Raw genomic sequence first — 224,144 nt, forward strand, 5'->3', positions numbered from 1 at the left:
GGGCGTTCGGTGCCTAGAAACACCTCAGTGAGCTGTCACAGGTGGCGGCTCTGCTGCTCTCCCTCGTGTATGAACCCGTGGGCATGTGTATCCAGGTGCAACCTGGATGGCATTATAGGCGAGGTCACTGCCCCTTCATGAGAAGTGTTGGTTGGGGTTGTGTTGGTGGTGGTGGTGTGTGGACAGGATTCGGCCTCAAATGATGTAAAATAATCGCCACTGGGGAGACAAAGGCGGTCGGGCGTGGTGCGGGCCACCCCACCCCTTCTTGTGTGTACGTATCTGTACATGTGCGTGTGTAGGGAGCGGTGGTGTAGTGGTTAGCGCGCCACGCTACGAATCCAGCGACCCGAGTTCGATTCCCATTGACGGCCAACAACCAGTGACGAATATCTTACATCGTCATGGGCCTCCCGTAGGTCGACTCGGCCTCAAAATGGGTACCTGGTGCGATGTGTAAACATTGCCACAAAGGCGGTCGGACCTGGTGCGAGCCACCCCACCCATTCGTGTATTGTCCGGGCCTTCAGAGGCGCTCGCCAACAGCACTTTCCCTAACAGTCTGTTCCAGGCTATACGGGGACAGGGGGTCCTTTATCTTTGTGAACAGCACCGTCCTCAACAGCGTCCGTGGCGGCTATCAAGGGGATATCTGTGTCTGTGTGTGCCCGTGTGTGTGCCCATGTGTGTGCACGGTAGGGACTGCCTCATTCTGGGCTGCCTCAACAGCGGCACGAGCTTCATCTCCGGCTTCGCCATCTTCTCGGTGCTGGGCTTCATGGCGCAGGAGCAAGGCCTCCCCATCGCAGACGTAGCTGAGTCAGGTGCCGACACGGCCACACGGCACGCACGGCCAAAGTGGCACACGGCCAGATTCACTTGTAATCGCGTAATTACAAATGTGTCGTTAACCCCTCCACCACCCGACACAGTCAATTACAGGGACTCCTCTGCTTACGAAGATTTAACTTACGAACTTTCAGAGATACGAACAAACGTGTCCCTATGTCCATTTGCCTGTTTGAGCTGAGAGTCGTAAGTTCAACCGCTACGCAATAGATGGCAGTGGTGGTATCTACATATGCAGAACGTGAAGAACCAGTGGCATCTACATCTGTAGAACATGAAGAACCAGTGGCATCTACATCTGCGGAACGTGAAAAACCAGTGGCATCTACATCTGCAAAACGCGAAGAACCAGTGGCATCTACATTTGTAGAACATGAAGAACCAGTGGCATCTACATCTGCAGAATGTGAAAAACCAGTGGCATCTGCATCTATGGGAGATTATACAACTTTTAAAGCCATTCCCTGTATTTAATGCACCAGCCTTACAACATGTTTGGAATCGACAGGAGTAAAGTTTAACTTACGAATAAATTGACTTGCGAACAGACCTCTGGAACCCAACTCGTTCAGGAGGAGAGGAGTCCCTGTATAGTAAGGTCTGTCACAGAAACACAAAACGTGCCCATTAGTGTTTTACTTCAACACACGAGCTGCGTGTTGGGAGCGTAAACCCGCAGCGTTAACAATCTGAGTACCATGACGTTTCCGCTGGTGGTTTACGACGACCGCCTTCATGGGGCGACTTGTCAGAATCGTGTGGAGGCCCTCCTGTAGCTGTTGCTGGGCTGCAGTTCCATGCTGACGGCTTGTAAACGACCACGATGACGATGACGACGACGACAATGACGACAACAACGACGGTGGGTCTGGTGGTGCTGACGTCGATGGCGCTTGCGCTCTCTCTCTCGTGTGCACAGGCCCCGGGTTGGCGTTCATCGCCTACCCAAAGGCTGTCTCCATGATGCCTTTCCCCACCTTCTGGGCCGTGCTCTTTTTCGTGATGCTCATCCTCCTCGGCCTCGATAGCCAGGTCAGAGTCCCGGTCACGGGGTTTACTGTGCGGCTACAACGGTCACAATTGGGTTACTTCGTTCGGTGCTTTACATAGCATGTTTAATAATGTGCCATTTGTCTTCTGCACGCGTTCACGTGGGGGGCTGGGCTAACGCGTAGCCGTGCGTGCCCGTGTAGTTTGTCGAGGTTGAGGGCCAGGTGACGTCACTGGTCGACCTCAATCCGGCGTTCCTCCGCCGGGGCCATCGCCGGGAAATATTCATCGCCCTCATCTGCTTCGCCAGCTTCCTGCTCGGCCTGCCAATGGTCACAGAGGTGAAGGCACCAGGGGTTTTGTAATATCGTTTTGTTGTTGGGTGAGATGGCGTACATATGAATGTGTTGTTAAACCCGCCACCACCCGACACAGCCAATTCGTAAGGTTTGTCACGTACACAAAACATGCCAATTTGTTACTAGTACAGCACTAACCGGTGTGTTGGAGAGCCAAGCCACAACATTTACAATCTGAGTACTTTGGCGTTCACTTGACACCACACGCCCGCTTGCTGCGCACGACCACGGCGTCTCAATGAAGGCGGCACGCCGGGCGCGCTTCTACTCTGACACGCGTCCTTGCTGCCCTCGTCCTAGGGGGGCATGTACGTGTTCCAGCTCTTCGATTACTATGCGGCGAGCGGCGTGTGTCTGCTCTGGGTGGCCTTCTTCGAATGTGCAGCTGTGGCCTGGGTCTACGGTGCGGCTGCCCTCACGCATCACCACGCACTACACGCACCGCATGCACTACACACACCATCACGACCCACACACACCGCATGCACCACCACGCACCACACACACAAGACGCACCCACACACACAACACGCACCGCATACACCACCACACACAACACACACCACACACACCACACACACACCACACACACAACACACACACCACACACACCACACACACACCACACACACAACACACACAACACACACCACACACACAAGACGCGAGTGCGTTGGCACACGCGCCACGCCTGCGTGGCACTGAACACACCAAGACGGAGCGTGCGGGGTTAAGGATACCCACCCAGACACGACGGTACCTCTAAACACATCACCAAAGTAGTTACAACTATTTTTTTAATGTTACCAGGTAAGGCCCATTGAGCTATGTAGCTCTTTTTCAGACACGACGTGGCCACATATGACAGCTCAATAAAGTGGCTTATCACGTGGACATTTTTAGCAGCCAAATACTCTGAACGTGTGTTTCTACATGTGGAGGGAAAACCGGAGGACCCGGAGAAATATCCACGCGACCACAGGAAGAGAGACAGCGGCAATTCCCAAAATAGTTGACAACAGGCGGCAGAGACTGGATCGAACATACGACCTCCTGTAAATCAGGAGAGGTAGTTAACATCTCCTAGCCACGGGGAGAGAGAGACGCAGACTGCACATATACAGCAGCAGGCATCGTCAGGGTTGGGATCGAACCCACGACCTCCTGTATACCAGGCGAGGTAGTTAACATTTCCTAGCCACGGGGAGAGAGAGACGCAGACTGCACATATACAGCAGCAGGCATCGTCAGAGTCGGGATCGAACCCACGACCTCCTGTATACCAGGCGAGGTAGTTAACATCTCCTAGCCACGGAGAGAGAGAGACGCAAACTGCACATATACAGCAGCAGGCATCGTCAGAGTCGGTATCGAACCCACGACCTCCTGTATACCAGGCGCGGTAGTTAACATCTCCTCGCCAACCGTGGCGATATAGCAATGGGCAAATGTGCTTGAAATCAACAGCGCAAGAACGATAGTTTCCCAGAACTCGTTGGGAGACGCTTCTTCGCATCAATGGAGCAATGCAGTGCCTCTCCATCGTCGTGATAATGGCAGCCCCCCCCCGTCCCCCAACCCCAAACACACAACAAAGGAGGGTTACTCAGGCTGCACGCAACGCGTGGAGAAAAAAACCCAAACCACTCGTCCAACCTTGAGTCAACGCGGCGCTCATAAGGCATTCGATCCAAGTTGTGCATTGGTGTGTGTCTTGCGTGAGTAAGCAATCTGCTTCACAATGTGTATCGGTGCGGTTTGTGTTGGCAAGACAAGTGTTTCACAATGTGTAATGTCTTAGGTAAGGCAAGTGTTTCACATTGTGTAATGTCTTAGGTAAGGCAAGTGTTTCACATTGTGTAATGTCTTAGGTAAGGCAAATGTTTCACATTGTGTAATGTCTTAGGTAAGGCAAGTGTTTCACATTGTGTAATGTCTTAGGTAAGGCATTCGTTTCACGTAGTCTATCAGTGTGGTTTATGTAAGGCACGTCGTGTTTAACATTGCGTATGAGTGTAACGTCACTGCCAAATTTGTAATATTATCTGCAGACTACACAATATGGGATTACACGCAGCAGCAGCAGCAGCATCGCCCCTCCGGCCAGGGCCGGATCACGCGTCTTGTCGGCCCTCGGCACTTCTGTTTCGTCGGCCTTCAGCGATAACTTACCAACAGTTGGGACTGCTGCTGCCCCTTATTACGACTACCGCCGCTGTCACTCCGCTTGTCTCACGCGGTACTTCGTCCAGCCGCCGGGCAGATGTCGTTACTGCTGATGCGTTCATTGTTCAGCCTGTGCCCTCATTCGATGGAAGCGCGCTGTGTGCCGCAGATAGGCTGATTTAATTTCAAACACTGTGCCCATCCTTACTCTATAGAAATACATTTATTCAAGAAGATATCTTGGTTAAAAAAAATTTTAAATCATGCAAACAAAAAAACACGGTCAAATTTAGTTTTCGTTGACCCTTTAGTTTTCGTTTGCCCTCGGCACTGTGCCTATTGGATAATAGGGCCCTGCGCCCGGTGACACCACTGCAGACCGTGCCTGTGCCACACGGCAGCGCCTTTGCGGCGACAGCACCCGCGCTCGCTATGAGAACAGCGCAAATGTGAAGCGTGACATTCATCCCGAATTGCGCGCGCGCGCGTCCATGCGTCGTGGGCTCAAGTCGCCTCGGGTGCGCGCGTGCGTCTGCGCGTTGCGCGCAGGTGCCGACCGCTTCTACGACGTGGTGGAGGACATGATCGGGTACCGGCCGAACCCGTGGATGCGGATCAGCTGGTCCGTCATCACGCCCATCCTGTGCGTGGTGAGGTTCCCGCACGCTCACTCACTCGCTCGCGGGGCCCCAGCGCCTCGTGTAGCACGTCGACGAGCGCCTCCCGGGAACTCCGCAGGCGAATCGCAAACGTTCGTGAAAGTCGGCAGCCAACAATTGGCGACGCCATCTCCTGGCTTGCCCAGGGTATGGCAATTCAGCGAGGAGGTTCATATCCACCGGTGTTGTATCTCTTTGTGATTGAGTGTGACCTCCCCCCCCCTCCTCCTTACACGAGTGGGGTTTCTCCGGGTCCGCTGGTTTCCTCCCATGCGTGTCCTCGCTCACGACTGAAGTTGGCAACAGAGTCGGGAAAACACACGATAGAGGACGACAGAGCTTGGGAAATTGTGGGCACAAGTCTGGCTACTTTCCCACTTGAACGCGGTTTCCCGCGTGCCCGTGCGAAACTGGGCACGTAAACAAAAATCTGCCTCGTTTTTAAAGTTACGATTCGAATGAGCGACGTCGCTACGTAAACATGCGGTGTTACCTCATTACTAATTACCTCAAATAAATGTAACAGGTCCCTGCGGGGTGGGCTGGTAGGAACGAACAAATGAATGGCTATAATAAAATGAAATGGCGGGGGTACGATACGAAGGGAGAGTTTGAGGCCTATTTCTAGGCTTTAGGCCTAGCTGTAGGCTTTAGGCCGCTGTGAGTTAATTTTTTATTTAAATGTTTTAATTAAAAACTATCTCAGGGAATTATAAGGGAATGTTACACTTGTTTAGCCAGGAAAGCCTCACTGAGTCTAAAGGTTTTTGTAGGGTCCTGCCAAGTGTTTGCAGTAGGGGGCGATGTTGCTACACCTAATCGGACATCCGATGGACGGACGATATAATCTATTGTAGGCTGGTTCACTTCGTTCCTACCAGTATAATAGGCTATTAAATACATGCAAATGATCATAATCATATAAAAAAATGAGCAAAGAAAATAAATTAAGTATTAATCAATAGTTTACAAATGGACGTACCATAAATTATGATGCTATGCATCATCACTTTCTCTCATCACTTAATTTCTAATCACTTTAACTCTCATGGCTTTATCTTATCACATCATCTCTCATCACTTTATCTTTCATCACTTTACCTCATCACATTATCGTCTTGGTTCTTTCGGTAAAGTCACGTAGAAGGGAAATAATAAAATAATATAAATAAAACATAATAAAATAAAATTGTATTTTTCAAATGTTTTATTATTTATTATTTCCCTTCTACGTGACTTTACCGAAAGAACCAAGAAGATGAATCCCTGCAGTCACGAAAGCTTTACATCGAAACTCATCACATTACTTTATATTTCATCACTCCAGATGCGATTTGCGGATCGCCAAAATCGCAGATGTCGAGTTCGCGAACAACGAGGGAACGCTGTAAATCAGGGGTCGGGAACCTTTTTGACCGGGAGAGCCATAAAAGCCAAATATTTCTAAATATATTGCATTGAGAGCCATATAGTATTTTTTACGTATAATACTTTAAATATGTCTTACTTTTAATGCGACTTCTGGTGCTGCATGGTTTTGATGATGGCCTTGTAGTCTGGTTCGTACGTGGTGAGGTTGAGCTTCATGCAGGCGTTGAGGCCCCGTGAAATTTATCTTCAAAACTAATTTCTGTTTACTTTAAAATGACACAGTATTATTAAGCAATATCACAAGTATTTTAAAATCAGTTCCAAACTGATTTTTGTATTTTTTTCAACAACAAAATTGTCTGGGAGCCATATGCCGTCACCAGAAGAGCCATAGGTTCCCGACCGCTGCTGTAAATCATCGTCGGGTTGCATTATTTTGCCAGTGACAGCCGCTACGAGAATGGGTGGGAAGTGTGGGGAGCGGGCTGCAGTCCTCCATCGTGAGTGTCGGGGCTAGAGAGGCAGCGGATGCCGATTGCGCGAGAAGGCGCGGAACCGCGTGGGGGTCGCTTCGCCACGTGTTCACCCGACAACGTCCACCACACCACACCGCACCGCCACGCGTCGAGTTTGTTGTTGGCTCGCGGATGCCCGCGTGCCTGGCAGCTTGCGGAGGCGGCGGCCGCCGCCGTGGAATTTCGTTGGCTGTAAAAATAAAAATGCGACTATCGAGTTTCACGATCCCCACGCCGGTGAGCTGCCCAGAGCCGAGGGGCGACTTGGCCGGTCCAGACGCAACGGCCGCGCGGATCTCTGTGCGCCGGCGCGGGGGGTCTCACGGCGGTGCGTGCGTCTGTGTGTTTGTGTGTGCGTGTGTGTGCGTGTATGCGTGTGTGTGTGCGCGTCTGTGTGTGCGTGTGTGTGCGTGCCTGTGTGCGTGTGTGTGGGTGTGCGCGTCTGTGTGTGTGTGTGCCTGTGTGCGTGTGTGCGTGTGCGCGTCTGTGTGTGTGCGTCTGTGTGTGTGTGCGCGTGCGTGTGTGCGTGTGCGCGTGTGTGCCTGTGTGCGTCTGTGTGCGTGTACGTGCGTGTGTGGGTAAGCGGTAGTGTAGCGGCTAGCGCGCTGAACCCGGTGTCCCCGGTTCAATTCCTACTCACGACTAACACCGGTGACGATTATCCGAACCGGTCCTGGGCATCCGCTAGGTCGACTCAGACTCAAATGAGTACCTGGTACGGTGTGCAAACATCGCCACTGGGGAGACAAAGCCGGCCGGGCGTGGTGTCGGCCACCCAACCCCTCGTGTGCCGAGGAGGTGTTACTCGCTAAAGGCTACACACGGGGTAATCTTCGTCCTTGTGCGCACGTGTGTAGGCTTGCTTCGTGTTCTCGCTGGTGAAGTACACGCCGCTCACCTACAACAAGACGTACCTGTACCCCGACTGGGCTCAGGGCTTGGGTTGGGCCATGGCCCTCTCGTCGATGCTCTGCATCCCGGGGTTCTTCATTGTGCAGGTCCTGCTCTCCGAGGGCCCGCTCGTAAAGGTCAGAGGGGTGACCGCACGCTCCGACCCGTCGTGCCGACGGTGGTGCACGCGCGCAAACGATAACATGCTGTTGATTCTCTCTTCAGCACACCGGTGGACTAAAGAAGTGAATTATTTTGTCCTTTGAAAAACGTGACACATTTTTACTGTTTGGCCGTGTTGGGTGGTGGAGGGTTACGACACATTTATAAATAACGCGATCTGACCCAAAAACCTATATTATGAATAATATTGGTCGTGAAAGCCTACGTGTTAAATGAAACGATAAACGCTCTGCGCCAAGATTTCCATCTTCACTGGAATGGTCCAATTGCGTCGCTTTGATGATTCATCCCCCCCCCCCTTGTTGGTAATGGAGGCATTAGCCGCGTGTTTACCCACACACCATCAGCTGTGCCATGTGTACTCACACACCATCAGTTGTGCCATGTGTACCCACACACCATCAGCTGTGCCATGTGTACCCACACACCATGAGCTGTGCCATGTGTACTCACACACCATCAGTTGTGCCATGTGTATCCACACACCATCAGCTGTGCCATGTGTACCCACACACCATCAGCTGTGCCATGTGTACTCACACACCATCAGTTGTGCCATGTGTATCCACACACCATCAGCTGTGCCATGTGTACCCACACACCATCATCTGTGCCATGTGTACCCACACACCATCAGCTGTGCCATGTGTACCCACACACCATCAGCTGTGCCATGTGTATCCACACACCATCAGCTGTGCCATGTGTACTCACACACCATCAGTTGTGCCATGTGTGTCCACACACCATCAGCTGTGCCATGTGTACCCACACACCATCAGTTGTGCCATGTGTACTCACACACCATCAGCTGTGCCATGTGTGTCCACACACCATCAGCTGTGCCATGTGTACCCACACACCATCATCTGTGCCATGTGTACCCACACACCATCAGCTGTGCCATGTGTGTCCACACACCATCAGCTGTGCCATGTGTGTCCACACACCATCAGCTGTGCCATGTGTACCCACACACCATCAGCTGTGCCATGTGTACTCACACACCATCAGCTGTGCCATGTGTGTCCACACACCATCAGCTGTGCCATGTGTACCCACACACCATCAGCTGTGCCATGTGTACCCACACACCATCAGCTGTGTCATGTGTACCCACACACCATCATCTGTGCCATGTGTACCCACACACCATCAGCTGTGCCATCTGTACCCACACACCATCAGCTGTGCCATGTGTACCCACACACCATCAGCTGTGCCATGTGTACCCACACACCATCAGCTGTGTCATGTGTACCCACACACCATCATCTGTGCCATGTGTACCCACACACCATCAGCTGTGCCATGTGTACCCACACACCATCATCTGTGCCATGTGTACCCACACACCATCATCTGTGCCATGTGTACCCACACACCATCAGCTGTGCCATGTGTACCCACACACCATCAGCTGTGCCATGTGTATCCACACACCATCAGCTGTGTCATGTGTACCCACACACCATCATCTGTGTCATGTGTACCCACACACCATCATCTGTGCCATGTGTACCCACACACCATCAGCTGTGTCATGTGTACCCACACACCATCATCTGTGCCATGTGTACCCACACACCATCAGCTGTGCCATGTGTATCCACACGTGATGACCCGTTCAATGTTTACCTGCACATCCTGACCTGTGCTATGTGTATCCAGACACCATGACCCGTGCCGTGTGCACCAGTGACATGCGGTGAGGTTAATGGCTGTGGAGGCACTGGCTCGTGTCAGAGCCAGATTCACACACTGAGGGGGGCGTGGCCTCACTGAGAGGGGCGTGTTAGACACGTCCCCCTCGATGAGGCAGATGTGATAGCTGCCTCCCCTGGTGCTTTTTCATTGCAGTTTCATGACGAAACTAGCGAGCCTAAATATATTTATACGCACACGTGAAATAAGTTACCTGGAGTATGGAAGGCGAGGACATGAAATGAAGGGGTCTAAAAACATTACATTGGTGACTTACTGAGATAGTAACAGGCACGCGCTTATTGCCCGCGCTCCGTCCAGTTACTGAGGGGTTGCGCAATCAGAGGGGAGGCTGAGCTCGTCGCTGCCTCACCTCTCGTCTCTTCCTGTATTTGCAGGGGAGCTCCGTAAATTTGGCGATTTTGACTATAAAAATGATTAGAATCGTACAGAAATAACATTTAGAACACAAATGAGTGGAAAAAATCTTAATATTTGTTTTATTCTTTTTTTTTACTTTTCGTAACAGCTGTTTTTATTGGAGTATGACAGGTGAGGCTCTGCCTCCCCTGCCTCCCCTGACCGCACGTCCCTGGTGTGTACCCGCATATCATGGGCCTGTAAACTCGCACCGTATGCATGACGGCGGTGCATATGCCGTTCTCTCTCTCTCTCTCTCCGTCATCACGCTGAGCTCGGTGCTACGAATGCGCTGTTCACAGCGGATTAAGCTGCTGATGGTGGCGCGCGTGGAGAAGCGAGGGGGCGATCCCGGAGCGGAGGAGGAGGCGCTCTGTGGGAGCCTGGGACCGCTGAGCAGCCCAGACTCCATGCTTCAGGACAAGGCGGGCATCATGCTCACCGCCCTCTGACCCGCGCCTCTCCCAGGGCGCCGGAACACACGCGGTCGTGTGAGAGACCCTGGGTCGTGATGTGAAGCAGAGGAGGAGGCAATCTCGAGTTGTATCCACTCCACACCAACACAAATTCCCAGATGAATATACAGTCATTCCACATCAATTCTCATATCCCATTTGACCACTAAACCCTCCACTCACTTAATCTCCACTCCCATCACTCACTCTCCTCCACCATCACTCACTCTCCTCTACCATCACTCACTCTCCTCCACCATCACTCACTCTCCACTACCATCACTCACTCTCATCTACCATCACTCACTCTCCACTCCCATCACTCACTCTCCACTACCATCACTCACTCTCCTCCACCATCACTCACTCTCCACTACCATCACTCACTCTCCTCTACCATCACTCACTCTCCACTCCCATCACTCACTCTCCACTACCATCACTCACTCTCCTCCACCATCACTCACTCTCCTCCACCATCACTCACTCTCCACTCCCATCACTCACTCTCCACTACCATCACTCACTCTCCACTACCATCACTCACTCTCCTCCACCATCACTCACTCTCCACTACCATCACTCACTCTCCTCTACCATCACTCACTCTCCACTCCCATCACTCACTCTCCACTACCATCACTCACTCTCCTCCACCATCACTCACTCTCCTCCACCATCACTCACTCTCCACTCCCATCACTCACTCTCCTCTACCATCACTCACTCTCCACTCCCATCACTCACTCTCCACTACCATCACTCACTCTCCTCCACCATCACTCACTCTCCTCCACCATCACTCACTCTCCACTCCCATCACTCACTCTCCTCCACCATCATTCACTCTCCTCTACCATCACTCACTCTCCACTACCATCACTCACTCTCCTCCACCATCACTCACTCTCCTCTACCATCACTCACTCTCCACTACCATTACTCACTCTCCTCCACCATCACTCACTCTCCTCTACCATCACTCACTCTCCACTCCCATCACTCACTCTCCTCTACCATTACTCACTCTCCTCTACCATCACTCACTCTCCACTCCCATCACTCACTCTCCTCTACCATTACTCACTCTCCACTACCATCACTCACTCTCCTCTACCATCACTCACTCTCCACTACCATCACTCACTCTCCACTACCATCACTCACTCTCCTCTACCATCACTCACTCTCCACTACCATCACTCACTCTCCACTACCATCACTCACTCTCCACTCCCATCACTCACTCTCCTCTACCATCACTCACTCTCCTCTACCATCACTCACTCTCCACTACCATCACTCACTCTCCACTACCATCACTCACTCTCCACTCCCATCACTCACTCTCCACTACCATCACTCACTCTCCACTACCATCACTCACTCTCCACTCCATCACTCACTCTCATCTACCATCACTCACTCACTCTCCACTCCCATCACTCACTCATCACACTCTCCCACCCCATCACTCACTCTCCTCTACCATCACTCACTCTCCACTCCCATCACTCACTCTCCACTACCATCACTCACTCTCCTCCACCATCACTCCCTCTCCACTACCATCACTCACTCTCCTCTACCATCACTCACTCTCCACTACCATCACTCACTCTCCTCCACCATCACTCACTCTCCACTACCATCACTCACTCTCCTCTCCATCACTCACTCTCCACTACCATCACTGTACTCTCCACTCCCATCACTTACTCTCCTGTACCATCACTCACTCTCTCCACCATCACTCACTCTCCATCACCACTCTCCCCTACCATCACTCACTCTCCACTACCATCACTCACTCTCCACTACCATCACTCACTCTCCTCCACCATCACTCACTCTCCACTACCACACTCACTCTCCTCTACCTACTCACTCTCCTCTACCATCACTCACTCTCCCTCCCATCACTCCACTTCCACTACCCCTCACTCACTCTCCACTACCATCACTCACTCTCCACTACATCACTCACTCTCCTCCACCATCATTCACCCCTCTACCATCACTCACTCTCCCCCTCCACCATCACTCACTCTCCACTACCATCACTCACTCTCCTCTACCATTACTCACTCTCCTCTACCATCACTCACTCTCCACTACCATCACTCACTCTCCACTACCATCACTCACTCTCCACTACCATCCACTCACTCTCCACTACCATCACTCACTCTCCCACTACCACACTCACTCTCCTCTACCATTACTCACTCCTCCTACCATCACTCACTCTCCACTACCATCACTCCTCTCCTCCACCATCACTCACTCTCCACTACCATCACTCACTCTCCACTACCATCACTCCACTCTCCACTACCATCACTCACTCTCCACTACCATCACTCCCTCTCCTCCACCATCACTCACTCTCCACTACCATCACTCACTCTCCTCTACTACCATTACTCACTCTCCTCTACCATCACTCACTCTCCACTCCATCACTCACTCTCCACTACCATCACTCCTCTCCACTACCATCACTCACTCTCCACTACCTCACACTCTCCTCCACCATCATTCACTCTCCTCTACCATCACTCACTCTCCTCACCATCACTCACTCTCACTACCATCACTCACTCTCCTCTACCATCACTCACTCTCCACTACCATCACTCACTCTCCACTACCATCACTCACTCTCCACTACCATCACTCACTCTCCACTACCATCACTCACTCTCCTCCACCATCATTCACTCCCTCTACACCACACTCACTCTCCACTACCATCACTCCTCTCCACTACCATCACTCACTCTCCATACCATCACTCACTCTCCATCTCCCATCACTCACTCTCCTCTACCATCACTCACTCTCCACTACCATCACTCACTCTCCACTACCATCACTCACTCTCCACTACCATCACTCACTCTCCACTCCCATCACTCACTCTCCACCACCATCACTCACTCTCCACCACCATCACTCACTTCCACTCCCATCACTCACTCGCATCTACCATCACTCACTCTCCACTACCATCACTCACTCTCCACTACCATCACTCACTCTCAATCTACCATCACTCACTCTCCACTACCATCACTCACTCTCCACTACCATCACTCACTCTCCCTACCATCACTCACTCTCCTCCACCATCACTCACTCTCCACTACCATCACTCACCTCTCCACTCACCATCACTCACTCTCTCACCATCACTCACTCTCCCCTACCATCACTCACTCTCCACTACCATCACTCACTCTCCTCCTACCATCACTCACTCTCCTCACTACCATCACCACTCTCCACTACCATCCACTCACTCTCACTCCACCATCACTCACTCTCCTCCACCATCCACTCACTCTCCACTCACCATCACTCAGCTCTCCCGACCATCACTCACCTCCTCCACCATCCTCCCTCCCCTACCAGTCACTCATCATCCACTACCATCACTCACTCTCCCCTACCATCACTCCCTCTCACTCCACCATCCACTCCTCACTCTCCACTACCATCACTCACTCTCCACTCCCATCACTCACTCTCCCCTACCATCACTCACTCTCACTACTACCATCACTCACTCTCCACTACCATCACTCACTCTCCTCCACCATCACTTCCCCCTCTCACTCTCCACCCATCACTCACTCCTCCCATCCCCCATCCACGTCACTCTCCACTACCATCACTCACTCTCCACTCCCATCACGTCACTCCTCTCCACTCCTCACTATCCTCTACCCATCACTTCACTCTCCACTACCATCACTCACTCTCCACTACCATCACTCACTCTACACTCCCATCACTCACTCTCCACATACCATCACTCACTCTCCACTACCATCACTCACCTCCACTCCATCACTCCACTCCTCCACTCCCATCACTCACTCCTCCCTCTACCACATCACTATCACCTCCTCCACCACTCACTCTCACTCCCATCACTCACTCTCTCCCATCACTCACTCTCCACTACCCATCACTCACTCATCCTCCTACCAGCACTCACTCTCTCCACTACCATCATCACTCATCCTCCACCATCACTCACTCTCCACTACCATCACTCACTCTCCTCCTACCATCCACTCCTCTCCAATAACATCACTACTATCCGGACTCCTCATCACTCACTCTCCACTACACATCACGTCACCTCTCATCTCCACTACCATCACTTACTCTCCACTACCATCACTCACTCTCCTCCACCATCACTTACTCTCCTGTACCATCACTTACTCTCCTCCACCATCACTCACTCTCCTCCACCATCACTCACTCTCCCATCACTAAACACCCAACTCGCTTCACTCGCCTTCTGCCCATATCCCTCTCTCACAAATGACACTTTTCCGGTATTTGCAGCCCAGTTGGTAACCTCATGAGGGGTATCATTCACATCTCGATCACCATATTTGACCAAAACGTCGTCATCAAAATTGAGCGACTTTGCCCTTCCAATTGGCCGTTCCGGTTCTCCACAGATTGCCTCAAGGCCGTTGTCCAGTTGAGGTCGCATGGCAGCCCGGCCCCTCACGTAGCCCTCGCAGATACGAACCAGCTGGAGGTTTGTGCAGTGATTGGAATCTTCGCAGCCCCCCCCCCCAGTATGACCCACGTTGACCTTTCCAACCCTCGGCGAGGCAGCGAGCCTGTGAAGGAGGAGGAGGGTTGACTGCGGGTTTGCTCCGGAAGAAATGCATTCGCATCTTTCCCGGCGTCACCTTCGTCGGAGAGACGATCGCACGCGCATCTTAATGAAATGCCCTGCAATGCAATGGTTTACGAAGTGACATTTCTTACTTATATATGTTTAGCGTTACAACCAATGCTTCATTTTATATATAAAAAAAACGGCAAAATAGATAAAATAATCTTACTAAAATAGACAGTTGCAGATGCAACAACAATAACAGGAATGTAACGACAGCAGTAATAATAACAAAAGCTGCAGGAACTTATGATAAACAGTTATAATTCCTGCTGCACCTGAATATCGTGTATTTGTTGGACCACTTGGGACATGTGGAATGAAATTGCTGCACAGTACACTTAGAAAACTGCACAATTAAGGCAGTGACCCACTTTCTATACCAACCTACTTATACAAAACCACAATCCCCGCGTGACCTATCAACTATCAGGTAGCATTAGAGCAGTGGCGAGGTCTAACCCCCTGTAGCCCAGCGGCATACAGCGTTTGTGTGTGTGCAGTGTGCACCTAGCGTGGCATATGTGCTGTGGTGGTGGTGATGTCACCATTACTTAGTGGCAAGATTGGCGGCTGTTGTTTTTGTCAAACAATGTTATTCCAGCCAAACATGTTATAGAATCGTTGTCTGCCCCTCCGGGCTACGCGAAAGCTTCCCCCTGCGATTCCGTCCACGGGAAGCGTGAGATCGTCAGGTCCTCACTGCCCCACTCTTAGCCGTGCCCGCTCTCTGTTGTTCGTCGGCAATGGCCGGGCTTTGGAAATCCGCAGCTGAAACTGGAAACCCACGGGAATCTGCCGGCTCCCAAGCTGAGCCCAACTGCGTTCACCCCGAGACAGGACACCGCAAATCCCCAATGAGGCGCCTGGCCCGCGGCTTTTACTGCTCCAGCGTCTGGGGTTGGGTGATGACATTCGGCCGAGAGAAAAGGGCTTGAAAAGGAAGTGGGCCATCTCCGTCAAATATCTGACAAATCTTCGCCTTCAATCGAGATTTAGAACGATACCCTAACCCTTAACCTTTGCCCCCCAGGTGCACTGCCACGTCACCACACATGCAGGGCGACTTGCTCTGTGGACGTTACGCGGGTTATTCGCCACTGCTGCTGCTGCAGTGGTGCACAGGCGGCAACTAGCAACACCACAACTCTACACGTTGGTCAATAACACCGTGGCCTATAAGTGCAAAAAAATATACAATCGGGGACGTCCCAGGCAATGGTTCCTATTCATAGAGGCAACGATATATGCGCGCGAATGGCGATTTGCTGATTGTGTGCTGTGAAGAAGGGCCGCTGCTCGAAACGTCGCCTATCATTTCCTTTCAAGGGCGCTGTGTTAATGACAGACCGACAAAGGATGCCCCGTTCTCTCTGATTGGTCCCTTGAGGGACGCTCGACGTCTTCGCCCTGCGGGCACCGCACACGAGACCATTTCCATTCGCACAATGTCTATAAGCGCCACCAGAGGTGCTGGTAAAACCTGGGCCCACGATGCTGCCAGCCTCCACGGCGTGCGTAGGTTTGTCCCAGAAGACTGACGGGGCGGGCCCGTCGATTGGATCCGGTGCCATCCCACCACAACTCTCGCTCTCTGCTCCTCTCTCTCCATTCTCTCCTCTCTCTTGTGTACCTGGTGTCCAAACCCCAGGAGGGGCTCCATCACTGGGCTAGCGGTCTCGGTGAGGTCATGGGATCAGCGGTCGAAAAGCAATGTTCTATAAACGTACCTTCGGGAAAAGTGTTGGTTCGTTAAGTTGGCCTATATTTTGTTATTGTTGATAATTAACCGGTATTCTTTGTGGCATTTTAACCGTTTAGTTTTTACACAAACACAGTTTGGTTTTTGATTGAGGATGACTGCTGGGAGCTCGCGGTGAATTTTTCCATGGTTTCCAAGGGCTATGGGCCTAGTGTGTGGGGTGACTTGGACCCACTTGTAAAGATTTTGGGACTCGCAGAACTCGGATGGAACCAGCGTGGCCAGGATCTGGCATTAAATGTCCTGTGGAAATGAGGCAGGAGCTTGCAGGCCGCTGAGTTTCCAGACCTAGGAGCTTCCAGGCTCTTGATTCTCCAGACCCATGAGCTTCAAGGCCCCTGAGTCTCCTGACCCACGAACTTCAAGGCCCCTGAGTCTGCTGACCCATGCCCACCGTGAGCTGGCGCTGCAACCCTCCCAGCCCAAGTCTCACATTCCACTGTGTGTAGCCGCTACTGTAGGTGAGGTCTGTAGATGACTGCGTGCATTTCTTTAGCAGTGTTATATTTGTCTAGGTGTTTCAAATTAAAAGAAAAGTATTTTCTGTGGCAGGTATGTCATTACATAATATGCAAAATGCATACATATTACCTTCATGTTTATATCGTTAGCTTCAAATACAAACAGAAAATCAACCAACAAAACCTTTAGTGACAAGGTACGGGTGCACTCCAGACCGGTCATTGAGCGACAACGCATGGGTAGCAGTGGAGCAAAACCACAGCCCAGATCCACACCGTGAAGGTCCCGCTGAATATCACACACACACGGCTCTGCATCAAAGGCATTCACATACTACTTTGTAACCCATCGATTCGACGTGACATCTACAGTTCCTGTCGAATGCGAATGTTGTTACTCACCAAGGTGGCTACGAATCAATACCGTCCACCATCACCATCGTGAACTCGACTCCCCTAGTCACGGCTGCAGCGTTCGCTGCTCCTTCAGCGTCTTGAAAACTTCCAAACTGTGAAGCCTTCTGTCCAACTCAAGTTTCAGAGAAGCCTCGCGTGGCGTGTCCCTGTCGGTGGGTTTTTTTTGTTGCACGACCCCCACGTGCTTTAAGTGGGATGCGTGCTAAGTCATCTCGCAGGGTGTCCCATGTGTCCTGGTGTCGTGCTTGTTGGCGAGTGTGTGGGGCGCGTCGTTTATGGTGGTGTCGTTCGCGAAATGTGTGTGGCCTGGCTTTGTCACGGGGCGTGTGTGACCTGTGGATGGGGTGCACTTTAGTGGTTTTAATGGGGGTATGATGGGGATTGGGTGTGTGTGAGCTCACGTGTACCGTAGTTATGGCTACCTGAGATGTAATCCACACCAATTGCACTTTGTCGTGGCGTGCTCCTTGATGGACTTTGCACATCGCTGCAGTTGAGTTGCAGCTTTATGTCGGCGTGGGTGTTGAGCAGCGTGGATACGAGCAATGCAAATGAGCCAAAAGAAGAAAAAAAACAGATTAGACATTCTGGGGACACAAAAAAAAACTATTCAATCGATGACAATGCAATTATAAAAGAAACAAATATTTTACTATGATATTTTCTTAATTTAAATAAAATGTCAATTCTAAATTCACGTTGATTTCAAAACCGTTTGTGCGTGGACTTTCTTCTGCGCGAGGCAACCGGGTTTGCTGTGAGCCAACTCAGGGCCCCGGAAGGTGGAGAAGGTCGATCCCCATTAGACTCCCTCCCTCCCTCCATCCCTAATTTTTTTGTTTGTTTGCATTTGTGCCCCTTTTTAAAATCGAAGATATCACACGGTTTTCCCGTGTAACACGAATCCCATTGTGTGCGACTGTGTTCATAGACATCAACAAGAAAATTCCAACTTCTAAACCCCATTACCAGATCCCCTGCATTCGTCACATTACACAAACCACCCTCGGTAGTCCAACGTGTCAACAAATATGTGATACCCCCGTCGAATGAGCGTACCGAAATTCCAGCCAAATTCTGGTAGAAACCAGCGCCTTCAAGATGCGACAGTGGCTGGATAGGCCACTTCCTTAGATTTCGCATTTGCTGGCCATATAGATAGCCAGTTTGGCATTTTCATATTCTTAGGTGTTTTCGGTAAAGTCACGTAGGTAAAAAATTAAAATTAATAAAAGTAAAATAAAAATCACGACGTTTCGGAGGCAACACAAGCCTCCGTCTTCAGGTGGAACCGTCACAGCCCGACAGCTGTATCAAGTAAATGAGAGATTACAGGAGATACCACTCCGTATATATAATGGTTGAGGGGGGGGGGGAATGGCCCATTTTTATTATTATGGTAAGGTGCGGTTTGAGACTATGAATAGACTGCATAACAAAAGACTGAGCCTTTATTATGGAGAGGTTCGGTTTGTGACTACGCCTAGCCTACATAACAAAAGTGTGAAAAAAGAAAGCTAAACCTGGTAGAAAGCTAAACCTGGTAAAACAAAACTGGCTGTCCATCAGTAACCTGCAATAGTTTTCTGTCAAATAAGATGGTCCAAATAAGTGTAGTTAAATCTTTTTGCATGGTTAATCACATCTTTCCAATGATTACTCAGTTTGTAACCATCATCACGGTTGAAATTATGTCTGTGTTTGTATATTTGTATGGCTTCGTGTACAAACCTTTGATGGTAGCCAGGAGGTTTGCAGAGCACCTTGGTCTCAGAAAAGACAATTTCATGAGAGCCCACAGAGTTGTAGCAATGATTGGCAATGGCCGAAGAATCAGTTCTGCCGTGTTTCAGATCTGACTTGTGCTCACGGACACGATCAGTAACATGACGTTTCGTTTCTCCAATGTAGCAATCACCACAACTGCAACTCAATTTGTAGACTCCAGGATACTGTAAGTCAGGAACGACATCCTTCACAAATGGAATCAGATCACGGATTTTATGCATTGTACTGAATCGGACTTGGATCTTATGTTTGTTTAGAATTTTGGAGATCTTTTTGGTCACGCCTGCTATGTATGGTAACGTGATAGTTTTGGTAGGCGTTTCATGTGGCTGTTTCTCTATGGTGGGAGAAACAGCTTGGCGGATGGTGCGGTCAGAGTATCCGTTCATCCTGAGGGCCCGATGTACATGTCTTAATTCACCGGCCAGGTGGTGTTGGTCAGAAATGCCATGGGCTCTGTGGTATAGCGTTTTGATGAGAGAATTCTTTTGAGATGGGTGGTGGTGGGAATCCGGTTTCATGTAGGAATCTGTGTGGGTGGCTTTCCTGTAGACAGAATGTCCCAAGGATCCGTCAGGTCTCCTCTCAAACAGAATATCCAAGAATGGTAGTTTACCATCTTTCTTCACTTCCATGGTGAATCTAATGGATGGGTATCTAGAATTGATGTGGTCCAAGGAGTGGTTCAATGCTGGGAGGCCATGTGGCTAGATGACAAAAGTGTCATCCACATACCTCTTCCACAGGGAAGGACGCAGGGTGGATGTCTGGATGGTGTCTGATTCAAACTTTTCCATGAACATGTTGGCTATAACTGGTGACAAGGGGGAGCCCATAGGGGTACCCTCATTCTGTTTGTAGAAGGTGCCATTACAGGTAAAATAGGTGTTGGTGAGGCAATGCCTAACCAGCGCAGGTACATCAGAATTCAATCCATGTTGGACCAAGTCCTCAATTATTGTTAGGGTGTCCGGTACTGGGACTTTGGTAAACAAAGATACTACATCAAAACTGACGAGGATGTCATCAGGAGATAGTACCATGTCCTTAACCATAGAGACTAATTGGGTTGAGTTGAGTACTGCCGAAGAGGTCTTGCCTGTGAAGGGGAGCAGAGTATCTGATAGAAAACGGGCTAGTTTGTACGTAGGAGAGTTTATCGTCGACACAATGGGTCGTAGCGGGGTGCCTTCTTTATGGATCTTGGGAAGACCATAGAGTCTGGGAGGTCTAGCCGCCTATGGTTTTAGAGAGGGACGTTTGCTTGGTTCGATTAGGGAAGTCGAACTCCTGATGATACTGTTGGTTTTTGTCATTAGGCTTTTAGTAGGATCGTTTTTAATTTTGGAGTAACTCCCATCATTAAGAAGGTCCAGGATATTGTTGTTGTATGAATCTTTATCCATGATGACCGTGGCATTGCCCTTGTCTGCCGAGAGGTTGACTATATCATCTCTCTTTTTTTAGGTCCGCGAGTTCAGAGCGTTCGTTTTTGCTGATGTTACTAGTGGGTTTCTTAGCATTCTTAAGAATAGTAGCTATTTCAGCTCTTGCTATATCCGCATGGATGTGTCCTATGCCTCTGAGGGCTACATCAATCTGAGAAATCACATCCTCTACTGGTATATGTTTAGGGGTGACGGCGAAATTTAGTCCTTTGGCCAGTACCGTTTTTAGATTGTCAGAAAATCTGATTAATCAGAGTAACATCCCAATTTCTGACAATCTAAAAACGGTACTGGCCAAAGGACTAAATTTCGCCGTCACCCCTAAACATATACCAGTAGAGGATGTGATTTCTCAGATTGATGTAGCCCTCAGAGGCATAGGACACATCCATGCGGATGTAGCAAGAGCTGAAATAGCTACTATTCTTAAGAATGCTAAGAAACCCACTAGTAACATCAGCAAAAACGAACGCTCTGAACTCGCGGACCTAAAAAAGAGAGATGATATAGTCATCCTCTCGGCAGACAAGGGCAATGCCACGGTCATCATGGATAAAGATTCATACAACAACAAAATCCTGGACCTTCTTAATGATGGGAGTTACTCCAAAATTAAAAACGATCCCACTAAAAGCCTAACGACAAAAACCAACAGTATCATCACGAGTTCGACTTCCCTAATCGAACCAAGCCAACGACCCTCTTTAAAACCATCGGCGGCTAGACCTCCCAGACTCTATGGTCTTCCCAAGATCCATAAAAAGGCACCCCGCTACGACCCATCGTGTCGACGATAAACTCTCCTACGTACAAACTATCCCGTTTTCTATCAGACACTCTGCTCCCCTTCACAGGCAAGACCTCTTCGGCAGTACTCAACTCAACCCAATTAGTCTCTATAGTTAAGGACATGGTACTATCTCCTGATGACATCCTCGTCAGTTTTGATGTAGTATCTTTGTTTACCAAAGTCCCAGTACCGGACACCCTAACAATAATTGAGGACTTGGTCCAACATGGATTGAATTCTGATGTACCTGCGCTGGTTAGGCATTGCCTCACCAACACCTATATTACCTGGAATGGCACCTTCTACAAACAGAATGAGGGTACCCCTATGGGCTCCCCCTTGTCACCAGTTATAGCCAACATGTTCATGGAAAAGTTTGAATCAGACGCCATCCAGACATCCACCCTGCGTCCTTCCCTGTGGAAGAGGTATGTGGATGACACTTTCGTCATCTGGCCACATGGCCTCCCAGCATTGAACCACTTCTTGGACCACATAAATTCTAGACACCCATCCTTTAGATTCACCATGGAAGTGGAGAAAGATGGTAAACTACCATTCTTGGATATTCTGTTTGAGAGGAGACCTGACGGATCTTTGGGACATTCTGTCTACAGGAAAGCCACCCACACAGATTCCTACTTGAAACCGGATTCCCACCACCACCCATCTCAAAAGAATTATCTCATCAAAACGCTATACCACAGAGCCCATGGCATTTCTGACCAACACCACCTGGCCAGTGAATTAAGACATGTACATCGGGCCCTCAGGATGAACGGATACTCTGACCGCACCATCCGCCAAGCTGTTTCTCCCACCATACAGAAACAGCCACATGAAACTCCGACCAAAACTATCACGTTACCATACATAGCAGGCGTGACCAAAAAGATCTCCTAAATTCTAAACAAACATAAGATCCAAGTCCGATTCAGTACAATGCATAAAATCCGTGATCTGATTCCATCTGTGAAGGATGTCGTTCCTGACTTACAATATCCTGGAGTCTACAAATTGAGTTGCAGTTGTGGTGATTGCTACATTGGAGAAACGAAACGTCATGTTTCTGATCGTGTCCGCGAGCACAAGTCAGATCTGAAACACGGCAGAACTGATTCTTCGGCCGTTGCCGATCATTGCTACAACTTTGTGGGCTCTCATGAAATTGTCTTTTCCGAGACCAAAGTGCTCTGCAAACCTCCTGGCTACCCTCAAAGGTTTGTACACGAAGCCATACAAATATACAAACACAGACATAATTTCAACCGTGATGATGGTTACAAACTGAGTAATCATTGGAAAGATGTGATTAACCATGCAAAAAAGATTTAACTACACTTATTTGGACCATCTTATTGGACATAAAACTATTACAGGTTACTGATAGATAGCCAATTTTGTTTTACCAGGTTTAGCTTTCTACCAGGTTTAGCTTTCTTTTTTCACACTTTTGTTATGTAGGCCAGGCGTAGTCACAAACCGAACCTCTCCATAATAAAGGCTCAGTCTTTTGTTATGCAGTCTATTCATAGTCTCAAACCGCACCTTACCATAATAATAAAAGTGGACCATTCCTGGCCCTTCCCCCCCCCTCAACCATTATATATACGGAGTGGTATCTCCTGTAATCTTTCATTTACTTGATACAGCTGTCGGGCTGTGACAGTTCCACCTGAAGACGGAGGCTTGTGTTGCCTCCGAAACGTCGTGATTTTTATTTAGTTTTACTTTTATTAATTTTAAAATTTTACCTACGTGACTTTACCGAAAACACCTAAGAATATGAATCCTTGCAGTCACGAAAGCTTCAAATCTAGAATCAGTTTGGCATTGTTCATCTTTGGTACCGTCGTTCCCCCTATATCCATAAACAAGAATCCTTCCCTCCTTCTCCGCCTCCTTCACTTTCCCCGTGTCACCTCGAAATCAGATCTGATGTCGGCAGCGGCGTCCTCATCCATCTCCACCCCTGTTTCCGACCACCTGAAGGAAATGTCTCTGTTGCTTTTGTATAACATCTCCAGGCGAGGTGCCACTTTCTGCGGGTAAGTTCAACAGTTGCAACCATGCGCCCGGGCGTCAGTGGCCGGACGCGCGTTGTCCAGCACTGGTGGAAGAGGCGGAGATGGTCGGTGGATGGCAGGAATGTTGTGAAACGTTTAACACATAGTAGACTTTCGCGACCAATATCATCCATAACGTTTAACACATAGTAGACTTTCGCGACCAATATCATCCATAACGTTTAACACATGGTAGGCTTTCACGACCAATATCATCTGTAATGTTTAACACGTAGGCTTTCACGACCAATATCATCCATAATAGAGGTTTTTTGGGTTAGATCGCGTAAATATATAAATGTGTCATTAAAACCCGCCGCCACCCGACACAGCCAACTAGTAAGCAGTGGCGGCTCCTGCAAAATCTCTCAGGGGGGGCAAATGTCTGGATGATTGATAAGGATAAGGTCCACCCATGCAATGGATAAATTAACAGCTTAAGCATGTAAAGGCAATTTCACTTCTTTAATATTAATGAAAAATAAAGTGACTCTTACAATACATCTTGTTTGTTTCTATACTCACTATTATTACAATCCACTCAGTTTATTTTATTAAAGATTCCACTAGGTGGCAACAAATAATTGTTGACTGAAACGTGCTTACGTATGATGACGTAAGCACGTTAGTGCGAGCCCTCCCGGAAGCCATAGAGAATGCATTGGAGCGCCCGCCGTTCGAAAAAAAAACATCTTTAAATGTAAGTCTATGGGGCCACTCGGGGCGATTCTCAGCCAGAGTGAAATCGCCCAAAAAGAGGCGGTACTCCACAGAACGTGACATGACGCTGATTGGACTATATCCTGAGGCACAGTAACGGCTAGCGAAACTCTGTGGTTGAATGACATTGGTGGCGCGTCGCCCAATCGCCCTAATGAAGAAACCGCCCCTGCTAGTAAGGGTTGTCACGTAGACAGAACGTGCCAATTCGTCACTAGTGTTGGAGAGCCAAGCCACAACATTTACAATCTGAATACGACGTTTCGCCAGTAATTACAGCCAGATTTGTGGAGAAGTCTTACTGTTTCGTTCCGTATATATAGAGGCGTAGATGTGTTGGCCACCCTTCTGCGCTCTTGTACAAAAATGGGGGGGGGGGGAGGCGGGATTACTGAAGCAACGTACATTATGCATGTGCATTATGCAAGCCCTTTGAACTTGTCCTTTCTGTCTATTGTGTTTATTAAAATAGACCTACCAACGGTAATCCCTAATGAAGTACGCTGCCGTTTGTAGGCATGCATTTAAATAATGTATGATTTAATCTTGATTTGAAGCTTTCATGACTGCAGGAATCCAAACTCTTTGGTTATTTCGGTAAAGTCACGTACAGTGAGTGAAAAAAGTATTTGATCACCTGCTGATTTTGTACGTTTGCCCACTGACAAAAAAATGATCAGTCTATCATTTTAATGGTAGGTTTATTTGCACAGTGAGAGACAGAATAACAACAGCAAAATCCAAAAAAACGCATGTCAAAAATGTTATAAATTGATTTGCATTTTAATGAGGGAAATAAGTATTTGACCCCTCTGCAAAACATGACTTAGTACGTGGTGGTAAAACCCTTGTTGGCAATCACAGAGGTCAGACGTTTCTTGTAGTTGGCCACCAGCTTTGCACACATCTCAGGAGGGATTTTGTCCCACTCCTCTTTGCAGATCTTCTCCAAGTCATTAAGGTTTCGAGGCTGACGTTTGGCAACTCGAACCTTCAACTCCCTTCACAGATATTCTATGGGATGAAGGTCTGGAGACTGGCTAGGCCACTCCTGGACCTTAATGTGCTTCTGCTTGAGCCACTCCTTTGTTGCCTTGGCCGTGTGTTTTGGGTCATTGTCATGCTGGAATACCCATCCACGACCCATTTTCAATGCCCTGGCTGAGGGAAAGAGGTTCTCACCAAAGATTTGACAATACATGGCCCCGTCCATCGTCCCTTTGATGCGGTGAAGTTGTCCTGTCCCCTCAGCAGAAAAACACCCCCAAAGCATGTTTTCACCTCCATGTTTGACGGTGGGGATGGTGTTCTTGAGGTCATAGGCAGCAATCCTCCTCCTCCAAACACGGCGAGTTGAGTTGATGCCAAAGATCTCCATTTTGGTCTCATCTGACCACAACACTTTCACCCAGTTGTCCTCTCAATCATTCAGATGTTCATTGGCAAACTTCAAACGGGCACGTATATTTGCTTTCTTGAGCAGGGATACCTTGCGGGCGCTGCAGGATTTCAGTCCTTCACGGCGTAGTGTGTTACCAACTGTTTTCTTGGTGACTATGGTCCCAGCTGCTTTGAGATCATTGACAAGATCCTCCCCTGTAGTTCTGGGCTGATTCCTCACCGTTCTCATGATCATTGCAACTCTACGAGGTGAGATCTTGCATGGAGCCCCAGGCCGAGGGAAATTGACAGTTATTTTGTGTTTCTTTCATTTGCGAATAATCGCACCAACTGTTGTCACCTTCTCACCAAGCTGCTTGGCGATGGTCTTGTAGCCCATTCCAGCCTTGTGTAGGTCTACAATCTTGTCCCTGACATCCTTGGAGAGCTCTTTGGTCTTGGCCATGGTGGAGAGTTTGTAATCTGATTGATTGATTGCTTCTATGAACAGGTGTCTTTTACACAGGTAATAAGCTGAGATTAGGAGCACTCCCTTTAAGAGTGTGCTCCTAATCTCAGCTCTTTACCTGTATAAAAGACACCTGGGAGCCAGAAATATTTCTGATTGAGAGGGGGTCAAATACTTATTTCCCTCATTAAAATGCAAATCAATTTATAAAAAAAATTACATGCGTTTTTCTGGATTTTGTTGTTGTTATTCTGTCTCTCACTTTTCAAATAACCCTACCATTAAAATTATAGACTGATCATCTCTTTGTCAGTGGGCAAACGTACAAAATCAGCAGGGGATCAAATACTTTTTTCCCTCACTGTAGGTAGAAATAAAATAAAATGAAATAAATCACGACGTTTCGATCGCAACACAAGCGAACTTCATCAGATGGGACAACCACAGCAAGACAATGCTGAAGTCGGCGGGATAGCTGCCGTGGCAAGAGGCTATATATAGGTAAGAGAGGGGGGAGGAGGCAAGGTGGGGAGAAAGAGAGAGGGGAGTGTGGGGTAGGGGGGCCGCGTGAGCACTAGGGGAAGAGGATGTGAAGTTGGGGGGGGGGAAGTGGGCGGGGCTAGAAGTAGTGATGGAAGAATCAAAAGAGGACGTGAGGCTGGGGGGGGGGGGCGTGGGCGGGGCTAGCAGTAAACCGGCAGGTACGATGGAAACAACAACAACAAGTTAAGGCATTACCTGGTTGATGACATCCTTCCAATGATTGTTTAATTTGTATCCATCTTCTCGGTTAAAGTTTTGTCTATGTTTACATATCTGGATGGCTTCATGAACAAACCTTTGATAGTAGCCCGAAGGTTTGCAGAGTACCTTGGTCTCGGAAAAAAAACAATATCATGTGAGCCCACAGCGTTATAACAATGGTCAGCTACGGCAGAGGTATTGGTTCTGCCATGTTTCAGATTTGCCTTGTGTTCGCGAACACGGTCAGAGACGTGTCGTTTTGTTTTCCCAATATAATTGCTACCTCAGGTACAACTCAGTTTGACGACTCCAGGGTATTGCATGTCAGGAATGACCTCCTTCACAGATGAGATTAGACAACGGATTTTGTATACTGTATTGAATCGGACCTGGATCTTGTGTTTGTTTAAGATTTTGGAAATATTTTGGTAACACCTGCTATGTAGGGTAAAATGATGGTTTGATTGGATTCTCAGGAGATTGTTTCTCCATGGTTGGAGAAACAGCTTTGCAAATAATGCGGTCTGAGTACCCATTCATCTTGAGGGCTTGGTGTACGTGTTCCAGTTCACTGGCTAGGTGTTGTTGGTGGGAGATGCAGTGGGCCCTATGGTGAAGTGTTTTTATGAGGGAATTCTTCTGTGCCGGATGGTGGTAGGAATCATGTTTTAGATAGGAATCTGTGTGGGTGGCTTTCCTGTGGACAGAGTGTCCCAACGAGTCGTCACGTCTCAACTCAAACAGAACATCCAGGAATGGTAGCTTACCATCCTTCTCCACTTCCATGGTAAATTTGATGGATGGGTGTATGGAATTGATGTGGTTGAGAAATTGGTTCAATCTTGATTTGAAGCTTTCATGACTGCAGGAATCCATATTCTCTGGTTCTTTCGGTGAATTTACGTAGATATAAAAATAATAACAGAAAACACAACGTTTCGGTCGCAACACAAGCGGCCATCTTCAGGTGAGAAAAAACTAAAATTGGTTCAATGCTGGCAGGCCTTGTGGCCAAATGACGAAAGTGTCATCTACGTATCTCTTCCACAAGGAAGGATGTAGGGTGGATGTCTGGATGGCATCTGTTTCAAATTTCTCCATGAAAATATTCGCTATCACTGGTGATAAGGGGGAACCCATGGGGGTACCTTCATTTTGTTTGTAGAAAGTACCATTCCAGTTGAGGTAAGTGTTGGTAAGGAAGTGCCTAACCAAAGTTGGTACATCAGTCTCGGAAAAGACAATTGTCTTTTCCGAGACCAAGGTGCTCTGCAAGCCTCCTGGCTACCATCAAAGGTTTGTACACGAGGCCATCCAAATATACAAACACAGACATAATTTCAACCGTGATGATGGGTACAAACTTAGTAATCATTGGAAAGATGTTATTAACCATGCAAAAAAGATTTAGCTACACATATTTGGAGCATTCCTGGCAGCGATTTCAGCCGCACCACCTCTACATAACAATAGGCTCAGTCAACCATTCTACACAACAAAGACTAATTTCCTGACAGCGATTTAAGCCGCATCATCTCTACATAACAAAAAGGCTCAATCCCTTTTACATGCACCTTTACATCATCCGCACCTAGTTTACACAACAAAGGCTCTTTCCTAACAGCGGCTTCAGCCGCACCGAACCTCACAAAAATAATATTCAGGGCCTACCTTGGCTCCTCCCACCCTCAACCAGTATATATACAAATACGGTTTGTCTTGGAATTTTTCTCACTTGATACAGCTATCATGCTGTGACTGTTCCACCTGAAGATGGAGCCTTGTGTTGCCTCCGAAACGTCGTGATTTTTATTTTATTTTTATTTAACTTTTATTAATTTTAATTTTTTTACCTACGTGACTTTACCGAAAAAACCTAAGAATATGAATCCTTGCAGTCACGAAAGCTTCAAATCTAGAATCACATGATATTGTTTTTTCCGAGACCAAGGTACTCTGCAAACCTTCGGGCTACTATCAGAGGTGTGTTCATGAAGCCATCTAGATATATAAACATATAGACAACACTTCAACCGAGAAGATGGATACAAATTGAACAATCATTGGAAGGATGTCATCAACCAGGTAATACCTTAACTTGTTGTTGTTGTTGTTTCCATCGTACCTGCCGGTTTACTGCTAGCCCCGCCCACGCCCCCCCAGCCTCACGTCCTCTTTCGGTTCTTCCATCACCTTCCTACTTCTAGCCCCGCCCACTTTCCCCACCCCAACCTCACGTCCTTTTCCCCGAGCGCTCACGCGGCCCCCCCTTCCCCTACCCCACACTCCCCTCTCTCTCTCTCCCCCCTTGCCTCCTCCCTCCTCTCTTACCTATATAGCCTCTTGCTATGGCAACTCTCCCGCCGACTTCAGCATTGTCTTGCTGTGGTTGTCCCGCTTGATGAAGTTCGCTTGTGTTGTGATCCAGTGGCGGCTCCTGCAAAATCTCTCAGGGGGGACAAATGTCTGGATGATTGATAAGGATAAGTTCCACCCATGCAATGGATAAATTAACAGCTTAAGCATGTAAAGTCAACTTCACTACTTTAATATTAATGAAAAATAAAGTGACTCTTACAATACATCTCCTTGTTTGTTTCTATACTCACTATTATTACAATCCACTCAGTTTCTTTTATTAAAGATTCCACTAGGTGGCGACAAATAATATTGTTGACTGAAACGTGCTTACGTATGATGACGTAAGCACGTTAGTGCGAGCCCTCTCGGAAGCCATAGAGAATGCATTGCAGCGCCTGCCGTTCGAAAAAAAAACATCTTTGAATGTAAGTCTATGGGAACACTCTGGGCGATTCTCAGCCAGAGTGAAATCACCCAAAAAGAGGCGGTACTCCACAGAACGTGACATGACGCTGACTGGACTATATACAGAGGCACAGTAACGGCTAGCGTAACTCTGGTTGAATGAGATTTTGAATGTGATTGAAAAAGTCCCTTTCACACTTTGGTGGTGTGTCGCCCAATCGCCCTAATGGAGAAACCGCCCCTGGTGTGATCGAAACGTCGTGATTTATTTTATTTCATTTCTACCTACGTGATTTTACTGAAAGAACCAAAGAATATCAATGTATTATTTGATGATTCGCTTCCACGCAGCACTAAGACGGTAGCTATCCGAACGGTTGAAGTTATTTTGATTTCTTTCAATTTCGATAGATTCTCTAATTCGTGTTGGCCAGTAGTAGCTACTTTTTGGTTCTTTCAGTAAAGTCACATAAAAAGAAATTAAATAATTGCATACGACGTTTCGATTGCAACACAAGCAATCATCATCAGGTACAAATGAAAGAGAAAACAAACCTAGTAAACTTAGAAATAAAATGCAATGCAACACACAGAGTCGGCTAATATAACAGTCAACACCCTCCCTGGTTGATTACATCCTTCCAAAGATTGATAAATTTGAGAGAGACAAACACAGACACGGAAACACATAGACAGACACATAAGCAGAGAGAGATGACACAAAGAGAGACACACACATAACGCCTCTGTGTCGAGGCCTTAAATAGAGAGAGAGGAGGGCAGAGAAAGGGGGGGGGGGGGTAGAGAAATTAGCATGTCAATGAAAGATTTGGAGCTTTTGTGACTGCAGGAATTACTCTTTGGTTCTTTCGGTAAAGTCACATGGGGCTATCGCCGATCTAATATTTTTCAGTTCTGATGCCAGATGTAGTGGGTTCCATGGACACACACACGACTTTGGAGGCAATACGTTTATTCTAATATCCCAACAGGGTAACTATATACATGTACGGGATAAAAACATAGGTGGTAACTACCACGGTTAACTAAACCACAACGGGTTAACTACATAACTGGGTTAGGTCAGTAACATCCTGCCTGACCCACGATGCTGAACGTGACGACCGAAGACCGAAGAGACGTAGCACGGCGAGTTGATTCCAGAAGACAGCCCAGATCGGCTCTTGGGACCCTCTCTTTTATGCCATTGAGCGTGGCCTGGCTCCGCCCTTGGCCACGCCCCCTTCTGGATCTTACTCGAAGGTTCTGGGCCATACATCACATGTCCCTCTCGCCACCTTTTGCCCCCCCCCCCTCATTATCCTGTCCTGGTCACGTGCCTTCTCGGGTTCACTTAGTCTGCCACGTCCTTAACTGGCCTCTCTCTGACTATCACCAGAACCATGCCCCCTAGGGCCCCCTTCCTATGCCATACATATTCTGGTGCCAGAGAGATGCTCTAACACTCACAGTACCACTCTTATATCAGTAGCTAGCGCTAAACGCCGTAGTGACTCAATATACATCGCTACACTAGTACAGCACACCAGTGTATTGGAGAGAAAATCTGCCCATCACCTGATGAAGCTAGCTGTAATTACTGGCGAAACGTTGAACTCAGATTTTAAATGTTGTGGATTTGCTCTCCAACACACCGGTGTGCTGTACTAGTAACAAATTGGCATGTTCTGTTTACGTGACAAACCTTACTAATTGGCTGTGTCGGGTGGTGGTGGGTTTAACGACACATTTATATTTACGCGATCTAAAAAACAAACAATAAAACTATAATATGTTGTGGAACGTCTCCGTTATTGTGGGCCTTGATGAGGTGCCCATGCCTTGGGTTTGCCAGGAGAATGCAGTACAACAACAACAAAAAATTGACTCCGCACCTGTTCCATCATTTACGCGGGAAAAAAAGTGTTACCGCGTCAAACGAGTGGAGGTTTTCTCCGGGTGCTCCAGTTTCCTAATTGCCAAAATGCCACTTTGATGTATAGAGGACCGCAGAGCTCGGGCAAATGTTGACGCCAGCTCCTCGCTGCGTGGCTGCTGCTGCTGCCCCCTTGCCGCTCGTCCGTGGTGCCTCCTCTCGCCTCTGAGTCGTTTTCTGTCTTGGAGAGCGAGCGAATACTGTGATGTGGCACGTTGCAAAATTGAATTCCTTACCACGAGATCGGTGCCGTAGGTAATCACTACAAGCTGGTCTGGAAAACTGTCAGCCTCTGGAATGGAGATCATAGTGTGGGTGTGTGGGTCGGAGTGATGGTTTGGACCTAATTGGAGTGCTGGGTATGGTATGTGTTGATGATGCGTGGTGGGGGATGTTGTGGAAGTGGTGTGGATTTGTGATTGGAGTGATGGGGAGCGGTAATGCAGCGGCCAACACCAGTGACGATTATTAAAACTGGTCATTGGCCTCCACTAGATCGCTTAAAAATGAGTACCTGGTGCAGTGTGTAAACATTGCCAATAGGGAGAGAAAGGATGCCAGGCGTGGTGCTGGCCACCTTTCCCCTCGTGTGCCATACCGGCCTTCATAGGTGCTCGCTAACAACACTTTCCCCAACAGCCTGTTAAGGCTATAGTTTGGATCTTTGTCTTTCGGGTGCGTGTGGTTGAAGTGGTGAAGTGGTGTTGTGTGGATGGCCTGGTGGGGTTCCGCAGGATTGGAAGGATTCCGTAGTGGTCTCCGTAAAAAACGAGGACCTCACGGACTGTAACTACTACTGGAGCATCTCCCTCCTCAGTGTGCGGGGACAAGGTCCTGGAAGAGATTATTCAACATCGCCCCATTGTGGTTTCAGGCCACGGTGGTCCTGCATTATTGGTCAGGTATAGGCCAATGATACCATTGTAGTGGTGATAACTACTCGCTGTTCGCAAGCTGTGAGAGAGCAGTTAGTAAACAAGGTTTTCCCGCTCAATCAAACGGTTAGGGTCAAATGGGGTGAGGTAGGATCCAAACGCCAGATTGGCAAGGACCAATCGGATGGGTCCACGAGGTGGCCGGGGATTGGTCAACCCGGCCACGAACAGATATAAAAGCCGGAGCGCTGAGAGCTCTTGGGGTTCTGCTACACGAAGACCCAAGTCGGCTGAAGACAGCTAGGACCCTGGACCAAGCCTTCCAGCCCTTGTCAGGGCTGGGGCTCAGTGTAACCAGTGGTCAGGGGAGATAGGTCCTGGATAGAACCCTGGCTCCCAGCCTTCCCGCCCTTGTGAGGGCGAAGGTCCTGAGCGACCAGAGGTCGGGGACCGGCCGGGCCAGCGGCGGGTCAGTGTGCCTCCCCTAGGTCCCAGCCGGAGGACGCTAGGCTAGCGGGGAGATCAGATAGCCGGCAAGTCCGGAGGCTGTAGCTCCTTAGAATAGGAGCGAAGTGTGAGTGTGAGCTGTGCAGGGTCGGAGGCTGTACCTCCTCAGGTTAACGGGTAAGGGGACCGTATACCCCTTGTGTGTTAGGGACTGTGTAATTAAGACAATAAACTGTGTGTGCCATAAAGAAGTTATTAGTCCGTCCTTTACAACACTACACCATCAATAGGCCTGGTCTCTGGGTTGCTTTTCGTGCTTTCGTCGTCCCTGACTCTCTGCTCACAATCATTAAGGACTGTGATGATGGTGGGCAGAGCCAGGTCAGAGCCATTCCGTGTTTACCTTGGGGTGCAAAAGGAATGTCCTTTAGCACCTACATTATTTAACCGTTTTTGGACCACATAGTTCGAGAATCCTTCCATGGCTGTACCGGAGGAATCTCCATCTGGTACAAATACAACGGGAGGCTGATTGATGCCCAGGTCGCAGGATGCCTCCCTATTGATCGGCCATGTTATGTAAGCTGATGATCTGGTGATTGCTACTCACTCAGAGAAGGAGTTGGTGCTGCTGCTGAACCTGGAGCGTGCTACTAAGAGGTTAGGCCTTACAATAAGCCATTCCAAAACTAAGCACCTGTCTGGATATTTTGTGTGATCAAACCCCCTCAACTCCCATTGGTGACAGGGCAGTTATGGAGAGAGTGGAGAGGTTTCCATATATGGGCAGTGTGGCTATTACCAGCTCCGGTTTGACAGCAGAGGTCTCATCTCGAATCAGTCGAGCGACATTATCTTTGCATTGGCTGCTATTTGGTCTCTCGTTCGACACGAGGCTTCGGGTCTTCTCGGCCATTGTCATGCCGTTCCTTCTCCATGCTTGCGAAACATGGACCGTCCTAATGGAACATCTTCGCCGGTTAGAAACATTAAGGCTGGCCTGCCTATGATCTATCCTGGGTTCAACCAGGCTGGATTGTGTGAGGAGCTCACAAATCCTCTAAAGATCTGGACAAAGTTCCATCAGTGAGCTACTCCGGCAGGAAAGGCTGCGTTGGCTGGGTCACGTAGCCCGCATGCCCAGCCACAGCATGCCTAAACAGCGTTTGGTCGGCCGGATAGAGGGGGCTAGATGGGCGCGGCACGGTGTAGAGAAGAGATGGAGTGATGTGGTACAAGAAGATGTGGAGCTGAATGGGCTTGCCGATGACTGGTACCAGCGGTGTCAAGATAGGCCCCCGTGGAGGAGGCTCATGAAGGACTCTGCTCAGTAGTTGGAGGCAATCGCCCTCTAACAATAACGGAGGGCAGAGCATCGATGCTCACAACAATGAGTGGAGCGTGGAGTGGCTAAAACACCCCAAGTTGGCAAAGTAGGGGGCACGGGTGGTGCATTCGGCCAGTCATTTCAGTCAGTCGACCCATGGCACTTGGGTCTGTCTAGTGACCTCCTGCCAGCGAACGGTCGACACATAATGTGGCCTGAACGTGCACATAGCCTGGCACAAGCGTCGTGGTGACGTCACCGCCACTTATTGGTGAATGGCGGTTCTTGTTGTTGTTGGGGTGAGTGTGGTGGGAGTTGTGATGTGGGGTGTGGTTGGAGTGGTGGGGTGGCGGTGGGTGGAGTGGTGGGGTGGGTGTGGTTGTGGTGGTGGGGTTGGCGTGGGTGGAGTGGTGGGGTGGGTGTGGGTGGAGTGGTGGTATGAGTGTGGGTGGAGTGGTGGAGCGGCGTGTGGGTGGAATGGTGGGGTTGGTGTAGGTGGAGTGGGTGTGGGTGGAGTGGTGGGGTGGGTGGAGTGGTGAGGTGGTTGTGGGTGGAGTGGTGGGGTGAATTTAGTTGGAGTGGTGGGGTGGATGTGGTTGGACAGGAACACAACTTACGTGACTTTTCCGAAAGAACCAAAGAGTATGGATTCCTGCAGTCACGAAAGCTTAAAATCAAGAAGGAACACGACCCTCGCCACCCTAGACGGGAACACGACCCTGACCATCCTCGACGTTCCACGGCAGCGAGGCGCACGATGCCGAGGAGAGAAACCTCACCTGGTCCCTCGCTCATTCTGTGCTCACGCTCCGCACACGTGGAATATCATCGCTTCTCAAACCGACTCGGCTCGCCCTCCTCACGTCCAGCCATAATTGACGCGTGTCCCTGTGCGCTTACGCACGGGCGCGTGAGTCAATTTCCCTCCGTTTGATGTTCACATATTTTTTATTAGCTCAGTGTTGTGCTGCCGCGATCCGGCTGAGGACGATCTGCCCGAGCCGTCTGTGCGTGTCGGGGAATCGTGCGTGTGACATTTTCAATTTCTTGTTTGACTTTCTTTTCTTAAAAAAAAATCGGTTGTTTTTTTTGTCAACTTTCCGACGAGCCCAGAGGTCGAGACCCACCCATCGTAGCCTCTTGGCGTCTCACCCCGGGGTCAACTCGAACGGGCGGCCCGTGGAAAGGCTTTGCCCCGGGGGTCGGTGCCCCCCGTTCTGATCGCGAACGCCCGCGACGGACGTTCGCTCGCTGATGACGCCAGCGCGTGGGGAGGGTATTGCGAGAGCGACTCCGCGTCTCGGGGGCACAAACAGGATGCGGGCCGTCCCATCGGCCGGGGCGGCTGCCCAAAGGAAACGCGCGACGTTTGCTTTGAGCGCGGTTGGCTACGTACGGCGCGAACGGAAGGATGGGGAGGTGAATGGCCACAGGGGATGACAGGTCCACGAGGGAAGGCGATGGCGGGGGAAGGCCTTTACCCAGCAGTAGATAGACCAAGGCTGCTGCTATTTCTGATTGTGTATTTAGTTTATTGTCCTCCCCCTCCGCACCTCCGATTAGCGCGGTTGGCCACATACGGTGTGAAATAAGTTCAACATACATACACATACATCGGTGGATGTCGGTGATGTTGCTCGCAAATCGGCGGTGTGGGCAGTGCTGCGTCATGCGACCCGAGGTCTGATGATCACTCGCGGGCACATGACCCCTGATCCTGGATGTGTCTCTTGCCACGCGTCGACTTTCACCGCAGGTCCCTTCCGAAGCGGCTACGAACCCCCAACTCTGTCGCTCCCATCCACACACGAGGCTCCGGCGGGGTCGTTCAGCTCCAGTGGAATGAATGTTTGAAGAGCGGTTGGTTAAAAATTTCAACTTTGGGTTGGTCCAGAGCAGGGCTCGGCAACCACAATAACAAGGAGAGTAACTTTTGTTCGAATTCGGTAAAGAAATAACCTCTCTCAATATTTAAAGAGCCGCCATGCACTGTGTGGTGAATACGAGACGGTGAGTCCTTAATAAATGAGCAATCTCACACGCACTGCAGTGTTTTTTTTATATTCTGAGAGTTCAATACACATACAGGGACTCCTCTACTTACGAACGTTCGACTTATGAACTTTCAGAGATACGAACAAGTTTGTTGCCTGTTTGGACCGAGAGTCGTTCAACAGCCGCGCAATAGATGCCAGTGGTGGCATCTATAGAACGTGAAGAACCAGTGGCATCTACATCTACAGAACATCAAGGACCAGTGGCATCTACATCTGCAGAACGTGAAGAACCAGTGGCATCTACATCTGCAGAACGTGAAGAACCAGTGGCATCTACAGAACATGAAGAACCAGTGGCATCTACATCTACAGGAGATTATACAACTTGTAAACTGTTTAGTGTACATGCCGTACAACATGTTTGGAATCTAAAGGAGTAAAGTTGGACTGACGAACAAATCGACTTACGAACAGACCTCTGGAACCTAATTCGTTCGTAAGTAGGGGAGTCCCTGTACATAGACACGAAGACAAAATATCCCCCGTGTAGCCTTAATCGACAGTTGGGGCAAGTGCTGTTAGCGAGAACCTATGAAGGCCGCCACGGCACACTAGGGGGTAGGTGGACAACACCACGCCCGGCTGTCTTTGTCTCCCCAGTGGCGATGTATACACACCGTACCAGGTACTCATTTGAGGCTGAGTCGACCTAGGGGAGGCCCACAACCGGTTCAAATATGTGTGTAAGGTGTTGGCCATGAGCGGGAATGCGAACTCGGGTCGCCGGGTTCGTAGCGCAGTGCACTAGCCGCTACGCCACCGCTCCCCACAGTACAGAAACACACACGCACAGGTAGACTTGTTGACACGTGTCACGCTACCAGACAGATTCGGGCGGTTGCTGGGAGGGGCCGGTGGCCAGACGCGGCGGCCACCGCGTGCGCGCGACCTGAGACGAGCCGCGCGCGTGGCGTGGCACGCGGAGCTGCGCCTGTCCCCCGTTGGCGTTCACAGCGAAGCGCTTCCACGACCCCACAGAGAGGGCTGTCGACCGCCACAGCTGGGAGCGCGCGGGGGAGTGGATGCGGGGGGGGGGGAGAGGCGGGGGGTCACCGCGCCCTCCCGTGGGAGTGCGGCTCCTGCCCGGGATGTCGGTGGAGGTGGGGGGGGGCTCACATACAGCCTCCCATCCCCCGGGGTTTTGGAGGTGGCGGGGGGGGGGAGGTGGGGGGGGGGCACCCAGTGTGCGCCCACATCGCTCGGAGCCGGGTGTGGATGCCAACGTGGGGGTTGCCGGTGAACGCCCGCGGCGTGTGGCGACGTCCGTGGCTGTGTCGAGCGCGGGGCCTCTGCGCTGCGCCCTGCGTCTCAAAACAACAAAACCGGGGGGGGTGGGGGGGGGGCCGGTGGCCCCATTGTGTTGTCGCGTCGGCGGCGGCGGTGGCGGCGCAGAGCTCTCGGGGAAACCGCGCCGCGCATTGTGGCCGCGCCGCGCGCCGCTTCCTGAGCCGTTTTCCTGCCAGAGGCGGCCCCCACCCCGGGGTCGAGCCTCCGGGCCTCTTTCCGTTTCGTCTTCTCGCGGCGGCGGCGGCGGAGTCCGAGTGGGGACGCGGCGAGGGTGCGGGGGGGTTTGGTGCGCGTGCGCGCGCGTGCAGGAGGAGCGCGCGCGAGCGAGGGCTTCTGTGCGTCAAGGTGCGTGCGTGTGTCTCTGACGATGAGAGCGGCGTGTGGCTGTGTGTGTACGTGTGTCTGTGTGTCTGTGTGAGTACGTGTGGCTGTGTGTGTACGTGTGTACGTGTGTCTGTGTGTGTACGTGTCTGTGTGTAAGTGCGTGTGTTGCGCGCGCGAAGATGAGCGAGTGTGGGGTCCGCGCGTCACCGTGTTTGTGAATATGAGCGTGGATTATGGCGACAGTGTGTGGAGGTGTATGAACATGTGTGGGGTTTATGTGTGAAGTTCTATGTGTGTCGTGTGTGTGTGTGGTGTACCGTATGTGTGGTGTGCGTGAAGGTATGTGTGTGATATGTGTGTGTGGTGTGTTTGATGTCTGTGTGGTGTGTGTTGTTTGAGTTTGATGTGTGTGTGTCGTTTGTGTGAAGCTCTGTGAGTGTGGTGTGTGTGTTAATGTGGGGAGCGGTGGCGTAGCGGTTAGCGCGCTGCGTTACGAACCTGGGAACCCGAGTTCGATTCCCGTAACAATTATCTCAACCGGTCCTGGGCCTCCCCTAGGTCGACTCAGCCTCACATATTTACCTAGTGCGGTGTGTAAATATCGCCACTCAGGAGACAAAGGCGGTCGGGCGTGGTTCTGCCTCCCACCCCGTCGTGTGCCGTGCCGGCCTTCATAGGTGCTGCTCGCTAACAGGACTTGCTCCTGGGGTCTAAGGCTATACGTGTCTGTGTGTGCGTGCTGTGTGTGGTGTGGTGTGTGTTGTGAGTGTTTGATGTGCGTCGTGTGAGTGTGATGTGAGTGTGATGTTTGTGTGTGTGGTGTGAGTGTGTTGTGATGTGTGGTGTAAGTTTGATGTTTGTCTGTGGTGTGTTTGATGTATGTCGTGTGAGGTGGTGAGTCTGGAGTGAGTGTGGTGTCAGTGTGGTGTGTGTGTTTAATGTGTATAATGTGTGTGGTGAATGTGAAGGTGTGTATGATGTGTGTGGGGTGTGTGTATGATGTGTGTGTGATGTGTGTCGTGAGGTGTGTGATGTGTGTCGAGTGTGTGGTGTGAGTTTGAAGTTTGTGTGGTGTGTGTGAAGGTGGGGAGAGGTGGGGTAGCAGTTAGCGCGCTGCGCTACAAACCCAGGGACCCAACTTCGATTCTCGTGACGATTATCGCAACCGGTCCTGGACCTCCCCTAGGTAGACTCGGACTGAAATTCGTACCTGGTGGGCAGGAGTAGCGGGGACACACGCCGACGACACGCGCAGCTCACTCAGGAGACAAAGGCGGCCGGGCGTGGTGCTGTCTCCCACCCCCTCGTGTGCCTTGCCGGCCTTCATAGGTGCTCGCTAACAGCATTTTCTCCTACAGTCTAAGGCTATACGGCGGATATTTGCTTTTGGTGTGTGTGTGGTGTGCGTGTGGTGTGTGTGTTGTGTGTTTGATTTGTGTGTGTGGTGTGAGTGTGTTGTGAGTGTTTGATGTGTGTGGTGTGCGTGTGGTGTGAGTTTGATGTGTGTGTGGTGTGAGTATGGTGTGTGTGTATGTGAAGGGGGATGTGTGTGTGTGGCGCGTGTGTGAAGGGGTCTGTTCGAGTATCCGCTGCCGTGGCGATGAAGACGCGAGCGCTGTACGAGCGGCGCACGTGAGCGCGGATCTGCGGACATGGAAGATGGTAAGGGCGTCTCTCTCTCTCCCCACCCGCTCCAACCCCTCGACCTAGCGAGGAACGCGCACTGCGCTCTCTCGAGCTGCGCGTGTCGGTCGGCGCGTGTGCCCGCGTGGCGTAGAAGGCGCACGCGCCTGTCCCCGCTACTCCTGCGCGTGTTACACACAGACCGGTTGACGCTTTTCACGGACGCGCACGGGAAGGCTGGGGGGGCATCACAAGCTGTGGCTGGAGTTGGGCATCAACAATGCCCCCCCCCCCCCCGTTGCCTGTAACCAGCGCCCTGTCGACGGCTCGCAGCGAGATGAGGAGGGGACGCGCATTGCGTGCATCGCTATTAACACGACGGCAGCGAGATGTTAACTACCTCGCCTGGTATGCAGGAGGTCGTGGGGTCGATCCCGACTCTGACGCCTGCTGCTGTATATTTGTATTTTGCGGTGTCTCTTTGCAAAACCGACATGAGAGAGAGACACATGCAAAACAGGAGGACACCGGGAATTTTTCCCCAGGTCCCCTCCACATTTAGAATCACGCGTCTAGAGCTGCGAGAAATGTCCACGTGAATGATCCACTCCGTTGAGCTGTCATTTGTGATAGCCAGGTCGCTTCTGAAAAAAGGGCCATATAACTCAGTGGTACTCATCTGGTCAAATAAAAATAAAAAAAATGTTTAATTAGCGCAACTTTCAGCGTAGCGGAATGGCCGAGGCGTCGCGCCGACTCTTTGTGCTGTTGCTGCCGGGCTCTGTGCCCCCCCCCCGTGCCCCCCTGCCCCCCTACCCAGGCGCCCCTCTGCGCGCCACAGTAGCCGGGGAGCCCAACCGCGGCGCGACCTCCATCTCCGCCGCCCCTCGAGTCGCCTCCAAGCCGCCACTGGCGCCCAAGCCGCAGCTCTCGAGACCCGCGCGAGCGAGCGAGCTTCGACTGCTCGCGAGCCCCGACGGGAACGCGTGCGTCTCGTCAGACAGCAGCAGCAACAGCAGCAACAACAACAGCAGCAGAAGCAGCAACAGCAGCCGAAGCAGCAGCAGCAGCAGCAGCAGCGGCAGTCACGGCGGCGACGACGGTCGGGGAGAGCCGGCGGGCGAGAGCGCGACCGCTCCCGTCGGACGCTTGTCCGATGATCGTCCCGACATCATCAGCACGGGCCACGTGACGCCCTGCTCGTGTCCCGCGCACGACAAGAGCGCGCCCGGCGAGCTCCGCATGCCCGAGTTCGTGCCCCACCACGGGGGCCCTGCTCAGCGGAGCCTCTCCTACTCGTGGCCCGAGGGGGCCCTGACGGCGCGCTCGTCGCTCGCGATGGAGGAGGCGGCGTCTCTGTGCCAAGCGCGCTCGCGAGTTCGCTCGCTGGGCCCCGGGATCGGCTGCGCGGGCGGGGGCACGGGGCCGAGGCGCGCGCGGCCATTGTTCTTCAGTCACTTTCACGACGGGGACGCACGTGGAGACCTTCACCTGTGGGAGCTTCACCTGTCCCACGCCAGCGCGACGCAGCGCGCGGTCAGAGCCGCCCAGGGAGCTGATGACGATCATAACGACGATGATGATGAACACGTCGATGGCGACGATGATGACGATGGCGACGATGATGACGATGACCAGGAAGGCCTTGCAAATATCAGCGACGGTTTTGTGGAGGCGCGGCAGCGCGCGGACGAGGCGAGCGGGGAGGCGGGTGTGGAGACGGCGTCTCCGGAGGACGCGAGCGTGGCGCAAGGCAGCGGGCCGCACGAGGAGACGGAGCGCGTGACCCCCGCCCCTCACTCCGCGGACGAGACTGAAGCCGCGCGGCCACTGGACGAGGGCGCCTCACGTTCTGCACGAGAAGGTGCCGATTCCGAGATTGCGACTGAGAATGCAGATTCACTCGCGGAGCGGCAGCAGCAGGAGGAGGACGAGGAGGCGGCGGCTCGTGCTCCCCCCACAGGCGGGGGCGAAGCTGCGTCCCAGCACTCCGTTGTCGAGGCCTCTCCTCTCGCCAAGTCGCAGCCGGGCACCGCGAGCGGACAGGAGGATGACCACTACTGCGAGGTGGACTCCCTCGTGTCCCTCGCGGCGGAGGAGAGCTCCGACGGGCTCTACTCGGAGATCCACGGCATCAAGGACTGGATCAGCAGCCTCTCGCTCAGCCCGGAGCGCAGGGGCCTCCTCTCGCGAGTCAAATCCCTCACGGGAAGCTCGCTGTTCCACAGGGCGATGGCCGACGATAGCGACACGCACTCCGACACGTGCTCCGAGGGCTCCTTCACGGGCACGCCGCGCAGCCTCAGCTGCGGCAGCCGCCTCGTCAAGGAGCGCTCCTGCGAGCAGATGGCGAGGAACAGGGTCGGGGGGGGCGCCCCCCCACCCTCCACCAGCTCCCCTCGGGCGAGGGGGGGCCAGGACCCCCAGCACGCACCGCCTCGCCACGGCGCCGCAATGATGTCGCCCTTGGAGCGGAGGAAGCGACCCGAGTTCTCGCCGCCGTCGCCCCTCGCGGCGAGGGGGCCCCGCGGGGGCGCGCGCGCCCCGCCGCCGTGGGGGTCCAACCCGGGCGCCTCTTCCGTCGGGGACATCCCGCCGCCCTTCGAGCTGGCGCCCATCACGAAGAAGCCGCTCGCCAAGAGCTCGCCGTCCATCCTCATGACGCTGGAGCCCCAGGACAAGCACGCGTCGAAGCGCGCCTCCAAAAAGAAGAGCTCCCTCAAGCGGCTGCTGCCCTTCAAGATCTCGGTGAGGAAGAAGCACGCGGAGCAGCCCAAGCGGCCGTCGGAGGGCGCGGGGCTCCACGCGCGCGGCGCCGAGGCGGAGGAGCGCAGGCACAAGGGGCCGCGCGCTTCCCCGGGGATCCAGCGGGTCGTGGCTCTCGGGACGCGCGGGTCCAAGGAGCACGGCAACAGCAGCGGCGGCAGCAGCAGCAGGCACAACTACAGCGGTAGCAGCGGCGGGAGCGGCAGCAGCAGCAGCAGGATGATTTGCCGGGTGGAATCGTTTGAGAGTCGCCCACGACCGCCGCACGCGCCCCATCCGCTGACCAAGCCGCGCTCCATCTCGTTCCCCAACCCGAGTCCCTGCACGGAGTACGAGAACGTGCCGGTGGGCAACAGCGACTACGAGAACATGACGCCTCCCGTGCGCAAGAGCAGCAAGCGGTTCGCGGCCAAGGCGAGTCAGCCCAGGGGCTTCTTCGGGGACGAGGCGTCCGCGCGGGGAGGCGGCGGCGGCGGGCAGAGTTGCAGAGGGGTCCCGCGCAGGGACGCGGAGGGCAGGGGGTCCGGGGAACGCGGGAGCGACACGGACGGATACGTGGACATGAGCAACTTCCCGTGTCTGGAGGCGCGGCGAGCTCCGAGCTGCTCGTCCAGGAGGTGGGTTCCGCGGCCGAGAGATGGACGCGGTGGTCGTGTCGATGAGACGACGCACGATCTGTGTAGGTTGGTGTTCTGCATTGGGAGGCTCGCGGGCCGCTGGCTGCTCCTGGAGGTGTTTGTGTGATAGAGAGAAATCACCCCATCATCACCATCATCATCGTGATGCTGTCAAACCCCAAATGGGTTCAAATGTGTGGCGGCCCTCACGCTGATGATGTCTAATCGGCGAAAGTGCCCCCCGCCCCTCCCCTCTGATAATGAACGAAGGACGCTGCTGTAGACAGAAGATGCATTCGGAAGGGTAAGAAGGCATCAAAGGGATGTATTCACATGATAATGATTAGACATCGATGATTGGAGATATGTATTAAGGGGATAAATATATTATGGAAAAAGACAGAAAATAGTTTATTCAGCTCAGCATGCCTCCGGGTGGGGGGGGGGTCACTTTGTGGGGAAGTCAGCGGCGCGTGCGTGTCCTTCTGAACAGACTCGGCCCCGCCATAGGAATGCGGATTTCCACCATCTGCTCGGGAGCTTGTAAACAGGAGATGAGCGCCTGCCTCGATGGTCATTTGAGCAGGAAACGGCGTGGGGCTTTTGTTTTCGCGACTCGCCGTGCAGGAGCGACGCGACACCGGGGGGCAGGGCGGGGACCTACGGAGCGGACGCGCCGTCCGAGGATGACGACGAGGATGAGGAGGCGGGCGGTGCCGGCGCACGGCTCCACCACCACCACCCCCACCACCACCACCCCAGCGCTCCACGCGCCGCTCAGGTCCCAAAGCTGCACGCGTGGACAGACCGCGCGGGCTCTCGCACAGGGGGCCGTCCATAAATGACGTCACGCTCCTGGGGGGGGGGGGGTCAGACATTTGTGACGATGTGTGACGAGGGGGGGGGGGGGTTGAGAAATGTGACGTCACATCAAAATGCGCAACTTTAAATAAATATAGGCAACACGTTCTACATAATTAAATCGACTTTTTAATAAATGTTTTTTTCCTACAACATCAGAGTACAGCGCCACATTAAATACGCACTACAATGACAATAGTTTAAAGCGATTTGAAGCATGTTTTATTTTCAATATGGAAATATGGTTTTTTGGGGGGGGGGCAGAGCTTTGTGACGTCATATTTGAGGGGGTGGGCTGACTTTTTGTAACGCCGTGTGACGAAGAGGGGGGGGAGTCGAAGATTGTCCAAAATCGCGTGACATCATTTATGGACGGCCCCTAGGCGCTCGCATCGCATCAACACAAAACCAACCAATACCGACACCACGGCGCCCGTGCCAGGCCAGGTGCACTTTGAGGATATCACGTGAAGTATCGAAGGCTCGCTGCTGGCAGGAGGAGGTCTCGGGACAGACCCAGCAGGTGCCATGCGTTGGGTGACTGAGATGACCGGTAGATGCACCACCAGCTGTACCCCCTACTGTGCCAACTTGCTGTATTTTAGCCGCCCGGCACTCCGTTGTGAGCGTAACAAAACCAACACACACACACGTTACACACGTCACACACACGCACGTGCTCTCGCTTCCTCAACTACGCGCTGCCACCTCCCTGCAGAGAATGCTGGGTGGTCACCGCTCCACATCGGCCGCTGCCCAACCCCCCCCCCCCCCCCCCCTTGGCTAAGCCGCCGTATTCCTAACGCCAGCCCTCGTTTCTGTGGGGCGCTGCCCCCCCCCCCAAACCCATCACCACCCCGGCAGAGAGTGGGGGGCGGTCGTGGGGAAGGTGTCGCAGTCGCGTCACGAGCGTGGGGCAGTCACGTGGTGCCTTGCCCCCCCCCCCACCCGCCTTGTGGCCAAAGCTGCGAGTTGGGCCCTCCCCCTTGGCTAACACCGTGAGATTCGATTTGAACAACAGCGTTAAAGAGCAACAGCACCTTCTGTCAAACGCTGTTTACATTCATGAATCTTTTTGAATGAAAATGCCTTCACATCGAACTCCGTTTTTGGGAGATTTATTTCACTAAATACGCGTCAATTATATTGCAAAGAAGGAAACTACGACTATGGAGCTGAAGTGGCTGCATTTAGCGAAGACGGAACGCCCCTGCAAGCGTGGAAAGCAAAGTTCGTGGGGAATAATACCCATTTTCTATACTTTCCAGGCATAAGCAATGAGAAAATAACACTTACTACCCAAGAACAAAAATCGTGTTACATAGTGATATAATGTTATCACTACGCCACTGATAATGTAGTTAATACGCCACTGGTAATGTAGTCACTACGCCACTGATAATGTAGTTAATACGCCACTGATAATGTAGTTACTACACCACTGATAATGTAGTTAATACGCCACTGATAATGTAGTCACTACGCCACTGATAATGTAGTTAATACGCCACTGATAATGTAGTTACTACACCACTGATAATGTAGTTACTACACCACTGATAATGTAGTTAATACGCCACTGATAATGTAGTTACTACACCACTGATAATGTAGTTACTACACCACTGATAATGTAGTCACTACACCACTGATAATGTAGTCACTACACCACTGATAATGTAGTTACTACGCCAATGATAATGTAGTTACTACGGCCACGACATTTCCGACATCCAATCCGGCTTTCGTGCTGCCGGTTCCCCGCTGATCGAGGCGCCTTCCACGCGGCTCAATGCCTCCTCGTTCCCCTGCAGTCTTCGCTGGGACGTTCCTCTATGATCAAGCGAACAACACTCCTTACTCGGTCATCTCCCTCGAGTTGCATCCAACGCACACTGCGGGACCCTGTGGGCTCGATGCTGCGGCAACTGGGCGGCTCGCGGAGAGCCCGGGTCGCATCCCAATTCTCCAGCTCACCTCGTTGCACGTGTTTGTACCTTCACGTAGACAGAGGGCTGGCGTGCCTCCTGCGCATTCCATCGGCCGCACCTCTGCCGCGTGCGAGTGCGAACAAAACGTTTATTTGGCCGCGCATTTACACCGGATACAACTTCTGTGAAGTGCGAACGATTTTGGTTTTCCGCATGAATCTCATGCATCGTGACGAGTCTGCGTGCCCCGCATGCTTTGAGGGAACATGCAGGAGTTACTCCTTAGCGCCACCAAATGCGGACCGTTCCAAACAGAGCCGTCAGTATTAACCGTCAAGTTAACACACGTGGCCCCTTACCGACACGAGCATCGTTTAACAACTGAAGTACCGTCACGTGGTCATTCCCATGCGGTACCTTCCACGCGTTAGGTGGCTGTCCATAAATGACGTCACGCACCTAGGGAGGGGGGGCGGTCAGACATTTGTGACGATGTGTGACGAGGGGTGGGGGGGTTTGAGAAATGTGGCGTCACATCAAAATGCGCAACTTTAAATAAATATAAACACGTTCTACTTAATTAAATATATATATATTTTAATAAATGTTTTCTCCTACAACATCAGAGTGCAGCGCCACATTATAAACGCACTACAATGCCAATAGTTTAAAGCGATTTGCAGCATGTTCTATTTTTGGGGGGGGTGGGGTGGCAGAGCTTTGTGACGTCATATTTCCCAGTCGCGCCCAGCTGCCCCCCCCCCCAACCTTACAAGGATCCCATTGGTTAGAGCGCGTACCGCCTCTCGATCAGTGACGATTAACGACGTCACCGCCTGCTCGACGCAGGGCATGCTGGATGTTCGAGCGCGCGTGTGTGGTGTGAGGGCGATTTTTCGCGGTGAAAAATGTTGGGGATACAGAACGGGGACAATTTTATGAGATTGGCAAACGCAATATCTTGGGCTTTTTGTTTTAAATTAATATTTCCCCCTAAGTGTGACGGTCACTTGTCAATTGTAATCTGTAGTTTGTGTATGTATATATAGAAACAAGTTGACGCTGGTCCGGTTAGCGACATTCAGTGTCTCATCAGAAGAGTCAGGTTTGCTTAAACTGGTGAACTTCCAGATGTTCATATGTAACAGAGGCCCCTTGCCTATAAACATCAGGCACTAAGCGAGTCTGACTGTGCTGATGCGACAAATGAAAGTCGAAACCGGTCCAGAGTTTAATTCTATTGAACCAAAGCTGCTGGAATAATAAACTGCCAGAAGGCCGTGTGGCTGATGGGACGTGCGCCACAACGTTTATTTGGAGAGACAGTTATGGGAGGTAGGCGTGTCCGTCTGCATGTTTCTTGAGGGATATAAGATTACATTCGTGATGTCCGAAGCGCAAGGCATAAAGTATTTCCTTACAGACAGAAAGGTATAAGCTTCTTTCTTAGGCCGTGGTTCCATGCGACACATCTCGGGTCACGTGTCTACGTACAGACCAGCTGGTGCTAGGGAGATGATGATCTCGGGCCACGTGTCCGCACACAGACCACCTGGTGCACAGGCGACGACGATTCTCAACTCGGGCACCTCGTGAGTTCATGCCACGCTGCGTCACCGCGCGTGGGAACTCGCATCCAGGGCTGAGTCGTAGAGTAGCTGGGGGGAAAAACGAGGTGCACAACATTGAAACGATATTGACCTGTGAGCTAGCACGAGTCCTTGTTTTTTTGCTCACTACTTGTACCGGAATGATTGTGATGTCAGACAGAGGAGGAGAAGCGGAGCCGTGCATTTGAAATTGCTCGGGAAATCATGCGCTCGGAGAAAAGGTGAGAAAACATCAATATCCCGTGTAGCCTCTAACGACTTTTGGGCCAAGTGCCGAGCAGCACCTATTAAGGTCGGCATGGCACACGATGGGGTGGGTGGCCAGCACCATCCCCGGCCGCCTTTCTCTAACCCAGTGGCGTCGTTTACACACCACACCCGATACTAATTTGAGGCTTAGTCGACCTAGGGGAGGCCCTGGACTGGTGCAGGTAATCGTGACTGGTGTTTGCCCGTGAGCGGGAATCTAAGTCGGCTCGCCGGGTTCGTAGCGCACCGCGTTAACCGCTGTGCCACCGCTCAGTGTACACAATGCACACATGCACGTGCCCTCGCGATGCGTTGCTGTGGGGGGGGCAGATGCGACGTGAATTATTTCTAGTAAGGAAGCGTGCGTTTGTGTTTTTTTGGTATTTTACAGCTTTGTTGAGTCTATCAAGTTGCTCCATTTGGTAAGAGCGCACACACCCACACACACTCACTTCCATAAGGCTCATCATCATCGTCGTCATCACAAAACACCCTCTCATCAATAACACTGCCTTACAAAGGAAACGTATATAATGGGCAATATTTTGGGCCATAGCCTCTCACAGCACAGATATGTCTACCTTCATGGCATCTCTATGTACTGTGAAGAAGGGTCATTGTCCGAAACGTCGCCTATTATATACTCCTATCAAGTCAGCCTGCTCGACAATACATCGTTTGCGTTCTAGGAAGTTTGTTGATGTTGTTGAGCCGCTCAACTTTTGCGGTGACACATTAATTTCGTTCAGCCGCCAACCACATTTTGATTGAAGGCTTTAGAAACGCACACCTCATGGCGCGGGCTCCACTGTGATGAGTCTTTCCCGAGCATTAACGGGTCCACCCCTCAAACGAAAACGCAGCGCGTGCAACAGCGCGCATGCCCAATATGTAATGATTCGCGATGTTTGGTTGTTTCTTTATTTTTAAATGAACTGATGGCGGAATGCGTGAAGCGGGATGCGTTTCAGTTTCAGTGTCATATATTAGGTATAACCCTGTGATACCATGCGGCTCTTGACTCAAGTGCAACCGCAAAAAAACAAAAACATTAACAAGAAACATCTTAAATAGACAACATGCAACAGAAAAATCCTGGAAAAAACAGCAAAGTCTTCCGTGTGCAAAAATCCCAGTGGGATGCAAGTCAAACAATAACAACCATAAGACAATGTAGATTAAAGTTATCAGGCTAACTCTGTACTACAACAAACAAACATGGCTAAACCAAAACGTTTTCGAAATCACCAAAATAAAGCTATAAAAACAATGTAACAGTGATCATAGAAACTGTGATTCAATTTAACAACATGTACGACCAAACTTTGCAGCCATAGCTGGCTGCATGAGTCACTCCATAACAGCAGGAGCATCAGTAGCAGAAACAAAAAATTTCAATACACCTTTAAAGATCAGAAAACTATAATAAAAACTCACGATCATACTTTGCAGCGGTCATCCGGAACGATACATTTGATTTCAGGCCACTCTGAATAGCAGTGGCAGCTCGGGGTGTACAACTCCTCTAGAGCAGTTTTGAGTGAAGATCTCACAGGCAGTGATCCACGTTGCAGTTTATTGGCGACAGCATTCCAGACCCTGGGGGCATCAATAGCAAAGGCCCTTCCTCCAGTATTTGTACGGCAATAGGGAATGTAAAGTTGGTAAATGAGCGAAGACCTTAGGTCACATTTGTTCTTCGAAACAGCGAGGAGATCCAGCAGGTAATCTGCTGATTTTGTTTGCAAGTACATCGTGAATAAATAAGATCTGATGCACAAGCCATCGATCTTTAAGAGAAGTTAAGTTTGACCCAATGTAGAGATCGCAGTGGTGGGTCCTATATGGGCAGTTCAATGCAAATCTTAAGGCCGAGTGATACATTGAGTCAAGCTTCTTCAGTACAGTACTTGGGGCTGATTTATACACGATGTCACAGTAATCAAGTAGAGGCAGTACGGTAGCTTTGATCAATTCCAAGCGGAACATGGGGGGGGAAGCAGTGCTTGTGTCGATACAGAAAACCATTTTTTTTATTTTGTCTTTTTACCAATTTAATCAATGTGATGTTGAAAATTTCAGTTTTGAATCAGCGTGAAGCGGGATACGTGAAGCGTGATGAGTGAGGTGACCGCCGTGCCTGGTGTGAGCCAGAGGGGCCATGCTGCTGCGTCTGTTGCTGTCGCTCGCAGGAGTTCCGCGACGCGGTGGCGCACGCGGGCCACGCGCAGGGCTGGCCCGTGCTGGAGGACCGCGCGCTCGGCCAGATCCTCTCCTACCTGCCGCAGCTCTACGCGCTCAACCGCGAGCTGCTGCGAGACTTCGTGGAGCGCGTCTCACGCTGGTGCGAGCGCACGCATTGCCCCCCCCCCCAAGACCCCCCTCCTACCCCCCTATTACCCCCCCCTATCACCCCCCACCCACTCACTGCGCTCACCGCTCGCTCAACACGGGCGGCGCGGGGTGCCCCCCCCCCCTCGCTCGATCAGGAGAGTGACACAGATCGGGTAGGGGGGTGGGGATTGGTGGGGATGGGTTTTGGGAGTGGGTGGGGATGGATGGGTGGGGGTAGTGGAGGGAGTGGGTGGGGATAAGTGGGGGGAATGGGTGGGGATGGATTGGTGGGGGGAGTGGAGTGGAGTGGGTGGGTGGGGATGAGTGGGGGGAATGGGTGGGGATAAGTGGTGGTAAGGAGGCATGGATAGGTGGGGGGGGGGTTAAAATAATTCAAATTAATTTATTTATGGAATGAGGCGATGGGCAAAGATGTTGGGGAATGAGAGAGAACTCCCGAGTTGGAGCAGTGCCGTGGGCAAGCAGCGCCCAAGAGACGCGTCCCGTGGCCTGCAGTCTGGCGACAGAACGCCGCGCGGTCTCCCTCGGCGCTTGGCACCGCTGCGATGAGAACGCGGGTCAGTGACGCCTTCGCCTGCGTGCGCTCGGCCACTCCCGTGGCTTCTCGTGCGGTGTCACAGTCGGAGAGAGAGTGCGAGCACTTTGAGGGAGGGTGCTCATCAGCTACTGCACTGCCCCTGAGCCAGTGGTGGGAAATGACACGTTAATATGGCGGGGCCGAGCCTGTTCATCGGACGACATACAAAGCGGTGCCTATTTCATCGACCTCGAAAAGTTGAGATGAGTCTTGAAGACCCACGGTCAAGATGTGAACTCGCAAGTGTCCGATTGCGAGTAGCGCTTCCCACTGAGGTCAACTGGCCGGAGGTGGCTGTGGGGGGGGGGGGTGCCGGTGGTCGAGGAGTGGAGGCCGCCCATAGCCACGAGGCGGACATTTGGTAGCGCACGAGGTCCTCGTGCACGCCGATAGTGGAGCACAATGGCAGATAACACAACAGCAACAACACGAGCTAAGACAATGATATCGCCATTCAAGATTAATATATTATTACGGGTGCCGCTTCATAGCACGTGGGAGGGGTCAGTGACCCCCCCCCCCTCTTCCCACACCCCTGGGATTCTTAGACCACTGCTGCGAAACTTGCTGGACGTCTGTGAACAAGATCTTCATAGCTCATCGGATCCCCGCAGTATACATGCTTGCTCTAATTCTGTTATACGCCATGAACCATTTTAAATGTGAAGTATAATTGTTGCTGTGCATTTAATTTCTCAATGAGTTCAATAAGTCTACTCTTTGGTTCTCAGAGCATGGCGACCTGTGCCTCGACTATGAGCCCAAACAGGCACTGCCTCGTGCAGAGGGCTGCTTCAGCGTGGCCAGACACGAGAACGGACGCCAGTCTGAGATCCTGGAAAGGCCTGGACTGGACCTCACTCGGACTGAATCTCACTCCGACTGAATCTCACCCGGACTGAATCTCTCTCGCACTGAACGCTTTAATGATTCACGCATTTGGTTCGGTGTAATTTCCATTGCGTTATTACCGTATCAGTTATAGATCTAAAACACTGTGTGTTGATTACGGGATATTACGTGCGTGCTACGTAAGCCAAACGAGGATGCTCCATCCCAACGGGGGTTTCCCCCCCCCCCCAAGTGAAATGTCTGACCTGGTGGCTCTTAACCTGAAGTGCACGCACCCCAGGGGGTGCGAGGCATGGCCAGATTATTTTTCAAAGTTAAATCATCGCAACACAAATTAAGCACGAGCACGTTAAGTACAAATACTTCGTTTCGTCAAACCTGTGTATTCATTAACATTATTTATTGTTTAACGGTGGAGATCCAAGGGGGTGCAAGGCTGCAGTGAAGGTTAAGAAGCACTGCGCTCGACAGACACAGATATAATGACAACGCACACAATGGGCGTGGAGACAATTGTGCCCCCCGCCTCTAACCCTGCCCCCCCGTATCTAGCCTCGCCTCCCCCTCATCTCTAACCGCCCCCCCCCGTCTCTGACCTAGCCCCCCCGTCTCTGACCCCGCCCCTCCCCGTATCTGACCTCGCCCCCCTGTCTCTGACCTCGCCCCTCCCCGTATCTAACCGCCCCCCCCGTCTCTAACCTCACCCCCCCGTCTCAGGGAGGAGAGTCCCCGCATAGCGGACGTGTTCGTGCGCAAGGGCCCTTACCTGAAGCTCTACTCGGCCTACGTGCGCGAGTTCGACAACAACATCGCCGTGCTGGACGAGAGCTGCCGTGCCATCCCGGCCTTCGCAGCGCTCGTGCGGGAGTTCGAGGCGAGTGCGCCCTCACCGCAAACTCACCAAACCCTCACCGCTCTCACCGCTCTCACCGCACTCACTCCCCTCACTGTCCTCACCGCCTCACCAAACCCTCACCACTCTCACCGCTCTCACCGCAAACTCACCAAACCCTCACCGCCCTCACCGTTCTCACCGCACTCACTCCCCTCACTGTCCTCACTGCCTCACCAAACCCTCACCACTCTCACCGCTCTCACCGCACTCACTCCCCTCACTGCCTCACCAAACCCTCACCACTCTCACCGCTCTCACCGCACTCACTCCCCTCACCGCCCTCACCGCTCTCACCGCACTCACTCCCCTCACTGCCCTCACTGCCTCACCAAACCCTCACCACTCTCACCGCTCTCACCGCACTCACTCCCCTCACTGCCTCACCAAACCCTCACCACTCTCACCGCTCTCACCGCACTCACTCCCCTCACCGCCCTCACCGCTCTCACCGCACTCACTCCCCTCACTGTCCTCACTGCCTCACCAAACCCTCACCACTCTCACCGCTCTCACCGCACTCACTCCCCTCACTGTCCTCACCAAACCCTCACCACTCTCACCGCTCTCACCGCACTCACTCCCCTCACCGCCCTCACCGCCCTCACCGCTCTCACCGCACTCACTCCCCTCACTGTCCTCACTGCCTCACCAAACCCTCACCACTCTCACCGCTCTCACCGCACTCACTCCCCTCACTGTCCTCACTGCCTCACCAAACCCTCACCACTCTCACCGCTCTCACCGCACTCACTCCCCTCACCGCCCTCACCAAACCCTCACCGCTCTCACCGCACTCACTCCCCTCACCGCACTCACTCCCCTCACCGCCCTCACCAAACCCTCACCGCTCTCACCACTCTCACTGCACTCACCGCACTCACTCCCCTCACCGCCCTAACTGCACTCACCGCACTCACTCTCCTCACCGCCCTCACCAAACCATTACCGCTCTCACCGCACTCACTCCCCTCACCGCCCTAACCGCACTCACCACACTCACTCTCCTCACCGCCCTCACCAAACCCTCACCGCTCTCACCGCACTCACTCCCCTCACCGCCCTCACCGCTCTCACCGCTCTCACCGCATTCACTGCCATCCGGCTGCGCCCGCTCGTTTGCTGCCATCAAACTATTAAACTAAACTACTCAAACGATATTTTAGTATTTTACCAAGTAAGGCCCGCTGAGCTACCGAGCTATTTTACAGAAGCAACCCGGCTATCAACTTAGTGGCATATCATCACGTGCACATTCATAGCAGCCAAACACTCTAAATGCGCGATGTTCATTCTAAACGTGGAGGGAAAACCGGAGGACGCGGAGACAAATCCACGCCACCACGGGGAGAGAGAGACACGCAAACTCGAAATATACAGCGGCAGGTGTCAGGGTCGGTATTGAACCCATGACCTCCTGTATACCAGGCTAGGTAGTTAACATCTCCTAGCCACCGTGATGCCTTAATTGTGACCCCCCCCCACCACCCTGGGCCCGTGCCTGCAGAGGAGAACTTGCTGCGGAAACCTTCCGCTGAAACACTTCTTGCTGAAGCCCGTGCAGAGGATCCCGCAGTACAAGTGGCTCCTGACCGGTGAGAGCCCTCTTACGAAAATACTCACCACCACTCACCACCACTCACTACCACTCACCTCCACTCACCACCACTCACCACCACTCACCACCACTCACCACCACTCACCTCCAACTCACCACCACTCACCTCCAACTCACCACCACTCACCACCACTCACCACCACTCACCTCCAACTCACCACCACTCACCACCACTCACCTCCAACTCACCACCACTCACCACTACTCACCTCCACTCACCACCACTCACCTGCAACTCACCACCACTCACCACCACTCACCACCACTCACCTGCAACTCACCACCACTCACCACCACTCACCACCACTCACCTGCAACTCAACACCACTCACCACCACTCACCTCCACTCACCACCACTCACCTGCAACTCAACACCACTCACCACCACTCACCTCCACTCACCTGCAACTCACCACCACACATCCAAGCACACCCCTGCTCCTCCTCTCCACTCTTCACCGTCACGTGCTCGCACACGGCCTCCACATCGAGGTGCCCCGGTCTTCCGTTCTCGTCTACGACCGTGTTCAACCACCACATGGCAAGTCACGACAACAACAACAACAACCCACTCACTCACCAACTCACTCACTCACCCACTCACCAACCCACTCACTCACCCACTCACTGACTCACCCACCCGCTCACACAACAACAACAACCGCTATTCGCCCCTAAGTGGTGGTGACGTCACCACAACGCTTGTGCCAGGCCATGTGCACCTTGAGGCCACGTGAAGTGTTGAACGCCCGCTGGCAGGTCACGGGGCAGACCCAGGTGCCACGGATCGACTGACTGAGACGACTGGCTGATGCACCACCTGTGCTCCCTACTGTGCCAACACACACTCACTCACCCACTCACTCACCAACTCACTCACCTACCCACCCGCTCACACACGCACTCGCCCACCCACTCACCCACCCACCCACCCACTCACACTCCCACCCACCCACCCACTCACACTCCCACCCACTCACTCACCCACCTACCCACCCACCTACCCACTCACACTCCCACCCACTCACACTCCCACCCACTCACACTCCCACCCACTCACACTCCCACCCACTCACTCACCCACCTACCCACCCACCTACCCACTCACACTCTCACCACTCACTCACCCACCACCCACTCACACTCCACCCACTCACACTCCACCACTCACTCACCACCTACCCACCACCTACAATCACACTCCCACCACTCACTCACCCACTACCCACCCACCTACCCACTCACACTCTCACCCACTCACTCACCCACCCACCCACTCACCTCCACCCCACATCACACTCCACCCACTCACACTCCCACCCACCCACCCACTCACTCACCCACCTACCCACCCACCTACCCACTCACACTCCCACCCAATTACGTTACCGGTTTACATCCGTTCCACGTCCACGACGCGCCGTGAGCCCCGGGTTAGCTCACTATACTCAGGGTGACTGTTGAACGCGCGGAGCAACAACTCACATGAACCAGCGCTGCCTCAGTTGGCCAAGAGGCGTCGATCAACAATTAGGCACGAGGAAAATGCAGCCGACTTCAGCTGAACATGAACGGATGTGATTTCGTAATACCTGCCTTGCTGGGTCTCAGTGGTAACACTTGTGCCTCACAGCAATACACTACCTGGGTTCAATTCTTGACTCGAGTGTATGTTCTCCCTCCGTTCTGCATGGGTGTCCTCAGCGTACTGCACAAACCCACCGCCCATAGACACACAAACGCACGATGTCACGGTGTTGGCCAAACATGCCATTGTAGCGGGACCCTCCTTCAAGAAATATTCTTCAGCGTGGCTTTCCTGGGTAAATATAAATGATGATCATTATTATTGCTGCCCCTGCTACTATCTCCCATGACGTGGGCCGATGGTGGCATCAACATTAACGCAATCTCCTCGCCGTAGAATCCCGTCCCCTCGCCTGCAAAGAATGAACGTGTTCACGCGTGTGTGCGTGTGTGCGTGTGAGCGTGTGTGCGTGCCTGTAGTGCCGTGGTTAGCGCGCTCCACTACGAACCCAGCCACCTGAGCTCGATTCTCCCACTCACGGCCAACAACCAGTGACGATTATTTGAACCGGTCCTGGGCTTTCCCTAGGTCGACTCAGCCTCGAATGAGTATCTGGTGCGATGTGTAAACATCAGCACTGGGGAGACAAAGGCGGCCGGGCGTGGTGTTGGCCACCCACCCCCTCGTGTGCCGTGCCAGCCTGTGTAGGTGGTCATGACAGCACTTGCCCCAACGGTCTATTAAGGCTTCACGGGGGATCTTTGTCTCTGTGTGTGTGCCAGATTACTTGAGGCATCTGTCCCCGGACTCCCCAGACTACGCGGACACGCAGGGTGAGCGAGCACAGAGCACGCATCACGCTCACCCCACTCGCCATGCTCACGTGTGCAGAGTGCTGGGTGCGGAGGCGGTGCGTGCTGAGGTTGTTTGCACGAGTGTGGTGGTGAGCCGACATCTGAACATCTCCTGATCTAACCGCTTTGAACTCAGTGTCACTCAGCTCCCCGCACGATGGTCTGCTATGCAGTGAGTCGTGGGTTCGATTCTGACCCTGACGCCTGCTGTGTGTTTGGAGTTTGCGGTGTCTCTCTCTCTCCCTGTGGTCACGCGGATTTTTTTCTCCGGGTCCTCCGGTTTTCCCCTCCACATTTTGAAACACCGCATCTAGATTATTGAGATTATTTCGCTGCTGTGGATTTCCACGTGATAATGATAAGACACGTCGTTGAGCTATCATTTGTGACAAAGTCGCTTCTGAAAATAAAACTAATGGCTCATTGGGCCTAAAAATAGTTTAGTTAAATTTGTATAATTTTTTTTAGAGATTTGTTTAACCTTGCCTATAAATTGCACTATTGTCGTGTTTTTGTATTAGTTGTTGTAACGTTCTAACCTGCCCCTACTAGGAACATTTATGTCTAAATTTTGCACTTGATTTTTATTCCTTAACTAGGTGTAACTTTCTCAACGATAACATTTAATATTTGAAATTATGTATCTTACCTATTTTTTATTGATTTATTTTTCTATATGTTTACATCACGGGAAGGGTGTCTTGTTATTGATGAACCCCAAGTTAATCGTTTTTATTAGCTCACAGGGTACTTCAAAATAAACTGAATTGCTCTGTGAAAACAGAGCTTCATAGCTCATCGAATGTCTCCCAGGATAAGTAAATAATCTGATTCCGAAGTGGGGATGTGTTTGTCGGGGGTGCTAGGGGACAGAGTCTGGCTCCCAGTGGGGGACACAACCGGAGCCCACGGTCGAAGTTTAACTTTTGACTTGGAATGTCACCTGGCAAATGTGCAACATTTACAACAGCCGCCGTGTTGACGTTTACCTGCACAATCAACCTGAGGGTGAGGGAGTGGGGGGTGGTGGTGCAGGGTGAGGGAGTGGGGGGTGGTGGTGCAGGGTGGGGGAGTGGGCGGTGGTGGTGCAGGTTGGGGGAGTGGGGGGTGGTGGTGCAGGGTGGGGGAGTGGGGGGTGGTGGTGCAGGGTGGGGGAGTGGGCGGTGGTGGTGCAGGTTGGGGGAGTGGGGGGTGGTGGTGCAGGGTGAGGGAGTGGGGGGTGGTGGTGCAGGGTGAGGGAGTGGGGGGTGGTGGTGCAGGGTGAGGGAGTGGGGGGTGGTGGTGCAGGGTGAGGGAGTGGGGGGTGGTGGTGCAGGGTGAGGGAGTGGGGGGGTGGTGGTGCAGGGTGAGGGAGTGGGGGTGGTAGTGCAGGGTGAGGGAGTGGGGGGTGGTAGTGCAGGGTGAGGGAGTGGGGGGTGGTGGTGCAGGGTGGGGGAGTGGGGGGTGGTAGTGCAGGGTGAGGGAGTGGGGGGTGGTGGTGCAGGGTGAGGGAGTGGGGGGGGGTGGTGCAGGGTGAGGGAGTGGGGGGTGGTGGTGCAGGGTGAGGGAGTGGGGGGTGGTGGTGCAGGGTGAGGGGGTGGGGGGTGGTGGTGCAGGGTGAGGGGTGGGGGGTGGTGGTGCAGGGTGGGGGAGTGGGGGGTGGTGGTGAGGAGGTGGAGGAGTGGGGGGTGGTGGTGCAGGGTGAGGGAGTGGGGGGTGGTGGTGCAGGGTGAGGGAGTGGGGGGTGGTGGTGCAGGGTGAGGGAGTGGGGGGTGGTAGTGCAGGGTGAGGGAGTGGGGGGTGGTGGTGCAGGGTGGGGGAGTGGGGGTGGTAGTGCAGGGTGAGGGAGTGGGGGGTGGTAGTGCAGGGTGAGGGAGTGGGGGGTGGTGGTGCAGGGTGGGGGAGTGGGGGGTGGTAGTGCAGGGTGAGGGAGTGGGGGGTGGTAGTGCAGGGTGAGGGAGTGGGGGTGGTGGTGCAGGGTGGGGGAGTGGGCGGTGGTGGTGCAGGTTGGGGGAGTGGGGGGTGGTGGTGCAGGGTGAGGGAGTGGGGGGTGGTGGTGCAGGGTGAGGGAGTGGGGGGTGGTGGTGCAGGGTGAGGGAGTGGGGGGTGGTGGTGCAGGGTGAGGGAGTGGGGGGTGGTGGTGCAGGGTGAGGGAGTGGGGGGTGGTGGTGCAGGGTGAGGGAGTGGGGGTGGTAGTGCAGGGTGAGGGAGTGGGGGGGTGGTAGTGCAGGGTGAGGGAGTGGGGGGTGGTGGTGCAGGGTGGGGGAGTGGGGGGTGGTAGTGCAGGGTGAGGGAGTGGGGGGTAGTGGTGCAGGGTGAGGGAGTGGGGGGTGGTGGTGCAGGGTGAGGGAGTGGGGGGTGGTGGTGCAGGGTGAGGGAGTGGGGGGTGGTGGTGCAGGGTGAGGGGGTGGGGGGTGGTGGTGCAGGGTGAGGGGTGGGGGGTGGTGGTGCAGGGTGGGGGAGTGGGGGGTGGTGGTGAGGAGGTGGAGGAGTGGGGGGTGGTGGTGCAGGGTGAGGGAGTGGGGGGTGGTGGTGCAGGGTGAGGGAGTGGGGGGTGGTGGTGCAGGGTGAGGGAGTGGGGGGTGGTAGTGCAGGGTGAGGGAGTGGGGGGTGGTGGTGCAGCGTGGGGGAGTGGGGGTGGTAGTGCAGGGTGAGGGAGTGGGGGGGTGGTAGTGCAGGGTGAGGGAGTGGGGGGTGGTGGTGCAGGGTGGGGGAGTGGGGGGTGGTAGTGCAGGGTGAGGGAGTGGGGGGTGGTAGTGCAGGGTGAGGGAGTGGGGGTGGTGGTGCAGGGTGAGGGAGTGGGGGTGGTGGTGCAGGGTGAGGGGGTGGGGGGTGGTAGTGCAGGGTGAGGGAGTGGGGGTGGTGGTGCAGGGTGAGGGAGTGGGGGTGGTGGTGCAGGGTGAGGGGGTGGGGGGGTGGTGGTGAGGGGGTGGGGGGTGGTGGGTGCAGGGTGAGGGAGTGGGGGGTGGTGGGTGCAGGGTGGGGGAGTGGAGGGTCGTGGTGCAGGGTGAGGGAGTGGAGGGTGGTAGTGCAGGGTGAGGGAGTGGGGGGTGGTAGTGCAGGGTGAGGGAGTGGGGGGTGGTGGGTGCAGGGTGGGGGAGTGGGGGGTGGTGGTGTAGGGTGTGAGGTGGTGGTGCAGGGTGAGGGAGTGTGAGATGGTTTGTGATTCCAGTGTCTGATCAACTCTGGCTTAGTGAGTCGCTAATGGACTGCCCGGGTTCTCTTTGCAGCGGCCATCGCCATCATCAGTGAAGTGGCTTCTCACACCAACGACTGCATGCGCCAAGGGGTGAGGCGGCACGCCATGAGCCACCACACGCGCGCACAAAGACAAAGATCACCCGTATAGCCTGACACATACTGTTGGGCCAAGAGCTGTTCGCGAATCGCACTTTTGAAGGCCTGAACGGTACACAAGCGGGTGTGGGCTTGGCCAGCACCACGCTCCAGGCACCCATTTTGAGGCCGAGTCGACCTAGGGGAGGTCCAGGACGATGTTAAGATGTTCCTCAACGGTCGTTGTCCGTGAGCGTGAATCGAACTCGGGTCGCCGGGTTCGTAGCGCAGCGCGCTAACCACTACACCACCGCTCCCCACACACGCCCATGTACGTTTCGTACGTGCACATGGTATCCAGAGTTTGAAATGTGACTACCTTTCTGTGTATTATGGTTATTATCCGAAAGTGTCCATTTGTGTGCGATGCTCTGGATCTCACAAACAGATCGTTGGAGGCAGGCGTGCATGACACTGGCAAACTAAATTGTTCCTGGGAAAAGAAAGATCATGAATATTGTGCAATGGTTACATAGCGTCCCGTTAATGCTGCACTTCAAATGAACGTGCCTGAACACGTGCTTTGTATCGTTTGTTGCTGTAACGATTTTGCCCCGTGCCCCATATTGGACATCTGTAAAAGAAAAGTGCTTTATTGCTCATCGGATTCTTGCTGCAGTCTAAACACAAGATTCTGATTCTGATATTTTTTAATTTCTGTCAATACAACAGGAGTTGTGTTAAGATGTTCAAAACACCAGATACCATCTGCAAGACATCACGTCCGCATTCACCTACATGCGGTGAACATGCAAACATGACAGCCTTCTTTATGGCCTAGTCTCACCGGTGTTAGACCTCAGGGGCCGTCCATAAATGACGTCACGCGATTTTTGACGATTATTGACCCCCCCCCCCCCTCGTCACACGGCGTCATAAAAAGTCAGTCCCCCCTCAAATATGACGTCACAAAGCTCTGCCCCCCCAAGGTGCGTGACGTCATTTATGGACGGCCCCTAAGACAATGCCATATATTATCAGAGCATGTTTGTTTGTATGCTCACCGCAAGTAGCGGGTGTGGTTAACGCAGTAATTGATTCCTTGCACAAGGAATCTACTTGTTGTTTGAACGTCTCAACACAACTCATGTTACGTTGCCAGAACGGCTACAAACCTATTCTTACTTTTCACACTTTTTTACTGGCCAAAAGAAGGACCTGTGGAATGTTTATTTATCAATCACATGGTTGCGTCCACAGACCCCCCCCCCCCGCTCACTCCTTCACGCCCAGGCTCTGCCTCCCTTGGTATGGTCCAAATGTGAGGTAGGTGGCACGTGGCCGTAGTAATCACGGATGTGTTGCAGAAATATTTCCCCGGGTCACCGACCCCGAGAATCATCGACCGGAAGAATCCGATGAGCTCTGAAGCTCCTCCCCCCCCGCCCCCACGGATGTCCAGAGAGACGCGGCTCAAGCGAATTGTCATGACGTTGGCCGCGAGGCCAATGAGCGTGCGTTAGAACGAGGGGGGTTGGTGATCGATGTCGATGCTGCTGCTGCTTTCGTGACTTGGTGGCAGGATAACTTCCAGAAGTTGCTGCAGATCCAGCAGAGTCTGCAGGGCAGCCCCGAGGTGGTGCAGCCAGGACGCGTGAGTAGCGCCCCGCGCGGCTCCTGAAGTCACCGAGAGGAGCTGTTGAGGTGGGGGGGTGATTGCGTGCCTGCCTGTGTGTGTGCCTGGCTGTGTGTGTGCCTGGCTGTGTGTGTGACTGGGAGATTGAATGCCTGGCTGTGTGTGTGACACTGGCTGTTTGCATCACTGGCTGTGTGTGTGACTGGCTGTGTGTGTGACTGGCTGTGTGTGTGACTGGCTGTGTGTGTGACTGGCTGTTTGTGTGACTGGGAGATTGAATGCCTGGCTGTGTGTGTGACACTGGCTGTGTGTGTGACTGGCTGTGTGTGTGCCTGGCTGTGTGTGTGCCTGGCTGTGTGTGTGACTGGGAGATTGAATGCCTGGCTGTGTGTGTGACACTGGCTGTTTGCATCACTGGCTGTGTGTGTGACTGGCTGTGTGTGTGACTGGCTGTGTGTGTGACTGGCTGTGTGTGTGACTGGCTGTGTGTGTGACTGGCTGTTTGTGTGACTGGCTGTTTGTGTGACTGGCTGTGTGTGTGACACTGACTGTTTGTGAGACTGGGAGATTGAGTGCCTGGCTGTGTGTGTGACACTGACTGTTTGCATCACTGGCTGTTTGTGTGACTGGTGTGTGTGAGACTGGCTATTTGTGCCCCTGGCCGTTTGTGTGCTTGGCTGTGTGTGTGACTGGCTGTGTGTGTGACTGGCTGTGTGTGTGCTTGGCTATGTGTGTGACTGGCTGTGTGTGTGACTGGCTGTGTGTGAGACTGGCTGTGTGTGAGACTGGCTGTGTGTGTGACTGGCTGTGTGTGCGACTGGCTGTGTGTTTGACTGGCTGTGTGTGTGACTGGCTGTGTGTGTGACTGGCTATGTGTGTGACTGGCTGTTCGTGTGACTGGCTGTGTGTGTGACTGCTGTGTGTGAGACTGGCTGTTTGTGTGACTGGCTGTGTGTGTGACTGGCTGTGTGTGAGACTGGCTGTGTGTGTGACTGGCTGTTTATGAGACTGGCTGTGTGTGAGACTGGCTGTGTGTGAGACTGGCTGTTTGTATGACTGGCTGTGTGTGAGACTGGCTGTGTGTGTCACTGGCTGTGTGTGAGACTGGCTGTGTGTGTGACTGGCTGTGTGTGAGACTGGCTGTGTGTGTGAGACTGGCTGTGTGTGTTACTGGCTGTGTGTATGACTGGCTATGTGTGTGACTGGCTGTGTGTGTGAACGGCTGTGTGTGTGACTGGCTGTGTGTGACTGGCTTTGTGTGAGACTGGCTGTTTGTATGACTGGCTGTGTGCGTGACTGGCTGTGTGTGTGACTGGCTGTGTGTGTGACTGTCTGTGACTGTCTGTGTGTGTGACTGGCTGTGTGTGTGACTGGCTGTGTGTGTGACTGGCTGTGTGTCTGACTGGCTGTGTGTGAGACTGGCTGTGTGTGTGACTGGCTGTGTGTGTGACTGGCTGTGTGTGAGACTGGCTGTTTGTGTGACTGGCTGTGTGTGAGACTGGCTGTGTGTGTCCGGCAAAACAACCTCCTACCTCCTCGCGGTGCCGGACGGGCAACACTGTCGTGGACATTGCTGTGGGGGGAGGGCCAATGCCTATTGGCCTCTCCCCTCATGGCGTCTGTGACCACCATAGTGGCTAAACGGGGGCTCTGGACGGGTGCGAGGGGCTGGTAACCCCTCCACCTTCAATTAATTACCACGAGACCACGACTTAAACATAAATATGTGCCGGAGGCCCCGGGGGGACAGGCTTCTATGACGTCTCCTGGCCAACCCCCAATTGGCGGAGCCAGGAGATTGAATCTTCACCCTCGGGGCTCCTCCAGAAACAACATAAAACCACTGCAGATGGCCACGTGGAATGTTCGAACACTCACTACGGAAGAGAGGCTGCCACTCCTCTGTCAGGAGCTGGCCCGGCACCGCCTGGATCTCTGTGGCATTCAGGAGGTCCGGTGGACCGGTTCTGGCTCCTGCCACCATGAGGGGTGGACAGTCCTCCACTCAGGACAGGAGACTGCCAAACAACAGGGTGTGGCTCTTCTTCTGAACAAAAGAATGAAGGTGGCGTGGGAGCGTGGCGGTGAGGTGTGGGAAGCTGTAAGCCCCAGGATACTTTGGGCTCGCCTTCCCATCAACTGGAGGCGAGAAGTGGTGGTCGTGGTTACTTATGCCCCCACCGAAGACGAACATCCGTGGAGGGATGCAGGCAAAGCCGATGAGTCAGATGCCTTCTATGACCTACTGTCACAGGTGCTGGCTAAAGTGGCCACTCGGGACAGAGTCATCTTGTTGGGTGACTTCAATGCCCGAGTTGGTCATGATGCTGGCACCTGGTCTGGAGTGATTGGAAGGCATGGGCCAGATCAGCTCAATAACAACGGTAGGAGGCTGCTAGATTTTTGTGCAGCCCATGGGCTTGTAATTACCAACACGCTCTTCCGGCATCGGCGCATCCACACAACATCATGGATGCATGCCTGGTCCAAGCAAGAACATCTGCTGGACTGCATAGTGACGGACCAGCGGATGCGAGCCCATGTCCTTGACACCAGGACCTACCGTGGAGCTGATCTGCCCTCTGACCATCGACTAGTCATCTGTAAGATGCGCCTGCCATTCTTCCACTCCGGTGGTGGGTGTACACCCAGGAACCCCATTCAAACCAAAAGTGGCCTGGTCTCAGTTATCTGATGAATTTCATCATCGCTTGCAGCTGGGGTTGGCATCGTCCCCCACTCCTCCTGATGTCGAGGGTAAATGGGCGAGGTTTAGGACTGTGACTCATGCAGCTGCAATGGCTGCTTTGGGTACGCGGTCCAGACCTCCCCAGAAACCCTGGCTGACAGAGGAGGTGTTCAGGTTAGTTGAGATAAGCGACAGGCCCACTCTCATCGGCTACAGCATCCCACGTCAGAGAATGAGGAGGTTTACCGCAACCTTCGCTCGGAGGTTCGGAGAGCCGTAAGGTGCTGCAAGGATGGGTGGTGGTCGCGGGTTGCTGAGGAGATAGAGTTTGCCTCAGTGGCCCGCGATCACAAATCACTATTTAACTCCATCAAAAAAGTAACCTGCAGCGCCACACCTATTACCATCATTAGGGGAAAAACGGTGATCTATCTCCGACCCCCAGGGACAGGTTTGCAGATTTGCTGAGCATTTCTGTGAGGTCCTGGGGGAGGGGAAATCCCTGAGCCAGGAAAACATCATGGCACAAAGTGGGGATAACCCTGCTGAGGCTGCGGTGCCTCAAATATTGGAAGAGTCCACCCCTGTGAGTGGCTGGATGAGGTACCATCTGTTGAGGAAGTACTGAAGGCGATCCGGAGTCTGAGACCAGGAAAGGCACCGGGCAGAGATGATCTCCCAAGCGAAATGCTGAGGGAGGGTGGCGTTTGTGCACAGACTGCCCTATAGACATCATAACAACAGTCTGGACCACTGGACGGGTTCCGCAGGATTGGAAGGATGCCCTGGTGGTCCCCCTCTTTAAGAAGGGGGACCGCACAGACTATAACGACTACAGGGGCATCTCACTCCTCAGTGTGCCGGGAAAGGTCCTGGCAAGGATTATTCAACATTGCATTGCTAGGCACGCTGAGGAGGGGCTTGCGGAGCCCCAATGTGGTTTCAGGAAAGGGCAGTCCTGCACAGATGCCATATTTTCTGTCGGTCTGCTACAACAGAGGTGTAGGGAATTCCAACAAGACCTACATCTCTGCTTTATTGACCTGGTCAAGGCCTATGATACCATCAGTAGGCCTGGGCTCTGGGTTGTTCTTCGTGCTTTCGGAGTCCCTGACCCTCTGCTATCGATCATTAAGGACCTTCATGATGGTGAGCGGGCCCGGGTAAAACTACGTGGCCGGGAGTTAGAGCCTTTCCCTGTACACCTTGGGGTGTGGCAGGGATGTCCTCTGGCTTCCACATTATTTAACATCTATTTTGACCGCGTAGTTCGTGAAGTCTTCAATAGCTGTACCAGGGGAATTTTCGTTTGGTACAGATGTAATGGGAGGCTGATCGACGCCCAGGTGCGATCAAGAGATGGCTCCCTATTGGTCAACCATGTATGTATGCCGATGATTTGGTAATAGCTGCTCATTCAGAAGAGGAGTTGGAGACGCTGCTACTGAGACTGGAGCGCGCCACTAAGAGGTGGGGCCTTACCATCAGCCCCACCAAAACTAAGCACCTGCCTGGGTATTTTGTACCATCGGACACTCCACCCCCACAACTCCCAATTGGTGATGGGGCAGTTGTGGAGAGAGTGGAGAGTTTCTCATACCTGGGCAGTGTGCTTATTACCGGCTCCAGTTTATCAGCAGAGGTCTCACTCCGAATCAGTCGAGCGGCAATATCTTTTCATCGGTTGCGTAACGCTGTGTGGAAGCTACCTGGTCTGTCGCTCCGCACGAAGCTTCAGGTCTTCTCGGCCACGGTCATTCCCTCCCTTCTCTACGCTTGCGAAACGTGGACCCCCCTAGTGGAGCATCTCGCCGGTTGGAAACATTTAGGCTGGCCTGCCTACGATCCATCCTGGGTTTAACCAGCTGGATTGTGTGAGGAGCTCACAAGTCCTTGAACGATCTGGGTAAAGTCACATCGGTGAGCTCCTCCGGCAGGCAAGGCTGCGTTGGCTGGGTCATGTAGCCCGCATGCCCAGCCACAGCATGCCTAAACAGCTTTTGTTCGGCCGGATCGAGGGGGCTAAACGGGCGCGGCATGGGCTGGAGAAGAGATGGAGTGATGTGGTACAGGAGGACGTGGAGCTGAGTGGACTTGCCGATGACTGGTACCAGCGGTGTCAAGATCGGCCTCAGTGGAGGAGGCTCGTGAAGGACGCTACTGGGCAGTTGGAGGGCGGAGGAGCGACGCTCACAACAACGAGCGGAGCGCCGGGTGGCTAAAGCACAGCAAGTTGGTACAGTAGGGGGCACAGGTGGTGCATCAGCCAGTCATCTCGGTCATCTCGGTCAGTCGACCCGTGGCACCTGGGTCTGCCCCGTGACCTCCTGCCACCGGGCGTTCGACATTTCACGTGGCCTCAAGGTGCACTTGGCCTGGCACAAGCGTCGTGGTGACGTCACCGCCACTTCGTGGCGAATGGCGGTTGTTGTTGTTGTTGTGTGTGACTGGCTGTGTGTGTGACTGGCTGTGTGTGTGACTGGCTTGTGTGAGAGTGGCTGTGTGTGAGACTGTCTGTTTGTGAGACTGGTTGTGTGTGTGACTGGCTGTGTGTGTGACTGTCTGTGTGTGTGACTGGCTGTGTGTGAGACTGGCTGTTTGTGTGACTGGCTGTGTGTGAGACTGGCTGTGTGTGTGACTGGCTGTGTGTGACTGGCTGTGTGTGTGATTGGCTGTGTGTGAGACTGGCTGTGTGTGAGACTGGCTGTTTGTGTGACTGGCTGTGTGTGTGACTGGCTGTGTGTGTAACTGGCTGTTTGTGAGACTGGTTGTGTGTGTGACTGGCTGTGTGTGTGACTGTATGTGTGTGTGACTGGCTGTGTGTGAGACTGGCTGTTTGTGTGACTGGCTGTGTGTGTGACTGGCTGTGTGTGAGACTGGCTGTTTGTGTGACTGGCTGTGTGTGAGACTGGCTGTGTGTGTGACTGGCTGTGTGTGAGACTGGCTGTGTGTGTGACTGGCTGTGTGTGAGACTAGCTGTTTGTGAGACTGGTTGTGTGTGTGACTGGCTGTGTCTGTGACTGTGTGTGTGACTGGCTGTGTGTGAGACTGGCTGTTTGTGTGACTGGCTGTGTGTGTGACTGGCTGTGTGTGACTGGCTGTGTGAGAGACTGGCTGTGTGTGTGACCGGCTGTGTGTGAGACTGGCTGTTTGTGTGACTGGCTGTGTGAGAGACTGGCTGTGTGTGTGACTGGCTGTGTGTGTGACTGGCTGTGTGTGAGACTGGCTGTGTGTGTGACTGGCTGTGTGTGAGACTGGCTGTGTGTGTCACTGGCTGTGTGTGTGACTGGCTGTGTGAGAGACTGGCTGTGTGTATGACTGGCTGTGTGTGAGACTGGCTGTTTGTGTGACTGGCTGTGTGAGAGACTGGCTGTGTGTGTGACTGGCTGTGTGTGTGACTGGCTGTGTGTGAGACTGGCTGTGTGTGTGACTGGCTGTGTGTGACTGGCTGTTTGTGTAACTGGCTGTGTGAGAGACTGGCTGTGTGTGTGACTGGCTGTGTGTGTGACTGGCTGTGTGTGAGACTGGCTGTGTGTGTGACTGGCTGTGTGTGTGACTGGCTGTGTGTGTGACTGGCTGTGTGTGTGACTGGCTGTTTGTGTGACTGGCTGTGTGTGTGACTGGCTGTTTGTGTGACTGGCTGTGTGTGTGACTGGCTGTGTGTGTGACTGGCTGTGTGTGAGACTGGCTGTTTGCGTGACTGGCTGTGTGTGTGACTGGCTGTGTGTGTGACTGGCTGTGTGTGTGACTGGCTGTGTGTGTGACTGGCTGTGTGTGTGACTGGTTGTTTGTGAGACTGGCTGTGTGTGTGACTGGCTGTGTGTGACTGGCTGTGTGTGTGACTGGCTGTTTGTGTGACTGGCTGTGTGTGTGACTGGCTGTGTGTGAGACTGGCTGTGTGTGTGACTGGCTGTGTGTGTGACTTGCTGTGTGTGTGACTGGCTGTTTGTGTGACTGGCTGTGTGTGTGACTGGCTGTGTGTGAGACTGGCTGTGTGTGTGACTGGCTGTGTGTGAGACTGGCTGTTTGTGTGACTGGCTGTGTGTGTGACTGGCTGTGTGTGAGACTGGCTGTGTGTGTGACTGGTTGTGTGTGTGACTGGCTGTGTGTGTGACTGGCTGTGTGTGTGACTGGCTGTGTGTGAGACTGGCTGTGTGTGAGACTGGCTGTGTGTGTGACTGGCTGTGTGTGAGACTGGCTGTGTGTGTGACTGGCTGTGTGTGAGACTGGCTGTTTGTGAGACTGGCTGTGTGTGTGACTGGCTGTGTGTGTGACTGGCTGTGTGTGAGACTGGCTGTGTGTGAGACTGGCTGTGTGTGAGACTGGCTGTGTGTGTGACTGGCTGTGTGTGTGACTGGCTGTGTGTGAGACTGGCTGTGTGTGTGACTGGCTGTGTGTGAGACTGGCTGTGTGTGTGACTGGCTGTGTGTGAGACTGGCTGTGTGTGAGACTGGCTGTGTGTGTGACTGGCTGTGTGTGTGACTGGCTGTGTGTGTGACTGGCTGTGTGTGAGACTGGCTGTGTGTGTGACTGGCTGTGTGTGAGACTGGCTGTGTGTGTGACTGGCTGTTTGTGTGACTGGCTGTGTGTGTGACTGGCTGTGTGTGACTGGCTGTGTGTGGGACTGGCTGTGTGTGTGACTGGCTGTGTGTGAGACTGGCTGTGTGTGTGACTGGCTGTTTGCGTGACTGGCTGTGTGTGACTGGCTGTGTGTGACTGGCTGTGTGTGTGACTGGCTGTGTGTGTGCCTGGCTGTGTGTGAGACTGGCTGTGTGTGTGACTGGCTGTGTGTGTGACTGGCTGTGTGTGAGACTGGCTGTGTGTGAGACTGGCTGTGTGTGTGACTGGCTGTGTGTGGGACTGGCTGTGTGTGTGACTGGCTGTTTGTGTGACTGGCTGTGTGTGTGACTGGCTGTGTGTGTGACTGGCTGTGTGTGAGACTGGTTGTGTGTGTGACTGGCTGTGTGTGAGACTGGCTGTGTGTGTGACTGGTTGTGTGTGTGACTGGCTGTGTGTGAGACTGGCTGTTTGTGAGACTGGCTGTTTGTGTGCCTGGCTGTTTGTGTGGTTGGATCTGCTGCCCGTGTCCCACGCCTTCTCTTTGTTTCAGGTTTTTCTCAAGGAAGGAACTCTGTTTAAGCTGTGCCGGAAAGCGCTCCAGTCTCGCATGTTTTTCTTGGTAACGCCCAGCTTCCCCTGCACACACACACACAGATACACGCACACACACATACGTGAGCTCATATACACAAACACATAGAGATACACGCACACACATATGCACGCGTGAGCTCATATACAGAAACGCAGATACACGCACACACACGTGTGATCCCATATACACAAACACACAGTGAGACATGCACAGACTCACACACTTTTGGTGCTTACACGCACACACATATGAACCGATACCCCAAAGCCTTGCCGTTGTTTTTAAAGATAGGAGCTGAGATCTGCACCCCAATATCCACTGTACATTTCATTGCAACAGCCCTGTCAGTTTTAAAACCATCCACGTCGCGTCGTTGCTCCACGTCGCGTCGTTGCTCTGTCACATCGTTACTCCGCGTTACATCATTACTTTGCGTCGTGTCGTTACTCTGTGTCACTCGTTACTTTTTGGCGTTACTCTGTGTCACTCGTTACTCTATGTCGTTACTCTGTGTCAATCGTTACTCTTGTGTCACTCGTTACTCTGTGTCACTCGTTACTCTATGTCGTTAATCTGTGTCAATCGTTACTCTTGTGTCGTGTCGTTACTCTGTGTCACTCGTTACTCTGTGTCACTCGTTACTCTGTGTCGTTACTCTGTGTCACTCGTTACTGTGTGTCGTTACTCTGTGTCTTTACTCTTTGTCACTCGTTACTCTGTATCGTTATTCTGTGACACTCGTTACTCTGTGTCACTCGTTACTCTATGTCGTTACTCTGTGTCGTTACTCTGTGTCACTCGTTACTCTGTGTCATTACTCTGTGTCACTCGTTACTCTATGACACTCGTTACTCTGTATCACTCGTTACTCTGTGTCACTCGTTACTCTGTGTCGTTACTCTGTGTCGTTACTCTGTGTCACTCGTTACTCTGTGTCGTTACTCTGTGTCAATTGTTACTCTGTGTCACTCGTTACTCTCTGTCGTTACTCTGTGTCGTTACTCTGTGTCACTCGTTACTCTGTGTCGTTACTCTGTGTCAATTGTTACTCTGTGTCACTCGTTACTCTGTGTCGTTACTCTGTGTCACTCTTTACTCTGTGTCGTTACTCTGTGTCACTCTTTACTCTGTATCGTTATTCTGTGACACTCGTTACTCTGTGTCACTCGTTACTCTATGTCGTTACTCTGTGTCGTTACTCTGTGTCACTCGTTACTCTGTGTCGTTACTCTGTGTCACTCATTACTCTGTGACACTCGTTACTCTGTATCACTCGTTACTCTGTGTCGTTACTCTGTGTCACTCGTTAATCGGTGTCACTCGTTACTCTGTATCATTACTCTGTGTCACTCGTTACTCTGTGTCGTTACTCTGTGTCACTCGTTACTCTGTATCGTTATTCTGTGACACTCATTACTCTGTCACTCGTTACTCTATGGCGTTACTCTGTGTCGTTACTCTGTGTCACTCGTTACTCTGTGTCGTTACTCTGTGTCACTCGTTACTCTATGACACTCGTTACTCTGTATCACTCGTTACTCTGTGTCGTTACTCTGTGTCACACGTTACTCTGTGTCACTCGTTACTCTGTGTCATTACTCTGTGTCACTCGTTACTCTGTGTCACACGTTACTCTGTGTCATTACTCTGTGTCACACGTTACTCTGTGTCACTCGTTACTCTGTGTCGTTACTCTGTGTCACACGTTACTCTGTGTCACACGTTACTCTGTGTCATTACCCTGTGTCACTCGTTACTCTGTGTCGTTACTCTGTCACTCGTTACTCTGTCACTCGTTACTCTATGTCGTTACTCTGTGTCAATTGTTACTCTGTGTCACTCGTTACTCTGTGTCGTTACTCTGTGTCACTCGTTACTCTGTGTCGTTACTCTGTGTCGTTACTCTGTGTCACTCATTACTCTGTGTCGTTACTCTGTGTCACTCGTTACTCTGTGACACTCGTTACTTTGTATCACTCGTTACTCTGTGTCACTCGTTACTCTGTGTCACTCGTTACTCTGTGTCATTACTCTGTGTCACTCGTTACTCTGTGTCGTTACTCTGTGTCACTCGTTACTCTGTGTCGTTACTCTGTGTCACTCGTTGCTCTGTGTCGTTACTCTGTGTCACTCGTTACTCTGTGTCGTTACTCTGTGTCACTCGTTACTCTGTGTCGTTTCTCCGTAACACTCGTTACTCTGTAACACTCGTTACTCTGTGTCGTTACTCTGTGTCACTCGTTACTCTGTATCGTTATTCTGTGACACTCGTTACTCTGTGACACTCGTTACTCTGTATCACTCGTTACTCTGTGTCGTTACTCTGTGTCACTCGTTAATCGGTGTCACTCGTTACTCTGTGTCATTACTCTGTGTCACTCGTTACTCTGTGTCGTTACTCTGTGTCACTCGTTACTCTGTGTCGTTACTCTGTGTCACTCGTTACTCTGTGTCGTTATTCTGTGACACTCATTACTCTGTCACTCGTTACTCTATGTCGTTACTCTGTGTCGTTACTCTGTGTCACTCGTTACTCTGTGTCGTTACTCTGTGTCACTCGTTACTCTATGACACTCGTTACTCTGTATCACTCGTTACTCTGTGTCGTTACTCTGTGTCACACGTTACTCTGTGTCACTCGTTACTCTGTGTCATTACTCTGTGTCACTCGTTACTCTGTGTCACACGTTACTCTGTGTCATTACTCTGTGTCACACGTTACTCTGTGTCACTCGTTACTCGGTGTCGTTACTCTGTGTCACACGTTACTCTGTGTCACACGTTACTCTGTGTCATTACCCTGTGTCACTCGTTACTCTGTGTCGTTACTCTGTGTCGTTACTCTGTCACTCGTTACTCTATGTCGTTACTCTGTGTCAATTGTTACTCTGTGTCACTCGTTACTCTGTGTCGTTACTCTGTGTCACTCGTTACTCTGTGTCGTTACTCTGTGTCGTTACTCTGTGTCACTCATTACTCTGTGTCGTTACTCTGTGTCACTCGTTACTCTGTGACACTCGTTACTTTGTATCACTCGTTACTCTGTGTCACTCGTTACTCTGTGTCACTCGTTACTCTGTGTCATTACTCTGTGTCACTCGTTACTCTGTGTCGTTACTCTGTGTCACTCGTTACTCTGTGTCGTTACTCTGTGTCACTCGTTGCTCTGTGTCGTTACTCTGTGTCACTCGTTACTCTGTGTCGTTACTCTGTGTCACTCCTTACTCTGTGTCGTTTCTCCGTAACACTCGTTACTCTGTAACACTCGTTACTCTGTGTCGTTACTCTGTGTCACTCGTTACTCTGTATCGTTATTCTGTGACACTCGTTACTCTGTGTCACTCGTTACTGTATGTCGTTACTCTGTGTCGTTACTCTGTGTCACTCGTTACTCTGTGTCGTTACTCTGTCACTCGTTTCTCTATTACACTCGTTACTCTGTATCACTCGTTACTCTGTGTCGTTACTCTGTGTCACTCGTTACTCTGTGTCACTCGTTACTCTGTGTCATTACTCTGTGTCACTCGTTACTCTGTGTCGTTACTCTGTGTCACTCGTTACTCTGTGTCGTTACTCTGTGTCAATTGTTACTCTGTGACACTCGTTACTCTGTGTCGTTACTCTGTCACTCGTTACTCTGTATCGTTACTCTGTGTCACTTGTTACTCTGTGACACTCGTTACTCTGTGTCGTTACTCTGTGTCACTCGTTACTCTGTATCGTTACTCTGTGTCACTCGTTACTCTGTGTCGTTACTCTGTGTCGTTACTCTGTGTCACTCGTTACTCTGTGTCACTCGTTACTCTGTATCACTCGTTACTCGGTGTCGTTACTCTGTGTCGTTACTCTGCGTCACTCGTTACTCTGTGTCACTCGTTACTCTGTGTCGTTACTCTGTGACACTCGTTACTCTGTGTCGTTACTCTGTGTCGTGTGTGCTGGATTGGTGCTTCATTACATTTCACACATTTTGGGTTCAGCTGCATTTATCAGTCTCAGAATTGAACGCCGGTTGCGAAGGCCACGTCGATGCGTTGACACTCCGAGTCGTGAACGTTGAATCCGTTGGTTCACGCGACCTCTCCAGCTCACCTCCATATTCACGGCGGTGTAAATAAGAACCCGCTCTTGAACTGACCCTTGAACCCTGAATGACGTCACAAAAATTCAATAACTGGATGGGGGAGGTGATTCGTCACAATTCCACTTGGTACCATCATAGACAACATCTGTAAACATATTTTCTTCATTTGCATTCCATATAAATCATAATCATCATCAGGAGCAGCAGCATGTGCTGCATTAGCTGTGTGCTCTTGTAGACCGATGTAGGTACGGCCGCTGAACTCTTTTGTTATGCTGGTGGGGGGGGGGGGGGGCACCAGTGACGTGCGGTGAGGTCAATGGCTGTGGAGGCACTGGCTCGTGTCAGAGCCAGAGTCACACACTGAGGGGGGCGTGTTAGACACGTCCCCCTCAGTGAGGCAGATGTGATAGCTGCCTCCCCTGGTGCTTTTTAATTGCAGTTTCATGACGAGACCAGCGAGCCTAAATCTCTTTATACACACACGTGAAATAAGTTACCTGGAGTATGGAAGGCGAGGACATGAAATGAAGGGGTCTACAAACATTACATTGGTGACATGCTGAGATAGTAGCAGGCACGCGCAGTTACTGAGGGGTTGCGCAATCAGAGGGGAGGCTGAGCTCGTCGCTGCCTCACCTCTCGTCTCTTCCTGTATTTGCAGCGGAGCTCTGCAAATTTGGCGATTTTGACTATAAAAATGATTGTAATCGTACAGAAATGACATTCATAACACAGATCAGTGGAAACATCTTAAGTGTTATTTGATTTGATTATAATTTTTTCTTACTTTTCGTAAAATCTACTTCCATTGGAGTATGACAGGTGAGGGAGGCTCTGCCTGCCCTGCCTCCCCTGACCGCACGTCCCTGGTGTGCACTGCTGGGCCTTGACTCTAACCGCATGCCCCCCACCCCCTTCAACTTCTACCCCCTGCTCTCGCCGCCCTCCCCTCCCCCCACCACGGCACGGTGCCGAGCAGATGAACGACGCTCTTCTGTACGCCACAGCCCAGCCGAGCGGGCGCGTGAAACTCAACAGCGAGATCTGCCTGGGCAGCCTGCAGGTGTGGCCGGCGCTCACAACTGGGGCTTTTAACACCGAGGGCCATCGTCGATCAGCCACGGTCCGGCCGTGTCCGTCCAGTGCTCCCCGAGCTGCATTGGCTTTGGGCTACCGAACGAACACGTTCTAGGGTTGCACTCATTACACGTAAAGTGCGTGTCACAAAGGAACCCAAATGCCTCGCGGATCTCGTCAAGGAGCACGAACCACCACGAGAACTCCGGTCATCCTCGCGTCAGCGGGTTTTGGCTCACCGCATCGCGCGCTCTCTTGATGCGCTTCTACGGTCGTCTGGAACGCTCTTCCTTCTGATATTAGGAAGCCACCGGAGCTATGCACTTTTTATTATTATCTAGATTGAAACTAATTTCTTAAAAAATGTTTTTTGTGTTTAGTTTGTTGTCCTTTCCCGGCACCTCCAAAAAGCGCGGTCGGCTACGTCCCATTTGTAAGACGTTAAACACGCATACAAACAAACAAACGTCTATCCACTTGTGGACGGAGGCCTCTCCACACTTGTCACTCTCCTTCACGGTCCTGCGATGCCACAATCCATGGGCTGCACGTGAGGGCTGATTTCATTGGTGAAAATCCACGGTCGTTGTTGTCAGGGACTCGTTCTCTCTCTCTCCATTTCTCTCCTCGTGTTGTAATGTCATCACCGGTCTTATCCATCGGCCGTCATCCCTTCTCGAGGATTGGATCCGGTCCTAATGCGGTAAAACTCCGTTCGGCCGGATACTAGCTAGCCGGATTTCACGTTGAGCCACACCAGGTTGGCTAAATAATAAAATAATCCGTGCAGCCTCCACGCAGTCTGCGCCTCCTCCCTTGAGCATGGGCGTTACCCTCACCGTCAATAATACACAGGAGTTGTGTTAAGGTGTTCAAACACCAAATAGACACACCCACCAAGGCATTGTCAAGTTCCGTGTCAACCACACATCACGCTTGTGATAAAACATGCAGAGCAAACGTTGCTCTGATGATGACGTACTCAATGCCTTTGAATGCCTTTGAAACCGATTGGCCTCCAGTAGAGACGGCCTCCTTCATGGCCTCGTTTCTGCACCGGTGTTAGACCAGAGAACGTCAACCGACAAAGGCGAATGGCAAAAAGGCAACGCGTTTTGAACGTGTCTGAACACCTCCTGTATTATTGGCGGGGAAAACAACTAATTAAAGCCTGCTTTTATTGTTTTATATTATTGATACCGGCACAAAAGGCAGCACTTATGTTGGTGGTGCGAGATAGGGGATGAAAGGGGAGGACGATAGCAGATAGAGCAGGGGGGTGGTGGGCAGTGGGTGACCAATGCACGCAACCAATAGAAAATATAATTATTTATTATCAATATAATTATTATTTTCAGGAGGGTCCTATCGCGGACCGTGCTTTACCCCACATTATTTATTATTACGCGGATTTCTTCCCTAACGCGGTAGTCTGCAGGAACGCAACTACTACCGCAATTACAGGAGAACAAGACTCTAATTTTTTTTTATTGTGGAACCATGACGCCAGCACACAATGGGCCCCACCGGAGCTTTAACGTCCACTGAGACACCGCCGGCTGTACCGGTCGTCGGCACGCAGCCTTGCCAGGGCCACCCAGAGGTGCCGAGAGGCCCTGGGGCAGAATGCCTATGTGGGGGGTGGGGGGGGGGGGGTCCCTATTTTAACCATCCACAGGTTCCGATGCAGGGCCCTCTTGTGTGAATCTTAGGGAAAGTTGACCGTCTTGCTCCCCCCCACCACCTCCGAGTGCAGAACAGTTTGCTGCATGGTCACGGTACAGCACGGGCGTGGAGAGAGCGCCAGCGCTCATTGTATGTGCGTGTGTGTACGTTTAACTTCTTTTGCACGGTACGTAGCCGACCGTGCTAATCGGAGGTGCGGAGAGGGCATGCGCCGGGGCGTTGCAGTGCGTGCGCACACCGGACTCGAGCGAACTCGTGCCTGCGTGCGTTCCTGCGTGCGTGCGAGCCTGCGTGTGTGCCTGCGTGTGTGCGTGTGTGCGTGTGTGAATGCAGGCGAGCAAGCCAGCAGTGGAGACGCTCGCCAACGAGCTCCACTTTACGACCCCCGAGAAGACGTTCATTCTGTCGGCAAGGTGGGCACGTGCCGCCAGGACCGGCCATCACGTCCACGACGATCGTACTCCATCCACGCTCTGCACGTATCAACGATGACAAAATATTACAGGCAGACGTTGCAGGCAGCGGCACCTTTATTTCAGGCTGGAGAGAAGACGATTAGACAAGACTGACTTTTTACTTTTGAACGTTTTTATTGCGACGAAACGCAAGCCCGGTACAATATGTGCCGATCGATATTGGAGAGTTTGGCGTGAAGACATCGTATGTACGGGGTGGGGGGGAGAAACAAGAGATACTGACGATTGCTTGTGTTGTGATCGAAACGTCGTGATCTATTATTTTTCTACCTACGTGACTTTACCGAAAGAACCAAAGCGTATAGTTTCTGCAGTCACGAAAGCTTCAAATCAAGAAAGAGACGCTGATGTTGAATTATGATTGTGTTGATTGCTGTGTGCATGTAACTTTGTATGTGGGGAGCGGTAGTGCAGCGGTTAGCGCGCTGCGCTCTGAAATTGGTCACCCGGGTTTGATTCCCGCTCACAGCTTCCACCGGCGACGATTATCTGAACCGGTCCTGGGCCTCCCTTAGGTCGACTCAGCCTTCAATGAGTACCTGTTGCGGTGTGTGAACATCGCCACTGGGGAGACAAAGGAGATCGGGCATGGTGCTGGCCACCCACCCCCTCGTGTGCCATTCTGGCCTTCGTAGATGCTCGCTAACAGCACTTGCCCCTACGGTCTGTTAAGGCTATGGGGGGACCTTTGTCTTTTTACGTTTGTGTGCGTGTGAGCAGCTCTCCGGAGGAGCGGGACGCATGGCTCGACGTCGTGTCTCTCGCCGTGGAGGACTTCAAGCGCAAGCGCTCGACGTTCCGCAGTGTGGGGCAGGTGAGAGACCTCCTGCACGTGCTGCTGCTCACCTCATCAACAAACTAAACTCAAACTACTTGTTTTTATTTTACCAGGTAAGGCCCACTGAGCTGTGTAGATTATTTCCTAGAAGCGACAAAGTGGCTTATCGAGTGGAAATTCATGGCGGACAAATACTCCGAACGCGTGATGTTGATTCTGAATGTGGAGGAAAAAAACGGAGGACCCAGAGCAAATCCACGCGACCACGGTGAGAGAGAAACACGCAAACTCCACATATACAACAGCAGGCGTCAAGTTCGCGATCGAACGCAAGACCTCCTGCATACCAGGCGAGGTAGTTAACAACTACCTCGCCTGGTATGAAGGAGGCTGTGGGTTCGATCCCGACACCTGCTCTATATTTGGAGTTTGCGTGTCTCTCTCTCTCCCCATGATCGCATGGATTTTTCTCCGGGTCCTGCGGTTTTTCCCTCTACGTTTAGAATCAACATCACTCGTTTAGAGTATTTGGCTGCTATACATTTCCACGTGATAAGCCACATCCTGGAGCTATCATTTGTGGCCAAGTAACTTCTGAAAAAGAGCCACATTGCTCAGTGGGGCCTTGATAAAAATCAAAAGAGTTTACGTATGCATGTTGAACTTCTTTCGCACCAGACACAGCCAACCATGTTACCGGTAACATTTACCACCCACGTCACCTTCCCACTCCTCATTTGTCGTTCGCAACGAACTGGCGACGATGTCGAACGCGCCTGTTGCGTTCGAGTAAGGGTGAAATATTTATTATTTGGGTCTTTCGGTAAAGACACGTAGATAGGTTCAAAAATTACAAAAAAACTACGACGTTTCGATCACAACACAAGCGATCGCCCCCTTTTTTTCTCCACCTGATAATTCGTGAATATCTATTTTTTAAAGAAAATGTTTTCATTGAGGTACGTGCACACAAATCCGCTAGAATGTGTCGGGGCTTTCAGGGGAGGAGGGGGGGGGGGGACAGAAAAACCGCGAGGGGGAAGGAGGCGAGGGGGGGGGGGAGACTTTCCAGCGCTTGCACAGATCTAGGGATGTGGGAACAAATTCCTGGGTGCTCACCCAGAGCGGTGGGGGGGGGGTCCCTGATGGGGCAGGGGGGGTTGATTATGGGGGGGGGGGGGAAGGGGGTCGGACAATCACCAACATTATAGGGGTAGATCGTGTGTGGGGAGGGGGTGACGAATGGACACACGACACATCATATTACATGCACGCGGCTTCATGCGATGGGGCTACAGACCTGTCCTCCATCCCGGGCCCATCCGCTCTCAACTGAAACGTGAATTTAAACCTCTAAACGCAAAACGAAGCTCTTCCGATTGCCGCCGACGATGAACGTCGGGCGACGGAGTCCACGGCGGCGTAACGAGAGCGACACGTGACACGGCGACACGGCGACACGGTTGTCCGTGTGCCCAGAGCGCAGGCGAGGAGGGTGGCGAGGCGCGGGAGGGGGAGCCGGGATCCCCGCTCGGGGCCCAAGCCCCGCCGTGGATCCCCGACGCCCGGGTGCCGCTCTGCATGATCTGCCTCTCCAGCTTCTCCCTGACGTGGCGGCGCTACCACTGCCGCGCGTGCGGGAAGGTGGGTCCCGCGCGCTACGCGCACATGCACACACGCACGCACGCACACACACGCGCACACGCACGCACACACGCACGCGCGCTGGTTTTCTCGGTTCCGTGTGCAGTCTGTTCTCCCGGAATGCGTGTTGTTGTTGTTGTTTCCATCACGCGAATTGGACGTAGAACGCGATGAGCGTGTGAGGGAACGCCACATCTTTTTTTATAACGCGGATGCGAATTTGATATAACGCGATCGAGCGAACGCAACTGCGTCGCGGCGCGAGTAGGAATAAGCGGTCGTACGGCTGCATCATCATCACCATCACACGAGGCATTGGGATGCTGCTGGATGCTTCTAGATGCTACCCAAAAGCCTCAATCTTTGTTCGGCCTGCATACGCATCTCACGTGTCATCACAGACCGTGCTTTACCCTACATTATACTGTATATGACTTATTAGAACGGAATTTTTCCGTAACATTGTGTTCTTCTACCGCGTTACAGGAGAACACACGGTATCTGTATCTACTGCTTAATTGGTATTTATGTCTCTGTTGGGGGCCGTGATTGAGGGGCTGGAGGGTGATGTTGCTGATGTTGTTGAGGTTGCGAGTGTACACACCCGTCGCGTATTGTGTAACGTTATGGGGATTATTTAGATGATTTGGCTGCTAGAAATATTTCCGAGGCAGAGCGAGCGGCTCCCAATTGGAAGGGAGCGAGTTGAAATCCACATCATCCCACCAGGGTCGATAAAATAAGTGACGCTTTGTGGAGAAGTCAACAGTAGCTGTCCTATTGATCGACTCGATTCCGACCTAAGAATATGGAATGTCCACTCCTGGCCCAGGGTGGTGAACAGGAGGTGGTCACCGGCTCAGTGCTCATTTGAGCAGGAAGTAGTACTAGTAGGTAGTACGGGTAGGTAGTGCTGCTAGAGGTGGGATGGTGGATCATGAGGTGGTACAGAGGATACGGAGTAACCCATTCCACATTTATACTGCGTGGATTATTGAGCGTATGTTATTGATGTATTCAGATATATTACCTTGTCTATTATACTGTATGTGTTGTTATTAGTTGACGATAATATACAAACCGTTTGTATTTGTCGCCATCAATACGGTATGTCAGGGAGAGAAAAAAATGTTCGTAGAGTACACATGACAGAGACTGTAGCCAGTCTGGGATGCTGTCGCTCGGGCACCTTACGACATCTGGTCATGAATGTTCTCCGTGGAATAAAACAACAACAACAACAACACGGGCGGAACGCTTAAGTTCTTAAATCCCGAGTACGCTATGGCGAGGCGCACGGTGCGTTAAAGCGGGACTGGGTGTCAATACATCGAGTACGTCGCAGCGAAAGTACGTACAGCGGGGTGTTGCTTATTGATGAATGGGCTTGAAGCACGGCCCGGTATCCTGAGTCACGGTCCCCTCTCTCGCCCGCGGGAGTCGTCGCGCGCGTTGGCTCCTCCAGTGCGGCGTCCGATCGACGCGAGTGGTGTTGACGCCGTATTAGCGCACGTGCCAGTCACGTGGCAGCCACGTGCCAGTCACGTGGCAGCCACGTGCCAGTCACGTGGCAGCCACGTGCCAGTCACGTGGCAGTCACGTGCCAGTCACGCGCCAGCCACGTGCCAGTCACGTGGCAGCAGTGAGCCGGGGCTGGCGGCTTTGGCGAACGACGGCGCCGTCGCGGCGACATCACATTTACCCCCGCGATGTGAGATCGAAACAGCGGGAGGATTTCTCTACAATTGTGGATGTCGACTGATGATGCGGTTGTTGCTGTAATTACCGGCGAAATATCACCGTACTCGAATTGTAATTGTTGTAGTGGGTTTACCCTCCAACACACAAGCGGTGTGCTAAGCTAGTGACTAATTGGCACGTTGTGTTTACGTAACAAACCCTTACTCATTAGCTGTCGGGTGGTGGCGGGTTTAGCGACACATTTATATTTACGCGATCTAACGCAAAAAAACCCTCTGTTGTGGACAATATTGGTCGTGCAAGCCCTGCTGCTCGGTGTTAAAGTGACGATCTCTGAAGAAGCGTAGGCACGGTCTGCCCGTGCCTGTAGACAGTCCAGCTCTCTCTCTCTCCCCATCAGACGACAGCTGCAGCTGTGAACCCATACTATGGTTTACGCCGTATTCTTGTACAGGGACACTGAGTTTTCAGGTCTATACGGCGTACAGCCGTTTCAATACGGCAAAACATGTTTTTTGTCTATTTGTTTGTGTTTTTCCCTCGTGATGGGACTTTGTAGGATGAACGTTGAGATTTATAAGGGCACGGGGTGACCAACAAGGCCTGCATTGGTCTGTCATAAGGTAGGGCACTGATAAGGGGTTGACAGGTATGCAGCTGAACGACACGTATCTTCACCGTGATGGTCGTCCACGGACCCGCAATTATAGAGTCACTCTTTAGCTCGTGTTGATCACGGCTTGTGACTGGATTGGCAAAGTTCAGTGCAGGAGGCGTTCTCTCCTCTGTGGATCTTCTCCTTCAGTTCACAATCAGAATTTCCATTTATAACCGCAGGAGAGCTATACACGTTATTTTTCACAGATGTCCAGGAGGGGCACGGGCTCAGAACGTTACAACAGCAAACAACACAACAACATGATAGGAGTTCAACGTATAGGAAAGGTAAACCAATCACTCTAAAAAAGTATACAAATAAAAATAAACTATTTTCATCTTACCAGGTGTAGTGGGCTCACACGGAGACTCAGGCGTACTGTTTGGAGGCAACACATTTATTAATACCAACACCAAACACAAAGGGGTAACTGCCCCTTCACCAGTTAACAACCTATGGTGGTGGTCCACCAGGCTACCTACACCAACTACACCGGGAGTAGCTACGAGGGACGGGACCCCAGCTTGGGGCCAGGTCCCGTGTTGGTCTTGTCTTCGGACGTAGGCGTAGAACGTCGGTTCTTGAGGATAACAACAGCAGTCTGTCCCACTGGGATACCGGCTTTTACCCCCCGTGGCGGGGCTCGCTCCGCCCCTCGTCACGACCCCCTTCTCAAATCATCGACGAGGATCTCTCCTGGACACGTGGTCCCCCCAGCCCCCCTTTTGGGGGTCCCCGGGCAGACGCCCCCGGTCACGTGTCCTCCGGGGTCAACCAGAGCGCTGTGGCCCCGTGGAACCACGTTCCCGAAGCGGCACCTCCCCAGCACCCTATTCTGTAGGAGCTGGCACTGCACCCAGCGCAGGGTGCCACTGGTTGCTGTCAGTCCGTGCTCCTCGAGCCCTGCTAGGGCTGGTAACTGCGTCCGCCTTCGGTGGTGTTTGCGATGTCAGTACATCGCTTCACACAGTGACATGCAACGATGTCTCTACACGCGTAAAGCCCAACTGAGCTATTCGCTCTATAAGAAGCGAATTGGCTATCGCAAATGATCGCTTATCGAAGGAGCTTATCACGTGTAAATGTACAGCAGCCAAATACTCTCAGTAATATAGATGCACGTTGATTCTAAATGTGGAGGGAAAAAATCCACGCGACTCTACAGGCTCACTCTTCAACGACTCTCTACACCCTCACTCTCCAACAACGGCAAATCTTCACATCTCCTTTAAACAGCCGCCACCGCTGCATCACTTCAGCCTAGCAATTCCTGGAGCTCCCCTGCCGCACGTGACCACCGCGATTCCAGATTTAATTCGTTTCTCATCCGATCGTTGCCATGGTTGGTGCCGTTTTACTTTTTTTCTTACGTTACGACCGTTTCAGGCACTTGAGCGTGAAAGGCGCGACATGAAATAGAGGTTATTTCTTATTTCCGTTGTTATTTTTGCGCGGCGATGGGAGACCTTGCCAGTGTAATTGCACCTCGTCAGCTTGGCCGTCAATCTATTGATCCTCCCCTCTTTCACAGACAAAGGTGGTTTGTGTTTTGTTTGGGCCTCTTGTGGGATGCCTGGCGTGGCGCAGCTGATCGCCACAATGAGCACCTGGAGTAGGCGATGTCTCTGGCACGTTATGGGGCTCACGGTGTTTGAGAAGTTAGACTCCTGTCGGAGAAGTTACATTCAATTTTAAAAACGTCTGAATAACAAACATCATGCGAGGCAACCACAGCAACTCAACGCATGATTATTCTCTAATAATGTGCAACGGCAAACCCACGACAGAACAGCATCTCGGCGGTGCTGCCCGCCGTCTCTGACCTCTGGGCGCCACTCAGCCACCTCCATGGGTCACACTTCTGAGTCACCGCGGGGAGCATTCGTCACCACAAACACCACAGGGACTCACTCGTAACCACAAACATCGCAGGAACTCACTCGGGCGGCAGCCGTGTGCGTGGTGTGGGCTAGTGAGCGGCGCCGCGAGTCTCCGTGACCTATGAGCCCGGCCACCCAAGTTCGATTCCCGCTCATGGCGAACACCCGCGACAATAATTTTAACCGGATCCTCCGGTTCCTCTCCTAGGTCGACTCACCTTCAAACCTGGTGTGGTGTGTAAACATCGCCACGGGGGAGACAAAGGCGGTTGGGCGTGGTGCTGGCCACCCACCCTCGTGTGCCATGCCGGCTTTCATTGGTGCTCGTTAACGGCACTTGCCCCGACAGTCTGTGAAGGCTACACGGGGGATCGTTGTCTTTGTGCGTGCTCCCTACAGATCGTGTGCCGCGCTTGCTCCGCTCACAAGTTCCCGCTGAAGCACCTCCGGGACAAGCCGGCCAAGGTGTGCGACCCGTGCTACAGCTCGCTGCACGGCGCCTGTGAGTACAGCCCCAGGGTCACGGACTACCACACACTATCGTGTGCTGCCGTGCACTACCACACACTAACGCGTGCTGCCGTGCACTACCACACACTAACGCGTGCTGCCGTGCACTACCACACACTGCCGTGCACTACCACACACTACCGCGTGCTGCCGTGCACTACCACGTGCTGCCGTGCACTACCACACACTATCGCGTGCTGCCGTGCACTACCACACACTGCCGTGCACTACCACACACTATCGCGTGCTGCCGTGCACTGCCATGGACTACCACACATTGCCGTGCACTACCACACTACCGCGTGCTGCCGTGCACTACCATACACTACCGCGTGCTGCCGTGCACTACCATGGACTACCACACATTGCCGTGCACTACCACACTACCGCGTGCTGCCGTGCGCTACCATGGATTACCGCGCATTGCCGTGCACTACCACACACTACCGCGCGCTGCCGTGCACTACCATGGATTACCGCGCATTGCCGTGCACTACCACACACTACCGCGTGCTGCCGTGCACTACCACACACTACCGCGCGCTGCCGTGCACTACCATGGATTACCGCGCATTGCCATGCACTACCACACACTACCGCGTGCTGCTATGCACTACCGCGTGCTGCCGTGCATTGTCATGTGGATCACCTAATATCTGAAACAGATTGGAAATGTTAAATTCAAACCTCATCCCTACGAGGCACGCATGTAGCATGTCAGAACCATTCAGTATTGTTGGTCCAAAATCATGGTGCCATCCTGGCAAAAGCCTTAACTGACAAGTTATATTAGCGAGTAGCACCTGTCAAGGTCGGCACGGCACACGAGGGGGTGGGTGGCCAGCACCACGCCCGACCGCCTTTGTCTCCCCAGTGGCGATGTTTACACACCGCACCAGCTACTCATTTGAGGCTTCGTCAGTTCAGATAATCGTCACTGGTGTTGGCCGTGAGCTGGAATCGAACTCGGGCAGCCGAGTCCGTAGCGCAGCGCGCTTTACCGCTACGCTGCCGCCACGACCAGCACCGCATGTCACCAAAGCCCTCTCCCCTACCATCAGACTCCGCAGCTGCTGCAGAGGAGATGAGCAGGGACATCTCCGAGGTCTGCCCTGAGAGTCTCCCACCGTCTGATCTTAGCTCTTCCCTTCCTACGGGTGGCCGGGCTCGTCTCATCGCCCCCACCCAGTGCGGCCGTTTTTGCCGGATAACGTGGGCACGCCGCTCGCACGCCCGTGCCCTCTACCGGACTCCCGCACTGCTTCTTCCGCTGTCTCGGTCACAACGTTCCCAACCTCCATCTCGGACACCCCCCGGGGCTCAATGCCAGCAGCTTGTTTTCGAGCTGCTTTGTAGTCGCGAGCCGTGTTCCTGTAACACCGCGAGCTCAGCGCACGCGCGCCAGTGAGTGAGTGAGGGGTTCAACGAGCGATTCCCACATTCACGTGCGCGTCCCCCCCCCCCCCACCCCGCCCCCCCCACCCCGCGTGGCGTTTCTTGCAGCGGAGATTGGCTCGCCGAGCGTCCCCTCTCCACGCCTCCCTGAGCGTCGCCACAAGGAGCGGCTGCAGCACGGCCCGCGAAAGGTGAGCGACCGCCCATCCGCTCCCTCTGCCAGGCATCCTCAGCCCGGTGGCACGGGGGTGTTGCGGGCGGTGCGGGCGGTGCCGTCAGCGTCATTTCAACTCCGAAGTGGTGGAAATAACGCCACTCGAAGCAACGCGACTCTAAATAACGCGACTCTAAATAACGCCACTCGTTCACGTAGCCCCGCAGCGTTTGTGTTCGAGTTTTAGCCGCCGTGTTCCGAACGGGGTATTCATCGTCTGTGCAGTGGCTACAGCTGGCGTTGCCGCACTTGAGCCTATTCCTACGTAAATAAAGTCCCTCGGTTAACAGTGCCATTGGTTAACGGTTTTTTGCAGTTAATATATCGCCTCCCATAGGACCCCCATGGTTTAGGGGCCAGTCCATAAATTACGTCACGCGATTTCGGACGATGTTTGACCCCCCCCCCCTCGACACAAGGCGTCACAAAGCTCTGCCCCCCTCCCCCAAAAACATTCTTCAAATCGCTTTAAACTATTGTCATTGTAGTGCGTATTTAATGTGCCGCTGCACTCTGATGTTGTAGGAGAAACCAATTATTAAAAAGTTATTTAATTAAGTAGAACGTGTTGTCAATATTTATTTAAAGTTGCGCATTTTGATGTGACGTCACATTTCTCAACCCCCACCCCCCTCGTCACACATCGTCACAAATGCCTGACCCCCCCCCCCCCTAGGTGCGTGACGTCATTTATGGACGGCCCCTTAGACTGACATTGCAAATGTTGATGTGACGGTAATGTGCTGACGTTATTCACGCGGGCGCCAAGTTCAGCCAATCCGAGCGCTCGGAAGTGGGGCTGAGCGCATGCTCTCGACCAATCAGCGGAGCTCATTTATGAGCGTTCTTCGACTAGCTTTCTTTACATTAGGGATTATTGCTTTCAACATGGAATTCCTATATTCGGTCAACGGTATTATTTCGGCTAACGGTAGTTGTCGTGGAACGGATTATACACGGTTAACCGCGGGACCACGACCTAACCAATCGCTGCCTCCTCGATCTCTTTCATCAAAAGCTATCGATCGGTGCCACCCGTGCGCTCGCTTATCCGCTGTCCGTGCCGTGGTGCGTGGTGCGTGGTGTGTGCTTGGCATGTGCTTGGCATGTGCTTGGCATGTGTGCGGGGGCGCAACTCCACGCAGGCCGCTGAGCCCAGCGCGATGAGCGGGCCCCTGGAGCGGATGCGCGGCGGCAAGAAGCACTGGAAGTGCCTGTGGTTCGTGGTGCGGGACCGCGTGCTCTACACCTACCGCACCAGCCAGGTGTGTGTGTGGGGGGGGGGGGGTGACGTGGGGGACAACGTGAGGCTTGCTTCGAGAGTCACCTTTATTTACCGTTTTACTATTTTACTCACCCGTAACACCACCGAGTTCATTTTATTTAACCGCAGGGTGAGAACTCAAGGGACCAGGGTGCACAATGGAATTCAGTGCAAAAGCAAACAAATGATACTAAACTACAAAGCGTGTTTTACCAGGCAAGAAGGCCCATGTATAGCTCTTTGTAACGAGCGACCTGCCCAGTGGCTTATCGTGTGGAAATGTCGAGCAGCCGAACACTGAACGCGTGATGTTGATTCTAAATGTGGAGGGGGCAAATCGGAGGACCCGGAGAAAATTCTACACGATAGAGACACAAACTCCAAATATACAGCAGCAGCAGCAGGCATCGTCAGGGTCAGCATCGAACCCACGACTTCCTGTATACCAGGCGAGGTAGTTAACATCTCATAGCGACCTGGTTCACCGAAATAACGCAAGCTGAAAAAAGACCATCCCATTAACAGAATAAATTGTAAATGCCGTACAAGCATAGGCATGGTAGCACATTGGTAACACGTGCGTCTCACAGCAAGGTCGTACCTGAGTTCGACTCCTGACTCTGTGTGGAGTTTGTATGTTCTCTCTCTCCCTGTGTTGTGTGGGCTCGCCGGCTCACTGCCTGTAGCTCATCATGAAATATCGCCACCGGTGGCCACGCTTCAAAAGTAGCGGGACCCTGCTGATAAAATAGTTTAAATACTCAGCTCGGCTTTCCTGGGTAAGTAAATAATTGACCATTAAGTAAATACACAATTTCTGCAAGCAGTTACTTAAAATAAAATCATTTAATAGGAACATTAAGGCATGTTAACGTCACACGAGGCTATATGTGTGTCCCATATGATCGCAAGTGAAGTTATCGGACCGGATGGAGAGGTCGGAGTTCAAGTTTCATGTACTAGGTATAGCCCTGTGAGCCATGCGGCTCTTGAGTCGGGTGCAACCGCAACAAACAAAATATGAACAGAGAACATCTTAAAGCGACGACGCGCAAAATAAACATCCTGGAGAAACCAGCAAATCTTCCAGAAAAAGAAGTAGAGGGGAGAGGAAGCGGGGAACTCGCTTGAAGCAACCGAATCCCCGGCTCTGGCGTGAAGCTCGCCCCGCCGTGCCGGGCGGTGCGGTGGGGCTTGTACCGCGGTGGGGCACGCGTCCCGCCGCACCGCCCGTCGCTAACGCGCGCTCTGCGTGCAGGATGCGGCGCCGTGTGAGACGCTGCCGCTGGACGAGCTCACGGTGACGGTGCCGGTGCTGCCCCCGGCGCCGCACGCGGCTCACCCGACGTTCCAGCTGCTGCAGCGCGGGCGCGCCGTGTTCACGTTCCGGGCGCCCGACACCGATACGGCGCAGAGGTGCTTCACCACTACCAACTCCACCCACCCCACACTCCACTACCCACCCCACCACCACCACCACCCACCCCACACTCCACCACCCACTCCACCACCCACTCCTCCGTCATCCACCCTACACTCCACCAACCACGCCACCATCACCCACTCCATCACCACCGACCCCATCACCCACGCCACCACCACCCAATCCCATCACCACCCACTATCACCACCCACTATCATCACCCACTATCACCACCCACCCCACCACCACCCACTATCACCACCCACTATCATCACCCACTATCACCACCCACGCCATCACCACCCAATCCCATCACCACCCACTATCACCACCCACTATCATCACCACCCACTATCATCACCACCCAATCCCATCACCACCCACTATCACCACCCACTCCACCACCACCCACTCCACCACCACCCACCACCAACGCCACCTCCATCCACTCCCATCACCACCCACCCCACCACCACCCACGCCACGCCAACCACTCCAACACCATCCACCCACACCCCACCACCCACCCCACCACCACCCACTCCATCACCACCTACCCACCCCACCACCACCCACTCGGCCGCTGCCCCACTTATGCTATGCATTGTCAGGATTGCATGCAAGATTCAATTACCTTTGTCCTGTTTCTGTAGTCCGTGTCACGCGCTCTCGCTTGTGATGCCTGCTTGGCACGTTCACGTTTGCTACACTTTCTCTCTATCTCATCTGCACTCGCTTGCGCCATTACATCGTGCGCTGCCTCTCAAAATACACACAGCCCCCGTGCATATTCCACAGGCTGTGTATGTCGTGCCGATTGGAAGGGAAACCAACAGTGATTGTCCCATCTTGATCTGAAGCTTTCGTGACTGCAGGAATCCATACTCTTTGGTTCTTTCGGTAAAGTCACGTGGGTAGAAAATAAAATAAATCACGACGTTTCGGGCGCAACACAAGCATCCGTCATCAGGTGGGAAAGCATGCGTTCGGACGCTTGTGTTGCGCCCGAAATGTCGTGATTTATTTTATTTTATATCTACGTGACTTTACCGAAAGAACCAATGAGTAGTGATTGTCCTGTGGATGGGCTCACTCCCATCCCTGCCGTAGGAACGTGGAATTTCCGCCACTGGCTTAGGACTGTTAACAGGAGATGAGCACCGCCTCAATGCTCATCTGAGCAGGGATCACTTTGTTGTTGTTGTCGTCGTGTGCTTTATACTTTCTCGTTTGTAGCCAACCGTGGCTAATGCGAGGTGAGGCGGAGGGAAGACATCAAACTAAATGCAAAAAGCAGCTCTAATGAAATTAGTTTTAAATCTAGATGATGATTTCAAAGTGCATAGCTTCAGTGGGCTTCTTAACTATCAGAAGGAAGAGCGTTCCAGACGGCCGCAGAAGCGCACCTGAAAGCACGCGATGCAGTGACCGCCTTTGTTCGATGGCCAGCCAAGGCCGCCGCTCACGGCCAACAACCAGTGACGATTATCTGAACCTGTCCTGGGCTTTCTCTAGGTCGACTCAGCCTTAAATGAGTACTTGGTGCGATGTGTAAATATCGCCACTGGGGAGACAAACGCGGCCGGGCGTGGTGCTGGCCACCCCACCCCTTCTTGTGCCGTGCCGGCCCTCAATAGGTGCTGCTCGTTCACAGCACGTGCCCCCAACACTCTGTTAAGGCTACGCGTCGTTTTTTTTTTAACACGTGACCACTCTGCGTCTCCTCTCTTCCATGACGCGGGCGCGAGGCTGCATGACGCAGTCCCCGAGTGTGGGGGGGGGGGGGCACGGGATTGTCTCGCTCGGCCCCGCGTGACCGACAGCGCCAGCTGTGTCCTCCGGGCACCGCTCTGCCCCTGGCCATGTGTGGCTGTGTGCCCGATGGCGGGCGTGCCGCCATGGTGGAGCATTATGATAATGTGTCACTACAGACGTATGATGGTGACGTGGCCACGCATGCTACGATCGCGTGTAATTATAGACATCGCGGTTGTAGCGTACGCCGCGCAGCTGGGCAAGTCGATGAATGTGCGGCTACTGCATGAATTGTGCATCTGTGTCAATGCCTGTGCAGCTGTGACGTAGATTTTCAGATACGATGAAGTGTAATTATAGACAACGATGTGCAGGGATGACAATCCACCGCCGGATAAAGGCCTCGCTAAGCCATCGCAGTGTCTCACGGTGCTGCGATTTTATAAATCCACCTCGCACCTGAACACGAGCTGATTCCATCGCTCCATCTCTGCAGCAGACGTGCTGTCAGATGCGCCCCATTCCTTTGGCTGCCACTGTAGTTAAACTACTAAAACGAAACCATTTTTTAGCAGGTAAGGCCCACTGAGCAATATCGCTCTTTTTCAGAAGCGACCTGGTCTCAAGTGATAGCCCAACGAAGTGGGTTATCACGTGTACATTTATAGCTGCCAAATACTCTAAACGCACGTTTCTAGAGGTGTGATGGAAAAACTGGAGGACCCGGAGAAAAATCCAAGCCACCACAGGGAGAGAGACACGCAAACTTCAAATTTCCAGGCTTTCGGGTCGAGATCGAACCCGCGACATCCTGCACACCAGGCGAGGGAGTTAACATTTCGCCCACCGGCTATCATCCCTCTCAGGCCACGTGTTCTGCCCGAGATCAACTTTTTTTAACAGTCGCAACTACGTCTGAACGCGCGCGTGTTCTCAAATCCGCGGGTTCCTCCCTTGTTTCTGTTCACGCTTCCTACTGCGCTTTAGATTTTTGGTCTCCATCTCCATCATCACTTGCCACGTGACCGATCCGCACGACATCGCGGGTGATTACGCACTGCCCGACCGCAAACGTTCGTCTTTGAGATGCGTTCGCACTGCAAAGTCCCGCTTCCAACATCTCCGCTCAACCTGCTGTCACCCACCTCCGTTTCATCATGTTATGGCGCCACGGTGGCTGTGAGATGTTAACTACCTCGCCTCGTATACAGGAGGTCGGAGGTTCGATCCTGACGCTGACGCCTGTTGTATATTTGGAGTTTGGGGCCGTCCATAAATGACGTCACGCACCTGGGGGGGGGGCAGGGCTTTGTGACGTCATCTTTGAGGGGGGGGTCTGACTTTTTGTGACGCCGTGTGACGAGGGGGGGGGGTTCAAAAATCGTCCAAAATCGCGTGACGTCATTTATGGACGGCTCCTTTACTAAAAAAAAATCACATACAACGAGTTTGCTGATCAATCGAGGACGTCTGTTGGAGAGACACAACTGGAAGAGAGGAACGTGCCGGGAGCGTCACTCACAGAGTCGCGGCGGCCCGCAGCTCGCGACTCTGTGCCGACAGCTCGCTGTTACAGCGGGTGGCTGTGCTACTGCAGCAGCAGGCTGGTTCCAGGAAGCCTGACCTGTGTCTGTGTGTGTGTACCTAGGGCAGTCGTTGTAACAGCGGGCCCCAGAACGTGAGCAGATCGCTCCAATCGCACGTAACGTATTTCGCACACTCGACCCACCGCCAGAAGAAGACACGCGCTTGTGCTCTCGCCTGTGTCCCCTAGGTGGGTGGAGGCCCTGCAGGAGGAGTTCCTGTAGCTAACGCCCGCACCACCGCCCGCACCTACCGCCGGCACCACCGCCCGCACCACCGCCGGCACCACCGCCCGCACCACCGCCGGCACCACCACCCCCGCACCACCGCTGGCACCACCGCCGGCACCACCGCCGGCACAACCACCGGCACCACCGCCCGCACCACTGCCGGCACCACCGCTGGCACCGCAGCCACCGCCCGGGGCTCCACTCTCGCCGCCGTCTGTACGGCTACCGGCGCGTTCCACTGCGACCAGGGGGCTCTCGCAGGCCTGCGGTCGTTTTTGACGGTTTTGATTTAACGCGCGAGCGTTTTAAAGACCTGCCCCTGCCCCTTGTGCCACGGCGGCCATCAAGAGGAGGGAGGTGTTGACGGCGCGCGATGTCACCGGCCCTGCGTTTGTCAATAAAGATCGTCGCAGAGCGCCGCGCGGGGACTCCGCTTTTGTTGAACGACGGCGACGGCGTAGAGAGTGCCGCGGTTCTCAATCGCCCCCCACCCACCCCCCATGCACCACCGCCACCCCTCTCGACCACACTTCAGCTGCAATACAGAGAGGGAACACGTGCACACACTCGTCAACACGTGTTAGTGAGGCATCTGTTTCACATTGTGTGTGAGTGTGATTTGTGTTAGTAAGGCACAACAAACTAAACACAAAAAGCAGTTTTAATGAAATGTAAAACTCAATTTTTCTTCACCTCCCTCTCGTGTTTTCTTTAGTCAACACCACGGCGAGAAGCCGCCGAACGGGCCCCGCAGTGTCCCCGCGGTGTCCCCAGCGGTGTCTCCTCACGTGAACAAACTCCCCTGCTGTGCCCCCCTCCCCTCTGTCTCTATGCACAGCGGTAGCCACAGTTGAACCTTATGGCGGGACCCCGGGGTCCCGAATAAACGGAAGTCAAAATCGTAATTTTTATTTTATTTTAATTATTTTTGGCGACTCCAGTCCCACCGCGCACATAAACGCCGCGACCCACCTGGCGCGGATCATTCTGTTGTCACGTCGTCGTCCAAGCGCAGCAGCGAGGATGAATGCGCAGAAGAAAGAAAACTTTTAAACTTTGATTAGCACATCGTGTCGAGCTCGTCGAGAGGAATAGATCGCCGTGTCGTTCGCCTTCAACAGACATAGAATAACGTCGCAACGCAGTTGATGCGAGAGCCAGGGGCTTATGGGACCCCGGGGTCCCGCCATAAGGTTCAGTTGGCAGCGGTGGCTGTGGTCGGGAAGGGGGGGGGACGTGGTGGATGCTGGGCGGGGGGTTGTGTGGCAGCGATGGTGAAATTGCAAAATATACACGGAGGTGGCCGAGTGGGTCAGAGGTCAGAGCGCTGAGTCGGCACCAGCTGGTGACCCCGGGGTGCTAATGCAGGTGACGGTCGGCGTTCTGTCATCACACCGGGTTCTCGCAGGAGCAGTGAGCCGATGGGTCTGGGCCCGATCAACAATGACTGCACACAAACAAACAAAAACACATCACTGAGGAAATGGGAATTGACAATATCAGTTTGATTGGCACGTGCCACGAGCATCATCGCATGCACGGCGCCACGTTGGATAGGATATGTTAACTACCTCGCCCGGTATACAGGAGGTCGTGGGTTCGATCTGAACCCGAACGCCTATTATATATTTGGAGTTTACGTGCTCTCTCTGAGGACCCGGATTTTTCTCCGGGTTCTCAGGGTTTTCTATCCACACTTATAAACACGCGTTTAGAGTTATTTGGCTGCTTTACATTTCCACATGATGATGACGAGCCACTTCGTTGAGCAATCACTTGTGGCCAGGTCGTTTCTGAAACAAAAGAGCTAGACAGCTCAGTGGGCTTTACCTGGTAAAATATAAAAAAACATCGTTTAAATATACTGCGCAGAGAAAATGTTGTTCTGCACCTCTCCGGCAATTGACAATATGAGCTTGACTGGCACGTGACGAGCATCCAATTGCCAATGGGAGAGTGGGTGGGAGAGAGAGAGTGCCGTTCCCCTACTGTGTGTGTGTGGACCTGGAGTCACGTGGAGGGATTTCAGATGCAGCTCTGTGACATCTACTTCCACGCGCCGTTCACCAGAACACGAACGCGTCAGCCGCCCACCTTGCCAGAGATCCGAATGAAATCCTCGACGTCACAATAGCATGACGTCACAATAGCATGACGTCACAATATGACGACTGGGATAACGTTGGGAGGGGGAGGGGGTAAAGACACAAAACAACAAAAGTTGAACGAAAGAACCGGCCTACTATGCGAGGTTGAAACCTCCTGTGGAAGGTCAAAGGTTGTGGAATAGTGAAGGCTGAACACGCGTGCGTGACGACAATTAACCGGTCGACAAGCAGTGGCGAGACGATTCTATTTAACCGCAGGGCGAGAACGCCGGAAGGCATGAGGCTTGCATGATGAGTCTTGTTGCAAGAGTGACCTGGGGTGCCAAAGGCAACGACAACAAAAAAACACATGAAAGCTAAGCGCAGCTACAAAGCAAATGTAAATCGATGCAAAAACAACCAAGTTAAACTAAACTACGGTAGATGATTGATTATTCGGGGTCGAGGGGGCACCGGATTTTCAAAAACGCCGGAAAATCACTAATCGTCGTTATTTAAAATAGTTTTTTTTGCACATGCGTACATGACGTTATTCTTTTAAGTTTCGTTACGCGTTTATGTGTTTTCAATGTTTATGCAATTAGCAGAAATAAACATACAAATATAGTAGTCCAAAAAAAAAATATCCTACTTTAAAACAGTTACTTTGTTTATTGTACCGTACTTACCACTCCAATCTCGAAGACTCTGCATGGGGTGATATATATAGCGCAGTATTTTATTAAGTTGTATGTAGTGTATAATGTACCGTATACAATATTTAACACTGAAATCAAGCCTAGAACTACTCCCTTTGTCATGCACGGGGTTGCCGAACTCGTTCTGGCCTTTGGAGCGGTTTGCCAGTTTCGTTTGATCGGCCCGGAGCCGCTGGATAATGTTGGAAGCCAGACAAGAGCGCGCCAGATAAACTTTAGCAGGTGAAGCCCACTGAGCTACATAGCTATGTTTCACAAGGCCACCTCGCCACAATTCATAGCTCAACGAAGTGGCTTATCATCGTGTCGAATTTCAAAGCAGCCAAATACTCTCAACGCGTGCCGTTGATTCTCAATGTGAAAGGGGTAAACCCCGGTGGACCCGGAGAGAAATCCACGCGACCACGGGGAGAGAGAGACACCGAAACTACAAATATACAACGGGCGTCAGGGTTGGGATCAAACCCACGGCCCGCTGTATACGAGACGAGGTATTAAACGTCAGAATAAGAATCATTATACTGGAGGAATCCGATGAGTTATAAAGCTATTTCCACAGATGTCCAGTAAGGGGCACTGTGACGTCCCATGTAGAAATTGGAGCAATAAATAAAATAGACCATCGGAGCATAACAAATAACAACCGCGTTACAGAAGCAATCGTAAATACTCTCTCGTGGTCCACTGGCACGCAGCCACATGGCTCCGCGGTGGGCGAGCGGCTCGCAATGGGAAGGCTGTAAGTTCTAACTCGCACCATCATTCCTCCGGGGTCACGAAAATAGGTACTAGTCTGTGAGCACGACGACGGTGGTCGTCCACTGTCCAATAGAATCGACGCCAACGGGAAACGAGCCAATGCCACCAGTGCTCATGTGAAGAGTAAATCACTGTCGAGTGACATCAGCAAAATAAATATTCGGTATTCCCAGAAGTCCGTGGGGGGGTGGGGGCGATATCGCTGTTTGTTTATTTGTGGCCGAAGGGGACCCTTTTTTGTGTAGTAGGCGGATTGCGGCGCCTGCTCTGGCATCACGCGGGGCGGCGCGGTGTTTGCTCGGGGATGGTTGGTCGGTTCACTCTCGCGGTCGGTTCACACTCGGCGCGCACCCAGCCCGGGTTAATCATTGCCCAGGGGGGAGGGAGGGGGGGGGCGAGGGACTCGGGTCGAGAGGTCTCTGGCGAGACTCCGCTGGCCATTTGCGGCTGAGACGGTGACAGCGAGAGGAGGACGATGGCGACCCGGGCTCTTACCTGGCTGCTGTGCGCGGCCGTTCTGCTCACCTGCGGGAACGCCTACAGGAGGCGGCCTGACAGCTCGAGGAGGGAGGGCTGCTCTGGAGGTGGCGGAGGTGGGTCCGGGCGGGTTCGGAGTGCGGGGTGGGGCTGGCCTCCAGTGCGCTCTTATTAAAGTTCCTGCGACCTTTCAGCGCGCAGGCTGTGCAGCTGCACTGGATGGGGTCCAGACGCCGGTGCTGCTGAGAGCGGGCACGTTGTATGTGGAACTTTTTTCGCACCGTACGTAGCCAACCACAGGCCCGCAGGCCCCTTGCTCTGGGGCGGCGGGATGGCGGTTACGGCCACGTGGACGGGTGGATGTCTGCTGCTGATGATGATGATGAACCCACAGCGGGACTGGCTCCATAACGCCGCGGGGCTTCGTAGATTCAGGCGACTTCTGGGCCAAGCCGCTCGTCGCGCACGCTGATGAACTCATCGTCAGCAGCGATCAAATCACGACAGGCGCCGATCGCCGTGGTTACTGAACGAGGGTCTATATTAATATAGTGGTGAGTGCTGGTGAGTGGTGGTGGTGAGAGGTGGTGGTGGTGAGTGGTGGTGGTGAGTGGTAGTGGTGATGGTGAGTGGTGGTGGTGATGAGTGCACACGTGGTTGTGTGGGTGAGGGTTAGGTGACTCACCACGAGAGCGAGCGGTTTGCAATCGGAAGGTTGTGAGGTCAAATCCCGATTGGAGGTTCACTCAGCCCATCATCTTTCCGTGGCCGATAAAAGAAACACCACTACGTGGGAAAGACAAGCGTGGTTGCCCTGTGGTTAGATTCGCCCGCACAATGGAAATGTGGAGTGTCCACCACTGGCTTGCCACGAATGAGCCACAATGCCTCGCTGATGTCGTCAAGGAGCATGAACCATCGCGCCAACTCCGTCATCATCCTCGCAGCTGCTTTGGCTGCTGCCATCAAACACAGACGGTGGCGGTCACCGCATCGCGCGGCGCTTTCAGATGCGCTTCTGCGGCCGTCTGGAACGCCTCTTCCTGCCGATCTCAGGAAGCCACTGGGAGCTGTGCACTTTTAAATCATCGTCCGGATTGACAAACTCATTTATTTACCACCGCTTCTGGTTGTGTTTAGTTTATTACGGACTGGCTCCATAGCGGTGCCACACAAGTTCAGCACTTCTTCTTGGTTCTTTCGGTAAAGTCACGTAGGAGGGAAATAATAAAATAATAAAAATAAAACATAATACAATTACATTCTCACGACGTTTCGGCCACAACGCAAGCAGCCGTCCTCATGTGAAGAACAGGGCTGTCGGAAAGACAGCGTCCGAAGTTCAGCACACACACACACAGAGACTGTACACAATTCCCGGCTGACGTGTCTCTCTCTCTCTCTGCAGATGCGGAGACGCTGCGGAACGTGGAGGAGAAGGTGACAGCTCTCTGGGTGAGAGTCACGCACTCACCCAGGCGGCAGTAACGGCCGACTCGATGCCCTGGGACTACAACATTGGTTTGATTTCCGCCACCGTGGTATATATCTCCTGGCGGCGGAGGTCAGCAGCATACTCGTGAGTGAGAATATTTCTTTGGGCTGGAGGGACTGCTGCGGTAAGCCACGAGGTTCTATGTTTTTACATCACAGATGTCCAGGATATCACTCTCTGAGTCACGACGCTCGCATTTGTTTCGTTTTCTGAAGGTCCCTGCCCCGTTTGGATGTTTAGCCAGTGCGTGCCACGATTGATAACGTGTCTTAGTGGGGCGGGGGGACACGGAGAGGAGTACTACCTGGAGCAACCCCACATAACGCGTACGAGGCGCTGACAGTTAAAGCAGCTCACGGATGTATTTTTGGGAATCTTTCTGTCGCGAACATCGCCTGGCCACCGCTGCAGCCCAAGGGTGGTATTCCTCTTGATTTGAAGCTTTCGTGGCTGCAGGAATCCATACTCTTTGGTTCTCATTTTATTTTATTTCTAACTACGTCACTTTACCGAAAGAACCAAAGAGGTGGTATTCCTGTTCCCAAGACAGGATGAACCGGGCAGACAACGGCTCAGCTTCAGGGGTCTCATAAGACTGAGACATTCAGGGCGATGTGATTCTCCTGCCATTCCCCTATGATTCCCATGTAATTCCTTTGCTATTCCCGTGTGATTCCCATGTGATTCCCGTGATTCCATTATGATTCCCCTGTGATTCCCGTACGATTCTCCTGTGATTATCTTGTGATTCCCATGTGGTTCCCGTGTCGTTTCCCCAGTGATTCTTCTGCGATTCCCGTGAGATTCCCCTGTGATTTCCTTCTGATTTCTGAATGATTCCTGTGTGATTCCCATGTGATTCCCATGTTATTCCCTTGTGATGCCCGTGTGATTCCTTTCTGATTCCCTTGTGATTCCTCTGTGATTGCCCTGTAATTCCCCTGCGATTCCCGTGCAATTCCTGTGATTCCCATGTGATTCCAATGTGATTCCAATGTGATTCCCGTGTGATTTTTGTGCGATTTTTGTGTGATTCCCATGTGATTCCCATGATATTCCCGTGTGATTTCTGTGTGATTCCGATGTGAATCCCCTCTGCTTCTCGTGTGATTCCCCTGTAATGCCCCCGTGATTCCTGAATGATTCCCGTGTGATTTCCGTGTGATTCCTGAATGATGTCCATGTGATTCCCCGTGTGACGATTCCCCCAGCGGAGTCTGTTGCACCCTGACCCGCGCGGGGAGCCGCTCCGTGCAGTCTGCGCCATGGAGCCCAACCGGGCGCAGGCTGCGGACTCGCAGATCCCCGTACGAGGAGTGGTGCTCTTCCACCAGAAGGTTCGCTCGCTTGCGCTCACGATACCCTCCCGATACCCTCACGAGCACTTCTCAGACAGAATCTACCATTGGGCGGGTTGACTCGTTCCATCATCACTCTGGCGGTTTGTAAAAAAACTTGCTCCTGCCATAGTAATATGGAATTTCCACCGCCACTGTTGTGAGCACGAGATGAGCAACAACCTCCAATGCTTATTTCAGTAGGAACTCACTCTGACCTTTGACCTGTGCGTTGACTCAGTCGACCCATGGCACCTGGATTTGTCCCGTCACCTCGTGCCAGCGGGCGTTCGACAATCTACGTGACCTTAACGTGCACATAGCCTGGCACAAGCGCCGTGGCAACATCACCGCCACTTAGTGACGTATGGCGGTTGTTGTTGTGATGTGTGAGGAGCGGTGGTGTAGTGGTTAGCGCGCTGCGCTATGAATTCTGCAACTCGAGTGTTAATCCTACTCACGGCTAACATCAGTGAAGGACATTTGAACCAGTCCTGGGCCTCTCCTAGAGTGACCTAACCTCAATTGAGTACCCGGCTGCGATGTGTAAAGGGGCCGTCAATAAATGACGTCACGCACCTGGGGGGAGGAGGGTCAGACATTTGTGACGATGTGTGACGAGGGGGGGAGAGGTTTGAGAAATGTGACGTCACATCAAAATGCGCAACTTTAAATAAATATAGACAACACGTTCTACTTAATTAAATAGACTTTTTAATGCATGTTTTCTCCTACAACATCAGAGTGCAGCGCCACATTAAATACGCACTACAATGACAATAGTTTAAAGCGATTTGAAACATGTTTCATCTTTGTGGGAGGGGCTGGAGGGCAGAGCTTTGTGACGTCATATTTGAGGGGGGTTGTGACTTTTTGTGAAGCCGTGTGACGAAGGGGGGGGGGGTCAAAAGTCGTCCAAAATCGCGTGGACGGCCCCAAACATGAGCGCTGGGGAGATGAAGGAGGGCGTGGGGGGTCCTGGCCACACCACCGCCCTCGCGTGTGATGTCTGCAAGATGTTCGTGCTCTGCGTGTCCTGTGTACGTGTACTCTGCGCGCGTGCTGTGCTGTGTGCTGCTTGCTGCCTGTGTACTGCGCGAGCTGTGTGCTGCGCAGGCTGTGTGCGTGTGCTGTGCGTGTGATGTGTGTTCTATGTGCGTGTGCAGTGTGCGTGTGATGTATGATGGTGATGTGTATGCAATGTACGTTTGATTTGTGCTGTGTGCGTGTGCTGTGTGTGTGTACCGTGTATGTGCGCCGTGTGTGTGTGCTGTGTGCGTGTGCTGTATGTGTGTACCGTGTGCTGTGTGTGTGTGTGCCGTGTGTGTGTACTGTGTGCGTGTGCTGTGTGTGTGTACCGTGTGCTGTGTGTGTGCGCCGTGTGTGTGTGCTGTGTGTGTGTGTGTGCTGTGTGCATGTGCTGTGTGTGTGTACCGCGTGCTCTGTGTGTGTGCGCCGTGTGTGTGTGCTGTGTGTGTACCGTGTGCGTGTGCTGTGTCTGTGGCAACGCGCGTGGCCCAGTCGGTGCTCGAGCCCCTGGAGATGGCGCTGCGCCTGGAGGGGTTCCCGCGCGAGCGGCGCTTGCACGGCATCCACGTCCACGCGTACGGGGAGATCGCGCCGGGCTGTGAGGCCGCGGGGCCCCACTTCAACCCCCACGAGGCCCACCACGGAAGGTGAGGGGGGGGGGGGCTCAGCACCGGCACCGACGCTCCCGACGGGGGCGACATTCACTCCGTAAAGCAACTTTCATCTTGAAGACAACGCTTTGGCGGTGGCTGCTTGCGCCGCCACCGATTGGCGAGGTGTTAACTACATCGGCCGGTTTCCCCCCCCCCCCCACCAGCCACCCCGGGGACTTTGGGAACTTCCAGCCGGACGCGCAGGGCCGCGTGCAGCAGCTCCTGCCCCGCCTGCAAGCCACGCTGTACGGGCCCGACTCCATCGTGGGCCGCTCCATCGTGGTCAGAGCAACACCCGGCCGGCCGGAGGGGTCTCGTAGATGTGGGGGTCGTGGTGGGGGGAGAGGGTTGGGGGGGGTGGTGGGAGCCTCCTGGTGAAGGGGAGGGGATTGGTGGGGGGAGGGGTGAGGGTAGATGTGGTGGGCACACCGTTTGTCAGACGCTTTGCCTCCCCCCCCACCATCGCTTCTCCACCATACATCGCCCCCCCAACACTCCCCCACTATCGCCCCGTCCAACCCACCTTCGCACCTCCCCCCCTCCCCCCCACCATCGCCCCACACGCTCTCCCCACCCAGCGCACTTCCCCATCGCTTCTCCCTCCGATCTCGCCACGAGGAGTTCCCAGCCAGGATCCGTCTCAGAGCCCCGGAGCTGAGACCGCAGCAATGAGGCGGCGCTAGCAATTCCAAAATACCCCAAACAATTTGCACGCTGCTCGCGATGATTGGTAAAGCTGGAACCGTGTGGCGACGCAGGTGCACGAGGGCGAGGACGACCTGGGCCGCGGGGAGGACGAGGGCAGCCGTCTCCACGGCAACTCGGGGAAGCGCATCGCCTGCTGCGTCATCGGCATGGCGAGCGGCGCCACGTGGGAGCAGCACAGCCGCCCCTAGCGCTCACCGCGCTCACCACTCATCCACTCACCGCTCGTCCACTCACCACGCACATCTAGCGCTCACTGCGCTCACCGCGCTCACCGCTCGGCCACTCAGCACTCATCTACTCACCACGCACATCTAGCGCTCACTGCGCTCACTGCGCTCACCGCTCGGCCACTCACCACTCGTCCACTCACCACGCACATCTAGCGCTCACCACGCTCACCGCGCTCACCACTCGTCCACTCACCACTCATCTACTCACCACGCACATCTAGCGATCGCTGCGCTCACCTCTCACTACTCATGCCGAGCGCCTCACCCCTCACCACGTATCTACTCACTACTCTCACCAACAACAATCATTCAAACGGAGCTCTTTCACTCACAGCACACACACAGCACACGGAACAGTACACGTAGAAAACACAGCACACACAAGACACACACAGCATACACACACAGCACACACACAAGACATACACAGCATACACACATAGCACACCCACACACAGTAAACACAAATGACACACGCAGCAGGCACACAGTACACACAGCACACACACGTCCGTCGATGGATGATTAAATCTTGATTGATGTTGAGTGCAATGGGAAGATGTTGAATGGAAACGGTCCTTTTAGTAAAATCGTCAACACAACTTCCTTTGCCTGCAGTGCTTTTCTGAACCACATTCATACCAGGTGTGAGTCGATCCCAGGTGAGAGTGAGTCTGTCCCAGGTGAGTGTGAGTCTATCCCAGGTGAGAGTGAGTCTATCCCAGGTGAGAGTGAGTCTGTCCCAGGTGAGTGTGAGTCTGTCCCAGGTGAGAGTGAGTCTATCCAATGTGAGAGTGAGTCTGTCCCAAGTGAGTTTGAGTCTGTCCCAGGTGAGGGTGAGTCTATCCAATGTGAGAGTGAGTCTGTCCCAGGTGAGTGTGAGTCTGTCCCAGGTGAGAGTGAGTCTGTCCCAGGTGAGAGTGAGTCTGTCTCAGGTGAGAGTGAGTCTGTCCCAGGTGAGGGTGAGTCTGTCCCAGGTGAGGGTGAGTCTATCCCAGGTGAGAGTGAGTCTGCCCCAGGTGAGAGTGAGTCTATCCCAGGTGAGAGTGAGTCTGTCCCAGGTGAGAGTGAGTCTGTCCCAGGAGAGAGTGAGTCTGTCCCAGGTGAGAGTGAGTATATCCCAGGTGAGAGTGAGTCTGTCCCAGGTGAGAGTGAGTGTCCCAGGTGAGAATGAGTCTGTCCCAGGTGAGAGTGAGTCTGTCCCAGGTGAGAGTGAGTCTGTCCTAAGTGAGAGTGAGTCTGTCCCAGGTGAGAGTGAGTCTGTCCCAGGAGAGGGTGAGTTTATCCCAGGTGAGTGTGAGTCTATCCCAGGTGAGGTTGAGTCTATTGCTGGTTAGTGGGCTCAATTTAGGGCTTTTATTTTTCAATGAATATTTTCCGAGTCGCTGGTAGCCTCAGCCACGGCACGAGGTATACTGGATGTGGTGTGCACAAAACGACGGTGGCACCCCCACAAGCCTCGTGTCCTCGGTCACACGCATCAGGCCGTGCCGGTCGAGGTGCACGGCTCGATGAGACACGTCGTGGCTCTGTGGGCTCAGGTGACGAGCGTCGTTTGCTCGTGACCTCATCACCCTTGAGCGAGAACGTGGCCCAGTGGGATTTAGACATCTGACTAAGGGCGTAGTGACTTATCATTGGACTAGTGACTACATTATCAGTGGCGTAGTGACTACATTATCAGTGGCGTACTGACTACGTTATCAGTGGCGTAGTGACTACATTATCAGTGGCGTACTGACTACGTTATCAGTGGCGTAGTGACTACATTATCAGTGGCGTAGTGACTACATTATCAGTGGCGTACTGACTACGTTATCAGTAGCGTAGTAACTACATTATCAATGACGTAGTGACTACATTATCAGTGGCGTCGTGACTACATTATCACTGACGTAGTAACTACATTATCAGTGGTGTAGTGACTACATTATCAGTGGTGTAGTGACTACATTATCAGTGGTGTAGTGACTACATTATCAGTGGCGTAGTAACTACATTATCAGTGGTGTAGTGACTACAGTATCAGTGGCGTAGTAACTACATTATCAGTGGCGTAGTAACTACATTATCAGTGGCGTACTGACTACATTATCAGTGGCGTAGTGACTACATTATCAGTGGCGTAGTAACTACAGTATCAGTGGCGTACTGACTACATTATCAGTGGCATAGTGACTACATTATTAGTGGTGTAGTGACTACATTATCAGTGGTGTAGTGACTACATCATCAGTGGTGTAGTGACTACATTACCAGTAGTGTAGTGACTACATTACCAGTGGTGTAGTGACTACATTATCAGTGGCGTACTGACTACATTATCAGTGGCGTAGTTACTACATTATCAGTGCCGTAGTAACGACATTATCAGTGGCGTAGTTACTCCATTATCAGTGGTGTAGTAACTACATTATCAGTGGCGTAATAACTACATTATCAGTGGCGTAGTGACTACATTATCAGTGGTGTAGTGACTACATTATCAGCTCAGGGGGTACTCAATAAGTCAGGTGGGGCCCCAATATTGTTGAAAACAAATCTCATGGTGGTTGTCAAAAGGGGCCTCAACAAGTAGTTTTGGCCACGGGGGAAGGGGGGGGTTGCTGGCATCTCACCTGGGATAGAGATCGCTTGTGGGTGGTGGCGGTGGGGAAATTAGCGAGAAGGAATCAACCGAGTGGTACCGCATCAACAAAAAACCAACCCCATGTTTTATGAAACAACATGAACATTTATTCCTCTGCGTAGTAGACAAAGGGCACATTTACATTTAAACGTCGTCACGCACAGCAGCTCCAAACACGCGGAGCGAGCGAAGCTTAACGAGGCGCCCCACCGCCTGGTCGACCCGAGAGGCCCCCGACTCGCGTCGAAGGGTTCAGCGCGGCAGGGATCCCCACGATCGATTTCAACTCTCAACCGCGTGGCCTCGTGAAGCCATTGAAACAGGGCAGCGACCGCGGCAGCGCGTTTGCTGATTGCGCTCTTGGCTACGAGACCGCAGATTTCTCACGGGGACCTCGCGCAAGTCGGGGTGGGGGGGCGAGGGGGTTGGGGGATCGCACGCGGGGTTGATGGTAGTTTGTTCTGAGAGTAGCGACACGGCACCTGACTGCACCAGGTGAGCAAAGAAAGACAGGGAGGGACTGGGTCAGCTGCCCAGCTCTCTGGGCGGGTGGGGTGGTGGTGGTGGTGGCTCTAGCGTGCCGTGGCTGCCCCTCCTGCTGCTTGCGGAGGGCCGCAGGGCAGCGCGGGGGTCGTCGCGGGGGTCGTGGAGACGCGGCAGAGCGCGAGGTCCCCAGGCTCGCCATGGCGCCTCCGCGGCGATCACTCCACCTCCTTCATGAACTCGATGAACTCTGAAAGCAGTGGTAGCAGCAGCGGCGGTAGCAACAGCAGCAGCAGCGCGGTGAGAGGAGGATTCCTCCACAATTCTGTGACTGTCACCTGATGATGCTGGTTGTTGTAATTACCGGCGAAATATCATGGTCCTCGAATTGTAAATGCTGTAGTGGGTTTACTCTCCAACACACAACCGCCGTGTGCTGAACTGACAAACCTTACAAATTGGCTGCGTCGGGTGGGGGTGGGTTTAACGAGATATTTGTATTTATGCGATCTAATGTAAAAAAAAAACCTCTATTATGGATAATATTGGTCGCAAAAGCCCTACTGCTGCTATACTCCTGTTCGGTGTTAAACTGGGAAGTGAATGCGTGTGTCGCGGCTTGCTTGAGGAGTTTGTTTTTTCGTCAATGCCCAGGGAAGGGTTCAACACAGGGAGGCGTGTGCCGAGGTGGGCAGGGATTGGACTGGGGTTGGAGCCGTGGATATGAGCCGTGTATGGAGCCGGGTTGGAGCTGGGATTGGAGCCGGGAATGGAGCCGGGTTGGAGCTGGGATTGGAGCCAGGTTGGAGCCGGGAATGGAGTCAGAAATGGAGCCGGGATTAGAGCTGGGAATGGAGCCAGGATAGGAGCCGGGATAGGAGCCAGGTTGGAGCCGGGAATGGAGTCAGAAATGGAGCCGGGATTGGAGCCGGGATTAAGGCCGCGATATGATTTGGGTTGGAGCCAGGTATGGAGCCAGGAATGGAGCTGGGTTGGAGCCGGGTATGGAGCCAGGAATGGCGCCAGGTATGGAGCCGGGAATGGATTTGGGATTGGAGCCGGGTTGGAGCCGGGTTGGAGACAGGAATGGAGCCGGGATTGGAGCTGGAATTGTAGCCAGGATAGGAGGCAGGTTTCAGCTGGGAATGCAGCCAGGAATGGAGCTGGGTTGGAGCCGGGATTGGAGCTGAGATTGGAGCCAGGTTGTAGCCGGGAATAGAACCAAGAATGTAGCCAGGAATGGAGCCAAGAATGGAGCCGGGTTGGAGCTGGGATTGGAGCCGGAATCGAGTTGGGAATGGAGCTGGTTTGGAGCTAGCTTGGAGCCGGGAATGGACCCGGGATTGGAGCCGGGAATGGAGTTGGGAATGGAGCCGAGATTGGAACCGGGTTGGAACCATGTTGGAGCCGGGATAAGAGCTGGGATTAGAGCTAGGAATGGAGCTGGGAATGGAGCTGGGAATGCAGCCAAAAATGGAGCTGAGAATGGAGCCGGGAATGGAGCCGGGATTGGAGCCGGAATGGATCTGGGATTGGAGCCGGGATAGGAGCTGGGTTGGAGACAGGGATGGAGCCGGGATTAGAGCCGGAATGGAGCCGAGATTAGAGCTATGAATGGAGCTGGGTTGGAGACAGGAATGGAGCCGGGATTAGAGCCGGAATGGAGCCGGGATTGGAGCCGGGATAGGAGCTGGGTTGGAGACAGGAATGGAGCCGGGAATGGAGCTGGAATTGTAGCCGAGATTGGAGTCGGGATTGGAGCCGGGAATGGAGCCAGGATTGGAGCCCGGATTGGAGCCGGTTTGGAGCTGGGTTGGAGCCGGGAATGATGCTGGGAATGGAGAGCTGCGATTGGAGCTAGCTTGAAGCCGGGAATGGACCTGGGATTGGAGCCTGGAATGGAGTTGAGAATAGAGCCGGGAATGGAGCCAGGATTAGAACCAGGTTGGAGCCGGCACTGCTGGAGAATGCCAGTCAGTCTCAGCCCGCCCATTACCGTGGTCACCACCCCTGTTTACCCACGAGAGACGCACTGAGTCTTACGACTCTTAGTTTTGTTTTTTCAGGAGATTCATTCCAACTGTTTGCAGCAGAAGGGGTGGGGTGGAGGGCGTGGAGGTGCGATTTCCGTGATTCTCAAGTGAATTGTGAGGTTGGTCAACTTGGACCATGACGCCGGCACACGATGGCCTCCTCTTCAAAATTTACTTCATTGGATCTTGATGAAGTCCACCACCGTGAAGCACACGGAGCGTAGTGTATACTTTAGGCTGAACGGGCGCCGTAATGTTAACTGGCGGGGGGGGGGGGGGCAGCATTCATGCCTCCAAAGCCCTGAGCCTCTGAAAATGAGAGATGGTTGCTCTGCCCACAGGGCCATGGCACTGCCCCTCTTTAGGAGGCGTTCTCGAGCATAGCGAGTTCATAGTCTCAGCCTTGGCCACCAATGGCTTACATAGAAACCCACAACAGCAACAACCGCCATTCGCCAATAAGTGGTGGTGATGTCACCATGGCACTTTGGGCCATCCTAGGTGCACTTTGAGGCCACGTGAAGCGTCCAAGTTGCGCTGGCAGGAGGTCATGGAACAGACCCAGATGCTATGGGTTGGCTGACCGAGATGATTGGCCGATGCACCAACTGTGCTCCCCCGGTAGCGCTTCGCTCGTTGTTGTGGGCGTCGCTCCTCTGCCCTCCTTCGTTGTTGCTGCCTCCAAACTCCCCTGCAGCGTCTTTCACTAATCCTCATCCACAGAAGCCGATCTTGACACCGCTGGCACCGGTCATCGCCAAGTCAACTCAGCTCCAAACCGCCTGGAGTACATCGGTTCCCATATCTACCCAAGCTACAGACTTCCCAAACGAAACTCGCAATTCGTTTCGTCGGCATCGTGCTGTCATGGCCGTTTCTTGGCGAGGGGTCGAGACAGCTATAAAGGATCCCCACGTGAGATTGAGCCACTGACTGACGAACGCACCGGGGGGGCGGGGGGGTGAGAGGGAATCAGGTGTGGGTTTCACTCTTTAAGAGGCACGGTTTTGTACGCAAAGTGGAGGGTGTCGGTGCACGGTGCGAGGTGGTCTCCTCCTGCAGGCAGCTACCGTCATAGTCGATTCGCCCGTCCTTGTTTTTGTCTCCATCGTTCATGAGCGCCTGCACATCATCCTCGCCCACCTTCTCCCCCGTCTGCTCCAGCATCCCCTTGAGCTCCTCCAGGTCGATGTACCCATCTGAGTTCCTGCGGGGTCGCGAGCCAGGGTCACGGCTCACGGTTCACGCCTTTATACGCGAGCGTGAGACCCAGTCTCGGAGCAAGAATTCCTTCCATGTGGAATGATTTCTATCGTTATCACTGTCATCATCATCATGGTCACGGTCCTAATCATCATCATCATCACAAAGGCCATCATCCCGAGCACCAGCGCACTTATCCACATGATTACCATAACCAACCATCACAACCACCACCATAAATACCACGACCGCCAAAACCACGATCACCATGACTACTGCTATCACCACAAACACGACCACCACCACCACCATAACCACGATCACCACCACAACCACGATCGCCATCACAATCACGATCACCATCATCACAACGACGATCGCCACCACAATCACCACCACCACAACCACAATCACCACCACCACAACCACGATCACCCCCACCACAACAATCATGATCACCACCGCCATAACCGCAATCACCGCCGCCGCCGCCGCGTGCGTGCCGCTGTTGTGCCCGTCACCTGTCGAACATGCGGAAGAGGTCGCTGAGCTCTTCCTCGGACTTGCCCTTCCCCTCCTCCTTCATGCACCTCACCATCATCTCCAGGAACTCCTCAAAGCCGATGGTGCCCGTGCCTGGGAGCATGCGGGGCACAGGCCCGATCTCAGTGTGCCGGGGTGTGCGCGTGCGTGTGTGTGTACACGCGTGTGTCTGTGTTTGTGTGTACGAGTGTGTGTCTGTGTTTGCGAATGTGTGTGTCTATGTTTGTGTGTACTTGTGTGTGTGTACATGTGTGTCTGTATTTGTTTGTGTGTACGTGTGTGTGTTTGTGTGAACGTGTGTGTGTGTGTGTGTTTGGTCCAGAAAAGCAACCCCCTACCTACTCGTTGGTACCGGATGGTAACGCTATGGTGAGCAGTACCATGGAGGGAGGGCCAATTCCGATTGGTAATTCCCCACATGGGGTTCGTCGCCACCACAGCGGCCAAAGGGGGCTCTGGGCAGGTGCGAGGGGTTGGTAAACCCCCCACCTTCAATTAATTACCACTAAACCACGAAAATAATATCCAACTAAACTTGTGCCAGAGGCCCCGGGGGGACATGCGTCTATGACGTCTCCTGGCCAAACCCTACTTGCCGGAGCCTGGAGATTGAATCGTTCCCCTCGGGGTTCCTCCAGAAACAGCAAAAAACCACTGCGGGTGGCCACGTGGAACGTTCGAATGCTCACTGCGGAGGAGAGGCTGCCACTCCTCTGGCGGGAGCTGGACCGGGACCGCCTGGATCTCTGCGGTATTTAGGAGGTCCGGTGGACCGGCTCTGGCTCCTGCCATCATGAGGGGAGGACAGTACTCTACTCGCGGTAGGAGACTGCCAAACAACAGGGTGTGGCTCTTCTTATGAACAAAATAATGAAGGGGGTGGGAGTGTGGCGGTGAGGTATGGAAAGCTGTAAACCCCAGGCTACTTTGGGCTCACCTTCCCATTAACCAGAGGCAAGGAGTGGTGGTCGTGGTTACTTATGCCCCCACCGAAGATGAACATCAGTGGAGGGATGCAGGCAAGGCTGATGATTCAGATGCCTTCCTTGACCTCCTGTCACAGGTGTTCGCTAAAGTGACCCCTTAGGATAGAGTCATCTAGTTTGGTGACTTTAATGCCCGAGTTGATCATGATGATTGCACCTGGTCTGGAGTGATTGGAAGACAAGACATGGGCCAGATCAGCTCAATAATAATGGGAGCAGGCTGCTAGACTTTTGTGCAGCCCATGGGCTTGTAATTACCAACACGCTGTCCTGGCAACGGTTCATCTACACAACATCATGGATGCATGCCAGGTCCAAGCAAGAACATCTGCTGGACTACGTAGTGACGGAACAGCGGATGCGGGCCCATATCCTTGACACCAGGACCTACCGTGGAGCTGATCTGCCCACTGACCATCGACTTGTCATCTCTAAGATGCGCCTGCCATTATTCCACTTCGGTGGTGGGTGTACACCCAGGATCCCATTCAAACCCTTAGTGGCATGGTCTCAGCTCGCTGATGAAAGTTGCAAGCAAGAATTTCATCATCGATTGCGACTGGGGTTGGCATCGTCCCCCACTCCCCCTGATGTGGAGGGGAAATGGGCTAGATTAAGGACTGTGGCTCATGCAGCTGCAATGGCTGCTTTGGGTACACGGTCCAGACCTCCGCAGAGACCCTGGCTGACAGAGGAGGTGTTCAAGGTGGCTGAGAAAAAGCGACAGGCCCACTATCATCGGCTACAGCATCCCACGTTGGAGAATGAGGAAGCTTACTGCAGCCTTCGCTCGGAAATTTGGAGAACCGTGAGGCGCTGCAATGGATGAGTGGTGGTCGCGGGTTGCTGAGGAGATAGATTTTGCCTCAGTGGCCCGCGATCACAAATCGCTCTTTAACTCCATCAAAAAAGTAACCTGCAGAACCACACCTACTACCATCATTCGGGGAAATAACGGTGATCCAATCTCCGACCCCCAGGAATAGGTTTGCAGATTTGTCGAGCATTTCTGTGAGGTCCTGGGGGAGGGGAAATCCCTCACCCCGGAAAACAACGTGGGACAAAGTGGGGATGAAGGGGGAATGCACAGACTGTATCAACTACAGGGGCATCTTCACTCCACAGTGTGCTGGGAAAGGTCCTGAGAAAGATTATTCAACATCGCTTTGCTAGGCACGCTGAGGAGAGGCTTGCAAAGCCCCAATGCGGTTTCAGGAAAGGGCGGTGCTGCACAGATGCCATATTTTCTGTCCGTCTGCTAGGGAATTGCAACAAGACCTACATCTCTGCTTTATTCACCCGGTCAAGGCCGAGTTTACCATCAGTAGGTCTGGGTGTCTGGGTTGTTCTTCGTCCTTTCAAAGTCCCTGACCCTCTGCTCATGATCATTAAGGACCTACATCATGGTGAGCGGGCCAGGGTAAAACTACGTGACCGGGAGTCAGAGACATTCCCTGTACACCTTGGGGTGCGACAGGGATGTCCTCTGGCTCCCACATGATTTAACATCTATTTTGACCACGTAGTTCGTGAAGCCTTCAATAGCTGTACCGGAGGAATTTCCATCTGGTACAGATACAATGCGAGGCTGATCGATGCCCGAGTACAGTCAAGGGATGGCTCCCTATTGCTCAACCACGTTATGTATGCCGGTGATCTGGTAATTGCTGCTCACTCAGATGAAGAGTTGGAGGCGCTGCTGCTGAACCTGGAGCTTGGCACCAAGAGGTGGGGCCTTACCATCAGCCCCACCAAAATTAAGCACCTGCCTGGGTTTTTTGTACCATCGGACACTCCACCTCCACAACTCCCAATTGGTGGAAGGGCAGTTGTGGAGAGAGTGGAGAGTTCCCCATACCTTGGCAGTGTGCTCATGACCGGCTCCGATTTAACAGCAGAGGTCTCACTCCGAATTAGTCGAGCGGCATTATTTTTACATCAGTTGCGTAATGCTGTGTGTAAGCTACCTGGTCTATCACTCCGCACGAATTTTCAGGTCTTCTCGGCCACGGTCATTCCCTCCCTTCTCTACGCTTGCGAAACGTGGACCCCCCTAATGGAACATCTTCACCGGTTAGAAACATTTAGGCTGGCCTGCCTACGATCCATCCTGGGTTTAACCAGGCTGGATTGTGTGAGGAGCTCACAAATCCTTGAAAGATCTGGACAAAGTTCCATCGGTGAGCTCCTCCGACAGGCAAGGCTGCGTTGGCTGGGTCATGTAGCCCGCATGCCCAGCCACCGCATGCCTAAACAGCTTTTGTTCGGCGGGATCGAGGGGACAAAACGGGCGCGGCACGGGCTAGAGAAGAGATGGAGTGATGTAGTACAGGAGGACGTGGAGCTGAGTGGACTTGCCAATGACTGGTACCAGCGGTGTCAAGATCGGCCTCTGTGGAGGAGGCTCGTGAAGGACTCTACTGGGCAGTTGGAGGCAGTCGCCCTCCAACAACAACGGAGGGCGGAGGAGCGACGCTCACAACAACGAGCGGAGCGGCGGGTGACTAAAGCACAGCAAGTTGGTACAGTAGGGGGCACAGGTGGTGCATCAGCCAGTCATCTCAGTCAGTCGATCCGTGGCACCTGGGTCTGCCCCGTGACCTCCTGCCAGCGGGCGTTCGACACTTCACGTGGCCTCAAGGGGCACATAGCCTGGCACAAGCATCGTGGTGATGTCACTGCCACTTTGTGGCAAATAGCGGTTGTTGTGGGGAGTGGTGATATAGTGGTTAGCACGCTGCGTGATAAACCAGGCGACCCGGGTTCGATTCCCGCTCACGGCCAACACAAGTGACAATTATCTGAACCCTGTTCTGGGCCTCTGCTAGATCACCACTAGGAAGACAAAGGCGGCCGGGCGTGGTGCTGGCCATCCACCCTCTTCGTGTGGTCTTCATAGTTGCTCACTAACAGCATGTGCCCCTAATAGCCTGTCAACGACTATACGGGGGATCTTTGTCTTTGTGTCCTCATATCTAGCTACGAGTTGCCCCCCCCCCCCCGTGCCAACCACCATTAGATTTATGTTTTATGAAAATGCTTCCATTTAAGTTCCACGTTGTACTGTATTTCAATTCAGTTCGAGCGGTAACGTAATATTACAAAGAGGTAACTGCTACGGAGCTGTGGTGGCTGCATTTTTTGAAGACGGAGCGCCTCCTACAGCGTTAAATGTTCGAGACCGTGAGCGTAACGATGTGGTGAGGGCGAGACAAACCAAATATTGGTTGCCCCACGTGACCCATTTCAGTACCCCCTGAGCTGATTCTGTAGTTACTACACCACTGATAATGTAGTCACGACTCCACTGATAATGTAGTTACTACGCCACTGATAATGTAGTTACTACGCCACTGATAATGTAGTCACTACACCACTTATAATGTAGTTACTACACCACTGATAATGTAGTCACTACACCACTGATATTGTAGTTACTACACCACTGATAATGTAGTTACTACACCACTGATAAGGTAGTTACTACACCACTGATAATGTCGTCACTACGCCACTGATAATGTAGTCACTACGCCACTGATAATGTAGTCACTATGCCACTGATAATGTAGTCACTACACCACTGATAATGTAGTTACTATACCACTGATAATGTAGTTACTACACCACTGATAATGTAGTCACTACATCACTGATAATGTAGTTACTACACCACTGATAACGTAGTCACTACACCACTGATAATGTAGTTACTACACCATTGATTATGTAGTTACTACATCACTGATAATGTAGTTACTACACCACTGATAATGTAGTCACTACATCACTGATAATGTAGTTACTACACCACTGATAATGTAGTCACGACACCACTGATAATGTAGTTACTACACCACTGATTATGTAGTTACGACACCACTGATAATGTAGTCACTACATCACTGATAATGTAGTCACGACACCACTGATAAAGTAGTCACTACACCACTGATGATGTAGTCACTACATCACTGATAATGTAGTCACGACACCACTGATAATGTAGTTACTACACCACTGATAATGTAGTCACTACACCACTGATAATGTAGTCACTACACCACTGATAATGTAGTTACTACGTCAATGATAATGTAGTTACTACACCACTGATAATGTAGTCACGACACCACTGATAATGTAGTCACTACATCACTGATAATGTAGTTACTACACCACTGATAATGTCGTCACGATGTCGTCACAATGTCGTCACTAGCCACTGATAATGTCGTCACAATGTCGTCACTCGCCACAGCTCTCACCGTTTTCGTCGAACTCGTCGATCATGGCGGCGAGCTCTTCTGGCGAGGGGCTCTGTCCCAGCATGCGCATCACGCTCTCGAGCTCGCGGCAGCTCAGGCGGCCGTCCTCGCTCTCCTGCACCACCATCTCGAAGGCGGCCTTGAACTCTGCCTCGCGCCACACGACGACGACCACCCCATCATCATCATCATCACGATCATCAGCAGCAGCATCACCGACGATAAAGACCCCCCCCCCACCCCCCGCATAGCCTGCAATAGCTGCTGTACGCGACTAGCGCCTCTGAAAGCCGGCACGGCACACGACGTGATGCCGTGCTTACACGCCACACCAGGTACTCATTTGAGGCTGAGTCTACCTAGGGGAGGCCCAGGACCGGTTGCATATAATCGTCACTGGTGTCGGCCGTGATCTGGAGTCGAACTCTGTTGGTCGGATTTGTAGCGGAGCGCTTCACTGAGGCTCCCGAACAGCATCACCGAAACCATCACCACCATCCATCATCATCACCATCATCACCATCATCATCATCATAATCACCATCATCATAATCACCATCATGATCAGCCTCATCATCAGCATCATCATTACCATCATCATCCGCACCACCATCCATCATCATCACCATCATCACCATCATCATAATTACCATCATCATCCACCATCATCATCACCATCATCATAATCACCATCATCATCCACCATCATTATCAGCATCATCATCCACATCAGCAGCAGCATCGTATCCACTTGCTCCCATCCACGTCTGTGTTGCAGGAGTCGCCGCTGAATCAGCTACAAGTTCGTTTACAGATCGGGAATGCGGACAAGGCGATGCGTCCTTAGTGAAGCACCTTCCGGCTTGCTGCACGGGGAGAGCTTCACGTTCACCCTTCATCTCTTGTTGTTGTTGTTGAATTAAATGCATTCAGGCACGAGGAGTTGAGGTTTTGTCTAAGCGAAGCTTCGGGTGCATTTGTTCAACCAGGCGAGCACTCAAGAGACCAAGGTATCGGAGTCTCATTTTGCACGAGTGGACCTGTTGTGTCATTATTCTGCCAGGAAGGGGGCAATGATTGTGTAGTATCCCAATTGAGCCGTTTGCGGTCACATCTTCAAGTTTGCCACATTTGGACCCTGACGCGGGCACGCATTGGCCTCCTCTTGCGAAATAACATCACGGGCTCTTCAACATTCAGCGTGAAGCAGCAGACGACGCGCACCACCAGCAGCAGCAGTAGTGGTCGTGGTGGTATTCGTAGTATTAGTATTACTATCACTGCTTCGGTTATTCCACACCAAAGTAATACTCGGGGCTGCGGGCTGGAGTCGAATCGTGAACCGAGCCACCGCGGGGGCCGAGCGACCCTCAGCGTCGCTCGGCAATCCGCGGGCGACGGAGAGTCAACCCCGCGCCAGGGGACGGCTCCCGGCTCGGCCCCATCCGTGCATCACACACCGGGGGAAGAGGAGGAGGGGGGGGCACTTTGACGCGCGCGCGCGCCCCGCAGAGATCGGCGCAGGCGCGCGCCGCCACCCGCGGCTCTAAACCCCGCGGCTGCCTCGCGCCCCACTCAGCGTCGCCTCCTGGCGCAACAGCGGGACCCGAGTGGCGTTCATTCCGGCACGCGGTGGGGCCCGGGCGAGGAAGGACGAGCGAGCGGGAGTCCAACCAGGCCGCCTTTGTTTCCCTAGCGCACAGCCTTGAAAGCCGCGCGTGCCAGGCAGCGTGCACTCGGACAGAGCGCGGATGAAACGGCGCGTGGTGCCTTCCTCTCTCGTCTTCCCATCCCTCTCATCCCTCTCATCATCCCAATCTGCACCACCCTCTCCTCATCCCTCTCATCATCCCTCTCATCATCCCTCTGATCATCCCTCTCATCATCCCTCTCATCATCCCTCTCATCATCCTACTCAATCCCAGCCGGCGGAGAGCGCCACTCTGCGCTCCCCCCCCACCTCACATCGACCTCGGGCCCGGGCTTCCATCGGCTCGTGATGCCCGCCCAGGTAAGGCTCGGGTGAGGCTCGGGTGAAGTTACAGTGACAACTCAGGCGAAGTTAAAGTTAGGGTCAGGCGAGGCTTTAGGTGAATTTCCAGGCAAGGTTCAGGTGTGGCTCGGGTAAAGTTAAAGTGAGGCTCAAGGTGGGTTTCAGGTGAGGTTCAGGTGAGTCGCGGGTGAAGTTAAAGTGAGGCTCGAGGTGGGTTTCAGGTGAGGTTCAGGTGAGTCGCGGGTGCGAGCGAGCGAGCGCGCGCCCCGGGGCTCCGTGGCGGCACCGCTCCCTACCGTTGCGCTGCTCCTCGGTCAGCTGTTCCTCCTGCTAAGAAACAGACAAAGAGGAGAGAGGGTAAGGGCGCTGCGCCACCACGACGAGTCCAGGTGAGAGAGGCGAGGGGGCGCAGAGCCGGCGCCACGGCACCTACCAACTCCATGCCTGCGGGCGACCAGGGCAGCAGTGGAGATACGCGGCTCGGCGCCGCTTATAAGAGGGGGCCCTCGCGGCCCGCTGGAGCGAGCGCCACGCGCATAGTTTGACCATATTAGAGAGAGGCGCCCAACGCCCCCAACGCCCCCCCCCCCCCTCATCATCACCCCCTCCATCCCCATTGCCCGATGCCCGGGCACAAGGACCCATAAACAATGCCGAGAGGATGCTATGAATAACTACGAGAGTTCCGCGCACAATCATGGCGACAGCGCGCCACGAGGGCCCACGGGGAGGGGGGGCGGGGTGGTGGGGGGGGGGGCTCTACTCCGTGCGACGGACGGGCGAAATGTCGCGGCTGACTTTTGAGAGAGGTCGACGCGAGTGCGCACGCGCGCCGGCGCGGGGTGACCTCAGTCTAACCTTTAGCGAGGGCCGAGTGGCGAATGGATGACACTGCGAGCGTCGCGGAGAAGGAATTGATCGATCGGCGGTGTTTCGTTTGTTCCGTGTCCCAGGTGGGTGATTGCGCCAACGGGGAGGGTGGGAGTTTGCTGGTGGATCGGCGAATGCTCGAAGCGGGCAGTGGCCCTGCACTGCCGTTCGTCGTTCAAGGTATCGACTCGCAGGGAGGCGCAGACTGGAGACCCGTGCGACTCGACTCGCAGAGGCACCCACAAGGGAGCGATTGAAGCGGTGCTACGATGCGGTCCACGGTGCTAAAAATTAGGTGACCCCTTTAGCCACTCGGGGTCACAGAGGCCGATGCCTCTCTCCTGTGTGATCTGTGCGTGACGTTCCCAATCCAATCAGCGATCGAGCAGGTGCAGCGAGGACTCTGGCATGTGTGTGAAGAAAGTTCATGGTCACATCTCTTCATGGTTCAACGATTCAAACCTGGTAACGGGGGCATGGTAGGGGGGGAGGTTCGGGTGGTCCTGCACTTTCTCCAAGCTCTCTCCGCCCTCTCCCCCCGGTGCTGGTTTGGCAGAGCGAGAGAGTCGCGACCTTGAGGCGCACGGCGCCACGTGGACACGCGCCATGCCCGCCGCCGCGTGTCTCACCCGCGGCGATGCCACCTGTCAGGAGATGCAACTTGCCGCGTCCTCCGTGTTCGCTGCGAATCGGGAGCAGCGCGTCCCCCCCCCCCCCCCACCCCGGGGCCGATGACGTTCCGTCCGTTGTTCATCCGATACGCGCGTGGCCACCAAGAGGTGGACCGCGGGAATGATGGATGCAACATTCTGTCGATGTCCCAGGAGGAACACAATGCTGAACTCTGGCACAAATATGCCCGAGTCTGTTGCTCACAAATAGAATCCGAAAATCCACGTGACGTTTTAGAATTTGTGTCCCGATAAATTCGCGGTAACGTTGAATTCATTTATTTTAATAGGCCAGGCTGGACCGAACGTTCTACCTTGATCTAAGTCACTGACACCTCCATGAGCCCCCCTGGAATGTGACACTCAAGCCAGCATAAATCCGTTCGACGTTACGAATCTATTTACACTGGGCAACACACTTTTTCTGGCATAAGGTATTCCAACTGGTTTAAGGTAATTTTGGGGTGCTGATTCCAAATCTGGCATCAGTTTTTGTCTATCCCATCAGGTTTTTGAGATATCAAATATTGCATTTTCAATAAAAACTGCAGAAGAAAAATATTAAGTAAATGTGGATATCTACATAAAATGATATTATAAACACACTATCCTAAAAATACAGCACCATATTTTAACACTAAAGCAGTCACTGACTCACAACAACTTGCAATAATAAGTGACAGAGTTAATTTCGGCTAAAATCAATGAAAATGGGGTATGCCGATAGCATAAAAACGAGATGTGATAGAGCAAATCTGAGATCAGATTTGGAACCAGCACCCTGAAATTAGTCTAAAACAGCTGCAAAAGTCCAGGCCAGAATTTGTTTTTGTTGACCAGTGTTATTTGCCACGATATCCCCGAGCACCACGGCACTGCCTTGATCACTTCCACTCCGTGCGTCGGTGCCTGAGCCCTGCGCCCTTCACCTGTACCGTCTGCCCCTGTGCTCCACGCCTCCGTCTGTGACTCGCCGAGGAGCCCCAATGAAGGCAAAACCCCCGAAAACTGCACGGGTCTGACCGCGTAGATGGAACAGGGGCACCGGTTGTTTTCGTCTCGTTTTCACCGTCTCGTTTGTATCGATTCCCACTGCGAGCGTCGTCTTTCGCACGCGGAGAAGGAATTGATCGATCGGCGGTGTTTCGTTTGTTCCGTGTCCCAGGTGGGTGATTGAGCCCACGGGGAGGGTGGGAGTTTGCTGGTGGATCGGCGAATGCTCGAAGCGGGCAGTGGCCCTGCTCTGCTGTTCGACGTTCGAGGTATCGACTCACAGGGAGGTGCAGACTGGAGACCCGTCCTGCTGTCTACAGTTCCGCTCACCCCAACTCGCCCAAAATACAGAGTGACCTACAGTTTGAGCCTCATTAGCATCGTAATTCTGTCCTGCACGCGCACCTCGATTAATTACACCTCGTTACACCCACGTGTACTCTGAACATTCCTGTAGAATGTCGCCACTATTTCATGTCAATTATTTAAAAGCCTCGCGCTGGCACGACACGAGGTGTATGTATGTAGAACTTCTTTCGCACCGTACGTAGCCAACCGCGCTAATCGGAGGTGCGGGGGAAGGACGACAAACAGGTGCTATAGGCTTGCGAGGGTCTACGTTGTCAGCACGGAGCAGTGCAGCAGATTGTTGTGCTGTACTTCGCTCCAACGTCTATGCTCGCCTTCAAATCCGCACTGAGCAGTGTGAAGTATGGTCAAATATCCCTCCACCTACCCCCCCCCCCCTCCCCCAGTATCCGCACGGCGTGGGGATACCCTCATCCAGCAGTGGATTGACAAGAGTGATGGAAAATGCACACACACACACGCGCGCGTCTGTCTATCCACGGTAGAACTTTCGCTGCCCACGTGAATATTTCTGGCAGCACTGACACAGTTGACACAGTGAGATAATGGAGAGGGGGGGGGGGCTGACGCGGGGTATCAGCGGTGTCGGAGGCCCCGCCAGCCTCGCTGCTGACAGCGCTGATCTCGGCGCCACGCAGCGGTTAATGCTTCCTAACCCCAACGTTATGCGTGGAGGGGGTGGAGGGGGGCTCTCTAACATTTAAATTGTCGGGCCCAGGGTCCCATGGAGGGGGGGGGGGAAGAGTTCGTGTGCCCCCGCTCATTCCACCACCATCGTCACCGCTACTCAACGCGTCAATTGCGGCAACAGATAACGGTACCTGGCTGAACATGCGCTCGCAAACTAAACGTCTTGGATTGACGCCGCGATCACGTGCGCGGCTCTCGCCCGTCTCGCGTGGGCCTCATTCCCATGTCACGTGGGCCTCATTCCCATCTCACGTGGGCCTCATTCCCGACCCACGTGGGCCTCATTCCCATCTCACGTGGGTCTCATTCCCGTCCCACGTGGGCCTCATTCTCATCTCACGTGGGCCTCATTCCCATGTCACGTGGGCCTCATTCCCATCTCACGTGGGCCTCATTCCCATCTCACGTGGGCCTCATTCCCATCTCACGTGGGCCTCATTCCCGACCCACGTGGGCCTCATTCCCATCTCACGTGGGTCTCATTCCCGTCCCACGTGGGCCTCATTCCCATCTCACGTGGGTCTCATTCCCGACCCACGTGGGCCTCATTCCCATCTCACGTGGGCCTCATTCCCGTCCCACGTGGGCCTCATTCCCGTCCCACGTGGGCCCCATTCTCGTCCCACGTGGGCCTCATTCCCATCCCACGTGGGCCTCATTCCCGTCTCACGTGGGCCTCATTCCCATCCCACGTGGGCCTCATTCCCGTCCCACGTGGGCCTCATTCCCGTCCCACGTGGACTCCATTCCCGTCCCACGTGGGCCTCATTCTCGTCCCACGTGGGCCTCATTCCCGTCTCACGTGGGCCTCATTCCCGTCCCACGTGGGCCTCATTCCCGTTTCACGTGGGCCTCATTCTCGTCCCACGTGGGCCTCATTCCCGTCTCACGTGGGCCTCATTCTCGTCCCACGTGGGCCTCATTCCCGTCTCACGTGGGCCTCATTCCCGTCTCACGCTGCCTGCAAGCCTCAGGACCTGTACACAGTTCATCAATCAATCATTTATGGCGCTGTGCCGACCCTGTCTAGTGGCGGTCGTGCGGGTTTATTGACCATACTTACCCAGGCAATGGTAAAAGTGGGGGGGCGGGGTGGGTGGGGGTAGGAGCAGTTCAGACATCACTCGCCACTGATGTTGGCTGTGGCCACGCAAACGAACCCGGGTCACCGGCTTTGTAGCCGCGGTGCGCTCACCACTTCGCCGCCACCGCCGCCGCCGCTCCTCCCGATGTATTTTCGCAGCAATAATCTTGCCGTGGCTAACGCGGTTGCAGCGACGGTCACGGGGTAAGGACGTAAGGCATGGGATGGATTCGCTTCGACCGGGCGGCATGCGTCATCCACCTCTGAGCGCTCATCACTCACGCCCGATAATGATGAGGCCGCCACCGCCGCTGCTGCTGCTTCTGCCACAGCACTCCGCGCTCTCCGCGACCTGCACTGGCTTCCAGTAAGCTTTCTTCTGGTCTATAAAGCTCTGCGTGGTCTTGCACTTGTGTACCTGCGGGTCCGACTGATCTGTCATAGGACTGGGGTTTTTGCGCTACGCTCTTCGGAGCAGGACCCGCTGCTACTCAAGGCCGTAGCCATGGAGTCAACATTGGAGGGGACCAAATGTTCCAGGGGGTCTGGGGTCCCCCCCCCCCCAGAAACAAAATCAAAATTTGAAAACGAATTTCCTGCCTAATATATTTATAAAAATTCACAAACACATAGGATGGACTTTTAATTTATTTGTTTACAATAATGTCTAATAGTGTATTGTATTACATTGCTCTGTTTTTTTCTTTTTTACCTTTTCTTATTTCATTGTATGTAATGGCAGAGATTAGGGATTAATAAAGTACAACCATAACCACCATCGTATAAACAGAAATCGATTTTATAGCAATATATTGAGGGGGACATTTTGCGCATATTTGAATATCCCCCCCCCAATATTTATTATAATTACGGCCTTGCTGCGACCCTCACAGCCTCGGCTCTTGCGCTCGACGCCGGGTGAGGGTGAGGGACTTCTCTCGCGTTGCCGCAAGGATCTGGAACGCATTGCCGGCTCGTGGTTCGGCAACGCTGCGAGCCTCGGTGTGTTTAGGAGTGGAGTGCCAAGACTCACTATTTTGTCATGGCTTTTACTTATAATATCACTCCACTGTCTTTGCGTTTTATTCGAGTGTACAAATGTTGTGATGACCCCCCTCCCCCCAAGTGGAGGTGATATATCATTTAAAATCAATACGGTTTAGCGATGATGACGATGAGCACCAGCACGCCGTCTACTCAGAACCGCCACGACCCCGGCCCACGGGATGCGAAGTCTTCCCGCGAGCCACCGCGCCTCCAGTCCCGGAATCCAAAATCGGATCGCGATGATTGCGCAACGCGTGCCGAGTAACAGAGGGAGGGAGGGGGGCGGGGGGCTCGCTGATTGGTTGATTGTGAGCGGCGGCTCCTCTTGCGTCAGTCACGTGGCACGCGCGTGCGTCCCGCGTGCGCGTGCCACGTGCCCTCCCGTAAGGTTGACGCGGACTGTGGTTTAGCAATCATCCGGTGCGCTCGGCGCTGCATTAGGATTTAATTTGCGTTTGAACAAAATAAATGTATGTTGAACTTCTTTCGCGCCGTACATAGCCAACCGAGCTTATCGGAGATGCGGGGGAAGGAAAACAAACGATGTATGTGTACATGTTGAACTTCTTTCGCACCGTACGTTGCCAAACGCGCTTATCGGAGGTGCGGTTTGGTGAAGGTTGAGAGACGGCCACTGCACGGTGATGCTGTTTTGTTTCATCATACATCATTGCTGCTGTGACCATTCTCCGTTGCGCTGGGATGCGTCGTCGCTGCGAGGTCGTCTCCGGCGCGTTGCAACCATAATCCTCGTCGAGGCAAGAGCTTCATCCCCTGACGCGTGGAGACCGGGCGATGAGGTGGTTCGGAAGGCTCCCTGGTGAAGAGGCCTCCTCTGCGTGGTGTTTCTGTCTGGACGCGACTCGCTCTCTCTCTCTCACTCCGAGTTGTCGCTCGATCGGTGGCAGCGCGTGCTCCTCACGCCCCTGTAAGCCGGCGTCCCACACGTCCACGTGCGCTGCTGTGTCCGGCTTGACTCGAACCATCTCGCGAGCACGGAGGCGCGACTCGCGTATCGAGGCCCCGAGCCTCACCGCACGACTCTGTCTCCCCCCCCACCCCAACCAACCTGTGCAGGCGATGCCTTGAGACACATGCAGGCTCACTCCGCCGCGCTACCCTGTGCATCACGTGTGACGGACTCGCCCTCGACGGTTGTTATCATTTCCCTCAATCTTGATTTGAAGTTGTCATGACTGCAGGGATCCATACTCTTTGGTTCTTTCGGTAGAGTCACCCCCCTCCCTTGCCCCTCCCCCCTCTCTTACCTATATAACCTCTTACCACGGCATCTCTCTCACTTCAGCAAAAACAATCTTGCTGTGGTTTTCCCACCTGATGATGATTGCTTGTGTTGCAATCGAAACGTCGTGATTTAATTGATTTTATTGTATACCGACGTGACTTTACCGAATAGAACTAAAGAGTCTAATTTCCCTCGTTTACCCGGGGAGGCGCGAGTCGAGATTTGCTGTTTTTAAATCCTTTATATTAAGTTTGCGTGCTTGCTTGCTTGCGTGCTTGCTTGCTTGCTTACGACCGTGCAAATCTTTCGCTCGTTTTTTAACCCACTTCCCGTGATCCAATCGAGCTGACATTTTCCACACAGACTCGTTGTGTGTGACAATTAAGTTCGTGAAAAAAATTCCAAAATTTTACACTGTTTAGGGAAAACTAATTAAATATTTAATTACCAATTGCTGACCCATAGGTGGCAGCCATCTCAAGCCAGAGGACGAGAGGACTCTAGCCGCCACGCATATAAAGGATTTATAGTGAAAAACTTTGTTTTTACGGGTTTGCTTGTTATTGTCCAGGAGGGCCCTGCGTGACAATCAGACGGTTCGCATTCGCTTCGGCCCGAGAGCTGCTACACCTCGAGCTGGCCAAGTGCGCAACGAGCCGAGGACCTCGACAAGCCGAGGACCCCCCCCCCCCCCCCGTTCACTCGTCACTCCGCCACATCGACTCACTCAGACGACATCGCCCGACTCTCCCCAATCATGTTTCGAATCCCTGCCACTCCATGCACGCCGCTCCCTAATTAAGTCGACCTTGCTGTTGACAACAACAAAGACGCGTGAGTTGTGTTTCACCTCATCTTACTTATTCAGATGCGAGCCTCTTCCGATTAAAAACAAACGAGTTTCGTAAATAAGAATGCGTGATTTTACTCGTACGCAATGCAGAATTGAACGTCGCGCACTCACTGGCGGTCAGGAGTCTGCTTATCTCTCTACCATCGCTCCCAGCATGGTTACTGTTGAACTTCACTCGTCGATTACTCCAATGTTGAGGACTCGGGCTACACCAGACACCGGATCGAACCATCCACACGGTTCAACTACCACCACATTGCAGGTCACAACATCACTCATCCACTCACCGACCCACTCACTCGCCCACTCGCTAATTCAACCACCCACTCGTTCGCTCGCCACACTGCAGGTCACCTCGCTTCTCGTTCTGCGTTTTCGCCCTCACTGCGCAACTTTGGAATTCTCTCCTCTCCCTGTCATCCTCCCTTCCCGGTGCCCCATTGACCTTGTGCCCACTCCAGTAAACCTCGTCAACTCGGTGTCACGACGCTGCGCCCTGGGCTTGCCGGACGGCCCCGCGCGTTCGGCAGCAGTGGAGGCCGCAGCCGCCGCCGTCTGCGGGGCAGAGTGCGACCGGGACGGGCACGTGGTGTGGGTCCGGGCACGTGGTGTGGGTCCGGGCAAAGTGCTGCGGGGAAGGACGGGTCGGGGTGCACGTGGAGCATGCGGGGGGAGGGGGGTCCATGGGGAGGAGGAGGTGGAGGTGGCGGAGGAGGTGGTGCAGAAGGTGGTAGTGGAGGTGGACAACGAGTTGGAGGAGTTGGTGGGCGACGAGGTGGAGGAGGTGGTGGTGTTGGATGAGGTCGTGGTGGGGCGCCACGGTGGCGAGATGTTAACTACCTCGCCTGGTGTACAGGAGATTGTGGGCTCCATCCTGACGCCTGCTGCTGTATATTTTGAGTTTGCGTCTCTTTCTCTCTCCCTCTCTCACCCCGTGGCCGCGTAGATCTTTCTCCGGGTCCTGCGGTTGTTTTCCCCTCCACATTTAGAATCAACATCACGCGTTCGGGAGTTTTGGCCGCTGCTATAAATGTCACCGTGATGAATGGCCACTCCGCTGAGCTCTCATCGGTGATAGCCAGGTCGCTTCTGAAAAAAGAGCGACGTAACTCGATAGGCCTTACACCTGATAAATAAAAATAGTTCGTTTAGGATGTTGGAGGTCGCGGTGGAAGGGGTGGTGCGTGTCGCATTTCTTTGTCGTGATAACTTTCTTTGTTGTTGCTTGTGCTTATTGTTTTGGTACCGTTCATATATATATTTTTAAATTTACTTTGTAGTAGTAGTGTGTTCATTTGCTCGCTGTGTTTGCGCGTGTGTGTTCGGCTTCTTTCGCGCCGTGCTCAGCCTGCCAACGAGGCTGTCGGCATGATTGACGCTGCTTTAAAGTATAGCTATGATTGTTGTTGTTGTTAAATAGAGTGCACAACCCCGTTGCCCCTCGCGGCTGATGGCGATCTGTGGCCAACGAGGAAGCCTCAATACCCGCTTTGGAAACAACAACAACAACGACGATGACGATGTCCGTCTGGTGAGACCTCCAGTGCGGCACGGCGGAACACGACGCAGAGTGCCAGCGTACGCGTGACCCCTCACTCCCCCTCACCTCACTCCCCTCTCACCTCACTCCCTCTCACCTCACTCCCCTCTCAGCTCACTCCCCTCTCAGCTCACTCCCTCTCAGCTCACTCCCCTCTCACCTCACTCCCCTCTCACCTCGCTCATGTTTGTATTGCTTTAGTATAAATAAATGTAAATTTTGATTCATATTTATTTTTTCTTACTTTACGTGAACGAAAAGACACAAATTCGCCAGTTTTCTCATTGAAAATAGGTAAATTTCTAAATATCAATGTCCTGGTCACAAAAGCAAAGTTTGTGGGGAATAATAGCCATTTTCTATACTTTTTAGGAATAAGCAATTACGAAATAACACTTACTACCCAGGAACAAAAATTATGTTACATCGTGTAATGCATTTACGATGCCACTGATAATGTAGTTACTACGCCAATGATGTCGCTACTCACACTCCACCCCTCTCTCTCCTCCCCCCTCACCTCTTTCCTCTCCACCCCTCTCACTCACTCCACTCCCAGCCACACGTCCTCTGCTCTCGCGACCCAAGGCGCTCTCACGACTCGCCTCGAGTCAACCTTCGCCCGCCGTTTGCTTCGCTCATTCTCCTCCTCTTCCTCCTTCCTCCGCTGGCCCCTCAATTAGTAACTCCATTCCCCCCCACCACCACCACCACCATCCAGTATTCCGTGCTGCCGACTCCCTGTCCAGGGTCCGGGCCGTGTTTTTCTCTGCAGCAGATCGTGGCCCCACGGGTTATGCAGAACGCGCACGTGTAGGCGCTGTACCAAATATGCATTTTTGCTTTTAAATTATCTCGATTGAAAACTAATTTCTGTTAGGACCGATTGTTGTGTTTATGGTTTGTTGTCGTCGTCCCCCCCCCTCCCCCCCCGTGCACCTCCGAATAGCACGGTTGGCTATGCACGGTGCGAAAGAAGTTCAACATACGTGCGTACGTGTGTGGTAGGGCGAAGCTGTAACATGACGTGTGGGTGACTCCCATCTCTTCCCACGACGTCTGGCCAGCTTCGCAGAGAAGGCAGAAATGCCCTCTCAACGGGGCGCTCCAGACCTTTCATCAGTTTAGGCAGTGGCCTGAGCACGGTTGGCTATGCACAATGTGGAAGAAGTTCAACATACAAACAGCACATTGCGCACGGATCTCTGCAGAGCGCCACCGGTGGTGCACTGCTACGCAGAATCCCTGCGTCGTCCCAGAGCGGACCCTCTTGGGATACAGAGCCCCCCACCCCCACCCCCACTTTCCCCCACCCCAACCCAACTCCCCCCCACTCCACTCCCCCCAACCCCACTCCCCCCCACCCCAACCCCCACTCCCCCCCACCCACTCCCCCCAACCCCAACTCCACCCACCAAACACCCACTCCCCCCCACCAAACACCCATTCCCCCCCACCCAACCCCCACTCCCCCCCACCCACTTCCCCCAACCCCCACTCCCCCCACCCACTCCCCCCACCCAACACTCACTCCCCCCCCACGGGACGGGTCGTGTGGCAGCGTGGTCGTGAGAGAGGACGGTGCCTGCTGCGACCACCGCGTCTCCGACTGAGTGCGTGTGTGTGCGTGTGTGTGTGTGCGTGTGTGTGGGCGTGCGTGTGCACGCGTGTGTGCGCGTGCGTGCGTGTGTGTGTGCGCGTGCGTGCGTGTGCGTGCGTGTGTGTGCGCGTGTGTGTGTGTGAGTGCGTGTGCGTGTGTGCGACGCACGCCACTCGCACGCAAGCCTCGAGCAAGAGAAGGAAGAGGAGACGCACGACACTACACAGGCATGGGTTCATTCCCGTGATCTGACAGAATTTGTGTTCTTATCCAACCACGAGTTTGGAAGCGGAACGAGGCCAGCGAGCGCTGGTGGATCGGGCGCGCGCACTGCGCGGAACTCCCCTCCAACGCCCGGGCGCGTCGATGGTCCCCCATCTTCTCCCCGACTGATGGCCCAGGGTGCGAGGGCAGTACAGCAAGTGGGTTCATTTCCCTCTTGCTACGGGAGGTTGAGTGTTACTAACCTCCCTCCCCCCGTCACACTGCGTGAGTTGTCTCCGGGAACTCCGGTTTATTGCCACAAGTATGAGCGCTCGTTAACGGGGGTTTGTCCAAACATCCAAACAAGTGTAGGACCGGCAGAGCTTGGGCAGACTGTTGGCTGTCGATTGATTTTCTGCGCCACCGAATAATTATCTTGCATGGGTATTACACATTACACATTCTAGACAAATATAAAAATATAAATCAGCAACGACCCGAGGGGATGCGATGAGATGCTAACGATGGATGTACCCGGTGTCTCGCGCAATTTGGATCACGGATGACTCGAGAGTTACTTTGGGGCACATCATTTTAGATATCAGTTAAAAGTGGAATTAAATTACAAGAGATGGTGATTTTCCTGCTGAAATGAGCATTGTGATGGTACTGATCTCCTGTTCGCAGCTCTGAGCCAGTGGTGGAAATTCCTCATTCCTGTGGCGGGGCAAGTCTAACCATAGGACAGCCACTACAAACCAGTGACTCATTTTTATCTACCCCAGAGGGACGATGGGCTGTGTTAACTTTCCAGCCAGGATTTGAAGTCGGCAACTTCCTTTCCTATACTCTGCACTCTAATCGTGTTTGTGAGTCTCGTGTTTGTTGTTGTGACGTTCTGACCGCCGTGCCCCCACTGGACCCTCTGTGAACAAGAGCTTCACAGCTCATCGGATTCCTCCGGTCTCAGTAATATTCAAACTCCGGTTGCGAGTCGCCCGCTCTCCCGGCGAGGCGAAAAGACCAGAAAACCGCGTGACGACGCAGCGTGGTGACGTCACAGACGACGTGCCCCCTACGTGACGGCTCAGAGCAAGGCGCAGGTGCGCGACGAGCCGCCGCGTCTGCCCGGCCCCGTGGCCTCCTCCTGCCCCCTCGTGGTCCCCGCGGCCCCAACGCCGCCGTCGCCGCCGTCCTCATCCTGCAGCCCCCGCGTCCACTCGGCCCGCGCGGCGGCCTCCGGCTGCTCCCGGCACGCGCCGCCCGGGGCGCTGGGCCTGCAGGAGCGCACGCTGGACGACGCTTTGATGTAGCGCAGGGGGTCGTACCTGTGGATGGCAACCACAGCCCGTGCAGAGGCCGTGATCCGCCGCGGTGAGTTAGGAGCGACCTTCGCTGGAAACCGTCACCGGCAACGGCGTTAACGGTGAATTGCGGTGTTCACCATAATCGTCGTGGTTGGCTACGTACGGTGCAACAAGTTTAACACAAACATTCAACTTGGCGGGCAACAGGATGCGGTGACGGGGGTTCTACTCTGGCCAATTGCACTCAGTTTAAACTATAAACTGAAAGTAAACAATATTTTTTATTTTACTAGGTAAGGCCCGCTGAGCTATATAGCTCGTTTTCAGAAGCGACCTGGCTATCACGAATTATATAGCTCAACAAATTGGCTTATCACGTGGAAATCTATAGCAGCAGCCAAATACTCTAACCGCACGTTTATAAATGTGGAGGGGAAAACCGGAAGACCCGGAGAAAAATCCACGCGACCTCGGGAAGAGAGACACCGCAAACTCCAAATATACAGCAGCAGCAGGCGTCAGGGTTGGGAACGAACCCACAAACTCCATTTTGTCTCAACAGTCTTGAGCCAGTGGTGAAGTTCTCCATTTCGCAGAACAACCACTGTTGAATTCCCCAGAAAATGGTATCAATTTTATCGACCATGTGGAGATGATGGGTCCAGTCATCCCCCCAAGTAGGATTCTAACCCCACAAATTTCCGAATGTGAGCCATGCTCACTCGACCGCTGAGCCTTGTGGTCCACTGTAATGTTCATCTTCTTGGTTCTTTCGGTAAAGTCACGTAGAATGGAAATAATAAAATAATAAAAATAAAACATTATAAAATAATTCTCACGACGTTTCGGCCACAACGCAAGCAGCCGTCCTCAGCTGAAGAACAGGTCTGTCAGAAAGACAGCATCTGAATGAACACCACCAGGCTTGGCAGCGTATATTTAAGCTGGGTTGGAGGGGGAAGAGCGCCTTAACAAAGGAATTTGCATATCAAGAGGAATTTAGCATATTTATGTGAAATGCAGGTATGTGATTGGTACTATTTATGCCCGTGCATTATGCAGGATTAGCAGCATCAAAGGGAGGGGATATTGGAAATGCAGGTACGTGATTAGTACTACTTATGCCCGTGCATTATGCAGGATTAGCAGCATCAAAGGGAGGGGATATGGGAAATGCAGGTATGCGATTAGTACTACTTATGCCCGTGCATTATGCAGGATTAGCAGCATCAAAGGGAGGGGATAGGGGTAGCATTAATAAAGGGAAGGAGTGTTAATAGTATGTAGCTGCAGTAACTAAAACCACCACGTAAACAACTAAAGTATAAACTACATAGTATCATCAATATACTAAATATACTTTACAATAAGCTGAGTTACTAACAGTAAGTAATACATTACAATTCTACGTCGTAAAAAATATGATATGCTTCCATCTAAACTTTATTCTCTTACATCACACGAGTCTACACCGTACTATATACTGCCATAGACAAACCCAACATTAAATTATATACTGTATTGCTATAAACCAACCTAAACCTTATACATTGTAATATTACACTATGTATTATTCTACCCACCCTAATGTATATCACACTGCTGTATATTCACTATACAATTACGATACTATATATTACTCTGTACATTGTATTAAGCATATAAACTTAATACTATTTGTTATTATACACTGTATCATTGACCGTCGTGTGAAAGATACTAAGAGGAAGCAACGAAATATGTCAATGGGAGAGTAGTGAGAGGAAACTTGCAGCGGAGCAAAGAATCCATTCCCTGCAAAGAATACAATGCCAGTGAGTGGAACGCAGTCTGAAAGTCACCGTAAATGTGAACACAATCAGTTAAGATCCGAAATGGTTTATTACGTCCTTCCAATGATTGCTAAGCCAGAATCCATCTTCTCGGTTGAAATTGTCTCTGTGTTTGTATATGTGGATCGCCTCATGAACAAATCTTTCATGGTAGCCAGATGGCTTGCCGAGAACCTCTGTCTTGGAGAAGTCAATATCATGTGAGCCCACTGAATTGTAACAGTGATCTGCCACGGCTGAGGTGTTTGTCCTACCGTGTTTCAAGTCTGCTTTATGCTCACGGCTGGTGACTGCCAACTCATCGATGTGCAGTCCGTTCTCTTCTGTGACGTGTTACATCCATTTCATCACGCGGTTGTGCAGCTGCCTCGCATAGCGTCATCTCACAAGGCGGGATGCTGCTGGATGCTTCTAGATGCTACCTACATGCCTCAGTCTTTGCTTGGCCAGCATCTAACGTGTTATCGCGGACCATGCGTTACATGATACATTATCATGACACGATATTCGTTTCAGAACGCGGTCGTTCTTCGGAAATGCAACTCCCACCGCCTTGCAGCAGAATGGGCTGCGTCTGGCACGAGCGCTGGACGCTTGGCAGTGCTGAGTGCTCACCCCAGGGCGAGGCGCGGGGGGCAGCGGAACTCGAGACGCAGGACGTATCCGAGGCGCGTGCAGGCCAGCACCACGCAGGCCCACGCCGGCCGCGCCTCGGGCCCCAGTTCCTCGCCCGAGGGCCCTCCCCGCGTCTCCATGGCGACCAAGCGCGTCACCGTCGCGTACACGTACTGCACCTTCAGCAGGATGCCTGCGCCGAAGGGGAGGAGAGGGGGGGGGGGGGTACGACTCCCGGTGTCAGCGCGAATGCGGCGGTGGCGGTGGTGAATGGCGCGGCGGTGGTGAATGGCGCGGCGGCGCGGGCGCGTTGGGGCGGCTCGGTGCGGCGGGGCTCACCAGTCACGACGCACCACACCTTGATGGAGCGGTCGCGCGAGCCGGTGAACAGGAACCGCTCCTCGGGGGAGAAGGCGGCAGAGGTGACGCCCTGGTAGAAAGCTCCCTGCGCCCCCCCACACACAGAGACAAAGATGCCCCAGTGTGGCCTTGGTTGGGGCGAGCGCTGTTAGCGAGCAGCACCTACGAAGGCCGGCACGGCGCACGAGGGGCGGCCAGTGTCACGCCCCGCCACATTTGTCTCCCCAGTAGCGATTTTTTACACATCGCACCAGGTACTCAGTTGGGGCTGAGTCGACCTATGGGAGGCCCAGGACCGGTTCTGACAGTCGTCACTGGTGTGATTGGTCGTGAGCAGAAATGAAGAGCAGCGCGCTGACCACCGCACTACCGCTCCCCACAATGCACCCACACACAGGCACATAGACCGGCAAACACGCACGAACGCACGGGCTCTGGTGAGCCATGCTGGGCGGCGATGCACGCACCCCCGGCGCTCACCTGGTACGTGTACTCGTGCAGCACCTGCCAGGTGCGCGCGCACCACAGCCGCTGCAGCGTCCCATCGCAGCCCGCGAAGGCATATCGCCCGCCGGGGCTCAGCAGCACGCACGAGACGCGCGTGCCGTAGCCCTCCAGCTCCACGCAACGCTCTCCGCCGTCTCCTACGCCGCCGCCGCCGCCGCCGTCGTCGTCAGCGCGGTCCTTGGTCCGGGACGATCCCTCGGGGACCGACGCCGCCGGCTCCCGGTCGCCTGTGCCGGCGGGCACGGGCGGTCCCCGCAGCGCGATGCCCAGCTGCCCCGAGTCGCTGCCCCACATTGCGCCGGCCAGCCCGGGCAGCAGCGCCACGGCGCTCAGAGCCCCGCGGCACGGTGCCTGCAGCACGCACTCGCGGCGCCACGTCTGCACGCGACGGAGTTGACCGCGACAATCGCATCCCCCCGCACTCCATCATCCGCCATTGTCGCGGCACCACCCCCCCGCCCCCCCCCCCCCCCCCACCGGCGCGGCTGGTACCTTTGTGCAGTGCACGGCGACGCGGTTGGAAGAGAGGCCCACGGCCAGGCGCGAGTCCCCGTCCCCCAGCGCCAAGCACGTGACACTCACCGCCCCGGCCACCCCCAGCTCGGCCGCCACGGCCCACGGCGCGTCGGCGGGGGGCACGGCCCCCTCTCCGGCGCTCTCCTGCAGACAACGCGCGGCCACTCGCTTCGGTCACTCGGCACCGTTAAAGCCGCACCTCGTCTCGACCATCCCCGGCGACCCACAGCGGCCCGGCCGAGGGGGAACCCCGGTGGTAGCCGTGCCGTAAGCGGAGCGAGGTGAACGCGGCACCCGCATGCAAGTGGGTATATCCCAGGGGGTAACGGCAACCAAAACACCAAGGTAGAAGAGCCATTGGTTGTTCTAATTCGGTAAAGAAACCCTCAATGAGGGGAGTGAGTGGGGTGAGGAGGGTGAGGGGAGTTAGTGGGGTGAGGAGGGTGAGGGGAGTGAGAGGGGTGAGGGGAGTGAGGGGAGTGAGAGGGGTGAGGAGGGTGAGGGGAGTGAGAGGGGTGAGGAGGGTGAGGGGAGTGAGGGGAGTGAGAGGGGTGAGGAGGGTGAGGGGAGTGAGGGAGGTGAAGGGGGTGAGGAGGGTGAGGGGAGTGAGTGGGGTGAGGAGGGTGAGGGGAGTGAGGAGGGTGAGGGGAGTGAGTGGGGTCAGGAGGGTGAGAGGAGTGAGGGAGGTGAGGGGAGTGAGTGAGTGGGGTGAGGAGGGTGAGGGGAGGTGAAGGGGGTGAGGAGGATGAGGGGAGTGAGTGGGGTCAGGAGGGTGAGGGAGGTGAGGAGGGTGAAGTGGGTGAGCGAGCGCCGTTGCCGTGGCGATGCTCACCGCGGAGTCCAGCTGTGGAGTGAGCGCCAGCACGAGGCCTGAGCTGAGGCCGACGAGGATGAGGTCGCGACCCCGCGCACACTCCACGCTCGTCACGTGCGCCGGGCAGCTCACGAGCTGGCGCGGCGCTCCTGGCATGGCGCCGCGGTGACAGCAGCAGCAGCGGCAGTAATGTCCATGTTTACACACCGCAACAGGTACTCTTTGAGGCTGAGTCGACTTAGGGGAGGCCCAGGACTGGATCGGATAATCGTCACCGGTGGTGGCCGTGAACGGGATTCGAACTCGGGTTACCGAGTTTGTAGCGCAGCGCGCTAACTTCTACACTACCGCTCCCACACCCGTGTATGTGTGTGAGTACACACACGTCTATGTATCTGTGTGTGTACTCACACACACACACATCTGTGTATGTGTGTGAGTACACACACGCACACCTGTGTATATGTGTGTGAGTACACACACGCGCACACACACCTGTGTATATGTGTGAGTACACACACACACACACCTGTGTATATGTGTGTGAGTACACACACGCATCTGTGTATGTGTGTGAGTACACACACACGCACCTGTGTATGTGTGTGAGTACACTACACCAACCTGTGTATCTGTGTGAGTACACACACACCTGTGTATGTGTGAGTGAGTACACACACACTCATCTGTGTGAGTACACACACACACACCTGTGTATCTGTGTGAGTACACACACACACACCTGTGTATCTGTGTGAGTACACACACATACACCTGTGTATATGTGTGAGTACACACACATACACGCACACACACCTGTGCGCGTGTCCCACAGGACAACTCGCGACGCCTCCTCCATGTCCTGCAGCACCACGGTGGCCGCGTCTACCGTGAGGGCCACGAGGCCGCTGCGGTCGTGGAACGGGGGGCTCAGGAGCCCCCCGGCGCTGCCGCCCCCGGGGTCCCCGCCACGCAGGCGCCTCTCACCCACGTCCCACACCTGCCAGGAGGCGCGGAGGGAGGGGGGCAACGCCATCACGGCACGGGCACAGGGGCTTACCGACACCCGCCGGTGAGTCCGTGGTGCATGACGGTGGTAGCGACTTTGGTGGCGGCGGCGGTGGTGGTGGCCGCGGCGGTGGTGTTGGTGGCGGTGATGGGCGTGTCGCTGGTGACTCATGACGGTGGCGTGGGTAGTGCGCGGGCGGTGCGGTTGGCGGCACGGTGGTGCGTGCGGAGGTTGCGGTGGTGCCACCTTGAGGTAGTAAGCCTGGCGCGACGCCGACACCAAGATTCCGTCGGCGGCGAGGCACAGCGCCGTGACGGCCATGCCCATCCCCTCAATGCACTCGCGCAGCGAGAGCCCGTCCCGCAGGTCCCACACCTGAGCGCCGCACACGGCACGCGCGTCGCACGTACCAGAGCAACGCACACGTTAGCTCGCTCCGCCATACACGCCTTGTTGTTCTTCCCCCCGCACCACGGGTTAGCACGGTTGGCTAAGTACGGTGCGATAGAAGTGCAACGTACGTACGCACCGCTCCACGCCACCACAGCGCGCCCGGAGACCGTGGCTCTGAATGCCGAAGAGTTTACGACGACGGAGCGAAAGCCGTGACCGCCGACCGCACGTTCAGAATCGGAATCTTTATTTATATTTGAGGAGTCCGATGAACTATGAAGCTCTTTTCACAGATGTCCAGTAAGGGGGCACGGGGTCGTTACAATGGCAAACGATACAAAACACAACGGGAGTGCAAAGTATAGTAAAGGTAAGCAAATCGTGTAAAATAAATACTTAATTCCCCCTACCTCTTATCCCCCCCCCCCCCTTCTGTATATGGTTCAGTAGCGTCGGGACTGTCCTGCGGGTTCCCGTGACATCTGGTTGTTACGCGAAGCCGCTTGTACCGTGCTCGCGTTTTGTTACAATGAAAAAGAAAATACCTGGAATCGACAAAGTATCTAAGAATATAAACTTGCAGGCCCGGGCACACGGCCCGGAGTCTGCGGCAAAAGGGCGCGTCGCTCACCCCGCTTCAGGAGCACCACGCCTCACCGTGCCCACCGCTAGCGGTCGTGGACGTCGTTGTTACAAGCTGGTCTGACGCACACGAAACGAATGACCGCCCTCCGTATGCCCATCCCCGAACCGTGTGCGGCGAGCCCCTCGCTTAAACACGCGGTGTTCCATAGCTGTCAAGCCATACTACGGTTTACCCCGTATTCTTGTACAGGGACATTGCGTTTTCAGGTCCATACAGCGTAAAGCCGTTTCAATGCGGGCAACAACAAAAAAGGTCGATTTGTTTGTGTTTCTCCCTTGTGGCTGGTACTGTGTAGGATGAACGTTGATATTTATAAGTGCACGGGGGTGATCAATAATGTCTGAATTGGTCCTGTAATCAGGTAGGGCGCTGATAAGGGGTTGACAGGTATGTAAGTGGTGAGTGTACTTGTGGTGATCGTATTATTTGTTTGCGTTTCTCCCTTGTGATGGGACTTTGCAGGATGAACGTTGAGATGTATAACGACACAGGGGTGATCAATAAGGTCTGAATTGGTCTGTAATCAGGTAGGGCACTGTATGTAGTGGTGAGTGTACTTGTGGTGATTGTATATTTGTTTGCGTTTCTCCCTTGTGATGGGACTTTGCAGGATGAACGTTGAGATGTATAAGGGGCACGGGGGTGATCAATAATGTCTGAATTGGTCTGTAATAAGGTAGGGCACTGATAAGGGGTTGACAGCAATGGTGTTTACACAGCAACGCATTGTCGCTGTTCTTCCGTTCGGGAACACTTTTCGCGCACCGCAACGCGGAACGCGCGTCCACCGTTGTTAGAACGCCGTTTCTGAGCGGTCGACGGCGAAGAGAGTCACGCGGAATGATGCAGTAACGCGGCGGTGCAGCCTCGGTTAGTTTCGTCTGTGTGCGCAGGTCGTCGTATCTCGCCAAAACTTTGCCGGTACATTATTTACGGGGAAATTGTCGTCGCTTCAACGTGTTAAACGAGGATTCGCCGTACATTGCGCACACACCGCTGTACGTCGCCGCACCATGCAACACATTTATAAACTCGCATTATAGTTATTGAGATTATTTTGCTGCTATAAATCTCCACGTGATGAGCCAATTTTGTGGAGCTATCAGTTGTGTCCAGGTTGCTTCCGAAAAAAACAAGTCACGTTCTCACCCTGGCGCTCCTGCTGGACATCTGTGAAGAAGAGCTTTATAGCTCTTCGGATTCCTCCCTCCTCCCGGTATAGCTCAATATTCTGACTCTGGCACACCACCCACGCCGCCCCCGTACGCCGCGGCGTCTTGCCAATGCAAGGGGGAGGGGGGCGGAAGGCGAGAGAGGCGAGCGGTGCCAGCAGCGGGCCCGGGGGGAGATGCCGGGCGAACCTTGATGGTCTCGTCCAGCGAGGCGCTGATGAGGGCCGTGCAGCCCGAGAAGACGGCGGCCTCCACGCGGTCCTGGTGGCGCGGCTCGACGGCGCGGCGCGCGGGGGCCTCGCCGGCGCCCCGCAGGTCGAACACGCACACGCGCTTGTCCACTCCTAACGCACGCACGCACACACTTACACATACACCCTTACACACGCACACGCGCTTGTCCACTCCTAACGCACGCACGCACACACGCTTGTCCACTCCTAACGCACGCACGCACACACTTACACATACACCCTTACACACGCACACGCGCTTGTCCACTCCTAACACACGCACGCACACACACGCACTTACATACGCACTTGCACACGCACACGCGCTTGTCCACTCCTAACGCACGCACGCACGCACACACTTACACATACACCCTTACACACGCACACGCGCTTGTCCACTCCTAACGCACGCACGCACACACACGCACTTACATACGCACTTGCACACGCACACGCGCTTGTCCACTCCTAACGCACGCACGCACACACGCACTTACATACACACTTGCACACACACACGCGCTTGTCCACTCCTAACGCACACACGCACTTACATATGCACTTACACATGCACGCACACACCTACATACACACGCACACACGCTTGTCCACTCCTAACGCACGCACGCGCACACACGCACTTACATATGCACTTACACCTCACGCACGCACACACCTACATACACACTCACACGCGCTTGTCCACTCCTGACGCAATGACACGCACGCACTTACACATACACCCTTACACACGCACACACGCTTGTCCACTCTTAACACACACATGCGCACACACGCACTTACATACGCACTTATGCACGCACGTGCTTTTCCACTCCTAACGCACGCACACACCTACATACACACACACACGCACTTATCCCCTCTTAACGTATACACACACACTTACACACGCACGCACACACGTTTGTCCACTCCTAATGCACATGCACGCACACACTTACATACGCACTTACACACGCACACGCGTCTGTGTTATCTGAACCGATCCTGGGCCTCCCCTAGGTCGACTCAGACTCAAATGAGTACCTGGTGCGGTGTGTAAACATCGCCACTAGGGAGACAAAGGCGGCCCAGCGTGGTACTGGCCATCCACCCCCTGGTGCGCCGTGCCGGCCTTCACAGAGGTGCCAACTCCGCTAACGGCGCTCGCCCCAACGGGCTGCCGAGGCTACACAGCGGGAGACGTTTGTTTGTTGCGGGGGTGGGGGGGTGGGTTGTGCGAGGGTCACGTGCGTGTACTGCGAGCAGCCGAGGTGGGGGCAAAGGCGCGGGCTCTGACCGACGGCGGCGAGCGTGCAGTCGGGGCTCACGGCAATGAACCTGGGCTCGGCTCCCAGCGCCTCGGTGCCCCGGCAGCTACCGCCGTCCTCCAGCGACACCTGCGCCTCCCGGGCACGGGGGGGGGGCACGGGGAGGGCACGGGGGGGGGGGGCACGGGGGGGCACGGGGGGGCACGGCGAGCGCGTGAGAGCGACGGGGGTAACCTCGCGCCACCTGGCCACGGTGTCCTCAGGGGGACAGCTGGAACACTCTTGGGCGAGGCAACATTGCGCCCAAGGTCACAAATGTTCACAGACGATGAAGGGGGGTGAAGACTCGGAACCTTCCAATCACCGTGAATTTGCGAGCGAGGCGTTCGGGCAGCGTTGCGGTTGGCACACTTCTTCAGGGCTTCGATTTCATGGTGCGTGTTGTGTGTGTCATCACTACAGCCACGGCTGCGATGTGATGGTGGTGTTGGTGGATCATGCCGATTCTTTGTGTGGCTGTCGACTCAACAACTTATAATTTTGTTACATTTGAGAACCCAGCTTAATCGCGGGCAGCTGAAACCTGGACCCCAACCCAGAATGTCAGAGGTTGCCGGCTTGGTTCTCTCACTGCTGAGTCACCCAGCTACCCACAACGCTTTAAAATTCCACCCAACATCTGTATTTTTGTGAAATATGTTCACCCACGTGGGAATCGGCAGAGCTCAGAATCGCTGCAGGAGAAGCCAGGAGCTGATCCGATGGTCGAAGCCCTCCCCACTTTAGAACCACACACAACCGACCAGCGTCCGGTCGGAGGCAACTCCGTCATAAAATATGAAAAATTAGGTTTGTACCCTTTCTGGCAATAAAACGTGTTAAGATGTACTCTTTGGTTATTTTGGTAAAGTCACATAGGTAGAAAAATAACAGATCACGACGTTCAGATCGCAACACAAGCAATCGTCAACAGGTAGGACAACCAGAGCAAGAAAAAACTGAATTGCTGTGGTTATCCCACCTGATGACGATTGCTTGTGTTGTGATCGAAACGTCGTGATCTATTAATGTTTCTACCCACGTCACTTTACCGAAAGAACCAAAGAGTATGGAATCCTACAGTCACGAAAGCTTCACCAAATGGATACCTTTGCAAGGAATGAAATCTGCAAACAAACATACTCTGGTAATGATATATGCATTGTATTTGAAATTGATTGTCTTACACCAGAGACAGCCCTCTTTATGGCCTAGTCTCACCAGAGTCAGACACACGTGCTGTGTGTGGTTAATGCAGGACTTGATTCCTTACAAACGGTATCAATTTGGTGTTTGAAACCTTGTTTTATTGCCAGAAAGGGTAAAACCTTTTCTTATTTTTCATACTTTGATACTGGCCAAAAGGTTATCCCATGATATCCATCGTAAAATGTTGGGCGTGGAAAAATACAACGGGACGAGAGGAGGCCACGGAGCGCGACGCCAGACGAAGCCGCACCGGATTCGCCGGAACCTCACCGTGACAAGCGTGCCACCGGCCAAGCCGGCCAGGAGGAGGCCGCGCCCGGCCACGGCCACGCACACGGGGCGCCCCGCAGGGCCCGCCGGCCCCGGCACCCACGCGTCCAGACGCCGCTTCAGCAAGCCGGCGCCCGGCTCCACGAGGCTCACGCGCACGCCGCCGTCGCCGCCGCCCGCTGCCGCGGTCACCACCGCCACGGCGCCCTCGCCGTCCCCGCCGAGCGCGTGGCAGCGCGACGGGCCGCCCAGCGGCTCCGATAGGAGCGGCGCTCCGCTCCACAGGGAGAACGAGCGGAGCTGCACGGGGGGGGGGGGGGGGGGCACAGGGGGGGAGAACAAGGGGGGGGGGGAGAGCACGTGGGGGGCATGAGGGGGAGTACAGGGGGGGGGGTGAGCACGGGGGGGGGGGGGATAGCACGTGGCAGTGTCCTTCAGGGCGACTGCCACGTGGTTGTGGACGGCATCTGCGCTGGGCAGCGCTCTGTGCAGGTCTACACTGCTGACGAGATGCCCGATGTCAACACGCACCAAGCAAAATCACGAATGAATAAACGAAGTAAGAAATGGCACCAAAGACGAGAGTTGTGGCCAAAAAGTGACGACGAGCCGATAGACCCGCGCGGAAACCGCCCCACCCCCCACGCTCACCGTGGAGTTAGTGAAGAGGTGGAACTCCTCCCGCTCCTCGCTCACAACGATGAGGCTGTACGACACCTCCTCCTCCTCCTCCTTGCCTGAGGTGGCGGCGGCGGCGGCGGTGGGGCCGGCGGGGCCGGTGGGGCCTGGGGAGCCGCTGGGGCCGCTGGGACCGTTGGGGCCGTTGGGGCCGGCGGGCGCCGTGGACACGAGCGTCACCTGCTTCCCCGTGACGAGGCTCCACACGCGCGCCGTCGAGTCACGCCCGAACGACACCAGCAGGTCGGCCCGGCGGCCCAGCACCAAGGACAGCACTTCGCCTGCGGTACAAAGACAAAGGTCCCCCGTGTAGCCTCGAACAGACTGTTGGGGCGAGTGCTGCTAGCGAGTAGCCGTGAGGCTGAGATCGAACTATTGGAGGCCCAAGCCCACGTTCAGATAATCGCCACTGGAGGTGTTGGCCATGAATGGGTTCTCAACTCTGGTCACCCGATTCGTAGGGCAGTGCGCTAACCACTGCACCACCGCTCCACATTCACCTGCCACACAAAGACAAATATCTCCCGTGTAGCCTGTCATGGACTGTCGGGGCAAGTGCTGTTAGCAAGCATCTGTAAAGGTCGGTACAATACAAGAGGAGTTTGGTGGCCAACACCACGCCGGGCCGCCTTTGTCTCCCCAGTAGTGATGTTTACCCACTAGGTAGTCATTTGAGGCTGAGTCTAAGCTGAACATTTTATTTATTTGATCAGGTAAGGCCCACTGAGCAACCTGGCTATCACGAATGATAGCTCAACGAAGTGTCTCATTGTGCGGAAATCTATAGCAACTAAATACTCGAAGCACGTGAAGTTGATTCTAAATGTGGAGGGGAAAAACCAGAGGACCCGGAGAAAAAAATCCACGCGACCACTGGCAGCACAATGCAAACTCCTAATATAGAAGCGTCAGGGTGGGGATCGAACCCACAACCTCCCCTGTATACCAGGCGAGGTATACAGGGGAGGCTCGGAGCGGTTCAGCTACCACTCACCACCAACGCTGTCCAAGAGCGGGGATTGAACTTGGGTCGCCGGATTCGCGCCGCGGTGCCGCGACCGCCACCTGCGTCACGCACGACAATCGCTCGCCCAGTGGGCCCACGTGCTCAGCCCCACTCACCCGCGTGCCCGGCGAGCGTGTGGGTGGCCTCGTCCTCCTGTAGGTCCCACACGATGATGGTGCCGTCCAGAGAGCCCGCGGCCATCACCCTCCCGCTGGCGCTCAGAGCCAGCACCGAGACGCCTGCACCCGGGGGGGGGGGGCATGGGGGGGGCACCCACGAGACAGGTCCCAGCGTCGCTGAGCTCACACCCCGTGACCCCACACGAGAGGAAAAGCGACACGCACCACCCCCTCCACCGCGACCTCCACCCGGAGCAACATCCTAAACTAAACTAGTTTTTTTTTTCACCAGGTAAGGCCCCACTGAGCTATGTAACTCTTTTTCGGAAACGACCTGGCTATTACAAACGATAGCTCAACGAAGTGGCTATTCATCACGTGGACATTTCTAGCGGTAAAATACTCTTAAAGCGATCACGTTGATTCTAAATGTGGAGGGGAAAAAACTGCAGGACCCTAAGAAAAATCCACGCGACTACTGGGAGAGAGAGAGACACGCAAACTCGAAATATACAGCAGGCGTCAGGGTTGCGATCTAACACATGACCCCGTGTATACCAGGCGAGGTAGTTAACATCTCGCCACCGTGGCACCCTCCTTGCCACCAGCCTCCTCCTCTACCGCCGTCACTTTACTGCCACGTGACACACCTGAGCATCGTCCCTTTGTCTGCCCGGTCATCATCCCATCACCTTGTCCCATCATCATCATCATCATCCCCTCCACGGGTTTTGCCATCGTCCCCACCACCTATATTTCAGAATCAGAATCTGTTATTTAGACTGGAGGAGGAATCCGATGAGCTATGAAGCTCTTTTATCCCCCACAGATGTCCAGTTTGCACAGACGACCATTACCATCGTCCCGATCGCCCTCGATTGCCATCGTCCCATCGCCCGCTACGCAGTTGTTAAACGACAGCCGGCATAAACCGGGAGCCGGTCGCGGGGCCCTAGAACCAGGAACCGCCGACGGACGCGCCGACCGGCTCGCACGGACGTACACAAACCGCACGGCGGCCCAGGTCACCGCGTGGGTTCCCCCTCGTGTCTCAGCTGCGAGGTAAAGGCGGAGCCCTGCAACCGCTCGCTCGCGCCACCGCTGCTGGACAGTGCCTCCACTTAGAGGGCGCTCTAGGGGGGATCATTTGGTCTACTCTTCCACGCTGATCGGAAAACTTGGAAGAGGCAGCTGTACCCACACTTTACCCCGCCACATGATCGACCAACAGTGGTGAACCCATTCACACCGCTGGGTGGACAGAGGCTGTGGGGGCGTGGGGGGGGAGGCTTTGAGAAACTTGCCCCGCTGTGTCACTGCCGCGCTGGGAAATGGAATCTCACCTTGTGCCCTCCGGCTCGCAGGTGCAGTGTGTGAACATTCACGGTTGCTCTCTCCGTTTAACGGTCAGAAGGGCGAAAGTTTTACAATCACCGCCCCTCACAGTTCTGCCTGCGTGACAAACCGCCATCGACCGGCGACGCAAACGAAGCTCGCGGGCGACGCTGGAATGACGCTCGTGGACGATGTTGGGACGAGGCTCGCGCCAGCATCGTCTGCGAGTGTCGTCCCAACGTCCCCCGCGAGAGTCGTCCCAACGTCGTCCGCGAGCTTCGTCCCAGCGTCATCGGCGAGCGTCGTCGGCGAGTGCCGCGTGCCCCCACGGGGCCGCCCCCCCCCCCGGCGCTGGCCACGTGCCCCTCACCCTGGCCGCGTGCCCTCACCCTGGCCGCGTGCCCTCACCCTGGCCGCGTGCCCTCACCCTGGCCGAAGCCCGTGAGCGTGGTGCGGAGAGGCCCTCCCGGAGGCTGCAGGCAGCCCGAGAGCGGCAGCAGGATGGGCTCCGGCCGCGTCTGGCACAGCTGGCGGCACTGCGCGCACAGCCGCCCCACCATGGCCGGGTACTGCCGCTCGAAGTACTCGAGGCGAGCCAGCAGCTCGACGAAGAAGACCGACTCGTCTGTGTGGGGGGGGGGGGGGGGGGACGAACAGGAGGGCAGGTGCGGAGGGGCAGCGGTCGCGTGGATGCGCTGGTCAGACCACTCGGTGACGACAAGCGGAAGGGAGAGGAAGGAGGAAGTGAGAGTCGGGACAGACCCCGTTCCTCGAGGACAAATCACGCATCACGAAACACCCGGGGGGGTGATGAGGGACAAAATTAACCGGTGGGGCGGGGGGGGGATGAGGATTGGGCCACGGTAATCGCACCACTCAGTTGTGGATCGCGTGAGGCTGAGGGCTACATTCAGGTTCAGAGTTAGGATTAGGTTACTGGGGTCGGGGTTAGGGCAGTGCTGTGTGTCAGGGTCAGAGTTAGGGTTCGGGTCTGGATTAGGGCAGTGCTGTGCGTCAGGGTTAGGGTCGGGGTGAGGGTCAGGGTTGGGGTTAGGGTCAGGGCTGTGTGTCAGACTTAGGGTCAGGGTGAGGGTCAGGGTTGGGGTTAAGGCAGTGCTGTGTGTCAGGGTTAGGGTCAGGGTTAGGGTCGGGGTTAGGTTTGGAGTTAGGGTCTGAATTAGGTCAGTGCAGTGTGTCAGGGTTAGGGTCAGGGTTAGGGTCAGGGTCGTGTGTGCCCCACCGACGCCGTTCTCCATGAACTCGAGCGTGGGCCGGATGAGCAGCACGGCGTCGTGCACCAGCTGCGTCTCGGCGCACGGCTGCAGCTCCAGCGCCAGGGCAAAGTCCTCCAGCAGCGCCTTCACGCCCAGCGCGCTCAGCTTCAGCGACAGCCACTCCACGCTGCCTGCAGCCACGGGAGGAGGGAGGCGGGCGTCAGCCCTCTCGCCCCCGCGGTTCCTGGGGGGGGAGGCGACGGTGGCAGTGCCGATGGCGGCGATGGCGCTGGCGTTGCGTGGCCCCTACCGAATATCTCCTCCCGCAGCTGCTGGTGGCGCCCCGCGTGCGCCAGGTGGAACGGCAGCTCGCTCAGCTTGCGCAGGTTCACCTTGTCCTCGCCAAATCGTAGCGGCTGGGCGGCGACCTGTGCAGGTGGGGGGGGGGGGGGCACGGAGAGGGTGGGGAGGGGACGAGTACACGGGGCAGCGCTGTTGACTGGTGGTGCTGGCGGCGGTGATGGTGGTGGGGAGACCGTTGGCTCGAGCTATGAAGGGTGGAAGCGATGACCAAGGTAGCACAACAAGGGCCATGATGACCTTTTCACCTCAGCCCTTGACCTATAATTCTCTGGTAAAATAAGAAAAATAGTTGTTAGTTTTATTGTTATAACCGTTTGTCTCCCACCTTGATGCCAGCACTGTTCATCTGGGGCAGTCATCTCCTTATCACTCTTCTCTCGCTACTACGATGGTTATTGATTGCTGCTCCCATGTTGAGGACTTGGTCTACCAGTCTGATTATTTGATGTCATCCGTACCGTGATCAACCACCACCCACTCACCCACCCACTCCCCAGCCACTCACCCACCCACTCACCCAGCCACTCACCCAGCCACTCAACCAGCCACTCACCCAGCCACTCACCCAGCCACTCACCCAGCCACTCACCCAGCCACCCACTCACCCAGCCATCCACTCACCCAGCCACCCACCCAGCCACCCACCCACCCAGCCACCCACTCACCCAGCCACCCACCCACCCAGCCACCCACCCACCCAGCCACCCACCCACCCAGCCACCCACCCACCCACCCACCCAGCCACCCACCCACCCAGCCACCCACCCAGCCACCCACCCAGCCACCCACCACCACCCACCCAGCCACCCACCCACCCAGCCACCCACTCACCCACCCACCCACCCAGCCACCCACCACCCAGCCACCCACTCACCCACCCACCCACCCAGCCACCCACTCACCCAGCCACCCACCCACCCAGCCACCCACTCACCCAGCCACCCACCCACCCAGCTACCCACCTACACACCGGCTCACCACACCGCAGGTCACGAATCTCGATTCAAGCCACGAGTCTTAACTCGAATCTATTACAACTTTGGTCGTGCCGTTTGTTGCTGACCACTGGGCGTTTTGGGCATTCATGCCTAGTGTGCTCAGCTCCTCTATTACAAAGAAAACATACACACGCGTGCAGATACATGTACACACACTTACATACCGCACTAACACAAAGACAAAACAAAGACCAAGATCCCCCGTGTAGCCTTAACAGACTGTTTGGGCAAGTTGCTGTCAGCGAACGCCTATGAAGGCTGGCATGGCACACGAGGGGGTTGGTGGCCAGCCAGCACTACACCCGGCCGCCTTTGTCTCTCCAGTGGCGACGTCCACACCCTACACTGCGTACTCATTTGAGGCTGAGTCGACCTAGGGGAGGCCCAAGACCGGCTTGGATAATCGTCACTGGTGTTGGCCGTGAGCGGGAATCGAACCCGGGTTGCCAGGCTCACTGCGCAGCGCGCTAACAGCTACACCACCGCTCCCACACACACACGCACATACAGACACACACACACATACGCACGTGTGCGACCTCGGAGAGGCGAAGAGAGGCTCGTGTGCGCCACCGACGATGGCCGTGGGCCGCAAAATGTAACCCGGCTCCATAGTCTTTGGTTCTTTTGGTAAAGTCACGTAGATATACAATAAAAATAAATCACGACGTTTCGATTGCAACACAAGTAATCATCATCAGGTGGGAAAACCACAGCAAGATCTTTTTTTTTTGCTGAAGTGGGAGAGAGATGCCGTGGTAAGAGGTCCTCAGCCGCGGCGCGCTAACCGCTGCGCCACCGCTCCCCATGTACACACGCGACCCCGCGGGCAGCACCTTGCGGTCCGCGTGCAGCACCTCCCCGCGCTGGCTCAGGTGGATCGTCTTGCGCCGGCCCCCGGCCCAGCTGCCGCTAAAGTAGTCGGCGAGCGTCTGGTGCAGCAGGCGGCGCTCCTCGCCCTGCAGGTAGCGCTCCAGCACCGCCTCCACAAACTGCCTGCGACGGACAGGGAAACCTGCCACTCGCACATGGCACTCTCACCCTCACCTGCCACGTGTCACGTGTCACTGTCACCTGCCACTCTCACCTATCACCTGTCACTCTCACCTGTCACCTGTCACGTGTCACTCTCACCTGTCACTGTCACTTGTCACTTTCACCTGCCACTCTCACCTATCAGGGCCACCTGTCACTTTGCTGTCACACTCACCTGCCAGGTGAGTCTGGCTGGTGAGTCCGCAACCTCCCCTCTCTCCCCCTCACCCACAAGTCCGCAACTCCTTCCCTCTGGCTTCATCGCCACGGAAAGATCAAAAGGTGTCGGTGGGAGGTCGTCAGAAGACAAACCAGAACCAACGACCGGGTCTCGTGCCACGTGGTGGGAAATTACCAATTGCTTTGAGGTGTGCAATTTATGCACCGATTACAAGTTACCAATGTAATTAATTTCCACGCCTTATTTGCATTTTTCAGTCGTGAACTGCTCATCTCTGGCCAGGTGCGCCGGTCAAAGCATCGGGGACAGCTGCCGGGTGAAACTAAAACTATTTGACCCTTTTTATTTGACCAGGCAAGGCCTCAATTGAGCTATGTAGCTCTTTTTCAGAAGCGACCAGACCACAAAGAATAGCGCAACAAAGTAGCCGATCATCGTCAGTTGGAAATGTGTAGCAGCTAAATACTCTAAACGTGACGTTGATTCGGAATGTGAAGGGAAAAACTGGGAAAAATCCACCCGACCACGTGGCGAGAGGGAGAGACACAAACTCCAAATATACAACAGCAGGCATCAGGGTCGGGATTGAACCCACGACCTCCTGCATATCAGCGAGGTAGGGAAAGGGTTAACCCGTTTCTGTTCCGAGACGTCTGCAACTTGCAGGGTGTGGGTGTCCTCGTTCACCGCCGAATCTTGGAACGTTAATTTTATTTAGAGAGGCGTAGTAGCAGTGCCGCTGTTTTAAAGATATCGGTAATCACCGCGGAGAATCGTAGCGACGTGACTGCCACACTCTGCGATAGCTGGCGCCAAACTGTTGCTGCACGCCCTCCTGCGGGGCCTTGTGGGAGCCTCGCTACTGATAAAGTTATTTCATTTTAGTTTTTCTCCCGGTTTAGTTTTGATGACGTACACCTACGTCGGTTTGGGGAAGAAAAACTGATGATGGCACGGGAAAGGGTGAAACATCTACCTCGTCTGGGGTTGCCCACGGCAGAGCGGCCGTCACGAAAGTGCCCACGCCAGCACCGTGCCAGGCGAGGCGTCGAGGCGGTGAGGCGGGCGCACCTGTGGTAGAGCGCGATGACGGTGTGCCCGTCCGCCTGCCGGTCCACCAGGTAGTCGGCGAGGTCGTGGCGCAGGCGCGTCCACAGCAGAGGCGGCAGGCGCACCATGTCGCGGTTGGGCGGAGACCAGTACTGGTAGACGTCGGCCAGCACCGCGTCGTCCAGCGAGAGGCAGTCCTTGAGCTCCAGCTCCGAGAGGCCGCTCCTGGCGAGGGCCGCCCACCACGCACCTACCATTAGCGCGGACGGCTAAGTTCGAGGTACGCGTGCACGTGTGTGCGCGTACGCACGTACGTACATATGCGCGTGCGTACGGACGTACATACGTACGAGCGCATGTCACACAGAGGTGGCGGCGGCGAGGACTTTGTCTAGTGAAGTTGACGACGGTGGTGACAACAAAAGTGATTACGACGATGGTGATGATGATTATGACGATGGTAAAAGTACAATCGGGATGGTAACGACGGTGACAGCCACATTAATGGGAAAGTGATGATGACAGCCGCGGTGATGATGATGGTTGATGATGATGATTGATAATGATGATTGATGATGATAATGGTTGATGATGATGGTTGATAATGATGATGGATGATGATGATAATGATTGATGGATGATGATGATGGTTGATGATGATGATGATAATGATTGATGGATGATGATGATGATGATGGTTGATGATGATGAGTGGGTGATTGATGGTTGATGATAATGATGGTTGATGATGATGATGGGTAATGATGATGATGGTTGATGATGATGGTTGATGATAATGATTGATGATGATAATGGTTGATGATGATGGTTGATAATGATGATGGATGATGATGATAATGATTGATGGATGATGATGATGGTTGATGATGATGATGATAATGATTGATGGATGATGATGATGATGGTTGATGATGATGATGGGTGATTGATGGTTGATGATAATGATGGTTGATGATGATGATGGGTGATGATGATGATGGTTGATGATGATGATGGTTGATGATAATGATTGATGATGATAATGGTTGATGATGATGGTTGATAATGATGATGGGTGATTGATGGTTGATGATAATGATGGTTGATGATGATGGTTGATGATGATGATGGTTGATGATAATGATTGATGATGATAATGGTTGATGATGATGGTTGATAATGATGATGGATGATGATGGATGATGATGATAATGATTGATGGATGATAATGATGGTTGATAATGATAATGGGTGATTGATGGATGATGATGATGGTTGATGATGATGATGATGGTTGATGATGATGATGGATCATGATGGATGATGATGATGCTTGATCGAGGACGAGGTTGTTTTTAGATGTACAGCACAACAATCTCCTGCTCAGCACAACAATCTCCTGCACAGCTCCCTGCTGACAACGCCGACCCTAACAAGCCGATAGCACCTGTTAGTCGTCCTTCCACCGAGGCACGCACACAGAGAAAGAGAGAAAGTGCGAGGAGCGTGGCAGCACCTGGAGGCCACCACGAAGCCCAGCGCGTGGGCCACGAGCGCGCGCCCGTGCTGCGCCTCGAGGCGCGCGTACAGCGCGTGCACCGCCTCCCTCGTGTCGCTCGCCACGCGGCCGCGCAGCTCGAGGCCGAGCGGCGCGAACGAGCGCCAGCGGCGCGCCTCGTCGAACGCCAGGCGCACGAAGAGCGGCTGCCCGCAGCGGGCGAACGCCGAGAGCAGCAGGGCGCGCTGCTCGCCCGCCAGCGTGCGGCCCGCCGCCCGCAGGAGCCCATCCATCATCTCGCCGCCGTTCTCCGGCATCAGAGGCTCGACCTGCGGAGGAGGGGGGGGTGTAGGGGAGGGGGGGGGGTCGAATTACGTCATTGGAGTCTCCGACCGCCACTCGAGAAGCCGATGGTGTGCACGTGATGTTACGGTGAACGCACCCGCTGTAAAAATAATATTAACCAGGGTGGGCCCGCCGGATTGGAACTGCACACGCTGGGCCGCCCGCTCTCTTCCTCCACTCCCCCCTTTCTCTCCTCACTCACCACGACCTCTCATCCACTCCTCACCCTCTTTCCACCACTGTCGCCCCTCGCATCGTCGGTCATTCCGTCCATGCACACCCGCCCCAAACTCTCCTCTACTCCCTCTCCTCCCGCCATCTCCTCCAGTCCCTCTTCTTCCCATCCCTCTCCTCCACTCGCGCTCCCTCCTCTCCTCTCACCCTCCTCTCCTCCCACTCTCACCTCCACACCCTCCCCTCCCTCTGTCGCCTGCTTCCCCTACCCTCTCCTCCACTCCCTCTCCCTCCTCGCCCCCTCCCCCGCCGTCACCTCGAGGTACGCGGCCGCGTCGTGCACGGCGGCGCGCAGCGCGTCCAGGATGCCGTGCTCGCTGGGCAGCGTGGAGACGACCACGAGCACGCTCGCCGCGTAGCGCTTGGGCAGCCAGTGCAGGCGGTGGGCACCGTCCGCGCCCGACAGCTGGTCCAGCGAGTCCAGCACCAGCAGCAGCGGCGGCGCCTGCGGCTGCTCGCCCAAGCTCGTCAGAAGCCGGTGGAAGAACCTGCGGCGGGGAGAGGCGGCGGCGTGGTTTTACGCTTCTCCGCGCAGCGGGGAAGCGTACCGTCCTCGCGCAGACTCGCACAGAGACCCCGTAGACTCACACAGAGACCCGTAGACTCACACAGAGACACACACAGAGACACATAGACTCACACAGAGACCCGTAGACTCGCACAGAGACCCCGTAGACTCACACAGAGACCCGTATACTCGCACAGAGACCCCGTAGACTCACACAGAGACCCATAGACTCACACAGAGACCCGTAGACTCACACAGAGACCCGTAGATTCGCACAGAGACCCCATAGACTCGCACAGAGACCCCGCAGACTCGCACAGAGACCCGTAGATTTGCACAGAGACCCGTAGACTCACACAGCGACCCCGTAGACCTACACAGAGACCCATAGACTCACACAGAGACCCGTAGACTCACACAGAGACCCGTAGATTCGCACAAAGACCCCGTAGACTCGCACAGAGACCTGTAGATTCGCACAGAGACCCCGTAGATTTGCACAGAGACCCGTAGACTCGCACAGAGACCCCGTAGACTCACACAGAGACCTGTAGATTCGCACAGAGACCCCGTAGACTCGCACATAGACCCCGTAGACTCGCACAGAGACCCCGTAGACTCACACAGAGACCCGTAGACTTGCACAGAGACCCGTAGACTCACACAGAGACCCCGTAGACTCACACAGAGACCCCGTAGACTCACACAGAGACCCGTAGACTCACATAGAGACCCCGTAGACTCACACAGAAACCAATAGACTCACACAGAGACCCCGTAGACTCACACAGAGACCCGCAGACTCACACAGAGACCCGCACGGAGACCCGCACACACTCGCCCGACAGAACCCCGAGGGAGCCCCCAGACGCAGGCGACGAGTGCGGCCGGCGCTGGCGGGCGCTCACCGCACGGTGTCCGCGTAGACGTTGAGCACGTGTGCAGGCGGCCGCTCGCGCTCGTAGGCGAGGCACAGCTGCAGGCAGAGGCCCCGCAGCACCGCGTGGATGTCCGAGCTGAGCGGCGACGTCCCCAGCAGGCGCGCCGCCACCACCACCTCCTCGCCCAGCTGCTCGGGCGCCTGGCGCACCAACTCGGCCAGCACCGACGTCTTGCCGGTGCCCGACGGTCCGAACACCACCACCGGGGAATGTCCTAACGGGGGGGCGGGGGGTGGGGGGATCAGCACGACCGTCCAGTGGGTTGCAGGTGCTAGGCGGTCACGTGATGCCGCTGCTGGAGGTGCACCGGTCATCTGTGATCATCAAGAGCTTCGAAGTTCATCGGATTCCTCCGGTCTAAATCAAGATTCTGAAGGGGGGGGGGTGGGGGTTTGTTTTAAAAGAGTCACTGAATTTTCTGTTGTCTTCTGATTCTGAGCAAACGAAAACCAGGTAAGGGCGAAGTGGCTTATCACGTGCAAATGTACAGCAGCCTAATACTCTAAACTGCATGCTGTTCCTAAATGTGGAGGGAAAACCCGGAGGACCCGGACAACAATCCGCGCGACCACGTGAAGGAGAGACACGCAGACTCCAAATACACACCGGGTGCCGCCAGGAGTCGGGATCGAACCCACGGCCCCCATGCATAGCAGGCGACGGTAGCCAATGTCTGCCAGCCACTGCGGCGAGGAGGCTAACCCCCCCCCCCCTCCCACACTTCTCTCCCCCCCCTACTGCCGAGGCCTCTATAAATCAGATCTCTCGCCTACTTCAGCACTGTTTTCTTGCTGTGGTTGTCCCACCTGATGACGATTGATTGTGTTGCGATCGAAACGTCGTGTATGGATTCCTGCAGTCACGAAAGCTTCAAATCAGGATGTAACCACCCCTCGTGCGGTATACCCGGCAGATTCGGCGACGCCGCGACTTCGCAGTGGGGGGAGGGGGGGGGGTCTCGGCGGACGCCTCGGATACCTCCGGCTGCGCGCCGCCGATCGTGCAAACGTGACCACAGCGTGGCCATCAGCGCCGCGCGGCCGCACAGGCCCCGGGACTTGCGCTCGCACTGCGCCGCGTGGTGTCCCAGCTCCTGCAGCAGGCGGTCGTCCGGCGCCTGCGCCCGCCGCGCCGCCTCCACGCACCGCGTGATCTGCCGCTTCAGCTCCTGGAATGAGGTGGGGGGGGGGGGGGTCTGGTGATTGCGAGGGGTGCGGCTATAGCGGGGGGGGGAGGGGGGGCACCCTACCGCAGGTGCCCCCACGGTCCTCCCAGCGGCGTCGCCCCCTCCGTTGCCAGGTAGCGGGTTCGCCGCCCGTTGCAACCGCCGGTGCGCGTTTTATTTGTTGTGCCACGTGAGCTGAGTCTTAAGACGCCTTTTCAGGAGGGTTCCTGACAATTTTCCGCAAAAGGGGGCTGATGTTGCCGTTGCTGCTGCTGCTGTTGCGGTGTGCGTGCGATCCCCATTGAGTGATTTTCAGGTAATTGTTCAGCACTAAAATTGTTTGGTCAATACCGGTGACACTGCGTGTGTGTGTCTGTGTGCTCGCTCACAGCACTTGCCCCAACAGTCTGTTAGGGCTATATAGGGGATCTTTGTTTATGGGAGCGGTGGTGATCCGAGTTCGATTCCTGTTCACGGCCAATACCGGTGACGATTATCTGAACCGGTAATTGGCCTCCCCTAGGTCTACTCAACCTCAAATGAGTACCATCTGTGATGTATAAACATCACCAAAGGCGGCCGAGCGTGGTGCTGGCCACCCATCCCCTCGTGTGCTGTGCCGGCCTCCACAGGTGTTCGCTAACAGCACTTGTCGAACAATCTGCTAAGGCTATATGGGGGATCTTTGTTTATTTTTAGCTAAGGAAGGAGTTGGGAGGAATCCCACGCAGTACGACGCCCGAGATGGGAATCAAGCCCAGGTGCTTATTGCTGTGCGGCACGAGTGTCAGGGGTGCAACTATGGGGGGGGGGGCTGGGGGGGGCAACGATATGCGACGCATAAGGGGGCTCAGTCGGCCACAATGGGGCCCCCGAATCAACAAATAAAGCAGTTTTTAAATATAAAGAAGAATTATTCAAATTTTTATTATTAATAAAAAATAACCTGTGGTCTACCATGGACCAAGCCCACTTAACGGATCTGGCTATCGCATCAATGGAGCAGCAGCATGAAGTGGCACAGTCCACATCACCTTTGAGGAAGCGCGAGACCGATGGGGGCGGTATGAAAGCAAGACGCACGAAAACTTGTAAGTATTTGTTACCTTAAAATATATTTTATTTATTATTAATAACTGTCACTGCACGACTGTATTCCTCTACATCCAATACACGGTGCAACTATAATAGCATATACATAGTTATAGCCATACACATTATTATTGTTACCCGGGGTTAAAAAACATCCGTAGCTATTTCAGTAAAAGTGAGTCGCGAGAAAGGAGTGGGGACCCACAGTCGGATCTTGCCATACCCCCCCCCCCCACCCCCGAAGAAAGAGATCGCTGCGCCTCTGACGAGTGTTGCCATCCTGCCACCCCGAACAACCCACAATGCACTCGACGTCTGCTCCGCTCACGGCGGGCGATCAATCCCGGGGCCGTCGCTCGGAGACGAGGAGGTCGTTGTGTTTATTTTACTTACTTTGGTGCAATTGTGAACAATCGCCGTATCAGACATGAGCACATCTGATCAGCATAATCATTGGCTCACTGCAGCTCGAGACTCAGTCCCTACAAGGCGTGCGGTGAAGTTAGGAAATGTCCCAATGTGTGAGCTCGCCATTTAAAGGCCTGAAGACCGGAATCGGTGATGTCGCCGGCAATGTGTTCATCAGGGGAGGCAGAGTTCCGTTTCCAGACAGCAGAGTGAAGAAGGGAGCTCCTGTCCAGGCAACAATGTCATGGCAATTGGTGGGGGCACGGGCGTGGCTTGGCAGGGTTATGCATTATCGGGTGGCACGGCATCATCGTCCAAAATTTGGCCGAGTTTTTAAAACAACTTTGCGTTTAACTGATCTGGGTTTAAATAGAATTTCAACAACCCCCCCAGACTACGAAAACTTGGCAGGAACCGTCCTTAAAAACAACAAGAGCCTCGAGACTTTGCGAGGCATCCAACACGAGAAGAAGAAGAACAATAACAATATCGGCCGCCCGCGACACGTAGCGCCGTCGTGGTATCGCCGTCGTTCTGCCCCACGGAGGGAGCTGCGCTTCCGCACGCCCGGATCTCGCGTCGACGCCTTTGAAAGGAGCAACCCTCCCCCGGCGGCAGCCGTCCCTGCGTGGCACGAGGCGCCGTGGCCATAACTCACCGCGGTGAACGTGCGGCAGACGCTGTCCAGGTAGCGGCGGTGCGACTCCACGGCCGAGTCCACCATGCCCTCGCTCCACTCCACCTGGTACACCACGAGGCGGGCGCGGGGGGCGTTCTCGGATCCCGCCGGGGGGCCCCGGACGCCGCCGCCACTGCCGTGCGCTCGCAGTCGGCGCTTGAGCGAGCGCAGCAGCGCCTGCGCCTCGGCGTCGACGCGGAAGGCCCCGTCGGGGCCGCGCTCGGCGTCCACGAAGACGCGGGCGCGCTCGCTCGCGGGCACGCACGCGGCCACCCCGCGGGCCTCGCGCACGAACACGGAGCAACACTCGGCCGCACGGTGGGGGCGGGTGGGGGGGTTGGGGGCGCCCCCCCCGCCCCGTGCCGGCGGGGGGGGGCTCAGCACGCCCATCTCTATCTCCGCCTCGGTGACTGCGGCGCGTGCGGGGGGGGGGGGGTGTGCGCAGGTGAGTGACGCAGGGGAGATACGGGTGAGGAAGGAGAGAGATTGGCAAGGGCTCAGAGGTGAGACATTGGTGAGTGACGCAGGTGACAGAAATACAGATGAGACGCGGGAGGTAGACAAGTCACGTTTGTGCGAGAGACACGGATAAGGGTCGCAGGTGAGACAGATGAGAGAGACATGCAAAGCGCACACAGGTGACACAAACACGCAAGTGAGACCCGTGCAACAGAGGGAGTGTTGTTCACGTGTCTCATCGGGCTTGATCCATCGGGTTAAATAAAGTATACGACGTGGTGAGGACACAGCAGAAACACAGGTGAGACTCACCTGTATTAGATAGGTCACACACACGGGTGAGACATGTGGCAGAGACACGGGAAGCACACACAGTAAGAGGCACAGGTGAGGATTAGCTGTGTGAGATAGGTCACACACACACGGGTGAGGCAGGCGAGAGAGACACGGGAAGCACACACCGGTAAGAGGCACGGCTGAGACGCACTCAGGTGAGACCTCACCTGAGCAGAGGTACGCGTGGTATCTCTCTGCGGAGAGGAGACCCTTGCGCATGGCGGCACCCGCGCTGCGTCTCAGGATGTCCGAGAGGCGGGACTCCGCGTCTCTCCAGAGCGCCGCGTCCCGCGCCTGTAACTCGGCCCGCGAGGGGTCCTGTCGGGGCGCAGGGATGAAGGCGTCGTCACTGCCAAAGCCGCTGACGCCACTGACGCCACTGACGCCGCCGCCACCTAAGACAAAGATCCCCCGTGAAGCCTTAACAGACTGTTGGGGAAAGTGCCGTTAGCGAGCACCTATGAAGGCCAACATGGCACACGAGGGGGTGGGTGGCCAGCACCACGCTCGACCGCCTTTGTCTCCCTGGTGGCTATGTTTTGTTACACACCGGATCAGGTATTCATTTGAGGCTGAGTTGACCTAAGGAAAGTTCACGACCGGTTTCAATAATCGTCACTGGCCTTGGCAGCGAGCGGGAATCGAACTCGGGTCACTGGGTTCGCGGGCGCGCTAATCGCTACCACCACCACCGCCACCACCGCCACCATCAGCACCGCCACCACCAGCACCGCCACCATCACCACCACCAGCACCGCCACCACCGCCACCACCGCCACCAGCACCGCCACCACCAGCACCGCCACCACCGCCACCAGCACCGCCACCACCGCCACCGCCACCACCGCCACCACCGCCACCGCCACCACCGCCACCGCCACCACCGCCACCACCACCGCCACCACCACCGCCACCACCACCACCACCGCCACCACCACCACCGCCACCACCACCACCGCCACTACCAGCACCGCCACCACCGCCACCATCACTATACGTCGCCAACGCTCGCTCCCCTCCGCCAAATCCCGAAGCTGCTGCCCAGTCGACGCCCTGGGACCTCCAAGGTCTGCCCCTGACCGTCTCTCGCCGTGAACTCTGAGGTCTTCGCTTCCCCTGGGTGGCCCGGGCTCGTGGAGACCGCTTCCGATGTCTGCCACAAGCAATTCCCCCCCCTCTATCCCCTCCACCACCCTGCGCTCGTCACACCCAGCGCTAACCGCTCCTAACCACAGCAACAACACACGCCTGCCGTGTTCGCTAGCGGCCTTCTGCCATTGCTTCTCCGAAACTTGCCACGAAGTTCCCAGCATCCGTCTCAGACTCCTGGGCTCAAGAGCCAAAAACTCGTCTCCACGAGTCGTCGTGAGGGCGCGGCCCTCTCTCTGATCCACGCAGTGACGCACACGTTCTCTCCTGCCGTCAATAGCCTTCATCTACCCACACCTGCCAACCCCTTATCATTGCCCTACCTTATTACAGACCAATTCAGACCTTGTTGGTCACCCCGTAGCCTTATAAATCGCAACATCCATCCCACAAAGTCCCATCACAAGGGAGAAACACAAACAAATAGACAATGTTTTTGCCCGTATTAAAACGGCTGTACGCCGTACGGACCTGAAAACTCACATCTCCTGTACAATAATACGGGTAAACCGCATGGGTTGACACGGTATGTCCACTCCCCTCTATAGGGGATGGTGTGGGGGGGGGGGGGGGTCCTCATGGAGCGAGTGGAGAGAGGGGGCTGAGTGGAGTAGGGGAACAAAGGGGAGTGCAGCGGTGGCTACCACAGCTGCTGCTGCTGCAGCTGCTGCTGCTGCCTGTTATCGTCTACTTCTGTGCTGGGAGCATCAGCGAGGGTCGGTGGATCACCACACACCGATGGTGTAGTGAAACTCGCTTCCCGTGGACGACGAGGAGGTTGCCATACCCTGGCTCGCCAGGAGAAGGCGGTTACGTCAAGGGGGCGAATAGTCATCTGTTTCCATCTGAACGGGGATGGAGCGTTGCCAACTCGCCCAAGGCGCGGGTTTTGTGCGGTTGCTCCGCTTTCCTCCCACCTGGTACAGGGACTCCTCTACTTACGAACATTCGACTTACGAACTTTCAGAGACACGAAAGAACCTGGTCCGTATGTCGAGTTGCCTGTTCGGACCGCGAGTCGCGAGTTCAACCACCGCGCAATAGATGGCGGTGCTTGCTGGGTAACATTACCCAGCATTCCCTGAATTTCTGCCTGTGCAGCCGCGATTGTCTCTTGCTGTGTTGCCGGCTAACGACGACGTTTTCTCTGCTTTTCACGAACATCGTCAACCTCTGCACTGTCTCAGACGCGTCAGAGTGGGGAAAGTGTTGAGGGTGGTCGGAAGAAGTGACGCACTCTTACGATGGAAACTGAAGTGGACGTGATGAAGCGTTGTGAACCGGTGGCATCTACAGGAGAATCCACGACTTGTTTGGTGGACACGCCGTACAACATGTTGGGAGTCGACAGGAGTAAAGTTAACGACCAACGAACAAATCGACTTACGAACAGACCTATGGATCCTAACTCTTTCGTAAGTAGAGGAGTCGCTGTCCACAGTAGTCGTTGTGAATTAGCTGAAAACATTGTCAAATAAAAACGCAATGTAGCGGCAGCAACAGCAGCAAGACCCTCCTAAAAAACGACTCCTACGATAAACGATTAAATGTCTAACTATAATCTTGATTTGAAGATTTCGTGACTGTATGAATCAATACTATTTGTTTTTTTCGGTAAAGTCACGTAGGTAGAAAAATAATCGATCACGACGTTTCGATCGCAACACAAGCAATCGTCATCAGGTGGGACAACCACAGCAAGAAAAAAACTGCTGAAGTAGGCATCAGTTTTTCAGCAGTTTTTTCTTGCTTTTATTGTCCCACCTGATGACGATTGCTTGTGTTGCGATCGAAACGTCGTGATCTATTATTTTTCTCACTATAATGTTTGTCTGTTTGTTTTAAACGTGCAGATCAGAGAGAGAGAGAGCGAGCGAGCTAGCGAGAGCGTCGGCTGGCCTGGTCGTCGAAGTGCGGCAGCAGGGCGGTGATTGGCTGGAGCAGGAAGAGCGGCGGCTCCGCGTTGGCGTCCCGCCAGAACCACGCGTCCAGCTGCTCCGTCTCCTCGCGGGTCGAGCAGCCGCGCAGCGCCTCCATCTCCGCCTCGGGGATGGTGCGCGGGAGCGGTCGGTAGCCGTAGCGGTTCCCCAGCAGGGCCTGCGAGCGAGCCGGGAGGAGACGGGGGGGATGGGGGGGAGAGACGGGAGTGGGAGAAGAGAGCGGGGAATGGTGGGAGAGGTCGGGGGGGGGGGGGAGAGTGGAGAGAGAGCGGGGGGGGGGGGAGAAAGGGAGGGCGGGAGGAGAGGGGGAAGGGAGAGGAGAGATGGAGGGGAGAGGTACAAGAGAGCAGGGAGTGGTGGGATAGGTGGGGGGAGTGGGCAGTGAGATAAACAGAGGAGAGAGAGCGGGAGGGGAGGGGGAGAGGAGAGAATCAGGATATGTATTGATCCTGGAGGAATCCGATAAGCTATCAAGCTCTTTTTCACAGATGTCCAGTCGCGGCACGGGGTCAGAACGTCACAACAACAATACGAAAACACGATAGGAATGCAGCGTATAGGAAATGTAAGCAAATTAAAAAAAACATACAAAAAATACTATTTGTCTTACCAGGAGAGAGGGGGAGAGAGGAGATCGGGAGGATAGGGGGGGGGCAGCAACGCAGTGATTGGCACAAGGCGCTGTGAACCCAGCCACACGAGTTCAATTCCCGGCCACGGCTCACATGAGCAACCAGTGGACGTCTGCGAAAACACGGAGCTTAATAGCTCATCGGATTACTCACTCCAGTATGAATACAAATTCGGAAAGTAATCTGAAATTATTCTGATTCTGAACCGGTCCCGAGTTCCCTCCTTCATCGACCGGCACTGACCGGCGTGGTGAAGTATGGTCAGACAACCCTCGTGATCTAAACAGCGTGGGGAGGCCTTCATACTGGCATGTATTGACCAAGAGCTGTAAGTCGTCGTTGTTGTTGAATCGTCACCGCTTCCAACTCTGTTCCCCCGTAATATAGTTGTTTTGGGTTAGATCGCATAAATATAAATGTGTCGTTATACCCGCCACCACCCGACACCGCTAATTAATTAGTAAGGGTTGTCACGTAAACAGAACGCGCCAATTCGTTACTAGTACAGCACACCGGTGTATGGGAGAGTAAAACGCACAACATTTACAACGTTTCGCCAATAATTACAACGAAGCACCATCAGAGCGGACAACCGGAGTTGTGGAGAAATCCTCCTGCTTCGGTAACGCCCGCGAAGACCTCGGCTTCGTCCGCTCGATTCCGAGTTTCTCCAATCTTCTGCTTACGGCTAATATCGGCCGCGAAAGCCAAACGCGTGAATCTGTTCCCCCCGACTCACTCACCACGAAGGTGGGGCCCACAGACGTCTTCTGGCAGCTCTCGATCTCCCGCAGACAAAGCTCCGTGGTCATGTGGTCCACCGCCACCGTGTCACGTACTCCCCAGCGCATGTCTACCACCTGCGCCACCACCACCACCACCACGGGTGCAGGGGTGAGCAGACGGGTAGGTGGGTGAATGGGTGAGTAAGAGGGTGAGTGCGTAGGTGGGTGGGTGAGTGGGTGAGTAAGAGGGTGAGTTGGTAGGTGGGATGCGTGGGTGGGTAAGCGGGTGAATGGGTGAGTAAGAGGGTGAGTGGGTAGGTGGGTTGGTGAGTGGGTGAGTAAGAGGCTGAGTGGGTAGGTGGGTGAATGGGTGAGTAAGAGGGTGAGTGGATAGGTGGGTGGGTGAATGGGTGAGTAAGAGGGTGAGTGGGTAGGTGGGATGCGTGGGTGGGTAAGCGGGTGAATGGGTGAGTAAGAGGGTGAGTGGGTAGGTGGGTGGGTGAGTGGGTGAGTAAGAGGGTGAGTAAGTGGGTGAGTAAGAGGGTGAGTGGGTAGGTGGGATGCGTGGGTGGGTGAGCGGGTCAATGGGTGAGTAAGAGGGTGAGTGGGTAGGTGGGATGCGTGGGTGGGTGAGCGGGTCAATGGGTGAGTAAGAGGGTGAGCGGGTGAGTAAGAGGGTGAGTGGGTAGGTGGGATGCGTGGGTGGGTGAGCGGGTGAATGGGGAAGTAAGAGGGTGAGTGGGTAGGTGGGTGGGTGGGTGGGTGAGCGGGTGAGTAAGAGGGTGAGTGGGTAGGCGGATGCATGGGTGGCATGCTGGTGAGAGGATTGATTGGTAGGCGGGTGAGTGGACAGGTTAATCAGTGGGCGAGCGAGCGGGTGAGTGAGCAGGGGAGTAAACAAGTGAGTTGGCGGGTGAGTTGGTGTCTTGGTTGGTTAGTGGGAAGCGGCGGTGTAGCGGTCAGCGCGCCGCGCTACGAACCCGGCACCCCGAGTTCGATTCCTGCTCAAGGCCAACACCAGTGACGATGACCTGAACCTGGTCAGCCTCAGATGAGTACCTGGTGCGATGCATAAACATCGCCACGAGGAAAACAAGGCGGTCGGGCGTGGTGCTGGTCACTCGTGTGCCGTGCCTGCTGTCATAGGTGCTCCTGGCTAACATAATTTTCCCCAAGGGTTTGCTGAGGCAACACGTACGGCGTATATTTGTGTTGATCTTCATTCGCACCGTACGTAGCCAACCGTGCTAATCGGCGGCGCGATGTGGTTAGTGGGTGAGTGGGTTGGTGAGAGAGGTGTGCTCACCTCGAAGGTGAGGCCCCGCTCTTGGCAGAAGGCCTGCAGCTCGGGGTAGGCCTTGTCCAGGAGCGTGTCTCTCTCCGTCTGCATGTCTGCGGGGGTCACCGTGGCCACGCCACCAGGGTCACAGAGACCCGCACCACCACCACCAGGGTCTCAGAGACCCCCACCACCACCAGGGTCACAGAGACCCCACCACCACCAGGGTCACAGAGACCCCCACCACCACCAGGGTCACAGAGACCCCACCACCACCAGGGTCACAGAGACCCCCACCACCACCAGGGTCACAGAGACCCTGTAACCATGGGGGTCACAGAGACCCCCACCACCACCAGGGTCACAGAGACCCCCACCACCACCAGGGTCACAGAGACCCCCACCACCACCAGGGGAGTCACAGAGACCCCGTAACCATGGGGGGTCACAGAGACCCCGTAACCATGGGGGGTCACAGAGACCCGGGACTCGAGCTCACAAATGCACGGTTGCTGCCAGCGACGGCATCACCCGCACATTCTCCATCCGCTGCTCGATGGAAGTCTCGCTCGTGAGCCCTCCGTGTGCCTGTGACCCCTGAGCCATGCTGCGGTTGTTTGGGTGGCTGCAGCTACGATCTGCCCACTCCACCCCGCGACTCGTTTGGAGATAGGTTAAGTTCCTCGCCTTACATTATCGTCTTATCGAGTGGCCTATTTACTAATTGATTGGAATGACGGGCTCCTTAAATCACCAATTGTCAAACCGATGGAACCGGTTCTACGATCCATAGAGTTTTCGAATTTACTGATAAACTGCTTGCTTTAACTGACCCCCTGACTGATGAACTGGTTGGCGAATTAATTTTCCTCCTAACTAGCCGATTCACTGCCTGGTAAAATGGTCCTCCGGACTGACTGAAGGACCGGCTGACTAGCTGACTAAACTCCTGACTGACTAACGCATCGGTTGATTGGGTGACTGATCTCCGGATTGACTGACGGGCCGGTTGACTGGCTGACTAAGATTCTGACTGACGGACCAGTTGACTGACTGACTGAGCTCCTCACTGACTGGCTGACTGCACTCCTGACTGACGGATCGGCTGACGGGTGACTGAGCTCTTGATTGACTGACGGACCGTTTGACTGGCTGACTGAGTTCCTCAATTACTTCCGGACCGGCTGACTGGCTGAGTGAGCTCCTAACTGACGGACTGGCTGACTGAGCTTCTCACTGACTGACGGACCGGTTGACTGGCTGACTATTGGACCGAAATAACGATGTCTGTAGACCCCGCATTTAAACCAAATACGTCCCTCGGTGTGAGAGCGAGATCAGCCCTCCCGGCAAGACGAACGGACGGAGCCTGAGCCACCGATGAAGCCGAGCGTCCCCCCTCACTGACCCGAGAAGGTGGAGCTGAGGAAGACGCGCACGAGGTTGGAAGCCTCCGGCAGCTGCACCCCGAGGCGGCCACGCACCAGGGCTCTCTTGTGGCCCCATTTCTGCCAGGCCTTCTTCATGGCCTCCTGAGCCCCGCGATGTCGGTGTGGCTGTGGTATCCTTCCCCCGCGCCTCCGATTAGCGCGGTTGGCTGCGTACGGTGCGAAAGAAGTTTAACATGCGGTGCATACACTCATAGGTTACCACTCGTCCTCACACATCGCCGCTCCTCACTCACCGCCACTCACCGCTCCTAAAAACTAAACGCTTCTTACGACATAGAACTCCTCACCCTCACCCCTCACTACTGAACCCTCATCACTCTGCGCCTCTCACCACTCACCAACTCCTCACCACTATCCTTCATTCACGACTCACCACCACGACTCGATCCATGACCCTCTCTAACCCATCACTCTATCGACCTGAACCAAACTCCAACCCAAACCCCTCTAGCTCTAAACCTTAATCCGGTAGTTCTCAACCTTGTGACTGCTCTCCCCGCCGTGTTGAATGCTCATTATAGATTTGAAGTTTTCGTGACTGCAGGGATCCATACTTTTGGTTCTTTCGGTAAAATGTATTTTATACCTACGTGACTTTATCGAAAGAACCAAAGAGTATGTTGTTGAATGCTGTTTCAACCGAGTGTACACCCACCCCTCACCCCGCCACGCCTCGCCTCACCCAACATGGTTCTGGGAAAATAAATGTACGAATAATGAACGTCGATATTTTTTTTTACCAACTTGTCCATTTTGTGAGATACATCCATCCCAACGTGCTAAGTGACTGCAAGCGAATAATAATAATACAACAACAATCAACGGACGCGCTCGCTGATTACTCGAGAACACCGCTTTGTTTACGATCAATGAGTTTAGAAAGGTATGTTTAGACCGCTCTAGTGTTACCACACGGATTGCAATGTGATCCCAGGGAGTTAATATTGGCAGATTCACACGCGATCATTCACCGGTGACTCTCACGCACGATATCACTGCGCACATTTATACACCACCTCACGGACGCGCACCCCCCCTGGGGGACATTGTCACGAACCCCCCCCCCCCCAAGGGGGTCCGCGTAACCCCCCCAGGGGGTCTATGTAACCCCCCCCCTCCCCCCCGCTGCCCTAGCGCCCACGCACCCCGGGGCAGCAGCAGCAGCCGGCAGTGGCTCCGTTCCGGGCGCTCTGCGCGGGCTCTGCGCGGGGAATTTTGGGGTCCGCGGCTGAATAGGACTGAGGGGAGGTGGGCGGGGGGTCGAGGGGGATGGGGAGGGGGGTAGGGAGGGAGGGGGGTCTCCCGTGTTCCCCTACGGCACCCACCGCCCCTCCCTCTCCTGCCCCGGCACAGGTAGACCCCAGGTGTGTAGGCGCACGCGTGCCCAGCGTTACCTGCACGCACGTCCACCTGCGCGCTCTGTTCAAGTGGTAACGAAGCCCACGCTACATTGTTTCATTTTATTTGACCAGGAAAGCCCCACTGAGCTGCTACGTAGTTCTTTTTTCAGAAGCGACCTTCCTATCACGAATGAAAGCTCGACGAAGTGGCTCATATTGCGGAAGTGTGCAGCGGACAAATCCTCGAAACGCGTGACGTTGATTCTAAACGTGGAGGGGATAACCGGAGGACCTGGAGAAGAATCCACGCGACCACGGGGAGAGACAAAGAGACGCGGCAAACTCCAAATATACAGCAGCAGGCGTCAGGGTCGGGATCGAACCCACGACCTCCTGCATACCAGGCGAGGTGGTTAACATCTCGTCACTGCGAGATTCACAATAACAACAATGCCATTTGCCCCCCTCCCAGGAGAGCTTCGCTGAGTCACGAGGATTCTGCCGCACCGGGACGTTTGGCCACGAGGCCGAGCAATGCGAGTCCGGCACCGCGTGGGAGGGAAGACAACTCAGCCGGAGACAACTAAACCTCCGCACAGATAGCTACAAGAATCCGACCGCACCCCCGCTCGCCTTCGCATGTACGCACCTGTGCCCGTGCGTGTCCACGTTCACCTGCTCAGGTGAGCTCGCACGCGGGCAGGTGAACGGTATCCACCGCGTGCGGGAACCGATGCGTTGCTCCGGCTAAACGCTTCGGTTACCCAGTTACCTCCTCGCCCCCCCCCCGCGCTCCCCCTCTCTTCCCATCACCCCGGGCTCTTTGTTGGCTCTCGCCCGAGCACGGACTGAGCTCCACACGCACGCACACAGAGAGTGTTTGCGGAGGGTGCGAGGGTGCAACGGGCGCAGTGAATAGAAGGGGCGAGTTTCCACAACAGAAACACGACTCGCCACGGGTGCGACACCGCCTCGCGTGGCTCACCTGTGCTCACCTGTGCTCACCTGCGGGCCGAGGGGCCAGCCAGCTAATGGAGCCGGTGTCACGTGCCCCGTGTCCCGTGGAAGGAAGGGCGCGCACAGCTGTCCCCGGAGTGTCACATGCGAACTGACCACGTGGCGCTCCTGGTGTGAGCACAGCGCCCCATACACACACACCACACACAACTATACACACACCATACACACACCATACACATACAACTATACACACACCATACACCCATCATACGCACCATACGCACCATACACACACACCACACGCACCATACACACACACCACACACACCATACACACACACCACACACACCATACACACTCCACACACACCACACACACCATATACACCACACATACCACACACACACACCGCACACACCATACACACCATACACCCCACACACCACACCATACACCCCACACACCACACCACACACACATACACCCTATACACACACCCCACACACCCACACACATACCCCACACACATACACACCCCATACACACACCATACACACACAATACACAAACACCCCATGCTCGTGCATTCACACACACGCCCCACACATTCAGAAATGCAAAGATCCACCACCGTGGTTGGTCGCGTGCGTGCGTTCATTCACGAAGTCGCCGTGCGAGCTGGGCAGGAGGCATTGGGAAATGCCGAGCCCACGCCGTAACTAGAGAGCACACACAATAAGACACGTCTAACCCGAACACTACAACTAACAATAGCACACTAAGAATCACAATTAAGAGACAAACAAACATATACAGTGTATTGTAAAACAATATATATATAATTATAAAAAATTTACTTTTGTTTCTACGTTAAAATCTAATTCATGATCTTCAAACTAACGGGGATTCTGCTCCGGTGCACGACCTCGGCGATTTGAAACACCGTGAGAGAGGCACCAAGCTTGAATTCCGCGAGAGCAAAGAAGTGTTTGTGCGTGACTGGGCTTGGCTCGCTGACTGAGCTTGGCTCGCTGACTGGGCTTGGCTCGCTGACTGAGCTTGGCTCGCTGACTGAGCTGGACTGGATTTTAAGCTTTCGTGACTGCAAGGATCCATACTCTTGGTTTTTTCGGTAAGGTCACGTAGGTTAAAAAAGAAAACAACTAAATTAAATCACGATGTTTCGGAGGCAACACAAGCCTCCGTCTTCAGGTGGAACAGTCACAGCAAAATCACTGTATCAAGTGAAGAGAGCTCGAAGAGAGCTCTAATTTAATTTATTTGTTTTCTTGTTTAACCTACGTGACTTTACCGGAAAAACCAAAGAGTATGAGCTGGACTGGGCTGGCTCGCTGACTGAGCTGGGCTGGCTCACTGACTGTGCTGGGCTGGCTCACTGACTGAGCTGGGCTGGCTCGCTGACTGGGCTGGGCTGGCTCACTGACTGGGCTGGGCTGGCTCACTGACTGAGCTGGGCTGGGCTGGCTCGCTGAGCTGGGCTGGGCTGGTTCGCTGACTGGGCTGGGCTGGCTCACTGACTGGGCTGGGCCACTGACTGAGCTGGGCTGGGCTGGCTCGCTGACGAAGCTGGCTGGGCTGGCTCGCTGACTGGGCTGGGCTGGCTCACTGACTGGGCTGGGCTGGCTCACTGACTGAGCTGGGCTGGGCTGGCTCGCTGACTGAGCTGGACGCGAGTCAGGGGTCGGCAAGCCTGCGGCTCTTGAAGGGAGGGACTGGCTTCGTACAATTGTGGTTCCTGAAAGATTGAGGGGTTTTTTTGTTCTTGAATTAAACCGAATTCGAAATGAGAAATAATGGCTCGATCTTGTTGTTTCGGTTGCAGCCCCCCTCCACCTCCCCCTCTGGGCCGGATGGTTGTAGCTGGTGGCCGTGGCTGCTGCAGCGACTCTCCCTCCCTCTGTGGTGAATCTCGCCGCGGTGATCGCCACGCCACAGCATCCCGCCACCGTCTGGGTGCGGATTCCGTCCGGTGTGCGCTCCGTGCTCATGTCCAGAGGAGGGTCTTTAACGTCCCCATGGGCGGAGGGGGCAATGCCCCTCCAAGTATGAGAGGCAAAGCGAACCCCCCCCCCCCAAGCCCCCGAAATATAGAAGTCAAATTCCACTATGCCCCCCCCCCTCCACTTAGACATCCACGCAGCCGCCAGCGCTGTGGGTGGTGAAGGTAAACCGCTGGGAGCCGGATTCGTGTGACGATGATAACAGCGACGATAACAATAATGACGATACTCTTTTGTGCTTTCGGTAAAGTCACGGAGGTAGAAAAATAATAGATCGTCAGGTGGGACAACCACAGCAAGAAAAAACTGCTGGGGTTTTTGGCGATCGAAACGTCGTGATATATTATTTTTCTACCGACGTGACTTTACCGAAAGAACCAAAGAGTATGGATTCCTGCAGTCACGAAAGCTTCAAATCAATCATGACAAGCGGATCCAAGCTCAGGGCTGCTCGAAAGCCACCAGATCCGGGCAGAGATCGAGAGGAGGCCTTGAGGTGCTGCTTGAAAAGCCAGAGTGCGATTGCTCCGAGTCGCGAATCGTGACGGCGAGTTACGTTCCGTGGTGCCGCTCTGCTCGCACCGCGGCGCCGGCGTCTTGGCGATTTGCTCGCTTCCCGTTCCTCTCCGTTGAACTCCTGTATTGTGTTTGTTGTGTTTGTTGTGACTTCGTGACGTACTCTCTGGTTCTTTCGGTAAAGTCACGTGGATAGAAACAATAATAACAGAACACGACGGTGAGGATGCTTGTGTTGCGACCGAAACGTCGTGTTCTTTTATTGTTTTTTTCTACCTACGTGACTTTACCGATAGAACCAGAGATTATGGATTCCTGCAGTCACGAAAGCTTCAAATCAACTTTGTGACTTCTTTACTGGAACCATCTGTGATGAAAAGAGCTTTAGACCTCATCGGATTCCTCCTCCTCCAGGATGAACAAAGATTCTGATTCTTTGCACGCCGTGAGCACCTCAACCACGGATTGTTATTTTAAAGGGCACCCCCAGCGGCAGGTTTATAAAACTAGTTTATTATACCAGGTAGGGCCAACTGAGCCTCAACCTGTAGCTCTTTTTCAGAAGCGACCTGGCTATCAGAAATGAAAGCTCAACGAAGTGGCCTTATCATCAGGTGGACATGGAAAGCAACGAAAAAACTCTGAACGTGTGATGTTGATTCTAAATGTGGAGGGGAAAAAACGGAGGACTCGGAGAAAAAAGATCCACGTGACCACGAGGAAAGAGACATGCAAACTACAAATATACTATTTAAACTATTTTAAAACTATTTAAACTATTTTTAACCAGGTAACGCCCACTTAACTATATATAGTTATTTTTCAGAAGCGACGTGGCTATCACAAATGATTGCTCAACGAAGTGGAGTCGGGAGAGTTGGGAGGAGAGCGAGGGGAGGGGAGAGTCGAGAGAGAATGGTTTTGTCAATGTTTGCCCAGGTGGTATGCTAACTTCGATTTTTAGAATGGAATTTGACACTCAAAGTTACGTGTTGTAGATTTATGTTTGTTTTGCCAGACATCACGTTAGTCCGCTGCTGGGTAAATGGGGATCGTTGGCAATATTTGGCATTGAATTTTTTTTGTCTCGAGACAAAATCGTGGATGTTTGTCGTTGCAGCAGTTTTTATACCACATTCAGTGTCTCCTGGCGACTGGGAATCGCACTTTTACCAATTGCACGCGACTTTTTTGTTGCATTTCGCTGGCAAAGTTCGCCGTTATGTTGCAAGCCACCCCCTCCCCTTGGCTTACGGCTTCAATTAATCGAAACCCCGGTTCAATGACAATATTCGTAAAACGTCACTCCAAGTCAATTTAAATGCAACGGCGCCCCCTAGTGACATCATCGCTTACTTTGCAAGGAGGCAAACACCGGCGTCAGAATATTTACAATTTTTGGTTGTTTCACCAGGTAACCCCCACTGAGCAATTAACGCTCGTTTTTAGACGGGACCTGGCCACAATTCTAGCTCAACTAAGTGGCTTGTCGTGTGGAAATTTACAGCAGCCAAATAATTCTAAACGCGTGACGTTGATTCTAAATGTGGAGGGGAAAACCTGGAGGACCTGGAGAATAAGCATAACCAGTAAAAACAAAGTTTTTCACTATAAATCCTTTATATGCGTGGCGGTTAGAGTCCTCTCGTCCTCTGGCTTGAGATGGCTGCCACCTATGGGTCAGATGATTGCATTGCACCATTAAGCAATTGGTAATTAAATATATTTTTGTCCTAAACAGTGTAAAATTTTGGAAAAAAAGGTTTTCACGAACATTAATTGTCACGCACAACGAGTCTGTGTGGAAAATGTCAGCTCGATTGGATCACGGGAAGTGGGTTAAAAAACGACCAAAAGATTTGCACGGTCCTAAGCAAGCAAGCGAACTTAATATAAAGGATTTAAAAATCCACATGACCACGGGGAGAGACACCTTAAACTCCAAATATACAGCAGCACGCGTCAGGGTCGGGGTCGAACTCACGGCCTCCTGTACACCAGGCGAGGAAGTTAACATCTCCTCGCCACCGTGCTACCCACTACCCCACGTGGGCTCGGTGCGAGCAGTCCATGTCCTGCTTATTACATCATTGTCATTTTTGACATTTGTATTGCAGATTTAGTTTATACGTGTATGAAATATTTAGTAAAATTGAATAAACACATTCCCCGTTTGACTTTGCGTGATTCAATCGGAAATACAAATGAGATCGAGTCAGCTTAACACGTCGTGGGTTAGATCGCGTACATTTTTAACCGAAACGTCGGACTCGAATTGTAAACGTTGTAGTGAGTTTACTCTCCGACACACCGGTGTGCTATACGAGTAACTGGCAGGTTTTGTTTACGTGACAAACCTTACTAATTGGCCGTCTCGGGTGGTGGCAGGTTTTAACGACTTTTACGCGAAGTATCCCAAAACAACCTTTTATGGATGAGCTGTTAACGACCTCACTTGGTATACAGGTCGTGGATTTGAACCTGGGACCCCATGGCTCACAGCCCGGCACGTAGCTGTTAAGCTCAGCCAAGGTCATCACGTCACCTTTCGAAGTTGGCAAAAGTTCGTTTAGAGATTTGAACACAATCGCAGCTGCGATATCTACTGTGCCACAAGCGATTGGTGGATGAAAATGCCCTGGGTTCTTAAATGTTTTTATTATATAGTTGTATTTAAAATGAGAAAAAAGTAGAATTTGAACCGAGCACCCAACGAGATGTTGCCTACCTCGCCTGGTATGCAGGTCTTGGCTTCCATCCCAACCCCGACACCTGTTGTATATTTGGAGTTTGCATGTTCTCCCCATAGTCATGCGGATTTTTGTCCGGGTCCTCCGGTTTTTTTCCTCCACATTTAGAAACATGCATTTATAGAGTATTTGCCTGCTAGAAAATCCCACGCGATGAGCCGCTTCGTTGAGCTCTCATTTGAGAAAGCCAGGTCGCTTCTGAAAAACAGCTACGTAGCTCAGTGGCTCTTCCCTGGTAAAATAAAATGTTTAGTTGAATAGTTTAGTGTTTTTTAGAACTCACAGGGCCGAATGCTCACCACTTGGCCACCTTGCGACCTGCATCCGATACCACGTAGACTTCGGACCGTCCAACAGTAGCTGCCACGGTTTTTCATTTTTCACGGATGATGGCTTTTGGCTCTTGGCCAAAACTGCTTCCAGGCACGAACTGCCAAAATGTACCGGCTTCTTGCACAATCCTGCAATGTACAAACAATCCTCCATCACGTGCCACACAGACTGACCCCATCGTTCCATCTCTTGGACATTTATGAGTGGTTAATGTTGAATGATAAGAAAAGTGAGTCCATAAGAGGTATTTTTTGGGTTAGATCACATAAATGTGTGTCATTAAACCAGCCACCACCCAACACAGCCAATTAAACAAGTATATATTATATTCTTGGGTATTTCGGTAAAGTCACGTAGATAGGTTCAAAGAAAATAACACAAATTTTATTTGAACCGATCTATGTGACTTTACCGAAAGACCCAAGAATAGGAATTCCTGCAGACACGAAAGTTAAGTCAATATTTAATATTATGTATATTGGACGCGAAAGCCTTCGTGTTAAAAATAAAAGTGAAGCTTGGGCAGGACACATTAGTAGGGCAGGAAGGGATGATGACCGATGGTCAAGATTAACGACGGGGTGGCAACCAAAGTAGAAAACGATCCCTCCCCCCAGAAAGTTTGTCACTCGTCCCGGAGACATTAATTCCCACACAGTCAATTGGACACACACTCGACACACAACACATTCGCCTGTGTACGATCTCACCTAACGCACTCGTTCACACGACCTTCGACTAATAATACACCACGCTCTTCTACGAGGCCGAGCTGCAGCCGTATTTAAAGCGGCACGTATTTGTGGGATTCACGGCAAGCGCTTGGGATTTCAAAAATATTTATTAAGTGTTCAGCAACTCGACATTGCTCTTGTTTTAACTTGTCATGTGCAACCCACGTGGAGCAGAACCACAGAACCGCACTCCGACGTCAACCACACACCAGGTACCAAAACTCAGGAACCAACCACACTCACGGACACTAAATCACACAGACGAGTACAAACCGACCACAAATACCAACCACCCGGGTACTGACCACACTGTTATAAACCACACATTGGTTGCGACCACACTCAAAGTGAAGTACAAACCACACACATACACGAAGGTAGAAACCACTCACACACCGACCACACCGCACGCACACGCTACTTGTGGAGGACGAGGCTATACACGCGTGGGGTCCCGATGGCTCGCCAAATATCCACAACCGAACGCCTAACACCTGCGCAAAAACCACAACCCCAAAACCTTCTTGCAAAACACTACCACTACCTCAATACACGGCACAGAACTACCGAGATACCCTAACCCCTTAAAACAGCACTAACCCTGCCCCCAACTCCTAATGATGTTACCTGTGAGGTTAATACCTGACCTTTTCTTAATGCTACGAGCACTAGCCGAGACTCTAAACCCTCACACCAATACCAATGCTGCCTTTTCCACTGCCACTGGGAAGCGTGCCGGTTGTTCGCGAGCCAGGCAACTTGGCTCAGGCCGAATTCCCACACTGGCTTCAACCGGGCCCAGCTGACCGACCTGCGTGCAGGGCCTCTGCTTGGCTCGCTTGCGAGCTGCACGCCGTTAGCCGGGCCCGCCCTTGGAAACCAGCGGTGGCATCGTGGCTTCAACGAGGAAGCGAGAGGTGTGGTGATTGGTGCCCATCGCTGAACTTAGTTTCGGGGCCGTGCACATCTAAAACACGGCTGAGAAGTATAAATCAAGACACTTACTTGGGAACTCCTAACACACACCAGGCCTGCATTATTTGTATCTCTTATCTCTTCCCTCCCAGGCCACAGGAGGGGATGGGATGTAATGTTAGAGGCCTCCAGGACCATTCCTGGGCCAATGAGCCGTCTTCTTCGGGGTCGTGGAAACGCAGCAAGACGATTGCCTAGCACCCTACCCACCGGGCATGTAACGGTGCATCGGGTTCAAATCGATTCCTGTGCTCAAGATGCACACGTTATCTAAATCGTGCGTGAGAAGTCGCGACTTGCGAACTATACAGACGACGCGCTCACGTTACAAGTGTCGGCGAGTGGGGGGTAAATAAAAACTGTACAAACGAAAAGGAGGCAACGCGACGAGACGCTCAAAAACGAGACGAACTGACCGTTAACGGAATCGCGAACCCGTCAATCGCGACGCGACACACGCGAGGATCGGCACGCGACCGCCATCACCATCCACGCCCCCGGGACGCCAACATCTCCCCTCGCGGAAACAACGGCGCAGGCGCGAGCCCCGGAGGGCCGACGACGCGGTGATAACCTCTCTCCTCCCTCCCCCGCCCAACCCGTTGCCGTCCTCACGCATCCAGCAGCTTGAGGATGCTCTCCCTCTCCTTGAGCACCTTCCAGGCGTGCTCCTTCTCCTTCTTGGTGGGCGTCCGCTTCTTCTGCCGGGCGCCCATGATGCGCCGGTAGGCCTCCATCACCTCCGTGTCGGCCACGCGAGCGCTGGGCGCGCAGCTCCTGACGCCGCATCTCCTCCCGCGCCATCCTGCCCGAGAAGACGCGTCACGGTACACGTCAACCCGAACCTCGGGGGCAGAGACCACGTGTGTCCAGCGGTGGCGCATTCACCGCTTGTTGCAAGGATTGGCAGGTCAAGCCGCACCGGCTGGCCTGGTTAATACCGCCGGTGTATTAACCGTATATACGAGTAATACAACCCCCCTGGGTTAACGTCGGGGATTGCGTCCCTGTAATGTGCGACAAAGAATATCAAAACGACGTCATTCGGAGCGGTTTACAGGGTAGCGGTACGGTGGTGGGGCGAGTGAAGGGACAACGGATAACGAGAAAGGACAGACGATGCTGTCGGCGACGCGAGTGTGTGGGTTGAGGCGACGCAAATTGGGTAGCTGTGTTAGTAACACAACGACGATGTGCTTGCGAAATGACGTAAAAATGGAAAAACGTAAATCGGGGTGTTACTGTACAACGAAGAGGCTTGCTTCGCGATGGGACGTGAAGTCTCCCGTGATGTTATTTGACAAAAGCAGTAGGCTGTGTGCGCTGGAGTCGTCGGTCCATTAGTGCGAGATTAGAAAAATACACCGCAAATTTACTTAAATTGGAACGACCAATAGAAACATCACCCCTGCTGGCAGACCGGTGGCCACTTGCATGCCGGTGCCGTGTTCAGGTTCACACTGCACACGTTGGACAGCTGCCATTAGACGTTTTGAGCTACGTTACAGGCGCAACGTAATTGTAAGGATTGTTATTATTTATTAGAATATTACAGACTTTCCCGTTCCGAGACGTCTGCATCGTGTGGCTGTCCCCGTTCACCGCCGAATCTCGTGAATGCGCAAGCGGCTCGGCATTCATTCTACTTAGAGAGGCGTCATAGTAGCGCCGCTGTTTTAAAGACGTCGCTACTCACGGCGGAGAACCGTAGCGACACGACCGCAACTTTACAATAGCTGGCGCCAAACTGTGCCACACACGCCCCTCCCGCGTGGCCTTTTAATTTTGAATCCGTTCTGATGACGTACGTAGTGTACGTCCATCGGAGCAGAATCGGAGGAAAGCTGATGACGTACGTCATCGGAATGGGTAAGGGTTAACAGACTTAAATGTATTCTCAAGCTTGTAACACGTGCATTGAATTGTGTAATGCTGTTGTTCCCAAAAATATAAAACGACTCACACACAGTAGAGAACAAACAAACGGAGGTTAAAAAAGATATCACATTGACCGTCAAGCCAAGTGCTTGGGCCTGGGCACGTGAGTGGGATACGACGATAAGCGGCCAAGAACGTTGCCAGGGAAGGGAAGCGGTGTGCCGGGGAGGACGACCACCGCAGGGGCTAAGAGGAATGAAATCGACCCAACTGCCGGCACGACGTTGGCCATCAAAGCGAAACACCACGGGAGAGATGGCGACGGGCTTTGGGAGGTTCTCATCCAGCAGCGGATAGACGTGGTCCCATTGCGCGGATGATACGTCGCACGCAGCTAAGTTCACGTTGCCCATGCCACCGCGAGAGGCGCGAGCCGTTCACCACTAAGTTAAACAAAACCATTCATTAATTGATCCACGACTCTGAAATTGCGACAATTCAACAAATGTCCCAGTGGGATGAATCGATCCGCTCTGGTGGGGATGGGCAATCTGGTGAGGTGGCTTTAGCGGTAGAGCGAGCGGCTCACAACGGGAAGGTCATCAGGACAAATCCCGGTTGGGGTTTGCTCGGCGCATCATCCCTCTGGGGGCCTTATAAAACAAGTACCACTTTGTGGGAAAGTCAAACAGTTGGTTTGTTCTACGGACAGACACTCGTCCCCGCCATTGAAATGTAGAATTTCTACCACCGGCTCAAAGAGTTGTAAGCAGGAGATGTATGTATGCATGTTGAACTTCTTTCGCACTAATCGGAGGTGTGGGGGGGGGGAAGGACAGCAAACTAAACACAAAAAGCAGTCTGAGACGAGCACAAATGCACCATGCTCATTTGAGTAAGCAGGGCCTCACCGCAGGAGGTCCTGCTTGCGTGCGCGGTTGTGCGCCGTGACGGCACGCAGCTCGGCCTGCCGCTTGCGCAGCTCGGCCAGAACCTCGTCCTCGGAGTCCTCCCCGCCGCGGCCCTCCGAGTCCAGCAGCCCCTGCGCCAGCAGCTCCTCCCGGATGCGCGCCTCCAGCGACTTGGTGTGCGGCACGCTGAGGTGGGCCAGCGCGCGCACACGCACGCACACGTACCAACGCACATCAGACACGTGAGGTCCTGCACGCCGGTACGGCGCTCGCAGGCGCACGTTACAAAGACAAAGATCCTCTGGGATAGAGATGAACAGGACTGGTGGTTCAGGTGCTGTCAGTGAGCATGGGAATGGAATTTGGGTCACCAGGATCATTGCTGTGAGGGTCGCTCCTCTGCTCTGGCGAGATGTTAACTACGCGGTGGAGAGATGTTTAGTCTAACACGTAGGCTTTCGTGACCAATATTATCTGTAAGAGGTGTTTCGGGTTAGATCGCATGAATATAAATGTGTCGTTAAACCTGCCACCACCCAACACAGCCAATTAGTGAGGTTTGTCATGTAAACAAGGGGATTCAAGGTAATTGTAAATGTTATAGGTATACTCTCAAGCACACTAGTAACTAATTGACGAGATTTTAACGACCCCGCTCAGTACACAGGAGGTCGTGGGTTCGATCACGACCCTGACGCCTGCTGTATATTTGGAGTTTCCCCGTGGCCATGTGGATTTTTCTCCGGGTACTCCGGTTTCTCCCTAACATTTAGAAACGTGCGTTTAGAGTATTTTGCTGCTATAAATATCCACGTGATAAGCCACTTCGTTGAGCTTTCATTTGTGGCCAGGTCGCTTCTGAAAAAGAGCTACATAGTTCAAAAGGTTAACCACTCGCCATTGTTGCTTATGGCTCTCCTCCAGAGGCCTATCTTGACACTGCTGGTAACCAGTCCATCGAACAAACATGGAGCGATACAGATCCTCACACACACACCACACACGCCTACCTGAGGGGCTTGGCTTGGCTGCGGGGGGATGTGGCCGCCCCATCCCCTTCACTGGCCTTGCTGGCCAGTTCCGGGATCGGAGACTCCTCCATGGGTGAGATGATGTTCTCCTGCAAGGCGGACACCATCGTTACAACCAGCAGAGCCTTACTCTTTGGTTCTTTCGATAAAGTCACGTAGTTAAAATACAAATCACGACCACCTCTACGGGGAGGGTTTTCACACATCTGTTCTGTGGTTTTCCCACCTGATGATGATGATTGCTTGTGTTGCAATCGAAACGTCGTGATTTGTATTTCTAACTACGTGACTTTACCGAAATAACTAAGAGTATGGATACCTGCAGTTACGAAAGCTTCAAATCAAGATTCAGCAGAGCCTTGTGTGCTCAGCAACAATGCCATTGATATTTTTACCTGGGAAGGCCTTGCCGAGTCCTGAGACTCTGTTTAGGAGGGTCTTACTACTTTGGGTCCTTTGACCAATTCCATAAATGGCAAGTTTTGCATCCTTGCGAGAACCACAGTACCCACAGTAACCACAGGCACACAAGGGAGTAATATTTTCAAAACGTCCCCACGGATTTGAGAACCCACTGCTGTATTACCACTTTATGGCCATCTGGTGAATGAATACGAGTCATGACTCCACTGGCACTTTGAGATGTACTGCATCATGGGAGGGAGGCCATAAACCGGGGGTGGCCAACCTGTAAAAGGCCAAGAGCCAACAAGTACCCATGAGTTCTGAAAATAGCCAAGTGTGTATATTTTACATGTGTATATATAATGACAGTTTTCGGCAGACATTCATAATTATTTTTCTACCACTGTGATAGTACGTTCTACGTTATGCCCCTTCGATAGAGCCACATGTGGGTGCACTGCTGGCTGTAAACAATAAATGACGGTGATGATGATCACACTACCGGCAGGAAGGGCCACAGTGAAGAACGTTGCTTTTTGCCCTGCGCGTGGCACCCACGGCCGTCGACAGCATATTCACGCCCGAGCAATCAGGTCGCACGAACGAATCGCCTGCTTATAATGTGGACGTCGTCTCTGGTTGCAGGCAACCAAGAAGCACAACCAATTGCTCAGGAGTGGACCCGGCCATTACCTCCACGAGGGCCTGCACCAGGCGCTGGGTGAGCGGCCCAAACGGGCACGCGTCCTCCGGCTGCTCGTTCTGCGTCCCCGCATCGTTACGCCGCATCAGGTTGTCCACCTCTGCACACGCACGCACAGTTCCTGCCGCGCTCCGGAAAAACGTCCGCACTGAGAATCCGACGGTGGCTGTGGCCACACACCTTTAAAAATTAGCGCTTCTGGTGCCAATGACCCCTGACCTGTGTTTCCCAGGGTGCCTTGGGTCCCCTTCTTCCTGTCGGCCGCGCTTGCAGGGCGAGCGCCGTCCCTCTGCTCCTCCTGCAGGTCCTCCTGCGCCCAGCGCTGGCAGTAGTGTTTGCCCAGCGGGGGACCTGCCCTCCAACACACACACACACAACAAAACACACCGACATGAGCCCACAACACGTTATATGAGCCCCGACTACAATCCCAACACAGATACTGACAGACCCCCAAAAACCATCCTTTTCTACGAAGCAGCAGTGATGCCACTACAGCGCTCATGCAAGGCGAGCTGCACGTAAAGCGTCAGAGGATCATTGGCAGGTCACAGGACAGACCCGTGTGTTATTGGCAGACTGACATGACTGGCAGATGCACCACGAGTGCTCCCAACTGCGCTACCTTGCAACGTTTTAGCCGCCCAGAACTCTGCCCGTTGTTATTGCTGGAGGGCGACAGCCTCCAACAGTCCAGTGGCATCCCTCACGAGCCTCCTCTACAGAGGGCGATCTTGACACCGCTGGCATCGGTCGGCGGCTAGTTCACTCAGCTCCACACCCGCCCTGTACCAGATCAGCCCATTTCCTCTCTAGTCCGTGCCACATCAATTCATCCCCTCTATCCATCCAATCGAAAGCTGCTGGGGCAAGTGGTGGCTGGCATGGGCTACATGACCCAGCTAAAATAAGAACCCCCCCCCCCCCCATTAAAGCCGAAACAGGCTGCTGGGGCAAGTGCTGATAGCGAGCACCTACGACGGCCCAGCCAACGCACACGTGCAATGAGCAACGCATGGAGATGGGGGGGGGGGGCAGCGCCTGGGACCGCCCGCCAGGGTGACTCCTGGGTGGGAGTTCACCTTGTAGTATTCGGCCTCATCCTCCGGAACCTTGAGCAGCTCCTCCAGGACTCGGATCTCCTCGGCCGTGATGTCGGCACAGTACGGCTCCACTGACGCCCAGAAGCTGTGCATCACGCGCAAAAGACAAAGATTCCCCTGTATAGCGTTAACAGACTGGTGGGGCAAGTGCTGTTAGCGAGCACCCTAATGAAGGCCATACAGCAAACAAACAGGTGGGTGGCCAGCACTACGCCTGGCTGCTATCGTCTCCCCAATGCTGATGCTTACACAACGCACCAGGAACCAATTAAAGGCTGAATCGCCCTAGGGGAGGCCAGAAAGAGTTAAAATATTTATCAAGTGGGAATGTTACATAGGCCACCGGGTTTGTAGTGCAGTGAGCTAATAGTCTGTTGACAGGGAAGGGATCCTCGTTTTATTTTGTTGTGCGCACTTGAGAGAAAATACGGGTGTCCCTGTGTGTAACTATGTGTGTCGGCAAACACGTTCGTATTTGCGCACGCGTGCATATATGGCCGTGTACGTGTGTAATTGTATGCATGTGCGTGCATGTATGTATATGTGAGCGTGAGCCTACAGTTGCTTGTGCGCGCATACGTTCGTGAAATTGTGCATCAGTTTAACACATGGTAGGCTTTCGCGACCAATGTCATCCATAATAAAGTTTTTTTTGGGTTTTTTTGGGTTAGATTGCGTAAATATGAATGTGTCGTTAAACCTGCCACCACTCGACACGGCCAATTAGTAAGGTTTGTCACGTAACCAAAAACGTGCTAATTAGTTACTAGTTCAGCACACCGCTGTGTTGGAGAGTAAACCCGACGTTTAGTTGGTGGATGTGTGTGCTTCGGGCGTGTGTAAATGTGGGTTAAAAATGTGTGGATTTTTGTGCGCGCCATAGCATGCACGTATGCGTGTGCACGCGTGCGCGCATTTTGCGAGTACGCATGTGCGTGCTACGTGCGCGTGCTACCGGCTGGGCGCGTCGTTCTTGGGCGCCCGGGGCTCGTCCATCACGTCGTCTGGGAACTCGTACTCCTGGAACTTGGGCTGGAGGTTCTTGGTCTTGGGCCGCCCAGGCCCATGGCCCCCACCGCCTGCCCCCGCCCCGTGGGCGCCCCCCGTCCCCGCCGAGCCGTGCCTGCGACCCGCACCGACGGTCTCGGCATCGCTACCGGCACCACGCCGCCCCCCACCACCGGTCACTTTAGCGTCAGCAAACGACGGAAGGCCGAACCTCCCGAGGGGAGCCAGAGGTTGAGCCAGGCTCGTCCCATATTTCAGGTGACTTTGTGTCTCCAAAAACATCCTCGCGTTGTTGAATGAAAAACAACAACTTTGAAGGGCGTATTTTGTCTGACGCGCGAGCACGTGCCGGCCAATTTCTGGTCTAAACTTTGAATGAGATTTTTGCAGCCATCTCTGGCCAAGCAGCGTTCGGAGGAATTGACGGGTAGATGACATTCATTCAGATAAATGCAGATGATGTTTAAAACCAGGCATGAGCCACCGAAAAGAGGGGAAGATAAGAAAAGCCGATTGTTGTACCAAACTTCTACGATGCTCCCTGCGCCTTCACCAAACAGCACTGGCCAGCATGGTGAAGTATGGTCAAATTACCGCCACAACCCGTGTGGAGTGAGGAGGCCCTCAGCTAGCAGTGGGAAAAAGGGCTGGACAGTCTGTTCTCCTATAACACAGTAATTCCGTTCCTGAAGAACACCGCGTTATGGGAAAATCGCATTATAATAATTAATATATAATAGAGGGCGTAAAGCAGTACACAATAACACGTGAGATGCGTATGCAGGCCAAACAAAGATTGAGGCGCGTGGGTAGCATCTAGAAGCATCCAAATGCCTTGTGTGGTCACGCTACGACGAAGCAGCCGTACAGCTGCTTATTCCTACTCGCGCGACGTAGTTCCATTCTCTCTTTCATGTTATATCCAATTCACATCCGCGGCATAACAAAACATATGTTCCTTAATATATTCATGGCGTTATATCCAATTATCGTTATGATAACAACACGCTTAACGGGACAACAGACTGTACGTGTACACGAGAGGCATTGAGACGTTGTCAAGAGAAACCTGGGTCAGAAACATCAAGAAAGTCTAGGGATGAGTTGTGGATGAAAACATTTAGGATTTTGGGATATTTAAGGACAATTTCACACCTCTTTTGGGGTTTTCAGATCTTTTACATTTTCTGCTCGTGATAAACGTCTCCGTGCAAACACAAGCGGGGTCACCCACCGCGCCCATGAAGTCGCGTTTGGTAGGAGACGCGCGCGCAAGTGAGATGGCGTCAACCCCTTATCAGTGCCTACCTTATTAGACCAATTCATAACTTATTGGTCAACTCGTGGCCTTATAAATCTCAACGTTCATCCCACAAAGTCCCATTACAAGGGAGAAACACAAACGAAGACACTTTTTTTGTCCGTATTGAAACGGCTGTACGCCATATGGAACTCAAACTAAATTTCCCTGTACAAGAATACGGGTAAACGGTATGGGTTGACAGGTATGATTATTGTGTGTAGTTTCGAAGACTGGCTGGTAGTAAGGTCCCCCGCAAGCACTCACCCATGGCTCCCCTTGCTGTCCGGCTTCTGTTTCTTGGGTTTGCTGCCTCCGTGCTTGCCTGTGGAGGATGCCACGTGCTCGGCCGCCTTCGTGAACTTCTTATCGCCCTTACGATCCTGCCAGTCGGTCAGGATCTGTGCGGCACCACAACAGAGGGGGGGGGGGCAAGGGAGGGGTCATGGTCATGGTGCCATACCTTTAAACCCCTTATGAGTGCCTACCTCATCACAGACCAATTTAGACTTTATTGGTCACCCCATGCCCTTATAAATCTCAACGTTCATCCTACAAAGTCTCACCACAAGGGAGATACACAAACAAATAGACCAAAAAAATGCCTGTATTGAAACGGCTGTACGCCGTATGGACCTGAAACCTCCCTGTACAAGAATACAGGTAAACCGTATGAGTTGACAGGTATGCAAATGCATTCGTGGCTCAAAACACGACTGAAAGATCCCCTTAACCAGCCGCGCCTCGCGACCCCTCATCACCTGGGTCTCTCCCTGCACCTCATTAGGACCACCAGCTCACTCATCACCATCCCCTCATCTGTGTCACACCACTCTCCTCACTTGCATCTCTCGTCTGCTCACCCCATGTCTCTGCTCACCCTTTATTCACCGGGGTCTCAGTCTGTTGGTCCCTCCCCTCACTCCTCCACTCTCTCTCCTTACTTGGGATCTCTTCCTTCACTTATCCTGTCCCACTCCTGGATTTCTTCTCTTCTGACCCCTGCACTCTCAACCCTCTCCTCGCCTGGATCTCTCCTCCGCTCATCCCATCTCTCCGCTCACCCCTCCACTCTCTCCTCACCTGGGATCTCCTCCTCCTCCACTCATCCCATCTCTCGCTCCCCAGCCCGGTTCTACCCCAACACCTCCACCACCACCGACCACCCTCAACCCCACCACCACCACACCTGGATCTCCGTCTCGAGGTTGCGCAGGCGGCGCGACGCCGCTGCCAGCAGAGTCTCGAGCTCGAGCTGCAGCGTGTCCAGCTCCTCGGGGCCCACGCCGTCCTCGGCCGGGCGGCTCAGCACGGCCGTGTAGCGCGGGCACTGCCGCGTGTGCTCCACGGCGCGGAAATCGTGGAACTCCAGCGGGCACTCCTTGAGCTCGCTCATGGCGACCGCGGCTCCCCGCCCCCCACGTACGCCTTCAAGAGACACCACACACACAGGATCTTTATACCGTACTGGAGGAATCCGATGAGCTACGAAGCTTTTTTTTTTTAGACAGACGCCCAGACGGCGCACTTAAACACCGGTTCCCACACACACAGCACAACACTCACAAGTCTCAGAAAACTCGCTCAGTTCACACACCACAGCACGGCTCCCCAAGTCCAGATCCTGCTCACTGGGATCCCAACCCCACAAGGCGGTCACAGAGACCCAGGGCCCACGCTCACCCAGACCCCAACCCCACAAGGAGGTCACCGAGACCCAGGGTCCACACTCACCCAGATCCCAACCCCACAAGGCGGTCACCGAGACCCAGGGTCCACACTCACCCAGATCCCAACTCCACAAGGTGGTCACAGAGACCCAGGGCCCACACTCACCCAGATCCCAACCCCACACTGTGGTCACAGGGACCCAGGGCCCACACTCACCCAGATCCCAACCCCACAAGGAGGTCACCGAGACCCAGGGTCCACACTCACCCAGATCCCAACCCCAAAAGGCGGTCACCGAGACCCAGGGTCCACACTCACCCAGATCCCAACTCCACAAGGTGGTCACAGAGACCCAGGGCCCACACTCACCCAGATCCCAACCCCACACTGTGGTCACAGGGACCCAGGGCCCACACTCACCCAGATCCCAACTCCACAAGGCGGTCACCGAGACCCAGGGCCCACACTCACCCAGATCCCAACTCCACACTGCGGTCACAGGGACCCAGGGCCCACACTCACCCAGATCCCAACCCCACACTGTGGTCACAGAGACCCAGGGCCCACGCTCACCCAGATCCCAACTCCACAAGGAGGTCACAGGGACCCAGGGCCCACGCTCACCCAGATCCCAACCACACAAGGCGGTCACAGGGACCCAGGGCCCACGCTCACCCAGATCCCAACTCCACAAGGAGGTCACAGGGACCCAGGGCCCACGCTCACCCAGATCCCAACCCCACACTGTGGTCACAGAGACCCAGGGCCCACGCTCACCCAGATCCCAACTCCACAAGGAGGTCACAGGGACCCAGGGCCCACGCTCACCCAGATCCCAACTCCACAAGGCGGTCACAGAGACCCAGGGCCCACGCTCACCCAGATCCCAACCCCACACTGTGGTCACAGGGACCCAGGGCCCACGCTCACCCAGATCCCAACCCACAAGGAGGTCACAGAGACCCAGGGCCCACGCTCACCCAGATCCCAACCACACAAGGCGGTCACAGAGACCCAGGGCCCACACTCACCCAGATCCCAACCCCACAAGGTGGTCACAGAGACCCAGGGCCCACGCTCACCCAGATCCCAACCCCACAAGGTGGTCACAGGGACCCAGGGCCCACACTCACCCAGATCCCAACCCCACAAGGTGGCCACAGAGACCCAGGGCCCACGCTCACCCAGATCCCAACTCCACAAGGCGGTCACAGAGACCCAGGGCCCACGCTCACCCAGATCCCAACCCCACAAGGAGGTCACAGAGACCCAGGGACCACACTCACCCAGATCCCAACCCCACAAGGTGGCCACAGAGACCCAGGGCCCACGCTCACCCAGATCCCAACTCCACAAGGTGGTCACATGGACCCAGGGCCCACGCTCACCCAGATCCCAACTCCACACCGTGGCCACAGAGACCCAGGGCCCACACTCACAGGGACCCAGGGCCCACGCTCACCCGGCCCGCAGTCCCCACTGCCCGCGGTCCCCTCTCGCTCTGCCTCTCGGCCGCTTTCTTTCCGCGCGCGCCACAGCCAATCGCAGCCGCCTCCGCGTGTCACGTGCCGCCCATTGAGCCAATCGAAGGTGGGGTTTGTTAATCCGTATTACGTTTTCAAATACGCGGTTGGGTCGTGCAGCCGGTCACGCGGTGCGATTGGACCAATAGCGTTCGCGAATGGGGGCGGGTTTCGCCTTATACGGGGTATGTTTTTAAAATACGCGGCGTTCCCCATTACACGCATAGGGGGGGCGCCTAAAGTAAAGTGTGCCGCTTTAATTACAAACAGATAATTTCTCATTTTACGCCATCGCTGTGCAACTACATGGTTTACAGTTAATTTACAAGAGTAAAGCAGAAGCCACCAGATAGACATGTCTGAATTCAGCAACAATTGTTGGTAATTGTAGGAATATAAACAATTGTAGGGATTCTACCCCCCCCCCCGGCGCCAGGGCAAAGTGGTTCGGTCCGTGCCTCGTGGGGGGGGGGGGGGGGTCAATCAGGCGGGGCGCGCATGCGCAGTGAGCGCGCGGCACGGGAGGAGACGGAACGCAGCCATGGTGAGGGCGCGGCGGGGCCGCTTCGGGTCGTTTCGTGCGTTTCGTGGGCGATAAATCGCCCCCGGTCGGGGCTGCGAGGGCCACCGGCCACGGCCCGGGGCTCGGTGGCGCGGGGCTCGGTGGCGAACTGGCGGACTGCGCGGCCTCGTCCCCGCAGTCGTGGAGCCGTGGGAGCGGCGCGCGGGCGCGGCCGCGATTTTAGCTTCCGCGTTCCGCTGCGTTCACTACGAGAGTAGTGGTGGTGTAGTGCACTACCAGTGGTGGTGGTGGTGTAGTGCACTACTAGTGTGGTGGTGGTGTAGTGCACTACTAGAGTGGTGGTGTAGTGCACTACCAGTGGTGGTGGTGGTGTAGTGCACTACTAGAGTGGTGGTGTAGTGCACTACCAGTGGTGGTGGTGGTGTAGTGCACTACCAGTGGTGGTGGTGGTGTAGTGCACTACTAGAGTGGTGGTGTAGTGCACTACCAGTGGTGGTGGTGTAGTGCACTACCAGTGGTGGTGTAGTGCACTACGAGAGTTCTGATGGTGTAGTGCACTACCAGTGGTGGTGGTGTAGTGCACTACGAGAGTGGTGGTGTAGTGCACTACCGTGGTGGTGGTGTAGTGCACTACCAGGGTGGTGGTGTAGTGCACTACCAGTGTGGTGGTGGTGTAGTGCACTACCAGTGTGGTGGTGTAGTGCACTACCAGTGGTGGTGGTGTAGTGCATTACGTGTGGTGGTGCTGTAGTTCACTACGAGAGTGGTGGTGGTGTAGTTCACTACGAGAGTGGTGGTGGTGTAGTGCACTACTAGTGTGGTGGTGTAGTGCACTACTAGTGTGGTGGTGTAGTGCACTACGTGTGGTGGTGCTGTAGTTCACTACGAGAGTGGTGGTGGTGTAGTGCACTACCAGTGTGGTGGTGGTGTAGTGCACTACCAGTGTGGTGGTGTAGTGCACTCCATTGTGGTGGTGTAGTGCACTACCAGTGGTGGTGGTGTAGTGCACTTCCAGTGGTGGTGGTGTAGTGCACTTCCAGTGGTGGTGGTGTGCACTGCGAGGGTGGTGGTGGTGGTGGTGTAGTGCACTTCCAGTGGTGGTGGTGTAGTGCACTACCAGTGTGGTGATAGTGTAGTGCACTACGAGAGTGGTGGTGGTGTAGTGCACTACCAGTGGTGGTGGTGTAGTGCACTACGAGAGTGGCGCTGTTATCAAGTGCCCGCTACATCGTCCCGGGTAGCCGCTCGAGCCGAGGCGGCGCGTGATTCGTGCGGCGGCGATTGTGGGTCTCCAGTGCAGGAGCGGATGTCGGTGTTCCGAGTGGTCGCTGCCTCTGGCCACATCGCCACTGCGTCATCGGAAACTGAGAGAGATTAGAGTTTGGTTGGGTCGTGCTTGCAATTCCATACCTGTCAACCCCTTATTACAGACTATGTCAGACTTGATTGGTCACACTTATAAATATCAACGTTTATCCTACAAAGTCCCATCACAAGATATAAACACACAAATAGGCAAATATATATATATATTGCCAGTATTGAAACAGCTATGCCGTATGGACCTAAACTAAATTTCCCTGTACAAGAATACGAGTAAACCATAATATGGCTTGACAGATATACAATTCAGCCCGTTATCCCTCCTGGGGTCGATAAAACAACATAAGCAATCTTTGGGTATCGTCAACAGTGCGTTTCCCACGTGATAGACTCACGGCCCGCTATCAGGGAATGTAATATTTTCGCTTTTTTAACGCGTTCAGTGCTGTGGAATGGGTGACCACCAAAGAGTAACAGACAGCCGCTGCTGCTACTGCTGTGGGTGGCCCTGTGGGGGCGACACGATCTGCAGAGGACGGCGCATCAAACCCATTTAGTTTAAGTTAGTTTGATGTAACCAGGTGGGAAGGTGAACAAGAGGCGTGAGATGAGTCTCATTTGCAAGAGCTATCCCGGGGGCATTAGTCTGACGATTTCCGCAAATTGCTGAATCCCATTTGAGTAATGTGTGGGCGATTTTGGAATTTGTCAAATGTGTACACGTTAGATATTTAACGCTTACGATTGGCATCAGGGGGTGTGGTTTGGTGGGGGTCCTTAACGTCCAATGTGAAGCATGCTGCTCCGGCTATTATTATACCCGCAGTATTAATCAGGGCGGCCGCTGCATTAAAAACTACCAACCTCTGCAACAAGCAGCGAACGCCTATTGCCACAAGGACATGCCGCCGGCCCCCACGCTACTCCACGATACACTACTTGTTTAAAACCATCTGAGAGCCAGCTGAGTGGTCAAGTCAATGGTTGCATTGTACGTCTTATGATGCGCACGTGCCCACGTTCCCCCTGCCTTTAAATCTGCACTGACCGGCAATGTGGGGGGGGGGGGAAGTATGGTCAAATAACCCGTGCTGTGCGGCACGCCGCGTCGAGGAGGCTGTCCATGTGTGTAGTGTAAAGGAGACGGTATTTTGAAAATGCAAAAACTTTTGTCAATAAACAGTGTGGCCTTCGAAGTAATAAACAGCAGTAGGTGACGTGTCAAGCAGTGGCCCTGCACCGCACGTAGGCCACAGGTAGCGTCTCACCTCTCCCCGTTGCCTACTACATATATACATATTCCTTATAAGGCAGTGTTATTACCTTGCTGGCTTTGTCAAGGAGTGCACGAACCATCACGCAAACGCCAGAACAGAGGTCGCGACCGAGTACCCGATACCCGTACCCTACCCGATACCCAGCTACCCGTACCCAGCCGGGTACGGGTACCCGTTTGCGACCCTGGTGCGGCTGGGTACGAGTAAGGAATCAAAACCCGTTTGCGACCTCTGTGCCAGAATCATCCTTGGATAACAAATCGAAGAAAGACGGTGGGGTCACTGCATCGTGCGGCGCTTTCGGATGCCCTTATTCAGCAGTCTGGAATGGTCTTCCGATATTAGGAAGCCACTGGAGCTATGCACTTTTCAATCTACATTGAAAGCTAATTTATTTATTACTGCTTTTTGTGTTTAGTTTGTTATCCTTCCCCCGCACCTTCGATTAGCGTGGTTGGCTACGTACGGTGCGAAATAAGTTCAACATACAGTATATGCATACAAACCCTAGGCGCAGTCAATACAGTTTTGACACAGTCAATTATCAGATTGTGCAGAGACCTGATAAATGACTTTCCCGATGGTACCCCCAATGATTTGAGGGTCTAAGACGGGAAGCACAAGGACCTTACAAACACGGAACTCCTCTCTAACTTCCTAATAAGCGGCTGAACTGCCCTCTTTAAATGCCCACGCAAAAGCGACGTTACGAAGCGTTGGGGCTGATGTGATATGTCCACATCTTAACCGCATCCCCACTCGGTTGGCTGATTGGGTGGGTGCCCCTGTGGTCGAGGTGAGTGGCAGCAGTGATGAATACCACGACGAGGTCCCGGAGTTTACGTATCTTGGAGCCACTTTAAGCCGTTGGTTCCACCCAATATCAACAGGGAGAGCGACGCTTTGCTCACCCCACCGGCAGTGTGGCGTTTGAACGTAGTATGGATGGGATGTAACAGGCTGGTTGAATGAACGCTCAACATAGGAGGAAGAATTAACAGGGTAAATATATATGAAGATTGACCATGATAATAGCTATAGAAGGGTGATAAGGAAACGACTGTACGTCGGTGAGCGAGTGATGGGAGCATATCGGTGAGTGTCGGATCATCAATTTACTCGGTATACACAAACCATTCGCTGAGACCTGAAATAAACTTGGGAGGACCCTCGTAAAAAAAAGTCATGAGTCTCAGTGAGGCTGTCCTGACCAAAATAAAATTACGTAATAGTCAACAATAGCGCTTTCTGCCTGTGTGCGCGTGCGCCTTGATGCACGCGTGCGTGTGTGTGGTACAGACGGCGACTCTGCGGCCCTACCTGAATGCGGTGCGTGCCACGCTACAGGCCACACTCTGCCTGGAGAACTTCTCCTCGCAAGTCGTGGAGCGGCACAACAAGCCCGAGGTGGAAGTGAGGTACGTGGTCCCTCCTGCTCCCTCCCTCTTGCTCCCTCCTTCCTGCTGCCTCTCATGCTCCCTCCTGCTCCCTGCTCCTGCTCCCTCCTGCTCCCTCTCTCCTGCTCCCTCCTGCTCCTCCTCCCTCCCTCTTGCTCCCTCCTCCCTCCCTCCCTGCGGTTTCCTCATGCTCCCTCCCTCCTGGTCGCCCGTGCTCCCTCCCTCCTGCTCCCTCCCTCTTGCTCCCTCTTGCTCCCTCCTGCCTCCCTGCGGTTTCCTCATGCTCCCTCCCTCCACCTGCTCTTCTTACCTCTTCCACCTGGACTGGAAGCTGCAGCACTGAGTTCAATGAATTTATTTAAACAACGTTGTCAGAGGCAGTGCTATAAGAGGTATGCCTGCACTGAGGTGGCTAGATTGAGATGCCTATGCTGAGGTGGCTATGCTCGGGTGGCTTTCCTGCGTTGCCTATACTGATGTGGCTATGCTGAGATGACTATCTTAGTGGCTGTACTCAGGTGGCTATGCTGAGGTGGTCAGACTGAGATGGCTATGCCGAAATAACTAGACTGAGGTGGCTAAACTAAGTAAAAAATATAATTTGAACATCCATATTATTAAATAGGCGCTGGGAATGGGTACATACAAAATAAACACGATTCAGGATATCTTATTTTGGAATGTAGTTCATAAATACATTGATTAGAGAACACACGCAGGTTAATGATGTCATCCAAACTCTTAATAAAGGGTGAGTGGATGTGGGCAGGATGTGTCATGGCTAAAAAGAATGGTGGTGGACAGCGGTGAATGACGGAGTGGCTCCCCCGGGATGGAACGTCCACCGAGGAGATGGAGTGATGAAATCCTTTCGTGTGCACACGATGGATGGATTTATTGTCTTTGCGGGATCGTGAGAGGCAGCAACGGCTTGAGAGGATTTCATCCGGCAGTAGATTGAGCACGACTGACGATGAGTTGGGACGGGCAGAGGTTTTTAATCGGCAAGATAAAGTGGGTCAAGGAAGAGAGGTTACGTCCAAATTAGAAATCGTTTGCCAACATGGGAGGACGATCGCGTTCACCCGGGGCTCTCGTCACCAGACGGGGAAGAGACTTGGCCAGGAATGGGAATGGCCGGAGAGCGCCTGCGAGTCGTCGAGCGAGTTGCCTGCGTGCTCTGACTTGTCATTGTTGCCGGGGCGCTCGGTCACACGATCGGGTCGTGCGCTCGTGATAACTTCGACTTGGGCCCGCCGCCAGCGCCGCAACAAGCGGTGGCGCTTGGCGCAGGTGAAGCGTGCAGCGTCGCACCGCCAGTCCCCGCCCCGCAGCGACCCCCGAGAGCCCGGGAAGCCTGTTGCGCGTTACAAGCTAAAATTATACTCTTAGGTTTTTTTGGTAAAGTCACGTAGGTAAAATATTATAATAAAATAATACTGTATCAAAACTTGATACAGTAAATTTGGCTGTGATGGTCCTACCTGAAGACGGAGACTTGTTTCCACCGAAACGTCGTGATTATATTTAGTTATTTTCATTTATTATTATTATTATTTTATTATTATTATTTTACCTACGTGACTTTACCGACAAAACCTAAGAGTATGAATCCTTGCAGTCACGAAAGCTTCAAATCTAGAATTAAGCTAAAATAATATATTATTCCAAGTTCACACCACTGTATATTCTATTAAAGTAACAAATAAGCAGATAGTTCCACCTCCTTCACGCGTCTGGGAGAGCTTTAATCCAGTTGGAATTGGTTCAACGCGAAACAACTGTGGGCCATTTTGAGAATTCATTGTCTCCAAATATGCTTGAACCAATGCTGGTGAACTGCCAGATGTTTATAGACAGGGGACCCTCTCCATTAGATGTGGGTCCTCATGTACATTCTGGAGTTGCACCGCAGATAGATTCAATAAACTTGCACCGTTGAAGGACGTGTGGATTAGCCTTGTTCAGTCGTAGATGCTGGTCACGTTCCTGAAGTCATAGAACACAGGGAGCCAGCACTTATAACTATGCAACTGCTCCATAATATTGGTCGCGAAAGCCTACGTGTTAAACTATTCAACTACTGTTTAACCTATGTTTTATTTTACCAAGGAAGGCCCACTGAGCTATTTATATCTTTTTCCGAAGTGACCTGGCCACAAATGATTGCTTAACGAAGTGGGTTCTCACGTGGAAATTTATAGCAGCCAAATAATCAAAACGCCTATTGATACTAAATGTAGAGGGAAAAACTGGATGACCCGGATAAAAAGCCACAGGAAGAGAGACATGCAAAATCAATATACACAGGCTTCAGGGCCTGGATCGAACCCACAACCTCCTGTATATCAGGCAAGAGCGGTAACATCTCGCCACCGCAGAGCTTCTGATCATGGACGAACTGTCGTGTACACATGTATACTGCTGGTGGTCAGAAGTGGCGAGCGGAGTGAGGAGACTCGCACCGTTGTGTGAACGGACCTCGTGCTGGCTGTCAGACCCCACAGCTCCCGAAATACAGACAACACACAACGGTGAATACAGGGAAAGCCCGGCAACGTTGCTCAGTGGGGAGAAACAGCAGCTCCACGTCAAGGTTTCACCTCCTGGTTGGAGGTTGATTTGGCCCATCATACTTCGGGATGTGGAATTTCCACCAGTGGCTCAGGGCTGTGAAGCAGAGATGAGCACCAATGGCTCAATGTTCATCTGAGGAGCAGGAAATCACCCTGACAGAGCGAGAGTTTTATCTCACCGTAAGCGGGTGACGGCACTTTGCCGAACCGCACCACGTGGACCCTCGCGCGCGTTAACGGCCGCCGTCCCCGTGCTGCCCCGAGCAGGAGCGGCAAGGAGCTGCTGCTGCAGCCCGTGATGATCAGCCGCAACGAGAAGGAGAAGGTCCTCATCGAGGGCTCCATCAACTCCGTGCGCATCAGCATCTCCGTGAAGCAGGTACCGCTCGGGGGCTCGCGCGCACGCACCCGGCCCCCGCGTTGGCCTCGCGTTCAAATGCGCACCCCGTGTCCCGTGCGGGCCCTGACACGCACCTTGCTCCCGCCCCCCGCCACTCTCCCCAGGCCGATGAGATCGAGAAGATTTTGTGCCACAAGTTCATGCGCTTCATGATGATGCGGGCGGAGAACTTCTTCATTCTACGGCGCAAACCTGTGGAGGTAACCCCTCACCGCTCGCCGCCCCCTCACCACTCGCCCCCATCCTCGCCTCTCACCTCCCCGCATCTCCTCGCCCTCAAACACACGTCTCAGCTTCCTCACCCCTCTCCAAAACCTCTAAACTAACTAAACTAAACTTTTTATTTCACCAGGTAAGGCCCCTACTGAGCTATGTAGCTCTTTTTCAGAAGCAATCCTGGCCACCACAAATGATGGCTCGGCGAAAGTGGCTTGTCGTCGCATGGGAATTGACAGCAGCCAAATACTCTCAACGCGTGGTGACGTTGATTGTAAAATGTGGAGGGAAAAAACCGGAGGACCCGGAAAAAACTCCACGCGACCGCGGGGAGAGAGACACGCAAACTCCAAATATACAGCAGCAGGCGTCACGGTCGGGATAGAACCCGCGACCCTCTGCATACCCGGAGAGGTGGTTAACATCTCCTAGCCACCATGGTGCCCTCCTCACCCCTCTAACCCTCCCTGCCTAACCTCTTAGCCCTCACTTTAGTCGTCACACTTCACCCCCCTGTGTCACCCTTTTCTCTTAATTCCTCAACCTTATTCCCGTGTCTCACCTATTCACCTGTGGCATAGGGGTGTGTGTGTGTGTGTCTGTATTTACAGCTCGTGAGAGATTGAGCTGGTAGTGCGTGGTGTCACACAGTGTTAGTGCTGTGCGTGTTGTGTTTATGGCGGAGTGCACACACGACGGCGCGTGTGGTGGTGTGCGACCGACTTGGAAGCGAATTTGCTGCTCCGACGAGCACTTACGCGGCGCTCGCATCCTGCATGAAGCCCCTAGACCAGTGCTGGAAACTCCACATTTCTACGGTGGGGCTGAGACTGTATCGGACAACCGCTGTTGACTCCCCCACGTAATCGGTACTCGTTTACAGTCAAGCCGCAGTTCCTCCATGACTTGAAAACTCGCACCCGTTTCCCCATTTTCTTAAAGAACCAAAACCTTGGACCATCGTCATTTTCTAATAACTATCGGCCTATATCAATGCTGCCATTTTTTTAAAGCAAAAAAACTCGTTGACAGACTACAGATGCAGGAACATCTGTAGTCTGGAAGACTTGTTGACAATCAACCGGTCTGGAATTCTACCCCCCCTTTATAGCACTGAGACACAGTGTGCCGTGTGGCATGTGCAGTGTCACGTAGACGATGTGCGCTGTACGCTGTGCGCTGTACGGTGTGTCCTGTACGCTGTGCGCTGTACGCTGTACGGTGTGCCATGTGCGATGTACGGTGTGCCTTGTACGCTGTGCCGTGTGCGATGTGCCGTGTGCGGTGTACACTTACACCTGCTACATCGAAAACGGCGTCTTCCCCCCCTCCCCGCTTTTGTGGGCGCTGCGCAGGGCTACGACATCAGCTTCCTCATCACCAACTTCCACACGGAGCAGATGTACAAGCACAAGCTGGTGGACTTCCTCATCAACTTCATGGAGGAGATCGACAAAGAGATCAGCGAGATGAAGCTGTCCGTCAACGCCCGCGCTCGCATAGTGGCCGAGGAGTTCCTAAAAAACGTGAGGCTATCACCGAGACCCCTCACTGAGACTCACCATCACCGAGACTCATCACAGAGAGACTCACCACCTCAGAGACTCACCATCACTGAGACTCACCATCACAGAGACTCACCATCACTCAGACTCACCATCACAGAGACTCACCACCACAGAGACTCTCCATCACTGAGACTCACCATCACAGAGACTCGCCACCACTGAGACTCACCACCACTGAGACTCACCACCACTGAGACTCACCACCACTGAGACTCACCACCGCTGAGACTCACCACCACAGAGACTCACCATCACAGAGACTCACCAACACTGAGACTCACCATCACTGAGACTCACCACCACTGAGACTCACCACCACTGAGACTCACCACCACTGAGACTCACCACCACTGAGACTCACCACCACAGAGACTCACACCACTGAGACTCACCATCACTGAGACTCACCACCACTGAGACTCACCACCACTGAGACTCACCACCACTGAGACTCACCACCACAGAGACTCACCATCACAGAGACTCACCACCACAGAGACTCACCACCACAGAGACTCACCATCACAGAGACACCACCACAGAGACTCACCACCACAGAGACTCACCATCACTCAGAGACACCACCACAGAGACTCACCACCACAGAGACTCACCACCACTGAGACTCACCACCACTGAGACTCACCACCACTGAGACTCACCACCACTGAGACTCACCACCACTGAGACTCACCACCACTGAGACTCACCACCACAGAGACTCACCACCACTGAGACTCACCACCACTGAGACTCACCACCACAGAGACTCACCACCACAGAGACTCACCACCACGGAGACTCACCACCACAGAGACTCACCACCACAGAGACTCACCACCACTGAGACTCACCACCACTGAGACTCACCACCACTGAGACTCACCACCACTGAGACTCACCACCACTGAGACTCACCACCACTGAGACTCACCACCACCACTGAGACTCACCACCACTGAGACTCACCACCACAGAGACTCACCACCACTGAGACTCACCACTCACAGAGACTCACCACCACAGAGACTCACCACCACTGAGACTCACCACCACTGAGACTCACCACCACAGAGACTCACCACCACAGAGACTCACCACCACAGAGACTCACCACCACTGAGACTCACCACCACTGAGACCTCCCCACCACTGAGACTCACCACCACTGAGACTCACCACCACAGAGACTCACCACACAGAGACTCCCACCACTGAGACTCACCAGCCACTGAGACTCACCGACACTGAGACTCACCACCACTGAGACTCACCACCACTGAGACTCACCACCACTGAGACTCACCATCACAGAGACTCACCACCACTGAGACTCACCACCACTGAGACTCAACCACCACTGAGACTCACCACCACAGAGACTCACCACCACTGAGACTCACCACCACTGAGACTCACCACCACTAGAGACTCACCACCACAGAGACTCACCACCACAGAGACTCACCACCACTGAGACTCACCACACTGAGACTCACCACCACAGAGACTCACCACCACTGAGACTCACCACCACTGAGACTCACCATCACAGAGACTCACCATCACAGAGACTCACCACCACTGAGACTCACCACCACTGAGACTCACCACCACTGAGACTCACCACCACAGAGACTCACCACCACAGAGACTCACCACCACGAGACTCACCACACTGAGACTCACCATCCACTGAGACTCACCACCACAGAGACTCACCACCACTGAGACTCACCACCACTGAGACTCACCACCACAGAGACTCACCACCACTGAGACTCACCACCACGGAGACTCACCACCACTGAGACCTCACCACCACTGAGACTCACCACCACTGAGACTCACCACACAGAGAACTCACCACCACTGAGACTCACCACCACTGAGACTCACCACCACTAGGACTCACCCACACAGAGACTCACCACCACTGAGACTCACCACCACTGAGACTCACCACCACAGAGACTCACCACCACTGAGACTCACCACCACTGAGACCTCACCACCACAGAGACTCACCACCACAGAGACTCACCATCACAGAGACTCACCACCACTGAGACTCACCACCACTGAGACTCACCACCACTGAGACTCACCATCACAGAGACTCACCATCACAGAGACTCACCACCACAGAGACTCACCACCACTGAGACTCACCACCACTGAGACTCACCACCACTGAGACTCACCACCACTGAGACTCACCATCACAGAGACTCACCATCACAGAGACTCGCCATCACCGAGACTCCTCGCAGAGAGACTCCCTGAGACTCGCTCACGCGCTCGCTACCGTCAGTCACTCGGCACTCGAGACCCGGTCACCGCCGTGACTCGCTCGGGGTCCTCCGGGTGCTCATTTAGAGCCTGGCTGCTGCTGAGAGGTTGCGGGATGAAATTCCGTGGCGACGTCGGTGCTGATGGTGACGCCTCCTGCCTTTGTCGTTACAGTTCTAGGCTGAGACGGCGGGAGCCCTGCAAGACGTGCCCAGCCGAGGACCACCGGACGCCCCCCCCCCCCCCCCCCCCGCTTGCGTCCACGCGGCGCGTGCTGCGACCTCCACGGATTTTTTTGTACAAAAAAATTGTCGGTAGTGGGCTCGCTTGTAAACGACGTGTGATTCGGATGGTGTCAGTGACGATACATATTCATTTATGAGTCGGTAAGCAGCCACGCTTTTGAGAACCATTTCCATCCCCGGCTCATCTTTGTATGCGCCTCCTCTTCTTCCTCTTCGCCTGGCAGGGCCGAGCACTCGCCGGTGTGCACCCGTGGGAGGGGGCGGGGGAGTCACGGCGCTCGGGTTTTGATTGACAGCTTAGTGGGGGCGGTCTAACGAGCGTGATGGAAGAACGGCGTCAATAATAGCAATAACACCCTCTCGGCGCACAGCCCTCCGTGAACCCTAATCGTGAGCCCCCCACCCCCCCACAAATTTTATTCTCAGAATGTATTCTCAGAATGTATTCTCAGATTGTATTCTCGCCGTTCGTTCACTGGGGCAGCGACGCGACCTCCCAGCGGTGGAGAGCGCGTGTTCGCTGCCCTTAAGATGCCCCGGCGTAAAGCGCAGAGGGGGGCGGCGGTGTGTGGGGGGGACACGGGAGGGCGGTGGGGGGTCTGGGCCCATGCGAGTGCCGCAAGTTTTGTCACTGGAGCATCCGAATAAAAACGACCGCAGCTCGCCGACCCACGTGATGTGCTCTTGCTCGAGGGAGACGCAAAAAAAATGGGATTCGACCGACCATCGTGGTTTTTTTTGTTTTTTTTCAAAGCAGTCCTTTATTATTTCTAAGTCTACGCTAACGGGGCGCCGGGCGGGTTGGCGGGCAAGGAGGCAGCAGCAGCAGCTCCTCGCGGCTCGTCGGGTGGATCTCGCGCTCCTCCGCGCCACCCCCGGCTCACCCCAGCTCACCCCAGCTCACCCCAGCTCACCCCAGCTCACCCCAGCTCACCCCAGCTCCGTGTGCACCTGTGGGCAGGGGACCAAGGGGAAAAGCGTGGGCGGTCGAGGTGAAAGAGTCGCTGAATGGTGAAAGCACGAGTGGGTGAGGAGTTGAGTGAGTGAGCGGGTCGGCGGGTGGATGGGTCGTTGGGTGTAAGCGAAGGGTGTGGGTGAGCTCGTGCAAGGCAGTGGTTGGAAGTGAACGGATTTGTGGGTGGGTGGGGGTAGGGTGGGTTGGTCAAAGTGAGCGGGTGAAAGTCTGCGAATAGGTGCGTGGGCAAATAAGCAAGTTGGCGATTGAATCCCTGGCATGGCTGATGGTGTGGGGAGCAGTCCCCCCCCCACCCCCGTGGACAGCCGAGCGATGCCGCAAGCGTTTCTACCGACCGCGACGGGAGACCGCGGGGCCAGGGAGCTTGGCAACGGCGCCCGGTGGGCAGTGGAGAGCCTCGGCGGAGCTGCGTGCCCTCATCTACCCGACTGGCTCCAAACCGCGCCCCTCCCACTCCAGGCACCGGTGCGGAGACGGCTTCCATGCTCGGCGTGGTAGCGCTGCGTGGTTGCACTGTGTGGTTGCACTGCGTGGTAGCGCGTGGTAGCGCTGCGTGGTTGCACTGCGTGGTAACGCTGCGTGGTAACGCTGCGTGGTAGCGCTGCGTGGTTGCACTGCGTGGTAGCGCTGACGTGGTTGCACTGGGTGGTAGCGCTGCGTGGTAGCGCTGCGTGGTAGCGCTGCGTGGTTGCGCTGCGTGGTAGCGCTGCGTGGTAGCGCTGCGTGGTTGCGCTGCGTGGTAGCGCTGCGTGGTTGCGCTGCGTGGTTGCGCTGCGTGGTAGCGCTGCGTGGTTGCGCTGCGTGGTAGCGCTGCGTGGTTGCGCTGCGTGGTAGCGCTGCGTGGTTGCGCTGCGTGGTTGCGCTGCGTGGTTGCGCTGCGTGGTTGCGCTGCGTGGTTGCGCTGCGTGGTTGCGCTGCGTGGTTGCGCTGCGTGGTTGCGCTGCGTGGTTGCGCTGCGTGGTTGCGCTGCGTGGTTGCGCTGCGTGGTAGCGCTGCGTGGTTGCGCTGCGTGGTAGCGCTGCGTGGTAGCGCTGCGTGGTTGCGCTGCGTGGTAGCGCTGCGTGGTTGCGCTGCGTGGTTGCGCTGCGTGGTTGCGCTGCGTGGTAGCGCTGCGTGGTTGCGCTGCGTGGTTGCGCTGCGTGGTAGCGCTGCGTGGTTGCGCTGCGTGGTTGCGCTGCGTGGTTGCGCTGCGTGCCTGCGCTGCGGCGTTGGCCGTGCGTACCCCGCTCCGGCCCCGCTGCAGGCAGTGGACGGCAGCCGCGTGCACGCTGGGGAACAGCCTGGCGCCTCCCGGGTCCGCGCCTGCCGGGTCCGTTGCTGTGCCCGTCTCCGTGACGCCGGGCGTGAAGAACCCACAGGAGTGGAGTTGCTCCAGGACGCAGTCTCCTCGTATGGGGGGCGGGGTGGGGGAGACGGTGACGGGCACGGTGCCACCGTCACGACCGTGCGGGCGCGGCAACGCGGGGGTGCGGGTCGACGGTGTGCGAGCTCAGCCCTTACCCTGACAGGCGGCGATGCACACCTCCAGGCCCATCGCGCCCAGCCCCGCCATGGCCTGTGACGCACACGCCGAGCACAACAACAACAACAGCAGGAGCCGCCATTCGCCAGCAAGTGGCGGGGACGTCGCCACGGCGCTTTGTGCCGAGCGCAGTCGCAGGCCGATAACGGTTACCCTTCCCGGGGACGTCGAGCCAGGCCCCGGCTCGAGAGTCGTGCTCTCACGTTGGGGAGATGCGCCTGCTGGATGTGTCCGCTAGCGGATGACCACTGCTACCCGTGCTCCTGATGGCCTATCCGCCCCGTGGTCTCACGTCATCGTTTTGTGGGCGGGAATTGCGAGTGGCGAGGATCTCGGCTCCGGAAGACGTCGTTGTCCCATCAGATCCATACGGGGAGGTGGCCGGGTGGCTCGGAGGTCAAGAACGCTGAGCCAGCGATGCTGAGATGCTAGGTTCTAATTCAGGTTTCAAGCCACCATGTGATTAAACCGGATTCTCAAGCGTGTTGAGTTGATGGGCCCAGGTACGGTCACCAATGAATGCACGCAAAAAAACACATTAAATCACGCGAACTCCGGTCATTCTCGCAGCGGCGTTTGGCTAAGATGGTCATTACATCTTTCAGTTTGTTGCCCCCCCCCCCCCCACGCCTCCGATTCGCCACGGTTGGCTACGTACGGTACGAAAGAAGTTGACTGGCCACCGGTAGTTCGAGTGACTGTGGAGTGAATCGGCGAGCAGCGACACGGCCCGCCTGGGTTACGCCTCCACGTGCCCTCCACGTGCCCTCACCGTCTTGAGGGTCTTCACGGCAACGGTGTCCACCAGGTTGACCGGAGAGAAGTCCAGAATGAGCGAGTGGATGGCGGGCCGGGGAGCCGCGCGGTCCTCCGTGTCCGGCGCCATCAGCCCCGGCAGCCCCGGCAGCCCCGGCAGCCCGAGCGCGCACTCCCTCCCCGCCGGCTCCACCGCCAGCCCCGGCTCGGCACCGGGCGCCGGCATCTGGGCCCCGTCTCCCGTGGCCGGCGCCACCTGCAGATGGGGGGGAGGGGAGGGGGGCGCGGCCACATCGCCGAGTGACCAGGAGGAGTCGGTGGGGCCATCGGTATCGTGGGCAGCGGGGAAGGTCATCGCGTTTCCACTGTGCCGGTGTTCGTTGCAGGGCCACTGGCGGCCCTCTGGTGGCCTTTAGTTGCGGCCCCCTGAACGTGCGCCCCTCCCCCCTTCACCCCAGACAATACACAACGTTTGAGAACACCCCCCATCATCCTCGTGCTGCCGTCACACCCCCCAGTGGTTTCACGTGGTGTGGCGGTCCCTCGCTCACACTGATGATGTCTTATCGGCGAAAGTGGCCCCAATCTGAAAATTGGTCAAGAACACTGTCATGTACGGCGGGGTCACGGACATCTGTCAGCGGTCATAATATTTCCATAGGCGTAGCCAGGGTCATAGACGGCAGTGTCAATGACGGGTGTAATTGGAATCGCTCTTTCATCATTTCAACATGTGTCATTCATTGTTCTAGGTATCAGTAGGCTCATGATTACCCGACTCATCAGCCGGGTCATTACATCACCAGGGTCAACACAATCCTATAGATGTGCGTGGTTATTGCATTTTCACAGATGTCGGGTGGCCATCGTCTGTCCGTGGCTGCATCGGTGCTGGGTCCTGGAGGAGGTGAAAGTTGACGAGGCGCGAGTGGACGATGAGATGAGAGTGAAGAGAGAGCGAGTGGAGGAGATGAGAGATGAAGCGATGGGAGTTGCGTGCAAGCGAGTGAATTCAGGTCTGGCTTGGGGGTGGAGTTATAGTAGGTGGCTGTCAGGGTGTGAGTGGAGAAGCGGTCCTGTAGCAGTTAGCGCGCTGCGCTACGAACCCGGCGACCCTAATTCGATTCCTGCTCGCGATCAATAACGATGACGAATATCTGGACCCGGTCCTGGCCCTCCCCTAGGTCGACTCGGCCTCGTATGAGTACCTGTTTGCGATGTGTAGTGAACATCGACGCTCAGGAGGCAAAGGCGGTCGGGCGTGGTGCTGGCCACCCACCCCCTCCCTCATGTGCCGTGCCGGCCTTCATTAAGTGCTCGCTAACAGCACTTGCCCCAACAGTCTGCTAAGGCTATACGGCAGATCTTTGTCTTTGGGGTATGAATTGCTAAGGGGGTAGATGGTGTGGGTGGATGGGGTGTGAGCGAAGGCACAACTATAAACTATTACAACTATTTTTTATCTAACCAAGGTGCGTCCCACTGAGCTGTGTATCGATTTTTCAGAAGCGACCTGGCAATCACCAATGATAACGAAGTGGATTGTCACGTGAAAATCTATAGCAGCCAAATACTCTAAATGCGTGATGTTGATTCACTGTGTAAAAAATAAATTTGTTCCTGGGTAATAAGTGTTATTTCCTAATTGTTTATGCTTTAAAAGTACAGAAAATGGCTATTCCCACAAACTTTGCTTTTGTGACCAGGACAGTGATATGTTGAAATGTACCTATTTTCAATGAGAAAACGTGTGCATTTGTGTCATTCCTTCACATAAAGTACTGGTCACAAAAGCAAAGTTTTTGGGCAATAATAGCCATCTTCTATACTTTTTAGGCATAAGCAATTAAAAAATAACACTACCCAGCGACAAAAATCGTGTTACATAATGAATTATAAATGTGGAGGACCTGAGAAAAATCCACGCGACCACGGGGAGAGAGACACGCAAAGTCCAAAAAATGTACAGTACGTGCCAGGGTCAGGATTGAACCCACGTCCTGTACACCAGGCGAGGTGGTGAACATGTCGCCACCGCGGCGCGAGTGGATAAGGTGTGAGTGGCGGCAGTGTGAGTGGAAGAGGTGCGAGAGGTGTGATTGGAGGAGGAGGAGTGAGTGGAGGAGTGAGTGGAGGAGTGAAGGAGAAGGCGTGGGAGGAGGATGAGTCGTCTCGCCTTGTTGTTCCCTGGAGCCCCGTGAGCTCTGTGCCTGGAGCACCTCCTGTCTGGAGCCCGAGCCTGCTCCAGGAGCCCCGTCTGCGAACCGATGTCACGCGGTGAGCGGCGCCGACTCGCGACGGCGCATCGCGTTCACGGTGGCTATGAGATGTTAACTCCCTCGCCTGGTACGCAGGAGGTTGTGGGTTTGATCCCAATCCTGACGCCTGCTGTATATTTGGAGTTTGCGTGTCTCTGTCTCAACATCATCACGGTGGCTATGAGATGTTAACTCCCTCGCCTGGTACGCAGGAGGTCGTGGGTTTGATCCTAATCCTGACGCCTGCTGTATATTTGGAGTTTGCGTGTCTCTGTCTCATCATCATCACGGTGGCTATGAGATGTTAACTCCCTCGCCTGGTACACAGGAGGTCGTGGGTTTGATCCCAATCCTGACGCCTGCTGTATATTTGGAGTTTGCGTGTCTCTGTCTCATCATCATCACGGTGGCTATGAAATGTTAACTCCCTCGCCTGGTACACAGGAGGTCGTGGGTTTGATCCCAATCCTGACGCCTGCTGTATATTTGGAGTTTGCGTGTCTCTGTCTCATCATCATCACGGTGGCTATGAGATGTTAACTCCATCGCCTGGTACACATGAGGTCGTGGGTTTGATCCCAATCCTGACGCCTGCTGTATTTTTGGAGTTTGCGTGTCTCTGGGTCCTCCGGTATTTCCCCTGCACATTTAGAAACAACGTCACGCGTTTCGAGTGTTTGGCTGCTGCTATAAATGTCCACGTGGTGATGCTGAGCCCCGCTTCATTGAGCTTTCCTTCGTGATAGCCACGTCGCTTCTGTCAAAGAGCTACATAGCTCAGTGGGCCTTACCTGGTCAAATAAAAAATAGTTTTAGTTTCTATCATTCACAGGGGAGAACTCCCGGCTGCTCCCACAAGGAGACCTCCGTAAGAGGTTTTTGGGTTAGATCGCGTAAATGTGAATGTGTCGTTAAACCCGCCACCACCCGACACAACCAATTAATAAGGTTTGTCACGTAGACAAAACGTCGTTACGAGTACAGCACACCGGTTGTGTGTTCGAGAGTAAAACCCACGCCAACATTTACGATTGAGACATCTTCCACATTTACAAGGAGACCTCCGCAACCCGACGATCGGCCGAGTCCACCAACTCGAGAGAGTCGACCAACTCGAGAGAGTCGACCAACTCGAGAGAGTCGACCCCGGTGCAATCGGAGGGTGGAGGCGCGGCCTCCCGCGTGTTCGTGATCATACTACTCGCTGCCTTCGTCCTTAAACCCTTCACCATCCTCCCGCCTTCCCCTACCTAACTCCACCACCCTCCCTTGCCCTATCATCACCCTCCCTTGCCATCCTACCTCTCCCCCTTCCTAACCTCGCCAGCCCTTCCTTGCCCTATTATCGCCCTTCCTTACCATCCCTTCCCCTCCACAACAACTCAAACTCCATCCATCATCATCAGCCAATAGCGAATGTACCATTTATAATTCTTGTAAAGTGATTCTCGATTTGAAGCTTTCGTGACTGCAAGGATTCATACTCTTAGTTTTTTTCGGTAAAGTCACTTGTAAAGTGCTTTGACAAAATCTCATCCTCGATGAGATGAGACGACCTATTTATCCCGAGAGAGTCGCACTGAGCCCTCGAACTTTCTCAGGAGGGTCCTGCTGCTGCTGCTGCTGCTCCGTTGGGTTTTTATTTTCAAGATGTTTTCGGGCCAATGAATGACGATCTGCGTTTGTTACTATACACGTGTGGCAAGACACCGGAGCAACCCGGAGAAAACCGGAATATGTATTCACACTGGAGGAATCCGATGAGCTATGAAGCTCTTTTTCCCCCAAAGATTCCCGGAAGGAAACCCCGACGCCTTGCGCGAGGGGGCGCAACGCTTTATCCCCGTACAGATGGACACAGATGGCGACTGGTTCACTTGCTGCTCCACCGCCTTCACCTGGGCGAGCCGAGGGGTACGGCACCCCCTTGCCGCCCACGGGCGAAGGAATGGAGTCTCAGCACAACACCGGTGTGCAGGAGAGGCCGATCGAAATTCGGTTTCGGCGCCAAAAGTTGGCAAATGGCCTCTTTCGGCATACTTTCGGTTTCGGCCGAAAGTCAATTTTTTACTTTCGGTTTCGGCCGAAACCAGAAATTCAGTTTGGGTCGGCCTCAAGTATGCAGCAATCCACCAACCCCCACTGATGGTTGACCTCCACAGCGCCGGCTGACGGCCGTGCGTGCGGGCGCGATGGCCTCGCCTAGACAGCGCAGCGCTGGGCACGTGGTTGAACGACGACCACGCTGAACCCCCCCCCCCACTCTGGGGTGGGGGTGAGGGGGTGAGGCTGGTGCATCTACCGGACATCTCAAGTCAGCCAAACCCACGGCACCCACGTGTACCCGTGTATTCCCGCGTGTGCCCTCGTGTGTCTATGTACCCGTGCGTCTATGTTCCTGCATTTTAGCCGCTCACAGCAATGAGCGGAGCGGCGGGTGGCTAAAATGTAGCAAGTTGGCACAGTAGGGGGTACAGCTGGTGCATCTACCGGTCATCTCAATCAGCCAATGCATGGCACCTGCTGGGTCTGTCCCAAGACCTCCTCCTGTTAGCAGCGAAGCCTTCGACACTTCACGTGATGGCCTCAAAGTGCACCTGGCCTGGCACGGGCGCCGCGGTTACGTCGCCGTCACTTAGTGGCGAATGGCGGGTAGAACAGCAACAACAGAGGGGGTGAGGAGCCACCACCCCCTGTCACCCCCCTGCCACCCCTAGGCATATATCACCTTCTTGACGAGGGCACGCACGTAGAGCTCGACGTTGGCGAAGTAGAGGGCGGCGTTCGCCCGGAAGATCTTCACGCCGGGCAACTCCCGAGCCTGCACAGAGAGGCAGCGACCACCACCACCCCGCACCCAGCCAGCGTGTGGTCGCCACACACCACGTGACCCGGTTACATCACAGAGAGCGGGGCGGAGGCTCACGGCCCGGTGTTTGGAAGCTCTTTGTGGTGGTGGTTAGCAGTGGTGGTTAGTGGTCGTGATTAGCGGTGGTGGTTAGCGGTCTTAGTGGTGGTGGTTTGCGGTGGTGGTGGTTGGTGGTGGTGGTTAGCGGTGGTGGTTGGTGGCGGTGGTTGGCAGTGGTAGTTAGTAGTGGTGGTTAGCACGGCGGTTAGCGAGCGGCTGCGCGACAAAAACACGGTTACCGCGAGTTCGATTCCGGCTCGCGGCCAACACCGGTGACGATTATCTGAACCGGTCTTGGGCCTCCCACCATAGGTCGACTTGGCCTCAAATGAGTACCTGGCGTGGTGTGTGAACATCGCTACTGGGGAGATAAAGGCGGTCGGGCGTGGTGCTGGGCACCCACCCCCCTCGTGTACCGGCTCGGCCTTCATAGGCGTTACTCGTTAACAGCACTTGCCCCAACATTCTGTTAGAGGCTACACGGGGGATCTTCGTCTTTGGTGGTGATGGCTGCGGTGGTGTCGCTTTCACCGAGTGGCAAGTGGCAGTCGTTGATAGCGATTGGGTGTTGTGATGTTGTTGGTGACATTGGTGATATTATGGTTTATGATGGTAGTATGGTTGTGCTGACGATGTTGACGATGGTTGTGGTGATTGTGATGATGCTGTTTGTGGTAGCGGCGGTATTGATGGCGAGAGTGACGCTGTTGGTATTCTTGGGTGGCGATGGTGGTGATGGAGGTGGTGGTGATGATGATGTCAGTGATAATGACAATGATGATGACGGCTGGTGTGTGCTCCATGCAGCGTCTACTGCCTCCTTGGATTGGTTGAAACAACGTTTAGCCTTCAACCATTAACTCGTTTCAACACTGTTACTTTTCTATGCGCACGTACAAAGAAAGAAGATGGTAGTGGGAATGATGGTGGTGGTATTTGTGGAGGTATCGTGGTAGTGGTGGTAGTGGCGATGATAGTAATGCTGCTGGTGCTAGTGGCGATCGTGATGGTGGTGATGGTGGCGATGGTTATAGTGGTGGTGGCGATGGTGATAGTGGTGGTGGCGATGGTGGTGGTGGTAGTTGCGATGATAGTAATGCTGGTGGTGGTGATGGTGGCAATGGTGATAGTGGTGGTGGCGATGGTGATAGTGGTGGTGGCGATGGTGGTGGTGGAAGTTGCGATGATAGTAATGCTGGTGGTGGTGGCGATGGTGGTGATGGTGGCGATGGTGATAGTGGTGGTGGCGATGATAGTAATGCTGGTGATGGTGGGGCAATGGTGGTGGTTGGTGATGGTGGCGATGTCACCACGCAGTTGTTCTCAATGTCACAGTACGTCTCGCAGTCCGGCAGCTTTCCCAGCAGTGAGTAGCGCGGCCTGTGACAACGACAAAGATTCCCCGCGTAGCCTTTAGCGAGTAACCGCTACACCACCGCTCCCCACACGTGCACGCACGCACCACGACACAGCCACAACACCACCCTGGGCAAGCCACACCACCCCTGGGTCGAACGAAACGAGCCCAAGCGGCAACACTAACTCGGGCAGCCTCACCAACCCCCGGAGAGGCTCACCTCTGCGTGCGCACGATGACCGTGAGGAGGGAGAAGGCGACGGAGGCGGCGAGGCCCAGGTCCAGCCCCAACAGAACCACGGCCACGAAGGACACCAGCCAGATGGCCTGACGCACCACACAGTGTCGGTGAGGCGAGGCGCTCCACCCCAACAGCTCCACCCTGGACCCCACCAGCTACACCCTGAACTTCGCAGGCTCCACCCAGGACCCCATCAGCTCCACCCTGGACCTCACTAGCTCCACCCTCGACCCCTCTACCTCCACCATAGACCCCACGAGCTCCACCTGGACCCCAACAGCTCCACCATGGACCCCTCCAGCCCCACCCTGGACCCCACCAGCTACACCCTGAACTTCGCAGGCTCCACCCAGGACCCCATCAGCTCCACCCTGGACCTCACTAGCTCCACCCTCGACCCCTCTACCTCCACCATAGACCCCACGAGCTCCACCTGGACCCCAACAGCTCCACCCTCGACCCCTCTACCTCCACCATTGACCCCACCAGCTCCACGTGGACCCCACCAACACAACCTAGGACCCTGCCAGCTCCACCCTGGACCCCTCCCGCTCCAGCCTGGTCCTTACGAGCTCCACCCTGGAACCCAACAGCGCCACCCTGGACCCCTCTAGCTCTATCCTGGACCCCACCAACCCTACCCTGGACCCTGCCAGTTGTAGCCTGGACCCCTCCAGCTCCACCATGGACCCCTCCAGCCCCACCCTGGATCCCAGCAGCTCCACCCTGGAGTCATGGGCTGGACATCCTCAGCGCCCGCTCCCCCCGGGTCTGCACTCACAAAGTCGGCGCGGCTGGTTCTCCACAGCACGGGGAGGTCCCCGAACTGGCAGAACATCCCCCTGAGGTTCACCACGATGATCGCGGCCAGCGTAGCCTGGGCGAGGGTGGCACGAGATGAGAGGGAGTGAGGTGAGAGCCGGGGGAGGGGTGGGGCGGGGGCACCGTAGTTGTCAATTTGAGACAAAGGCAGCCAGGCGTAGTGGTGCTGGCCACCTATGGCCTCATCCCCATACCGACCTTTCAGGTGCTACTCGCTGTCTGCACTGGCCTCAACGGTCTGTTACAGACTGGTGGCATTGGTGGCACTGCAGGTAGTTGGTAGTGGTGGCGATCGAGGGGATCTTTCGTCTTGTGTGTGCATGTGTGTGTGTGTGCGTCTGCGCGTGTGTGTGTTTGCATGCGTATGCCTGTCACTCACCCTGGGTAGAGGCTCCAGGAGACGCCCCATGGACAGCGTGCTGACCAGCACCACCAGGCTGGCCACCAGACCCGCCACCTACACAGAGACACAGGCCCCCCGTGTACCATTTCATATCGCTGTTGGGGCAAGTGCTGTTAGCGAGCGCTTGTTAAGGCCAGCGCGCCACACACACACAAAGGGCTGGGTGAACGGCACACTGCGCCTGTCCACCTTTGTATCCCCAATGCCGATGCTTACACACCACACTAGGTACACGTTTAAGGCTGAATCGTCCTTGGGGGAGGCCCAGGACCGATTTAGATATTCCTCACCGATGTTTGGTCCTGAGCGGGAATAGAACTCGGGTTGCCGTGCCCGTAGTCCAGGTGCGTTACAGGGAGGGAGGTGGAAGGGGGAGGTATGTAGGTATTTTGAACTTCTTTCACACCATACGTAGCCAACCGTGCAAATCGGAAGTGCAGGGGAAGGATAGCAAACTAAACACAAAAAGCAGTTGTAAAGAAGTGAGTAATGAATCTAGATGATGATTTTAAAGTGTATAGCTGCAACGGCTTCCTAATATCGAAAGGAAGAGCGTTCCAGACGGCCGCAGAAGCGCATCTGAAAGCGCCACGTGATGCGGTGACCACCGTCTTTGTTCGATGGCCAGCCAAAGCAGCTGCTCCTGCAGCAAGGATGACCACTGGAGTTGGCATGATCGTTTATGCTCCTTGACGAGATCAGCAAGGTGTCGTGGTTCATTTGTGGAAAGCGCTTTGTGTGTAATGAGCGCGACCTTATCACGTATTCGTTTTGCAACCGGAAGCTAATCCAGCTTGGCGAGCACTGGACGGACACGGTCGGATCTTTCAGTACCCGTCGCGACACATGCCAGAGAATGTTGTACACGCTGCTGCAGCTTTATAATGTTTTTTCCAGACTTCCCGTAGACTATTGTGAGGTGCAATGAAATCGAGCGTTGTCCGACCCTCGGCTGCACGCCACCGTGTTGGCTATGTCACGACTCAATAGTGGTCGAGTGTGGCGGAGAGCCCTGATGTGGAAATTGCAGGAGGGGAGGGCGGGAAGGCCCTCACCTGCGTGTGGCCTCCGCTGTTCTCCTGCAGGAGGCTTCTGGACATGGAGCAGGCAATGGGGAAAGCGCCGAAGAAGGCGCCGAGGACGTTACTCAGACCCAGGGCCAGCAGCTCCTGCACGAGAGCGGGACGGGGGGGGAGAAATATTATTTGAGTTTTTAAAAAACATATTTGAAATAATCCATTCGGTGTCTGTGGATGAACGTCGATCCACGCGTCCCAGGCCACCACAACTTCAGCGCTCACTGTCCCCAGTCACAAGATTGTCTCCTCCAGGAGTGGCTCGCGACGTGGGTCTATGACTCTCCGTGTGAGTCTGTGGGTCTCTGAGAGCCCGTGGTCTCTATCAGTGTGGGTCTTGACGTGGGTCTAATCGTGAGTGCTGTAAGGATAAATCCATCCATCAATGCGCAATACAGACATCTTTCCGTACGTATAAACATCCATCCGAGATGCCATCAGATGGATTTCTAAATTAAACAAAGGCAAAGATCCCCCGTATAGCGTAAACAGAATGTTGGGGCAAGTGCTGTTAGCAAGCATCTTTGGAAGGGCACACGAGGGGCGGGTGCCCAGCACCACGCTCGGCCGCCTTTGTCTCCCTAGTGGCGATGTTTTCACACTGCACCAGGTACTCATTTGCGGCTGAGTTGACCTAGGGGAGGCCCAGGACCAGTTCAGATAACTGGTGTTGGTCGTGAACGGCAATCGAACTCCGGTCGCCAGGTTTCGTAGTGCAGCGTGGTGACCGCTACACTACCGCTCCCCACTCAACGTGCACACACACACATTCTGGACCGCCTTGCTAATGAGATGTTCCACCCGATGGAATTTTTTTTCTGCCGGGTGCAATATTTTTGGAAATTAAAGAACTGGGGTCGCTAACTCGGTCCGTTGCTTGCTCGACGCCCGAACGAGAGCAGAAATCAGGAAGGGAAGCGGGGGGGGGGGGCACTGTGGCGCGGAGGACTTGGGGAGGGTGAGGGGGGGGAGGGGGAGGGCCGCACCTGGGTGCCGTCCACCGTGTAGCCGTGCTTCTGCGCGAACATCTTCCCTAGGGAGACGGCCACCGTGTAGCCCACCACGGCGAGCGCCAGCGCGTCCCCCACGAGGCCCACGGATAGAGCGAGCGACGGCCACTCCGGGGCCGCCAGCCTGGTGAAGCACGGAGAGACGCACACACACACGTACAACAACAACCGACATTCCTCACTAAGTGGCGGTGACGTCACCACGACGCCTGTGCCAGGCTATGTGCATTTTAAGGCCACGTGAAGTATTGAGCGCCTGCTGGCAGGCGGTCACGGGACAGACCCAGGTGCCATGGGTTGACTAACTAAGATGACTGGCTGATGCCCCCTACTGTGCCAACTTGCTGTGTTTTAGCCACCCCGCGCTCCCGGCCATGTAGTTTTACCCGGCCCTGCACACCATTATGAAGATCCTTAATGATTGTGAGTAAGGAGTCAGGGACTCCAAAAGTATTAAGAACAACCCAGAGTCCAGGCCTATTGATGGTATCAAGGCCTTGACCAGGTCAATAAAGCAGAGATGTAGGTCCTGTTGGAATTCTTTACACCTCTGCTGTAGCAGACGGAAAGAAAATATGGCATCTGTGCAGGACCACCCTTTCCTGAAACCACATTGCGGCTCCACAAGCCTCTCCTCAGCGTGCCTGGCAAGGTGATGTAGAATGATCCTTGCCAGGATAGTGGGAGTGGGCCTGTCGCTTTTTCTCAACCAGTCAGAACACCTCCTCCATCAGCCAGGATCTCTGGGGAGGTTTGGTCCCTGTACACAAAGCAGCCATTGCAGCTGCATGATCCACAGTCCCGAACCTCAGCTATTTCCCCTCGGCATCAGGAGGGGGGACGATGCCAACCCCAGTTGCAAGCGATGATGAAATTCTCGCTTGAAACTCTCATCAGCTAGCTGAGACGAGGCCACTGTGGGTTTTAATGGGGTCTGAGATGGACAGCCACCACCGGAGTGGAAGAATGGCAGGTGCATCTTACAGGTGACAAGTCGATGAGCAATGGGCAGATCAGCTCCACGGCAGGTCCTGGTGTCGAGGACATGGGCCCTCATCCGCTGTTCCGTCACTATGTAATCCAGCAGATGTTCTTGCTTGGACCCGGCATGCATCCATGATGTTATGTGGATGTGCCAATGCTGGAACAGCGTGTTGGTAATTACAAACCCAGGGGTTGCAGAGAAGTCTAGCAGCCTGCTACCGTTGTTATTTATCTGATCTGGCCCATGCCTTCCAATCACTCCGTACGCACACACGCACGCACACACACACGCACACGCACGCACGCACACACGCACACACGCGCACGCACACCCACATATGGAGCACAGGTGAGGCGGCAAGGGCGCCTTTAGCACAGGTGAGACGATTGGGATGGGGAGGGGAGCTTCGGGTTTTACCCGGATGGGATGAGCCCCACGACGTCCACGCTATGATCCGGGCTCAGCTGCAGCTGCTCGGAGAGAACCGTGCCCAGCACCACCTGCACACACACACACACAGGTACATAGACACGGGTACATGGACACACGCGGGTACAGCGACACACCAATACCAACACCCGCCATTCGCCACTAAGTGGCGGCGATGTCACTACGGCGCCCGTGCCAGGCCAGGTGCACTTTGAGGCTATCACGTGAAGTGTCGAAGGCTCGCTGATGGCAGGAGGAGGTCTCGGGACAGGCCCAGCAGGTACCATGCGTTGGCTGAGATGACTGGTAGATGCACCACCAGCTGTACCCCCGACTGTGCCAACTTGCTACATTTTATCCGCCCGCCGCTTCTCTCGTTGTTGTGGGCAGCTAAAATGCAGGAACAAAGACGCACAGACGCACGAGGACACACGCGCGACTACACGGGTATTTCACAGTTCCTATGATCACTGTTACATTGCTTTTATAGCTTTATTTTGGTGATTTCCAAAATGTTTTGGTTTAGCCATATTTGTTTGTTGTAGTACAGTTAGACTGATAACTTTAATCAAAATTGCCTTACGATTGTTATTGTTTGACTTGCATCCCACTGGGATTTTTGCACACAGCATTGATATACGATGTTTTTTCTGGAAGACTTTGCTGTTTTTTCCTGGATTTTTCTGTTGCGCGTCGTCACTTTAAGATGTTTCTTGTTCATGTTTTTGTTCGTTGCGGTTGCACCCGAGTCAAGAGCCGAATGGCTCACAGGGCTATACCAAATACATGAACTGAACTGATGTAAGCACATACGGGCAGACGCGAGAATGCACGGGTACACATGGGGTTCACCTGGACACACGCGAACACACGCGGACACACACGTGCGGGAACGCAGCGCGCGCCCGTGCTGCACACGCATCTCTCTGAACGCGACCCGCGGTGCCCGCCAGCGAGACGGTGGCTGAGGCAAGGCTGGGATCCAGCCCCTGTGCCCCCTCTCTCTCTCTCTGTCTCTTCCTGTGTCTCTCTTTCTGTGTCTCTGTCTGTCTCTGTCTCTCTGTGTCTCTGTCTGTCTCTGTGTCTCTCTCTGTCTCTGTGTCTCTCTGTGTCTCTCTCTCTGTCTCTCTGTGTCTCTGTCTGTGTCTGTCTGTCTCTGTGTCTCTGTGTCTCTCTGTGTCTCTGTCTGTCTCTGCGTCTATATGTGTCTCTATCTCTCTCTGTGTCTCTCTGTGTCTCTGACTGTCTCTGTCTCTCTGTGTCTCTCTGTGTCTCTATCTCTCTCTGTCTCTCTGTGTCTCTCTGTCTCTCTCTGTCTCTGAGTCTCTCTGTGTCTCTCTGTGTCTCTGTCTCTCTGTGTCTGTCTGTCTCTGTGTCTCTGTCAGTCTCTGTCTCTCTGTGTCTCTGTCTGCTTCTATCCCTCGCACTGCTCCACTTCGGAATGGCCTCCTCGCATCGTCGTCATCGTCATCGTCTCCGATCGCCAACCTCTCATCAGCTTGCTCTATCCACGACACGTGCCACAACCCCTATCCATTACAACTGAGATCGTTGATGTTGTGTATGTTGGACTTCTTTCGCACCGTACGCTAGTCAACCGTGCTAATCGGGGGTGCTGTTTGTTACAGGTCATTTGGCGTGTTGTGCCTACTGTGCTCGGCAAACTGTGTTAAAACTATTTACAAGCAAACTATTATTTAATTGTACCAGGTAAGGCCCCTACTTAGCTGCTCAGAACTGACCTGGCCGTCACAAATGATAGCTTTAACGATGTTCTGGCTTTCATCATCGTGTGCAAATGTAGAGCGGCAGTCAAACACTCGAAACGCGTGACGTTGCTTCTCATGTGGAGGGGTGAAAAGCCGGAGGACCCGGAGACAAATCCACGCGACCACGGGGAGAGAGACACCGCGAACTCACGAGGCACTCGAGCACGTGATGCGAGCACGTGATGGCCACGGCGCGTCACGCGTCACAATATTCACTGAGGCTGCACGAGGAGGAATCCGATAAGCCTCGAAGCTCTTTGTCACCAGACGTCCACCGGGGAATCGCTACGTTCAGGCGTCACCCCCCCCCCTTCCTACCCCTCATGTTCATTACCCCCCCCCCCAGCCTTTCCCGAACTTTCCACGACCTCCCACCGATCCCATTAATTTCCCCTATAGCGGTTTCCCAGTCGACCCCCCCCCCCCACGAGCACTCCGACGTGAACGTCTCTCCACCTTCAACAACAACAATCCCCACTTCTGTGCCCCCCCCCCCTCGCCCCTCCTGCGATGGCTCCTCGCCGCCGAGAATCGATCTCGCTGCTCGAACTCACGAGGAGCTGCTCGTTGTTAGACCCCTCCCCCAACACCGGCTGCGGCGAGAGTTATTTATTTATTTACGAATAGGGGGGTAGGGGAGGGGGGGGTCTCTCTGAATCGCTCACGCCCACTGTTGCTTCATTGCATGGCCACCAGAGGCCACTAGCGGCCCCTGGTGGTGGCCTTCAGTGCGGCCCTTCGACAACACCGCATGTCAAACACCCCCCCCCCCCACCTATACCCCCATCGTCATTATCGTAGTCATCGTGCTGCCGTCGAAACCCCAATGGTCTCGTATGCACACGATGGTGAACTTCTTTCGCACCGTACGTAGCCAACCGTGCTAATTGGAGGTGCGTGGGAAGGACAACAGACTCCGGGTCAGTTTAACACGTAGACTCCGGGTCTTTGTGTGAGTCGATGGGTCTCTGTGTGAGTCGATGGGTCTCTGTGTGAGTCTATGGGTCTTTGTGTGAGTCTCTGTGTCTCTGTGTGAGTCTATGTGTCTCTGTGTGAGTCGATGTGTCTCTGTGTGAGTCTATGGGTCTCTGTGTGAGTCTATGCGTCTCTGTGTGAGTCTATGGGTCTCTGTGTGAGTCTATGGGTCTCTGTGTGAGTCTATGGGTCTACGTGTGAGTTTATGGGTCTCCGTGTGAGTCTATGTGTCTCTGCGGGAGTCTATGGATCTCTGTGTGAGTCTATGGATCTGTGTGAGTATATGGGTCTCTGTGTGAGTCTATGGGTCTCTGTGAGTCTATGGGTCTCTTTAAGTCTATGGGTCTCTGTGTGAGTCTATGGGTCTCTGTGTGAGTCTATGGGTCTCTGTGTGAGTCTATGGGTCTCTGTGTGAGTCTATGGGTCTCTGTGTGAGTCTATGGATCTCTGTGTGAGTCTATGGGTCTGTGTGAGTATATGGGTCTCTGTGTGCGTCTATGAGTCTCTGTGTGAGTCTATGGGTATCTGTGTGAGTCGATGGTTCTCTGTGTGAGTCTATGTGTGTATGTTGAATTTCTTTCGCACCGTACGTAGCCACCCGTGCTCATCGCAGGTGCGGGGGCAGGACAACAGACGAGACACTCGAGGCAAGTGCGTGGCTGCACCTCGCACTGATGACGTCTTATCCGTGAAAGTGCCCCCCCCCCCCCCCCCCCAATCTGGAATGAGTGAAGAACACCGCCTTGCACGTTGATAAAGGGGCCGTCCATAAATGACGTCCCGCGATTTTGGAAGATTTTTTACCCCCCCCCCCGCTCGTCACACAAAGTCAGACCCCCCCCCCTCAAATATGACGTCGCAAAGCTCTGCCCCCCCCCCCAAAACATTTTTATTTTGAAAATAAAACATGCTTCAAATCGCTTTAAACTATTGTCATTGTAGTGCATATTTAATGTGGCGCTGCACTCTGATGTTGTAGGAGAAACATTTATTTTAGAAGTCTATTTAATGAAGTAGAGCGTGTTTATGTTTATTTATAGTTACGAATTTTGATGTGACGTCACATTTATCAAACTTCCCTCTTCGTCACACATCGTCACAAATGTCTGACCCCAACCCCCACCCCAGGTGCGTGACGTCATTTATTGGACGGGCCCAAAGGATACTCAGAAAGAGAGAGAGCAGCACGTGTCGCGAGAAGCTCGGGGCAGGGGGGGGCGGGGGGGGGAGGGGCAGGGGTGGGGGGCAGGGGTGGGGGGGCAGGGGTGGGGGGCAGGGGTGGGGGGGGGCAGGGGTGGGGGGCAGGGGTGGAGGGGGTTACCAGCAGCAGCTCTGCGGGCACGGGCACGCGGCGCAGGCGCGGCACGGAGTGCACCACGCGCTTGAGCAGCAGCATGGAGCAGAGCGACAGGAGGCTCACCAGCGCCGTGACCACGTTCACCTGCAGCACGCCCCGGCACACGTCACGCGCCGTCTACAGACGTGGGGGGGGGGGAGCGGGGGGGGGTCACGGGTTAAAGGGTCAGGACCGGAGTCGTGGTCGGAGCGCGTGTGGAGGAGCGGTGGGGGAGCGGTTAGCGCGCTGCGCGCACGACGAACCGAGTTCAATTCTCGCTCACTGCTGCCAACACGGGTGAAGATTTTCTGAAACCGGTCATGGGCTTTCCCTAGGTCGACTCGGCCTCAAATGAGCACTTGGTGCGGTGTGTGAGCAACGCTACTGGGGAGACAAAGGCGGCCTGGCGTAGTGCTGGCCCACCCACCCCTTGCCGGCCTGCATAGGTGCTCGTAAACAACACTTGCCCCAATAGCCTGTGGAGGCTACACGGGGGATTTTTGTCTCCACGTGCCGGGGTTGGCTCGTCTCCTTGCGCAGGGCGATCGCTTCATCGCGGGGGACTCACGCGGGGTGCTCGCGCAGGGGGCCCTCGCTTACCCGCGGGGGCGCGCGCGCACCCACGTGCGTACCCACGCACCCTGCCCCACGCACCCGGCCACGGGGCAGGGTGCACGGGGCAGGGCGCTCGCACGGCCACAGGGTGCCCGCGTACGTACGTGCAGGGTGCCGAGCACCTGGTCGTGTCGCCGCGGCAGGGCGAGTCCCAGCAGGTGCTTGAGCTGCGACACGAGCACCGTGACCGAGGCGGCGGTGCTGAAGCCGCGCACGAGCGGCTCCGAGAGGTAGGTGGCCACCACCCCGAAGCGGAGCAGCCCCAGCGCCACCTGGGGGGCGGCAAGCAGAGGAGGAGGAGGGAGCGGGGGGGGGGTAGCGCTCGGTACCAGCGGCGACGCACAAAGACAAAGGCTCCCCCCGTGTAGCCTCAACGGAGCGTTGTTTTAAACTAAAACTCATCTATTTAAAGTTGTTTTGTTTTACCGGGTAAGGCCCCCACACGGAGCTATGTAGCTGTTCATCTTCTTGGTTCTTTCGGAAAAGTCACGTAGAAGGGAAATAATAAAATGATAAAATAATAAAACATAATAAGATAAAATTCTCACGACGTTTCGGCCACAACGCAAGCAGCCCTCCTCAGGTGAAGAACAGGGCTGTCGGAAAGACAGCGTCCGAATGAACACCACCAGGCTTAGCAGCGTATATTTAAGCAGGGGTTAGAGGAGGAGAGCGCCTTGACAGAGGAATTTACATATCACGAAAGCTTTAAATCGAAATATATGTAGCTGTTGTTTTTAGATGCGACCTGGCCACCACAAGCGATAGATCAACGAAGTAGGCGTATTGTCATCGTCACGTGTACATATCATGGAGGGAAACCCTGAGGACCCAGTGAAAAATCCACGCAACTACATGGAGAGACACGCAAACTCCAAATACACAGCAGCAGGCGTGAGGTATCGAACCGACGGCCTCCTGTATACCAGGCGAGATAGTTAACATCTCCTAGCCACCGAAGCACCCTGTTAGTGAGCACCACCCCCGGCCACGACCGTCTCCCAATGTGGCGATGTTTACTCATCGCCCCAAGTACTAATTCGATTCCGAGTCGACCTAGCCGAAGCCCAGAACCGGTTCAGATAATCGTCGCCGGTGTTGGCAACCGCAGGCGGGAATCAAAGTCGGGTGGCCGGGTTCGCGGCGCGGCGCGCTGACCGCTACGCTCCCGCTCCCCGTACACGTGTCGTCCAAAGACCCCCCCCCCCCCGTGAAGCGTTCACACGCGCACACAGCCCCTCACCTGCACCCCAACGAGGACTCCGGTGCGAGTGACATTTTTTCTGGTGGAAGGTCGACCGGTGAACTAAACGGACATGGGGACACTGTCGGGGTGCTGCGCTTGTACTCTGGAGAGCCTCATAAATACCTTCTGCGGCACTCGATCCGCCAGGAATATCCCCTCGTCCTTCGAAGTCCCTCCTAGCACATCCCTGCTCAAAGTAACCCGCACCGTGGGAGAACTGAAACTATAAATTAAACTAAATTGCGTTGTTTTCCCGTCCCCAGGTAAGGCCCGCTGAGCTGTGTAGCTCTTCTTCAGAAGCGACCTGATCACGAATGACAGCTCGACCAAGTGGCCCATCACGTGGAAATGTCGAGCAGCCAAATACTCTGGACGCGTGATGTTGATTCTAAATGTGGAGGGAAAAACCGGACGACCCGGAGAGAAATCCACGGGGAGAGAGAGGGAAAGAGACACCGAAAACTCCAAATATACAGCAGGGGTCAAGGTGGGGGTGGAACCCACGACCTCTTGTATACCAGGCGAGGTATTTAACATCTCGCCACCGTTGTTAAACACCTCACCAGCTATACCGCGGTGGCGAGGTGTTTAATTCCTTCTGTACGGCGACCCCTGATCTCTGGAATCACCTCGCGACGACGTTTTGGATAAAAAATACAAACTTCACCCTCCATGGCCTACTTTAATCAACCAGTCTTGGACCTCAGATTTCATTTGAAGTTTAGGTGGGGGGGGGGGGGTAGGTGGGGTGGTTATAGGGTGTAGGTGGGGGGGTGAGAGGGAGTAGGTGGGGGGGGGAAGGGAGTAGGTGGGGGGGGGGGGGGTAGGTGGGGGGGTGAGAGGGAGTAGGTGGGGGGGTGAGAGGGAGTAGGTGGGGGGGGGGGAAGGGAGTAGGTGGGGGGGGGAGTAGGTGGGGGGTGAGAGGGAGTAGGTGGGGGGTGGAGTAGGTGGGGGGTGAGAGGGAGTAGGTGGGGGGGTGAGACGGAGTAGGTGGGGGGGAGGGAGTAGGTGGGGGGGGAGAAGGTAGGGGGGGGGAGGGAGTAGGTGGGGGGGGAGAAGGTAGGGTGGGGAGGGAGTAGGTGGGGGAGAAGGTAGGGGGGGGAGGGAGTAGGTGGGGGGGTGAGAGGGAGTAGGTGGGGGGGTGAGAGGGAGTAGGTGGGGGGAGGAAGGGAGTAGGTGGGGGGGGAGTAGGTGGGGGGGTGAGAGGGAGTAGGTGGGGGGGAGTAGGTGGGGGAGGGAGTAGGTGGGGGGAGGGAGTAGGTGGGGGGGGGAGGGAGTAGGTGGGGGGGGAGAAGGTAGGGGGGGAGGGAGTAGGTGGGGGGGGAGAAGGTAGGGGGGGAAGGGAGTAGGTGGGGGGGGGGAGAAGGTAGGGGAGGAAGGGAGTAGGTGGGGGGGGAGTAGGTGGGGGGGTGAGAGGGAGCAGGTGGCGGTGGAACGGGCCTGGAAGGCGCCCGTGAGCAGAGCGAGTGCGGTGGCGACGCGTGCCCGCGCCGCGTCCCTCGCCGCCTCGTCCACCAGGCTCCCGGCCGTGGCGTTGGACGCGGGGTCGGCGTGCGCGCCTGACGAGTTGGGCGCCGTGAACATGTGGTCGGGCGCGAGGCGCTCCGTCACCTCCCCGGCCATCATGCTGACCACGGCGAACGGGCCTGGGGTGAGGGAGACACGGACTTCAGTTTTCACTTTCATGTATCAGGTATAACCCTGTGAGCCATGCGGCTCTTGACTCGGGTGCAACCGCAACAAAACAACAGCATGAACAAGAAACATCTGAAAGTGACTACACGCAACAGAAAAATCCTGGAAAAAACAGCAAAGTCCCAGTAGGATGCAAGTCAAACAATAACAACCATAAGACAATGTAGATTAAAGTTACCAGTCTAACTCTGTACTACAACAAACAAACATGGCTAAAACTTCAGGTGAGCGGGGTCGGGATCCACCAAGGTGAGGTGACCAACTGCTCACCTGACCCACCCCCGTGCAGGTGGTCCTCGTTGAGCGGCACGGGACACGGGGAGACGGGGAGACGGAGACACAGGGACACGGAGACACAGGGACACGGAGACACAGGGACACGGGGACACGGGGAGACGGAGACACAGGGACACGGAGACACAGGGACACGGAGACGCGGGTATGCGGAAACGGGTATAGACACACTTGGCATTGGGGGCACAGAGGCACGGAGACACGGGTGTCACGGACACACGGGTGTCACGGAGACAGGAGCACGGGCGCACTGAGACACGGGGGCGTGGAGAGAGACACGCGATCACGGGGACACGTCGAGTGAAGAGAGAGGGAGACACGGGTATGCATGGAGACACGGAGACACGGGGAACACGGAGACAGGGAGATGCAGGGGACACGGGGAGACGCAGGGAGACATGGGAGACAGAGATACAGGGTGAGATGTGGAGATACGGGGTGAGATGTGGAGACACGGGGTGAGACACAGGGTGAGACGTGGAGACCCGGGGTGAGACAGGGAGACACGGGGTGAGACACTGGGTGAGACAGGGAGACACGGGGTGAGACAGGGAGACACGGAGTGAGACGGGTTGAGACACGGGGTGAGACGTGGAGACACGGGGTGAGACGTGGCGACACGGGGTGAGACAGGGAGACACGGGGTGAGACAGGGAGACACGGGGTGAGACACGGGGTGAGACACGGGGTGAGACGTGGAGACACGGGGTGAGGCGTGGAGACACGGGGTGAGACGTGGAGACACGGGGTGAGACACGAGGTGAGACACAGGGAGACACGGGGGGGGGAGACGTGGAGACACGGGGTGAGGTGTGGAGACACGGGGTGAGACGTGGAGACACGGGGTGAGGCGTGGAGACACAGGGGGAGACACTGAGACACGGGGTGAGACGTGGAGACACGGGGCGAGATGTGGAGACACGGGGTGAGACACGGGGTGAGACGTGGAGGTACGCACCGACCGAGATGTGCCTGGAGGTGCCGAAGAAGAAGTAGACGAGTGGAGGGTAGAAGGAGGAGTAGAGGCCCAGCACGGGCGGCAGCGCGGCCAGCAGCGCGTACGCCATTCCTGTGTGTGTGTACAGGTGTGTGCAGACAGGTCCAGTAAAAACAACCCCCTACCTCCTCGCGGTGCCGGACGGGCAACGCTGTCGCGGGCAGTGCCGTGGGGGGAGGGCCAATTCCGATTGCCCTCTCCCTTCATGGCGTCTCTGACCACCACAGTGGCTAAATGGGGGCTCTGGACGGGTGCAAGGGGCTGGTAACCCCTCCACCTTCAATAAATTACCACTAAACCACGAATGAAATATGTAACTAATAAGCTTGTGCCGGAGGCCCCGGGGGGACAGGCGTCTATGACGTCTACTGGCCAAACCCCATTTGGCGGAGCCAGGAGATTGAATCTTTACCCTCGGGGCTCCTCCAGAAACAGCGAAAAGCCACTTCGGATGGCCACGTGGAATGTTCGAACGCACACTGCGGAGGAGAGGCTGCTACTCCTCTATCGGGAGCTGAACCGGTCCCGCCTGGATCTCTGTGGCATTCAGGAGGTCTGGTGGACCGGCTCTGACTCCTGCCACCATGAGGGGTGGACAGTCCTCTACTCGGGGCAGGAGACTGCCAAACAACAGGGTGTGGCTCTTCTTCTGTACTTTGGGCTCGCCTGCCCATCAACCGGAGGCGAGGAGTGGTGGTCGTGGTTATTTATGCCTCCACCGAAGACGAACATCCGTGGAGGGATGCAGGCAAGGCCGATGAGTCAGATGCCTTCTATGACCTCCTGTCACAGGTGCTGGTTAAAGTGGCCCCTCGGATTAGAGTCATCTTGTTGGGTGATTTCAATGCCCAAGTTGGGTCATGATGCTGGCACCTGGTCTGGAGTAATTGGAAATCATGGGCCAGATCAGCTCAATAATAACGGTAGGAGGCTGCTAGATTTGTGTGCAGCCCATGGGCTTGTAATTACCAACACGCTGTTTCCGGCATCGGCGCATCCACGCAACATCATGGGTGCATGCCAGGTCCAAGCAAGAACATCTGCTGGACTACGTAGGGACGGACCAGCGAATGCGAGACCATGTCCTTGACACCAGGACCTACCGTGGAAATGATCTTCCCTCTGACCATCGACTTGTCATCTGTAAGATGCGCCTGCCATTCTTCCACTCCGTTGGTGGGTGTACACCCAGGACCCCATTCCAACCTAAGGTGGCCTAGTCTCAGCTAGCTCATGGAAATTGCAAGCGAGAATTTCATCACCACTTGCAGCTGGGGTTGGCATCGTCCCCCACTCCTCCTGATGTTGAGGGTAAATTGGCGAGGTTTATGACTGTGACTCATGCAGCTGCAATGGCTGCTTTGGGTATGTGGTCCAGACCTCCCCAGAGACCATGGCTGACAGAGGAGGTGTTCAGGATGGTTGAAAAAAAGCGACAGGTCCACTCTAATCGTCTACAGCATCCCACGTCAGAGAATGAGGAAGCTTACTGCAGCCTTCGCTCGGAGGTTCAGAGAGCCGTGAGGCGCTGCAAGGATGGGTGGAGGTCGTGGGTTGCTGAGGAGATGGAGTCTGCCTCAGTGGCCCGCCATCATAAATCCCTTTTTAACTCCATCAAAAAAGTAACCTGCAGCGCCACACCTATTACCATCATTAGGGGAAAAAACGGTGATCCAATCTCCGACCCCCAGGAACAGGTTTGCAGATTTGCTGAGCATTTCTGTGAGGTCCTGGGGGAGGGAAAATCCCTCAGCCAGAAAAACATCGTGGCACAAAGTGCGGATGACCCTGCTGAGGCTGCGGTGCCTCAAATATTGGAAGAAGTCACCCCCTGTAAGTGGCTGGCTGAGGTGCCATCTGTTGCGAAGTACTGAAGGCGATCCAGAGTCTGAGACCAGGAAAGGCACCGGGCAGAGATTATCTCCCAAGCGAAATGCTGAGGGAGGGTGGCGTTTGTGCACAGACTGCCCTACATGACATCATAACAACGGTCTGGGCCACTGGATGGGTTCCACAGGATTTGAAGGATGCCCTGGTGGTCCCCCTTTTTAAGAAGGGGGACTGCACAAACTGTAATAACTACAGGGGCATCTCACTCCTCAGTGTGCCGGGAAAAGTCCTGGCAAGGATTATTCAACATCGCCTTGCTAGGCACGCTGAGGAGAGGCTTGCGGATCCCCAATGCGGTTTCAGGAAAGGGCGGTCCTGCACAGATGCCACATTTTCTGTCCTTCTGCTACAGCAGAGGTGTAGGGAATTCCAACAAGACCTACATCTCTGCTTTATTGACCTGGTCAAGGCCTATGTTACCATCAGTAGGCCTGGGTTCTGAGTTGTTCTTCGTGCTTTCGGAGTCCCTGACCCTCTGCTCACGCTCAATAAGGACCTTCATGATGGTGAGCGGGCCCAGGTAAAATTACGTGGCCGGGAGTCAGAGCCATTCCCTGTACACCTTGGGAAGCGACAGGGATGTCCTCCGGCTCCCACATTATTTAACATCTATTTTGACCACGTAGTTCGTGAAGCCATTTGGTACAGATATAATGGGAGGCTGATCGACGCCCGGGTGCGATCAAGGGATGGCTCCCTATTGGTCAACCACATTATGTATGCCGATTATTTGGTAATAGCTGCTCATTCAGAAGAGGAGTTGGATACGCTACTGCTGAAACTGGAGCGTGCCACTAAGAGGTGGGGCCTTACCATCAGCCCCACCAAAACTAAGCACCTGCCTGGGTATTTTGTACCATCGGACACTCCACCCCCACACCTCCCAATCAGTGATGGGGAAGTTGTGGAGAGAGTGGAGAGTTTCCCATACCTGGGCAGTGTGCTTATGACCGGCTCCAGTTTAACAGCAGAGGTCTCACTCCGAATCAGTCGAGCGAAAATATCTTTTCATCGGTTGCATAACGCTGTGTGGAAGCTACCTGGTCTGTCGCTCCGCACGAAGCTTCAGGTCTTCTCGGCCACGGTCATTCCCTCCCTTTTCTACGCTTGCGAAACGTGGACCCCCCTAATGGAGCATCTTCGCCGGTTGGAAACATTTAGGCTGGCCTGCCTACGATCCATCCTGGTTTAACCAGGCTGGATTGTGTGAGGAGCTCACAAATCCTTGAAAGATCTGGGCAAAGTCCCATCGGTGAGCTCCTCCGGCAGGCAAGGCTGCGTTGGCTGGGTCATGTAGCCCGCATGCCCAGCCACCGCATGCCTAAACAGCTTTTGTTCGGCCGGATCGAGGGGGCTAAACGGGCGCGGCACGGGCTAGAGAAGAGATGGAGTGATGTGGTACAGGAGGACATGGAGCTGAGTGGATTTGCCGATGACTGGTACCAGCGGTGTCAAGATCGGCCTCAGTGGAGGAGGCTCGTGAAGGACGCTACTGGGCAGTTGGAGGCAGTCGCCCTACAACAACAACGGAGGGCGAAGGAGCGACGCTCACAACAACGAGCGGAGCGCCGGGTGGCTAAAGCACAGCAAGTTGGTACAGTAGGGGGCAAAGGTGGTGCATCAGCCAGTCATCTCGGTCATCTCGGTCAGTCGACCCGTGGCACCTGCTGGGTCTGCCCCGTGACCTCCTGTCAGCGGGCGTTCGACACTTCACGTGGCCTCAAGGTGCACTTGGCCTGGCACAAGCGTCGTGGTAACGTCACCGCCACTTAGTGGCGAATGGCGGTTGTTGTTGTATGTGTCTGTGTGTATGTATCTGTGCGTGTGTGTCTGTGTGTATGTATCAGTGTGTGTGTATCTGTTTGTATGTATCAGTGTGTGTATCTGTGCGTGTGTATCTGTGCGTGTGTATCTGTGCGTGTGTATCTGTGCGTGTGTATCAGTGTGTATGTATCTGTGCGTGTGTATCTGTGCGTGTGTATCTGTGTGTATGTATCAGTGTGTATGTATCAGTGTGTATGTATCTGTGTGTGTATCTGTGTGTGTGTATCTGTGCGTGTATGTATCAGTGTGTGTATCTGTATGTATCAGCGTGTATGTATCAGTGTGTATGTATCTGTGTGTGTATGTATCAGTGTGTATGCATCAGTGTGTGTATCTGTGTGTATGTATCTGTGCGTGTGTATCTGTGTGTATGTATCAGTGTGTATGTATCTGTGTGTATGTATCTGTGTGTACCCTGCGGCACGGCCATGACCCCCGTGCTGATGCCGGAGACGACGTCGCCCGGGAGGAGCTCGCGCGCGCGATACCGCGGCACCCACCGCAGCGCGGGCACGCGGCGCAGCAGCGTGGCGCGGGCCCGCGCGCGGGAACACCTGGGGGGGGGGCAGGAGATGGGGGGGCATGAGGCGAGGGGGGGGGCATGAGGGGGGGGCATGAGGGGGACACGAGGGGGGAGCAGGAGATGGGAGGGGGGAGCATGAGGCGAGGGGGGGGGATGAGTGGGGGGGGGCACGAATGAGGGGGAGGCATGAGTGGGGGGGGGGGCTTGAGGGGGGGCATGTGGGGGGGGGGCAGGAGATGGGGGGAATGAGTGGGGGGGGACATAAGTGGGGGGGGGGCATGAGTGGGGGGGGCATGAGTGGGGGGGCATGAGTGTGGGGGATGAGTGGGGGGGGGTTTAGGAGATGAGTGGGGGGGGTGAGAGTGTAGGATTGGGGGCAGGTGGGCAGTAGTGGGTTAAGGGGTGGGGGGGACAGGCAGGCGAGTGTTGGTAGTGGGGGGGGAGCAGGGAGTGGTGAGACGTGGAGGGGGTAGTCAGATTAGGGGGCTGGAGGGGATAGTGGGGGGGGGGGCGAGGGGGGTATGGAGGAGGTGGGTGCGCAGGCGATGGCGAGGGGGGTGGTCGTGCTTCTGTCTCACCCTCTGCCGGGTCGGTCTATCCCGGGGGGGGGGGGGGGGGGTCGCGGGGTCCTTGAGGGATCACGGGGTCCTGGGGGTCCCGAGGGGTCCTGAGGGGTCGTGAGGCCCGGGAGGGTCGCGAGGCTCGCCCGCTCGACCCGTGGGTGCCTGGGGGGCCCGAGGGGGGGGGGGCCGAGGGGGGGGGGGTCTCACCTGAAGTAGCGGGAGAGCCAGGCGCGCCGCGCGGCTCCTTGTGGCCCCCTGTCCTCCGCGGCCCCCTGCGTCGGGGCACGGAGATGGTTGCCGAGGTGGCCCGACATGGAGTGTCCTGCTGGAGGAGGAGGAGGCGAGGATGAGGATCCACCCGGGGGGTGGACGCCTCCACGTGAGTCGGGGCACACGTGCCGCGATTGCACGCGAGTGGGTGAGTGAATGGGTGGGTGAGTAGGTGGGTTGGTGAGTGAGTGGGTGGGTGGGTGAGTGAGTGGGTGAGTGGGTGGGTGAGTGAGTGGGTGGGTGGGTGAGTGAGTGAGTGAGTGGGTGAGTGAGTGAGTGGGTGAGTGAGGGGGTGAGTGAGTGGGTGAGTGAGTGTGTGTGGGGTGAGTGAGTGGGTGAGTGACTGGGTGTTTGTGTGTAGGTGGCTAAATGAGTTGGTGCCTGGGTCCGCGATGCGGAGGGTGGCTGAGTGAGCGGGTGGGTGGTTGAGTGAGTGAGCTGGCGAGTTGGTGAGCGAATTGCTGACTGGATTAGTGAGTGAGTGAGTGGGTGAGTGAGGTGTGAGTGGGTGAGTGAGGGGTGAGTGAGTGGGCGAGTGAGTGGGTGAGTGAGTGGGTGAGTGTGTGGGGGTGAGTGAGTGAGTGAGTGGGTGGGCGAGTGAGTGAGTGAGTGCGTGGGTGAGTGAATGAGTGAGTAAGGGGATGAGTAAGTGGGTGAGTGAGTAAAGTGGGTGGACGAGTGAGTGGGTGAGTGAGTGAAGTGAGTGGGCGATTGAGTAGTGGTGAGTGAGTGATGATGGGTGAGTGGGGAGTGAGTCAGTGGGTGAGTGAGAGATTAAGAATGGAGTGGGTGAGTGAGTGAGTGGGTGAGTGGTGGTGGGGGTGGTGAGGGGTGAGTG

At 54.4% G+C, this 224,144-nt stretch overlaps 7 protein-coding genes and 1 pseudogene across 8 annotated transcripts in view; 4 read left to right on the forward strand and 4 right to left on the reverse strand.

The window, feature by feature from the left end:
- The window catches only part of LOC133342712 (sodium- and chloride-dependent taurine transporter-like), a 52,521-nt gene extending 33,911 nt beyond the window's left edge, over nucleotides 1–18,610 (forward strand). The window contains exons 11-14 of the mRNA XM_061552047.1: nucleotides 4,914–5,014; nucleotides 7,767–7,937; nucleotides 10,410–10,650; nucleotides 16,307–18,610. Of these exons, the coding sequence (XP_061408031.1) occupies nucleotides 4,914–5,014; nucleotides 7,767–7,937; nucleotides 10,410–10,559 (422 nt within the window). The 3' untranslated portion in view covers nucleotides 10,560–10,650; nucleotides 16,307–18,610. The remainder of the gene's footprint in view (nucleotides 1–4,913; nucleotides 5,015–7,766; nucleotides 7,938–10,409; nucleotides 10,651–16,306) is intronic.
- Nucleotides 18,611–38,134: 19,524 nt separating this feature from the next.
- On the forward strand, nucleotides 38,135–92,673 carry LOC133342713 (FYVE, RhoGEF and PH domain-containing protein 6-like). 2 transcript variants are annotated; one of them, XM_061552048.1, is made up of 22 exons: nucleotides 38,135–38,358; nucleotides 39,908–39,999; nucleotides 40,781–43,343; nucleotides 43,971–44,124; nucleotides 47,902–47,966; nucleotides 48,386–48,416; nucleotides 50,187–50,338; nucleotides 52,496–52,652; nucleotides 54,178–54,265; nucleotides 56,600–56,650; nucleotides 59,881–59,939; nucleotides 61,509–61,580; nucleotides 69,362–69,430; nucleotides 74,473–74,556; nucleotides 76,590–76,669; nucleotides 77,453–77,546; nucleotides 78,990–79,154; nucleotides 83,793–83,895; nucleotides 85,407–85,489; nucleotides 86,658–86,777; nucleotides 88,035–88,192; nucleotides 91,729–92,673. In XM_061552048.1, the coding sequence occupies exons 2-22, from the start codon at nucleotides 39,990–39,992 to the stop codon at nucleotides 91,760–91,762; spliced, it is 4,392 nt and encodes a 1,463-aa protein (XP_061408032.1). In that variant the 5' UTR covers nucleotides 38,135–38,358; nucleotides 39,908–39,989; the 3' UTR covers nucleotides 91,763–92,673. The 2 variants fall into 2 exon arrangements, with proteins under 2 accessions (XP_061408032.1, XP_061408033.1); XM_061552049.1 differs by lacking the exon at nucleotides 38,135–38,358 and adding an exon at nucleotides 38,388–39,666.
- A 3,066-nt stretch (nucleotides 92,674–95,739) lies between these two features.
- Nucleotides 95,740–101,858, forward strand: LOC133342714 (uncharacterized). Its single transcript, XM_061552050.1, has 6 exons — nucleotides 95,740–95,926; nucleotides 97,219–97,265; nucleotides 98,517–98,642; nucleotides 100,164–100,318; nucleotides 100,489–100,606; nucleotides 101,083–101,858. Exons 1-6 carry the CDS (start codon nucleotides 95,809–95,811, stop codon nucleotides 101,218–101,220), a joined length of 702 nt encoding a protein of 233 aa, XP_061408034.1. The 5' UTR covers nucleotides 95,740–95,808; the 3' UTR covers nucleotides 101,221–101,858.
- Nucleotides 101,859–103,953: 2,095 nt separating this feature from the next.
- On the reverse strand, nucleotides 103,954–115,944 carry LOC133342715 (troponin C, slow skeletal and cardiac muscles-like). The gene is made up of 6 exons (XM_061552051.1): nucleotides 115,834–115,944; nucleotides 115,697–115,730; nucleotides 113,408–113,554; nucleotides 108,132–108,246; nucleotides 107,478–107,614; nucleotides 103,954–104,624 (listed from the first exon to the last, which is right to left on the reverse strand). Exons 1-6 carry the CDS (start codon nucleotides 115,840–115,842, stop codon nucleotides 104,593–104,595), a joined length of 474 nt encoding a protein of 157 aa, XP_061408035.1. The 5' UTR covers nucleotides 115,843–115,944; the 3' UTR covers nucleotides 103,954–104,592.
- Nucleotides 115,945–126,406: 10,462 nt separating this feature from the next.
- On the reverse strand, nucleotides 126,407–163,938 carry NWD1 (NACHT and WD repeat domain containing 1). Its single transcript, XM_061551651.1, has 29 exons — nucleotides 163,922–163,938; nucleotides 161,544–161,732; nucleotides 160,163–160,248; nucleotides 158,875–158,991; nucleotides 157,459–157,656; nucleotides 154,578–154,728; nucleotides 153,595–154,025; nucleotides 151,250–151,439; nucleotides 150,239–150,485; nucleotides 149,079–149,310; nucleotides 148,262–148,572; nucleotides 146,767–146,970; nucleotides 145,316–145,475; nucleotides 143,429–143,546; nucleotides 143,145–143,309; nucleotides 142,332–142,529; nucleotides 140,567–140,689; nucleotides 139,418–139,725; nucleotides 138,767–139,066; nucleotides 137,278–137,377; nucleotides 135,928–136,082; nucleotides 133,774–133,902; nucleotides 133,335–133,518; nucleotides 132,537–132,667; nucleotides 131,681–131,848; nucleotides 131,162–131,566; nucleotides 130,661–130,766; nucleotides 130,322–130,514; nucleotides 126,407–127,895 (listed from the first exon to the last, which is right to left on the reverse strand). Exons 2-29 carry the CDS (start codon nucleotides 161,659–161,661, stop codon nucleotides 127,655–127,657), a joined length of 5,469 nt encoding a protein of 1,822 aa, XP_061407635.1. The 5' UTR covers nucleotides 161,662–161,732; nucleotides 163,922–163,938; the 3' UTR covers nucleotides 126,407–127,654.
- A 7,857-nt stretch (nucleotides 163,939–171,795) lies between these two features.
- Nucleotides 171,796–182,757, reverse strand: LOC133342521 (transcriptional adapter 3-like; annotated as a pseudogene).
- A 401-nt stretch (nucleotides 182,758–183,158) lies between these two features.
- Nucleotides 183,159–195,234, forward strand: LOC133342716 (actin-related protein 2/3 complex subunit 4). The gene is made up of 6 exons (XM_061552052.1): nucleotides 183,159–183,293; nucleotides 187,172–187,290; nucleotides 190,113–190,224; nucleotides 190,350–190,445; nucleotides 191,817–191,987; nucleotides 194,496–195,234. The coding sequence occupies exons 1-6, from the start codon at nucleotides 183,291–183,293 to the stop codon at nucleotides 194,499–194,501; spliced, it is 507 nt and encodes a 168-aa protein (XP_061408036.1). The 5' UTR covers nucleotides 183,159–183,290; the 3' UTR covers nucleotides 194,502–195,234.
- LOC133342717 (prestin-like) lies at nucleotides 195,164–223,355 on the reverse strand. The gene is made up of 19 exons (XM_061552053.1): nucleotides 223,244–223,355; nucleotides 222,365–222,504; nucleotides 218,198–218,308; nucleotides 216,691–216,896; nucleotides 214,109–214,276; nucleotides 213,375–213,527; nucleotides 209,298–209,380; nucleotides 207,872–208,019; nucleotides 206,865–206,978; nucleotides 205,786–205,863; nucleotides 205,366–205,461; nucleotides 204,564–204,670; nucleotides 204,297–204,366; nucleotides 202,807–202,899; nucleotides 199,997–200,077; nucleotides 197,837–198,076; nucleotides 197,043–197,097; nucleotides 196,765–196,928; nucleotides 195,164–195,517 (listed from the first exon to the last, which is right to left on the reverse strand). The coding sequence occupies exons 1-19, from the start codon at nucleotides 223,348–223,350 to the stop codon at nucleotides 195,497–195,499; spliced, it is 2,235 nt and encodes a 744-aa protein (XP_061408037.1). The 5' UTR covers nucleotides 223,351–223,355; the 3' UTR covers nucleotides 195,164–195,496.
- Nucleotides 223,356–224,144: the final 789 nt, after the last annotated feature.

Source organism: Lethenteron reissneri, chromosome 15 (genome assembly GCF_015708825.2).
Source record: "Lethenteron reissneri isolate LAM-NWPU_2019-01 chromosome 15, ASM1570882v1, whole genome shotgun sequence".
Classification (NCBI taxonomy): Eukaryota; Metazoa; Chordata; class Hyperoartia; order Petromyzontiformes; family Petromyzontidae; genus Lethenteron; species Lethenteron reissneri.

Bases quoted from the DNA above. Each gene is read 5' to 3' on its own strand.
- LOC133342715 (XM_061552051.1), bottom strand. The intron at 113,555-115,696 runs GTAGGGAGCGGT...GGCGCGAGGCAG, and splicing joins GACCGAGGAGCAGCGCAACG to AGTTCAAGGCCGCCTTCGAG. The intron at 108,247-113,407 runs GTGAGAGCTGTG...GCATGCTCCCAG, and splicing joins CGACGAGTTCGACGAAAACG to GCACGGGCACCATCGGCTTT.
- LOC133342716 (XM_061552052.1), top strand. The intron at 190,225-190,349 runs GTACCGCTCGGG...CACTCTCCCCAG, and splicing joins TCAGCATCTCCGTGAAGCAG to GCCGATGAGATCGAGAAGAT. The intron at 190,446-191,816 runs GTAACCCCTCAC...GGCGCTGCGCAG, and splicing joins TACGGCGCAAACCTGTGGAG to GGCTACGACATCAGCTTCCT.
- NWD1 (XM_061551651.1), bottom strand. From the start codon at position 161,661: ATGAAGAAGGCCTGGCAGAAATGGGGCCACAAGAGAGCCCTGGTGCGT. The intron at 148,573-149,078 runs GTGACGGCGGGG...CCTCCTCCGCAG, and splicing joins ACGCGGCCGCGTACCTCGAG to GTCGAGCCTCTGATGCCGGA. The intron at 132,668-133,334 runs GTGTGTGTGCGT...GCGCCATGCCAG, and splicing joins CCTGTGGGACACGCGCACAG to GAGCGCCGCGCCAGCTCGTG.
- LOC133342714 (XM_061552050.1), top strand. From the start codon at position 95,809: ATGGCGACCCGGGCTCTTACCTGGCTGCTGTGCGCGGCCGTTCTGCTC. The intron at 95,927-97,218 runs GTGGGTCCGGGC...CTCTCTCTGCAG, and splicing joins CTGCTCTGGAGGTGGCGGAG to ATGCGGAGACGCTGCGGAAC. The intron at 100,319-100,488 runs GTGAGGGGGGGG...CCCCCCCACCAG, and splicing joins CACGAGGCCCACCACGGAAG to CCACCCCGGGGACTTTGGGA.
- LOC133342713 (XM_061552048.1), top strand. The intron at 56,651-59,880 runs GTGAGCGAGCAC...TTCTCTTTGCAG, and splicing joins AGACTACGCGGACACGCAGG to CGGCCATCGCCATCATCAGT. The intron at 86,778-88,034 runs GTGTGTGTGTGG...CTCTGCGTGCAG, and splicing joins ACACCTACCGCACCAGCCAG to GATGCGGCGCCGTGTGAGAC.
- LOC133342717 (XM_061552053.1), bottom strand. From the start codon at position 223,350: ATGTCGGGCCACCTCGGCAACCATCTCCGTGCCCCGACGCAGGGGGCC. The intron at 213,528-214,108 runs GTACGTACGCGG...CCACGTCTGTAG, and splicing joins AGGTGCTCGGCACCCTGCAC to ACGGCGCGTGACGTGTGCCG. The intron at 202,900-204,296 runs GTGACATCGCCA...CTCTCTGTGCAG, and splicing joins ACATTGAGAACAACTGCGTG to GCTCGGGAGTTGCCCGGCGT.